This window comes from Chionomys nivalis, chromosome 4, assembly GCF_950005125.1.
Source record: "Chionomys nivalis chromosome 4, mChiNiv1.1, whole genome shotgun sequence".
Taxonomy (NCBI): Eukaryota; Metazoa; Chordata; class Mammalia; order Rodentia; family Cricetidae; genus Chionomys; species Chionomys nivalis.
In genome coordinates, this window is record NC_080089.1 from 42,843,616 (window position 1) to 43,124,472 (window position 280,857).

Genomic DNA, 280,857 nt, shown 5'->3' on the forward strand with positions numbered 1-280,857 from the left:
ATAAAAAAGAAAAAAGAAAGAATATATTTTTATAAAAAAATTTCAAAAGAAAGATTTATTAGCTGGATTCAGTGACACATTGCTCTAATCCCAGCCCTCGGGATACTAAGGCAGGAGGATTGTGAGTTCTAGGCCAGCCTGGGTACTTTCTCCTCTCAACTTCTGATTTGTCTCCTAAAAAATAATTTGTTTTGGTCATACTAGCAAGCATATACCTAATTAGGAACCAACCCAACCTGAAATTAGGACAGGCAGCAGAGCGTACAACATTGATTCCAGGATTCTTTGAATTTCATAGATAAGCCATGTTTCTAAACAAATTTAAAAATAAACAGAGCCGGGAAGTGGTGGTGCACACCTTTAATCCCAGCACTCAGGAGGCAGAGGCAGGCAGATCTCTATGAGTTCGAGGTCAGCCTGGTCTACAAGAGCTAGTTCCAAGACAACCAGGTCTACACAGAAAAACCCTGTCTCAAAACAAAATAAATCAAAAACCAGAACAGACAGAACCGGTGCAAACTGGAAGGCAAGAAATGAATCACAGAGTTGTCATCTGACCTCCACAAGCATGTCATGGCACATACGATCCAACACGTGTGCACACATGTGCATGCACACTCACACACACACGCACAGTAATAATGAAGATGAAGATAATTAATTTTTCTTGAATGTTTAAAAATCAACAGAAAAAGACTTCCCCTCCAGTTTTCTTTTGCCACTTAAGGACATAAAAACACACAGGAAATCCGCCATGAGCACTTAAACAAAAACGCGGGAAGCTAAACTCTGGAGATGCAAGTGTAGAAAAGGCAGTGTGGCCTTAGACTGACCCAACCTTGGAGCTGGGTACTATGTGCTGTCTTGACATCTGATCAAACCTGCATCAAGTGTCCCCACATCTTACTGAATCAGAGCACTGCTCCACTCCACACCAGCTGATAACGTCCTCTGCCAGACAGCCCTCCTTATGAGGACCAGGCTCAGGTCTTGCTTCTCCCTGAGCAAAGGCTTCAGCTTTCTGGAGACTGCAAGCATGAGTCAGTCTGTCCAGTTCACCGTCCTGCAGGGAACCCGGTATCCCCCGAAGCCTGCCTCCCAGAGATGCAGGTTAGTCGGTTTCAGGATACAAGCCCCTTCTGGCAATTCTGTGGATAGTGTTGTTCTCTGGATTGTGAGCATATGAGGCCCATAAATCCTATTACTCAATGCTGAGTGTTCAGCCCTGGGATTGGTACCTTTCCTACATCAACTAAGTGAAGGAGGCGGGGGGTGCTCCAAACATGGTGGCAATCTGGCAGTGATGGCCAAATACCCCCATGCTATCTCCCCCATGGCACAGTGAAATCATTCTAGAAAAGCCTTGACATTCCAGGCTCGAAGTTCAGGAGCCCTGTGGAGTCAATCCAAGACCTAGTCACTCCTTCATCCCAGGCCTGGCTCCCCTGCAGAGTAACTGGCTGACTTTTGACAAGTCATTTTCTTTCCCTGTCTTCAGGTCCAGGCTGTAAAGTGAGGGGCAGTTCTGTGACCCCTCTGATGTTCCCAACACTCTGATAGCATCTACAAAAACCATCCAAGGTGATTAGATTTATATGACTATAAAGGGTAAATGTCCCTAGGTTGTTTTGATCTTGAGGAGTTTGTCACCCAGTGTTTCAAGCTGGAGGGGCTACAGGAGACAATGAAAGAGGGGCTGGGTGACCAACAAAAGACTCTCTTGCCTGACTCAGTTCCTTCCAGCTTTGACTTCTCACTTGGCAGAAATGGGAGTTTTCTGTCTCCTTCCCTTCCCCATCCATGGTCTCTCCCCAGATCCTGGACTGACTTCTTCCGGCCTTTGATTCCATCCGACTGGAGATGATGCTCAAGCAGACACGAAGTAGCAAGCTCTCAAAAGGCCATGCTCCCCTCCCTTTCCTGAAGGCAGAGTGACTAGGGACCCAGAAAGTAGGCCAGGTCCTGGAAACCTTCGCAAAGTAGCACAGACAGGCCTCAGAAGGACCTGCAGAGTAGCATCCAGGGCCTCGGGCAGCCTGAGCTCTGCAGCTAACAGCCCTCTGGCCCATGTACTGCTCCAGAATAAAGGAACCAAGCAGCTCCAGACCCAAGCTGTGGGAGGAGGAAGTCCTGAACTAAAGCAATTAGGTTCAGATAGGAAAGATCCCTGAACCCGACAGGAACCCACTGCAGTCCAGGGACAGAACGGAGCATGTGTGGAATGAGACAGGAAGGAAGCTAAAAGAATGAGAAAGAATGCAAGGGGGGTGAGAAGCTGAGGCCAGGACACCCAGATTCTGAGAAGTTCCCCTTTGAACAGTAAAGCTGGGTGCGTTCATCTACAAGAGGGGTGGTCCTCAAAGGGGACGCTATTCCTTAACCCCCAAGCCCTGGGGAGCTTTACCAAAAGCACCCCAGGAGTTCAATGGCTTACCAGAGGAATAGCTCCACTCCTGTTAGAATGTCCTGTCATCTCAGGCACTGAGGGAGGAGACTGAAATTGCATCTGCAGGCCCAGGGATGGCTTCCAGCAGGGCCATTATTGTATTGAGCCTACAGTGCCGGTGCCAGGGCTGACTTCTATGAGGAAACAGGAGGATGAGCGGGCAGATGGCTGAGACCTAGGGCTAGCCCACAAGACTTCCCAACCAGAATTCAGAGACCAGGAGGTTCAAATCAGAACAGCCTTTTAAAAATATAAATAGAGGGACAAGTAAGATGGCTCAGTGGATAAAGGGACTTGTCAACAAGCCTGACCACCTGAGGTCAGTCCTCATGAACTACGTGGTAGGAGGAGCCAACTCTGGAAATCTGACCTCTGGCCTCCAAATAGGTGCACTTGGCCATGTGCTTGCACAAGACACACACACACACACTATATGTGTGTGAACAATTTTAAGTTTCATTTAAAATAATAATAAATATTAACAAATAAACCATTAGCACTCCGTGTTTAAAAAGAACCTTTTAGTGACATAACAAAGTTGATGGGGGAGAAGAGGTATCCCTGAGGATGAGAAACTGAGACTGGGCCTTTCCAGTTATCACATACCCCCCCCCCATTCTGAGAGCTCTCTTTTCTCTCCCACTAGCTGAAGGGTGGTGAAGTGGAGTGGCTCAGCACTGAGGCTTTGGGTTCTAAGATCCTGCGATTGGTCAGTCTGCTGGACTACTTACCAACCACGAAGTAACAAGGAGTCTGTTGTGATGGGGGTGGGGATGGAGTGTGACCGGGATGTAACGAGCTGGGCACAAAGCTCGTAAGAAGGCAACACTCCTTTCCTTGTTTGAAGACTCATGGAAGTGAGAACATTCTAGCTGGCTGGGCCAGGGAGGGTCAGCTCAGGAATAGCATCAGGAGCAGAAAGCACTCCTCCAGCAGCGCCAAAGGCTCTGCGTACCGGAGGTGGGCAGGCCTGAGCAGCAGAGAGAGGGGCCAAGCGGGCGCACTTCTTGACTTGCTTCCGAAAGGCTGCTCTAGCATGGAATGCAACCAACCAATTTCCTTTGCAGAATTCCAGGCTCCAAAGCCAAAACTTGTCCCTGGAGGCTCCAGTCTAGAGGGAGAGGAGGGGGGAGCTAGCAGGCCTCCCCAGGGCACTCTCCCCTTCCATTGTCCAGACTTCTGAAGGCTCTAGCAGAGAACGGGTTACAGCCTTAAAAGGAGAGCAAGTGCACCAGTATAAGAAGGAGGCTGCCCCATCCTTATTCCAGGGGGTCCCAAACTGTCTTTTCCCTAAGCAGGCCAGTCGGCCACAGGACTGAGGGTACCCCTTCAGTAACAGCCAGCCACCTTCCCACACCCAGGCGCGCCCTCACCCGATACCCCACCCCCTCCATCCTTTTTTCCCCTCAGCCTCTGATTGGCTGAACCCCGAGGCCCTCCCCGCTCCCCCTCTCCCCCACCCCCTGTGAAAACTGCGGGCTTCGCGCAGGGTGCAGCAACTGGAGGCGGTGGTGCATCCGGACGAGGCTGCAGCTACCAGAGTCCAGGTGAGAACCGGAGCCAGGAGGAAGCCGCGCACACAGGGACAGCCACAGAACGGGGGTGCTAGCCCTTCCAGCGGCAGCTTTGGAAAAGGATACGAGGGCGCTCCCTAATGGGGGCGCGGTAACTGGGGAAGGGACTTGCATCCCAGACTGGGCGGGAGTGAGTCTGTGCAGGGTCGCAGGCTTTTGCTGGCGGGCGCTGTCAGAGACTGGGTGCCAGAGGAGAACCGTGAGGAAGGGAACACCGAGGACAACCTTTGGTTCTGCCGTCCACCCAGAGGTCCCCACGTTCAGATCGCTAGGGAAAGGGGGTAGTGCCGCTAGAAGGTGGAGGCAGGTGGCAAGCTGGAGGGAGTCTCCGCCGGGTGACCTAGCGGCTCGCTGGGTGCGGGGCACCTCAGGTAAGGAAACCGCAGTGCTGCAGAAGGGAACTGGGTGGCAAGCGCGGGGGAGGGAAGAACTAGAAAGGATCCCGGGGGGCGGGGGGGGGATGGAGAACCTCAAATGGCAGAGGAGGATTGAAATACGGAAATGGCATCTGGGTGGGTTCAGCCAGGCGTGGCCTCAGGGAGAGACCCAGAGTTTGACTGGGTGTGGGCTTCTGAGACTGGGGCACCAGGACACAAACTGCCTCTGTCAGCGCACTCTACCTCTTCTCCTGGTTCTGCCAGGCATCTCAAGTCTCAGCTCCATTTCTTTCCTCTAGGGTTCCTTTTTCCTCCCCCGAATCCCAAACCCACACTCACTCCTCCAAAACCCAGTGTTCTCAAATCCAAGCCCTATGCGGGCTTGGGCGTGGTGGGTTAGCCTTTAATCTCAGCCCTCAGGAGGTGGGGGCAACAGAATGGAGAGTTCAAGATCAACTTGGTCTTACCAAGCTCACCGGGGTTACTTAAGAAAGCCTTGTCTCTAAAATAAATAAACAGCCCCCTTTCTCCGCCACAAAGTCTTGGGATCCGACGCCCCCAAGCTGAGATGACATTCACTGTCGCAGCCCATCCTGGAGATCCCATTCTCTTCCCCCAGGGAAAGGTGCGCCCTGCGCAAAGGCTGTGTAGCCTAGGTGGAGCCCGCGAACACTCTCTCAAGCAAGGACAGGCTTCTCAGTGTTGCCAATGTGCTGAGCAGGGGGCGCTTGACTGCAGGGTGGGGAGTGAGGGGGAAGGCTGGTGGTGGCAGAAAACCTATGTCGGGAAGCTATGAACACTGGACTAGAAAACTGCAGCCCCCAGAATCCTCGAGAGCTGGCCGCATTTGCAAGCGTCTCTGGCTTATATACAACTAGAGCGCTAAGGCTTCTCATTCATATCCTGTGTCCTGTGCAGGCCTCTATGGCACCTTAGCTAGACACGTGCCTGACCTCATCCCTAGTCAATAAGCTGTCTGGATCGCTTACTGTGGGGCATAGTGCCTGATGCTTATCTTTTTTCTTCTTCTTTTCTTTTCTTTTGGTTTTTCGAGGCAAGGTTTCTCTGTAGCTTTGGAGCCTGTCCTGGAACTAACTCTTGCAGACCAAGCTGACCTCAAACTCACACACAGAGATCTGCCTGCTTCTGCCTCCCAAGTGCTGGAATTAAAGGTGTGCACCACCACCACCCAGTGCTTACCACTTTCTTAAACCCCGACACAAATTCCCCCCTCCCCCATATAAAGTTTCTCTGTGTAACAGTCCTGGCTGTCCTGGAACCGGCTCTATAGATCAGGCTGACCGCCTCCAACTCATAGAGATCCGCCTGCCTCTGCCTCCCTGCCTCTGGGATTAAAGGTATGCACCACCACATCTGATCACAATCCTATTCTTACATAAGGTTCAAAGAGCCTCATTTATCCAGTAAATATCTTTTATCCAGCTCTCAGGACACAGTTTGAGGACATCCTAAACTACATTGGGAGATCCAGTCTCGATAAAATAATAATAGGCCAGGTGGTGGTACATACCTATAATCCCAGCACTCGGGAGACTGGAGCAGTTTGGTGACTTTGAGGCCAGCCCAAGCTACATAGTGAGACCCTATAAAATAATAACAAATATTTAATTATAAATAAGCAAGTATATTTGCGTATCTATTATATGCTAGGACTGACCTGGGCATTAGGTATCTTCTCAACTAGTCCCCAAGGAGGGTGTCTTTTTGTTTAATGAGTATGAAAGTGTTCATTTGGAAAGACTGAATGAGTTCTGGAGAGCGGCTGCACAGTGTCATGACCAAGCCTGACCCTCCTGACCCTTGCACTCAGGCTCGGACTAAGACGGTAAAAGTTATGAGCAGTTTACCAGATCAAAATTGTAAACATAGGCAATGCTTGCCCAGAGGAGTCTTAAATCCCAGAAAAGTGATGGAGTCGCCCAGCAGGGAAGTACTCCAGGGACAGCTTTTTCTGAGTGGCAAAGAGCCTCAGGCAATGTCACCTTCAAAGAGAAGAGGTGAAGGGAGGGGCTTGGGTGTCCGCCGCAGTCTGCATGGGCTGTACACCCCGACAGTGAATGTGGGCCCACTTGTCCCACCTCTTGGCTGATACCCAGCTTTCCCCACTCCAGAATCCAGGACAGAACCCTTGGCACCATGAACCCAGTCATTGGCATCGCTCTCCTGCTTTCAGGTACTGGGCAAGGGGCAGGGCTGGCATTCCAGGGCATCTGGCTTCCTTCCCTTGGGGAAGTAGTCTCTTTGTCTTAGACTCAGGAGCTTGGAGGGCTCAGCCTCACTGATCTGCCTGTTGGTGGTCTTCGGCAAAGTGGAAACTCCATACAGGAGCTAAGAACTCCCCTTGACCTCCTCTACTTGAAACATTCATTGATGGGACTTAGAGGTTGAGTAGACTAGAGATGGAAGTTGGAGTCTGGGGGTTTGTTCTGATATCCCACCAGTACCCCAGGGGTGAGTGCAAACCCCACATCCTCCCCGGCCAGACCCCACCCTACTTTTCCTGGAGGTGGGAGGCCCCTGCTCTTGTGTCTCCCCCAATTCAGAGAAGGCACTGCTGTGCCAGTCTTGCAGATGTCCAGAGGACAAAAGGTGACCAGCCTGACGGCCTGCATGGTGGACCAGAACCTTCGCCTGGACTGCCGTTATGAGAATAAGACCAACTCGCCCATCCAGCACGAGTTCAGCCTGACCCGAGAGAAAAAGAAGCACGTTCTGGCCGGCACTCTCGGGGTACCCGAGCACACGTACCGCTCCCGGACCAGCGTCACTGGCAACCCCAACATCAAGGTCCTCACCTTAGCCAACTTCACCACCAAGGATGAGGGCACCTACGCGTGTGAGCTGCGAGTCTCTGGCCAGTCTCCCACAACCTTCTCTCAAAATGTCTCTGTGCTCAGAGGTGAGACTGGTCTCCAGAAAGATGAAATGGCCAGGTTAGCCGGGCTGGGGCTAACTAATCTGCCTACAAAAAAAGCAACCAGCAGCTCCATTAGCTGGGCTGGAGAGGAGAGGGGCCCAATAGCCTTCTCAGATTTCCCAATGGCTGCCTGATCCCTGGGGAACTGCTGCCCTCTGTGTGAGTGGGGACAGATTGGGGCGGGATAGGCCGAGCTTGGAGTAGAGACTATATATTGAAGAGCTAGTGGAAAGACGGTAATTCTGTTACACCATCCGGTCGAGCCAGCTAAGACTTCAAGACAGCAGCTGCCTTAAAGGGACAGCACCTGGCATTGCCTTTGCTGCCCCTCCTCCCCTCACCTCCTTCTCTCTCCACAGACAAGCTGGTGAAGTGTGGCGGCATAAGCCTGCTGGTTCAGAACACCTCCTGGCTGCTGCTGCTCCTGATCTCCCTCTCCCTCTTCCAAGCCATGGATTTCATTTCTCTGTGACTGATTGGGTCCACGGAGAAACAGGAAGCCTCAAGGCCCAGTACAGAGGTCCTGCTTCTCTGGGTCAGCTGACTCCCTTCCTAGGTCCCTCAGTCCCTTGGGGAGAAACAGGGACCCTGTCCCTCCTAAGGAACCCCAGTGCTGCATGCCATCCACCACCCTGCTCTGACACTCCGCCCTCTCCACTCACCGCTGGCTGCCATTTTATACTCTTCATTCCGGGGCTGCTTCTGTTTATTTCGAGTTTCTCCTTTCTTTTGTCTGGGAGTTTGTGACGAGGAAGGCCAGGATTAGGGACCTAACGGAGCAAAAGGGTGGATGATGGATATTGGGGTGGCAGGATACCAGTCCCTGGGGGGAGTTCCTCCTTGCCAACCAGGCCAGATGCCTGAAGGAGACGTGAAGACAGAGTTAGGGTGTGTCTGTGCCTGGTACAGTCATATTCTTGATGAAAGTATTGCCCAGTGGGCAGGGAGGGGGCCTCAAGATCTCAGGATATCAGCATGCTGCTCAGCCTTTGTGGCCCGTCCAATGAGGATGAGAGCCGAGATTCTACAAGATCATTCTCAGCCGCCACACACACACACACACACACACACACACGCCCCCTCCTATCACTGAAGAAGTCCCCTGGGGATCTTGAGCCAGGGCACATTCAGTAAAGATGCAGGTTCAACCAGAGAATGTTGGGGAGATGGGAGGGGGAAGAGGTGAGGGAACATCACCCCTCCTGTCTCTGTCTGCCACTGCCTGAAGTGACAGGGCTGGCAGAGGAAGACCAGCTCCTCCCCAGCTCCCAGGGAGCCAGAACTCTGACTGCAGGACCTAAGTCACTGCAGGAAGGAGGTCCTAGAGCCATCCAGCTGGACTCAGCTTGCTAAGGGAGATCCTTGGCTCTTCTTTCCCATGCCCCTCTGTGCCAGCCCCTCTGGCTGTCCCTGATCCCCCAGACAACCAGAATCTTGCCACCTGCCTCCTCTGGGACTTCCTAGGGTGAGAAGCAGGTGGTGGAGAGAGACCCAGTGTGAATACCTCTCAGAAGAGTGAGACCCAGTGTGAATACTTCTCGGAAGAAAGCTTTTCCCAACACCCACTTCCCCACTGGCAACTCTGCCTGTCCTGTCACCGTGTGTACTGCCACCACAGCTTACAGCATCTCGCTGAGGAAAAAAAAAGCTGCACAATAAAACCAAGCCTCTGGAGTCTGTCCTGGTGTCTGTCTTCACTTCGCTCCGCCATGATCCCCGGCCCGGATGGCTTGACTGGGTGTTTCTATGGGCAGAAGGTCCAACAGGACTCTGAGGACCCCGGTCTTCCTATCCCCTTGCCTCTTCTCTCCCACTTTCTGCAGCCCCCTCCCACAGGGACACGATACTGGGCTTCTCTATGGAGCGGAGCGACTCTGACATGAAATCGTCAGTCAAAGCCATGTGGGTTCTCTCTGCTGACTCACTCAGCAGCAGCAGCCGTGAGTTCACCCGCCAACACATGAGCCCCACCAGGCAGCCCTGGCTCTGGAAGTACCAGTGATTTTGTTCTGACGGGTGCACCCCGCCTTTTTTCCCAGCCCCGTTTCTACAGAAATGCAACCTTAAGTCCTATCTGCCGAGAAGGCACACATGCCCTTGAGAGCTGGAGCAGGACAATGGGAGGCCCAGGCATCAGGCCCTCAGTACAAAAGCAACCACCTGGGAAAGGGCTGGGGTAGGCTTCCCCTCCCGAGTAGAAATGTGGCATCCCATCCCTGGAACCCTCCTCAAAGAGTGATGAGTGAATGTGAACAGGCACCACAGGCCGTCCTGGGCTTAGGGTCGGCTGGGGACCACAGGGTGGTAACGGGTTCCATTTGCAGTAAACTATGGAGACAGCCTGAGACAGCCCACCCTGCTTTGACAGGCAATGTGGGAGGAGGCTGAATCACTTGGTATTTAGCCTGGATAGAATAATTATCTGAACATTCTTCTTAAATATCCCAATCTAAATCAATGCCACTTGTTCCCAGTCTTCCTCTCCTTGCTTTGGCCTCCCTTCTGACCACGCCTGATGAAGCCAGGAGAAACCACGCATTGCAAACCATAAGCCATTAGGCAGGTGCAGCCAAGCCTGGGCTGTCCAGGAAAGGGATAGTCCCAAGACCCAGGCTCCCTGTTCGGCACTTCCGTGCAGTTACAAACATCAGACCAGAGAGTCTATAAGGAAACCTTCGCAGGGGAGAGGAGTGACACAAATACCAGGCGGGTTCGGGAGGCCCCGCCCTCAGAGCAGTGGGAGGTCAAGTTCAAAGTGATTTTCTGGAAGGTACTGGGAGGCCCGGTAGGAAGCCCAACTGAGAAGCCTACCTGAGACCTGGAGGGTGTTCCTTGTGTGGCCTTTGCTACACCTGGCAATCTTTCCCTGGAGAACTTTGTGGCCATGCTGTTCGGGAGGTGGGGTTGCCTCTCTGAAGCTATCTCAGAGTTGCAGACTCAGCCCACGAAGCCACAGAGGACCATGAGGCAAAAAGGGCAGAAGAGGATGAAAGGAAAAGCCATGAGGCCTTGCAGTCTAAACTAACCCAAGACAATCATGACACAGACAGGAATACTAAAGGTTTTCAGCAGCTGGCCATGACACCCAGCAGTGCCTCGGGTTGAGTCGGTAACTCTGTGGAGGCTGTGAGATGTCTGTAGGATTTGGGGCTCCTGCCCAGATGCCCCAAGTCTCCCACCCACCTCTTCATTGCTCCTAACCTCGCTCTAACTTCAGCTACTAGCTCAAGAGCATCAGATGCCAGTGTCTTGGGGCTGGTGAGATGGCTCAGTGGGTTAAACTCCTTGCCACCAAGTCTGATGGCCTAATTGCAATCCCTGGAACCCACATTGGTGGAAAGAGAACCAACTGCTAACAGCTGCCCGACCTCTACACTTAAACCATGGCACACCTGTGCGCATGCCTGCGCATGCTTACATACACATACATGCGCTAAATTATTTTTCAAAAGGTTTATTCAAAATGTTTTTTAATGCCCTGTTTGTACCCTACATCTGAATGGGTACAAACTGTACAGGCTGTCATTGTCACAGTCTTTCTGACAGCTAGAATTCCCTTGAGAAGGCCAAGGAGATTACCATGAGATGTAGGGACTGTCACTGGCCAACAGAGAAGTCATCATAGCCTGGGGATCTGTGACAAGCAACTTCCTGCCTTCTTGCACAAAGTCCAACTCCTGTCTGAGCTTGTAGCTTTTGTACTGGGATGTGGGACAGGTACATCTTCCTATGGGCATGCATGGCAGAACACGAGGCTAAGTTCCCTCTGAGCGTTAGTTAGCGTGGGCTAGAGAGTCACCGCCCATGCTCAATCCAGAGTGCTCAAGGTAATGGAGCAACAACTTTCCTCACCAAGGCCCAGGGCTCTTGGTCTTAGGAGGTTGTGTGACCCAGAATCTTCTCCCACCCTTAGAGAAAAAGCATTCTTTGCCTGTCAAATGGAAGGCCCAGGGTCAGAGGAGATGGCTTAAGACCAATGCAGAGGCCTATAATAGAGGCCAAGTATGGCTCAACACTCAGGAAGACCTTAACGATTGGAGGGTCTTTCTATATAGCCCTGGCTAGCCTAGAACTCTGTATGTAGACCAGGCTGGCCTTGAACTCACAGAGATCTGCCTTCTTCAGCCTCCCAAATTCTGGGATTAAAGGAATACAACACCATGCTCCAAAGTTTACGATTTAGTGTTGGGCCAGATTCAGACCTATCAAGGAGTGCACAGGCCTCAGGCAGGATCTGATCTAAGCCTGCACTTAGCTCTTTCTTGCTCTGTGCAGACAGATTAAAGAACAGCAATTGAAACAACAAGTGGGGAAACCCAAGTGGAGAATCTCATACCTGCAATCCCAGTACTTGGGGCAGTGGGGGCTCAAGCAAGTGGGGTGATTGATTTCCGGGCCAGAATGGCTACGTAATGAGCCTAGTCTAGACTATGGAGGGGGACGCTGTCTTGGGGAGAGGGAGTTAGGAGATGATGCAGTAGTCCAAAGTGAGGATGATGGCTTGGACAGAAGCCATAGAGCGAAAATAGAAGTGGTGACTTGGAGAGACATTTAAAGTGGAAGCCTGTGAAACCAACAGTTCAGCTTTGCTATTGTGCTGGTTATATAGGAAGCTACCACTAGGGGAAACCAAGTCACAGTATAGGAGGCCTCTAACCTCCCGCCTCAAGAGTCAGAGCGCAAGCAGATCCAGAGTGGGTCCCCTGGAACTGGAGTTACCGATGTTTGTGAGCTGGGAACTGAACCCAGGTCCTCCAGAAGCACAGCACCTGCTCCTCATCACTGAGCCACCTCTCCATCCCTCTTGTACTATTTTTATTATTTTTATCTTTTCGGGGTTGGAGCAATCTTTCTTTTTTCTTTTCCACTATATTCATTTTTTAAATTGCCTCAAAGGTTTAATGAAGAACACACACACTCGCTAGCACAGCGGCTGGAGCGTGTGCAAAGCTGATTTCTGCCACCTGCTTGTAAGCCTCCCTGTCCATGGTATTTGTTACGGCGGATAGAATAGACTAAGACAGCATTAAATATAACCTTGACCAAAAGTCACAGCAAAGCTCTAAGGGAAAGATGAGAATAAGAATAAGCGCCAGGCCGGGCGGTGGTGGCGCACGCCTTTAATCCCAGCACTCGGGAGGCAGAAGCAGGCGGATCTCTGTGAGTTCGAGGCCAGCCTGGACTACAAGAGCTAGTTCCAGGACAGGAACCAAAAAGCTACAGAGAAACCCTGTCTTGAAAATAAAAAAAAAAAGAAAAGGAAAGAAAAGAAAAGAGTAAGCGCCAGGTGGAATGGGTCCACCTTTAATCCCAGCACACAGGAGGCAGGGGCAGGCGGATCTCTGTGAGCATGAGGGCACCTCAGTCTACATAGTGAGTCTAGGCCAGCCAGAGCTATTCAGTAAATCATGGTCTCAGGAATAAGAAGAAGAAGGAGGAGGAAGAAAGAGGAGGAAGAGATGTGGTTCAGTGGGTAAGAGCACTTGCTGTGAGAGGAAGAGGACCTGGGTTCAAATCCCTAGCACCCATGTAAAAGCCAAGCATAGCTCCCATGTCTGCAACTCCAATGTTGGGGAGCAGGGATAGGCAGCTCCCAAGACCTTAATAGCCAGCCAGCCTAGCCAAAATGGCTAGAATCAGGTTTGGTCAGAAACCTTGTCTTGCCGGGTAGTGGTGGCACACGCCTTTAATCCCAGGCACCAAAGCTACACAGAGAAACCTGTCTCAAGAAAATAAAAAAGGAAGAAAGAAAGAAAGAAAGAAAGAAAGAAAGAAAGAAAGAAAGGAAGGAAGGAAGGAAGGAAGGAAGGAAGGAAGAAAGAAAGAAAGAAAGAAAGAAAGAAAGAAAGAAAGAAAGAAAGAAAGAAAGAGGCCTTGTCTAAAACTAAATAAATAAATAGAAGTGCAATGGAGAAAGACACTGAACATCCTCCCCTGGCTTCACACACACACACTGTTATAAATAAATAGACTTTTTTTTTGAAAGAATAAGTAAATGGGCTAAGTATAATCTTGGTAGGGAAGTCAGGAATCCGACATCATCCTTAGTTATGCAATGAGCTGGAGGCAAGCGAACCTATAGAAAAGTTCAGCTGTGACCAAAAGATGACTCAGCAGGAAAAGGTGCTTGGCACACAGCATGGCAACCAGAGTCCAATCTCCAGAAACTCTCTCTCACATATAATGAATAAATAAATAAGTGATAAATAAGCTTAAAGCAATAGACAACACAACATCAAAAAGTTTAAATGCTTATATATATGAAAAAGTTTTAAATACACAAATATCATGGTCAGTTTTAATGTCAACTTGTCAAAATTAGTCACCTGAGTAGATAGCCACACCTGAAGAACTGTTCTGATCCCCTTGATTGATGTGAGACAACCCACTGGGATTGTGGGTGGCATCTTCTGTCAGCAGCCCAGGTAAAAAGGGTATTGCAGAAGGAAGCTTTCCTCTGGCTTGATTTGCCCTGCTGCTGCTGCTGCTGCTGCTGCTGCTGCTGCTGCTGCTGCTGATGATGATGATGATGATGATGATGATGATGATGATGATGATGATGATAGTGGTGGTGATGGTGGTGGTGGTGGTGGTGATGACAATCATTGATGATGATGATGACAACAGTGATGATGGTGATGGTGATGATTCATCAAGGACCAGAGATCAGCTGCTCTCAGGAAACTTTCAGTCTTCTGGTACCAGATTGGTACCACTGAGGCTCCCTGCCTTGTGGACTGAGTTGCCATCCCCGTGCAGTGAGAAACAGCTATTCTGGCACTACTCTTGACTGCTGAGGCTCCAGCCTCAAGAACCAAGTAACTACCAGGTACTCAGCTGTCAGGTTTGACCTTGCTGCTGTTGTTATCTAAAAGGTGACTTATTAAAGTCTGGTTCATATATATGTGTGTGTGCCCTTGTGTGTGTGTGTTTATAAGAATTTATATCTGATAAATACAAATTTGTTGGATATATTTATATATGTAATCCATACATTTATTAAATATATATCAGGCAAATAGAAGAAAGAACTAAACAGTTAAGAGTGGTTACTTTGAGGAATGAGAATATAGGATGGAGTAACAGACTGCTTTTATATTATAAACCTAATAATAACTTTTGTTTCTATAAAAAAAATAAGATCTTTTAAAAATTCTATTAATGCCCTACCAGAAAACAGTTCTGTTTGAGGGTTTGCTTCTTAGTGACCATTTTCATGTTGGGGAGGGGTTTACAGGAAATGAGGGAGAATCTCAACCAATGGCATCACACTAGTTAAGATGGAAAAAGCCAAGGAAGTGTTGAGGTCAGGAACCAGATGTAGGCCATTTGTCATGTCGGCAGACGTTACCTTGGGAGTATGGAGAGGACAGCTGGATGGTGATGGGTTCAGCTGATAGAGCGCTTGCCTAGCATGCATGAAGCCCTGGCTTTGATCCCCAGCACCACACAAATTGATCAGGCACAGAGAGACATGGCCTGTAATCCCAGAACTTGGGAGGTGGAGGCCAGTGGATCAGTTTAAAGTCATCTTCAACTACATAGCAAGTTTAAAGAAATGAAGGAAGGCAGAAAGGAAGAAAGAAGGGAGGGAGGGAAGGAGGGAGGGAGGGAGGGAGGGAGGGAGGGAGGGAGGGAGGGAGGAAGGAAGGAAGGAAGGAAGGAAGGAAGGAAGGAAGGAAGGAAGGAAGGAAGGAAGGAAGGAAGGGCCAGGCATAGAGGTGCATGCCTTTAATTCCAATCCTAGGGAGGCAAAGGGAGGAGGATCTCTGTCAGGCCAACCTGGGCTACATAGTGAGACCTTTACTCAATTATGATGATGATAAATAATATTAAAATTATATGAGAACCAGGTCGTTGGTGACTAGGGTAGCAAATCTTCAGATAGCTCCTAAATCACCACGGCCTGTGTATAAACCCTTCATTGCATCTAGCATGGTCTGGTGTCTCACCTACAGTGTCTAGAGTCATGCTGCCTGCCTTCCAGCGCTGGATCACAAGACGCCTGCAACTTCTAGCTGCTTCTCCTGGAATGCTATCTCCAGGGACACTCCCTCTTGGAACCCAGTTTCCATGCTGAGAAGCCCAGTCACACGGATGTGTAGGCACTCTGGGCATCAGCATGAGCTAAATCAAGCTCCAGCCAGGAGCCACCGTCACCTGCCAGCCATTCCTGGGAGCCACCTAGACATCTGGCTCATGAGCCACGAAATGCCTGAGGGCCCAGCTACCAACAGCCTTATAATTTGACAGGAGCCACCCTGGGGGCTATGGTAGTGGCCTTCAGCTTCAAGTGGGTGAGCAAAAGTGAATGAGAGACGGCCTGCTTGTTTTCTGGGAGTGCTGCTGTGAAGTCTGGAGGTTTGGTGTGTTTTAAGGACAAGCAACATGAGGCTGAGAGACGGTTAAGTGGTTTAGAGCACTTGTTGCTATTGAAGAAGAATCTGCATGGGGCTCACAACCATCTGTAACTCCAGTTCCAGGGGGCCAAATGCCCTCCTCTGGCCTCTGCAGGTACCAAGTACATGCATGGTACTCATACAGATATGCAGCCCAACCATTTACACATAAAATAAATCTAATCTTTGAAAAACAGGCAATACTGCCAGGTGGTGGTGATGCATGCTTTAATCCCAGCTTGGGAGGCAAAGGCAGGCAGATCTCTGTGAGTTTGAGGCCTGTCTGGTCTACAGAATGGGTTACAGGACAGCCAGGGCTACACACAGAGAAACCCTGTCTCAAAAATACAAAAAAAAAAAAAAAAAAAAAAAAAAAAAAAAGGAGATACTACATCATGGTTGTCTATTGATATTTTTTTTTTTCGAGACAGGGTTTCTCTGTGGTTTTGGAGCCTGTCCTGGAACTAGCTCTTGTAGACCAGGGTGGTCTCGAACTCACAGAGATCCGCCTGCCTCTGCCTCCCAAGTGCTGGATTAAATGCGTGCGCCACCACTGCCTGGCTGTCTATTGATATTCTTGTTCCTGAAGACAGGGAAGGAAAAGACTGAAGAAGAGAAAGTAAATAAAATAGATTCTTTGGGAAGGCAAGAAGGGCAAGACCTAGAGCTACAGATAAAGACAAGGAAGATAGGTGTGGGCCGAGTATGGTCAACATACAACCCACAACACTTGGGATACTGAGGCAGAAAGATTAAGAGTTCATACATGTATCTTTATAGGAAGGTGAAAAAGACAAGAGCTCCTGAGTAAATTGGGAGTGTGGGGTCACAGGAGAGAGTAGAAGGGGAGAGGGGAGGAAGGAAGGGGAGTGAAGAAAAATGCATAGCTCAATAAAAACAATTTAAAAAAATCAAGAGTTCAAGAGTCTCAAGTAGCCATGGTTAGTTTGGGGACAGCCTGGACTACATGAGACACACAAAAAGATGGTACATGAGCACAGGTTTGCGAATTTGAAGGATCATTGCCATAACTCAATGATTTGAAAGTGTCCTCTAAAAGTTCATATATTAGAAACTCAATCTCCAAATTCATAAAATAATAATATTTGAGATGAGGCCTAAAACACAGAAAGCCAGCTAAGCATTAAGCATGCGGACATCACCCTTCCTCTGCTGTTGACTGTAGATGTGACCAGCTGCTTCAAGTTCTTGCCGCCTTGATCTCCCCAAGTGATGGGCTATAATCTGGAATTTGTGAGTTCAAATAAACCTTTCATCCCCTCAGCTGCTTCTGTCAAGGCATTTTGCCGCTAAAACATTAATGAAAGTAAGACAGGGCCTCTACGAGTCAATTCAGGTTAGAGAAGGCCGTGAGGATGTGGTTCCCACGGTGGCGTTAATGTCTATATAAGAAAAGAAGGGATAGGGTGTGGATCAGTAGTAAAGCACTGGCCCAGCATGCCAGGCCCTAGATTCCATTTCCAGCATCATAAAAAGAAAATGTAAAACAGGAAAGAGACTCTAGCTGGCACATTTGCTCTGTCCTGCCATTAGAGACTTCTGCCCCATTATAATACAAGAAAATTCTAGACCTCATAAGGCCTCATGCCTTTAAGCCCAGCAGGCAGAAGGCAGAGGGAGGCAGATCTCTCTCTCTGTGAGTTCAAGGCCAACCTGATCTACATAGTGAGTTCCAGGACAGCCAGAGCTACCTAGCGACACCCTGAGTAAAAAATAAAACAGTCCTCACCAGATGCTCAGCACAGGTCAAGCAGATTACAATAAGGTACTCTTAGACTACTCAGGCTTTAGAACCTCTAGCCAAGTAAGTTTTCTTTATAAATTACCTAGCCTCTGAGATTCAGTTATAGCAACAGTCAAAGAACTACATGGGGTTTTCATGCAAGAGGTCTCTGCTCCTGTGATGAATAGTAGTTTTGAGAGGTAGGGGGAAAAGGTAGCATTATGACAGAGAGCTTACATGACTGACTGGGAACATTGCTTAATTGATAGGACACTCACTTGGCGTACACAAAGCCGAGTTCAATCCCCAAGACGCGTAAACTAGGTATGGTGGGTCAGACTTGCAATCCAAGTAGCTGTGAAGTGGAGGCAGGAGGATCAGAAGTTCAAGGTCATCCCCAGCTACCTAGTGAGTTCAAGGCCAGCCTGGAAGACGTGAAACCTTGTCTCAAAAAAAGGAATGAAAGAAAAGGAAGCCTAAAGGCTTGTTCCCAGGAGTTAGAGAGACCACCTACCTTTAACTGTGCTTTGGCCATGTTACCTTAACCTCTTGAAGCTCAGTGCTGCCACAACTGTGTTGGGGAGAAACAAAAGGACATGGCAAAATCCCATACCGAAAAGTTGGAGCAGGAGCAGAATTCTGAAGGCAGCTTTCTAATGTCACATACACCCTAACCCCTAGAACCCATGAATGAGTTCCAATCACCTCACGCCTGGGTGAAGCTGTGTGGCATAACTGACCTTTTTGTTGTTGGGCTTGTTTTGTTTTAAGACAGTGTCTTGCTGCTTCTCCTAGGCCTGCCTCTAGCTCCTCATGTTCCTTCTTCCTGAGTTCTGAGGCTGGGATTACAGCTGTGAGCCACCATGCCTGGCTTGTGGCATGGTTGATCATTTAGTTTGGTTGGGGATTTGTGTTTGTTTGTTTGTGGAGACAGAGTCTCAGACTATAGCTCAGGTTTGGCTCAAACTCCTGGGGTCTCCCTGCCTGAGCCTCCTGAGTGCTAGGATTATAGATTGTAACATGAACGGGTCCTTTTTGTTTTGTTGGGGTTTCTGTCCCACCCGGTACCCCACAACTGTTTAGCCCCAAAGAAAATCACACATAGGTCTCCATCAATTATATGCTGATTGGCCCATTAGCTCTAGCCTCTCACTGGCTAACTCTCACATCTTGATTAACCCATTTTTCTGATCTATATTAGCCATGTGGCTCAGTACCTTTTTTCAGTGGGGCAGATCACATCCTGCTGCTTTGGTAATCTGGGCAGGAGAGGGAAGAATCAACTTCCTCCTTCCCAGAATTCTCCTGTTCTCATTACATCATTTCTACTTCCTGTCTGGTTTTCCTGCTTATACTTCCTGACTGGCCAATCAGCGTTTATTTAAAACATGATTGACAGAATACAGACAATTCTCCCGCACCAATAGACTCTGCTCATAATTGATCTTAAAAGCAGTAGGCTATCCAGGTAGGCCTCATTGTATCACACGAACCCTTAAAGACAGAAATTTCTCTGACCAGTGGTCTACACGGAAGACAGAGAAAGGGAAGGACCCAAGTACTACCATGGCTGCATCTGGTCCTAGCAAGAGGAAGAAGGGCAGCCTCTAGGAGCAGAGGGCAGACTCATAACAGAACTAGGGACCTCAGATCAGCATCCTGAGGATCTAAATTCTGCCAACAACCTGGCCAAGCATGAAGGTGGGTTCGGTCCCAAGCATTCTAGCTGGAGCCCAACCCAGCACTATTCTTGATTTTGGCCTTGTGAGACCCTGGCATGGTAAAAACCCAGCCTATCCTTTAGACTGTGCATCGACGAATGGTGTCGCTTTCAGCCACTATATTTCTGGGTGTGTGTTAGGCAGCAGTAGAAAACTAACTCAATATGAGCCAGGCGGTGGTGGCGCACACCTTTAATCCCAGCACTCGGGAGGCAGAGGCAGGCAAATCTCTGTGAGTTCGAGGCCAGCCTGGTCTACAAGAACTAGTTCCAGGACAGGCTCCAAAACTACAGAGAAACCCTGTCTCAAAAATAAATAAATAAATAAATAAATAAATAAATAAATAAATAAGGAATCAAAGAAAGAAACGTGAGGTGGTGGTGGAAACGCTGGACAGCACCAAGCTGTGTGGTCGTGAATTTAGAACGCACCTGATCGGTTCATCTTTTCCCATCTCCTTTGTTCTTATGAAGCAGTGTCGAGGAGGTGGGTGGGACAGCTCAGCAAGGGTCAGGTGTTTCCAGACAGGAGCGACAGAGGAGCGGACAGGAAAATCAAGGGACTTGGCAAGAAGAGCCTAGCAAGACGTCAGCGACTAAACAGAGCACGGATGTGAAGAAGCCTGTGGGTGGGCAGATGACGCATGGTGAGGCAGTGGGGGTCAAGAGGCCTCCAGGCTGACAGGGAGGCTGATAGCAACAAGAATGATGGAGAGGGGTGGAGTGGGAGGCAGTGTCAAGGAGCTGGCTCTGGAAAATACACAGTGTCCCAGAGCCAACGGGAGAGACCAACAGAATGGGTAGCAGAGCATAGCCATGGGTTCCACAGAGCATGCGGACCTAATGACGGGGCTGCAAGAGGACCTACCCCGCCTGCCGTGGGCTAAATTGTGTCCCCTGAAAAGATGCGTTCCAGTCCTGATCTGCACTCCCTGCCAATATGTGGTCTTCTTTAAAAATATGCTCTTAGCAAATGCAACCAAATTAGGGCAAGGTTATCTCCATTAGGGTGCCCCCCATCGCCTCATACAACCAGGGGAACCAGGACAAAGAGAAATGGGAGACAGAGAGGAAAGCCAGCACGGGAAATGGACAGAGAGACTGGAACAATGTCATCTGGGGCCACCAGAAGCTGGGAAGGGTGAGGAAGGCTCCTCTCGTGTCTCGGAAACAGCACGAGGATGCTCACACTTTGGCTAGAACTGATACACGTCTATCGTTCTAAGCCCCTCCCCCTTGGTCCTCAGAAGACAGCACAAGAAAAACAGGAGAGGGTTGGGAAAGACACTGAATCCATGATGGGGCTCGAGGCAGAGAGGGAGTTAGCTCAGGAAGGAGACGCACCTAGGATGGCCCACCTAGACTCTTCAGACCTGGGACAGACAAGCCATATCAAGACAGCCATATCAGTTCGGACATCACTGCGGAGATGGGTAATGAACGGGTAATGAGGTTACAGAACAGGCCCGGCACTGGCCACACCGGTGATCTGGGGATCCCTGTACCCCCTTCCATGCCACCTTCAGGCAGCTGATTGCTGTCACATCAGGAGATTGTGCCTTCCTGCCTCCTGGTGGGATTCCTAAAGCACCCAGGTCCCCAGTGACAACAGGCAGTTCTCAACTCTGACGGGGCATATTGATTATCTGTGTATCGCTGTGATCGAAATACTTGATAAGCAAACAACTATAGCTGTCATTCTCCATCTCAGAGCATTCAGTTCATCACTGTTGGCCCCGTATTCTTGGGCAGAAGAGGATGCCAATGGCCATGTGGTGGGTGGCATCCAGGCACAGTGGTAGGCCAGGAAGCAGAGACCACAACAGAAACCAGGAGCTAGGGATAACCTTCAAAGGCACACTTGCTTCCTCCAGCCCAGGTCTTCTCTCCTAAAGGTCCCGAAATAGCACTCCCCTCTGGAGAACAAGAGTTAAAATGAGCCGGTGGAGGACATTTCTCACTGTAACATTCAAACCGGAACACCAAGCTTTGAAGCTTGGCTGCTTTCTGTGGCTCTGCCAGCGGCACAACTGTAGACCTCAGCTGCACAGGATGGCAGCTGCTGGCCACGGGCTGCTCCTTAAACGTACAGTCGGCTGAATTTAGGGAAGTTCAAAGCAAGCTGGCCAGATGACTTAGCAGTTAAGGGCATGGGCTGCTCTTGCAGAAGATTCCAGGTCAGTTCCCATCACCCACATCAGATGACTCACAACTCCCTATAACTGCAATTCCAGGAGCTTACACAGGCTCTTCTGACCTTTGAGGGCGCCCACACTCACATGACAAACACACATACACACACACATACAGAGAGAGAGAGAGAGAAGAAAAGGAGAGAGATGCATTGATACAAAGAAAAAGCTTAAAGATGTTAGTCAGACAAGTGGTGGCTCACGCCTTTAATCCTAGCACTCAGGAGGCGGCAGTCAGATCTCCATGAGTTCAAGGACAGCCTGGGCTACAGAGAAACTCTGCCTCAAAAAAACAAAAAGGAGAAGAAAAGGAGGAGGAAGGAAGGAAGAAGAAGAAGAAGAAGAAAAAGAAGAAGAAGAAGAAGAAGAAGAAGAAGAAGAAGAAGAAGAAGAAGAAGAAGAAGAAGAAGAAGAAGAAGAAGAAGAAGAAGAAGAAGAAGAAGAAGAAGAAGAAGTTGGTAAAGCCAAGCATGACAGCTCGTGCCAGCACTTGGTGGGCAGACGCAGGCCTGCCTCTGTGAATTTGAACCTGATCCACGTAACCAGTTCTAGGCTGGACAGGGCTACACTGTGAGATCTTGTCAGAAGGAGGGAAGAGGAGGAAAAGAAGAAGTGGGGGTGGGGAATAGGGGTTGTGAAAAGTTCAGTTGAGGGGCTGGAGAGATGGCTCAGTAGTTAAAAGCACTGGCTGCTCTTCCAGAGGATCTGGGTCCAATTCCTAGCATCCACCCACATGACAGCTCACAGCTGTCTGTAATTCCAGCTCCAAGGACTCTGATGTCAATGTACATAAAATAAAGTTAAATAAATTATTAAAAAAATGAAAGAATAAAAAATAAACAGGCAGGAAAATAAAAAAGGTTCAGTTGCTCATTCATACCGGCTACACTCACGAGAGGAGAACCATTGCCACCCTGGACTATACCACAGCTGTGGGTTGTTTGACCTACAGTTCTTACATGTAATAGTCAAACTCCAAAAAAGAGATAGAACAAGGGGGCTTCCAGAACCTCTCGGCCTAGCTGCCGGAGGCTGAGATCAACACTTTCAGCCTAGGAATGCTCTGAGCGCTCCACCCCAGAGTCCTGAGAGCAGGGGACTCTTTTTCTGTACCAGGCCAGGGCCACCACACAGTTCTTGTTTTCTTCCTCAGCACAGCTGAGAGGGAGTGAAAACTTCCTCAGAGTACAGCCGAGCCGGCACACAACAGTGATGCCTCTAACCCTAACAAGCCACCATGAGCCCAGGGCTCTTCACACATTGGTGCATACAAAACTGTGCCTCAGCCCGCAACATGGAGCCCCAATAGGTTGAAAGGTGTCTATCTTCTACCCACTTCCTTTTTTCTGTTGGTCCCCAGATGCACCAAAGCTCCTCTGTCCTAGCCCTTCCTGCTGTCCTTAGTCTTCTGCCTTTCTCCTGGGCTCCTATCAGCTACTGCTGAACCAATTTTCTTTTGTATAGCTCTGAAAACCCCAAAGAAATGCCTATCTTCCCGTCACTGTCTACAAAGCAAGAAGCCACAAAAGGATCCCCATCCAAACATATTCAACAGGCGTCTCTGGGGCTGGAGAGATGGCTCAGCAGTTATGAGCGCTTGCTGCTTTTCCAGAGGTTCCAAGTTCAGTTCCCAGCACCTAAGCTGAATGGCTTACAACCACCTGTAACCCCACCTCCAAGGGATCAGAAGCCCTCTTCTTGTCTCCAATGGGGCATGCACACACGCATGGATAAATAAAGTGCAGCATTCCTGTGGTTGGGGTGTAATGTACGAGAGAAGAATAAAAAGAGCGAGTAAGAAGTGAAAGCAGGAGTGAGCCCTGACTGTGGACTTCATGGGACTGTGACATGTCAACACAGAAGCATTAATGTAGCAAACATACCAAGGTGGAGTCACCAAAACAGGGGAGCTACACGTGCATAAGATAAGGAACATATTTGATTGTTCTGCTAACCTAAAACTACTCTTTTAAAAACCGTCATTTTCTTAAATAAGGAGGCAAAACAATTGAGACATTACTCTGAAGAAGATATAAGCAAGCAAGCTAATGAAACAATGTTCATCATCTCTAGCCATTGGAAAACTGTCGGTCAAAACCACAATGAAGTAAGAAGTAACAACCTATAGAATGATTATAATCAAAGAGGAAATATGGACTGGCAAGCAAAGAAGATAGAACCCTCATAAATGCTGATGGGACTGAAAAAAGTTCACAGGCTCTTGACCAAGGGGCATGGATGCAGGCTAACTCCTAAACCTAATCCTAACTCTAACCCTAACCTAACACTACATTAACCATATCCCTAACCTAAACCTAACCCTAACTCTAACTCTAATGAGCGTTTGGGAAGTAAGAAAATGAAGAAATAAGAATTCCTCTTGTGTCAATGGTAGGTAATTGCCTTGGACTTCAGAAATAGAAACCCCCTGCAGAAACTCCAAAGCACAAACTCAGCATTCCCAAAGTGAATGGAAGTCTCCCTTTCTAGACACAGATCTACTTGCAGCCTTTTTAAATGTATTTTTTTATTTTTAATGTATCTTATGTGTATGGGTGTTTTGCCTACATGTTATGATGTGCAGCACACATGTGCAGGGCCCATGGAGTCCAGAAGAGGGCTCAGATGCCCTGAACTGGAGTTACAGATGACTGTGAGCCTTGGTACAGTTGCTGGGGACTGAACTTGGCTCGTCTGGAAAAGCAGTGAGAGTTCTTAGCCTCTGCATCTCTCCAGTCCTATTTGCTACTTCCCTAATCAAGACATTCAGATCTGCAGGATGAAGCCAGGCTTCTTAAAGCCCAGGTCAAGGGCCATGATGGAGTTAGTTGAGGGCAATGGCAAATAGAAACTCTGATGTCAGGAAGTCAGGCTGGGGATTTCGCTCAGTAGAACATTTACCTAGACTACACAAGGCCCTGGGTTCAGCCCTCAGTATAGCCAAAGAATGGGGCCGGGGCACTGGCCCCAAGAGAACGTGAAGCCATTATATGCATCAAAACAAGCCAGATTCATTGGGCAGGAGAGAGTGAGCAGTAGATAAAAGTGGTTGTCAAGCAAGCCTAAAGCCCAGAGTTCAATCCGCAGAACCCTCTGTGGAAGGAGAACGGACTCCTGTGTGTTGTCCTTTAATTTCCACCTATCTTGTAGAAGAGAATCAATACCCGGAAGTTGCCCTCCGACTTCTAACATGCGTGCCGTGCCAATGTGCACACACCTTGTCACACACACACACACATACAATAAAAACATTTGCAAAGATTCAGGACTCCAAATCTTCACGGCAAGTGAGAACAGGGGTCAGAGACACCTTGGAGTCAGAACCTTGATACCGTCTGCTGTTCATGACGCCCTTTCATAGCTGCCCCAGGATAGCCCAACAATTCTCCGGCAGCTGTCCCCAGGCCAGCAGGTACTGCAGTAGCCACCAGTGCATTGAAAATGTAAACAGTCAAGGCCATCTTAGACCTCCTAAGTCAGAGAGAGGGTTCTGGTTCAAGATGGAGAACCTCTCATCTAAATAACTATCTTTTTATTTTAACTGTCGTTTGAACCCAGGGTCTCCAGCAAGCGCTCTGTCACTCAGATGTATCTCTAGCACTGTTGACAGGGACTTCAAACTCTTTAGACTGTCTCACTCGGTTGCCCAGTCTGACATTGACCTCACTCTGCAGCCCAGGGAAGCCTTGAACTTGCAATCCTCAGCCTCAGCCTCCTGAATGGCTGAAACTATAGGTCTGCACCACTACTTCCAACTTAATAGCTGTCTGCTTCTAACTTCTCTTCACTCTGCAAATGCCTGCCTTTCCTCAGCCAGCCTCGCTACCTGGCCTCACTTTCTAGTTCACTGAAAGAAGATGCCATCCGGATCCCCCCCACCACATCCATCCACCTCCGAGCCTGTCCCAGGGCTCTAGGCCTCTCCCCTCACTTTAGGTGGTTCGTGCCCCCCCATCAAAGCCAGTCCTTCTTCTACCAGGCCCAAGTCCATCTCTTTGTATAATTGGGGAACTGCTCCAGACACGCTACATGGTGAATTCAAGGCTATGTAGTGAGACCTTGTCCCAAAAAATAAAATTATATCAAGGCTACGTAGTGAGACCTTGTCCCAAAAAATAAAATTAAAAAAGGGGGGGGGGGTGCAGTGAGTAAAAGCACTTGCTACACAAGCCTGACCACAGAGTTCATATCCCCAGGACCAAGTCAGAAGTGAAAGCCACAGCGCACATTCGTGATCCCAGTGTTTCAACAGCAAGATGGGAGTGGGAAACTGGACCAGTTAGCACCAAGCACAAGGAGGAAAGGGAGAATTAATTTTCAAAAGTTGTCCTCTGACCTCAACCTATGCAGCACAGCACGTGCGGGCCCGTGTTCTTGATTCTATAATACACACACACACACACCTTGAAAGAGGGTGGTTTTTTCATCCCTTGCCTCCTATTCTTTGTTGACCTTATCCATACTCGGATTTTCATCTGATCTCTACCAAACTCCACCAAATATGTTCTGGTCAAGGTCATTAATCTCCTAAATCAATTCAGAAACCCATCTCATTTAATCTACTTGGCTCTTTCCCTCCTCCTTAGTACCCAACACACTCTCCACTGCAGTCTGATGGTCCCAACCACCTCGGAAGCCACTTATGTTGGAAAACCCCAGAGCTCAGGCCTCTCACACTTCTCTGTCTACAGTTCCCAGTCTCTTTTCATACCGTGCTTTTACATAACCTGAGGACTCTCAATGCCGTAACCCCCAGCCCAGATCACACCAGACTTCAACGTCTGCTTTCTCCAAACCCAACACTCACCTCAAATGCATGACACACTACCAGGCTGATCTCCCTGCCTCTCCCCACCGAAACCTGCCCCTTCTACATCTTCCCTCTCTCACGTTCAGATAAAACAATTCCCCCGTCCCTCTTGCTACCTAACTCATCTCAAACCCTGTTCATGCTGCAGTCAAAGCATGCCAGGGTTACAACCACCTCTCATCAATTCTCTTGCTTCCAGAAAACCAGCGAATACTCCTATCATTTCTCCCCAGGTGAATTCGCAAACCTTGTTCTGCTCTGGCTCTCTTTGAATCCAATCTCCATTCAGAAATCAGAGCTTTGTTGCTCTGCCCAAAACCTTCCAGAAGGTGGGCCTTAAACAGCAGCAAGATCAAGTGGATTCCCCACAGTTTGCACCAAAAAGAGGAGCACATTATTGGGTTCGGACACCAGCTAGAATATTCCTGATTTACTTAAAGGTAATATCATAGGGAGCCAAGGTCTGACTATAAAGTCCCATCTATGACTCTAATGGTTTTACCTTTTATAGTTTTCTGGGGGTCTTAGTTAGGGTCACTATTGCTGTGATGAAACACCGTGACCTAAAGCAACTTGGGAAGGAAAGGGTTTCTTTGGCTTACACTTCCACATCATTGTCATCACTGAAGGAAGTCAGGACAGGAGCTCAAGCAGGGCAGGATCCTGGAGGCAGCAACTGATGCAGAGGCCATGCAGGAGTCCTGCTTACTGGTTTGCTCATCAAGGATTGGTCAACCTACTTTCTTTCATTTTTTTTTTAATTTTTTTTTATTTATTTATTTTTTTTTATTTTCCAGACAGGGTTTCTCCGTAGCTTTTGGTTCCTGTCCTGGAACTAGCTCTTGTAGACCAGGCTGGCCTCGAACTCACAGAGATCCGCCTGCCTCTGCCTCCCGAGTGCTGGGATTAAAGGCGTGCGCCACCACCGCCCGGCCCTCAACCTACTTTCTTATAGAACCCAGGACCACTAGACCAGGATGGCACGACCCACAGTGGCTTGGACACTCCCGCATCAATGCCTGATTAAGAAAATGCCTTCAGCCAGATCTTACAGGAGCATTTTCTCAGTTGAGGTTCCCTCCTTTCAGATAACTCTAGTTTGTATCAAGTTGAGAAAATTAGCCAGCACACCAAGAGAACGTGCAGACAGAGACTGCACTTTCGTTTCCCAGCCACCCAGACCTGAATAATCACACGGGAACTATATTAATTACAACACTGTTTGGCCAATGGTTCAGGCATATTCTTAGTTAGCTCTTATATCTTAAATTAACACATTTCTACTAATCTATGTATCACCACGAGGCTATGACTTATGGGTAATATCCTGGAATCTTTCTCCTTTGGCAGCTAAATGGCGTCTCCTTCTCTCTCTCTCTCTCTCTCTCTCTCTCTCTCTCTCTCTCTCTCTCTCTCTCTCTCTGTTCAGATTTCACACCTGGCTTTACTCTGCTAAGCCATTGGCCAAAACAGCTTTATTCTTCAACTGATAAAAGCAACACATATACAGAAGAACATCCCACATCAAAACTATGTAGGAAAAAATCAGACAACTCAGGAAATCATGACGATTATGACCCAAGATAGCTACGGGCATGGCAAGCTGTATCCACACACCACTCCAGCCACACCAACCTAGTTTTCCTGCAAAAGTAGCATATGGATCCCACCTCAGGACCGCTGCTTTTACTGCCCCTTCTGCCCAGAACATTCTTCCCCTACAAACGCACATGCCTCACTTCTTGCCACTTATAGATTACTTATCGTTACCTTCTCATCGGGTCATCTCAGATCACAGCTACCCAGGCCCTGTCACCCCCAGCTGTCTAACTGGCTTCCGCCACTCTAGGGCCACCTCACATACTATAGTTTGTACTTTTTGTTATTGTCCTTCTGTGCCTCCTAAAATGTGAGCCCAGTAAAGAGAGATTGCGCCTGCTTTATTTGCCTCCCTATCTCCAATGTCTAGAATAGAGTCTCATATTTCCACACCTACCTAACTAATGAAGTGATGGGGTGCGGGTTGGTAAAAAAAAAAAAAAAAAAAAATGTAAGTATCCCCCTTCTGGTTGCATCTAAATTATCTGGGAAATGTAAGAGGAGGAGGAACTTGAGAGTGGAGACCCACTGTGATAATAGTGTGGAAAATGGGAGGAGGAGCTAAGGGCACCTGGAGGAATTAATGATCCAGGCAAAGCTGAAGTCTTGGATGTACCTTGGCACCACCCTACTTAGTGGGGCAGTTTTCTCCATCAGTGTGGGAGAAGGGGTGGTAATAAAAATTAAGAGGGAAAAATTCAAGATATGCCTCAGTCTTTTCTTCTTCTCCTGGAGAGGAAGCCCAACAATGTTAGCATTTCGTTTTCGTTTTGTTTTGGTTTTTTGTTTGTTTGTTTGTTTGTTTGTTTTGTTTTTCGAGACAGGGTTTCTCTGTAGCTTTGGTGCCTGTCCTGGAACTAGCTCTTGTAGACCAGGCTGGCCTCGAACTCACAGAGATCTGCCTGCCTCTACCTCCCGAGTGCTGAGATTATGTTTTTATATTTGTCTGCTTATGTGTTTGTACATGCATGCCCATGTAGAGGTCGGAGGACAAATCCATGTGAGTCGGTTCTCTCCTTCCACCCACGAATTCTGGGGATCAAACTGAGGGTTGTCAGGCGTGGGGTGGAGGGGCTTTTATCCACTGTCCATCCTCATGGCCAGTCTCTGCTTGCTCTTCAGAGTTCAGAGAATTCTTCCTCCTGACTTAATTACCTACTCCACAGCCAGTCATCTCCACCACGAGTCCTACACAAGCCAAAGGAGCAGGGTGCCTTTAAGAGTAACTCTGGAGGGTCACGCCTTTAATCCCAGCACTTGGGAGGCAGAGACAGGTGGATCTCAGTGAGTTCGAGGCCAGCCTGGTCTACAGAGTGAGTTCCAGGAGAGCCAGAACTGTTACACAGAGAAACCTGTCTCGGAAAAACAAAAACAAAAGCAAACAAACAAGAGTGATTCTCAGTTGCTAGGAGTGTTATCCAACTAAACAATAAGTAAATAACTTTTAGAAGTCAGATTTGCTTAAAATTAAAATACAAATTGCCTCTCTTCCTTTTAATTCTAATGCTAATAGTTTAGATAAAATATCTCCCCTTTCTTGGGGTGAGTCACCTAAATGAACCACCATACTGTGTTGGTAGAAATGCAATTGGCCCTTGGCATTTGCCACCTCCTGACACTGGACCCTCTAGGCTTCAGCTACATTGAGCAATAGATGGCTATAATAGTGGTTCTCATTTTACAGGACCATTAAAAAGAGTAAATGAGAAAACTAATACGTGCAACGTACTTATCACAGTGTCTAATAAGGTACTTAATAAGTAGCCCATAGGATGAGTCGTTTGAATAGTAATGTAGTGATAGTATGTTGGACAGACATAATCTTATCTGCTTGATTGATGCGGCTCTATAAATACTGCTGTGTCGTTGGGTTAAATAAATTGATTTTAATTAATTTAATTAAAAATTAATTTAACTTTTATTTAATTTAATACGTTAATAAAATAGCTTATTTTATTAGTAGGCAGAAAGAGAAGAGATTGTGGAATAGATCATTCCCAGCCCGGTAAGAAAGTGTGCAGTAACATTAAGCCTTCCCTAAAATCTGAAAGCTGGTAGGTATGCTGCCTTTCCCCGTGACGTGACCTTCCAGCTGCCCGGACCGGTTACATTCCAGTCCACTTCTTTCCTTGCGCCACCGGCTCCAAACAGGAGTGCTTTTGCTCCACGTGGTTCTCTGTATATACTGGTTACCTGGGAGACTTACGCCGGGCGGGGCTATATTGACGCCACAATAGAAACAAGCCAATAGCCGTGACGTATATCAGTGACGCGAACGCGGGGTGGGGCTTTCCCGGCCCGGGCGCAATGAGGCGGCTGCCCGCTGGGTGGCGCCGATTTCCCGGGAAGGTCCTTTCTGGGCCCCCGGCGGAGGTGGGGGAGAGGCGGGCAGGCACCGAGCGAGGCCAGGGAGCCCTCTGCGTCAGCCACTGCTCGCTGCGCCGCGCCAGTACCAGCCAGGACTCATCCGCAGCTCCATGCTTGTGCCCGGTTCGACTCGTCCATCCTCCGAGAAGAGGCAGGTACGTGCCACCTGTCGCAGATCCGAGAAGGGGAAAGCCGGGGTCAGTGCCAGCTTAGAGGCTCGGAAAGTAGGGTGTCAACCGCAGCCTGGGCAAGCTGGACATGAGAAATGTAGGGCGAGGGCCAGCTGTGCGGGGGAACTCCAGCTGTGGGTGCCAGTGTGTGAGAGGGGCTGCCAGCTGACAGCTCAGGATGCCAGGAAGAGCCATCTGTGTGCTGATCAATGTGTTCTGAGGAAACACTGTTACCGCGGGTACCGGTCCCCCGTGCCCTGTGTGGTGTGTGACCTGAGAATGACGCCTGGACCCTGACACCCTCTCTCCCCACGTGTGCGTGCAGCTACCTCCCTCCCTGTTGTCAAACCTCCTGGGGCTGTCTGTGGTCAGTTTTCCGAAGCGGGGGAAGGGGGCTTGGGGAAAGCCAGCAGTTAAGCGGAAGGGAAATTTTTCCACCAATCCCAAATCAGAAAGAGGCAACTTTAAAATTCTCACCAATCCCAAAGCAAAGGCAGCCATGCAGTGTTCCCTGGCAAGCAACTAGTCAAGCGGAGTCCTGGCCAACCCCTTCCAGCTCTGATGAGGAGGGAGAACTCCCAGCTCTTAACCCCAGTGCTTTTGAGAATGAGGGCGGATTGAAGATCCCGGTAGGAACTGCTTATCTCTCCAAACGTAGGAATAAGCACAAATACAAAGACACACACATAACCCACAAAACCCGAGGCTTGGAGAACTGGTAGATGGGCTAGGGTGGGGGTGTCCCCTACTCTTCGATGCTGTAGATGCATGCCACTCTGGAATGAGGACTGGAATGAGGGCGTCCTCTGAAGTACATCATCAGGACCTAGTCTGAGTCAGTACCCTGTGCTGAGACAGGGTGGAGGCACCAGCCCCGGGGCCTTCCAGTCTTCGGGGAGAGCCATCAAGAAACAGAAGAATCATCTTGGGAGCAGACAGGTGCACCAAGACCAGAGACGCCCTCCTCTAGTAACCCTGCCCAGCCTGCCTTTGCTGCCCTGGAACCCTGAGCCCTCTAACAGGTAGACTGGAATGGCTTCTCTGAGGCTGGGCATTTTCCTGGCAGCCCAGGGAAGCTACACTTGCTATTTTTTTCTGAGCAAAGGGGAAAGGAGCCCAACCAGGCTTGGCCTGTCGCCTTGGGAAGGTGGCAAGATTTGTCTGCCCTTTCCATTTTGGGGACGTGGACCAGTTCAGGAAACCACAGGGCTGGTCTCTGGCATCAGTGCAGTTCCCTGAGGGGTGGCCTGAGGCCTTTTTCTTCTAGGAAGGGTCACTGTCTAGGAAAGGTTGCCTGCTACAGCTAACAGTAGTAATTAGATAAGAAGTGGAAATAATCTGTAAGATTGTAGTTTATCGAGCTCTTGCTATGGTCAAGGAAGCTTAAAACTATTGTTTTAATCTCATCACTGTGAGGGATATCATAATTGCTATTATTGTTATTATTTATGGATTTTTTTTGTTTGTTCATTTGGGGTTTGGGGTTTTTTTTTTTTAAGACAGGGTTTTTCTGGGTAGCCCTAGCTGTCTGTTTTGTAGACCAGGCTAGCCTTAAACTCAGAGATCCTCCTGCCTCTGCCTTCCGTGGGGATTAAAGGTGTGTGTGTGCCATCACCCCTGGCTCTGTTATTCATGTACAAATTACATAGCTAAAATTCAGAAAGCTGAAGTACCCTTGCAAACTATCTTAGAACCCATAAGGGGAAGAAGGGAAATGCGGGTCTAGACGTAGACGTCCACCATTAAAAAAAAAAATTTATTTTTAGATTTTAAAAGTAGTGGACGGACACCTGAGTGCTGGTCCCCAGCCTCTCTCTGCCCATGTGCCCCGTAGCTAGGTCCTCCCCATCTCAGAATCCAGGCAGCTGGACTGACACTCATTCTGTGACTGACAGCTCTAGAGAATCCACCTTCTCCATGTTTAGGACTCCAATTCAGTCCCAGCCCTCGGCTCTGCCCCCCCTCCCCCTGATCCTTTTTGGTTTACTTCCAAATATCCCCTCCCAGCTTTCCAGCTAGTTCTCCTCGGCGATCACCCGGCGACCACCCGGTCGCTGGGTGTTGGGTGGAAGGTGGGCCTGTCACTGCCCCTTTAATTCTCCTGGGGCTTGGAATGCAAGTGAGTTGCCATCTCTTCGAGGTCAGATAAGATACTATATATATCTAGCTAGCGTAACCTGAGCTCCGGATTACCCAGCCCCAGTTAGACTCCAGCTTCTGGACTCTACACTGCGGTCCCTTCCCTGCTGGGAAAGAAGCCCCCAGCTCCCGTCCAGTACCCCTGGATACAGGTCAGTAGCTCTCTCTTTGATCTATGAGCTTCAAGGGCAGCTGAATGACCCAAGTGAGCCCTGAATGGGTTTGGAGAAGCATAATAGATGCCACCCACTGGCCTGGTGAGCACTGTAACCAAGCCCAAATTCTCCTTAAGATAAGGGAGCAGAGGACAGCTGAAGCCCTCATGGGAAAGAGATGGGGTTCTCTCAAGAGAAGGGGTCACCCACTGGGAAAGGAACCTGGGCATAGGGGATGGGAAAGAGAATTGAAAGCTATCTCCGCTTCCAGGAAGCCTGTTTCTTTGCTTTTCTTGGACTTACAGAGATATTCACCCTTCCTAACCCCAAATCAAAAACACACCCTATAGCGATGCCCCTGTGCCTACCCACGTCTCCACATGTCAGGATGGCTGTTGTGACCTCTTCAGTCTCTGTCCCCTCCCCAAGTCTTAAGGTACCTTCCCAAACCGAGAATAATAGAGACTGACACAAATTCCTTTGTACGATCCCCCAAAGGCGGAAGCATCCTGTGATAAGTGGGTGGGCTCCTGAGAACCAGCCTCTAGTAGAGAGAGGGGTGCTAGCAACAGATCAGAGGTCAGGCTGCAGCCCAAGGGGCCTTATAACATGTGGATGCATGCCACCCCTGTCCTCTTGTCATTTTCTCCACATCTGCCGAGTGGACATTTGTGGCCCAAAAGAGTAGCAAGGGATCCAAGCAGCCAGGAAGACAGGTCACCGACTGTGACAGGGTCCCCTCGCCTATCTTACCCCTCAGGTCAACACATTCTGATGCAATTAGCAAGCAGCTTTGGGAAGCTCTGAGGTCACCATGGTGGAGGTTCCCAAGCACCTAGTGAGACCAACTGGGACTCCCCACTGACCTGCCCTGAACATCTGGGTAGGAGGAAAGGAACTTGGTGCTGCTTTGGGCATGCCCGTGGTTTGTCTTGGGGGGAGCAGGAGGCCTCTTTCAGGCAGTAGCAAAGCCGCAGACGTGGATATGCCTTTACCTTGGGAAGGTGAACACATGCAGACAGAAAGGGGCATGGAGTCTGTGGAGATGTGGGGCATCACCCATCCCCTGCCTCCAGGGCCAGGAGTGTCTGGGATTCTTGAGGGTTAAGCCACTCCCCTAGCTGGGCAGGTTAGGGAGCCCTTCACGTGAGCTACAGGAAATGACAGTGAATGATGACAGTGACCTGATGCCAGGAGGTTGGCTGCCTCAAGGGAACGGGGTTCATTTCAACCCCTGACTCACCTAGTGTGGGTACCCAGGGAGTGGGCTAAGCAGCAGCCAGGGGAAGAAGGTTCAGGGGTATGTCCACCACTAGGTTGGGGCCCAGGAGCCTGTGCTGGGGTAGATGCCAGTTCCAGGGGACACACAGAGCTTGGCACAGCCAGTGAAATGGAGGCCTCTCACCATCTCGCGGCCAATCAGTATTGTGCTGCAGCTCAGGTTGCACCAGGCTTCACTTTCATTCCCCTGCAGTGGAAAATCCAGGGGCTGCTCCTGCAGGAAGGAGTGTTTCCTAGAGAAATGGACATCTGCATCCTGAAGGGGGTCCTCTCTCGATTCTACAGGCCCACCCTCCCAATCCGGGGACAGGGGATAGTTTCAGAGTGACAGTAGAGGGCAGAGCACCAGTCCCGTCCAGCTCTGGTAATACAGCAGCTCACTGGGAGATGAGCCACGTTACTCGCAGAAAGAAGTATTTCCATATCTGCAAATAGACATATTGTTAGCGTCTACTGCTTAAAGCAGCCAGGAGGACTGAGTTAATCCACCATAGCCCAAGTCAGTGCAGTTTTAAATGTTAAAACCTTCTGAAATATAAGCGATATTTATAAACATCATTTGAAAGTCCCATTATTAGGTAGGGGTGGTGGCTCATACTTAAAATCCCAGCACTTGGAACGTGAGATAAGATGCAAAGTTTGAGGTCAGCCTAGTCTACAAAGTAAGACCTGTCCCAAAAATTCACTATTTAAATCTTTTGTCCATTTAGAATTATGGATTTCCTTTTCATTTTAATTTAATATAGACAAAATAACCTTTGCAATTATGTTTGTAAGCCTGAGTAGTTATGTATCCAAAAAAGTTCAAGCTTGCATCCACACTGGGACTTTAGGATTCGACATCTGAGCACACTGCCAAGAAGGCTAGGGAGAGCCCTGAGCATATGGTATGAGGCTGTCCAGCATATAAAATCAGAAGCTGCATACAAGATCCCCAGTGAGCTTAGTGCCTGGTCTATAGGTGTGTGGGACCAGCTGGCCGGAAGCCACAGCTGGATGGCTCCCGTGTCCCCCACAGGAAGCTGAATGCATCTACACAACAATGCCAGCATGCCAGTTTCTGGGGAAATTTTTGCAAAATGATGGGGAACCTCAGAAGGGAAACAACAACACCTCCGTAAAGATGGCATGAAGAAGGAGCATGAGTTGGAACTACCCGCCTTGTCCAAGGTGGCAGGCACCTGGGGAGGCACAGTCAGGAGCCACATGCCTGAACTTGCCAGTTGTGGATAAACAATGAAAGGAGCCAGGCAGCAGGGGCCCCACACTGGACAGGGAGGAGTATGGGGGATCCCAGCCAATAGGCTTGCCTCCCACTGCCCCATGAAAGAGCCATTCAGTCCCAGCCGTTCCTGTGGCAACAGGGAGACTCGAAGCCATGTGAGTGCTGCCCTTCCTGTCCCTGTCTTGCGCAGCAAGGCCACAGCCAGATCCCCAACAGAAGCTCCCGCCCATGGTGCATTCTGTAGCCTCCAGGGACTGCAGAACCAGGTAATGCCAAGAGATACCAACTTAAATTGTCTCTCACCTAGAAGGTCCTGGGACTTTTCTCCATTAAGAGTAGGGGGGGTCTTAGGGGGTGGAACGTGCAAGAGAACCCTCTCTTAGCCCTGGAAACTGGGAGGCAGGCATCAGAGCTGAGTGGCAGTTTCCCCGAGGCTGTGATGGAGTAACTGGTGGAACTGGGGGGAGGGGAAAAGAGAGGCTTGGCAGTTGCCTGCCAGATTGGAGCAGGCAAGAGAGCTGGGATTGGGGAGCCCTCCCCAGGGTTCTGTGCGCTAGAAGATGTGTCCAAGCCTTAACAGTGCCAACGCTGTCTGTCCCTGTTGCTGTATCTTGTTTGGCCTGGGCACTTGTGCGTCATTCTCGGGGCTAAGAGAGGTCACAGGCTTGGGGCACTGCCCGCAGAATACCAATTCCCTAGGAGCCTCAGTCTGGAAGAAGGGAGGGAGAGCCGTGGGGAGGAGCCATGAGCTCATACCCTGGGGGGGGGGGGGCAATCTGATTGGCTGCTGTATGTCCCAGAGTCCAGAGCCTGAGACCTGGAGTTTCTTTGACTTTGCATTATTGATGGAGCTCTCCAAAGTGAAATAGAGCAGGACAGATCCCCTGCCCCCATCCCTAAGCCTTTGCCTTTCACCCCCCACCCCACCATGGTTTCCCTCTATCCCTACTTCAGACCCTCTCCCAGTTACTATTTCCCTGAGCAAAGTGGAAGTTGCATGGGAGGAGGGAATATAGTGGATAAGGAGGTGTGCATGCAGGGTGTTGGGGTCCCCTGAGCCAGGCAAGGAAAAGACAGACAGTAGAGATAGACAGGCTCTCTGATGCCAGCCAGGACTCAAAATTGCTGGAGGTCTCTGGCAGAGTTAAGGACCACTATCCTGTGGCCACCAGCTCACCTTGCACCTCTACCTCTATCCCAAGCCTTGATGAGTAGCTTGAGTTCCTGTAGCCTTCTGCCAAGCTCTCCGCATTTGGGGCTCAGCACAAACTGCTCGCTGCCCTAGTAAGCGGGGCTGTTGGCCTAAGCAAGCTGTGGGCCTGCTTGAGCCCGTGTCTGCTGAATGGCCAAATGTCTGCCCACTGCCCACTTAACTCACTAGGGATGGCAGGGGGGAGCCTGGCTCCCGAGCTGAGGTTAAGCCAGCCAAGCCAGGAGATGGCCAGCCCTCCCATTATTATAGACTACGAAGGGAGGAGCCGGGCTGCCTGGCTGGGGCCACGGAGGAGATAATAACCATTGTTAAAGGCTTTCACGTGTTATTATCTCACTGACTCCTTACAACAACGAGATAGGATTCCTGATGATTATTATGCTCATTTACACGTGAGGAAATTGGGGCTCAAAGAGGTTAAATAACTAGGGTAATTTTGCTCAGCTAGCCTGTCACGGGGGAGTCAAAAGTAACCCCGGGGCCAGTGAGATGGCTCAGCAAGTCAAAAAGCACTTGCCACCAAACCTGACGACCCACATTCAGTCCCTAAAACCTGCATGGTGGAAAGATAGAACTGACTCCCACAAGTTGTCCTCTGACTTTCGTGTGTATCACACACACACACACACACACACACACAGGGTGTGGGGGGAGGGGGAGTTAAACCACATGCTACTCTGAGAGTCCTGGATAGGCCTCCACCTGAGCCCCTGACTCAAGAGTGTCTGAAGAAAGGAGCCTAGTGCTCCTTGCTCCTTGCTCCAAAACACCTTCTCCACTGCTGCCCCATGGTGGAGGGATTCTGGGCGTCTCTGGACCAGTTTAACTCTGATGAGGGGAAAGAGTGCTGGGCCACGACCTGGGCTCCAGTCCTGACTCTAGCTAGCACGTGAATTTGGGCAAACAAGCGCAACTGTTCCTATCTGTACAATAGAGAGGTTAAAAATGCATGACCTTCAGGGCTGTCCAACCTCCACATTCAGTGATTAATCTGCAAAAACCTTTAATCTGGAACTCTCCTCTGCAGTACAGGATCTTGACTCTAGGGGGCGCCTCTTGCACAAGTCAAATAACTCTGGGAGTAAGTTTGGCACCTGCTTTGATCAGGAAACCTCCTAGACCGTAGGTTCCCAATCTCCACTTAGACTAGGCCAAACTCAGGGAAGAAAATAGATAGGTTCTATGTCACCAGTGTTCCCCTGTGTGACCAAGCAGCAGGTGCCTGTGTCCATGGAAGAGCACTGAGGTAGGTCGGGTCCAGCCCCTCTGCCTGACGCTCCCTTACCACTTCCCTCATGAGGAGCCTGAGCCTGTGGTCATCAGCACATTTCCAGAGGGCAGTCTGTACCTGAAGGAGTATTGCTTTCCAAAGGCAGGGAGCAGCTGTAACTCAGTGAAGGTGGCGGGACTCCTCCAACCCCCACCAGCTCTGAAGTTCCTGCCAAGACTTACAAAAAGCCCAGGGTGGGATCTGCCTAGAGATTGTGTGTGACATAGAGGGGGGCTGGGAAACTGCAAGTCTGGGTCTTAGAAGAATCAAGGGACCGCAACAGACCGATGCTGATTTTTCTTGTGTGTTCATGGGTACACACAAGCCCGTGTACATACCTGTTTGCATATGTGTTTCTCTGAAGCTAGCCTGCCTGTTGTGGGCAGGCCCTGAGTAGTGCCTGTTAGGTCTTCAGGTCATGGCCCACGTGGCATAAAGAGCCAAGTACGGGGTAAGCCTGGCACCTTGCAGGACACTTTGACAACTGCTTTCCTTGTCTTTCAGCCCATGAGGCTCCCAGTACCCACTGAGTGCCACCCTGAAGGATGTCCCAGCTCTCCTCCACCCTGAAGCGCTATACAGAGTCGTCCCGCTACACAGATGCCCCTTATGCCAAATCGGGCTATAGCACCTACACCCCCTCTTCCTATGGGGCCAACCTGGCCGCCTCCTTCCTGGAGAAGGAAAAACTTGGTTTCAAGCCGGTCTCCCCAACCAGCTTCCTCCCTCGGCCCCGAACCTACGGCCCCTCCTCCATCCTGGACTATGACAGGGGCCGCCCCCTGCTGAGACCTGACATCATTGGGGGTAGTAAGCGCACTGAGAGCCAGACCCGGGGCAATGAAAGGCCTTCAGGCAGTGGACTCAACGGAGGCAGTGGATTCGCGTATGGAGTGACCAGCAACTCCCTCAGCTACTTGCCCATGAGTGTCCGAGACCAGGGTGTGACCCTGAGCCAGAAGAAATCGAACAGCCACTCAGACCTGGCCCGGGATTTCTCCAGCCTCCGGACCTCAGATAGCTACCGGACTTCAGATGGCTACCGGACCTCAGATGGCTACCGGATAGACCCGGGGAACCTGGGCCGCAGCCCCATGCTGGCCCGCACCCGTAAGGAGCTCTGTGCCCTGCAGGGCCTCTACCAAGCAGCCAGCCGCAATGAGTACCTAACAGACTACCTGGAGAACTATGGTCGCAAGGGCAGTGCACCACAGGTGCTCACGCAAGCCCCTCCCTCCCGAGTCCCTGAAGTCCTCAGTCCCACCTACCGACCAAGTGGCCGCTACACACTGTGGGAGAAGGGCAAGGGCCAGGTCTCTGGGCCCAGCCGCTCCAATTCCCCAGGGCAAGACACCATGGTGAGTTTATTCTTGGGGATCCCGTGACGGGCTGGGGAGACAGACAGTCTTATAAAGGGCCAGGCTAGGAACAGATCTCTCAACCTGACCCTGACCCATGGTTGAAGGCAGCACTAGTGAAGACAAGTAAGAGAGAGGTCATCCCAGCATGGCTTGGTGGCCCCATGGCTCAGAGCTGAGGGGAAGGGCCGACCCAGGTTCCAAAGTCTTTCACACTTGGGGATTGGTCCAAAGATGCTCTAGAATGTCCAGACACCCCTACCTGCATTGTTCTTCACCCTGTACTTTCCCATCCAAAATGTCAGGGTCCCATGTAGGCGCTGGTCCATCCAGGGATGGATGCCAGAGTGGAGGTGACCACAGTGCTCTCTTTGTGAAGAGAGCCATCCTCCCACCCAATCCCTACTCCTCCCATGAGATATCAAGAGTAGGAGAACTCTTCCCCTGACGCTGGCAGCTCAGATCCAGGGTATCTGGATAGTAGGATTTGTGTCTTTGGAGAAAATAATGCAGAGTCTTTTGTCTGGGGATGATCTAATACCGCAATACTCCAACCCTGACTGGGCTGGAATGAAGGAAGAGGTTCTGCTGGAGATTGACCAAGGGCTGGCATGGTCTCGCTCACATCTAATCCCTGAACACACCTCCCCTGGGGCAGTGACTACGCTCGGCCTCTCCTGTAGTTATTGGTGCGTCCATTAGGTGGCGAGCTCTCGGAGATTTCAAATGATCCTATCTCTACCTCCCTCCCCGGGTGCCTCCGGCAACTCAGAGCTCAGCTGACCTGCTAATTGCATGGATGGATGGATGAGTGACTAGATTGGAGGGAGGAGGGGCTGGGGGAGGGGAGGGGTATGTGGGTGGGTGGATTAATGGGCAGAAGAACACATAAGTAGGCAAGCGTGTGGACAAGAGGGTTGGGTGCCGTGTTCTCTGTTTCCTTGTGTACCCCTCCTCATAGAATGTAAGTTCTTGGTAAATGAGAGCCGTGCCACAAGAAGAAATGGTGCTTTAGAGGGTTTGTTCAGACACTCAGGGGAGCATTCAGGACCTGGGGCCATAGTTGGGTCATAAGCTATAAAGTGTGTCATGACGAAAGGTCTTGGGACAAGTTTGGTAATACTTAAAGTGTTTCAGCCTGGCTGGGCCATCTGGGAAGTGTCATGGTGGATCTAAAGCTGCGTCTCCCAGAACCCTAATGTTCGGACCCTAATGGTTAGGGTTGGCTACAGGCACGGGATGGAGCAGGGTGCACTGGGACATGCCGTGTTGTTCACGGGGATGAGGGAGCCTCTGCTGGGTCTTCCTTTGCGGAGAGAAAAGGAACTCTTCTTGCATATGTGTGCTTTGCTTCTCCGTGGGGTCTGCAGGTAGCCTGCATGGGGATCACTTAGTGGTTCACCAGGCCTCTGCAGCACACGCTGCAGATATTCTGACAGTGCCGTCGAATCTGCCCTGTTACAAGCTTTCCGGTTGCCTAAGCCTGCTCAGGCTGAAGCTTTCTTGGCCAAAGACTGAACTGCAGACTCCCATCGTCTGCTTCACAAGAGTGTGGTCTGTGAGATCCCCACAGCCTGGGTACAACTCTTCTGAAGTCTGCTGCCCCCTTTCCCACCACTGCTCCTAGAGACACCTGGCCCTACCTCACTCCAGAGCCAGAGAGACTTGTTTTCAGAAAGGACCCAATAGAAGGAACACATATCCTGAGCAAGGTCGATCCCTACCCTCGCCGTCCTTCCCACCCAGAAGCAAGGCACAACACTGTTAGGTGGTCAAGGATGCCCTAAGGTTGAGCCCCACTCAATCCCACCAGCCAGGAGAGACCTCCAAGGTCTCACTGGCCTATAGACCTTCACTTAACCTCCGCCCTCTTGTGCTCTCTTCCGGGGGGCTGGTTGTATTCTGAAGCAGTGAGAGCAGATGCCTTGAAATCTGCCCCCCTCCTAAGCTTTCCAGTAATCTCTGTTCTCCAAAGATGACTTCTTTCTAAAACAAAGCATCTTCACGGTGCTCTGCTTCCTAGCTCAGTACTCTGCACCTAGCACTCAGTACTCTGCACCTAGCACTCAGTTCTTGGAACCTAGTACCCGGCTTTCCCGGGCAGTTTCCTTCACGTGAAGCTGTCTGCACTTCTGTAAAATGAAAGAGCCCACAGGTCCCATTGCACAAATTACTGGGCCAGAGGAGCACTACTGACACACAGTAGGTGCTCAGACACGCAGTAGGTGCTCAGATACGCAGTAGCCGCTCACACAGTAGGTGCTCAGACATGTAGTAGGTGCTCAGGCACGCACTAGCCGCTCACACAGTAGGTGCTCAGACATGCAGTAGGTGCTCACAGCAGGTGCTCAGACATACAGTAGGTGCTCACAGCAGGTGCTCAGATATGCAGTAGGCACTCAAACACACAGTAGATGCTCAGATATGCAGTAGGCACTCAAACACACAGTAGGTGCTCAGACACACAGTAGGTGCTCACAATAAGTGCTCAGATACGCAGTAGGTGCTCACACAGTAGGCGCTCAGACACGCAGTAGGTGCTCACACAGCAGGCGCTCAGACACGCAGTAGGTGCTCACAGTAGGTGCTCCGACACATAGTAGGTGCTCACAGTAGGCGCTCAGACACGCAGTAGGCGCTCAGACATGCAGTAGGTGCTCAGACCGCAGTAGGTGCTCAGACACGCAGTAGGCGCTCAGACATGCAGTAGGTGCTCAGACCGCAGTAGGTGCTCACACAGTAGGTGCTCAGGAAAGGTCAGTCATCTTTGCACCTGGCCGCGTGTTTAGGGAGGCGAGAATGTGCTAGCCAGCTCCTGCCTTCAGTTCACCCCAGGAAATCCATTCTTACCTGCTTACGATAGGAGGCAGGCTTGAATGTTTGTGTCCTCAGCAGTAGAGAAGGAAGAGGTCATTTGAGGATAAGCCAGGCTGTCCCGTGACCTCTGAAAGACACAGTCTGACCCTTTAACCTTGGGTGGCTCAGATGCCTTTCCTCCTCTGTAAAAGTGAGTGCTCACACCTGCCTTGCCCACCTCATAGGGATGCCACAAGGCTCAAAGTAGCGGTGAGGGTGGAGGCATCTGAAGCCACTAAAACAGTACCAGGGCAACCTTCACTTGAAGCTTCACAGCCTCCACTGAGTGTGAGCAAATAACCTGTAGTGGGTGAGTGCGGCTCAACCCTGAGACTGTGAGGGTCTCCCCTGAGACTCCAGTTCACCAAAAATAGAGAAGAATGAGCCAGGAGCCACCAAGGTGTAAGGAATAAACTCACTCTCCCAGTGAGGATGGCAAGCCAGCCCAGGTGGCTCAGCCCTGCAGAGTCTAAAGCCAGAGAGCAGCAACCCAGGCTGCTCCCCCTCCGCCCCACCTCTTCTGTTCCCGGGGCCTATGGAAGGACAAGCTGTTCCCACTGAGCACTGCCAGGCCTGTGCTTTAACCCCTACAATCCTTTCTAATCCTCCTATGATCCACCCCCCAGCTGCTCCCTGGCCAGCCCTGGCACCCTGCCTGCTGGCCTCGGCCTTGCACTTGCCCCGCCCAGGCCTCACCTCCTCTCCCCGAGAAGAGCCAAGGGTTGGCCCAGGTCCCTCCTCAGCACAGTCAGCAGGCTAGGTACCTGCCTCCTCCACACAGAACCAGGGACTGAGGGACCCAAGCGGGGTCTAGGCTGTCCTCTGCCGCACACAATCTTCCTGCCCTGCCCTTTCTCTCTCTGCTGGGGGACCTGTTTCTAGAAGTGATGGAATCTCTTGGTCCTGTTTGCCTGACTCATCTTCTGAAGCCTTGGGTTCCAGCTGTTCAGTGACAGGGAGATTATATAAGCCAAGCTCATGTGACCCAGCTCTCGGGTGGGACTCTGGACTTGAATGGTGCCCCGCAGTGAGAACAAGTGGAGGGTGGCAGTGACTGCCCAAGAACTCCAGGACAAAAAGTGGACCTCCCTCTCCTGTCTCCTTCCCTCCCTCTCTGTTGACTCAGCCACACTGGACTGTACCTCTGCTCTCTCTTGTTTGACCCTGGGACCCATCCTTACCTGGCCCACCCCTGCCAGGCTCAGTCACTCTGAAGAGGCCAAACTGCCTGAGGGTTTCAGTCTGTGCTGAGAAGGTCACTCAGAGGAAACACTGAGAGTCCCCATGGCCAGGACAAGTTCTCACTACTTAGGAGGGAAGGGAAGTGGGTTGGAACCAAATGTTGGAAACAGTGCAGTCCTAACGACTCCATCCCGTGAAGACTATAGGCTGTGAACCTGGCACCATTCTTGGCACTGCTTTACCCAGGTCCACTTCTTAATTGGTGCCCATAACCCTCCATCCATTCTGTCTTCCCTACAACATTCACCCACACACCCACACACTCACCCACACACACACACAAACTCCAGGATGTCGCCATAAGTTAATACCCTGCTGGGGTGGAGCAAAGGAACACAAGTTAATCCAAGCCTAGCAAAATGTTCCCTGCCCCTGGGGGACCCGCTCCACTGACCATCAGCCTCAGAAACAAACATCATGTTCAGAGCTGAGCTGTACACGTGGTCCCTTGTCCCCTCTTACCTCAGTGGATACATAAAACTGGCACCCGAGACAGAGCTATAGGCAAGAGAAGGAAGTGTGTGGGCTTCTAGAATTTGGCTGGTTCAGGCCAGATTTCCTGAGGCTTGGAGGAGCACAGAACGTTTGACCCGTGGGGGTCTGATTCACACAAGGAGGTAGAGTTTCCTGTAGATGATCGGAAGGACAAACTGACCCTCCTCCCCAAGGTGCACTGTGGGCTGGAAGCCCAGCCCCTCCCCAAACCCAGCCCCTTCCCAAGACCCAGAGCCCCTGCTTTTCCACGCCTCCATCAAGCCCACAGCCTGTTTCTGTGACAACGACAGACACTTGCAAGGGTTGGGGCTGTGGCCTTGAAACAGCTTCCTGAGCCCCAGCATTGTCACCTGGTCAGAGCTGCCCACTGCGATCTAAGAGCAGCAGCATGGTTTCGGTCCCTGTCCTTGTAGAGCTAACCCCGACTGAGGTAAAGAAAATGACCTGCCCTACCCCAGAGGAATGGCAGCCTTGGGACTGCAGTCTAGCCCACTGGACTCTGGATATTTCAGACTAGAGTCATGGAGCTTCAGCCAGATTCAGACCTTAAAGGAGTATCTCCTTTTTACCCAGCCCACTTCAGGAAGAAGGCTCTGAAGACAAGGGGGTCTCACAGAAACTTAGCTAGTTGAGAAATAAGCTATAGATCTTTGTTGACTGCGTTTTACAGCAGCCAGACCTGCCGGACAAGACTGGACGCCGTGTGAATCTGTTTCCCTCACCCTAGATTTCTCAAAATACTCCCAAGCAGCGGCTTTCCCCATCTGTCCCTCCCTGCTCCCAGAAACACCCACACCTCCCTGCAACCTCCTGCATCCCAGGAAAGAGGGAGAGCATGCTGGCGCATGGCCAAGATGGGAGTGCACATGTAATTTAGACAGAGACTGACTGCTACCTTGGGTGAGCATCTCTTGGGCAGCACCCCCACCCACAGCTTACCCCTCCCCCATGAGGAAAACTGCAACTTGGCGGGGGTTCCCAGCAGAGCTTGGTCTGGTCCTCTTCGTTAAGCCCTCATTAAGGAACCTCCAACCCTGTCCTAGAGGAGGTCCCTGGGTGCTGGAGCAACCAAAACAGCCACACACCATCTGAGAGCATTTGCAAGTTCTACAGTTATAAAACAAAGAGAAACATACTCCGATGAACAGCGTGCAAATTGAGGGAATGAACTAACGGGTATTTACAACTGGGTGAAATTATTAAGGGAAGGCTTTATAGAAAGCTCAAGGGCGCTGTTTTGTTTGTTGTAGTTCTGGGAATCTAGCTCAAGGCCTAACTCTACCACTGAACTGGAACCGCCCCAGACCCAAGCAGTTGATTTGGTCTGGTTTGTATGGTCCAAGAGATCAAACCCAGGGGCTTCCATCTGCTCAGAAAACTGGTGTGTTGGTTGGTTGGTTGATTAGCTGTTTTTTTTTTTTTTTTTTTTTTTTTTAAAGACAGGGTTTTACTATGTAACCCAGAATGGCTTCAAATTTACAACCCTCCTGCCTCCACCTCCCAAGTGCTGGAATTACTGTTGTGTGCCACCACACCTGGGCAAAGTCAAGTTTTTAGAATGTATAAATAGGCAGAGGAAAGGAGGACCATCCTAGAGTTTCTTAGCCCTTGTTAAAAGTGTGAGTTTGGCCGTCAGACAGTCTGGGTTCCGAGCTCCACACGGCCATTTATTAGCTCTGCATTCCGTCAGAACACTGACCCCTCTGGGCGATAAGGTCCTTCACCTATACACTAAAGTAATAGTTACAGCTTCGTGGTGTGATTATGGAAACTAACGAGGGTGATTATGGAAACTAACGAGGGTAATACATAGAAAGCCCACAGACCAGTGCTTGGTCTTTCAAGGGACTTAATAGCAGCAGCTTTGGGGTGCGTATGTGCACACACGTTAGGCCATTCTCTGGGCCAGCCTTGAACTAACTATACAGCTAGCGATGACCTTGAACGTCTCATCTCACGGTATTATACACGTAAGTTTATGCGGTGCTGGGGATTAAATCCAGGGCTTTGTGCGCTAGGCAAACACTCCGACTGAACTGCATCCCAGCATGAGTGTTTTTATTACATTCGTTTATTGTGTGTGGTCACACCCTTGCCTCAGCGGGGGCGGAAGGCAGAGCATAAGTTGCCAAATTTATTTCCATGTGGTGTAAGGAACCTACGGTTGGCACTCGGTGGCAATCACCTATACCAGATGAGCCATCTTATCAGCCCTCACCTCAGGGTGATTTCAGTGTTTTCTGTATGTGTGTGTGTGTATAAAATAACGAATCCATTATGATAGTCTCACACATGCTCCTAACATCTTTTGATCATACTCCCCTAGCTCCTCCCCATCACCCTCTCGTATCTCTTCCCAAGGAGTCCCTCTTCTACTTTTCCCTTTTGGTGACCCAATGAGTTTCCTTAGAGTTGCTAACAGGGGCATGGATAAGAGGTTATTTACAGGAGCATGGCCCCTTATCAGCAGCTACACTGCTGGAGAAAATGTTAAGATAGAATCTTGCTATGCAGCCCAGGCTTGCCTCAAACTAGCCATCCTCCTGCCTCAGCAAGTGCTGCTGGGATTATAGGGGTGCCATGCTCAGCTAGTTCTGTTGTGTTTTTCTTTTTGTTTTGTTTTGTTTGTTTGTTTTTGGTTGGTTGGCTGGCTTTTTAACTTTTTTGAGACAGGGTTTCTTCCTGTAGCCCTGGCTGTCCTGGAATTCGCTTGGTAGACCAGGCTGGCCTAGTGATCCACCTGTCTCTGACTCCTGAGTGTTGGGATTAAAGGCACACACTACCACCTGGCCTAGTTGTGTTTCTTTAAAAATAAATAAATAACCCAGGCATGGTTTGCCTTAAATCACAGCACGCAGGAGCCAGAGACAAGAGGACCTCTATGAGGTTACATAGCAAGTTCCTGGCCATTCAGAGCTACCTAGTTAGACCCTGTGTCAAAATAAAATTACTTATTTTGTAAGCCTAGAAGTCAAAAGACAGTTTGTGGGGGTCGGTTTTCTTTTTCGACCATGTGAGTCCCGGGGATCAAACTAAGCACATTTACCTGCTGGGCCATCTGCCCAGCTCAAGCCCTGTTTCTTGAGAGCAGAATAGGAGCAAGGTAGTTGTGGTGGCTGAGACCAGAGAGGCACGAGGGTGATGCTCATGGAAAGAGGCTATAGACAGACACTTTTACAGCCTCCTGGACCACGTGCACGATGCTCTAGTTATCATACAGCAGTGCTGTGATCAAATGCGAGAGTTGATGCGCCCAGTGTGGGAGCTGCACCTTGGGAAAGGGTGTAGCTGCAAAGACGGAAGCTTGGAGAAAAGGGCTGTCGCCGTGTGTCCACGGTCCAAGGTTGGGGCAAAGTCCGAAGATCATGCCTCGAACCGTGACCGCCCTAAATGCCTAGTGGCTCCTGCTCCCGCCTCCTTCCCTTATCACTGCTGGGGACATAATGGTGAGAAACTTGTCCATACTCCCCACTTTATTGGCACCAGATTCCTATTTTGTGGGTGGCCTAGGGTACAACCCACGCAAACATCTCGGACGCAGTCCCCATGTGGCTGTGGTCGTGTGCGCGGTACGCGTGTACATGTGGGAATGCGCTTGCCGGGAGGAACAGAAGCAACCCACAGATGAGTAACAGCGCACACTGCTGCCTCTCCGAGTATTTTTAAACGCTAAAAATACTAGCTAAAAATAGCCTGCAAGCTCCAAACAAGATACTTTCTCTCGGCAGATTCCTGCGCTTCCCTGTTAGGTGAGGGGGCGGAGCATCAGAAACAAACCCCTCTCCCTAGACCTAGGCCTTTAAGCGTTGGCCACGTGGAGGCCAGAGACCACCCCCCACACAAGACCACCCCTACCTCACACACAAGAGGAGCGTCTTCCTCCCATCCTCTTAAAAAAGTTAAATTTGAGGTTCTATAAGAGACGGAGTTGGGTAAAGGGTCAGGAAGGTCCAAAAATGGTTCTTTCCTGGAGCCAAAAGGGCCAATGACCTATTGTACCTTATAAAATGAACACCGCCTCTCTTGATGTGGACTAGGTAGGCTAGGTCTAGTGGTGGAGCGGAGCTCAGCCCGGGAGGCGTTCGGGAGTCTTTCCTGGCCGGGGCTCCTCGACCCCTGCAGACATGAGGAGGCTGGGCGTCACGAAGACCTAGGTAGACGAAAGTGTGCGCCTGTGCATTTTGTCCTGAAAAATAGTGAGCTGTCGCTGGGGTCCTAAAAGGATCTGCAACCCCAAGTTCACAACTGCTGCGTGGGCGGAGTCGCTCCAAGCTGACTGACATTTGATCTTAAGGGGGTCGTCCCCCAAAGACCCCCAAAGATTGTCCGTGGAGTTCAACCCCTGGGCCGGCCAGGGACAGCGCGTCCCCGCTTTGCCCCAGTAGGGTTCCCGCGTGTATGTGGCCCGGGGTCAGCAGCTTTGGGCAGGTCCTGGGACCTCGCCGGAGTCCGCGTGCCGACTCCAGGGGCGGGGCGGAGGCGGGGTGGGGCGTGGTCCCGAGCCCGGCCCCGCCCCGGCGCTGACGTCGCGAGGCTGGAGGCTCGGCGGGTCAGCCAGTCCGCCGGGGCGCGAGCGCTGGGCCCGGTCGGTTGGCTGCGCGCGGTAGGGAGGTTGAGGCGGAGGAGCGCGCGCTGGGGCCTGCAGTAGCGGTAACTGCCCCGCGTTACCGACGGGGTCCTGTGGGATCTCTGCTGGCTTCGGTGTCCGGGTTGTGGCACGGCGCGGGGACTCCCCGTAACCCTTTGGTCAGCCGCGCCGGTTTGGGGGCATAGCCCACCGCCCGCTCCGCAGCATGCGTACCTCATACACCGTGACCCTGCCCGAGGAGCCCCCCGCCGCCCCCTTTCCCGCCCTCGCCAAGGAGCTGCGGCCGCGCTCCCCTCTGTCCCCGTCCCTGCTGCTCTCTACCTTCGTGGGGCTTCTGCTCAACAAAGCCAAGGTACGCGGGCCCTTTTCTGGGACCTCCCACGCCGAAGGTCTTGGGGTCCTGCTTGTTCCCGGGATCAACCCCAGACTACCACGAGTCTCTGAACCCCGGGACGTTCTTTCCCAGATCTTTCCCCTCTTTTCCGAGGGTCTCCTGGCAAGGGATGCCCCCTTCCCTGGAAATCGCCGGCTTGCCCCAGACTCCTCCCCTCTTGATATCCAAGCTCCCTAAGGTCCCTGGCTGCCTCCCTGGGTGACCCGGGCACCTGGTGGCTCTTGGCCTCTTAATTCCAGTCACCTATCAAGACAGGTGCAGGCGAGAGTAACCTTGACTAGGGCTGGTGTGTGACTAGGGGGAACGGACGGCACGCTGGACTCGGGGGTGACTCCTCCAAGGCCAAACTCCAGCACGGAAGGTGGATCAAAGGGGTTGCCTCTCCGTCTCTGTTCCCAAATAGGTTCTCTGCCCAGGGTCAGTTGTCAGGGTGCTTTGACCCTGTGAAGGGCAGAGGTTGTAGACAGGTGTGAGAACGAGCCCTTTCTCTTCCTGGCCCTCTTCACTTGTGTGGAGTGGGCAGTGGATTCCTTGATGGAAGCAGCTCGTGGAGTAATGCTGGGGCTAAGGCTGGCCACTGTCCCTTTGGGAACGAGAAAAGGGGCCTGAGCTTGACAGGTCTTATGTAACAGGCACCAGCTCCCGTGTTGGCAGTGCGTGCCCTGCCCGTGCCAAGGCTACACCGGGCTCCTTGGTTGCAGCCAGGACACATGGCTGACCCTCATCATGCAGATAAAGCAAAAATGCCAATCAGCTGGGGTCTCCAGTGTGAAGTCACAATATCAGTCCCCCGTCCCTACAGGCCCATCCCCAGATGTCACCCGCATTGCCCGTGACAGGGTATTTGAGCCCCCCGCTCCTGCCCTGGCAGAGGAGTGCTGTTTACTATGGAAATGGCATCTGCTCTCTAGACCAGTACTTGCTACTGAGTCAAAGCTAGTTTTGCCGATGGCTGAGTGTAAGGAAGCTCCGGGTCCAAACTTTCTCAATGCTGCACCCTGCACCCGAGTCCCGCTGGAGTTGGTTCCTTGTGCCGTCCCTGGGAGAGGCTGGCTGCGCAGGGTTTCTGTCCCACCTTTTCAATCCTAGCCTCTCTTTCCCTGCCAGCCCTGAGGTAGGATTGTTTGCCCTGTGAGAAAGGTCACTCCTGGGACATTTTGTTCCTCTCTGGAATGGAAAGTGCTGACTTTCCCTGGAGCTCCTGATTTCCTATTCATGGCAGAAGAATATCGGCCTGGCTTAGAGCAGCCCTGCTCCCCCACCCACCCCCACCCCCAAGCCCTATAAGCCCCCCCCCCCATTCTACACAGAGCAGTCAGGAGCTGGCAAGTGGAGTCAGGCATGGTGGTGAATGCCTATGATCTCATCACTTGGGAGACAGAGGCAGGAGGATAGCTTTGAGTTTAAGACCAATCTGGTCTACATAGTGAATTTCCACAGTGAATTTTAGGTCAACCAGCGTTACATAGTGTGAGACCCTGTGTCTAAGAAAGGGGGAAAAAAGAACTTGTCAGGTGTTTGGAAGTTCAGGAAATTTTAGATTAAAACATGACTCCCCGCACCAAAAAATAATAATAATAATAATCAGAGGGTCCTAATAGTAATTTAGGGGAGCCTCTTCCTTCTCCCCACCACCAAACCAACAGAAGCATTGGGGCCCAAATACTAACCATGGAGGATGCAGTGCACTTCCCACCTTCCAGCCACCCAGTGAGCCTGAAAACGGAGTGCCTCTGTGGACTGGTGACTCCAGCCTCCCTCTCCCCACCCTCACTAGTGCTGGGATAAGTGCCTCAGCCAAGAGCCCGCCTTGGTGGACGTGGACATGGTCACCAGTGGTAGGATGCTTTGCATCTCTACAGCCTGTTTAGACCGATGTCGTCTCGGGCACAGGGGGTAAGGACTAGAAAAGAGCTACAAAAACAGGTGTGTGTGGGCACTCCTCAGTGGGTGTCTCCAAGTGGGCAGCATGGAGATTGCAGCCATGCTTTGCTGTTGGGCTCTGGGGGAAAGGGAGTCTTTTTCCAATTTATCCAACGCTCTGACAAGATCTTTGTCCGCAGGGACCGTCTCTGTGGTAGCCCCCTTATAGGGCCCACCACTGTTGTCAGCAAGGCAGAGTTCCCATTTGCCACTACCTGGGATTGAACCCAGGACCTCACACAAATGCTAGCCACGCCCAGTCAACCACAGCACCCAGTGGTGGGATTCGCATTTTATTTGGGCCACTTATGGCTAACAGTACAGGTCAGGGCAGTGGAGGGTGCTACGCCCTACCTGATGCCAGCAGCTGCTCCCGCAGCTGAAGGTTTAAACCACATCTCTTTTGGGTGTGCTCTCTTCTCTGCCTCCTACAGTTGAACCTGACAACTGACCAGGGGAGGGATCCTCTTACTTGTGGGACGGGCCTGGCACTTCTTGAGAAAAGCCCTCCCTCGGCCTGCTCCTCCCTCCCCCCCTTCAGGCTGACAGTCTCCTGGGCTTTGAGCCGCTGACAGTCTCCTAGGCTGTCAGCACACAGCATGAGTAATTTTAGCTGAGTTATTTCAGGCTTCTGTTCTGATCAGGGTTGAGCTGGCCCCACGCATGCCCCAGCCAGTGTTGCTCCAGAGTTGCCTGCTCCGAGGCCTCTTCCTAAGAGGGGGTAGTAGCCTCATCCACAAACTCATCCACTGTATCTTTAACCCTTTGAGCCTGAAAGTTTCCTGATTCCCAGGTGTGCCCAGGCTTAGCAAAGAGACTGTGACAAATGGCACTCAGAGCCTTCAGCCTTGCACCTGCTCTCTCTCCAGCCCCCTCACCAGCCTCCACAGTAGAGACTAGAGCGGCACCTTCAGCCAGGTGCTTCCTTAGCTCCCTGCACGCCTGCAGCAAGTGTTTGCAGCCAGTGGCCAGTTGGGATGTTGAAACCTGAGGCGGGCAGGGAGGATCCTCCTGCCTTGGCTCAGCCCTTAGACGCTGAGTTCAGCTGGAAGGAATTCCACCTGTCTTTGGCAACGCAGAATGACAGGCAGCTTGAGCACCCCCCTCCCCCCCCCCCCCCGCTGAAGATCGAAACTCAATTAGAGTGGTTTGTCATTTAACCTTTCTCAACCCCCTTAAAGTGACAATATGATGGTTCCCTTATATGTTGAACATCTATTACAGATATGGGTCATGTGAACTAGAACCCAGGTTTCAGATAGGAAGCCTTTTTTTGTTGTTTCATATAGCTCAGACTAGCCTTTGGGTTCACCTGTGTACGTAACCGAGGCTGACCGTGAACCAAGTGCTGGGATTGCAGGCATTCCTCACCCTGCCTAACCTGGACTGTCAGTTTCTTACAGCAAGAAATATATATTGCTCGATTTATGGATCCCTAGCCTCTAGTTCTCTTATCTAGTCTCCACTGTGGCAGAGAAAGAATAAGAGAAGTCAAATGTAGTAGGTCATACCTGTAATCCCAGCACTTAAGAGGCTGAGGCAGGAGGATTGCCACAAGTTCACTAGGCTACCCAGTGAGACCATAAAAAGTGAGCCCTGAAGAATAGATTGTGTATTGAAAATAGGTATTCTTGTCGGGCGGTGGTGGCGCATGCCTTTAATCCCAGCACTTGGGAGGCAGAGGCAGGCGGATCTCTGTGAGTTCGAGACCAGCCTGGTCTACAGAGCTAGGTCCAGGACAGACTCCAAAAAAACCACAGAGAAACCCTGTCTCGAAAAAGAAAGAAAAAAAAAAGAAAAGAAAAGAAAATAGGCATTCTTCCACCCTCTTTTCTTCAAGGACTCATAGACCGAGGTTAAAAAGAGAGCATTCTGCTCAGTGTTGGTGGTGCACATCTTTAACTCCAGCACTCGGGAGGCAGAGGCAGAAAGATCTCTGTGAGTTTGATCACAGAGTACAGCTCAGTCTACACAGAGGAACCCAGTCTGAAGGAAAAGGGGACAAGAACACTGCAGTGGGGTGGGGGTGGGGGGCTGCTGAGTGAGAGCTGTGCGGAGCCAGGCTCTGGGCCTCATACGTCACGTTTTCTTTGCTTACAGAATTCGAAGAGTGCCCAGGGTCTGGCTGGTCTTCGAAACCTTGGGAACACGGTAAGTTCCTCCCAACTCACTTCTCTCCAGGAGAGTAGAGGTCATCCCCTATTCTCCTGACTAGGATAATCCAATGGAGTCCCTTCCTGGCTCCAGCTAACTTCCTATCCTAGAGGGCAATCAGTACCTGCCCTTCTTGGCTGTGTCTCAGTGAATCCCTGGGCTCTGTCTCACCCGCCCCCAGCAGGAAGTACTGCTAAAAGGAAGTTGCCCCATTCATTGCCAGCTTGCTTCTCTCCTGGACCTTCCTCCTGGTTCTCCCATCAATTCCCACCCACTGCTGACCAGTGTGCCCACACCCTTTTGTACACCTCAGTAGGAAAGAACCAATTATATGGCCATTCCCCATAGTGGGGACTTGCCTCACTCCTCCCTGCCTTCCTTCTCTCGGGAAAGAGGAACCTGGCGCTGTGAAGGAGTTCACCTTTGGGAGGTGAAACAGAGCCTTTAGTTGCAAGTAACAGAGGTGCCGGGTAAAGATCTTAACTCCATCCCTGTGTCAGTTAGCTTTTTGTCCCTCGGCTAGGTACATGAGATAAATCAACTTGAAATGACAGTAAGTTTATTGGGCTGTTTAGTTCGTGGCTGACTTAGTGACTCTATTGCTTTGGGCTTCTGACGAGATAGTACATGTGCAGCAAACAAACCATTCACCTCATGACCAGAATGAAAAAGACAGAAAAAGTCCTTCAGGGGCAAGCCCCCCAATACCTAAAGGCCTCCCACTGGGCCCCATCACTTCAAGTTGCTACCACATCCCAACAGTGCCATTGACTGGGAATCCATGGCTTGTGGGAAGCTTAGAGCTGCGCACACCCACTAATTGCCCAGATCATCTCTTTTAGTGCTTCATGAACTCAATTCTTCAGTGCCTGAGCAACACCCGAGAGTTGAGAGATTACTGCCTTCAAAGGCTATACATGCGGGACCTCGGCCACACCAGCAGCGCACACACAGCCCTCATGGAAGGTGAGGAGCCCCATGTGGGTGTGGCCCTGCTTCCTTCCCAGCTCTGTTCTACCAGGCTGGACTGATGGTTGTATTTTGGATACATTCCACCCCTCTATTTTTCTTTCTTTGCCTGTTGTTCGTTGGGATGCGTTCCAGGCCTTACTGTGTAACACTGGCTGGACCCAAGCTCATGATTCTCATGATTCTTCTGCTTCAGCTCCACAAGTGTTGGGATTATACCATGCCTGACTCCAGTTTCAGGGTCCTATCTTGTTTGTTCATTGATTGGCTGATTCATGGTTTGCTTGGATGGTCGTCTTGTATTTTTGAGACAGGGTCTCAGGTAGCCCAAACTGGCCTTGAACTCCTGATCTTCTTCCTACCTTAACTTGGGATCACAGGTGTGTGCTACCACACCCAGCTCAAGGTTATATATGTACATATATATGTGTATATATAGTCATATTCGTATATATGATCTCACCTGGGCCTAGAGAAGTGGCTCAGTGGTTAAGAATGTTTACTGCTCCTAAGGAGGACCAGAGTTTGGTTCCCAGAGCCCTTGTCAGGCAGCTTACAACAACCTGTAACTCTAGTTCCAGGGTTCCCAGCATCCACTTCTGGAATCCTTGGGTACTCACAAGCTTGCATACATCAACCCCCCCCCCACACACACACACAGTTTAAAATACAATCACTTTCTTAAACAGAAAATATCTCACCTCCTCCACCCCCTCTCTAATCACTCCTTCTAACAGAGTTTGCAAAACTAATCCAGACCATATGGACGTCATCCCCCAATGATGTGGTGAGCCCATCTGAGTTCAAGACCCAGATTCAGAGATACGCACCACGCTTTGTCGGCTATAAGTAAGGGCCTCGCATGTATGTCCTCCCCCGGGGGCTGGTAGCGTGAGCAGGGCACTGCTCACTCACTTTCTCTGGGTTCAGTCAGCAGGATGCTCAGGAGTTCCTTCGCTTCCTCCTGGATGGGCTCCACAATGAGGTGAACCGGGTGACAGTGAGGCCCAAGCCCAGCCCTGAGAACCTTGATCACCTTCCGTAAGTAAGAGGAGAACGCCGCTGGAGGGGAAGTCTTTGTGAACTTGGAATTTGTGCCTACTTCTCTGAGAGTAGTGATGGGGAGAATCAGATTTGATTCGTTACTGCTTTAAACATGAGCTTTTTTATTTTGGTGACGGTAGTTTGTGTGTGTGTGTGTTACTGGGGATTGGACCTAGGGCCTTGGACGTGATGGACAAGCACTCTGCCACTAAATTACATTAAAGATTAGAAGTTTGAAGCCAGGCATGGTGGTACACTCCTGTAATCCTAGATTTCAAAAGGCTGAGGTAGGAAGGATTATGAATTTGAGACCAGCCTGGGCTAATCCTGTCTCAAGAAAAACCTTGGCTTGGGAGGTACAGCTCAGTGGGTTGTGTGAAGAACACAAGCAAAGTCCAGGATTCCCTGCCTACCACCACAAAGAAAATACATATAGCCGGGCGATGGTGGCACACGCCTTTAATCCCAGCACTTGGGAGGCAGAGACAGGCGGATCTCTGTGAGTTCGAGACCAGCCTGGTCTACAGAGCTAGTTCCGGGACAGGCTCCAAAGCCACAGAGAAACCCTGTCTCGAAAAACCAAAAATAAATAAAGAAAGAAAGAAAGAAAGAAAATAATGAAAATACATATAAACACATAAAGAGTCTAGCTGATAGCCCCTCGCCTACCAGGGTCTGACACAGCTGTGTTCCTGTCTGTGGTTCCCAGGGATGACGAAAAGGGACGGCAGATGTGGAGGAAGTATCTAGAGAGGGAAGACAGTCGGATTGGGGGTAAGTACACAGACAAGAAAATACCTGTATCTCCCGTTCCCTACTTTTGCTTAAGAAGCTCCGAGGATTGTCTTCCCAGGGAACCCTGCTTCTGCCTGTGGCTCTTAAAACTAAGGAAAGAGCAGAGAGAAAAGGAAGACAAGCCTTCAATATGTTGAGCACACTCTGGCTTTCTCTTCCCCAGATCTCTTTGTTGGGCAACTGAAGAGCTCCCTGACGTGTACTGACTGCGGTTACTGCTCTACAGTCTTCGATCCCTTCTGGGACCTCTCGTTGCCCATTGCAAAGGTAAAGGTGTAGGTATGCCCCACTGTAGCCCAGCGCCAGCTTCCCTCGGGCTTTACAAGGTTGTGCGCAGCTGACCTGGACTTTTTTTCTCTCCAGAGAGGTTATCCTGAGGTGACATTAATGGATTGCATGAGGCTCTTCACCAAAGAGGATGTGCTGGATGGGGACGAAAAGCCAGTAAGTCAGCTCCTCAGTGACAGAGAAGCCATCCCCAGTGCCTTGCTGGGGAGGGGTCACCCGGGTCTAGCCCCTTTCATCTTGTCTTTCAGACATGCTGCCGCTGCCGAGCCAGAAAACGATGTATAAAGAAGTTCTCTGTGCAGAGGTTCCCAAAGATCTTGGTGCTCCGTATCCTTGCCCCAGGGTGGGACCTGACTCTTCGGTGTGACTAATGACAAGGGACCAAAGGGGAGGGGAGCAGAGTAGGGAAAAAACAGCGTAGACTTCTTTGTCTGCCTTCCTGCACCCGAGAAGAGCCTTCACCAAGGACTCTCTTCCGACTTTTTGTCCTTGACTGGCAACAATCACAGACCTGAAGCGATTCTCGGAATCCAGGATACGAACCAGCAAGCTCACAACATTTGTGAATTTTCCACTAAGAGACCTGGACTTGAGAGAATTTGCTTCAGAAAACACCAGTGAGTATACTTCATCAGGAGGACGTCTGAAGATGCCAGAGGGGAAAGCTGGCGAATTGGGAAAAACTGGGAAGTAAGGAGCCCTTGAGAAAGGTCAGCAGGTAAAGGTGCTGACCTGAGATCCGTCCCCAAAACTCACCCAGGAGAGAATCGACTATTGGCTCCTTCAGGTTTTCCCTCTGACCCCCCCCACACACACACACACACTGAGTAACTAAAATTAACTTTTTAAGTAGAAGCTATAGTTTCTTTAAGGGACCAAAAAAAAAAAAGATAGAGAGCCGGGCGGTGGTGGCGCACGCCTTTAATCCCAGCACTCGGGAGGCAGAGGCAGGCGGATCTCTGTGAGTTTGAGGCCAGCCTGGTCTACAAGAGCTAGTTCCAGGACAGACTCCAAAGCCACAGAGAAACCCTGTCTCAAAAATCCAAAAAAAAAAAAAAAAAAAAAAAAAAGATAGGGAAATAAAAGAGAGGAAGGGAAGGCCTGGGGCAGGAATGCCTCCAGGGCTCAACACCTGCGTCTCTTCCTCAGACCATGCTGTTTACAACCTTTACGCTGTGTCCAATCACTCCGGAACCACCATGGGAGGCCATTATACAGCCTACTGCCGAAGTCCAGGAACGGGCGAATGGCACACTTTCAATGACTCCAGGTGAGAGCTGGGGTTCAGACAGGGCTCCTAGACAGCAGACCACCTCATATGCCTTCCGTCTTGAACAGACAGAAAGTCAAGGCCAAACATCATACACACAAGTCTGCGCTGCCCTTTCTGGGGCTGTCAAAAATGGGCATGGTAGCTGACAACTGTAGCCAAGCGTCTGAGAGGTGGAGGCCAGAGGATCAGAAGTTCAAGGTCATCCTCAGCTGCGTTACAAGCTGAAGTCAGCCTGGGCTATTTGAGACCCTGTCTCAGATAAAGAGGGTGGAGCTGAAGAAATAGCTCAGTGGTTAAGAGCGCTTACAGCTATAGCTGAGGAGGACAGGAGTTCATTGCGAGTACCCACACACATACCGCATACGCATATTTAAGAATAATAAAAATCTTGACACAAACAAACAAACTGAAAGGACAGAGGCAGAGCTTACGTTGGCATAGAGAAGCTGGCGACCCTGGGCTCTGTGTCCCTGTGGCCTTCGTTGACAGTCTCTGACTTTACCTGGTCTCTCCACAGTGTCACACCCATGTCCTCCAGCCAAGTGCGCACCAGCGACGCCTATCTGCTCTTTTATGAACTGGCCAGTCCACCCTCCCGTATGTAGCATTGCGGAGCTACAGCCCTTCCCTCTTCCCTGTGGCAGCCCCACGTCCTAAGTTTTTTAAAAATTCAGAAAAAAAAAAACACCACAAAAAAAAAAAAACAAAATCCTGACAAGTAAGAGAAAAATAAAGTAAAATAAAGCTGCCGAGCAGAAGTTGGTACGGCCTGGTCGGGATCTGGAGCAAGGAGCCAGGTGCCCCTGAGCCACGGCGCGTCAGGGAAGACGGACTCATGCAAAGACGACAGCAGTGTTCCTCAGCTCCTCGGCTTCTCTTGTTTGCATTTTTAAGTTTGTGGTTTTTTTCCTGTGTGTAATAAACAACAGCAGTTTGTGGGGAGAAGATCTTCAGGCCACCAGCTGCCCTCTCCTGCCCCACACCTTCTGGGAGGACAGCGCCCTCTGGAGCCTGCTAGGAGCATCGCTGCTGGATGGAGTTAGGCAGGAGCCTGCGCTGAACGTCCCCCTGGACCTGCTCACCCGCCCAGAAAGGAAACACCCCTGAGCCAAGAGCCCTCTTAACGCTGCTAAGTCCAGGGGTACAGATGAGGGGGACATCTTTGAAAAAAGCTGGTTTGGGTTTTCAAAAGCCCAACTTTTTTTAAAAAAAATTAACTGTAACGAACATGTTCCGACTGGAGACGCCGTCCTTCACGCCTCTTCACAGCTGGGACTCCGGGCTGACCCTCCCTTTTTGTTTTGGTTGGGTTTTGGTTTTTTTTTTTTTGGGGGGGGGGTTTCTTTTTTTTTTCTTTTTTTTTTTTCCCCTTCTCCAAATGCAACTTCCCTAATGCTGGCCCCTGTGGTGTTAGGTGAGTGTCAGCCAGGCCCAAGCAGAGTCATTGTAGACCTGGGATCTAAGTAAGTTTTCTGTTTCAAAATGTGGTTTTTTCTTTTTTTTTTTTAATGTTTTGGATGGAATCTAGTTGCCTCCAAGATTTGTGCCTTATACCATTTGGGGACCAGGGGGTAACTTCCCCTTCCTGAGATATCCCTCAGCGGTTTCCCTTTATCCCAATGCCATGTTCAAAGACTCCCGGGGAAATAAGGTGCTGCCTTTAGCCCCTGGCTTGTTGTGCATTGCAGTGAGGTTAAGCGGGAAATGGGTAAAGGATATTTCTTCAGATAGTGTATCTAGCTCTTCCTGCTGTCCACTCACCTGCCCCTGGTCTACTCCCCAGCTGTTTGAAGGACAGCCCAGGCCCCTTGTCCCTAGAGCTTCGCCTTTAATTTATTCTCCTCTTAATGCCCCTATCCCCTTTCTCAGAGTCTCCTGGACAAAGGCCCTCTGGACTGAGCTGCTCAGGGACACCCATGCCACCCCTAACCCTCTCTTGGCATCAGTCTTTGGTCCTACCCTAGGAGCTAAAGCCTGGATGTCTGGGGCTGTCTCGTAGGATTCTTTCCCGTGGACTTGATTGGCCCTCAGTCATTAGGCAAAACTCCACACTGTCCCCAGAGCCAAGCTATTCAGCACTAAGGTGTTTTGCACACGCCCACAGGTGGGCCCGATGATGCCCTCAGAACCTGGAGTGCTTGAGGCACCCGAGAAAGACACCGAGTTTACCTGGCCTGGCACCCTTCTCTAGGGAAGACTGAACTGAGCCCAAGGGCTGGTGTACACTTGTTTACTATGTAAGCAAGAGGCAAATGGCTGTTGTACAGTGGAGCCTTGTACAGAATAAATAGTAGCTTTGAGAACGAAGCTGCCGCTGTGCCCGTCTTGATTGGGAGGGGCTCGAATCTGGGACGCGCTCCAGCATAGTGAGGCCCACACAGTTCACCTCTTCTGCTGGCCTCCGAACACTGCACTCTAGAAACTTAACACACCTGTTAAGTTTAAACTTTTCCTTTTTTTTTTTTTTTTTTTTTTTTGAGACAGGATTTCTCTGTATAGTCGTGACCATCCTGGAACTCGCTCTGTAGACCAGGCTGGCTTCAAACTCAAGAGTTGCGCCTGCTTCTGCCTCCCAAGTGCTGGGATTAAAGGCATGTGCCATCACTGCCCAGCATTCAATTCTTTTTTTGTTCTTTAAATAGTATGTGTTTCAGATTTCATATTGTACATATGAATTCCCAGATTGAGCTGTCTTGTGTTTATATGTATTTTATTCTTTTGGCCAAAATGTTTATGAGCTATAGTATACTTACAAAGACATTATCCTATAGGGCACTGTCTAAACCCCTGGGAGAACTGATGTATCTGGTGGTGACTCTTTTTAAGAGGTTTTTACATTTACTGGGAGAGGGTGCATGCGTTTACCTCTGGAGGTCAGAGGACAACGTGCAAGAGTCGGTTCTTTCTCTCCACCATGTGGGTCCTGGGGATCAGAAGAGACCATCAGGCTCTGGGATGGGCGCTTTTACTTGCTAACCCCCCTTTTAAAATACAAGCTCTCTGCAGCCCAGGCTGTTCTTGAACTCGGCAACCCTCCTGCTCTAACCTACACGGTATCGAAATTACAGGTCTGAGCCACCACACATCGCTCACATATCTGTAAGGAGAACTGATCTGTGTGGGCCAGACCTCTGCTGCAGACGTCCCAACAGATGCTGGACACAGTCAGTGTCTCTTAGAGCATAGAGCAGACCTCTGCTGCAGACGTCCCCAACAGATGCTGGACACAGTCAGTGTCTCTTATCTTAGAGCATAGAGCAGACCTCAGCTGCAGACGTCCCAACAGATGCTGGACACAGTGTCGTTTATCTTAGAGCAAACTGATGACTGGAGCCCTCCATTTTCTGGAGAGATGGCTCAGAGGTTAAGAACACTAGCTGCTCTTTCAGAGGTTCTGAGTTCAATTCCCAGCAACCACATGATGCTCACAACCATCTGTAATGAGATCTGGCGCCCTCTTCTGGCATTCAAGCACACATGCAGGCAGAACACTGCATACATTTAAAAAAAAAAAAACTTTAGAAATAACTGCCCCCGTGTTAAAGGATTTAGCCATTATGATCATGGTGGGAAGCATAAAGACAGACAAGGTACTGGAGAGGTAGCTGAGAGTTCTACACCCCAATCCACAGACAGTGGAAAGAAAGAGTGACACTGGGGCATGGCTTGAGCATCTGAGACCTCGCATCCACTCCCAGTGAGACACACTTCCTCCAACAAAGTCACACTTAGTCCAACAAGGCCACACCTCCTAATAGTGCTACTCCCTACGGGCCTATGGGGAGCATTTTCATTCAAACCACCATATTCCCTAAGGAGGTTTGACTTTTGGTTTGTTTTAGGGTGTTGGAGATTAAATGCAGGGCCTGTGCATATTAAGCAGGTGTTACACTAAGTATACTGAGTCACACTCGCATTTCCTAAAGAACTTCCATCAAAATTTGAGAGCCAGGCGTAGCGGCACAAGCCTGGAACACCAGCACTTGGAGGAGCAGGGAGAGAGGTGCGAGAGTCAGAAGTCTAAAGTCATCCCCAGATATATGGCAACTTGAAGGGCAGTCGGAATATATATATATATATATATATATATATATATATATATATATATATATATATATGCTTTTGTTTCAAAAAAGAGAAGAGGGCCTGAAGAGATGGCTCATTGACTAAAGATACCAGCTACACTTCCAGAGGATCCCAGTTCAATTCCTAGCAAGCACAAATCTGTAATGAGATCTGGTGCCCTCCTCTGGTGTGCGGGCTTACATGAAGGCAGAATGTTGTATACATAATAAATAAACCTTTAAAAAAAACACCCATACACATAAAAAAAAAAGCCAACCATGATAGTGCACCCCTTTAATCCCAGCACTTGAGAGACAGAGGCAGGTGGATCTCTGAGTTTGAGGTCAGCCTGGTCCATAAGAGAACTCCAGGACAGTCAAAGCTACATAGTAAGACCCTGTCAAAAAACAAACAAAAAAGGGTACAAGCTCTTTAGGGCACACAGTGACATTGTTGGGGGTGGGATGGGATCATCATTTCCTCAGCTGATCTTAGAACTGAAGTTCCTCCCCCTCCCATAAGCTTAGAATGTTCCCTCAGGATTCCTCTTCCTGGCTACTTCAGTGCTCCAGACACTTCAGGAGAATAAAGTCCATCCTTGCTGTGGCACAAGCAGCTGCTGTCACCTGGGGCCTGTGCTACAGTGTGCCCCACCTCATGAAGGAAGACAGCTTATTTAGTTGGTTGGTTAGTTGATTGGTCCATTGGTTGGTTTGGGTTTGGTTTTGGTTTTGCAGACAGGGTTTCTCTGTGTAGCCCTGGCTGTAAAAAAAAACTCACTCTGTAAACCAGGCTGGCCTTGAACTCACAAAGATCCACCTGCCTTTACCTCCTGAATGCTGGAAAGAATGGGAATAAAGGCATGGCCCACCAGTTCCAGCTCGAAAAACAGCTTTTTAATCTGGGGATTTCACAACAGTGGGGAAGAAAGATTTAACATTTATTCTGAGACAAGATCTCATATAGTCCAAGTGGCCCTTGAGCTGCCTAAGGCCTAGGATGAGCTAAGTCTGCTCCTCCATCTTCGACTTCTACAGGGGCTGAAATTCCATTACAGTCCCATGTGCCTTCACCATCCCATTTCAGCTGATAATGGGAATTGAACCCAGGGCTTCTGGAATGCTAGGCTGGAGTTTTACAACACCCTCCCCCCCCAAAAAAAAAAAAAAACCACACCAGCAACACAAGAAAGATTTGAATAAACCTTTGTGGCTTCTCTCTGAGGGACTTGGACTTCCCTGTCCACCCCAGGAGTGGCAGGACCCAGGATGAGATACCTAAAACCTGATGGCTTCTCCCAGTCAGCCACAGGTAAACAATGTCTTCTTCTAAACAGAAAGTGGCTCGCAGCCAAGTGATGGTGCCTGGTTTTTCAGGGGTGGTAGAGGCCGCCCTGTGCCTTCTCTTTCCCAGAGCACAGACCTTAACAAAGTAGGTACTCAAGTCCAGCCCTTGCCCTTGCTCCCAGCTTTCCTTTCTCTGCTTAGCCTGTGGTGCCATCTCATCCCCATGGCAACGGTCCCTAGGACTGCACCAAACCCCAAACACAAGCAGGTCTGTCGGTGCATTTCTTTGAGCTCTGCTTCGCCTCCTAGCAACTTGGATTATTTCGCCCATTCTCCTGCAGGCCCTGGCTGAGAGGAGGTGCTACCTCTGCAGTTGCTTTTGTGACCTTGAACAAGATCCTCCCCCCCCCACACACACACACACTTTTTAGGCCTCCAGCCTCATAGGAACTGAAGGCCTCGGCTCAGGAATTTTCATGCTAACTCACTTTTCCTCCAAATATGTACTTGAATAGGGACTTAGCACACCCAAGGGCCCCTAGCCCAGTTTACAGGTTGTTGTTTGTTTGTTTTACATTTACCTATTGAAGGAGGACAGCGCATACACACAGTGGCATCTGTACGGAACTTTCGAGAATCAGTTTTTCCTACCAAGTCAGTTTCTGGGATCAAATTCAAGGCTCTGCCATAAGGACCCATACCGAAACGGATAACAAGGAAACGCAGGGACAGGCCTATTCGCGTTAGCCCCCACTCCAGCCTCAGGGTTCATTTATGATTGCTCAGTTGCAGCCCGATTGATATTTTATGGATCTTTAGGGTTGGGAACTTAGGGGCCACCTGTCATTTTGACGGTACAGAGAGCTCAACAAGACCTGTCAAAGACCCGGCAGAAGGAAGATGGTGCTCACCTAGCCTTTTGGTTGAATCGGTGACAGCCTTGGGCAGGCCTCACAGCAGAATTTTCCTCCCTTAGTAGGAAGTGAACTGACCAGCCACGTACCATGCACACGTGCCCAGTGGCAAAGCCAGCGTGAGCTAGCCGAGCCCTGATAGAGTCTGTTGGAGCTGGGCACGTCCAAGGATCCCTACCCTTCGATGCTCATGGGCATAAACAACCACCTGTGTGGGTTGCAAAGGGCAGGAGGAAGTGGCTGACAACCACAGCTCATGATGACTTAACCTCCCTGAGCCAGTTTCCTCATCTATAAACTGATTATAATACCAACTCAGTGCTATGAGACTGTTTAGAAAAAAAATGTAGCACACAGTGGGTACTTGATTGGGGGGGTAATCTTTTTCTCATTGCTATGACCAAATAAAGCAACTTATGGTCAGAGAGCTAGCTACCCAGAGAGTGCCTAAAAGCACTCACTATACAAGCCTGCAGACCTGAGTTCGATCTCCACAGTGGAAAGAGAGAGTTGGTTCCTGAAAGTTGACCCGTGACCTCCAACTCACACCTGTGTGTATGTGTATGCAGACACACACATCCTGTATTAGATAATATTAGTACATAATTATACATTATTAGATGATAATACAGTCTTTTGTTAGAACTGGGTTGGCAAGATAGTCAGCAAGTAAAGGCCTTTGCCGCCAAAGACTGGCAACTTAAATTCAATCCATGGAATCCACATGGTAGAAGGAGGAGAGACTCGCCCTTGGCCTCCATAGGCATCTGCACACATGTGGTACAGGCATACACACACAAAGTCATAAAAATAAACCTTGGAAGGAAAAAAAATACCATGTCTCAAAAAAAAAAAAAAAGAGGATGCAGTGGCTGAGAAAGCAGCCTCCTCAATAGGCTACATGGGCTGCCCTCGAGCCCTTGGAGATGATTTTCTAGTGGTCTTCATGCATCTGGTGTCGATGTTGTCCCCAACCCGGGCTCCAGACAGGTCTGTGGGTACCTTTGGGAAGCCCCTGGTTCACACTGGCCATGTCATCTTATCTGTACACTTTAATCTGTAGAATAAAACAAGTCATTGAGCCTCTGTATAGGGACAAGTTCTGACTTCCAGAAGATTCCTATCTCTAAGTAGTGGGGGTTCATTCAGTGGCAGCTGAGACACGGCTCATCCCTGGCGGCTGTCCCCTGCACATGGAGGGTTCCACTGTGCTGTCCTATACCCCCACCAAGGCATGACTGATAAATCCTACCCAATCTGAACTAGGGATAGAAGGAGGGGACTCTGAGCCCCACTTTGAAACTGCTCCTGCTAAGTCATGTGCTAACTAAGATGAGGGTGACCAGCTCCAACAGCCCACTTCATCCCCAGCCAGGCCTGATGCCCGCAACCTTTAGTGAATAACCACACCACGGGGCTCACCCCCAAACTCACCATCTGCAGAGCCCAGTGTAGGCCAGTCCATAGGTTCTGATCCAGTCTCTTCCAAACTCACAGAGATCCACCTGCTTCTGCCTCCCAAGTGCTGGGATTAAATGTGGGAGCCACCACACTTGGCTATTCCAAACACTTTGCAAGGCTAGGAATACTGCTCAGTGTGGTCCAACCAGAATGGGCCAAGACTTGTGGCCAAAGGACACCTATCACAGCCTCCTCAAGACTCTCGCCCCTGCAGCTACCTCAGCTGGCCTTCCCTGAAGACCAGGACTGCTGAACTCTCCATTCAGAGTCCGGGAAGAGGCTTGAGGCCTGGACAGAAGTAGCCAAGCCTCTGAGAGGGCATTAGAGAAAGGCTGCTTTCCTGCCTGCAGAGCCAGCAGTCTTAGGCTCTCAGATCTGCCTGCCCCTTCCACTCTCCTAACGCGGCATGGCCCCCTCTAGAGGACAGTTGTCAACGTACAGAACACAAGCTCTGTTTTAACTCGTCTATCTTCAGCTTGTGACTTCTCAGAGCCTTAATAGTGGCTTTTGAAAATGCTTATGGTCCCTCAATGAGTTATGCCTGAAATGAGAGAAAACAATATGCCAGACCTCTTGCCCAGGGCCTAAAACATTACAGACATTCTACAAGTCGTGGCCGGGAACATGAAGTTGTTGCTAGACTCAGCCCAGCCCAGCCCTGTGATGAAACAAGTCTGCGGGCAGGCCCTCGGCTCTCGTACCAGAACAGCTGCGCAAGACAGGGATGGGATGCTCGGTTGTGGTGTCGGCCTTCTACCTCATGACAGCAATCATGACCAACAGCCTGACTCCACAACTCAACCTGCCCACGACGTCAGGCGTCCCCCCACTCCCGTCCTTCCTCCTGCAGGCTTGGGGACCCAGATGTGGGGAGCCAGTCCCTCAATCTCACGCCCTGCTGTCTATGCAGTGGCTTCTCCCTCATTCTTGTAACACAGACAATGGATAAAGCAGGGGCCTTTCCCAACCAGGTATGAAAACACACTGCTAACAGCAAGGAGACGAAGGCAAAAGGATGGATCCAAGTGTGAGGCTAGCTCCAACATAGAGAGACCCTGCCTCAAAACAAAATAATAATAATAGAACAGCAAAAATATAGCATTGGAGCAGGAGCACTGTTGTCGAGGGCTGACCCAGCATGCGTGAAGATTCAACCCCGACACCATGTGGGAGCACACACAGCACCGGGGAACAGAGGCAGGAGACTCAGGAGCTCTGGGTCCTTTTGAGGAAATGGCTTAGTAGGGAAAGCCCTTGCCACTCATGGAAAGGCTGTGAATGCCAGACAGGCATGGCAGCCCCGTCTGTGGTCCTTGGAGTAGGCTGGCTGGCTAGCCACATAGAACCAAGCAAGCTCTGGGTTCAAGTGAGAGACTTTGCTTCAATATATAATATCATGTGTGCGTGTGTGAATGTGTGTGTGTGAGATCACGGAAGACACTGACATCAACTTCTAGCCTCCATACACACAAGTATGAGCAAAACACCTGCATCTCACACATCATACACACACACATACATGCACACGCACATATATATACCAAAAAAAAAAAAAAAAAAAAAAGCCATCCAGGTGGTGGTGGCAGCTGAGGTACAGGCCTTTAGTTCCAGCCCTCAGGGTGGTGGGGAGAGGCAGAGGCAGGCAGATCTCTGTGAGTTTGAAGCCAGCCTAGTCTATAGGGAGAGTTCCAGGACAGCCAGGACTATAAAGAGAAACCCTGTCTTGAAAACAAAAACAAAAAGCCAGGGTGGAGGAGTGTCTTCTTCCAAAGGTCCAGAGTTAGTCAGTAACTTTGCCACTCTGATGGGGCAAAGTAGTGAGCCACTGGCTTTGCCTGTGATCCTTAGAAGACTGCCCACCTCTACCCCAGCACTCGCTCTGTCTCTGTCTCTCTTCACCTGAGGCTCCAATGCCCTCCGACCTCCAGCTCCCCAGCTGGATACCTTGGGGTGGGGGCGTGGTGACTGACCTAGTCACATCCCACAGAACACCTCCTTCTCTGTTGGTGCTCATGGCCACAGCCTGTGCCTTTAAGGGCTGCTGCTCGGTGCCAGGGTCTTGACCTCAGCATCCTCAGCTGAGTTGGATTAAGGACCATTCCGTGCCTTCTGTGAATTCCTTCTCGCTTCGCTTCCCTCCCCCACATGGAGACAGAGTAGCCTGGAGCCCCAACCATTCTGCCGAAGGCAGGCAAAGAACTGGTCTCTCCTCATAGCCTTGTTCCTTTGAGAGTAAAGGTTGCATCTTTGATAGGTGGCTTGTGACCTTGGAGTGGACCCTCAGGGGTCTTGGGCTGTCACAGGATCTCCAAAAAGCCATGCAGAATCTTGAGCCATGAAGGACTATTCTGATGTCATCCTCTATCCAGAGACAACTGAGCTGAGCAAGGTAAGGCCCACATGAAACCCACCTCCCAAGATCCCGGCCCCCAGTGAACCTGCCTGTCTCTGCCCATAAGCCTCTACCTTCCATTCCAGACAGAGTTCTGCAATCCTGTTTTCGACCCTGAAGCAGGGCCTTCTTGCCCTCCACCAGCCTTACAGAAAGATGCCAGCAGCAGCCTCAAAGCTCCCTGGCGTGGTAACCATCTCAGGGGTTGCCCAGGAATAGGAGAGAGTCCAGGAACTAAGGTGCAAGGGTCATTCCGGGCAGGGGTGCCTCTAAAAAGCCCACTGTGTCCTCCTCGCAGCCCAGCATCTCCGAGGGCTACAACCAGACTGCCACTTTTCCTGCCTCTGTATCCTGCTGCTCAGTGGCCTGCTGCTCCTGCTGCTGGGGCTGCTGGTGACTGTCATCCTGACCAGTGAGTGCTTGGGAGAACTTTACATGGAGAGTCCGTGAACTATTCCCAGGGACTTGTTCCTCTAAATGACACTCCTCCATCCTCCTGCCCCCAGAGTTGGAGACTACATCCCTCCCTAGGACAACTGAGAGCCCACTGCCCACCCAAGGCCTTGCCCCCAAGGGTAGCATTCCTAGTACCAGTACTAACACCAGCACCACCATCTCTCCAGCAACCGCGGGGCATCAGGAGGCAGCCGTGAGCCCTACACACCAGACCAGTGAGTTCTAAGGGCGCCCTGTGGAGAATGCCCAAGGCGGTAGTGGAGAAAAAAAGCATGGAAGAGGAACCTTGGGAGTGAGGGGGAAAGACCTCTCTTCTATTGACCTCTGAACTCTAACCTCCACCCCCTGCAGCCTGCGGAGGCCTTCTTCCTGGTCCACGGGGTTTCTTCAGCAGCCCCAACTACCCAGACCTTTACCCACCCCACAGTCACTGTGTCTGGCATATCCAGGTAGCCACAGGCCAGACAATACAGCTCAAGATTCAAGCCCTCAGCATAGAAGGTGTGCTCGCCTGTCTTTTTGATCGCTTGGAAATTACCCCAGAGCCTTCAGGCCCTCTCTTCAGGTGGGTCCCTCTGCGTCCAGGGGATCCCACTTATCTGAAAGTGGAGAAACTGGGAGTGGAAGCAAAAAAATCTTGACAAGAAGGAAATTAACAGAACTAACCTCTGACTCCTCCCCTGACAGCACCTTGTTGCTGTGTGGCCTAGGGAAGGTCACCTCCCTCTCTGATCCATTTCTTTCTTTTGTGGAGGTGAGGGCAGTTTCAAGACAAGGTTTTCTTGTGCAACAGTTCTGGCTGTCCTGGAACTCACTTTGTAGACCAGGCTGCCCTTGAACTCACTGGAATTCGCCTGCCTCTGCCTCCCAAATGCTGGGATTAAAGGCATGTGCCACCACCTCTGGGCTCTGGTCCATTCGTTTCTTGCTGGAGTTCAGAGCCTCCATCACCCCCAACCTGGCTCTTTGACAGGATATGTGGTAAAACGCCTCCAGCCACACTAAACACCAATACCAGCCACCTCCGTGTGTCCTTTGTCTCTGATGCTGACGTGGAAGGGTCTGGTTTCCAGGCCTGGTACCAAGCTGTGGCCCCGGGACAATGTGAGTGACTTCCCATCATGTCCCCAGATGCCACCCCTTCAGTTACTCCCGACACAGCAAAGGAGATGGAAACTCTGGGGGATTCTGACTCCAGATGATTCATGCCCTTCTCCAGGGAGCTGTGCCCACAATGAGTTCCGCTGTGACCTGCTCCTCTGCCTGACGCACGACTTAGTATGTGATGGTATTACCAACTGTGCCGACGGTAGTGACGAGGCCAACTGCAGTGCCAAGACCTTGGGTACGGGCCCAGCTAGGGACGGGCCAGGCACATCTTCAGGCTTCTGTCCGAGGTTGGGCTCCCCTGCTCTGACCCAGAATTTTCTTGCCTGACTACTCATGGCCATTTGACTTCTCTCCAGGGTGTGGAGGAAATCTGACTGGGCTCCACGGGATGTTCTCTACCCCCAACTACCCACAGCACTACCCTCAACAACAGGTAAACACAGTGCCCCCAGGAAACACCAGGGTGCCTAGGTTTGTGTGCCTGGGTAAGATAAGTTCATGCTGGCTAGAAGGAAACATTGTTAAGTACCAGTGGTATACCCAGATATTTCTATGCTGGGTAAACACCTTTATCGCTGACAATTGAAAGGGCATTTATATATTTATAGACAAAGTCTCCCTCTGTAGCCCATGCTGATCTTGTAACTGGTGAGAAACCTCCTGCCCCAGCTTACCAAGTGCTTGGATTATAGGTATGAGCCACCATGCCAGGCATGGGCTTTGGTTTGTTTTGAGACAGGGTCTCACTATGTAACCCTGGCTGGCCTGAAACCCACAGAGATCCACTTGCCGCCGCCTGGGAAGAGAGGCGTGCATCTCCATGCCTCCACCCCCAACCCCACACCTGCTGGGTTGTTTTGTGTTTGTTTGTTTTTGTTTTTCCATGCTGAGGAACAACCCCAGGATCTTGTGCATGACAGTTAAGTCCTTTACCTCTGAGCTACTATATCCCTGGTCCTTGACTTTTTGAAACAGTCTCTGTAGATTGCTCAGGAGGCTTCTTTGGAACTTGATATAAGTTTGGGCTGACTTTGAACCCTGCTCCCAGGCACTGGAATTGTAGGTGTAAGTCACCATGTCTGACTGACCATTCCTGTTTAAGTGGCACCGATGATGTATGTAGGCAACACCCTGCCTAGTCTCTGTGGGCAGAGTGCCCCTTGCCAGACAGGGCTGAGACCGGAGAAGGTCCTCATGAATTATTTCACACATGTCCTCCTCCAGCTCTGCACCTGGTACATCTCAGTGCCCGTGGGATACGGCATAGGACTACAGTTCCACAACTTCAGCCTGGAAGAGCAAGCTGAGTGCAAGTTTGACTACGTGGAGGTGTACGAGGCCAGCAGTTCCGGGGCCTTCAGCTTCCTGGGCAGGTACCAATCAGGGCGCCCCATCCCCCCTCTGGCAGCCTGGGCTCCCAACACTAGGCTTCACTGTCTTCGGCTGCTCTATAAACTCTGAGCTCTTTACCGGTCCCCCGGAAACAGCGTGTGCTTTCCTGACCGGGCCTTCGCTTCCACAGCTGCCCAGCCCTATTCTTTCCACCTGTAGGGCCTTTGCCTTCTGCCATCTTCACTTCCCTGACTCTCCCCAAGTCTAAGAAGCCATTTCCTACTTTCTGTGTGTGTCTCCTTCCCTAAGCTCCATGAATCAGCAATCTTGTTTGCTATCATCCCTGGCATGGCCAAGAGCCCCCAGGGCTGGCCAGGAGCCTGTGCCAGGCTATTTTTCTGCTCTGGGCAGGTTCTGTGGCACAGAGCCGCCACCCCACCTCGTCTCCTCGCGGCACCAGCTGGCTGTAATCTTTAAGACCGATCTTGGTATCAGCAGCGGGGGCTTCTTAGCCACCTACCAGGCCATCAATACTACAGAGAGTAGGTGCCCCTGGGCATGGGGGTGTGGGCAACATCAAAGGGTACCCTGGAGGGCCGTGGGTACAGGCATGTCCTAGGGCACTGTCATGCCTCTGTGCCCACAGACCCTTGTGGGCCCAGAGAGTTCTGCCAGGACGGAGGGTGTGGGGAACTGCAATGGGTGTGTGACCTGTGGAGAGACTGTGAAGATGACAGCAATGACAACTGCAGCAGCCACCTGTTCCCACAACCAGGTAGGGAGCCTTTACCCCGACCAAGTCCTGCTGGCCACAACAGGCTGGGTTCCTGCCACACTTTCTCACCTCCCTTTCCTCCCCTCTTGGGAAGTTCGTGCCTGCGCCCCTCTCTCCTCACCCTGAGACTCTCGGCCCGTGATGGCATTGTACACTAACGTCACCTGGGAGGGACACGGGAAGGTGGGGGTCAGTGGTGGGGTATCGAGACTTATCTACCTTATCACTCAGAGTCCCTCTCCACAGCCTGCTTCACAGATCACATGATAGAAGTGCTCCCAAGTAGTCCCCAGAGGGTGCTCCACATTTCCTAAGATCAGATGGGCCTACATGATGCACAGGCTGGCCAATGCATGCTCTGACAAACAGAAGGGCTCGCTGAAGCCTGTGAAATGGTTCTGTGGTGCCTCTTGAGACACTTGACAGAAGTCCCCGTGACCCATGTGGAGACAAGGCCCCAGGGCCAGGCAGTGTCTTCTTCCCCACTGTGATCCACTCTCCTCCTTACAGAGCTGACCTGTGAACCTGTCCAAGTGGAGATGTGTCTCGGACTAAACTACAACACCACAGCTTTCCCCAACATCTGGGTGGGCCTGGCGACCCAGGCGGAGGTGGCAGACATTCTCAGGGACTACAAGGTGCTGGGACACAGAGGCGGGAGGATGCAGGGGGGTGGGCGCATGGGAACTGGACATCTGAGGTCTGTCTCTCCCTCCCACAGAGTCTGACAACTCTACCCTGCTATCAGAACTTCCGGAGGTTCCTTTGCAGACTGCTTGTACCTCACTGCACCCCACTAGGCACTATCCTACCCCCTTGCCGCTCTGTCTGCCAAGAGGCAGAACAACAGTGTCAGTCTAGCCTGGCACTACTGGGCACCCCCTGGCCCTTCAACTGCAACCGGCTGCCTGAGGCTGCTAGCCTAGAAGCTTGTTCCCAGCCCTGACCTGAAGCCAGCCCCTACCCTCTGTCTGCCCATCCTCCTCTACTTATGTGGGTGGACAGGGCAGGCAGAAAACAAAGGGAAGAGTGACCTGGGCATGGGACTCCACCCATCCTCTCTTGGTGCTTCCCAGAGAGTGGGACCTGATCCTGCCCAGGGCTAATGGGGCCACCCGATCTTCCCTGTACCATCCCTGCGCTCTTGTTTGCCAAGACAGCCTTACAGCCTAGAGAACCTAGAGATTTCTTATCCCAGTCTCTGACCCTGATTCCCTATCTTCTGCCTTCCCCCTTCCCGTCTGAATGTTTAAAATCACCATCAGCATACTTCAGCTTTTCCATTTGTCAACAAAGCTATATTGAGAGTCTACTGGTGTGGTGGGACTCTATTCTCCGCGGGGGGGGGGGTCTCCTGAGCTCTCCTGATCTAGGTCTCCACCCGCCTCCACCCCACCTACACACACTAGTCTTGACCTTGGTCCCTGTCACTGTTCCGTCCCTCCCTCCCTCCCTCCCGCCAGCTCCTGGGAACTGGAGCCACAAGTGTCTGTCTGACAGTTCAGCCTCTGTGGGAAGCAGGCTCAAGTCTCTCTCTCCTCCTCCTCCTCCTCCTCCTCCTTTCTCCACACCCCCTACACCCCCACAACTTTGGCCAGCCGCCGGGCGACACCACGAGTTATTTCCCTGCTATTTCCCAGCCCCGGAGCTCTTGGCCCCTGAACAACTGGTTTCCTCTAGGAGTTTGGGAGGAGCGCTGTGGAGCCGGCAAGGAGCAACAGAAGCTGGGATCAGTCAGCAAGGGCAGGGGCTGCCTGGTTGGGGTAGGAGTGGGAGCAGGGCCAGGTGGAGGGTCTGAGAAAGTCATTCAGAGAGAGCAGCAGGGGGAGCTGGGGAGAGGGGAGGAGTGAGTCTGGCAGAGGAGGAGTTTGGGTGGGGGAGGGGACTGTGGGAAAGCCTGGGCGCCAGCTCGGGGACCGGGTAGGGAGGGCTTGTCTTTCCTTTCCTTTCCTTTGCTCTCCTAATTCTTGGTCTGGGGCACCCTCCTCTTCATCCTGTCACACTGCACTCAGCCCCAAAGGCATGTTTGTGGAACGGGGACCTGCTGGCTTCCACCTGGGTGGGGCGCGAGGTGGGTCATTCTGGGTTCCGACTCTGGTCCTGCCCAGCCCACAGACTACAAGAGGATCCTGGCGTCTGGGCCTCCGAGGTCACCATCATGAGGCCACTTCTTGCCCTGCTGCTTCTGGGGTTGGTGTCAGGCTCTCCTCCACTGGATGACAACAAGATCCCCAGCATGTGTCCCGGGCAGCCCGGCCTTCCAGGCACACCAGGCCACCATGGCAGCCAAGGCCTGCCTGGCCGCGACGGTCGTGATGGCCGCGACGGTGCGCCTGGAGCTCCAGGCGAGAAAGGCGAGGGCGGGAGGCCGGGTAAGAAGTCATCTTCAACGCAGTCCGTGGAGACATCCTAGTGAGCGCCGCAGCTGCTCTCATGAATCCTTTGGGGTTCAAGGGTCCCGCCAGGGGGCGCTACTCCCCCTCCATTCCAGTCGGCTGGGGTGGGGCGAGGTGGGCTGTGGGTGGAGGGGTGAGTCAGCCCCAGGGAGTCAGAAAGCCTAGATCCCTCTACTCAGCACTTCGGATCTGTTCCCCGCAACTGCCAGAGAGGCTGGGAGACTTAGGAATGGTCAACAGAGTTACCCTTCTGCGCTCCACTGTGACTCCTAATTTCTCCCCTTCAACCCACCCCCACCCCCAGGACTGCCTGGGCCGCGAGGGGAGCCCGGGCCTCGTGGAGAGGCAGGTCCCGTGGGGGCTATCGGACCTGCTGGGGAGTGTTCGGTGCCCCCGCGATCAGCCTTCAGTGCCAAGCGCTCCGAGAGCCGAGTGCCTCCGCCAGCCGACGCACCCCTACCCTTCGACCGCGTGCTGCTAAATGAGCAGGGACATTACGATGCCACTACCGGCAAGTTCACCTGCCAAGTGCCTGGTGTCTACTACTTCGCCGTCCACGCGACCGTCTACCGGGCCAGCTTGCAGTTTGATCTTGTCAAAAATGGCGAGTCCATCGCCTCTTTCTTCCAGTTTTTTGGGGGGTGGCCCAAGCCAGCCTCCCTCTCAGGGGGTGCTATGGTAAGGCTGGAACCCGAGGACCAGGTGTGGGTGCAGGTGGGCGTGGGTGATTACATTGGCATCTATGCCAGCATCAAGACAGACAGCACCTTCTCTGGATTTCTCGTCTATTCTGACTGGCACAGCTCCCCAGTCTTCGCCTAATATACAGTGAACCTGGAGCTGGCACTTGCTTCTAGAGGAGGGTGTGTGACATTGATAGGCACATACCAGGAGGGCTGGCCCCCTGGAATATTGTGAATGACTAGGGAAGAGAGGGAGCCACCTCCTGTCCCACTCTGGCAAGGAATGGAGACAGGCTGTCTGAGGTCAAGGCAGGCAGCGTGGAACAGTGGCTGGGTTTCTGCCCAGGAGTGTGCTGTGCTGGCAACTGTGGGTTCCCGGTTGTCCTGGCCCAGGATTCCAAGGTGGGATGCTCCTTCCTAGTCCTGTGTCCCCTCTAGGTCCCTGACTCCATCTCTCCTGCTCCTAGGGCCAGCCTTTTTCTCAGAGCTCACTCAATAAACCTCAAAAACCTCCCACTGGCTTCTGCCTTTTTTTCTGAGGATCCACAGCAGGGAGGGTTCCTGGGTAGGATGGAGCCATGAGGCAGAGCTAACAGTAAGCAGACCTAGATTAGTCAGTTGGCTCACGGAGATGCCACCTAGCTATGTGGAGGCGAAAGGGATTGCCTGACCAGCAGATTGCCCTCCTGATTTGGGGCTCTGGCCACCCAGAAAAAGGAACACATTTTTCCATTCAGACATGCCAAACCAAGCAGGAGCAGCCACTGTCTGGTCTGAAAAAGGATCGGGAGCTTTCAATTTGACTGCCCTCACTGTGAGCCAGATAACGGTAAAGATAACTTGCTTTCCTAGTTAACTGTAGAGTCAGTTGCTGTCACCCCGACCCAGACATAAGTAGTTTCTGGAATGACCACAAGGGGACGACCACGCTCCAGACTAGAACAATGATTTAAGGTCTGGGCTTGTAAGGTGGTTGGGGAAAGGGTATTAAGACCTGCAGAAAGAATTTCAGATGGGGGTGGTAGGAAAGGAGGTCCCTGACCCCCAGCTCAGGAAGTTTATCTTCCCTAATAAAATGTTTATCCTCCACATTAAACAGAGACTGGAAGGAGCCAGGCTTCTCCTTGCTCAGCAGGGGGCGGGTGGGGAGGGGTGTGTTGCAAGCCCTGCCACAGGCCTCCAAATTCAGGGGCAGTGGAGAACTGTCTCCACTGTGCTGGGCACAGCCTGGGTGGGCCAAGCCATTAAGTCTGAGACTGGCTACAGGCCCGGAGGGCTCACCTCCTGTGATAGTTTGGCTGGCTCAGGCTATGACTAACAAACATCCCGGGTTTGCTAATCACAGTTGTTCAACCTCCCCATGGAGACTGGAGGGATCTCCTTTGGGACCCAGCATCTACCCCTCTTCCAAAAGACGCTGTGCTGCCCCTAATTTCCTGCGGCCATGAAAGGGCACTGTATCAAAGGCTCTAGGTTTCCTGTGTCTTCCAGGCAGACCTGCTGATCTCTAGGCTCCAGCTCACACTCTAGCAAAAAGTCCCTTGCTCCAGCCCATCGCAGTAGCAGGCCCTGTACCAAGACACAAAAAAGACAAGCACCACACTGGGCACGGTGGTGCATGCCTTTAAGCCCAGCACTTAGGAGGCAAAAGCAGGTGGATCTCTAAGTTCAAGACCAACCTGGTCTACATGGTGAGTTCCAGGAAAGCCAGGGCTACACAGAAGAACCCTGTCCTGAAAAACAAAACATACAAGAAACAGACAAGCGCCAGCTCCTCCAGGAACTGGCCTCCAGGCAGCAGGCTCCACTGTGCCCTCCCAGGAAGAGTGGCACAATTGGGAACACAGGGAAGGGGCAACAAGTTCACATTCCGCTCACAAGAACTTAATGCAGTACAGAGAAGCCTGGTCCAGAAATGAGTGCGGTAGGTCAGATCAGAAGGAGTGAGCACTAAGCTTTCCTGGGGACACAGCCCTGCCACGCATCTCCTCGTCCACACCCCCAAGCTAGGCAGTCCAGACGCTCACTTACTCTAGCCAGTCTGAAAGCCTCCAGGCAACATTGGTTAGAGCTATCAACGCAGCTTTATTCATAGAAATTGGGCAGGCAGACCTAACGGGGCTGCATGCCCCAGGCCGAGCCCCTTGTTTGAACCCTAGGGAAATGTGCAGAATGCCCTCCCTGGTGCCAGAGAGAGACCAGAAGGAATGCCATGTTCAGTGCCATGGGAGGTGTGAGGGGAATGAGCAGAAATTTGGGCCTTCCTTCTGAGGCTCCTCTTGGAACTGAGTGCCTCAGGGTAAATGGTCCCAAAGCCAGGTTTAGCTGCACTCCTGTACCCAGGGATAAACTACTCACCCCAGGTTCTGGGTCAAGTTGGGAGTCTTTAAAAGACGGTAACCGGCAGAAGTGGCTCTAAGGGCACCTACGGGATTCTACTCCCAGACCCGCCAGGGCAGAGGCTCTGGCTGAACATAAAGAGTCACGATCATTCCAAAACAAGAAAAAACAAAAATAGAAAAATGAAGATCACTCCAAGGCTCATGAGTCGCCGAAATCCTCACATGACACTACTGTGGTGTGGCCTAGGGGGGAAGGACCAAAAACCCCAACAGAAAAGCCAGAAGCAAAGGTTAGCCCGACAGGCTGGCATCTGGGTGGGCCCTGGGCAGACTGGGGAAAAGCCCGCCATAGTCTCAGGGCCCTTGCATAGTGACAGACTCACCACCCTCAACACCACAGGGCCCCACGGGCAGGGTGCAGAGAAACTGTTACCCTGTCCCACCCAGGCTGGAGTCTTCCAGAGTGTTCCAGCTACAAGTCCTGGATATATGGCTTGAGGCTTGACGGAGTCGCGTCGTCGTGTAGAGGCAAAGAAGACTCAGGCCAAGACCCAGAGGCAGAAGGCTGATGCTGTCCCAGCGTGTGGAGCGCGGAGGGTGGGCGGGCGGGGAGGGAGTCATCAGAGGTAGACATTGAGGGTCTGCAGAATGCCGCGGCGGCAGAGCGGGCAGTTGCGGTGGTAGACGGGGTGGCGCATGAGGATCTCGGTGCAGGCCTGGCACAGGCACAGGTGCCGGCAGGGCAGAAGCAGCACGGTCTTGCTCTGGTCCTGGCAGATGACACACTTCTTCCTCTCCTCCTGCTCCTTCAGCAGCTTCCATGGGTCTTGCCCTGCTGTCGGTTCATCCTCATTGAGTCTCTCTCGGCCTCTAGCGGGTGCCGTCCTGTTGGTCCTGACGTCCTCTTCTGCTTCAGGAAGAGCGTCCTGTCCCTGAATTCTGGCTGAGAACACCCTTCGGGGGGCACCTTGGGGGGCCCCTGGCGCCCCTCCCCGATTCGGCCAGCTGGCCAGCTGCAGGCTTCGGCTCCAGACTCGGCGCCAGGCCTCCAGACCCAGCGCCAGGCGAGAGAGCCGTACAACATCCTCTCGGAGCCGGTGGTAGGATGGTCGGGCATGAAGCTGATTGAGGGCTCGGGTGGCCAGCCTCAAGGTAAAGTCTGGGTGTAACACGGTCAAAGTCACCGCCAGCACACAAGCCAGCAACACCAAACCCGTGAGGTTGAAAAGAACAGAGCCGGCCAGGAGGCGGAGCGCTGAGGCCAACAGTTCCAGCCCTAGCTGGCAGGGGGTCCAGAGGAGGATGGCCATGGCCACCGCGCTGCTGGAAATGTGGGCGAGGAAAGCCGCCAGCACGTCTGTCATCCGCCACAGAGGCCCCGTCACGGCATCCCACAGGGCCAGCACCAGAGAGAAGAGGTTCTGCGTGCCGATGAGGCAGATGTTGACCAGACTGTTGATCACATAGGCCACCAGGCTCATGGCAATGGCACAGATGTCACAGGCCTGGCGCAGCCAAGCATGGCCACTGGAGACCATGTTCAGGATGCCCCTGTTGAGTAGTTCTCGGCTCCTCAGAGCTCCATGAGAGGCCAGGTGCCCTAGGAGCTTCAAGCTCTCCAAGCCAGAGTAGCAGCTGTAGAGAAAAGTCCACAAGGCCTGCAAGCCGCCAAAGGTAAACCGGACCAGCGCTTCCACCAAGGCCAGCAGCGAGAGCAGGACTCCTCGCCCCAAGTGGAGAAGACTGGTCAGGACCGTGTGTGGCAGGTTGTAGATGAAGGCCAAGAGCCAGGCCAAGGTGGCCAGGAGGGAGGACACGAGCAGGAAGTTGAGATCCAACACCAAGGTCAGCAAGTCCAGCACCAGGCCCACCCCGTTCACCACCAGGAACACAGCCTCCATGATAGGGCTGCGGAGTTCAGGACGAAAGCAAGGCTGGCTCCTCCGTGGAGGCCGTGTTAAAGCTGCCAGGATCTGGAGAGTCGGGGGGCTAATCTGGAAGGGATGCGAACCCCTAACCGAGCGAGAACCAAGGTCTGAAGAGGGTTGGAGGGAAGACTCTTAGGAGAGCGAAGGGAGTCCCGGTTTGGAAGGCGGGCTGTTCGGGAGCGGAGAGGCAGAACATGTCGAAAGTGACAGTGAGCGGGACTGGAGGAAATTCCTCAGTTTTAGAAGCTTGGAGCGGCAGACGAGGCCGGGAACCGGTCAGACCGGGAGGAGACCGGGAAGGGGGGGACCGGATCGGGAAAAGCCGGGCCGGGCCGGGGCCGGGTGGGGCGGCGCAGGCTGGGCGCGGGCTCGCGGTCCAGCCACGCAGGTGCCCCTGTCCCCGCCCGGCCCCTGTCCTCCCACTCGCGGCGACTGTCACCAAAGGGAGAGAGTCAGCCTCGGGAAGCCCCAAGCGCGGCCTCCACTCCACTGGGCGCCGCCATCTTGTGTGCAAAGGGGTGGGGCAAGAGGGGGCGGGACGATGGCCTATGGCCAATCGGTGAAGGGAAGTGACAGAAATATCGAAAAGCTATTGGTCTTTTTGAACGGTGCCAAAACGACATAGTTTCCAATGAGGGAGGTGGAAAAAAATTAAGTATAAAGCCCCTTCTCTTTGAAGCGATGATTGGTCTGTTTGCCTGTCAGTATAACCCCCATCCCGCCTCTTAAAGGGCCAGAGCCAGACTTTGATGAGGCTGCTTTTGAGAGTTAACACCCTCAACCCCCTCCTCCTCACCCTCTGCGGGTCTTGGAGCTTGCGCTCTCTAAACTCTGGGTTGGACTCTGGGATAGTACCGCCTCCGTGTCCCGATGGGACCCGCCGCTTCATCTTCTCATTCCTCCTATTTTTATCATTTATTAAGCACCTACCATGCTTTGGCAACCCAACCCTTTTTAAGACACCGTCTTAAAAGTCACAAAGCTATTCACAAAGAGAAAAAGATTGTTACAGGAGATTCCCAAATTGCTCTTCCACACTCCTCGGCAGATTTTTGCAGCATCCTGAGGAGGCAGTTCGTCGTCCTTGAGAAAAGGAACTCCAGACTGAAGGAGCTCTGCTTCCTACCTTGGCCGCTGTTTTAGCTTGTCGGCCACCTGTGCCCAGCACAAGAGCCCTGGCGCTTTCTACTTACGCGGAGGGCTCTTGGGTGACTATCATCGTCCTTAACTGTCAATTTGGCACAGTCAATCATCTGAGAGAAACCTCAGTTTAATTATTGTCTAGATCTGGTCGGTCTGTAAACTTGTCTTGTTAATTGATATAGAAGCGGGGGCTGCCCTGCACTGTATAAGAACGCTGGCCGAGCCGGGCGGTGGTGGCGCACGCCTTTAATCCCAGCACTTGGGAGGCAGAGGCAGGCGGATCTCTGTGAGTTCGAGACCAGCCTGGTCTACAAGAGCTTGTTCCAGGACAGGCTCCAAAACCACACACAAAAAAAGAACGCTGGCCGAGAGTGAACCAGCTAGCAAGCAGCAGCCCCATGGTTCCTGCGGTTCTTTGGCTCGGAGTGAGTTCCATGGTTGGACGTAATGTGTGGAATAAGAAGCGTGACTGCGTTAAGGCGCCTGCCTTGACAATTTGCCCGACTTCCCTCAAAGATGGACCTGACAGTACAAGACCATCAAACCTTTTTCTCTCCAAGTTGCTTTTGGTCAGAGTGTTTTATCAGGGCAACAGAAAGTAAACAAGGACACTTATCCTTCCCCTGGTCACCACTGTTTGTTTTAATTTCCTACTTGTTTTGAATTCAAGCTCTCTGTTGCCAACTCTGACCCCAACCCTGGACACTACCCAAGTCCTTCATTCCTTAGGAGCTTCAGCCAGTGGAGGGTGGAGCGCAGTCAGTAGACAGCTCACCCAGCATGAGCAAAGTCCAGCGTGCAAACCTAGCATGCATGAACTAGGCTTCGCGGGGCAGACGGGAAGGTCAGCTTCCGAGATATATAGCAGGTTTAAGGACAGACAGTCTTGCCTACTTGAAAACTTGTCTTTAAAAATAAATAAATAGCCAGGCGGCGGTGGCGCACGCCTTTAATCCAAGCACTCAGGAGGCAGAGGCAGACGGATCTCTGTGAGTTCAAGGCCAACCTGATCTACAAGAGCTAGTTACTGGACAGGCTCCAAAGCTACAAAGAAACCCTGTCTTGAAAAACCAAAAATAAACAAACAAACAAACAAACAAACAAAGCCTGGCTAGTTAGCTCATACCTTTAATCTCAGCATCTAGGAGGCAAAGGCAGATCACCCTGGTCTGTGTCAAGTTTCAGGGCCAGAGCTCCGTAGAGACTCTGTCTTAAAAAAAAAAAAAAGAAAGAGAGAAAGAGAGAGAGAAAATGACCAGAGAGAGGTCCAAGCAGTGCTGGTGACCGTGTCCTGTACCAGTGGTTCTCAACCTTCCCAACACTGCGACCCTTTAATACAATTCCTCATGTTGTGGTGACCCCCAGCCATAAAATTATTTCGTTGCTACTTCATAACTGTAATTTTACTACTGCTATGAATTGTAATGTAATTGAATCTGATATGTGATCCCAAAAGGGGTAGAGACCCACAGGTTGAAAACCACTGTCCTAAACAAAAGGCCTCTGGCTGGGTAAACAGAAGGATTGTTACTGGGTAAACAACAAGCCTAATGGTTTCTATTTATTAGAAAATCAGATCTCTCTCTCCCTCTTTTCTCCCATCCTGGAGACAGGGTGTCTCCTTGTGTAGCTCTGGCAGTCCTGGAACTCTCTCTGTAGACTAGGCTGGCCTTGAATGCAGAGATCCACCTGTCTCTAGGATTAAAGGCCTGGCTGAAAATCAGATCTAACCAAGAAGTTCTCTTAATCTTCCCCTAATATCAACGCCCTCTGCCTAGGGCACCTGGTTCAGATCAATCCGGACAACGTGAGTCAGCTCAGGTGCCCTTGCTGGCTGTCATGTATAGTCTGCTTCCTTTTCCATCTTCTCTCTGTCCTCCCCACCACACACACACACAGATGGTCTTGGCAGTTTGATCCCCACTAAATCTTTCCATCTGCTCAGGGAGCAGTGCAGTTCAGTAGTTTCTCTGTGCCGTCACCTAGACGGTAAAAACACTTGCTTGGAGAAAGCCTGCTGGGTGACCTGAGCCCAGCCCCCAGTGGCAGAAGGGACCTAACTCCACAGATATATGCGAATGGATACACTCACGCACATGCATCCGAAGGCCAGAGAGGATACAGGAGGGTGTCTTTTGTCACTTTCCACCTTACTATGTCGGGTGTTGACTGGGTTCTCTGGCCAATGAGCTCCCGGGGTCTCTCCATCTCCAATCACTGGGGTGACAGGTGTACTCAGCACGTCCAGCTTTCTGTGGTGCTGGAGATGTCTTCTTGCTGGCACACACAGTTCTCTGAGCTCCCCAGGCCTGGCGTGCTTTTTTTTTTCAGCCTGCAGAGTAAAGAGGTGAAGCTCCTGGAGGTCGCACTGGAGCTTCACACTCCCTGTGTCCATGATCAAACCTAGCAAACATGCCACACCTGCAGTGGCTGCAATTAAACTGCCAGTCAGGGCCAGTAACAGGGCTCAGTGGGGAAAGGTGCCTGCTGCTAAATCTAATGACTTCACTCCCTGGGACCCACATAATAGGGATGAACTGGCTCTCCCAAAAGCTGACCTCTGACATCTGTGCACCAACTGTGACTTGTGACACACACACACACACACACACACACACACCACCACCACCACCACCACCACACCAATTAGATAAATAAATATAATTTTAAAAATACTAATAAGAAAACAGCCAGGCAGTGGTGGTGCATCCCTTTAATCCCAGCACTGGGAAGGCAGAGGCAGCCAGATCTCTGTGAGTTCAGGGTCAGTCTGGTCTACAAGAGCTAGTTCCAGGACAGACTCCAAAGCTACAGAAAAACCCTGTCTCAAAAAGCTAAAATGAAGAAGAAGAAGAAGAAGAAGAAGAAGAAGAAGAAGAAGAAGAAGAAGAAGAAGAAGAAGAAGAAGAAGAAGAAGAAGAAGAAGGAAGAAGAAGAAGGAAGAAGAAGAAGAAGAAGAAGAAGAAGAAGAAGAAGAAGAAGAAGAAGAAGAAGAAGAAGAAGAAGAAGAAGAAGAAGAAGAAGAAGAAGAAAACAAAGCAACCAGCTTTCCACAGTCAGAAAAACTTTCTCAGAGTTAGCAGAGTCCCTGAAGGCAATTCCTGCTTGCCTGGAAACAGACCCTTCCCTTGCCTGAACCACTTTGTTGTTGTTGTTGTTGTTTTTGTTTGTTTGATTGCTTGCTTGCTTGTTTTTGTTTGTTTGTTTGTTTGTTTTCAAGACAAGTTTCTCTGTGTAACAGCCCTGGCCTAAAGATCCTCCTGCCTCTGCCTCCCGAGTGTTGGCATTAAAGGCGTGCGCCACCACCGCCCAGCCCAAAGCCACTTTAATGAGCCACAGCCCTTGAACCAAGAATCCCAGCTATGGACAAGGACAAAGACTCGGCTAACTTGGTGGAAGAGATTTAAGTTGCTCACCAGCGCGTTCTGGAGGAGAGCAGGTAAACCAGCTCTGAAAAAACCCACACGTCTAGAGCGCTGTCCTTGCAGAACTGAGCAGAGAAAATGCCACAGCAAGAACTGGAGCTCCCAGTGGCTACTCTAGCAGCCAGGGCTGTCTGCACTGGTGGAAGCCAGGCTTGTCTTCTAGTTCATAAGAGAAATCCCAGCTGAACAAGCCCAAGACTTTCATAGAGGTTACAGGGTGTATATTGGTGGGGGTTAAGGGACTTGATGAGACCAAGAGAAGGTGTCCAACTCAGAAGACTATCCTGTGTACTCCTTCATCTCCTCTACAAACATTCAGTAAGGGTCGGGCGGTTGCAGATCTCTGTGAGTTCGAGACCAGCCTGGTCTACAAGAGCTAGTTCCAGGACAGGCTCTAAAACCACAGAGAAACCCTGTCTCGAAAAACAAAAAAAAAAAAAAAAAAAAAAAAAAAAAAAAAACCCAAAAAAACAAACATTCAGTAAGAAGTAAGATATAGGTTGATCTGTGGTGGTGGTGGTGATGCACACCTTTAATCTCAGCACTTCAGAGGCCTGGTCTACAGATCTAGCTCCAGGACAGTCAAAGCTAGACATAGAAACCCTGTCTTGAAAAGCAAAACAAAACAAAACAAAAAGATAAAGGTTGCTTGGCAAGATTTTTTAGAGTTGAAGGTTTTCTTTTTAATTTATTTAATTTCTTTTTCGAGACAGGATTTCTCTGTGTCACTTTGGAGCCTGTCCTGGAATTCACTCTGGCTGGCCTCAAACTGTCTGGCCACTACTGTCTGGTTTAATCTTATTTTTAAATTATGCAAATTAAGGTTAGAGTGTAGCTCAGTGGTAGAGCATTTGCCTGCCTGGCATGGGTAAATTCTTAGGTTTCATCTCTAGCAGTGTGTGTGTGTGTGCGTGCGCGCGCGCACGCAAGCATGTGCATGCATACTTTCTCTCAAACACAAGGAAATTATTATAATGGGTCTGGGAATAGCTCAGTGGCAGAGCACTTGTCTGGCATGTAGAAGGCCCCGATTCAATTCAATCATCTACACTGCGTGGGGGAAAGACCTATGAAAAGGCAGATTCTAAACCAGGCTTGTTGGCTCATACCTACAATCCCAGCACTCATGAAGCTGAGGCAGAAAAATCAATATGGATTGAAGCTAGCCTGGTGTCTCAAATATAGAAAAATAAAGAAAAAGGTGCCCTCACTGAGGCTGGCTCTTCACCCCTGTCCTTTCCATTCAGCTCCCCCTTCCAATAGCATGCAAGGTTCAGAGGCCACACATACTAAAATATAGAAGAATCCAGAGAGGAGAGAATGAGGCCACCTGCTCCTTCACAGTGGCACTCGGCCCACTGAGGAGCTGTCATGACAAGGCCCACCCTCCCAAGCTGAATTCATGCACAAGAAGTTATGGTTGGAGGCTGGAGAGATGGCTCAGCGGTTAAGAATACTGGCTGCCCTTTCAGAAGACCCAGGTGAAATTCCCAACATCCACATGGCAGCTTGCAACTGTCTGTGACTTCAGTCCCAGGAGATCTGACACTCTAACACATGCAAGCAAAAATACCGATAAAATGAAAAAATCATTTTAAAAAGGATGCTATGGTTGATGTCAAGCGATGGCCGACAGGTCCATGGAATAGTACCAGCCTCCATCTTTGTGTCATCTGTGATGGGTGAGGGTCAATGCTGAGCAGCAGAAGAACACTGAGGAAACAGAAGGCTTGGGATGACGTCAATAGCAACTACTCACAGAGAAGCTCACACAGGACCTGCTTCCTTGCCCTAAAGCTGGGTCGCATAGGGCTGGAGAGATGGTCAGTGATGGATAGCGCCAGCTGCTCTACTGGAAGGCCGGCTTCTATTCCCAGCCTCCACCTGCTAGCTCAGCCCCTGGGTAACTCCAGTTCCAGGGATCCTGCATTCCGAGAATACAGCACACACATAGTGCCCAGACATACATGAAAGCAAAACACTTATACATATAAAATAATCAACTAAAAGTTGTTTTAAGGACTGGAGAAATGGCTCAGAGGTTAACAGCACTGGCTGTTCTTCCAGAGGTCCTGAGTTCAGTTCCCAGCAACCACATGGTGGCTCCAACCATCTATAATGAGATCTGGTGCCCTCTTCTGGCATGCAGGCGTACATGGAGGCAGAACACTATACACATAATAAATAAAGCCTTTAAAATTTGTTTTAAATCAGGTCATCTATATTTTCATATGAGTTTTTAAAAATTTGTTTATTTTTATTTATGTGTTTATGTCCTTCGCCTGAATGTGTGTATGTGCACCATGTACATTCCTGGCTCCCAGGGAAGCCAGGAGAGGTGGATTAGATCCCCTGGGACTGGAGTTACAGACAGTTGTGAGCTACATCACAGCTGCCATGTAGGTACTGGGAACTGAACCCAGATCTTTTGAAAAGACAGCAAATGCTTAAACAGTGAGCAATCTCTCCAGACTCCTGATGTTTTCTTTTTTCTTTTTTTCTTCGAGACAGGGTTTCTCTGTGGTTTTGGAGCCTGTCCTGGAACTAGCTCTTATAGACCAGGGTGGTCTCGAACTCACAGAGATCCGCCTGCCTCTGCCTCCCAAGTGCTGGGATTAAAGGCATGTGCCACCACCGCCGGGCCGATATTTTCTTGATAAATAAACTTTTTGTAATACCAAAACAAAAAATTGTTTGAATACATGTTAATTCCTCTGTCAACCAGGCAAAACCATTAACCCTGACATTCATTCTGGAAATAACAGGGTCCTGGCCCAGAGGCTTATTCCTGTTACTGGAACCTGGAGGTCTTACTACCTCCTTAAAAAAAAAAATCTTTGTTTTATTGTGTATGTTTCCCTGCATGCAGTTCCCAAGAAGGCCAGAAGATGGCATCAGATCCCACGGAACTGGAGTTAACAGTTGGCTGTGAGCAGCTCTGTAGGTGCAGGGAATTGAACTTTGGGTTCTCTGGAAGAGGAGCAAGTGCTCTTAACAGCCGCACCATCTCATCTGCCCCTCTACTTCCTTTTTATCTCCTGAAAATGAGGGTGAAAGCGGGGAGCGGTGCTGCACACCTCAAATCCAAGGGTGAAAGCGGGGAGCGGTGCTGCACACCTCGAATCCAAGGGTGAAAGCGGGGAGCGGTGCTGCACACCTCGAATCCAAGCGCGTGGGAAGTAGAGGCCGAGGGGATTACCCTTGAACTCAAGGCAATCCACCTGCCTCAGTCTCCCAATTTAGATTGGCATGCTAGATTGAGGAGACGGTCTTTGTGCCGATCTAAGGAAAACGCTGTAAACTATCTCAAAACTCTCGTTTTCAAAACTGCAAGAAAGAGCCTCGGGAGTTTTAAAGTGTCGTGGGTGACCATCCACGCTTGACAGTATTGCACCTGGGGAAGAGTGTGTGCCTTTTCAAAAGACAGGCCTAGTTTTGTAGGCATAAAAGAGCTTGCTAGAAAAAAAAATAAAGAGGTCGTGAGGGTTATCTATGTCTCTTTTTTATTTTTGTTTTTTGGTGTTTGTCTTGTTTGTTTTGTTTTCTTTTGTTTTTGGCGTTTGGTTCTTTGAGACGGCTTCTCTGTGTAACCCTGGCTGTTCTGGAACTCACACTGTAAACAAGGCTGGCCTTTCAGTGAAAAGCAGATAGATAGACTCTGACAGAGTAGAGGCTAGGAAGGTGACAGTTTTTTTTTTTTTTTAATAATTTGTTTATTTTTATTTTATAGACATTGGTGTTTTGCCTGCAAGTATGTCTGCATGCGGGAATCAGATCACCTGGAACAGGTGTTATAGACAGCTGTGAGCTGCCATGTGGGTGCTGGGAATTGAACCTGTATCCTCTGGAAGAGCAGCCAGTGCTCTTAACCACTGAGCCATCTCTCCAGCCCCAGAGTTCTGTTTATGATGTGTTATGTCGAAGTCTTTCAAGAGGAAGCTGAACCGCTTTCCTTCTGGCCAGGCAACCTGTGGCTGGCTTCAGATTCCCCTGGTCTGCATGAGCATTAGTTGAACACCACCATTAGCTCGTGTTCTCGATTCTTCTACCTGGTGGCACATCTCCGAACACGTCCTTGAAACTTGAAGTCACCGTGGACAAAAGCCACGAGGTCTGTGGTTGTGGAGGGAAGAGAAGCACTTGGATGTCCTTGCTCTTGTTCTTTGCGGCCCCAGAAGTACAACAAGCCATATCCCGCCACCGCAAATGACAGTAAAGCCCAGATAGGAAGTGACTCTAAGCTGTGCGTTTGCAGAGAGCCAGCAATATGAGAAGAAGGGACTAGCATCCTGGAGAGCCAGCCAGATGCATCGGAACGTGCCCTTCATCTCAGTACCTGAGAGACAGTGGCAAGCAGAAGGCTGCGAACTGGAGGCCAACCTCGTCTACATAGCAATTTCAGGCCAGCCAGAGCTAAATAGTAAGAACCTGTCTCAAATATAAATAAATAAATACATACATACATACATACATACATACATACATCTGCAGGGAGGGGTGAGATGGGGGGGTGGAAAATAAGTGTATAAAAATGCTATTTAAATAAAAGAAAAAAATCCTGGAGATTTGCCCTCTCTCTCATCTTCAGCCAGAAATGTTAGAGGGAAGTCAGTCATCCCACGGTGGTTTAATGTTCCCCATCCAGCCAGGGGCCAGCCTTGTCTCTGAGGCTGGAGTGTTGACGCGTCTCCTCCCCCTACATCTCTCTGGGCACCTGGGTTTGCACACACTCAAGGGGCTGAGACTTACGTTCCTTTGCTACACCGTCACCTGGTCTGGGGATAGCTCAGGGCTTAGCAGGCCAATCATTGGCGCTGGCTCTATTGGGCCATTTGCAAAGCGAACCTGCAGGTGTCGTTCTACAACGGGAAGCATAAATGTGCCCGCAAAAAACATGAACGCGCCCCCGTAAGTCCTCCTCATCTCAGAGGTACGCACTCTGGAGCCTGAGGCAGGAATTTTGGTGCCAGCCTGGGTTAAACACACACTCATGTACATACACAAAATAAAGATTTTTTTTTTCCTTTTTAAAATGTACTTCAGGCCGGGCGGTGGTGGCGCACGCCTTTAATTCCAGCACTCGGGAGGCAGAGGCAGGCGGATCTCTGTGAGTTCGAGACCAGCCTGGTCTACAAGAGCTAGTTCCAGGACAGGCTCCAAAACCACAGAGAAACCCTGTCTCGAAAAAAGAAAAAATAAATAAATAAATTAAAAAAATAAAATGTACTTCAAATTTTTAATTGTATTTTCCTTTTGAGAGAGGGTCTCCTTAAGTAGCCCTGGCTAGCCTGGCCTCCTGAATGTTGGGATTACTGATCCCTCCACTGGGCCTAATACTATCTGCAAGTTTTAAGAGAAGTATGTGTTGGTGTTGCAAACTGTTCCTCAGACATTGTTGAAAACACTACTGATTTTTGAGTACTTATGTTTTACTTTATTTTGTCCCTGTGACAGGGTCTCGCTCTGTAACCCAAATTGGCTTCAAAAGAGGCAATCCTCCTGCCTTAGCCTTCCAAGTAAGTATTTCTGATAGGGTGTTGGCACCTCTACCCACTAAGCCATCTTACTAGCCCTCAAAACGAAAACAACAACAACAAAAAATCTTGTTTGAGGCTACAGGGCAACTTCCAGGACAGCCAGGGCTACACAAAGAAACCCTGTCTTGAAACACCCGCAACCCCCCCCCCCCATTTAAACTTAGCTTGCCTATAACTTCAGCACTCGGGAAATGGAAGCTGGAGACTGTGGAGTTCAAGGCATCCTTGATTACACAAGAAATTTGATACCCTGTTTCAAAAAGAAAGGGCAACCAAGATGCTCACAACCATCTCTAACTCCAGTTCCAGGGGATCTAACCCCTTCTCCTGACCTCTTCAGGTACCGAGTCTGGAGACGGGACACACATGCATTCAGGTAAAGCACACAGGAAACTCAGGACAACCAGGGCTACCAAGTGAAACCCTGTCTCAAAATAATAACAATAAACAAATTTTTAGAATTATTTTAAAGAATGTAAAAAGCAAAACAAACTCAAGTTCTGTTTGATTTTTCCCCATCAATCAATGAGTCTATGCTTATACGTTAAAGCCCATTACTATTAACCGAGACCCATGGCTTACACTGGAATATAGCCATTCACCCGGTCCCATTGTATCATACATTCTAGGTCTTGAATTCATTTTGAAATTTATCTCTGACACACACAGGGAGCACTCACCTCTCACTGGGGCAGCGGGCAGGTGGTGAGCTCTAAATCTGTTAAAAATCACTATTAGTGTTAATAATTCGGTTTATATTGTGAACACTCCCACTAGTGGTCATTTTCCTGTAAATGAGGTAAGATATCAGGCTTGTGACAGTTTCTGTAAGTAGCAGCTCACTGGCTCCCCGACTTCCCTGAGCAAGACTGCCGATCTCACGGCTGATCAGACTCCCCCGTGCCCAAATCAGCAGTCTAGAACGCTCCTTGGACACTGAATTAAGTACGCAAAGACTGCAGCTGATTGCCACAGAGTCTGAAGGTATTCGAATTTTCATTACACCAAGCCTTGATGAGCTGTAGGTGACCCTGTCACCATGTCCACCTTAGTCTGGGAGAAAGACTTCCCCAGGTGATTTAGCAGAAGGATCCCATCACGCTAAGAGGTCAGGCTGTGATTGATCCTAACACTGGGCTGGCACACAGTCTGCCCCACCACCCAGTGAGTTGACTGCCAAGGGCCTTTGTCTCCTTACGTGTGGCGCTCAGAGCACAATTTGGTTCTTTCACCATGTTGATTCCAGAAACTGAATTCAAGTCTTCAGGCTTGGCTGCAAGTTCCCCTAACCTACAATCTCCTTACCCCCACAGCCAGCTTGGCATGGTGGCTCAGGCTTGTAGCCTGGCCTCGGGAGGCCAGGTCAGAGCATCTCTATGGAGTACACAGCAAGTTCCAGGCGACCATAGACTACAGAGGAAGAGCCATTCTCAAAACACGCAGAGAGAGAAAAGAAGGCAAGGAAAGAAGGGAGGGGAGAAGAAAGGAAAATAAAAAGTTGGGGGAGAGAAAACTACATTCTGTCGGCGACTACAGAGCGCATGCTCTTTTGACTGCCTACTACTCTCCTCCCTGCCATCAAAGCATCATTCTTCAAGGCCTCAGCCCAGGGGAAGCGGGAGAGGCTGCCAAGAAAAACTCAGTCCCATGTAGGGGACAAATGGCTAAAACATGGCCACACCCTATATGTTGTTGGAGACTGCCTCCCTAGGAAAAAAATAGATATTTCCAATCTCCACCATCTAAGGGAGAGAAGGGACTTTGGCGGGAAATGGAATCTTGGAAAGTAAGGCCTTCTTCGGTTCTGGCCCTCTGGGGCCTGACCTTATTTAATGGATTTAAAGTAGCTTTGGGATTGCCCTCTTCCTTAAAACCATGGTGTACACCCTGCTGCGGTTAATAATTTATTACAATTTACAAATCGTCTGTAATCCAGCTTGGTCCTCAGCTGTCTCCCTCCTCCCTCGCAGGATGCAGGATGCAGGATGCGGAGGGCCAATAGCCCCTTGCTGCCACCCTCTAGACGGCACGCCCCGCATCCGGGGCGCCCTACAGCTGGGCCTCAGAATGAGGCTAGGTGGCGCTCTTCCAGGAAGCTGCTCTTGAGCCACCCGGCTGTCATCTGCAGCTGTTGGGCGCACGTGTTTGCTCCCCAGTGCTTGGCACACTTTACTATAACTGCTCATGTTCTTGCCTACCTCATTACGAATCCATGCTTCTCAAACACAGGGACTTTGTCTTCAGTGTCCCTAATGGAGTCCATTCTAAAGGCGCCAGGTGTCAGAAAACAGAGAGAAGGGGGGACGCTGCCACGCCCTCTCCTTACCTGGCACCTTCTCTGTCACCCTGTTTTGCCACAGTTCTTTGTCATCACTCAAGATAAAATGAAATCAGATACAGGGAGCCTGCGTTTCCAGAACTCTGAAATCCTGCAATTCCGGGCCTGAATCCTCCCAACTACTCGGTTAAACGAGGGAGCAATACAAATGAAAGACACCAGGGGGCGCGCTTGGGCCAAGAAGACATCGAGAAACTAGCGTATAAGGTCAAATTCCCGTTGTCACATAAATTCTGCCATTGCTCAAAAAAAACTTGTGGTGGCTTCCCATTGCCTAACTTATCTTGAAATCCAAGATGTTTCCCCATAACCTAATCCTGACTCATCTGAATGTATCCTCTACCCTGGTGAATTTCTAGTTAGCCATTCTTCATGGAACACTATCTGTTCATCAAGGCTTGGTTGGTAGTATATTCCACAATTTCTGGTGAAGTAAACAAATAGTGGGAACAAATATAGGGTTGTTGTGACAATACAACCACAAGACAGGTCACCGAGCCTCCTCATCTGCCTTCTAGCCAGATAGCTGCCTGAAAACTTTGGAACAGGATCCCAGACCTTAACACAACTGACTCATGATGGAAGTGCCATTCAGACTGTAAAACTCAGCATGTAGACAAAACCACTTCCCCAAAATAAGAACAAAGACCTAGGGCTGGAGAGATGGCTCAGAGGTTAAGAGCACTGCCTGCTCTTCCAGAGGTCCTGAGTTCAATTCCCAGCAACCACATGGTGGCTCACAGCCATCTAGAATGAGATCTGGTGCCCTCTTCTGGCATGCAAGCATACATGGAAGGAATGTTGTATACATAATAAATAAATAAATCTAAAAAAAAAAAAAACTTAAAAAAAAAAAAAGAACAAAGACCTATTCCATCAAAGTCCGTGGTTGTGGGAAAGTCTCTAAATACGCTAATCTTGTTTTTTGGCCCCTATGGTTCTGCTTCTGGCTAACCATTCTTGTGAACTGAAACTTGTCAGTCTAGGACATGGTTTTTGTGCTAAAAAGTTCACCCCACCCTGAAAAAGGCTTGGATCCTGAACACCCAGTGTAGCCACCAGCCGGCTAATAAAGACTTTGGCTTAAACCCTGGTCTGATCAGTCTTCTCTGGAGACGACCCACCACAAACTTCCTACACAAAACAGAAGCTGGCACTGAATTGCCTTGCTCTCTCTTTGGATTTTTGTTTGTTTGTTTTTAAGACAAGGGTCTCATTACGTTCTTTGACAGACCTCCAACTCACAGAGATCCACCTGCTTCTGCCTCCCAAGTTCTTCATGGATTAAGGAGAGGCATGCACCACCGTGCCAGACCATTTTGTTTTTGAGATGTAGGGTCCGGGTCTACTCCTGCTCCTGGGGTTACTTGAGGACAGTTTCTGGTCTGCCAGCTAAATCATTCTGTTTTTTTTTTTGTTTTGTTTTGTTTTTTTTGTGCTCCCTCTGCCCCAGCCTGGTGATTAGCTGTAGGGCATTGTTTACCCCATCTTGGGTATGGCAATTTCCCACCTGCTTGGGGGGAGCTCCTTGTACAGCAGCTAGGTATTTAAGGATTTCCCCAAAGTTGAATAAACGGCATTCGGCTGATCTCCTTTCGAATGACCCAGGTCTCTTGTGTGTTCTTTCAATCTCCAGGCCCTTGCCCGGCTTGCGTACAGTACAGTGACGAACTGTACCGAGAGGGTAACACAGAATCGGGTGTTACATTGAGACAGGTTCTCATGTAGCCCATGATCTTCCTGCCTCTGCCTCCCACATGCTGAGGGACTGCAAGTATATATGATCCTGCCTGGCTTCCTTCCCCCTTGCCTCTCTTTGTTGGTGCCATTTCCCCTGCCATTTCCCCTGCCTGGAATGGCCAGCCCTTGCTTTTTTTTTTTTTTTTTTTTTTTTGAGACAGGATCTTGTTATGTAGACTAGGCTGACATCCGTCTTGTGTCTTACAGCAACACAGCGAATCTCCCATTTCTGTTTCTCAAGCACCGGACTGCAGGTGGACACCACCCCACTGACCTTCTGCAGCCACCCTTTCACTGACACCTCCGGGGTTTCCAGAAAGACTTTCCTCGCTGGCGGAGGCCTGCGGACAAGGCTCTGACACTCCCTGCTCTAAGCCCTTGTTCCAACTCCTCTCAGTTCCACAGCCTTTGGTCTAGCTCTCCTCCTCCTTCCTTCAACACTGCTTGCTGGGACTGTAGCTCACTGACGGAGTGCTCACCCAGCGTGCGCGGAACCCTGACTTGGATCCACAGAATTGCATCAGACAGGCAAGGTGGCATGTGCCTATAAAACCACGGTATCAGGGCTGGAAGGCCAGAAGTTCAAAGTCATCCTCGGCTACACAGGGAGTTCAAGGCCAGCCTAAAATACAACAAGACCCTGTCTCAAAAAAGACAAGCTGGGTGGCTCAGGTCTTTAATCCCAGCACTCCAGAGACAGAGGCAGGGAGATCTCTGTGAATCTGAGGGCAGCCTGGTCTACAAGGTGAGTTCCAGGACAGCCAGGACTACACAGAGAAACCCTGCCTACAAAACAAACAAAACTCCAAACAAACAGACAAAACTATATATTTTTTTAAGTTTCTTAGGCTAATTTAGAAGTTCTGACAGATAACAGAAATGTTAAGACTGTAGTTGAAGGGTTGTCCCTGTCCTCTGCGTCTTCTTCCCTCACCCAACTTTGGATCCGTGCCTTCTCCTGGATGACAGGGCCGATTGCTAAATATCTTTATGACAAGGGAACAAAACCGCTCCAAGCGGAGGTGGGCTTCCCAGGGAAGACTATACCTCAAGCACAGGTGACCGTCTCATGGGACCCAGACGCTTCCTTCAATCAAATGTGAGACGCCGCCTTCTCTGGACTCCTCTCACATGCTGAAGCAGCTGCTCAGATCACAACCTACCAAGCCACTGGCCTAATAATAATCTACCCCAGGTTATTATTTCCTTTTCCTGAAAAATCAAAGTCCCTGTCAGATGTTTGAGACACGTACTACTTTCAGATGTGGCCACCTTGACTAAAACCTCTTTTCTGTCTGTCTTTCACCATTTTTTTCTTTCTTTCTTTCTTTCTCTCTCCTTTCTTTCTCTTTCTTCTCTCTCTCTCTCTCTCTCTCTCTCTCTCTCTCTCTCTTTCTTTCTTTCTTTCTGAGTGGGAGTTTGACACAGGGTCTCACTGTGCAGCCCAGACTAATCCCTAATGAGAAGTCACCCTCCTGCCTCAGCCTCCCAAGGATGGGGATTACAGACACATACCACCACACCCAGCAACACTCAGCAGTTTAGTCCGTATATTGAAAGAGTTAATGTGTTCACTCTGTTGGTAGCCCCAGAATGGGGTTTTTGCTAGAAAACTCTAGTAATATATTTAGCACCATTGAAATAGTCACTTTGAAATGGTTAAATAATTTTATATTGTGTATTTTTATTTTGAGACAGGGTCTCGGTATCCCAGGCTTACTCCAAATGCACCTTGTCAGCTGAGGTTGACCTTGAACTTCCTGCCCCTCTTGTGTCTGATACCTTCTAGGTTCTGGGATTACACATAGGAGCTTTCATTACATGCACTTTAACACAATTTGAAAAACTGATCCTATGTTACTTTAGGTCATGTAACTCTTGTTGTTTGAGACAAGGTCTTGAAATCTTGCCCAGGCTAGCTTCAACTCCTCACCTCAGCCTCCCAAGTAGCAGGAAAGATATGCTACCCTGCGCATAGTTTCCTCTGAATGCTGAACCCCCTCCCCTTCCCCCCAAGTGTAGTCTTTGCTGTTCTGAAATTCGATCTGTAGACTAGGCTGACCTGGAACTCAGAGATCTGCCTGTCTCTGCCTACCGAGTGCCAGATTAAAGGTGTACCCCACCACTGCCTGATTAAAAGTGTTTTGGTTTTTGTTTGTTTGTTTGAAGCTAAGGTCTCACTATATAAGTCCAGGCTGGTCTCAAATGCAGGATCCTACTATCTCTGCTTACTAAACGCTGGGACTACAGGCCTAGTCAAGCGAGCTCCAGCGGCATCCACCTTTCTGTGGTCACGTTCTGTTGTAAAGATCACTATACACATGGGTCACCACAGTGGCCGTTAAGTGGAAGTCCTAAGCTGTAAAGTCCATGTAAATAAAGGAAGCACAGCTTCTCTCCCTCAGAGCCCTGTCTGCTCTCCTTGCTTGAGGTTAATGGCTGTAGATAGGAAGCTGGTCTCAAGGCCATCAGTCCCTTCAGTGTTTGAGACCTCACCACTTCCAGGGGGACAGGCACACGCAAGAAAGTGGCAACTTTTGAGTTAGTTTGGATCCAAATCCCGTGATCTCTACTTCTGGAGTTTCCTTGACGGCCCAAGCCATCAGGGTATGTAGTCTGGAAAGTCCGCAGGTCGACCTTAACTATCTCCTTTCTTCTTTCCACTATCTTAAGATCCCAGACTCGTCCTGTCCCTTTCTGGAAAGCCTTAAGGAGGGTGTACCCGCGTCCTTCCGAGAACACAGTGACCAGTAGACCCAGAACGTGGTGCGTCCCGATTTCCCCATATGCTCTCCAACAGTGGACCAGCTGGTCTTTGCCTTCGGGACATCGCAAAGTCAAACTTGAGCAGCCCTCTGGGGACATTCCTCCCCCTGGGTGGTGGTATTTGGGAAAGCGGATGTGAAACTCCCAGAGGGGGTAGGTGTAAACTCCCAGCATCCGGCCTAGGCCCCAGTATCCTTCCCCGCCCACCCCCCAGATCTATGATGGGGATAGGGAAGTGGGATGAGGGTGTGAGCCCAGAGGCCGCGGACCTAAGACTCCACCGCCGACAGGACTTGCTCCGCGAGGAGCTGCAGATAGCCCGGACCCGCCCCGCCCGCGGGGTCCCGTCCAGTCGCACCGCACCTCCGTTCTCCCCCGGGATCTGCCCCCACCCTTCGCAGAGGGGGTGACCGGACCGACTGAATCATTGCCGAGGGAAAGACTCTGAGACCGGATTCGGGGTTTCCGGAGAGTCCCATGGTCCCCCCTCCCAACTCGACCGAGCCGCCTGAGCATTTTTGGTAATGTTTGGGTTGGTGAGCACGGCCGGATGCCCCGCCTCCCCCTCGGCATCCCCTGGGCAGGACCTTAGAGCCCCGGGCTGCTGCAGCGCCTTCCCGCCTCGGCAGCTCCTGTGAAAATGAGACCCTAGGTGCTGCGAAGCGGGCAGGTGAACTGTTCACGAGGACAGACCCCTAGGGTCCGAGGGAACAAGAGGGCCGGTCTAAGGTCTAAGTATTCACAAGGGCTGGGAGCAAGGATAGAAGGGCCATGACCTCTGTCAAACAAACCCATCCACCACCGTCTTGTTGGTTTTAAGGGTTCCTAGTTTCTAGGAAGTATCTGATTCGTTCACATTCACCACCACCACCCCGCCTCCCCAACACTACCGCAAGGAAGGGGCCAAGAGAAGAAGCCCGAAGTTCCCAGGGGAGTCTTGGAATGTTGGGATCCTGGGAACAGACCCAGAAGTCCATGGGAAAGCCAGGCGGTGGGAATCCCACCATCTAGCCCCCTCCCCAGGATGAACCACCGGATGCTGCAGACCCCAGCTCCCCAACAGCGGGGTTTGTGTCTGTGGAAGTCCCCACCCTAGCCTAAGTCCGGGGCAACCCTAAGGTTCAGTAGGCCAGCTGTGACGCCGATGCCCCTCCCCCACCCTGCTCCAACATAATCCTCCTCTTTGTGTCACTCACCCCCACTCCCTGGCTCCCCCTTCTCCGACCCCTGCACAATAGAGTCTTTGCCGCCTCCAGGGTGGAGATGAACTCACGGTTTTTCCAAGTTTAAAAATAGATCCTCCCATCCTCCCCCCTGAAAGCCACCCTTCCCTCTCCCATGTTGCTGCTGGTGTGCACCCCAAAACAGCCCACACCTCCTTCCTTCTGCCCCGGGTCAGGTGCGAAGGACGTGAGTGAGACTTCGTGTCCGGCCAGAGTGTAGCCTGCTTCCCTCCATTCAGTTTCTTCCTCCGTATCTTCCACCCACCCCCTAGCATCCGGTTTCCTGGCTTGATGATGTCCTCCACGGCAGTTGACCCCCACCCTCCACCCACCCTGGTTTTCCCTCTGCTGTGTCCTCCCCGAGTGGATCCCTCTACTCTGCAAAGACTCCTGCCACCCCTCCTGGATCCTGTCTTCTGGCCAGGCCAGAGAGGGGGTTCCCCAGCCTCTATAGACGCCAAGATTGCTGCCCACCCACCCCCAATCTCCTCATCACAGCTGCAAGCTAGTCTTCATCCATTTCCTTCCTCCGCCCAGCCCACCCTTCCCAGCAAGGAGGTGGGGCATCCTTCTCTTTTTACCTCCACTTTAATGCTCTTCCCCACTTCAATAAGGAATGGAAAGTCCCAACCGCATGCACCAGAGACTGTAGCTAGTGGGACATAGGATGGGGACCACTCCCCATCCAGCCTGCGGGCCTCACTGTGGTTAGTATATGACCCCTTCATAAAAACCGTCACTAAGCTGGGTGTCCCCTGACCTTTCCCTACCAGCCTGAGGCTACTGGTAGCTGCTGCTTCTCCTCCTCCTCCTCCTTCTTTCATCTTAAAAAGAACTATTCTTTTTTTTTTCTTTTTTAATCTTAAAAATACATCTTACTAAGCTCTTTTTGATAAAACCAGGTACTGGTAAGGCAAGATACGTGTTAATGTCTTGTGGGGTGGAGGTGGGGTGCACTCTCCCAGTGCTCTGTCCAAACCACTCGAACTCAGGCTCTGAGTCTGGGAGTAGCAACTACAGCTCAGGTGACCACAGCCCGCGAATGCTGCCTACCTGGAGCATAAATGTGCTGGTCTTGGGGGTTTGTTCTTTTTGTTTTCCCTAATAAGCTGACAGCTGCTGGCATGTCTCACCAGAAAGACCACAGTTCTCAGGATCTGCCCAACTTCGGATAGGGGTCATCCTTTGTGGCCCTAAAGTCCACAGCAAGCAGAAGAGAGGGTTTTGTGCACTTTCCACAGAGTGAAGAAACAAGTGTAGCACACCCTAGGCATTGCCGCCATCCCGATAATTTAGGGGAGATCAACTGTGGGCTTCTGTCCTCAGATTAGTTCAGATTAGAGGGGAAGGGATGCCTGTCCTTGTGTGGTCTTCGTAGCTCTTCTTTGCCAATGTTAAGACGCCAGTGGGTGTCTTCAAGCCTCTCGTCGGAAATGAGACGCAGAAACAATGATGAGAGTTCTGGACTGCTAATCTCTCCAAACTGTTACTACATAGTCTGGCCACAGGGGCCAGGCTTCTTAAGGTACAGTGTGTGTGTTTGCTTTGGTCATATGCACCTGGGAGGGACGGGATGTCACCCTGGCCTCTAATCTTATTTCCCTTTCGCTGCAGAAATGACTCCTTCAACCCCTACCTGGCACCAATCGAAGAGGAAGAATTTAGAATCGACTGTCCTTGGTGGTTAGCTGGCTTTGCTTCCAGGCTGCCAGAGATGAGAGTGATAAGTTAACGGTGTTAAATGAAGACACGGGGTGGGTGGGGGCAGGGGGGTGCAGCACTTGGCCTGCCTGTTCAGACAGCATCCTTTAACCGGTTCTTCAGAGAAACAGGCCAACCTTCCTATTTCGCTCTGGGCCAGGGGCCAGTGCCCATCACCTCACTCTGGAGGGTAGAGGAGGCGGGACGCTCTTATTCTCTCCCCTCAAGGGCCTACGCCAGCCGCCCTGCAGGCTTGGCATGGCTCTGGCTGGAGACTAATGGACAGGGAGGAGGGGTCAATGAGACTCTGAGAGATGAGGTTGATGTGGTTTGCCAGTCATCTCTGAGTCATCAGAACGCAACCCAGAGCATTCTCTCAAGTCACCTGGCCATCTCTGGTGTTTGCTGCCTCACCCCTTTCTCTGGGGCAGCAGCAGAAACGCTGCTGGCTGCAGGGTGACAGACCACTACCCTAAGTACAAACCCCTCTGACCCTCCCCCCTCGCGTGAGAGTCTCAGCAGGCGTGAAACCCTTCCTGAAGCGATGGTGCTGGGGTCTTTTTGAGCCTTAGTTCTAGAGTTCAGAAGACCCAGGGAGAAGTTGGGGTTTGGAAAGGAGAGAATAGGGTTCCTGGCCTCTTGCTGGGTGGGAGACTGTTTGCAGGTATCTCTTTGATGGATCTGACTCCTCCAGCCACTGAGCCACGAGCAAGCATTAGGAGCAGCAATAGCTTTCTGGGAGATCAAGTTAGGGATTTGCACATCCATTAATACTAACCTTTCCTCATTCAGATGAGGGGAAACTGAGCCGGAGACCAGGAAGGCATGAAGAGGGTTGGAGTAGAATTATCTAGGCCTGGATGTGGACCACGGGCTTGTGAATTTAGCCCCCTCCTCCCTTCTCTAGCATAAGAGGGACTCGGAGGAACTTGAATATGAAAGGACAGCGTAAGTAAAAGGCACCATTTCCAACTCCCCTGCCCCCTTGATGGCACCTCTAGGTCTGTGGGACCTGGCACAGTTCTTCCTCCTAGGCTGCCAGGATAGCGAAGACTCTGGAATAGTGCCAAGCCGGCAGCCGCCGCAGTGAAGCGGCCGTTCCAGAAGGCGACTAGGGCCAGCTCCATGCCTCCAAAGCAGGGCAGAAGAGAGAGGAGCCTGACTGGGAGGCCCCTCAGGGACACCGCCCTCCTGTTTCTCTGCCTGAGGGTCCCAGGGGCTACACCCGCTGGTAGTGGCTAAACCCGAGTGAGCGCTGCTACTGTGTCCAGGACTGCTCTAAGGCCACCAGGTCAGCTTCTTCTGCCGCCTCGGCCAGTCATTTGAGCCTCAGGACACCTGTCATTCCTCCCTCAACCTTTCCGAGCCAGGAGGTTGGGAAGCGGGAGTTGGCTTCCAAGCCTTGATCGGGGCGCAGCTCCCAGCCGGAGCGCCGGGGCCCGCCCCCTAGGGCGCGGGGAGGGGGCGGGGGGCTGCGCGGGGCGGGGCGGGGCCGGGCGGCGCCCGGGGTCCCCTCCCCCGCCCCCCTGACGTCAGCCCCCGACAGCCGCGAGCTCCTCACTTGGCTCTCTCCCTCCGTCGGGGAAGCATGGGGCTGCCCAGGCTGATCTGCGCCTTCTTGCTTGCAGCCTGCTGCTGCTGTCGCCGCGTCACGGGTGAGTTCTTTGTGTGTGTATGTGTGTTGGGGGAGAAACCGACCCGCATCCCACAGGACCCAGGCGTTGGGAGTTGGGGGATGTCTTCGATCGAGCCGGAGTGTGCCGGAAATCAGAGCTAGCAGCCAGGCAGAGGCCAGGGCTCTGTACCCCGGCGGACGCTTCTAGTCAGAGTCCCCAATTCCCAGGCGCTCCGCGTGCGTGCAAGTTCTTTGCAGCGGATTTGCAGCCTAGGTTTTAGAGAATTCTGGTAACGGACCCAGCCGGGAGGCTGCAGCGGCGAGCGGGAAGGGGTGGGGCCGAGCCTCTGCAGGACTCTGGGGCCGGCCTCTCGCAGGTGCTTGCTCTGGGTGCCCGCGACTGGAGCCGGGACAGAGGCGAGGCTGGGGCGCATTCTCAACCCGTGCATTCTGCACCCGCCTGTTGCTGGAAAAAGCTGTTTCCCTTGTTGGAGGGGGGCGCTGACCTCTCCCCCTCCGCCTGGGCCTCAGGCCAGCTTGGAGGTGAGCGAGGGAGGAGGTGGCTTCTGCTCGGGCTGGGCGTTGGCAAGGGCAGCAGCGGGTGTTGTGGTTCGCCTCGCGCCTCCCGGTTTGACGGGATCACAGGGGACAGACGACAAATGGAGAAGTTCTACAACAGAAACAGTTTATGTTAGGGACTAGAGTGCGATAGAGACCATCGGGGCACCTCGGAGCTTTTATTTGAGCCATCTCGTAGACGGACGCTTCTGGGTCCGAGCTTCTCTTGCACGTCCCGCAGCGGTGTCGCGTGTTATTCTTGGCTTCTTATCCCGTCCCAGCCACTAGTTGGGCTGAGAAAGGGGAGGACTGAGCATTACCCACTTCGCTGGCCTCTTGCCCAGTGCCAGCCTCGTCCCTGGGGTACGCCAGTCTAGTGCCTCCCGGGCTGACCTTATTTCTGGAGAAAGGGCTAAGCCAGCTAGGCAGTCGCAGAGCAGCAAACAGAGCCTCACTCTGCCCCGCTTTTCTGGCTCTCGGAAGAGTCAGCTATCCAAGGTTCCTCTTGGGTGAAAACGACCCACCTGCCTGTCCTCCAGTCTGGAAGCCACACAATCCAGGCATCCCAGTGTCGAGTCAGATTGTGTCCAGTGACATCACCTTCCCAAAGGGCTGGTACCACTGGCATCACTCCTGCCCACTCTTTGGTCCTTGACCTAACTCCTGTAGGGGATTCTGACCCCTCTTTACTTGGATGGGGTCTTCAGATTGTATTGCAATATTCCTTGACATACTGCTTCTGGGGTATGAATTGTGGCATCTGGCCAGAGTTGGCCCACCGTGTCTTCTAGAGGATTTGGGGGGCAGAGGGTAGAATAGTGACGTCTTCCCTGGGGAGGTGGGGATACAAAGGGGCCTGTTGTGCCCAAGCCTGGCACATGCCTTGCATTCTCATAGTCTGAGCTCACCAGGACTAGGAAGGGGCCCAGGAGCAAAGGGGCCTTCCTCTTGGCCCAGAGCCCATGTTCTCCTTATCTGTGTCTCTGTCAGTTTCTCTTAAGAGAAACTCCAGTCACTCTGTCTATGTTCCAGGCCATTTTCCACTGGGAGAGGTCTGATCCAGGTTGGGTTGTGGGCATTGTGAAGTTAAGGGTAAAGAGAGGTCAGGGCCCTCTCCAGACCCTTGGAGTGGAGCAGCTGCAGTGAGCCAGGAGAGGAGAGGGGACAGGGCAGGACAGAGCAGCTGGCTGACGATGCTGCCTGGGCATGGCCTCCCTTCCCCAGGTGTGCCAGGAGAGGACAAACAGCCTACACCCACACCAGACGTGGTGGAGGTGGAAGTGGGCCACACAGCCTACCTGAAGTGTGGCCCACCGCAGCATTCCTCAGTCAACTTCAGCCACGTGGACTGGTTTTTGGTGAGTGCCTGGGCTTCAGAGGGTAGCGGTAGGTGGGAAACACTGTCCCTCAGGTAGGTAACTCATCTCTCTGCTCCTTGCCCTCAGATTCACAAGGAGAGGCAGATACCCATTTTCCGTGTGCGCCAGGGCCGGGGCCAGAATGAACCTGGGGAATACGAGCACCGCCTCAGCCTGGAGGGCCCAGGAGATGCCCTGTCCCTGAGTCAAGTCACTCCCCATGATGAGCGTGTATTCCTCTGCAAGAGCAAGCGGCCACGGCTCCAGGATCACTACTTTGAGCTCCAAGTCTACAGTGAGTGCCCCCCCATTCCTGCCTTCCGGGTAGTGTGGACCATGTAAAGATGAGTTTCCATTTCTCGGTTCGTTTCCCTTCTGTTGTAGAAGCTCCAGAAGAGCCAACCATCCAGGCCAATGCTGTGGGCATCCACGTGGACAGACAAGAGCTTGGGGAGGTGAGATCCAGTAAGCCAAGTGATGGTGAAATGGGCTAAGCTGGGGCAGAGGTGGTTGTCAGAAGCAAGGAGATTCCCGTCCTGTCCTCTTTAGGTTGCTACCTGTGTGGGGAGGAATGGGTACCCCATTCCTCAAGTCATCTGGTACAAGAATGGTCGGCCCCTTCAGGAGGAGGAGAACCGTGAGTACTCCCTTAGTGCCTAGGCTCTGGAGGACCACCTAGCGCGTTCTCTTAGAAATTTTACCGAAACAAAAAACCCATACAGGTAACGTGCTATTGAATAATTCAGACTTTAGCTGAGAGTTGTCTCAGTTAAGAGCACTGGTTGCTCTTGCAGAGGACTCGGGTCAGTTTCGAGCATCCACATGATAGCTCACAACCACCCACAACTCCAGTTCCAGAGGATCTGATGCCTTCTTTTGACCTTCGGGGCAAAAGGCATGCAAGTGGTACACATATACACATTCAGGCAAAACATTCATATGCATAAAAAAATCATCATAAAAATTTACCTTTTATGTATTTACTTATATTTTATGTATGAGTGCCTCTAACTAAATGTATACCTGCATGCCAGAAGAGGGCATCAGATCTTATAGATGGTTGTGAGCCACCATGTGGTTGCTGATTGCTGGGAATTAAACTCAGGACCTTTGGAAGAGCAGCCAGTGCTCTTAACCTCTGAGCCATCTATCTCTCCAGCCCTGTGTGGTGTTTTGAGACAGGAACTCAAACAACTCGGGCTGGCTTTTGACTGCTTGTCACCCAAAGGCTAGGATACTATGTATGTACCACCACCCCTGGCTCAAGGCTTACGTTTTGTATTGATTTGGGTTGTTTTTTCAAGACATGGTTTCTCTGTGTAGTCCTGGCTGTCCTGCAACTCCTTTGTAGACCAGGCTGGCCTTGAACTCACAGTGATCTTTAGGAAACTTCTGCCTTCTGAGTGCTGGGATTAAAGGTGTGCGCCACCACTGCCCAGCAAGGCTTGTGTTTTTTACTGTCTCAGCCAGGGGCGATTTTGCGTACATACCTTGGCAGTGTCTGGGGGCACAAACTCAGAGGCTGCTATTGGCATCTGGTAGGTAGAGGTCAAAAATAGAGCTCAGCATCCTATAATGCACAAGGTGGCCCCACCACGAAGAATGAATTCTGATCCACAACATCAACAGTGCTGAGCCCGAGGAGCCCGGCCCTTCGTGGTGATGTGGCCACACATCCCTTTTTGTAATGTGTCCAGGTCAGTCTGGTCAGATAGATCCGTTTTGCCTCCTGCTGTCATACTGAATATGATGTGGTTATTACCATTCTCCTGTTAGCACGTAATGTCTCAATTTTTCGTCACTTTGGACTTTTGTTTTGGATTCTGAGGCTTGAACCTCAGGTCTTACACATGCTAAGAACATGCGCTACCACTAAGCCTTTTGCCTGACTCCATTTTCCTTTGTCTCTGGGGTGATCCTGGCACATGTCCTCGTATATGTGCTAAGGTGTAAATGTCTTTTTAGGGCAGATAACAACCAATAAAAGTGCTGGGTTGAAGGGGCACCAGTTTGTATTTGGCTATGGGCCTCTGCCTTAGAGATCTCCCTGCTAATCCCCTGGAGAAGTTGGGGGCCGAGGGGTGCTGAGGCCAAGTCTTGCGTCCCTCCTCCTGCCCAGGTGTCCAGATTCAGTCGTCACAGATTGTGGAGTCCAGTGGCTTGTACACCTTGCAGAGTGTTCTGAAGGCACAGCTAGTTAAGGAGGACAAAGATGCCCAATTTTACTGTGAACTCAACTACCGGCTGCCCAGTGGGAACCACATGAAGGAATCTAAGGAGGTCACTGTTCCTGTTTTCTGTAAGTCTTGACTTGCTCCTCTGGTTTTGGGGGATGGGCCTGGTAGGAACTTCTGCTGGTCCCTCTGCATAAAATTCGGGGCCAAGCCTTGGGCTGAGAGCCTTCGCTTTTGCCCACGCAGACCCTGCAGAAAAAGTGTGGGTGGAAGTAGAGCCTGAGGGACTGCTGAAGGAAGGGGACCATGTGAAAATCAGGTGTCTGACGGACGGCAACCCTCAGCCCGACTTCACTATCAAGAAGCAGGTTCGGAGGGCTCCACGGTGGGTGCATGGAGGGTGTGCAAGGGCACAGGCAAAGAGGCAGACACAGCAGCTGGAGGGGTATCAGCTCACCCTCTTGTCCTCTCCCAGAACCCCAACACTGGGGAGATGGAGGAGGAGACCACCGATGAAAATGGTATCCTGGTCTTGGAACCTGCGCAGAGGCAACACAGGGGGCTCTACCAGTGTCAGAGCCTGGACTTGGAAACTATGATCACCCTGTCAAGTGACCCCCAGGAGCTGCTAGTGAACTGTGAGGCACTGGGATGGAGGTTCAGCCTGAGGCGAGGGCCATCTGGGGGGCCTGCCCAGGCTGACACTTTGCTGTGCCTCCAGATGTGTCTGATGTTCGAGTGAATCCAGCTGCCCCTGAAGCCCAGGAAGGCGATAGCCTCACACTGACCTGCGAGGCAGAGAGTAACCAGGACCTTGAGTTCGAGTGGCTGAGAGACAAGGTACAGATGGCTTTGAGACTGTGGGTGCGAGCTTGCTCCTTCTGACCCCCCTGACCTACCTCTCACCCCTAGACAGGCCAGCTGCTGGGCAAGGGGCCTGACCTCCAGCTAAACAACGTGAAACGGGAAGCAGGGGGACAATATCTCTGCATGGCATCTGTTCCTAGTGTTCCTGGCTTGAATCGCACACAGCTGGTCAACGTGGGCATTTTTGGTGAGGCCCTTTGTACATCGATCAACCCAAATTGGATGGCTTTGAGATGTCGGAGGTCAAAAAAGTCAGCTGGCACCCTGAGAACTGTGATGGGAAAGTAGAAGCGGGCGATTTGGGGGTCTAACCCTTCCCTCCCCCAAGGGTCCCCGTGGATGGCGTTAAAGGAGAGGAAGGTGTGGGTGCAGGAGAACGCAGCGCTGAACCTGTCTTGTGAGGCTTCAGGACATCCTCGGCCCACCATCTCCTGGAATGTCAACGCCTCGGTGAGAAGGCTTCATTTATCTTCCCTGTCCTCTTAATCCCTGCCGAGGCTTTGAGGCCATGGCCGGAGATCCTCCCCCTCTGAGTTGTCCATTTCCTTCTAGGCGACGGAATGGAACCCAGATCCACAGACAGCTGTGAGCACCCTCAATGTCCTTGTGACCCCAGAGCTGCTGGAGACAGGTGCAGAATGTACAGCCTCCAACTCCGAGGGCTCAAACACCACCACCATCATCCTCAAGCTAGGTAAGAGCTGCCTCCCTGCTGAGGATGATGGGCATGCCCAGGCCAGGGCATTAACGTGCGCTTCTACTAACAAGCCCTCCCTCTGCCTCCTAGTCACTTTAACCACCCTCACACCCGACTTCCGCCAGACCACTGGCCTCGGCACCTCCACAGTCGGTCCTCACACCAGAGCCAACAGCACCTCCACAGGTAAGCCAGGCCTTTGCCAGGGTTCCTACTCTGCCCTGTGAAGAAATAGTAATAGCCCATCTGTCACCCTGGGCTGGCTAGGGTGGGGCAGTAACAGCGATGTGACAGCCTGGGGCAGGGAATGACTACAAGTGTCTTTGTCTGACAGAGAAAAAGCTGCCACAGCCAGAGAGCAAAGGTGTGGTCATTGTGGCTGTGATCGTGTGTATCTTGGTCCTTGCTGTACTGGGTGCTACCCTCTATTTCTTCTACAAGAAGGGCAAACTGCCGTGTGGACGCTCAGGAAAACAAGAGATGTAAGCCAGGCTCATGGCCCTCAATCCCTCCCCGTTTTTGGCTGCCCAGCTTGCTACCTCATAAGGAACCTCCTCTACCTAGTGTCCACTTACCCTTGAGAGCAGAAACTGGACCTTTCGTACCGCCCACTGCCCAACGTCCATCCGCCACACCTCCTTGGGTCCTCCCTTCCTGAGCTGGCCCCACAGCACCAGAGACCATAGAGTATTCATCCCTAAAGGCTCTCCCTTCCCTTGTCCCCCGAGTTGCCAACCTCTCACCTCCCTCCTCCCAGCACGCTACCCCCGACTCGTAAGAGTGAATTTGTAGTTGAAGTTAAGTCAGATAAGCTCCCAGAAGAGATGGCTCTCCTACAGGGCAGCACCCGCGACAAGAGGGCTCCAGGAGACCAGGTAGGAGGCAGCTCCCGAGGCCAGGAATCGGGGTAGTGGGCTATGGTACTTATTCCTGAACACTCTTTCTGTCCTTCCTCCTTGGTTGGAGATGGGGAGCAGGCCCATCCCGCCTTACATTACTGACAATGGCAGGACGAGGTCCAGTGGTGGAGGGACCCTGGAGAAAGACAACAAAGCCCCACCCTATATTCTGCTAAAAGAGTAGCCTCTTTCCCCACTGCAGATAGTTAGTTGGGGGACATCTATCTTTTCTTGTGCCCTTCCCATTTCTGCTGCTTGCCTCAAGGCTGTTGCAAATTCATCAGCTTTTGCTTCATTATCTCTCCTTTTGGTGTTCATACTGTGAACCCCACGGTTCTTCATGTTCTGGTTGTTTCTCTTCCCCTTTCAGGGAGAGAAATACATCGATCTGAGGCATTAGCTGACTCACCAATGTTTCCGGCTCCCTGCTCAGTCTTCACCCCAAGCTAAAGGGACAGCAGGGAAGACTCCCACTCAGGTCCAGAGGGCCAAGAACTGGGACAAGCGCCATTTGGAGGATCTCATTTGGCCATGGAGGCCTGGCTTTAGAGACCAAGTCCTCCTTTGTGTCCACTGAGTAATGCTTATCCCACGTGACTGGGAGCCTCAGTCTCCCAGGAATGGGAAGGGTTTTGTCCCCTCCTCCCCTTTTCCCAAATGGATTTTTTCTGTACACAGCCAAAGGTTGCATATCCATCTTCTGCCATCAGCTGCGTGGGCCTGCCCCTCTGAGCAGGTGTTCTCCCCTCACAGGCTGTATCACATGATGTGGGACCTGGACACGTGGTCACATACACTGTTCACACTGCTCCTCGAGAGGCAGCTGCAGCACTGCTTCTGTGCCTGCCTGCTGCTCTTTCAGGGATTTTTGGGATATTTTTCCTTTGGGCAGAAGTCAGGGCTTGGTGGTAATCCTTTAGTCGGTGAGTTAGGAAGCTCAGCACTGTTGTTCATTTTGGAGTGAAGGCTATTTACTGAGCCTGAGCTTCCTGCTTCCTCAGTGGAGAATGGGAGACTGGAAGAGAAGCGATGGGACAGAGGAGGTCTACTGGGATGGGAGTAAGCTCATAGGTTAGTACCAAATTTCTACATGCGAGTTTATGGGCCCAGATCCCAGGAGAGTCTAAGTGGGAGAATGGTACTTAGAGATGAAAACCTGGCCTGGCAAAAGCTATTGGAGTATGTGTGCATCTGTAAGTGTGTGTGTGTGTGTGTGTGTGTGTGTGTGTGTACATACATACATACAAATATATATATATATATATATATATGGTTTTGTCTGTAAATTTGCATTTCCTTTTATATATTATGTGTGTTAGAAAAATAAAGTGTTATTGTCCCAAAAGCTTGATGCGCTTCCCATTCATCACGGATGCTTCCAGAATCACAGGTGTCCTCACAGGAGTGACAGGCTCTCAGAAGACTGTCCCTTTACCTCTAAAGCATCCAGAGCCGAGCCACATGCTGCTCAGTGCTAACTGACAGCTATGCCCCTGTTGTGTACCCCATCACCTGTACCACTGCCATCGGTCTCAAAGCTGCCTTGTGTATTAACCCCAGCCCCAGATGCGACAGAACTCAAGTGTGCTACAACAAAAGAAATTTTATTTAAAAATACCTTTTACAGACATGGGTGTTTGAAAAAGCTCTTTAGTTAACTGTATGGAAATGAAAAAAAATTAATAAATAACATTAGTATAACAGACCTCTAATTAGTATAACAGACCTCTACACATCAGTACACTGGCAAAACAACATGGACTTGAGAGAACGAGTCTTAAAGCTCTGCTACTCTGCAGGAGTATTTACCTCTGTCTGCTCTTTAGAGGAGAATGATTAAATACTGCTAATAGAAATCTTTTTATATTAATGACATTTAAAAAATAGTCCACGAGAATCTCACCTAAGTGTGTTTTGTTTTCATAACACTGATATACAAATTGGGACTCTATTCTGGGGAAAATATTAAGTTCTCTCTTGCCCCACCCAAGTCAAGAATTTTAAAATCTTGACTGAGGAGGACCTTAAAAAGAACTGTTTCTATCCCCCACTCTTTGTTAGCTACAGGCAGGGGAGAAATTGGAAAAAGGAGGGTAAGAAAACTGGTTGAAACCTCTGACAGTATGAATGACAGGCTTCTGGGTTCCATGGCCTTTCCCTGGGGGCAATCAGACCCTGAAGGGCACCAGCCACTTAATGCTTTAAGGATGAAGTCTTCAAATGAAGGGAAAGCCAAGTCTGAGGAGAGGCAGGAGGTTGAAGCTGGCTCAAGATCCAGCAAAACGAAAAGACAACAAATGAACCATCTCCCCTTCCAGGAGGGTCGCCCTCAGCTCCATGCGGCAGGGGACTCTTCCAGGAGGCTGCGGGAGCAGGACATCAGGAGCAGTAGAGCACAAACTGCTGCCTGGAACCAACCAAGCGATGCCAGATAAAGTGCTGCTCTTTCCCAAAGAAGCCTCATGGCAGAGAAAGGAGACTATAGGCACCTATGTGCCACCTCTCCAGCCAGATATCCTTGTCCCCAAGACTCTAGGGCTAAAGAGATTCCAGGTAGAGGAGCTCAGACTCTGGTATTTCCATATTAAGTCCTAAAATGCAGCCTGGGATACAGCGCTGCCTTAGAAAGGCACAAAACATTTGGCTTTTTTTTTCAGTGTGCTAAAAATTGTTTTGTTTTGAATAAAGGAAAAAGATATATAAGGTTAAAAAATCCCAAGTCAGCACAGCCAGAAAGCAGATGGAGGAGGTACCTCACAGCTGCCATGCCCAGCACCTCTCAGCAGAGGTCAGACTTCCCACTTAAGGGTGCTGACTAGGTCAGGAGGAGGCTCCTCTCTGTGCACTGCAGGGCGGGCTCACTAGCCCAGACAGCAGGGGAGAGGCCAAGAGAGCGTTCAGGACCTGCAATCCTCTTACCACTTCAAGACAGCCAAAACATGGTCACCCTCTCCACTACTGGGTGAGAGGTAGTGGGGAAGGAGCAACAGCAACCACACACCCCACTTCTGGGCCTATGTCGGGAGGCAGTGTGAGCCTAAGGAGCTGTACACAGCATTCATTGTGCAATCCTCTTCTCTGGCTTCCATTCTGTTTTAGAGGGAAGAAAACTTGGAGGCAATGTGGAGGTTTGCCTCTCACATTCAGTTGTGGGACTGAATCAGGACTGCAGAACCAGGTGCTCGCAACTCTTGGTTGATTTGTTCAGCTGCCAGATTAGTAGATCTGAGGCTGGCGCTCAGCCTAGGTTCTGTACAACACAAGGAGTGGTCAGCCACATTTTTCTCAAGCACTAAAACAGGGAAGAGGCTGTACGATCCCTAAGCAGCTGTTGGCTAGCAGCTGGTCCTTCCCATGGTGCTCTTCATCAGGCACAGAACAATGTGTAGACTCTCCCTTTCCTTGTTTCTCTATTTCTTAAGTCTTGTGCTCCTTACTAGAACCAAGAAATACTGGTACTTTCCCTTGCAAGCATCCCAGATCTCCTGGGACGCTGAAGGCACATGGCACTACTATCCCTCCCCTTCATTCAGGAGCCTAGACATCAAATGAGCACTCTGCTCTCGCCCTTTCCATAAGTCTCAATGCCTATCTTTGGATTAGTATGTTACTTCTGTGTATACCAAATGACTTGAATATTTAGAAGTTAAAAGCAGGGTAGTATGTGTGATATGCCTTAAAATGCAGGGCAGGTTCTAAGATGGGAGTCCAAAGATCCAGGTAAGCAGAAGCATAGCTTTACTCCCCTCACCCCACCCCTAAAAGAAAAATACCCCTCATTCTGATGTTGATCTTAAAAAAAAAAAAAAGAAAAGAAAAATACCCCAAGCAAACAAAACCCACCACACTTATTACAGGAATAGAGAAAAAGCAACGAGACAGGGGAGATACAGGTAGCTTGTCTAAGGAGCTCCCAGAACATTGAAAATACCTATATCCTGGCAAATATCCCAAGGTTCCTAGGAAAGCAGAGTTAAGTACATCACTGCAGGCTCCCTCACAGAAAGAGAAACAAGGAGGATGGACATGCAAGAGACTGGTCAAGAGCCCACAGAATGAACAGGTGTTTAGCACTAAAACCAGAAGAGAGCCAAGCCTGAAGGTAGTGGCTACAGTAGGGGCGGGATCTGCACTCTAAGTGACATCGAAGAAGACCCGAGGTTGAGCGGAGGCTAAGAAATGCTACCCAAGAACAGACTAGAACAGCCTCATGAGTGGGGAAAACAATCTTGGGTGCCAAGACTCTAAGGAGAAAAAAACGGAAGAAATGAAGAAGCAAAGATGATAGTGACTCTGGGTAAGTTAAAAATAGGTATTTCCAGCTGGGTGGTGGTGTACGCCTTTAATCCCAGCACTCCAGAGGCAGATCTCTGAGTTCAAGGCCAACCTGATCTCCAGAGCGAGTTCCAGGGCGCATAGGGCTACACAGAGGAACCCTATCCTCAAAAGGCCAGAAAAGGGGGGGGGGTATGGGGGTGATTTCTTCAACTTCACCTTTCCAGATGAACAGCAGAACAGAAACTGTGCTTCCAGCATGGAAGTCCCTTTGCAGATCTCTTCTTGGAGGCTCTCAATCTGCCACAATCTCTGTTCTTCCTGTAAGGCCCAGTGTGGGTATGAACCCTCAAATCAACACTCTGAGTGTATTCTTTCTTAAGAACATAACTTAAGTATTACTGTCCTTCTGCTTGCAGCTACCTCATGTTCCTGCCTCCATGACCTTCCCAAAATGAAAGACTGCACCTTCAAACTACCAGACATAAAGGAAACTACAGCAGGAGAACCAGAAGAGTCACTGGCAGGGAAGCTATTCTATTAGGAATTCGCACTTGAGGAGAGCACCTCCACTCATGCACCAGATGGTGTCACTGCTTTCCCTGTTGCTGGAAATGAAGAGGAGAAAATATTCTTCATGAACAGGCAAGACACTCAAGAGTCCAGTCTCGCCGTCACCTTGCAATGTATCTGAGGCTGGTCTAAAATCCCTAATGCTACTTCCAAAGACAGGCTCGCTCCAAGAGTTCCAGCTTGGTGAGCAGATACCCTCAGGAGATACAGCTCAGCACAGACTCCTCAGGGTACCTGTTCTGACCCATGGAATCATTAGGTTTAATTTTCTCTTGTTCTTTCCAAGAATTATTGAATGTTTCTAAAGAACCACATTCATTGTAAGAAGATCAAGTGAACTAAATAAAGTCAAGGGTACCTATTTTGGGGTCATGTATACTAATATGCTGTGAAGTATACGTAGGGACTAAGTCTAAGTTTTCCAGCCAGTAATATACAAGAACAAGTCTCCCATGCATCAAATGGCTGTGTGCATTCCTACAGAAGGACTGCCCATGTGTGACTGAGATCACAGTTGACTCCAGATGCTTTATGTAGTACTAGAGTATTTCTGTTGAATTTTGAAGCTTCAAGTGCCAGATGATTACGTCAGCAGTAAGGCTCTGGTACCTTTAATAAGCTGCCCGCACTGGAAAGGCTTGTGAGGACAGAATCCAGGCTCAGTTCCTGACCAGCTCCTGAGAATCAGGGCCTCACCCTTTCCCAACCCTTCCACCTACCCTAAGACAGAATTACGACGCAGATTGCTAAAGAATAGAAAAGAAATCCCAAATTGTACGGGAGATAGTGACAGGTCCCAGAAGGGTAAAAACGAAAACCTTTCCAACAAGAAGGACCTGGGACAAAAGCAGCTCAGTAAAAAGATAAAGGCACTGGATTGGAAAGCAGACTGCAGCAAAAGCTTTGCTTAAGCATTTAGTGCTCTTCTGTGCAGCTTTCTGTCAGTGGATCCTCAACCCACTGAAGAGATTATGAAATTTGTAGCAAAAAAGGATAATCCATGAGGTATACACAACAGAATCTCCCAAATATTATCAAGGCTACAGAAAGACAACAGGGGTTAATGGGAAAGTCTTGGGCTAATTTTAAGCAAGACAGCGCTATTAAGGACAAATAACTCTATACAAAAGAGTTGTGAATAAACACATGTATAGTCAAATGCAAAAAGAGTTAAGGACAGCCCATGCTTAACTTCCCAACACCAGTAAACCACCATGAGGTGGCAGGGAAGAACATATAGCTGACATTTCTGACACATAGTAATCACTCCAATATTTGTAGAAATTAGAAAACGGTTATAGCCAGGACAGTGGTTAGAATAATCTATTCAGTAGAGTGATTATTCTAGAGTCAGAAAGGCCAACGGAAAGAAGGAAAGTCTGAGAAGGCCTGCAGCCTTCTGATTCTGATGATGTGAGGTAGAACATTCAGCATTAACACCATGGCTGATCATCACAGAAAGACTAAATCCTGTTAATGGTGCCATAAAATGAATACACAGCTGATTCCTGGTTTGGTCTGCAAGCAAGTTATATTATAAAAATTAACTTGTAAGATTGCTAACTGAACCATAAAACACATTTTCTTTCCCACAGAGGAAATAAATATTTTAAATATGAAGAACAGTGACTCTTATCCATCCTATACCCCACAGAACAGCCAAAGGATGCCAGCACTACTATGACAGTACTACGTTGTCCAGTGAAGGGATGTCTGAGAATTGAAAGAGAAAAACAAAATGGCAGAGTATGCAGGGAGGGGCTGGAGGAGGAAGAGGGGAAGAAGTGAAAGAGAATGGTCAGCCAGGGTCAATTCACTGCTTAAATAAATACTAACATACAAAGGCTGAGGTCAAGAGCTGCCCAGTCTGCTAACTAGGAGGTATATTTCAGAACCCACAGGATTTTAAAAACATTGTAAGAACTTTTCATTTTAGAAGAACAGTGGGAGGGCAGTTAGAAGAGTCTAGTCCTGGGGCTGAACTAGAAAAGTCTTGCCTCGAGTCCTGGCGAGACAGTGATCCATCAGTGAAGTAGCATGCAAAGCAATTTAGAAAGACAAAGAGAAAACAATGGTCTCTGTTGAATAAAATAGCCTAGTGAGGTTGAGGAATAGGAAAACGCTAAAGCTGTTTTCGTAATTGTAACATAGAGCAGAAAAAGAGGATGGACTTGCCAAAAATAGCAAAACTCAAACTAGATTATTTATGAAAGAGCAATTTTAGGTAAACTTAGAGGAAGAGCCAAGGAATTAAAACTTACTATCCAAATGGAAAAAGAAGAATGGGTTATTGGTGCCTTCAAAAGAAAAAGAAATTCAAAATTGGAGACTATTTTCAAAATGAGTGGCATGAAACCTTCCTAAGGCTACCTAATAATATCAGGCACAGGCCCCAGCATGTCCTGGGGCCAAAGGAAAGGCCTACATACAATGGTCTCAATCCTTGATGCCTACAGACATACATCTAATAAACCAACACCCAAGCTAATCAAACATGTGCCTGTCCACCATAGGGACCAAACGCCCACTCAGCCCCACTCAACACCCCTTTCAGAGCTCAAACGGGCACTCAACAGAGGGCAGGACAAAACTGTCATTTCCCTAGGTAGTAAGGACAGTAATTGCCACAGATCTGGTTTTTGTTTTCTTTTGGAGGCAGGGTTTCATGCAGCCCAAGCTAGCTTCAAACTTGCTATGTAGGCAAGAGCGGCCCTGAACTTCTAATGCTCTGTCTTCAGCTCCTGAGTGCTAGGGACTGGAGGTGTGCCTCGGCACCATTTGTTCTGTGCAGTGTGGGGCTGAACCATGGCTTTGTGAATACTAGACAACTCTACCAACTGAGCTATATCCTTAGTGCTCCACAGAAGACTTGGATACACAGAAAAGGCAGAAGGTACATAGCCAATGATTTATTTTCTTGATAGATCTTCACATAGTGGGTAATATCTGCAAGGAAAGAAATACTACAATACAGAGAGACTAGGCCTGTAACCTTTTCTGAGGTCTCTGTTGAGGCCTTCAAATTTTTGTTTTTTATACTTTTTTTAAAAAAAATATTTCTTTAATTTTATGTTTATGTTTTATCTGCATGTATGTATGCACACCATGTATGTGCCTGGAGCCCACAGAGGTCAGAAGAGGGCACCAGATCCCTCTAGATCTGGAGTTACAAATGGTTGCGAGCTGCCGCATGGGTGCTGGGAACCAAACCTGCGTCCTTTACAAGAACAGCTACTCTTAACCCATGAGCCATCTATTTAAGCCCCGTTGTTTGTTTTGAAACAGTGGTTCGAGCAGCTTTGAGCTGGTCCTGAACTCCTCATCATCTTGCCACTATCTCCCTAGTACTGAGAGTAGAGGCACATGTGACCAAGCCTGGCTTAGGCTTTCAATGTTCAAAGGAACACAAAATTGGAGCTTTTTTGAGGTGGATGATAAGCTATAAGCGATTGTTTCCTACTTACCGCTATGTAGAGGAGACCCCTGGGTAACCATGGCAAATCCACATAAAGTACTGGAATAGCAGTCTGCCCTGGGAACACAAGTAGCTCTGAGGCAAGTGGATAAAACCTGAAGACCTTGAAGCATCCAGAAACCAAGAGAGTTCAAAAGGTTTTAGTTGCAAAGATGTTAAGACTAGAAAGAAAGTGTAATCTTACTGGGCCAATTCTGTCTGAACATAAAGGATAGAGTGGATTAATGCAAAAAACAATTTGCATGTGACAGGAGAAAGGACAATGCTGCCAGGGAAGTCAGCAAGACTCCAGGCAGAGAACTAACTAAACCCAAGGGGTTGGAAGAAGGTCTCCAAACTGACTCCAAATCTAGATAAACTTGTAAATACAGAAACTACTATAATGTCCCAAACTGTCTTTGACTGAAAGATTTCAATGAATGATGTGAACACCGTGGATGATACAGTGATTATATGTAGGACCCAATGTAAGGGCAAGGAAGGAGAAAGAGAAACCATTCCCAAAGCCCTAGGCACATGAACAACCAAGTCACTGGGTAGTACCAATGCAGGAAAGGCGCTAGTCATTAGCAAATGCTGTAAGGTAGTTAGGGTTATCCCTACCCCTTAGAGGGTGAAGAAAGAAATCATTTCTGAAAGGCTAACCTCACTCCTATTCAAGGGAGAAATTCCTAAGCTGAAATTAACCACTGGCAAGAAAGACTGAATTGATAAGTCCTTACTGATATATTTTGTAAATCTAAATAGTATGTGACTGAAGCTTCCTAAAAGCTCCATGGTATTTGGGCTGGAAAGCCACCTTGGAAACAAATGTTCTTCTGTTCCTGTTAGGCACCAAGGCAACAGACTCCCACAGACTATTTCTTGGGGAAGACATGGAATGTATATGAAGGCCTCTATTTCAAACTAGTCATTAGGTAATTAGGAGAATTCAAACATCTTATTTTAACAAATTCAACGTTCCTATAGAAACAGCACTTTGGAGTGACCAGTGTTAGCTGTTAGCAGTCATAACTGTAACCACAGAACAGTACTTTCCTTCCCACCTATTCTACCAAACAAACCAATACCATCAGACGCCAGAAAAAACATCCTGTAAGCTGCTTGGTTTCAGGTCACAGCAAGCCAGAGAACACCAATGAGGAAAGGATAGGGTAAGGAGTCTCAAGGGTAAAGGACAGAGGGTATTCTAACGCGGTAAGACTTAGCTAAGCACATGATAATCTAAGCCAAAGGGGAGTGTTGAGGTTGTGACATCCAGCAGGGCTAGGTGCAATACCACAGTAGATGGGAGTCTTCAGATTCTTTCCTGAAGCTCTTGTGCTAACTCCCTGCCTGGATTCACACACAGCAGGATAATCTTATAATCAGAGGACACACAGACAGACCACATACACACCCTTAACAGGAAAGTCTTAAATCTTTAACTAGGTCTACAGAACAGCATTTCTACTGCTTTCTGTACTGTTGCAGGGATGGGCTACCATTTAATAAAAACTCACGCTCTCCTACTGGGAACTGAAGGACTACAAACACACTCTTCAGACCAATGTAACAGTGAATCACACCAGCTGCTCCATTTTCATTCCACTGCTTTGAAATCTTGGAACCATGGGTGTCAATACCCACAAAAAAGGCAGGACCTTACTGTGATGTTCCAAAAGAAGTCACTGCTTTCCTAGGTGTTCCTTGAGTAAGAGCCCGGCTCATGGGTCCTCTGAATCCATGGCAAGGAGAGATGTGCTAGGTAGCTACGTGGGCAGGAGAAGAAATAGAAACAAATTCCCGGAGGATGTTTTTGGCCATCTCAATGTTGTTGTGGGCAATGACCAAAGCTTTCTGAATGTCCTGGTAGGAGTAGCCCTGACTCATAAGGCGCTCAATCTCACTTGAGAGCTGTGGGGAGGGAGCGATGGCAGCAGGATTAGCAGTGGCACCTCCACCATGCTGATAGCTACTTGCTTTTCGTTCAGAGTTGATTCTCCGGGGGAATGGTTTAGGGGGTCGCTCAGGAACTTGGGAACTCTCATTGAAGTCTAAAAGAGAAAGAAAAAAAAATATTTGCAAATCCTGGAAGCTCCGATTTAATGGCAGCAACAATAACAATATGCTAATGTGTTCCTCTGTTACAAGGCTAGAATTATATTTGTTTTAAAACAGGAGCTCACTCTATAGCCAAGACTGGAATCGAACTCACACCTGTACTCAGGCTTCCGTCTCTCAAGTGCTGGCTCAGCACGGGCGGTGGTGGCGCACGCCTTTAATCCCAGCACTTGGGAGGCAGAGGCAGGCAGATCTCTGTGAGTTTGAGACCAGCCTGGTCTACAAGAGCTAGTTTCAGGACAGGCTCCAAAACCACAGAGAAACCCTGTCTCGAAAAACAAAACAAAACAAAAAACAAAAAAATCAAGTGCTGAGATTACAGCTGTGAGCTACCATGCCCGGCACAAGTCTGGGTTTTTATCCATCTTCAATGCTAGGTGTGAACCCAGGTTGGTAAAGTATTCTGCTACTGAGCTAGGTCATCAGTCTATAAGTTGGGTTTTGATCTAGACTCTTATTACAGAGTGAAGAACCTACTAGATATGTCATACACCCATTCTTGTAACTGTAATTGCAACTTTGAGAAGCATTATCACACCTACACTGTGTGTTATACTTAATAAGTTTACACATTAACTAAACTAAACCATTTCTTCTACAAATAAGGAGATAGCCCAGCCAAAATTGCAAAGAAGAAGGAGTAAGCTAGTCTGGGTGGGAATCGTACCTAGATGGGAAACCAGATGCTACATCTTTTTCATCAGCTGTCATTGGAAATTGAAGATATTTTTGAGAACAAAGTGACAGCTACTCTGGCTGCTTCCCTACCGGGCAGCCACAGGTGCAAGAGTAGTCCTGGATATCAGAGACTAATGTGTGTGTGTGTGGGGGGGGGGCTGCAGGGCTAGTATTTGAGGACAGTACAATCCCTCCCAGTAGGATAGGGCTTAGCTGGGGGGCGGGGAGGACATGACACAGGAAGGGGCCGGGGACAACATCGCCTCTATCTACTCAGAAAAGTTAAAGCCCTCCCTCTCCTACAGGAGGAGCTGTGGTTTAAGCACCACCTGCAGAGTTTCACTTCCTAATGTGGGACCTAGGACCTGCTCTCCAACATTTAGATACAGTGCACAGCCTGCTACATCCACTCACTGACTTACTGCCACCAGAAGATCATGACTTTAGTTATAAATCAGAGGCCAGATAGCATTAATCCAGGACAAGTAAGGCAGCCTGCAGACTCACTTGTAGCATCACCATCCAGAGACAACCAGCCAAAGGAGGAGCTGGCATTAGAGATGTCAGACAGAGTCCGACGAGCTAGTACAGCCGGCACAGGTGGCTTAGGCACATCATACCCATCATCCTCATTTTCTGATTCCTCAGGGCCAGTGCTGGTGTGGGCTGTAGCCAAATTCCCTTCCCCTGGAATAAAGTTGGTATAAGCTATCGTTCTCTGCTGACATACTTCATTTGCTAACACACTTCAGCTCAGAGGGATCCACTCATTCGCCCATGTACACAACCATTTATTCCATTCAAAAGGTACTCAAATGTCTACTATGGGCCAAATACCATTTGAGGCCTGTAGATGGATAAAATAAAAACTCCACCTGCTCTTGCTGAACACGTCAACAGTCACTCTTGCTAAGGTCAACAGCTACTGATGCCAAGATTCAAGTGCTATTTTACAGCCTCCTACCCATATTTCACCTAAGAAGATCAGCCAAAGGGCTCGTGTGTGCAGGCTTCTTGAACTTTCATCTTGATAAACTATTTACCATGGGAACTACTCCCACACAAAAGAATTTCATCAATGTAATGGGAATAAAAGCCGCTAGTCCTGAGGTCCAGGCCATATAACACAGATGTCTCCAGGCCCCGGGAGGAGGAAAAGTTAGGAAATAGTGCCTAAAAAGGAAAGTGGGGCCCATTCTGTACATGAGTCAAAGACTTTTTGCCAAAGAGCATTGAGAATTATTTTCTCTTTGGATAAGCTGTCTTAACCGAATGTTACAGAGCACCCCTAGGGTTTTTTCTTCTTAGTCTTGAGACTGAGTCTTAGCTATGTAGGCTAGGCTGGCCTCAAACTTGAAATTCTTTTGCCTCAGACTCCCAAGCATTAAAATTACAGACAGGTGCTACCACACAAGGCATATCAATTTTAGTAGAAGACAGGCTACTCACCAAAGGTACTGTTTTCCGTTACAGAGAGTGCTTGGGACTGAATGTTATACATTGCTTCATACGTGCAGGTGTCAATCTGCTGGTCACAGTCACACGCTCTGAACCACAAAGAGGTACAATGATCTTCACAAACAAAATTCTGTTAATTGCAAACTCAAGAAGACTAACCTGTTTCTAACTGTCCTAGACCCTAATTCTTTCAAAACAACATATTCTCTTTGTACCTATACTATTTATAAATACTGTGAGACTGACTCATGACAAGCTAATGGTGTCCGTGTTCTGGAGGTCACTGTACCACAGTGGAAAACAATGCAACTGCTTATTGCTATTAGGGATGTAAACATTAGAGTCTAGATTTCTCTTTCTGCTTTACTTCTGACTAGGTAACGGTCTGTGCAATAAGAAAACAAGCAGGTGAAAGACAAGTGAATTATCCAAGTAAACACACTTAGCTCCAATTGGGGTTGCTGGGAGCATACCGTGAACTCTGGGTTGCCTCTAAAGGCCATTTGGGCTCTGGCTTCTGAATTCCTACAGGCCTAGATGTGGGAGTCATATACTCCGTGTCCTCTTCACTTTCTCCCTGCTCCCCAGATGGCAGTTTTGGCACAGGAAGAGGCCTGGAAGAATTAAAAAAAATAAATAAATAGTACCTAGGGTACTATCACTTCCACTGACCATGGCTAATATTTAGGAAAATATGCATCAACTACAAAATTTGCTTTGAGCTGATCCAAATGTTAAGCTGGGATAGACAGTTGATTCCAGTTACCCGCAACTCACAAGTAAGTTTTGTTACAGTGCTCCTGTTAGCATTGTTTTTCCCCCAAGGCATAAAACATGGAATAGCAAGTGGCTTTCTAACAGAATGCTAGAAATGTATAGCAAATCACAATACAAAAACCCATCATCTATGGGCTGGAGAGATGGCTCAGCGGTTGAGAGCATTGCCTGCTCTTCCAAAGGTCTTGAGTTCAATTCCCAGCAACCACATGGTGGCTCACAACCATCTGTAATGAGGTCTGGTGCCCTCTTCTGGCCTTCAGACATACACACAGAAATAAATAAATACTTAAAAAAAACCTCATCTATGGTAGTAAGATTATATAGCTTGTCAAAAGCATTTCTCTAAAGTATGACCACTTCTTCTCTTCATTATTTCCTATCAGAAAAATCTAAAATAAAGAGATAAAAAAGTAACCTGGATCATTAGCATCCTAGATTAGGTCCTACATGTTTGACTCTTAATCATTCATTTTTTTCTTCCTTTTTTTTTTTGGTAGTGAAGGGATCAAACATTGAACCTTGCATGTGCTAGACTGTATCTCTGTGCCTCTACTTCAGAGATTTTGCTACTACAGCACAAAGTATGTAATTCTCACTCAGCTTTCTTCAATAAAACTTCTCAGGAGCTGGAGAGATGGCTCAGTGGTGAAGAGCACTGATTGCTCTTCCAGAGAGGATCAGGGCACTATTCAAAGCACCCATGCAGCAACTCACAACCATCTGTAACTCCAGTTCCAGGGGACCTGATTCCCTCTTTTGGTACATCTGCATGAGCACTGCCTGCACATAGCATACAGGCATATATATTCAGGTACCACATAAAATAATTTAAAAAAAAAAGAAACAAAAACTTCCGCTGTCCCACCTTATGAAAGGAGACTAAGACAAAATAACAACTTCATAAGAAACATGACCTCACCTCATGCTTCTTGGAATAATTCTGAGTATCTCTTTCCCTTTTCACTTTTTTTGCACATCAACAAGAAACACTTGCATTTATTTGCCTTCCCTCATTTACATAATATTTTCCTGATTATAAAAGTAGTACACATTTTTGCTTGTTTGTTGTTTTGTTTTTGTTGTTTTTTAAGACAGGATTTCTCTGTAGCTTTGGAGCTTGTCCTGGAACTAGCTCTGTAGACCCCACTGGCCTTGAACTCAGAGACCTACCTGTCTCTACCCCACTGAGTGAGTGCTGGGATTAAAGGTGTGCACCACCACCACCTGGATGTTTGTTTGTTTGTTTGTTGAGACAAAGGTGCCCCCCCCCCACCCTCTCTCTAGCCCTGATTGTCCTAGAACTCATTCTTTACACCAGACTGGCCTCAAATTCTGAGACCTCTGCCTCAAGAGTGCTGGAATTAAGGGCATGTGCCACATGCCTGAAAACAGGCATCATTTAAAAATCATGTCACAGCAACATAACAAAACCAAATCTTTAAGAAGATTAATAAAAACAAAAGATTCAGCACAAAGGAAAAACATGAGAAGAAATATTTCAAAATATAAAACTCACAGCACTCAGAGGGCCAGAATAGTAGACTTGTGAGGTAACTTTTTGTTTAAGTTCATTTCTTATTACTTTTAGTTATAATAAAACTTGAGACACATAGGCGTGTCTATAAATGGGTATGTGCAAATGAGTGCAGGTGCCCAAGGAGGCCAGGGGCATTGGATCCCCTGGAGCTGAAGTTAGAGATGGTTATGAGCCTCCTTGTGGGTGCTGGGAATCTAACTCAGGTTCTCTGGAAGAATACCAAGTATCTAAACAACTGAGCCACAGCCACTTGTTTGTTTTGAGAAGGAGTTTTGCTAGCTTGTAAACTTGTAGCAATACTACTTACTGCCTTAGTATCTCAAGCACAGGATACAGGCATGCACCAACAACATCCAGTTTAGGATTCTGAGTTTGAAGACATCACTATCTACCTAGGGAGACCTTATCTCATAAAAAAAAGGAAATACCCACTGCACGAAATGAATACAACTCTAATATGCTTACCTGGCAGCCAGAGAGTAAATGGCATTGGCAGATGAGGAAGGCTTGATTTTTGGGTGCTCACTCTCTGGACCCGCTGTTGGGCTGCTATTCATATTCTGCAAAGTAAGAAAAGGTATTAAAAAAAAACCCTTTCCCAACTACAGTTAAGTATCTCCTCTTACTGAACCTACTGGTGGAAAAAACTCACAAAAATATTAACACAGACCTCCCAAATCCAAGAGTTATAACATCTGACAAAAGAACTGCTTATAGCCAGGCAGTGGAGGCACATGCCTTTAAACCCAGCACTCAGGAGGCAGAGGCAGATGGATCTCTGAGTTTGAGGCCAGCCTGGTCTACAGAGTGAGTTCCAGGACTGACTGACTCCATAGCTACTGAGAAACCCTGTCTCAAAAAAAAAAAAAAAGAAAAGAAAAGAAAGAATTGCTTATAGATACTGATTCTGAAGGAATTTCAAGTGGAAGAGTCAGAAGAAAGCTAGGAAATACCTTATTCATTCTAATTCTAAAAACAGATGAAATAAAATTAGTTGTCTATAGAAATATTACTTCTAGCATAAGTAAGTCTACATCTAAGCTCAACAGATGTTCTCACTGATGCTACTCCAGAATGCCACCATTTGGAGCCATTCAAATGTTACCATTTTTTTCTGTGAAACCAAGAGTCATCTAAGTGTTATTACAGTGCTAAACTGTATTTTTCCCATTCTATCTCTTCATTAGCTTCCAACCTCCTTTTCAATTTACCCATCTAAGTTCATTCCAAATTTGAAGTCTGTTAGCCAGTTTAGGAGAGAGTTCACGTCTTATGTCTTTCCACGTACTGACTGCTTCCAAGCCTCTGTGAATTCCTTTCAGCACTCTAAAGGACTCATCTAACCTAACTTCTGGTAAACACTCCCACGTGGTCACTGGCACCAGATACTCTACACTACACTACATAGAGACACATTTTTTTTATTTTTATTTATTTATTTATTTTTGGAGGCAGGGTTTCTCGCCTAACAGCCCTAGCTGTCTCCCTCCAGGAGACCAGGTTGGCCTTGAACTGAAGTCTGAGCGCCTCTGCCTACAGTGGGATTAAAAGTATTTACCACCACACCCAGTCCAATAAAAACACTTCTGACCATAAAATGCCACCCACAGATACTCCTAAGCAAAATGGTCTAAAATTCAGGACTTACCATGGAAGTGTCCAGACTAAATGTGCTTCCCAGCCTAGGAACATCTGCTCTGGATTCCACTTGTGAGGGCAATGAAAAGGGAAGTGAGTGCCGATTGGTCAGTTCTCTTCCAGTCCAAGGATCACTAGGGCTTGGGGTAGTTACTGGTACTTTAGGGATTGGCCGAGGCAACCATGAGTCCCCTGGGCGGCTAGAGGGGACAGGGGGCAGTTTGTCTCTAGATGGACAATCGCCTGGTGTACAAGGCAGGGGGCGTCTCTGAGGACGTGTTTCTGCTCCAACAGAGTAAGGCCGGTCTGGAGGGGGTGGTGGTGGAAGATCTCGAAGTGTGGGAGGTATTGGTAATGGTTTGTCTTTATGAAGGGAGCCAGAAGCAGCCTATGGAAACAAGATGGGAACAAATCAATCAAAACCACTTTTATATAAGAAAAGCCCATCAAAGTGCAGAAATGGATAATGCTTTGCCTTAGAATTAGTCCCCAGAACTGAAGTGCTGGGAGGAACAGATACTCGCTGTTGTAGAAGGTCAAGTCTTGGTGGCACTGGAGGAAGGGAAGCTTGTGGGGCCATGGAGAATGGAGAGGAAGGCCTTTCCACCTAGAACCGATGAGATTGAAAGGGTTACTCTTGTTTAGGGAACAGCATCTTTCAATCCTAATGCTGGAGACAGCAAATACTATGTGATCATAGGTACTGGGTCACACAAACCTATAAAATCGCAGATATTTTTGAAATCCTGGACTATGTTTATATCACCGTAAGAGGGCACTCTCAATCAGACACTCTCAATACGAAAGAGATTCCCTTACAATTTTAAAAACTACTACAATACTCTATCTCTTTATCTTTGGAGGAAAAAAAGACTATTATCAAGATTAAAACTAGGTAAATGTGCTTGCTGTGCAAGTCTGGCAACCTGAGTTCAACCCTTGGAATGCACATAAAGGTGGAAGGAGAGAACTGACCCTACAAAGTTGTCTTCTAGGGGCTGGAGAGAGGGCTCAGCAGTTGAAAACACTGGCTGCTCTTCCAGAGGTCCTGAGTTCAATTCCCAACAACCACAAGGTGGCTTGCAACCATCTCTACTGATATCTGATGCTCTCTTCTGGCATAAAGGCGTGAGTGCAGATAAAGCACTCATAAACATAAAATAAATCTTAAAAGCAAACAAACAAATAAGACCACAAAATTGTCTTCTGACCTCCATAGGAAGGCCATGGCACTCCCGTCCCCTTACAGATAATCATGTACAAACACACACACACACACATACACACACACACACAAATAATAGTAAATAAAAAAAATTAAAGACAAAATATTTATATTATCTGGAAAAAGAAAATTAAGTAAAATTTCTAAAAACAACCAAAATATGCAGGACATTGGAGAGACGACAGACTAGTTGAAGCCTCAAAAAACCAGGCTCTACCTCAGGTGAAAATTCAGCTTAATATTAGAACTAAAAATGTTAAGTTATTCACCAAGCTAACTCTTACTCCAGCGCTTGCTGACTTCCCCTAAAGACCTCCAATCTATATATAGTGCCCCCTTTGTTCAAAGACCCCAGAAAGTTACTCTTCCACCTTTTCACAGAGATTTTTTGTTGTTGTTGTTTTTGAGACAGAGTTTCTCTGTATAGCTTTGGAGCCTGACCTGGAACTCACTCTGTAGACCAGGTTGGCCTCGAACTCACAGAGATCCACCTGCCCCTGTCTTCGAAGTGCTGGGATTAAAGGCATGCACTACCACTGCCAGGCCAGAGATATTTTTCAAGATTTATTTTTACGGCCGGGCGGTGGTGGCGCACGCCTTTAATCCCAGCACTCGGGAGGCAGAGGCAGGCGGATCTCTGTGAGTTCGAGACCAGCCTGGTCTACAAGAGCTAGTTCCAGGACAGGCTCCAAAAAACCACAGAGAAACCCTGTCTCGAAAAACCAAAAAAAAAAAAAAAACCAAAAAAAAAAAAAAAAAGATTTATTTTTACTATTTTTAATTATGTATAAGTGTCTGTGTGTAGTCATTTGTATATGGGTGCAGGTGACTACAAGATTACAAATTTGGATCCTTCAGGAACTGGAGTTACAGGTGACTGTGAGGTGTCGCACATGGATACAGGGAATCCAATTTGGGTCCTCTAGAAGAGTACCATATGTTCTTAACCATTGAGCAATCTCTCCAGGCTCCTAGAAAGATATTTCAAGGGCATAGTTCCCTCAAAAACGGAAAAAGACAACATGGGATGCAAGAAATAGGTCTTTGCAGAGGAGAGGCAATCAGGTCCATGAGAGGAAAGGATGACAGGGAAGCAGTCCATGTAGAGAATGAGCAGAGCAGATGGAAGGTGCACAGATGACTGCTGAGATCACAGCACTGTATTATATGCTACCTTCTGCACTGGACAGTTTGCTGATTGCATTCCTTTCTTTTTTTTTCTTTTCAGTTTTGAGAGACAGGGTTTCTCTGTGTAGCCCTGGCTGTCCTGAAACTTGCTCTGTAGACCAGGCTGACCTCAAACTCACAGAGATCCTCCTGCCTCTGCCTCCCAAGTGCCGGGATTAAAGGTGTGTGCACCATCATCACTGCTGGGCTTAGCATTTATTTCTTAATGAAGCCTCTTGAGAAGATGCTTTAAAACATAGTCTTCTTATTAGTGACAGATGCAAACTGAAAACTAGAAATATAATTATTTCAGGAAAAACAGGAAGTTAGGTTGTAAAAAAACAAAACAAAGAACCCCCAAACCTTTAACTTTATACAACAAATACACACACCCCTCAGATCAATGATGTGGCTCAGTGGTAGCAGTCACGTGCCTAGAGCTCAAGTCCAAGGTACAGCGCAGAAAAAGAAACAAAACATACAACAACAAATGAAAGCTGCCGGGTGTGAAGAACCGGGCAGCGCCATGTTTTCATACACTTTTATGGTAAGATTTTAAGGAGGAAAAGAGAGTCAAATTTTAATATCGTCTAAAAGTTAATATATAACAAACTGAAAGCTATAAAGAATAGAATAAGAAAACACTGTTCATGTGCCATTCAGTGAAGAAATGAATACTAGTGTCTTTATAAAATTCTCAAGCATCTCCCTCCCTCAATCCTCAGTTCTAACAAAGGAAGAAAGCCTCCCAGGGTAGCCCTGACTTCCCTGATGATGAACTACAAGTACAAACCCTTTCCTCCCCAAGTTGCTTTTGGTCAGTGTTTTATCACAACAACAGAAATGCTGACTAAGACATTTCTCTAACACCAAGTTGTATCTTCAATGCCCCCGAATTCCAGTCTTACCTTGGCACCTGCCAACTCCTTCATCATGAAGAGAGAATCATCAGCTCGTTCATCATCATCATCATCATAATTTGGGGAAGGAGCTCCTTCTGCTCCTTGCCTTAATAGACTGCCACTGCCTCTGGGGTCAAATGGATCCACCACGATGGGCTCAGTACCTTTGATTTCACATCGGCAGAATGGACAGCCCTGACCTTCTGACTCCTGCAGAAGAACAAATGAGAGTAACAGATATTCTGAAAGAATGTAACATACTCATCTCCTAGTAAGTACAGCTCCACAGATAAAAGTAGACTTAATGAAGAATATAATTCAGAGGTAGTGTGTGCTTAGCAGGCCCTGGAATTATTCCTCAGTGCCCAGAAGAAGAGAGAGATTAGGAGAAGAGTTAGGTACTGTGGCCCACCCTTGTAATGCCAGCATTTGGGAGGTCAAAGCAGAAGGCACAGGAGTTTGAAGTCATCTTCCAAAATTGATACGGTAGCCAGCAGTGCTTAAATGAGGCCTTACCTTAAACATCCAAATTGGGGGGGGGGGGGGGGAAGCAAGCAAGAGAAGGGGACTTAAAAAAATTGAACTTACCCCACCCTTCCTATCTATAAAGTATGTATAATACTCTCAGAGTAACCACACAGAGAAAACAGAGTTTGGATATCCATACCTGCCACGATGTAAGGCAGGATGTACACATGAGGTGTCCACAGGGCTCAATCTTCACATCCTTATCATTTTCAGCACATATTTTACATAGTTGAAATGTGGAGCCCATCTCACAGTATAATTCATATTGTTCCTTTGATGAAAAAATTGAGAGAAAATGTGTTGAATGAATGACATTAAATGTTAGCAACATGAAAACCAAAAGACTGTCAAATTTACTCAAATAGTGGTGCTGGAGAGATGGCTCAGTGATTAAGAGCACTGGCTGCTCTTCCCAGCACCCACATAGGAACTCCAGTTCTGATGCCTTTTTCTAATCTCCACAGATATACATGTATGTGGCATATACGCATTCATCCAGAGGTACAGGTACCCAGGCACATAAAAAAATTTATTCAAATAGCAATGTCACATTAGGTGCCGAGGAGATGGCTCCATCAGTAGAGAAACTGAATGAGAACCTGAGTTCAGATCCCCAGTACCACCTAAAAGGCACACACATCTGTAACCCTACGGCTGGGGGACAGAGACAGAGAGATCCCAGGGGCTCGATGCCCAGCCACCCAAGCCAATCAGTCAGGTCCAGATTCAATAAGAGACTCTATTTTTAAAAAATCGGGATGGAGAGTGACTAAAAAATGCTCATTGTTGACCTCGGTCAGGCCTCCTCATACACATGCAACACAACACCATACATGCACATACATACTCACTAATCTAATCAACAGTTTAAAATCTAACGGTTGTACTACTTAGACTATTACTGAGTTCTGAGAATACACCCAAAAGTTCAGCTCCAATGAATATAATTATAAAACAAAACTCACCTGGGTTACTTTGATATGATCTTGCGGTGTTGGTTCACATAAACCTGTCAGGTCAGGATTTTGACTTCGCCCATCAGGAAATAAATAGCTAGAAAGAGATTAATAATCCTTGCATTTCAATCAGGTCAAATTATCAGTGCAAAGTAAAACAGACAAATGAAATCTACCACTTTTTTGTTTGTTTGACACAGGGTTTCTCTGTAGCTTTAGGGACTGTCCTGGAACTTGCTCTGTAGGCTAGGATGGTTTGAATTCACAGAGATCCGCCTGTCTCTGCCTTCCGAGTATTAAACGCATGTGCCATCACTGCCCAGCTACCACATCTTTGAAACAATTAACAAGGGGCTGGAGAGATGGCTATTCTTCCAGAGGATCTGGGGTTTTGTTTGTTTGTTTTTATTTTGAGACAGGGTCTCACTATGTAGATCAAGCTGTCCTCAAATTTAGAGACCCACCTTCTTCTGCCTCCACACTGTTGGGATTAAAGGTCTGTACCACCACAGCCAAGAGGATCTAAGTTTGATTATTAGCAACCACTTGGAGGCTCACAAACTCTAACTCAAGTTCCAAAATTCTGATGCCCTCTTCTGGTCTCCTCATGTAACAGGCTTGCAAGTGGTGCCTATAGAGGCAGGCAGGCAAAATGTTCCCACGCGTAAAAATAAGTGATAAGCCATGGGTGTTGGCGCACAATTTTAATCCCAGCACTTGGGAAGCAGAACCAGGCAGGTCTCTGTGAATTGGAGGTCAGCCTGGTTTACAAAGTAAGAAGTAAGTTTTAAGCTAGCCAGTGCTACCTGGTGAGACCCTGTCTCTACAATCAAAACAAAATCCCCAAGCAACTATCACCTTGATCTGCAGGCTGTATCAAACACCTAGCTGATGGATCATAGTTTGTCAGCCTCTATTTTCAATGGCCATGAGGTATAAATATTTTTTTCTTTTATTTTTGATTGCTGAGAGAGGGCCTTGTTATGTAGTCCAGTTCCTGGAGTGCTGGGATTATGAGTGCATGCCATCATGCCCTGCGCTACGTTTGCTACTGAGTAGAAATCCCAATTTACAAGTGGTAGAACCGGAAGCAAATGAAGCCACTGAGATCATCTACAGTGATCTCAGCACCAGACTGTCCAGATGTTAGGAGCAGCACCTCTCCTTGCCTCAATGCTAATGTTGAGATGATACATAATGGAAAATGCCTTTTCTTAGTAACTTTAAAACACAATTGCTGTTCTGATACCCACTCAACAGTATTTTCAGTGTTTACTGACTGAAAATAAATTTAAATTCCTAAAGTAAGTAATTCAGGAGTAAGAACTTAGCCATAAATATTAGCCCAAGGCCTGAGGAAAAAAATAACTGCTGAATCAAACTAAAACTAGGCTGAAGGCAACTGAGGTCTGCTGTCACTGGAACATCTAATCACCCTTTCATTGACTAGTTAAAGAAGCAGCAGAATGGGGGCTGGAGAGATGGCTCAGTGGTTAAGAGCATTGCCTGCTCTTCCAAAGGTCCTGAGTTCAATTCCCAGCAACCACATGGTGGCTTACAACCATCTATAATGAGGTCTGGTGCCCTCTTCTGGCCTTCAGGCATACACACAGACAAAATATTGTATACATAATAAATAAATAAATAAATAAATAAATAAATAAATAAATAAATATGTGTGTGTGTATATATATATATATATATATATATATATATATATATATGCAGTAGAATGTCCTGATCCTTGCATAGCTTTTTATTCTAATTTTGCTTTAAAACTAAGTTATTTGGAAAAAGAGATAAAGTTTATTCGTGGCACTAACTAAAACAACAAAGATAGCCAGTCTCACTTAGGGAGCCCCCCAAAAGAACAAAGCTGCTTCAACCTCAAGGCAGGGTAAGGTGGCATGTTAACACATTCCTGAAATTTTAGTCTGCAGAAAAAAACATGCAATAGAAGCCACTAATGAAGAAGCACTGGTGTCCCCAGTTCCTAGATGTTAAGAGACGACAGAAAGCAGTGATACTCACAAGCCTTCCCTGAAGCCATCAATCAGTGCTTGGAAGAGTGGTTTATTGTGTGGGATTGTCTGCAGAATGTTCCCATCAGCAGTAACGTACCCAATAGCCCACTGACCCAGACGAGTACAGCTCAGCCGGAAGATGTAACTGAGGACAGAGATTAGCAAAGTTTCAATATATATGCTATCAGACATAGAGACAGGATTTTTAAAAAAGACCATTAAGAATATCTTCTTCAGGGGAAAAGGATGAATATGAATAACAACAAAGTATATATGAAAACATAAATAATAAAACTCTTTTCTCGTGCAAACTTGAAAAGAATTTAAAGTAACTTTTTCAAGGGACTGGGGCATAGCTTAGGGGGAAAATGAATGTCTGCAGGCCTCAGTTCACTCTCTCCAACATAAAAAAAAAAAAAATCAACTCCTCTAATGATTCCATAACAGAAGCAAAATACCTCACTGTTCTATTTACTGGAGACAGGATTTTGATATATTTTTCAGGTTGGTCTCAAACCATTCTCCTGCTTTAGCTTTCTAAGCTCTTATGTCCTCGGACTCTAAGCACCCAGCATAAATCCCATTCTATATTGGCTTAAAAACATTTACTAGATCACATGAGTTGATTAAATCAATCCTATCCCCAAAACTGGGCTACTGGGGAACCAGTAAAAAATGATGTTCCTTTAACTCTAACAAAAATCATGAGAGAATGAAATTCAGAACAGACCTCTTTCCTTCAACCTGCCAGGTCTGTGAACCAACCTCAAGGTACTGACCTGCCAGGTTTGTGAATGAACTTCTGGAGCCTTGCTTTCACTTCATCATATGTCAGGAAAGCCATGTAACCAGGGTGAGTTACAGCAAGGCTGTTCCAATTTCTAAGCAAAGAGGACCAGGGCTAAAGAAATAAAAGATCAATCATAAACCATCTGGCTCAGACATACACCTTCAGAACAATGAAGAACAAAAGAAAAAAACTTCACCTCTCAAATATAAATTTGTCACAAGCTCTCTATTGGGACATATTTGTCTTTGGGAATGACAAATACATTTGGGAGAACAGACACTCTGAGAGTTCAGAATACAAGCTGTCTTGTACGGGGAGACAACTACACACAAGATTGCTCAGTAGCTCTTACCAGTATTAAAGTCAAACAGTGACAAACAAACCCCAGAAAAACAGAATAGGGCCTATATGTACAATTATTAAGCTCTTAATGAATGCTTACTCAAACTGGCACATACACACATTGAAGGACCAATACTTAGGACCTTTCTCAACTCTCAGACACACTTCCAATCTTGGGAATGCCTTTCCCTGTCTTTCTTAATAAACTGTCTCTATTTTCCCCACTCTCACAATTCTAAAATTAATAATACAAGTTCAAATTTTAATGTTTCTTTTGTTTACAAGTTTCTAAAATGAATTCAAACACTTTTGGATTGTGTTTATTTTTTTTAATATGTAGGAGTATTTTGCTTGCAAGTATGCAGGCAAACTACATGCATGTGTGATGCCCACAGGTCAGGACAGGACGTTAGATCACCTAGAACTAGGGTTACGGATAGTTGCAAGTCACCACGGAAATTGAACCAGAGTCCTCTGCAAGAGCAGCAAGTGCTGTTAACTGTTGAGCCATCTCTCCAGTACTGAACTGAAATGCTTTTAAGATAGACAAAATCCTTAACGTTACTTTTTTTTCCTAGTTGAGACGGGGCATTATCCTATAGGCCATGTTTGCTTCTAACTCACTCTTTAGCCCAGGCTGGCCTTGAACTCAGCAATCATCCTGCCTCAAAACCCTAAGTGGTAGGATTATAATTACAAGCCACCACACTCAGTTTTTATCTTTTTTTTTTTTTTTAAAAAGAGCTTTCTCTTCAGAAAGAGTACCAGGTTAGTCAATGACTTTAGTATCCTACCTGAAATAGTCGTGTAAAGATATCAAATTCAAAAACAGAAATATAATCATTGCAGGTCAGATCAATAGTGGACTTCAAAGCCATGGCCTCCAGCCCAGAACTGATGGGATGCACTTCATGAAGGGCTTGTCGAAAGCTCTTCCAAGGAACTATTGTCCTGAGGTGGAGTGGGGTGAGAGAAGGCACAATGAGATAATAGGCAACTGCAGATATGGACTGACTGTGATTTTCTTTTTTCTGTTTGTTTTTATTTTGTTTCATTTTTTCAAGACAGGGTTTCTCTGTTTAAGAGCTCTGGCTGTCCTTTAACTCAGACTGGCCTCAAACTCACAGAGATCTGACTACCTCCGCAGAGATCTGAATGCTGGGATTAAAGACGTGGCACCACTACCCTGCCTGAGTGTGATTTTCACAGTTTAGTTCAAAACCAGGTGTGATGGGTTAAGCCTTTAGTTCCAGCAGAGACACGTGGGTCTCTATGAGTTCCAGGCCAGCTAGGCCTAGTGAGATGCCATTTCCAAAGAAAAACTGGGTGTAGAGGTCTGCACCTCTCATTTCAGCATCGTGAGGCTGAGGAAGGGGATGGAAGTTCAAGGCTAACCAGAGTCCGCATGGTAAAAGCCTGTTTTAAAAAACACATAACCTCATCATCTTCCTTCTATGCTTCTAGGTTAGAACAAATTGCCTGTAGAAGGATGAGGTGATTAATATGTGACATTTTTGGCCAGAGAATTGTAGAAAATCATCTGTTACTCATTAGGAAGTTAACAAACATATCCCTTATTTTCTTCTTTCTGTTCTTAGTTTAAATATAATTTGATTTCTGTGAGAGATTTATTTTGGGGGGGTTGAGACAGGGTTTCTCTGTAGCTTTAGAGCCTGACCTGAAACTCACTCTGTAGACCAGACTGGCTTCAAACTCACAAAGATGGGCCTGCCTCTGACTCCTGAGCGCTGGGATTAAAGGTCTGCACCACCAACTGTTTGCCTATTTTTTGAAGAAAAAAGAAAAAAAGGTGGGGGGAGTGGCTCAGGAACTTTTGCATTGCTGCCTGGCCTCAAATTCCTGCCTCTGCTTCCCAAGAGCTGGAATTATAGTGTGCACTACCATGCCTAGCTAAGCATTAGCATTTTCTTTTTAATTAGTACATTCTTCACTGCTAAGGTTTGAAAACAGGACCTGAATCACTCTAGACAAGTGCTGTGCTGTACTGCAACGTAACTCAAATCCTGTAACTCTTACCAGCACCCAGGAGACAGAAGTAGGCAGATCTCCGAGTTCAAGATCAGCCTAGTCTAACACAAGAGCATTCCCAGGACAGTCAGGGTTACTCAGAGAAATCCTGCCCCCACCCCCCAAATACCAAAAACCAAACAAACAAACAAAACCAAACAAATGAGAGAGAGAAAGCAACTCATACAAACCATTTTTTTTTTTTTTTTTTTTTTTGGTTTTTCGAGACAGGGTTTCTCTGTGGTTTTGGAGCCTGTCCTGGAACTAGCTCTTGTAGACCAGGCTGGTCTCGAACTCACAGAGATTCACCTGCCTCTGCCTCCCAAGTGCTGGGATTAAAGGCGTGCGCCACCACCGCCCGGCCCATACAAACCATTTTTGAAAGCAATTAGGCAATACTTAGTAGAAGGGGGAAAAGTGAAACCCCATGACTTACCAGTAACATTCTTAGCTATGTGACTAAGGAGAATTTCTAGCCTATGAAAACAACTATGACACCACTCATTTAAGTTTGAAACAGCAATAATTTGAAATGTGGGGCTGAAGAGGTGGTTCAGTGTTAATGTCAGATATCACTGTTCCACAAGACCCAGGTTCAGTTTATAGCACCACATCCAACAGCTCACAACACCCTATAACTTCAGCTCCAGATCTGCCACCCTCTTTTGGCCTCTATACTACACTCACGTGTATAAATACACACAGATACACAGTTTAAAAAATTTAAACCAATAATTTGTAACGTAAATGCCCATTAACAGAATAGACAGGGAGAGAAAAGGAAGAATATTCATTCAATCAAAGAATACAGACTTCATCTCAATTGCAGTTTTATTTCTTTAAAGATTGGGAAAAGCTGGAAAGCCGGGCGGTGGTGGGACATGCTTTTAATCTCAGCACTTGGCAGGCAGAGCTCTGTGAGTTTTGAGGCCAGCCTGGTCTACAAGAGCTAGTTCCAGGACAGGTTCCAAAGCTACAGAGAAACCCTGTCTTGAAAAACCAAAAGAGCCGGGCGATGGTGGCGCACGCCTTTAATCCCAGCACTCGGGAGGCAGAGGCAGGCGGATCTCTGTGAGTTCGAGACCAGCCTGGTCTACAAGAGCTAGTTCCAGGACAGGCTCCAAAACCACAGAGAAACCCTGTCTCGAAAAACCAAAAAGAAAAACCAAAAGAAAAAAAAATTGGGAAAAATTGGACATAGTGGCACACACCTTTAATCCCAGCACTTGGAAGGCAGAGGCAGGCGGATCTCTGTGCGTTGGAGGACAGTTTGGTGACAGAGTGTGTTCCAGGACAGCCAGCGTCACAAAGAGAAGCTCTGTCTCAAAAAGATGGGAGAAAAAAAAATGTTCCAAAAAGCTGGGAAGTAAGCACATGCATTTGCCCCAAAGCGTGTCCATTTTTTTTTTTTTTCTGGTTTTCTCGAAACAGGGTTTCTCAATAGCTGTGTCCTGGTGCTTGCTCTGTAGACCAGGCTGGCCTCAAACTCAAGAGATCCACCTGCTTCTGCCTCCAGAGTGCTGGGATTATAAGTGTACACTATCCCTGACAGCTTTTTCATATTTTGGATATTTTTATTTATTTTGTTTTTTGAGAGGGTCTCATGTTGCCCAGGGTAGTTAGTTCTTATCTTCCTGCTTTTATCTCCCTAGTGCTGGGATTATAGCCACAAACCACCATTCCTGGTTTAAAAAGAAAAAAGAAAAAAAAAAGCTGGGTGTGGTGGTACATGCCTTTAATCCCAGCATTTAGCAGGCAGAGGCAAGTGAATCTGTGAGTTCCAGGACAGCCAAAGCTGTCACACAGAGAAGCTCTGTCTTGAAAAACCAAAATAATAATAACCACAACAACAATAATAATAACAATAACAGAACAAAATTTAAAAATAATTTAACTTTTTAAATTGTTATTGTTGATGGTAGTGTGTGCTAATGTGTGAGCGCAGAGGGTAAATGCTAAATTGTCAGGTCTGTATAGCAAGCACTTTACCCACTGAGCCATCTTGCTGACCCACTATGTTTTAAATATAATTTCAAATTCTAAACAAATATCTCTTAATATAAGCTTTAGTTTTTCATAGTTAGGTTTATCATCTAGAGACTTACTTTTCCCCAAAAGCTTTTCTCCAAAATTCTGCAGCATCTGCTTTAGTAATCCGAAAAGTGTCTCCTTGGAAGAGTCCACTTGGAAAGATGCCTTTCAGTTCTGCCAGCATGTGGCTGAAGATCAGGGATAATTTGGTTAGGTTTCGCCTACAAATGATCAAAGTACAATAATTAAAACAAAATTATTGATTTCTTTTAAATTTTGTTTTGTTTTGTTTTTTGAGGCAGGGTTTCTCTATGTAGCTCTCTGGCTGTCCTGGAACTCCCCCTGTAGACCTGGCTGGCCTCAAACTCAGAGATCCTCCTGCCTCCATCTCCTGAGAGCTGGGATTAAAGGTGTGAGCCACCACTGACAGCAAATTACTGATATTTTAAGTGCACTGAATTCATTATACAAAGTAGCTTAACATGAACATGAAAATAAGTTTATAATTTTTCGTCAATAATACTAAAAAGAATGGCAAACTATGAGAGGAAAAAGTGTGTTATTGAAAGAGCTACTGTTCTTTATGTAGGGCTTCAGGAATTATTTTGCTCTGGCAACAAATGAAAAGACGGCAATCTAATGTATCCCATCTCTCTCCCCATTCAAATAAATGTCATACAGTAAATAAGAAAAATGCCTGAAATCAAATATTTGTGCTTAAGCTAACAGGAACAAATTTGCTTTAGGCTTACAGATAAGAGATCTGTAACTTCACATATCCATGACCACACACACAAAAGAAATGCAGTGTCCAAATGTTGGTTAATACATCCAAGATGAAAGCATTGTCAATAATAACTATTTAAATGTCCAGACTTGACAAATATTTTCACTAAATCACACTCGGTGAAAACTGTACTAAAATTTCTAAATTTTACTAAACTACTTCTTTTTACCAGAAAATGAAACGTTAACATCCAAAGCAAATATGTACATATACTACCATTGTTCTTAACAATCAATTAACTTTGTCCTAGTAATCTCTACTTAATGGATGTGACTATAAAGACCCTATACAGTACCAATTTAACACAGGTGATGCCTCTAATTTTATCAGATTGTCCTCATTATCTCTAATGTCAGTACCACACAGAACAGGACTTAGATGTTTTAGATAATTAAATACCAACTCAACTACTAATTTGACATATTTCCATTGTCTTAATTTCCTATTTAGGTGCTCAAAACTCTATATTCTTATTATATAACTGGACAAAATCTCAAACCATGATTAATTATTGATGTTCTACAAAAAGCATCTATTTTTTTTTTTTTTTGGTTTTTCGAGACAGGGTTTCTCTGTGGTTTTGGAGCCTGTCCTGGAACTAGCTCTTGTAGACCAGGCTGGTCTCGAACTCACAGAGATCCGCCTGCCTCTGCCTCCCAAGTGCTGGGATTAAAGGTGTGCGCCACCACCACCCGGCTATAAAAAGCATCTTTAAAAGACATTTTCAGGCGGGCAGCTAGTTCCAGGGCAGGTTCTGAAGCTACAGAGAAACCCTGTCTCGAAAAAACAAAAATAAATAATTTAATTAATAAAAAAAAAGACATTTTCATCTATTATACTACAGGGTCACCATCAGGTGCTTTTTGTCTTTTCAAGATAAAATAAATGTAGCATGAATCAACTCTGACTTTGCAAACTGCTGCTGGGACATTTCTATTCAGCTTTAACATACCAGTTTCTGTTACCCTGATGTGTATGTTCTTTTTTTTTTTTTTTTTTTTGGTTTTTCAAGACAGGGTTTCTCTGTGGTTTTGGAGCCTGTCCTGGAACTAGCTCTGTAGACCAGGCTGGTCTCGAACTCACAGAGATCCGCCTGCCTCTGCCTCCCAAGTACTGGGATTAAAGGCGCGCGCCACCACCGCCCGGCTGATGTGTATGTTCTTCCTTGCACTCGTCTTCTGCTATTGACCAAAGTAGAATCTAAACTTACGATCAAGAACTCACCATACTTAGCCACATAACCTTTGACCTACAATTTGTTGTGCCTACAAGATGTGCTGGAATAAAGGCTGCGCAGACGTTGTGAGAGTGGCCAACCAATGACTGGCCCAGCCTGAATCCCATGCCACAAGAAGGAGCCCATCCCTGACTACCTGAAACGCCAGGACCCAGAGGACCCAGAGACTAGATACCCAGAGACCTAGGATAGAACCAAATAGCCCAGAGACCAAACATGACTGGCAAAAACAAAACAAAACAAAAAAGGTCAATGTAATGATGCCTAATGAGATTCTGTGAGATTCTGCTCTACTCATAGATCAGTTGTCATCAGAGAGGCTTCATTCAGCAACTGATGGGAACAGATGCAGAGACCCACAGCCAAACATTAGGTGGAGCTGTCGGGGGGGGGGGGGGGAGTAAGAATTGTAGGAGCCAGAGCAGTAAAGGATACCACAAGAAAACCTACAGCATCAACTAATTTGGGCTCATAGGGGCGGGCTCACAGAGACTGAACCGTCCACCAGGGAGCCTGCATAGGACTGACCCAGACACTCTGCATATGTTACAGTTATGTAGCTTGATCTACTTGTGGGATACCTAACAGTGGGAGCAGGAGAGGGGCTGTCTCTGACCTTTTTCCCTTTTTCTGTCGTGGAACTCACAGAGATTCGCCTGCCTCTGCCTTCTGAGTGTTGGGATTAGAAATGTGCACCATTACAAGGCTTTTGGAATCTATTCCTCATACTGGGATGCTTTGTCAACCTTAATGTGAGGGGAGGGGGGTCTTTTTTTAAATGTGTTTTTTTATGTACATAGGTATGATTCCCTGGACTGAAGTTATAGACAGCTGTGAGCTGCCATGTGGGTGCTGGGAATTAAACCCAGGACCTCTGGAAGAGCAGTCAGTGCTTACCACTGAGCCATCTCTTCGTCCCCCCGCACACACACACCTTTTTTTGAGGTGCTTAGTCTTACTGCAACTTGATAAGCCATGTTTGGTTGATATTCATGGAAGGGCCATCTTTTTATTTTTCTTTTATTTTTTTTATTTATTTATTTTTTTTGGTTTTTTGAGACAGGGTTTCTCTGTGGTTTTGGAGCCTGTCCTGGAACTAGCTCTTGTAGACCAGGCTGGTCTCGAACTCACAGAGATCCGCCTGCCTCTGCCTCCCGAGTGCTGGGATTAAAGGCGTGTGCCACCACCGCCCGGCCGGGCCATCTTTTTCTAAACAGAAATGGAGGAGGAGGAGGAAGAGAGCAGAAGAGAGGTTGCGGGGAGGGACTGGAAGGAAAGGAGGGAGAGGGAACTATGGTCAGGTTGTAAAGTTATCATCATCATCATTAAAATAGGGCTGGTACAGGACTGCCTCAACTAGATAGATACCTTGGGTTCAATTCAGTGTTAGGAAGGAGATTATACCCTAAGTAATATATGAAACAGAACTTAGCAGAACACTAAAGTGCCTAATGGGAACCTGAACCAAGTAATACAGAACATTATGCTAAATGTTAGCTTGTGAAGACAGGGAGAGCCTATGATTACCAATATATCCCAAACTACTGAAAACGTATGATGTGTAGAAGACACTGCTACAGGGCCAGCAACAATGGTTTCCATTCTCTACAGTTTCTTTTCTCTTCCTTTGTAATACCAGAACTTCAAAAACTACTCTGAGCAGAGTTAGAGAGAAGGCCAGAGTTAAGAGCATATACTGCTCTTGCAGAAAACAGGAGCTTCAATACCAACACCCACATCAGGCAGCTAACCTGTAATTACCTGTAATTCCCCTTCAAGGAAACCCTCTAGCAAATCCAATGCCTCTAGCCTCCACAGGCACTGTTAGTCGTGTACGTACGTACACACACACACACACACCATAGAAACTCCCTATCTTAGATTTCCATAGCTTTCTAACTGCTCACCTTATTTATCCATCAACAGGAGCACTTGAAAATGACACCATCAGAATTAACATTCGTTCTCATATCTGCTCTTTCTTCATAATCCTATTCCGTATTTAATGATGGTGTCTCTTATTTCCCATAAACAAAATTTTGGCTTCTTCCATTTCCCTTATTCTCATATTTGATTTGTCAAGTTTGAAGACAGTGTGTTTTCAATTCTCCTTTGAATTGTATTATTATTCTAATACAAATTCCTTACTGCTTTAGTTCTATGCAGGGTCAATCTTACCTTTCTATAAAATTTCATTTTTATTTAATGTAAACATTGTGTGTGTGTGTTTCAAGACAGGGTTTCTCTGTATAGCCCTGGCTACCCTGGAACTTGCTCTGTAGATCATGTTGGCCTCAGAGATCCACCTGCCTCTGACTTCAGAGTGCTAGGATAAAAGGCATGTGCTACAAATGCCAAGCTTCATTTTTATTTATTTTTTTTTAAAAATTATGTCTAGTAGGCTCTTCAACAAAGGTGTTCTCAAAGGTCTCTCCAAATGGTGACCTTTAAGTTGAACCTGAGAGAAGATAAAGACTCTTATGTTGGTATCTTCTGCTCTCCAAATATTTTTCCACTAAAAATCTACCAGATATAGTGTTGTGTGGAATAAGAAACAAAAATGCATGCCAAAATAATAATGGACAGAAAGCTTTTATAAATCTATGGAGTAAGCCACAAAAAAAGGGAAAGCTATTGATGGTAAGGAAGTAATGGTACCAGCTCCCTAAGATGAGTTGAAAGTGCTGACTGAAATAGTTACTGAAAATCAATTTAAGACATTTTCCTATTCAAAGAAAGAGCTCCTCTTCCCCAAGCCAGCAGACATTGCTTAAAACCACCAGAGGTGCACCACAATCATACTTCTCAAGAGCAAACAGTAAGTCTCTAAAAACTCATGGGTTGGAGTTTTCTAAGAGATCTGAGTTGGAATTTTGCCCAAGGCATTGGGCTTAGGATTCTGTGTCTACAGTGTTATTAGCAGAATCTATCTTTTTTTTGGTAACAGTCCTAGCTGTCCCGGAACTAGCTCTTGTAGACCAGGCTGGCCTCGAACTCAGAGATCTGCCTGCCTCTGCCTCCTGAGTGCTGGGATCAACAGACACTTCTTTGGGTGTATGGCTAGGTAGGCAGTACTTGTTAAAGTCCAGTCAGCAGTTATCAGTTCCCACACTCTATCATTCTCCAAAGACCAATGGATAACACAACCACTTCATCTTCTGCAATATGCTGAAGACGGAACTTTTTGTTACAAACTCCCAATAGCTGCAAGAAGCACAGGCCTTTCTGTAACAGCACAGAAAGGTCATTCTGTACTTCTTTTGGCTCTAACCACCCACATCTAAGGAACTGCAAACTGACTTTATGGCCTTCAACTTCCCCTTCCCTTCTCACAATTTTCCCATGATTAACTGCTGATTCTATGTGCAAAATCAGTTTTGTTTTTTTGGTGCTAGGGATCAAACCCCATGGCCTTGTTTCTCAAGGGGAAGCAGTCTGCTGCTGAGCTACATGACCAATCCAGCATCAATACTTTTTTGGAGGGTGCTGGTTGTGAGACAAGGTCTTGCCTAGCTGGCTAGGTATTCACTATGTGATACAAGCTGGTCCTTCTGTTTGTTTTGTGTTTTGAGACAGGGTCTCTCTACACAGCCCTGGCTATCCTGGAACTCACTATGCACACCAGGCTGTCCTTGATCTAGAGATCCACCTGCCTCTGATTAATGGTAACAGGGCACCACCACTCAGGCAGGTCTTAAATGCATAGCAACCCTCATGCCTCAGCCTCCCAAATGCTGTGATTACAGACCTACAATGCCAGTTTCAGTCTTCTTTAAAAAGTCAATATTAATCTGTCTCAGCACTAGGGAGGCAGAGACAGGTTCTGTATCTCACAGACCTCTGAGTTCCAGGCCAGCCAAGGCTATACACTAACACCCTATCTCAAAACAAAACAAAATTAAAAACAAACAAATGAATAACAACAACGAAAAAATAGCATGATTATTTGATTATTTCTATTCAGCCTACTTTAGGTATGAAGTAACAACTGTACTGATTATAATTTCATCTAATAATGAACTAAGATTTGTACATTGCTAATAATATAAAAGTACATTAGATAGGTAATTATATATAAAAGATTAGATAGGTAATTATAGCTCCTGTTTTATCTTTAAAAGTGAAAAAACAGGGCTGGAGAGATTGTTCAGCAGTTAAGAGCACTTGCCTTATAAGCTTGAGGACCTGAACTCAAATCCTCAGATCCCATTTGAAATTGGACATGATAGTACATAGCTCTAACACTAGCACTGTGAGAAGAGCAGAGACCGGAAGTTTGCTGGCCACCAGTCTCAGTCCATGCTCAGTGAGCAATGTCTCAAGGGAACAGGGTGGAGAGTGCTAAGAGTGTGTTGGGCTGCAATAGTGGCGCACGCCTTTGATCCCAGCAGTCAGGAGACAGAGGCAGGTGGATCCCTGAGTTGAGGACAGCTAGGTCTACAGAGAGTTCCAGGACAGCCAAGGCTACAAAGAAACTCAGTCCTGAAAAACCAAAAAAGTAAAAATATGAAAATAAATAAATAAGCAAACAAATACATAAATAGTGAATGGGCAGAAGCAGGTGGATCTGTGAGTTTAAGATCTGCCAGGGTGACATCCCTTCCCCCAAAAAAGAGGAGTAGTAACTCTTTCGTGTGTTAGTGAGAATGCCTCATCCTCTGAAATGCTATGATGTTCAAAAAGTAAACGGTAGCTGAGAGGGAAGCATTAAAGATGGAGACTCTCCACAGGAAGCAATGAATGATGTCTAGGCAGTGAAAGCAGGACAGTCACATAGTCAAGGTTACAGTTCTGTGAAACTCCTTTGGTAGTGATAAATTTCCAGCTGACAAGATCTCATTTATAGTAACAGTCAAGAAGACCAGGATCGAAGTGTATTTCCTGTCCTGTTAACATAGTGGACTTGGGCAGTTTTTTAACCCCTGTGGGCCTCTACAATATCAGATATGTTCAGAGGAAGCACAAATAGCCCCATCAATAAAAAACTATGGATTTATGCCATTCCATTTATATTCAAAGTGGGAAAGAAATCTGAACTTGATCATTTAATTTAGATTCCTAAGACTGAAGAGGAAACACAAAAGATCACCAGTGCTTATCCTCCTAAGTCTGAGGACTAGAAGCTACATCAAGAAATTATGCCGTGGGGTTGAGACAAGCAGCAAATAAAGCATTTTCTGTTTAAGAGTAAGGACCTGAGGTTAAAACCCCAGAACCCATAAAAAGCTGAGCACAGTCGTACTTATTTGTAATCTCAGTGCTCCTACACAAAATGGAGGGTGGTGGGATGGTGGGGACAGGAAAATTCCTAGAGGCTCTAGGCCAGGAGTGGCAGCAACAGAGACCCTGCCTCAAGTAGAAAGTAAGGCCAGACCTTCATGCCTATGCAATGGCACATACATATACATATTCTATACACACACACACACACACACACAAATTTATTATTTGTAAAGTATATTTCCTTTTTGCCTGTCAACGATACAAATTAACTAATGTCTTATGTTATTTACATAAGTAACTACTTACATGGAGCCTACCCAAGGCCAGAAAAATGAATCTAACTTGGTAAAGTACTGTTATCTGTACTAGGGACTTGCTAAATCCAAGAACCTAGGAAGTACCATGCCTAAAGAATTTTACACTTTCTAAAGAAATAACAGACACATTAAATAATAATAAAAAAAAAATCACCTTAGTCATTTCAAACAAAACTCATCCCAAAATGGTTCAAAAATTTAAAGAGGTTTAGTTTTGTTTTGTTTTCTTTGTTTTTTGAGACAAGGTTTTTCTGTATAATAGCCCTGGCTGTCCTGGAACTAGTTTTTTTTTTTTTTTTTTTTTTTTTTTGGTTTTTCGAGACAGGGTTTCTCTGTAGCTTTGGTGCCTGTCCTGGAACTAGCTCTTGTAGACCAGGCTGGCCTCGAACTCACAGAGATCCGCCTACCTCTGCCTCCCGAGTGCTGGGATTAAAGGCGTGCGCCACCACCGCCCGGCTTGGAACTAGCTCTTATGGAGCAGGCTGGCCTCAAACTCACAGAGATCCACCTGCCTCTACCTCCTGAGTGCTGGATTAAAGACGTGCACCACCACCACCACCCGGCAAGGTCTAATATTTTTAAAGAAAAGAAAGTATTTTATTTTTAAAAGCAATTGTTTGCCTGGTAAGTTAGCTCAGCAGGTAAAGGAATTTACTTCCCTCCAAGACTGATAACCTCAGTTCCATCCCTGGGTCCCACATAGCAGAGGGAGAGAATCAACTCCAGAACATTGTCTCCTGACCTACACTCAATCAACATCATGACACTAGCAACCACATACAGACACATATAGAGTAAAATGTAGTTTTAAAAGATTAAATTTAAAAAGCAGTAATTTAGCCAGTTGTGATAGAACATGCTTTTAAATGGCAGGTAAATCTCTGTGAGTTCAAGGACAGCCTGGTCCACAATATTGAGTCCCAGGTTAGCCAGAGCTACACAGTGAGACTCTACCTAGAAGTAAATAAATAAAACCAAATAAATAAATACAGCAATTTAGTTAATTGTAGCTCATTGTATAGTAGCTGTAAAACTCTTTCAAAATGTATGTAAGTAGCAGGTGTGGTGGCTTTAATCCATAACTGAGGTTAGGAGGGGTTACATAGTAAGACCCTCAAAAAGAAACAAAAAAAAGACCCAAGGGGTTGAAGAGAGGACTTAGTAGTTAAGAATACTTGCTGCTCTTGCAGTTCACAGCACCCATATGGTAACTATCAATCATCTATAACCCCATCTCCAGGGGATGCAACAACCTCTTCTGGTTGGGGACCAGATACATGTGGTACACTTACATAATGCTTATAAAATATTCATAAACATAAAATAAAAATAAATAAATCCTTTCTTAAAAGATAGAAGAAATGTGTCCTCTAATAAAAACCAAAAATCTGTGTCATTCGGACAGAAAGACGGTTCAGCAGATAAAGGTACTTGCTGTCAAACATAATGCCCTGGGTCACACAGTGGAGAAACCTGACTTTCAAAAGTTGTCCTCAAACCCCCCACATTGTGATAGGCATATGTCCCCTAACACAAAATAAATAAATAAATGTAAAATTTTAAAAGCCTTATAATTAGAAGGTTTCATTAACAAAATATTATGGGAAGCCTGAAATATTTTAAACATAAATTTAGATAAAAAGCTACCTTAACAATATTGGCTGGAGACCCACACAGGTAGTTGTATTTAAACGTGAAGTGACCAATGCCTGTGAGTACTTTATATACAAGTACTATTTCAAGTGACAACTGTAGCTCTTCACTCGTCAAATTCCAAAACCTTGCTATCCAATACCAGTATCATCTAATAATGCTGAGTGGGAAACATGCTGAGAAGACAGTCAGAACTCAACAGGGAAACATGCTGAGAAGACAGTCAGAACTCAACAGCAGCATCCTCCACTCAGCACACAGTAACCAACTTTAAAAATAGACATCACGGAACTTCTTTCAACAGGAAGTCAAAGAAGTACTGCTTAACTCTTATCTACTAAAGTTGTTCTTTTAAAAGAGAGAGCCTGGAGTCATAGCACACATTTGTTATCCCTCAGCACTTGCAAGATGGGGGGATCTCTACTTCAAAAGCAGTAAGATCAGCATGAGTTATACAGCAAAACCATATCCCAAACACATACAGAGAAACACATGAATATAAACTACAAAAGGAATTCTCAATCAATATATCTAAAAATATCAAGGTTTTTCCCCCTATTAAGTATATATAATACGAGCCAGGCATGGTGGCACATGCCTTTAATCCCAGCACTAGGAAACAGACAGATGATCTGAGTTTGAGGTCAGCCTGGTCTATATTGTGAGTTCCAGGACAAGCAGGGGTACATAGAGAAACTCTGTCTTGAAAAACCAAAAGGAAAAATAAAAAATAAAACACAAAGAAAATATATATTTATATGTAATACCATACTCACAGTCCATCCAATTTATGACACATTCCCACCCACACTACTTGGTAATAGTAAGTAGTTAAAGGAAACACTAATTCATCAAAGCAAGAAGGCAGAAGCCTTCAACAAACCCTCCATAATTTATACTTTATGAACTTAAGAATCAGTCATATGTGTGTGTGTATGCTAGGCAAGTCCTTCACAACTGAGCTAACCTCTCAGCAGAATTATTTATTTTTATCTTATGTATATGATGCTTTGCCTGTATGTGCAGTATTCTCATGCAGTGCCTGAGTAAGCCAGAGGAGAAGCAGGATCCCTTGGAACTGGAGTTAAAGATGGTTGTCAGCCACTGAATTTAGGTCCTTCCAAGAGCAGCAAGGGTTCTTAACCACTGAGCCATCTCTTCAACTCTCAAAAGAATCTTAATTCAACCTCTTTATTCCTTCCACACGCAGCTCTGGCCAAGAGCCATCAGAAAGTACCCATGTTCTCATTCTAATTCATCTTTCTAAACAATGCTCAAAGTCCTCCCAAAATATTCTGTACTTTTTAGGCCCCATGCCTTTTATGGTAGTAGATCATGAACAGTACGTGCATCTCCTCATGATCAACTTCTTTCTTTTTATTGCTAGAGATCTAACCTACCACCTTGTGCATGTAAATACTCTACCACTGAGCCACACCCCAGTCCTCAGTGTTAACGTTGTAAGCTTGTTAGTGTCAGAGCTAATCTGTGTGATTCAAGATCTGGGGATCTCTACATGACACCTATTTTCCCTTCCATGACTATAGTTATGGAAATCTTATCCATTCTTCAGCATTCTCAAATCCTACCTCTTTGGGAAGGGGAAGAGAAAAGCCACACACCTACATTTAATGTCTGTTCTAGGCTTCTGAACAAACTGTGACATCTTGTTCAGACTTTTCACAGGCTCTGCTATGCCCTGTTCAGCAGTTACTATATTCCTTCCATCATCTACTGCATGACAATTCCTTAGGGGCAGAGCAGAAAGAGTGTCAAATTCTTTATGTACTGTAGTTAGGTCTTACTCATTTGTAAGTGATCTGTTAATTTTGAAACAATTTTTCTGAAAAGTTATAAAGATAGCAGTTTCCATAGACCTCCTCTCACCCACTGTTTCCTCTAGCACTCTACCATCTTAAATTAGGCTAGATGACACTAAACAGAACAACCAGCACTGCTTAGGGGAAAGGACCTGGTTCTATCCCCACTAGTGTCCAAAATAAACCAATCAACTCAAGAAATCAGCATGAGAACAGTAATCAGAGTTTCTCTGTGTAAGCCTAGATGTCCTGGAACTTGTTCTATAGAGTAGGCTGGCTTTGAACTCACAGAGATCTGCCTCCTGAGTGCTAGGATTAAAAGTGTGTGCCACCGTTGCCCAGAAAAATATTCTCAATGAAGCCCTAGATTTTTTTTCCAGGTCTTACTTTCCCACACCCAACCCTGGACACCATAATCTACTTGTTCTTTTTACCTGCTATGGTAGTTTTTTTATCTTTAATTGTTTTTCATGATGACTGTTTTTCAAAATACTGGTTTGTTTGTTTGTTCTACAATGTCTTCAGGCCGGGCGGTGGTGGCGCACGCCTTTAATCCCAGCACTTGGGAGGCAGAGGCAGGTGAATCTCTGTGAGTTCGAGACCAGCCTGGTCTACAAGAGCTAGTTCCAGGACAGGTTCCAAAGCCACAGAGAAACCCTGTCTCGAAAAAACCAAAAACAAACAAACAAACAAACAAAAAAACAATGTCTTCAGCATATCTGACTTACATATTTGTATTTCACTGAAATTATGAATTCATGAAAAAAGCAGGAATAGGTGCCCTTTATCACATGTTACAATATCTCACTGATATCACTTTAATCACTTAGTTACAGTAATCACCACCATGCTTCTTCACTATAACGTTATTACCAGAAAAGGTTGCTTTTCATGGGTATTTTTTTCCTAATTCCTTTGCACCAGACAAATGCACTTAAACTTTAAAACAGTATGACACATTTGAATTAAAGTATGGATCAGATGAGGTAGTATACACCTGCAATCCTAATATTCAGGAAGTTGAGATGATCATGAATTCAAGGCTAGTAGCCTGGGCTCTATAGCAAGATCCTATCTTGAAAATCCAAGATTGTTTTGGAGATTAGTAACTTTGGTGGATTTTTTTTAGTATAGTTAGAAAACACAAAATAGGTCAAGAATCATGGTGAGTGAGCCACTAATTGGCATTAGCCCATGTACTGTGATTGTCTTAAAGTCCAGAACTTGTCTGGAGCTGAGAGCCTAGCCCACAATATCTTTTCTGTACCGGCTTCCAAGACTATTTCTATAAACTAGCAGCAACACAGTTAAGCAATCCCCATAACTTTGTTCAAGGAAGCATCCTTTAAGGCTAACTAATAGCAAGCACTTAAAAATAAAATGAAAAATATACAAACAAACAAACAAACAAACAAAAAAAGAAAAATATACAAATAAAACAAATTACACTGAACAGGAGACAGTTCTAATAGAATCTAATCAAATATGTAAAGCCTATCCAGTTATGATTAATTATTTAACTCCAGAATACACAACACATTAAACATCAATTTCTATTTAAACACATGGACTTCTCTGAATCAACACATAATAACTACAGTTACCAAGTTTTGCTGTCCTCAAAGACTGGGAAACAATATAATTTTTTTTAGATCAGTCTAAATATGGTAAAATGAATCAAAGCCAGAGAATTTTCATCATCAAAGCCATCTCGTCAATTTAGAGTAATGGACCATACATATACTTTATAACTTAGTATAACTTGGTAAGTTTTCTAGACTTCAAAGAATAAATGGCATTTTTAAAGACAATATGGGAAATGAAGCAAATGCTACATTTCAGAAGACCAGAGAGAGCTGTGTAGCATAATCATGGCAGTATAATAAAACCGAAAGAGTAAGGGATTTTACAAATGCAGTAGGGCATCATTAACAGTTTGGAACTGGGAATTAAGATCCGCTTCAAGGCTGTAAATGACAGCCATATGCAAGATAAAGAGATCACAAAAGCAGAGAGATGAGTTGGAAGAGTACTGACAAAGAAAGGTATGGCATCCTGAATCATAAAAGAAACAGGAACTATAAAATAAGACACTACAGAAATCAAGATATGAGCTAAAATTGAGCCTGTGTGCAGCTGAAAAGAGGGCACTCCTAACAACAATTAGAAATACTCCATGTTTCCATCAGGGTGCACAGACACAGCAGCCTCTTGGCATGCTAGATAAGTACTCTACCACTAAACTACCTCCCCAGACAAAAGTTCATTTTTCTAAGATTCATTTTTAATTTAAGTGTATGTGTGTGAGAGTATAGGGCACGTGTGTTCAGGTACCCACAAAGACCAGAATAGGATTTCCCCTGGAGATGGAGTTAAAAGTAATTGTGAACAGCCAGACAAGGGAGCTGGGGACAGAACTCAGGTCCTCTGGAAGGACTGGAAGCATTAAAACCTAATAAGGGCTTATTAGTTACCAGAAAATTATATTGGATTTTTATTGCCATATCATAGATTTAAAAAAAATGGCAAAGAGAAGTTCAAGGCAAGAGTCAATTTCAACAGATTATGATCGTTACCACCACATTACACTAACACAATTAAGGAAGGAATTGTAGGCCTATAGGAATTAGTGTGGAAACAGAGGAGACCCTGCATCCAAAGGTGCTGACTGTGAAAGATCTCAAAGATGTTAACATGTGATAATCCACATGCAAACTTGAAATCAGGCGCCAGGGAAAGAACCAATCTGTGGATGTGTACAAGACTGTTGTTACTGCTAGGAATAGTCTGGTCAGCCCATCTGTTAATTCTCTTGCACAAGACAAACTGAAATGGGGTTTCTCCCTCTCGAGGAAATGCCAGAGTAGGTGGGATTGGGATAAGAAATATAGAAAAGGATAGTATGGGGTTGGGGAGGATGGCTCAGTTGATAAAGTGCTTGATATGCAAGCATGAAGACTTGAGTTTAGGACCCTAGCATCCTTGTAAAAGGCCTCTAAGACCCTGAATAAGTCAATGATCATTAAATAAAGTTACTAAAACCCATTTACCATCCTTCATACACAGCTATACACACATGTGGTGTGTGTAAACACAAACATCACTATTGACATTTTGTTTGCTTTGTTTCTGTTTTTGTTTGTTTGTTTTGAGACAGGGTTTCTCTGTATAGTTCCGGCTATCTTGGAACTCTGTAGACTAGGTTGGCCTCAAACTCAGAGATCTCCCTCTGCCTCTCAAGTGCTGGGTTTAAATGCAATCACCACCAGGTCCACTGGAAGAGCAGTCAGCGTTCTTACTTGTTGAGCCATCTCTCCAGTCCCCACAAGCTTATTTTCATCTTGTATAGTTTATTCACCAATAAAAAATAATTCATTTTATTACTTGAATAATCAAAGTACATGAAATAAAAACATTATTTTCAGAGGCCTTTAATAGCACTAGCTACTCTTGCAGAGGACCTGGGTTCAATTCCCAGTAAATACATGGTGGTTCGTAACTGTCTGTAATTCCAGTTCCAGGAGATCCAAATCCCTCCTCTGTCCTCTGTAGAGACTGTATGCACATGTTGCACTTATATACATGCAGAAAAGATACTCATATACATAAAAATATTTAAATGGCATAAGGAAAACCAATTCCTTGAAAGGTAATAAAATACATTTTTAAAATGTTATTTTCATCTATAAATACAACTTTTAAAAGTTTCTAAATGATTATAGGCACTGTGGAGGTAGCTTGGAAGTAGAGCAGTTGTCTATCATGTATGAGGCCTTACGTTAGATTCCTAGCACTGCCTAAAACCCTAGCAAATCTATGCTGGGCAGTGGTGGCCTAGTAAAGTAGTAAAATATTTATGTGTGATTGTGCTTGTATGGAGGCCAGAGGTCAATCACAGGTGTTGTTCCTTAGGAGCTGTTCACCTTGTGTTTGAGACAAGGTCTTTAACTGACCTTATGCTTGTCAATTTTGGCTAGGCTGGTATCCTCAGTACTGTAATATAAAAATATCCACCACACCTGGCTTTTTATGTGGGTCCTAAATCAAACTCTGATCCTCACTGCTTATATAGCAAGCACTCTACTGACTATCCCTCTAGTATGTATGAATGCACACGTGTATCACATACACACACATCAACATTAAATATATAAACTAGGGTTTATGCAAGAATATTTTTTTGTTTGTTTTTTTTGTTTTGTTTTGGTTTTTCGAGACAAGGTTTCTCTGTGTAGCTTTGGAGCCTGTCCAGGAACTAGCCCTGTAGACCAGGCTGTCCTTGAACTCACAGAGACACATTTGCTTCTGCCTCCCGGTATGTGCCACCACTGCCTGGCTTATTTGTTTGTTTTTCATTTATCCCTAGATCAAGGTGGCCTGGAACTCCCTCTGTAGCCAAGGATGATCTTGAACTTCTGATCAGGTATGTACCTTTCCATACTTGTTTGTTTTTGTTTTCAACCAACAAATCAAACCTAGGACTTTATGTATGCTACACAAGCATTCAACCACTAAGTTATAACCCAGCCCTGATGGACGCATCTAACACACTACAGCAGGAAAACTATAATCATCTTTTGGTGCCAGCCATGTCTTCCTGTCAGTCCATTATTAGCCTGGTACAGCCCACCATCATCTAGCTTCCCTGATCTTATTTTACACTGCCTTCACCTGTCTGTGACCTGCCACTTGTGTCACTGAGAAAAAGTACTGAGACTGTGTATGAAATAGGGCCTGCCAAGAAGCTACATCTACAAACTCTTGATGAAGTGACTAAAAATTAAACAGCCGGGCGGTGGTGGCGCACGCCTTTAATCCCAGCACTTGGGAGGCAGAGGCAGGTGAATCTCTGTGAGTTCGAGACCAGCCTGGTCTACAGAGCTAGTTCCAGGACAGGCTCCAAAGCCACAGAGAAACCCTGTCTCGAAAAACCAAAAAAAAAAAAAAAAAAAAAAAAAAAAAAAATTAAACAGTTATTACTCGGCCTTTCCCAAGGGGCTGTTCAGTCACACTCACTGAAGTTTAGAGTAGAAGAATGACATCATTATTCTTTGTCCAACTAATAGAGAAAAATATCATTAAAAATAACAATTAAAAATAACAATGATACAAGTTAAGGAACATAAAATCTAAATACTTAAATTTCAACCACCCAGATACATTTTGTCAGGATGTATCTGGATGATGTAAAAGGAATGGGGCAAAGTTTACAGGAAGAGGAATAAAAACACCAATAAAGCTTTTTCTTTAATTTCTTTTTTGTTTGTTTTGTTTTTCAAGACAGGGTTACTTACTCTGTAGCACTGGAACCTGTCCTGGAACTAGCTTTTTTTTATTTATTTATTTATTTTTTTGGTTTTTATTGAGCTCTACATTTTTCTCTGCTCCCCTCCCTACCACTCCCCTCCCCCAAGGTCCGCGTGCTCTCAATTTACTCAGGATATTTGTCTTTCTAGTCTAGCTCTTGTAGACCAGGCTGGCCTAGAACTCAGAGACCGGCCCATCTCTGCCTCAGGAGTGCCGGGTTGAAAGGCCACCTGACTCTTATTTAATTTCTTTAACAATTAAAATACATTGGACTTCAACTTTCTGAAGAAATTTCAAATTCAGCACACAGCACATAGAAGTGAAAAGGTAGGAGGCAATGTTGTTAACTTCTCTACATTATTAGGCACCCCTGGCACTCACTGGCTCTGTATACCTTCTAGATGGCAAGGACATTCTGTGGCCACTTTCTAAGCTGGTTTTTAAGACTCTCTCATTTAAGTGTGGTTGTAGACCTCACAGGCATCATGGTTTTGGAGCAACTCTTAGCTGGCATTATTAGAGCAGAGTGATTAGAGAAGTCTTTGCACATTCGGCCTGACATTCACCACTTGCTTCTCTCTACAATATTCTGGTTTTATAAAGTATCACTGGTGCTTGGGAAAGCAGAACACCGTGTCTTCACAGTCTGTCTTTGTATCTGCATTATCAAGCCTATATTCTAATTAACTGAACTATTATGTGACTGCACATTCCTGTGGTAAATAAATCACACTGCTGAATATGCCTATGCTCAACAGACATGCCTAAAAACAGTCTATTAAAGCATGTTTTAACTTCTCAGTTTGGCTAGTTTAGTATGTAATCAGATGCTTCAAAGATGTGGCCTTGCTGAGGTGGCAGGTGCCTTTCATCTCAGCACTCGGGACAGAGGCAGGCAGAACAGAGTTCTGAAAGCAGTTTGGTCTGGTCTATATAGCAAGTTCTAGGCTACACAAGAAAAAAGAAAAAGAAAAAAAAAGGAAAGGTGAATTAAATAAAGTAACCAATACCTGATATCCAAATAAACATACAGTGGTTCTGATGTTAATTAGCTACAGACTTGGGTAACTGGCTTAGCTTCTACATCTGAAAAGTACTGTCTTCACATACAGGTAAAGCGAACGTTGTGTGCTGCTCCAGACAGAGTGTGACACCGCTGCACAAAGACTGACCACAGTGCGTGCTGGACACATGCATTAAGCAAGCACAAGCTAAACATTCATTACATTTGAACTTGAAAATGTTCCAAATTAAGTTTTAATTTAACTTCTGCTTTCATAGTAACTGTAGGGACTTGACTTATCCTCCACTCAATAAAGAACTTAGGAACTGGACAAAATATATGCAACAGTAATTTTTTGACATGGAAAAGCAGAGAAAGAGACTGCTGAAGAGAGACAAGTGAAGGAAGTCTATGAATGCTCTAATAGCTCAGAGAGCTCCAGATCTGAGCACTGGAAGGTGAGCCTAGGCAACCTCAGACTCTGTAGACACAGGGGAAAAGACTGAGAGTCTAAGGGAGCAAAGGAAATGAATGTTATTCATAAGGCAAAATATCAGAGAGGCCAGAGCTCTATACAGGTCAAATGCATTATCCACTGCACCACAGAGCCAGGTAAGAGAGCTACAGAGGAGATTAAACACACGGATAGACACAGAAAAGTACCAGAGGCTGAAGAAGGATCACACTTGAAAAGAATATACCAGCCCCCAGCTATCTTGTTAATTCAGTAGGCATGGCTGTTTTGGTCCTGCCTAAAAAAGGTTAAATGAATCGAAGTATTCAAGTAATAGCACTATGAAGAATGTAAGAATATACAAGTACCTATTCTCCCACAAGGCAAAATTAATAACCTGGCATCCAATCAAAAGTTATAAGGCATACACCTTTAAGCCCAGCACTTGGAAGGCAGAGGCAGGTTGATTTCCATGAGTTCGAGGCCAGTCTGGTCTACACAGGGACTTCCAGGGCAGCTATGGCTGTTACACAGAGAAACCGTGTCTTGAAAGTCACCCTATCCCCCGTCAAAAAAAGTTACCAAGCATACAATGAAGCAGGAAAATGTAACTCTTATTCAGGATAAAAATAAATGGATAGATTTAATTCCACAAGTGACACAGAAGACAGAATTAACAGATGAAGATATCAAAATAGTCACTCTAACTATATTCCTTTTATAAACAGGGCAAGACCCAGTGTGGTGGGCACACCTTTAATGCCTGGCACTCCCGAGGCAGAAGCAAGTGGATTCTTGTGAGTTCCAGGACAGCCTGGTCTACATAGCATGTTCCAGGACAATCAGGGCTATGTGGAAAGACCCTGTCTCAAAAGTCAAATAAAAAAGCCGGATTATGGTGGTGCACACCTTTAGTCCCAGCACTTGGGAGGCAGATCTCTGAGTTAGCTGGCCTGATCTAGAGAGTGAGATTCAGGACAACCAGGGCTACTCAGAGAAACCCTGTCTCAACAAAAATCAAAGACCAAAACAATAAAAATGGGGTTGAAGAGATAGTTCAGTCGTTAAAGGCACTGTCTGCTCTTCCAGAAGATCCAGGTTCAATTCCCAGCACCCACATAGCAGTTCACAACTGTCTACCTCCAGTTCCAAGGGATCTGACTTCACACAGACATGCATGCAAGCAAAACAGCAATGTGCATAAAGATTTAAATCCAGGGCCTGGAGGAATGGCTCAGCAGGTAAAGACACTTGCCGTGAAAGCCTGGAAACCTGGATTTAATCTCATGTGAAGGCAGAAGGAAAAAACGACTCCACAAAGTTGTCCTCTAACCTCTCACAAGTGTCAAAGCAAGCCCTTCATACTGTGCACGTGCAGTAATAATAAATAAAAACCTAAAAAATCTAAATTCAACTTCAAGAGTTGAAATTTTTTATTATTTTTCATGAGAAGACATTGAAATTTACTATTCACTTTTATGTGTATTGGTACTTTGCCTCCATGTCCTTACATGAACCACGAATATACCTGATGCCCACCGAGGTCAGAAGGTGCCAGATCCTGAGACTGGAGTTACAGACAGTTGTAAGCTTCTATATGGGTGCTGGGAATTGAACCTGGAACCTGGTCGTCTGGAAAAGCAGCCAGTACTCTTAAGCACTGAACCTTTTTATTCATTTATTATTTTATGTGTGTGTAAGTCTTGACTGCATGTATGTCTGTGCACCATATGCACACCTCGTGCCCTCAGAGGCCAGAAGAATACATTAGGTTCCTCAGAATTAGAGTTAACAGAGAGCTGTGAGCCACCATGTGTGGGAACCAAATCCAGATCCTCTCTAAGAGCAGCCAGTGCTCTTAAATCACTAAGCCTTCTCTCCAGCCCAGAAATTAAAATTTCAAAGGGCAGGATTAAGAGTAGATGCTTTAGAGCAGGAGTTCTCAACCTTCCTAATACTGAGACCTTTTAATACAGTTTCTCATGTTGTGGTGACCCCCAAACATAAAATTATTCATAACAGTAATTTTGCTGTCATGAATCATAATGTAAATATCTGAAATGCGACCCTGTGAAAGGGCTGAAACCCACAGGCTGAGAACTGCCTCCATAGAAGAAAAGCAACAATAAGATGAAGAGAGAAACAGAACTTATCCAAAATAAAATATTAGGGAGAAGATAAACATAGTATCAGTGGCACTGGAACATAGAACAGGCAAGCAGTTTTCTGAATGAGAAATGAGAGGCAGAAAAACTTGGAGAAAATAGTGAGATAACAGCTTTCCCAAATGTGGTAAGATCTGAAATCTCAACAGCACTTTACGCAACTACCACAAAAAATATCAACACTATTAAAAATCTATGCTCATGGGCTAAGGAGATAGATCAGTGGGCAATAGTACTTGCCACCAAGCCTATCCAGCTGAGTTTGATCCCTGACTCCCATGCTGGAAGGACAAAACCAACTCCTTCAAGCTGCCCCTCTCACCTATGTGTGCCATGACATGCATGTGCATACATACAATAAATAAATTTAACTTTTAGAAGTATATGAATATAATACTTCAATAACCTTTCAGACAATCTGAAATATTAAAATTATCTCCATAATAGTGTTACACATCACATGACTCACCTTTTCTACTGTAGTGATATCTGCATTCATGGCACCCAGAAAACAGTGACTAAGACTGCTAGTTCCAGAGACTGAATCAAGACAAAACCACCAAACTATACATGCCGTAGCAACTGTGTTCTTTACCATGACTTACGATTAAACCAAATACTGCTTGCTTGCACTAAGAATTCCCTTAATAGCAAAATGGCTCAGTGGTTAGAAGCACTTGTCTCAAACTTTAACCTGAGTTCAAACCCTAGAGCTCACATAAAGGTACATGAGCCACAGCATATATACCCAAATGTACACATTAAAAACACACAACACACAGATATATATCCACACATAATTTTTTAAAAATCTCCTTAGTGAAATAGAAGTCCTTATAATTACTATTATTAATCTACAGTGAAGTGAAGAACTTTAAAAAGAAATCTATGTAACAAAACAAGAACAGAAAGTACTTTTGTTGCAACATAGTTGATATTAGGAAAAGAACTTATGCAGTGGAAACATTAATGTAAGATTTTTTTCATAAGTCACTTTTTCCTTAAAACCATTTAAGCCACTTCTAGTGTACAATACAGAAGCACAGTACATCAATAATCTTATATAACCATCACCACTACCCATTTCCAGATTTATTTTTTTCCCTTCCTCCCTCTTTTATAGTACCTATTATTTGATAATTTTATACATGTATATATTATTTGACCTCTTTATCTTTTTTAGTTTTTAGAGACAGAACATTATGTAATTATGTATCCCAGGCTGGCCTAAAACTTGCTATCTAGCAGAGAATAACCCTCAATTTCTCTGGTCCTCTTGCCTCTGCCTCCTGAGTGTTGAGACTACAGGTGGGTACTGTAGTCTGATAATAATTTGTTTGTAATTAGCCTCACATTACACACTGACTTTGAACTTGCAATAATACTCCTGCTTCAGTACATTAAGTGCTAGAATTTCAGGAATGTGCCTCCATGCCCTACCCCCAATCCCAGAACTTTTCATCTATCCTAGCTCTTTAACTAATAAGCAGTAACTACCTACTTTCCCTCCTTTTAGTTCCCAATAACTCTATTATGAAATTTGAAATAAAATTTATGCCCTGACAATGCTTAGGTATGCATGGGCAGCTCGTATATGGCGGTTTCATGGTCTAAGTTGATGAGGACGACTGACCAGGTCTCTTCCTCAAGAGGGCACCAGATCTCATTACAGGTGGTCACGAGCCACCATGTGGTTGCTGGGAATTAAAATCAGGACTTTTAGAAGAGCAGGAAGAGCTCTTAACTGCTTATACCCGTTTCTATAAATTTGTATGTTCTAAATATCTCTTAAGTAAAATCATAAAATATCCTTTTGCATCTGGCTTATTTCCGTCAGCAAAATGTCTTCACGGTTAATCTGTGTGTAGCTTGTATTTGAATTCCACCCTTTTCTATGGGTAAATATTTAAACTTTCTGAGCCAGTGAGATGGCTTGGACAGAGGTGCCTGTGCAGAAGACCTGAGTTTGATCTCAGATCTCTGGATCCCACAAGGTGACGGGAAAGAACCAACTTGTGAGTTGTGTATGTATGCACACACATAGAGTAAAACAAATTTAAATTTTCTTACAGTTCTATACAATATGTTAAGCATATCCCCCTCCCCATTCCTCACTCCCCTCCTTTTTTCAGCCCTCCCACTACCTAGTCTCCACCCCTAGATAGTCTCACTTCTTTAATTTAATGTCTGTGTACATGACTATGTGACTACAGAAAATTTAGTAACTACAAATGAAAGAAAACAATGATATCTAGCTTTCTAAGATTAGCTTAACTCACTTATTAAGATTGTCTCTAGTTGCATCCATATCTAGAAATGACATAACTTCATTCTTTATAGCTGAAAAAGTTTCACCACGTAAATGGCACATTTTCTGTACTTCCTGTTGCTGGACACCTAGGCTGATTCCGTAACTTCGCTACTGTGACAATGCTGCAGCGAACACTACGCTCAAGAATCTCTGTGACAGGACAAACCTCACAAGTCTTTGTCAAACACCAAGGAATAGTGTAACCTGTGCAACAGCATTTCATCTGCTCATTTATCTATTAATAAGTGTTGGACTGTGTCCCACCTTTGTTTGTTATGAAGACTGCTACAATGAACATAAATGTGCAAAGACCTGACCAAGTTCTTGCTTTCAGTTCTTAGAAGTGTACGTCTCAACTTGTGCAAGAAATGCCAAGCTTTTCTATATGGTTACAGTTTTCCATACCCATTAGTAAAGCATGATTCCATTCTCTACATCCTCACCAATATTTATTACTTTCCTTTTCTGATGATACATATCCTAATGGGTGTGAAGTGGAACTTCATTGTAGTTTTAATTTACATTTCCCTAATGGTTGATTATAACAAACATCTATCTTTTCAAGAGCTTACTGGCCAAGTGTATATTATCCTTAAAAATAGGTTCATACAAATACTTTAATATTGTTTGTGTGTGTGTGTGTGTGTGTGTGTGTGAGAGAGAGAGAGAGAGAGAGAGAGAGAGAGAGGGAGAGAGAGAGAGAGAGAGAGAGAAAGCCTAGCTAGGTGGGGCTGGAACCCTGGCCTGCGTTGGTGGCTAAAAACCTCAGGCAAATAGCTTTTTCATGAATTCATACTCCAAACGATGGACACCACAAATGTAGCATGAATAATAAAAACCCAGCGACAGATACTGGGGTTCAAAGATCAGAAAAACAAAGCGGTGCTTTTAACCACCAAGTAACCTCTCCAGCCCCAGATTCCCAGGGCTTAAAAGACCCTCCTGAACCCATTTTTTCCCTCTACTCTAAGTCTCCCCCTCCTAATCCCAAATCCTAATCAGACTGCCAGCTGATTATTTAACCTCTCTTTAAATGGCTCATAAAATTTCAAATATGGTCAGGTGTAATAGTATATGTCTTTAATCCCAGCTCTTGGGAGGCATAGGGAAGTGGATCTCTGAGAATTCCAGGCCAGCCAGTGCTACACAGTGAGACCCTATCTCAAAAACAAACATCAAACTTACACATCCCAAATGAAACTCTTGCTTCTTCCCATATTTATATCCTAAATTCTCTGCTATAATAAATGTGACAGCATTAGCAGAGTTAATGAAGCTAGAACCATTTTCAATTCTCTGTCATCTTTTTCTATACTCGTCTTTTTTTTTTTTTTTTTTTTTTTGGTTTTTTTCGAGACAGGGTTTCTCTGTGGTTTTGGAGCCTGTCCTGGAACTAGCTCTTGTAGACCAGGCTGGTCTCGAACTCACAGAGATCCGCCTGCCTCTGCCTCCCTAGTGGAGTGCTGGGATTAAAGGCGTGCGCCACCACCGCCCGGCTATACTCTACTTGTCTAATCTGTCAACAGGCTTTACTAATCCTAGCTCTAATCCACTTCTTACCTATTTTTCTTTCAACTTCCTCCTCCCTTGTGGCAGTGGCAATGATGGAAGCATCATTGCCACTGCCACAAACCCTTATCTCTTTTACAGACAGCAAATGATACCATCATTGTAAAATACCAACCAGGTCACGTGTGTCTTGTTCCTGGTTAAAACCTTTCAGTGGCTTCCCACTGACCTATCAACTTGTCTAACTTAGAACCCTATCCAATCCACCAGTCCTGGTAGGCTACCTTTAAAACACAGCCTTTATCCACTTCTTTGCATCGAACTCTCTTCCACTAAAAGCTGGGCTTCATCATCTCTCTCTAAAGGTGAAAAGATACAGGCACAAGTTCCTACCCCCTTTCCAAAATGCAAGAAAAACATTCCCCCCCCCAAGTAACTAGAAATTGTCTCCAAGGTCAAACTCAAACACAGAGACAGCTGTAGTTCATTATCTATCAACAGCATTTAGCACGTGTTCTGAAGGGTGCTAGGAAAAGACTATAGGTGTACAAACACTGTCCAGTTTGTGAAATACCACAGTTCCCCTGGAGGAAAACATCGAGTAGAATAAGAAATATTCTTTTGAGCCAGGTGTGGGTGGCGCACTCCTTTAACCCCAATACTTGGGAGGAGGAAAAAGGCAGAATTCTGTGAGTTCCAGGCCAGCTACAGGCTACATAATGAAACCTGTGAGAGAGAAAGAGAGTGAGAGAGAGAGGAGAGAGAGAGAGAGAACGAGGGTCGAGGGTAAGATCAACAAGCTTTTTGAGGAAAGGGTGTCTATACTGTCCTCTGCTCGATCTTGTTCCTGGAGCAGTGTTACCACAAAGCACCCAATACTACTGAGTATTTAGCAGATGAGTCTTTAGTTAGGTCTAAATTTTTCCAAATTATACAAGATAAGCAAACCTGGATAACTTAAATGTAACTAAAAAGGTAGGATAATTTAAAAGTATAATCTACAGTAAATGTGAGCTAGTTTTACAAATTCCATTACACTCTATAACCAGTCCTTTTTAACTTTCTTTCAGGCATAAACAATTATTCTATACTTCACCAAAGTCAAACCATGCGGGTGCTGCTAACACAGCACACTGAGAAAGCACTTCTGACAAGAGCCCAGCACTGGAAAAGCAAACAGCACAACTCAGAGTCAGGCCTCTTGCTCTAGCAGCAGCTGCTTAGAAAGAGAACTCAGGTTTTCTGCAATGTGGATCGGATGTACGCTGAGAGAGTAGAAGTCACACAAGAAGAGTTGATGGCTAAAAGATGGGACCATGGCAACATCCAACCCTGCAGTCAGTTTCAAGATTCTACAAGGATACAAATTCTATCTTGGTGTAAGCTATTCAAACTAGTTTTTGATCAAAAAAATTTTAACAGCATTCACTTAACTAGAATTCTCCTATTCCTCAAAGAAAATCAAGGAAGGATGGCATATAAATCTGTAAAACCCTTAAGAGTTAAAACAACACAAAAACAAACAAACAAACAAAAACCTCGACAAACCAGAAGCAGAGGAAAACTTCCCCAACCCAATAAAAAGCAACTCCGAGAATTCAGTGTCATTAAAAAGTGGCCTCAGAACAGCAGGAACAAGGATGTCTACTCTTGCCACTTCTACTCAACACAGGCTCCAGCTGGCACAAATCCTGCCAGCAGAAAGAAAAAAAGTAAAACTATTTGCTTGCACATGGCATGATCTCTTTTTCTAAGAAAGCCCAAAAAACCCACTGAACAACTGATAGCTCTCCAAAGTTGCAGTGCACAAGAAACACGTATAAACATCAATTTCACTTCTACGAATGAGCAATGAACACTCTAAAACTGGAGTCATCCATGAATTGAACCATATATATATATGATGTGAACTATGAAAACTACAAAACATCAATGGAGAAAGGAAAGAAATGTAAGCAAAGGAAAAGAAGGCTCATGTTGACAAATTCCAAGAATTTAAAAAAGTACAGTACCTACAAATTGAGCTACACATTAAACACAACACCTATCAGATGTCTACATATTCTTTTCATTAAGAAACCGACAGCCTCACCTTAGATTATACATGGAGTCCATGTTCCTTGATTGAACAGTCTTCCTTTTCTCTCCCTATCTATTCTATTAATGGGTATTTACATTTCAAATGAATGGTTTAAAAATTTTTATGTGTATATGCATATGTTTACACATGTGAGTACAGTGTCCAGAGTCCAGAAAGGGTGTCAGATACCCTGAATCTGGATGGGTAATTGTGAATGACCCAACATGGGTGCTGGGAACCTAACTCTGGTCCTCTGGAAGAGCAATATGGGCTGCAATATGGATCTGATGCTGAGTAATCTTTCCAGCCAAAACTCACATTTGAGGATTTCAAACTTCTACAAAGGCACAATAATATAAGCTACTGTGGCACCAGCATCAGGCCAGTTAACGCAGGTTAATAACAAAATTCAAAGTCTACACATAAACCCTTACATTATGGTTAATTTTCTTTTGACAAGAACAAATAAAGGACAGTTTTTTTGTTTTTTTTGTTTTTTTAAAAAAAAATGGTATTTTGACGGGGGATATGTATATGCCAAGGAATGAATCTGGACCTTTATTTCAAAGTGGAAAACCTACAATAAATAAATGAACTCATAATCAAACAAAGAAGTAAACACAAGAATTAAAACACAAAGAAAAACAAACAAACAAAAAAACCACAGCCATTACTCCCCCCCCCCCCCCCCACACACACACACACACAGCCATTATCTTTATGGCCTTGAATTAGGTGACCCGGAGGAAAGGGAGGGAAACAGAGTCTCAATCTGTAGCCCAGGACTTCCAAGAATTCACCAAGCAGTACAATTTGACCTTGAATTTACAGCTTCCAGAATGCTGGGGATAACTGGCATGCATTACTACACTTCCTACACCACGGTTTCTTAAAAGTATGAAGTAGTTTTATTATACTTCATCAAAGCTTAAATCTTTTGTTTCAAAAGATATTAAAGTGAAAAAACATAGAGAATGGGAACAAGAGTTTACAAATCATTTTTTCGAGCATATATGGTATGATACTAGTTTAGTAGACAGATTCTACACAAAAAATATTTACAATTCAATAGTAAAAGAACACAATTTGAAAATGAGCAAAAGGAGTAAGAACCATGAAGTCAGGGGGGCTGGAGAGATGGCTCAGCGGTTAAGAGCACTGACTGTTCTTCCAGAGGACCTGAGTTCAATTCCCAGCAACCACATGGTGGCTCACAACCATCTGTAATGAGATCTGGCGCCCTCTGGCCTGCAGGCATACATGGAGGCAGAATGTTGTATACATAATAAATAAAATCTTTAAAAAAAAAAAAAGAACCATGAAGTCTCTACTACTGCAAAAAGTAAAAACAAAAAGGTAAAATCAGGCATGTGGTAGGTAGCTCACACCTTTAATGCATTACTCAGGTCAGCCTGGTCTACATAGGAGACCCTGTCTCAAAACAAGCAAGCAAACAACAAAAGGCAGTAATTTAGTCATTGCGAATGCATATGAAAATCCTTATTTGGCCAGGTCAAATTACACGCTTCATGTGGTTCTGTGTATTAATGATACAAACCTGCTATAATAATCTATGTTTACTACATAATAAAAAAAACCCTGATTAAGATTATAAAAGCTGGGGCTGAGGATGTAGCTCCTTGGTAGAGTGCTTGCCCAGCACCACATAAACTTGGCATAGTAGTGCATGCCTGTGATTCCAGAACTCAGGAGATGGAGACAGGATCAGAGTGTTGTGGAATAATTCTTCTGTACACTGTGTAAATATATGTTGCTATGATAGGTCTAATAAACAAGCTGCCTGGTAAATAGTTGAACAGGATCAAGTTAGGTGGGAAAGCTAAACTGAGAATGACAGGATGAGGAAGGGTGGAGTCAGAGGAGTCAACAGTCAGACTCAGAACAATCTGGACACACAAAATGGGATAGAGGTAAAAGTCACAAGCCTCAGGGCAGCACAGAGATTAAAAGAAATGGGTTAAATTGTAAAAGCTAGTTAGAAGTAAGTCTGAGCTATTGGTCGAGCATTTATAATTAATATAAGCCTCAGTGTGTTTATTTGGGAAAAGGCAGTGAAGACAGGAAAACTCTGCCTACATCAGAGAATTTCGAGGCCATTCTCCCGCATGTGGTGAGTTCAAGACCTGCCTGGGACATATAAGACTCTTCCAAAATGTAAAACAAAAACAGAACTTCCAACTACTCAGGATGAAAGCATTATTTTCTGGATGAGAAGACCGAAATCACACAGCTTAAAAAAAAAAATGGCTAAGAAAAGATTAAAACCTGCAGGCTGGCTTCAGAGTTTATCTACTTAGCCAGGGTACTATAATGGTTCTCAGTGATAAAGCTTCAGTCATTAAAAGAAAGAAGCACACTAAACACTGTTCAGAATGCTCTAAGAAGATAGGAAATACAGTTTCCATTTAACTACAAAAATGTTCTTAGGGCTACAAAAACTGCTCAGTGGGGAAAAGACTCTTGCCTGAGAACTTCATGGCTTGCTGTCTTGCCTGATGACCTGAGTTCAATCCCTGGGTCCCACATGGTGGAAGGAAATAGCCAACTCCAGCAAAATGTTCTCCAATCTACACACATGCATACCCACACTGACTGACTGTCTCCACCATGTGTGCTTGCATGTGCACCTGCACACACAAATAAAAATAAATTTTCAAAATTTCTAAATGTACTTAAGTGGGTATCATGGCATGCTTCTAGTTTCTGTTTCTTGGTAAGGGGAAGAAGAAGAACCACTTGAGCCCCAGAATTTAGAGCAACCTGAACAATATACCAAGAGCCCACCTCAGAAGCAATACCAGCACCCAAATATATATATGAAAAAACTTTAATGCTCTTTTATAAAAGAAACTGTTCTAGGGGGCTTAAGAGATGGCTCAGCAGTTAAGAGCACTGGCTACTCTTCCAGGGGTCCTGAGTTCAATTCCCAGCAACTATATAGTGGCTCACAACCATCTGTAATGAGATCTGGTGCTCTCTTCTTGTCTGTTGGCAGACATACAGGCAGAACACTATATACATAAAAATAAAATATTTTTTTAATGAAAAAGAAAAAACTATTCTAGACAACTGAATATAAGAGACAGTCTAGAGTCAAAACCAATCCTTACGATCTGACTCCAATCTGGACTTACACTCATCTAACTCCAGTAATTCTAGCCAAACCAGACTTCCCACATCCCTTAAACACATAGTCTGCAGGTTTCTGCTCCTGTGTTAAAGGCTGACTTCTCTAGCTAGAACAGTTGATCTTAACCTTCCTAATGCTGCGACCTTTAATACAGTGATGACCTCCAACAATAAAACTATCTCACTGCTACTCCATAATTGCAATTTTGCTACTGTAAAGTAAATATCTGATATGTAAGATATTTGATATGTGACTGCTGTGAGAGGTCATTTGACCCGTAGTCGCAACTCACAGGTTGAGAATCACTGGTATGGACTATATTCTCCTACTCATCCTTAAAAATCTAGTTCGGATCAACATTTCCTGTGTCACCTTTGATGCCATCCAATAAGCAAAACTGCATCCTCATAGCAATCTGTACATATCTCTATTAAATCCTTGACACATTATATCATATTTCACTATCTCTTTTCACCTCCTAAAATTAGACAGAACCTAGTTTACAATAGCTGACAAATACATTTTTAAGTTTTGTTCAATGACAAGTTAATTTTTAAAGCACATTGCAATACTTTAATCCCTAGTACTTGAAAAACAAACAAAAAACCACATAAAAACCTTGTGCATGCTATAAGAGTGTTCTACCACTTAGTCTCATTTGTATATGTGCACATTATATCCATGTGTGCTCAGGCCTGTTCACTTCTGCGTGTATGTGTGTGTGTGTATAAATGTGCATGTGTACATGTGTATAAACAGGGCCTGTCACTGAACTTGGAGCTCACCAACTTTAAACTGGACTGGCTGTGAGACCCTGGGCTCTCTCTACATCCATCACCTTCCAGCACCTTCAGTGAGTCTTTTACTCACTGAGCAATCTCCCAGGCCCTTAAGATTTCATTTTAACAATTCTATAAAAAATCTAAACATTTAGTAGAATAAAACACATCTGTATGTAAGCAAAAAGTAAGGCAGGTTTCTACAGACCGAATTAGTCACTAGAAACCTTTCCAAAACCAAACGACTAATATTATATCTGAAAAATTTGCTACAGTAAAGGCAAAAATGATAAAGCAAAAATTTTTAACTAAGATGGAATTGCCAAAATCTAAACCAACAAAGCCAAAAGAATAGGAAACTACAAGGACACCATTTACAGGTTACTAAGGGAATCATGCACAATAACCTGGTGAAAAATTACTATTCCTAATTCAAGACACTCCTCAAGAGGAAGTGACTATATCTAGAACTTGAGACTGAACCAGGAGAACAGCAGCGGAGTGCTCTTTTAAAGCATACATTTCCAAAACCAGTTCAGGATACATATAGGCCAGCCTGGGCTACAATACGAGTCTATTTAAAATAGAAAAAATTACCCTAGCAAAAGCATGATAGCAGACACCTGCAATTCCAGTAACTCAGGGGACTGAGACAAAAGGATCATAGTGAGTTCTAGGACAGCCTAGGCTATAAGGGAGAGCTTCAGGCTAGCCTCAGAAACACAGTAAAACCATGTCTCAAAATAACCAGAGCAGGTAGAAGAGAAAACCACTTTTTACTAAAAACAAACAAACAAACAAACCAAAAACAAAACAAACCACCAAATTCCTGGTGGAGAACTGGAAAATAGCTCAGCTGAACAGTACTTGCCTAGTACTCACAAGACCTGGGTTCAACCCTCAGCATTTAGGACAGAAAAGAATGACTGGAATTTGTATTATCTGCTCCAGATAAATTGATATTTGTTTCTAACTGAGAGGATCTAGTTTCTTCCAGTAGGTATTTATAACAACCAAGCTAGCCTGTAACATAGCCTAAACTGCATTTGGTGCTAGGGCACCTGCCTAGCCTGCATGAGGCCTGGGTTCCATCTCCACCAGCAGGGGAAGGCAGGTAGTGTGCACTTGCCTCTATTATAGTTAAAAATTATTCTTACCCATAAAATTTCTGTTCAATTTGTTTTATTTAAAAAAGAAAAACAACAACAAAAAAAAAAAGGTTAAAGGAATGGTTCAGCAAGTAAAGGCACTTGCTAACAAATGATCTGAGTTCAACACCCAAAACCCACATGGTGAAGGGAGAGAAAGAACCATTACCTACACACTGTACACACACACACACACACGTCTGTGTAAAAAATATTTTTAAAAATTAAAAAGTGCTGGGCATGGAGGCACACACCTTTAATCAAGCACTAGGGAGGCAGAGGCAGGCAGATCTCCAAGTTTTAAGGCCATCGTGATCTAGAGTAAGTTCCAGGACAGCCAGCGATACAAAGAGAAAGCCTGTCTCAAAAAATTAAAATAAATAAATAAAATTAAAATAAAAAACAAAAAGCAATCTCAAGCACTATCTTCTTTGCTCTTATCTGACTTGTGATTTATCAGTCTCCTGCAGCTTCTACTAAAATCTCATCTTTTCTCCTTAACCTCAGCTTAACCTCAACCCTGCTTTAACTCTTATCTACACACAAATGCCTGGGATCCAAAGGCTTTACTTCCTGCAACCTTTTTCATGAGTATAGATCACTCTTTCTTTCATAGATAAATCTATCTGACCCAACAATGGCCAAATGCCTACCAAGACCCTGTCTATCAAATGTGAGCTTTCTAATCACATTGAAATAAAATTCAAAGCAACTCAACTACTTCTAACATTACCATCTGACAGTCACAGACCTGAATTAATATTTGTGTAGTATTTCCTCATTACCTAGGCTGAGAATTCTCCTCATACATTCTTTCTTTTCCCTCCTTGAAGAGGCTTATAGTCTGTTTAGTTTTCTTCATCAAATTTTCCATAAACACCCTAAAATATTCATTTTCTCCAAGTGTCTCCATCTTCCCCTCGTATCTTGACAAGACAGTGCGGAGATGCTGGTAGGTGTCAGGTAGCAGGTCTAAGATATATGGTGGGCTGTTCTTGAGCGCCAGCTTTGGATTTTGACACAACCGCACCACCTGCAAAGGGAAAAAAAAGGGCTATTACTCAGAGGACCTTAATGGACAGCTTTCCTTGTTAGGCTTTGAGCTGTGAAATATGTGCTATTTGCATAAATATGAAAGATACATGAGAATAATAAGAAATTATCCATAACCCAATGCCATAGGCACTCATTCTGTACTAGTGGCCCTCCTACACAGAGGAGCACTTTTGTGAATTACTTAAGTTACAGGTATGTGTGTGCATGTGTTGGGGCATATGCATGTGAGTGCAGGCACCCACAGAATCCACAAGAGTCAGCTCCCCTAGAACTAGAGTAACAGGCAGTTGTGAGTCATCTTGCTGGAACCAAACTTAGGTCTTCTTCAAGAGCAGTATGTGCTTTTAACCTCAAGCCATCTCTCCAGCCCCAAGCCATCTCTTCAAAGGCCGCAAGACGACTTGGGGGGTATAGCTCAGTGGCAGAGCACCTGTCTACCATACACATACATTGTGAGCTCAACCCCAGAGCCTGGAACAATAGAAGACTCTGAAAGACTGAGAGTACAGACAACACAACCTGGGATGGCGGTGGAATCTCCCACAAATGCCTGAAAATATACCAGATGAACTAAAATATAGTAATATAGTAGGCAGGGCATGATGGCATACACTTTAATCCCAGCACTAGGGAGACAGGGGCAGGTAAATCTTTGTGAGTTTAACACCAGCCTGGTCTACACAGTAAGACCCTTTTTAAAAGGAAGGGAGGGAGGGAGGGAGGGAGGGAGGGAGGGAGGGAGGGAGGGAGGAAGGAAGGAAGGAAGGAAGGAAGGAGAAAAACAACTTATAAATGTATATAGCTGACAGCTGACCCTTCAACAAAGAAAATTCCAGTTGGGCATGGTTGTACATGCCTTTAATCCCAGCAACTGAGAAGCAGAGACAGATGGATATCTGTGAGTTCAAGTCCAGACTGAAAGACTGTCTTTTTTTTTTTTTTTAAAAAAAAAAAAAGGCAAGAGCCAGGCATAGTGGCACACACCTTTAATCCCAGGATTTGGGAAGCAGAGGAAGCAGAGCTTTGTCAGTTTGAGGCCACCCTAGGGCTGTTATACAGAGAAGCGCTGTCTCAAAAAACAAAACAAAAACAAAAAAGCAAGAAAAAAGACAATTCTCAGGTCCAGGATAGAAAGGACAAGGCCATCCTGAAAAACAAATCTCTGCTCTGGGCCCACAGGCTTGAGCTTTAAGAGCCACTAAAGAACTAGGGCATAGCCGGGCGGTGGTGGCGCACACCTTTAATCCCAGGACTTGGGAGGCAGAGGCAGGCGGATCTCTGTGAGTTCGAGACCAGCCTGGTCTACAAGAGCTAGTTCCAGGACAGGCTCCAAAGCCCTGTCTCGAAAAACCAAAAAAAAAAAAGAACTAGGGCATAAAGGCCTTGTGCCCAGCAATGCTTGAAAGTGAACTGAGATGTCCACGTCTTTCCAAGAAAATGGAAATGCCCTGGTTTACATACACCTATCATCTTTTATCAGTAAATTTAGAATTCTCAGGACTTGCTGGTAGTTCTTTCCCCATCTCTCACTTTCAAATTTCCTGAGTTCCTGTGTTTTAAGTAGGCCTTTTTAAAAATGAGATTACAGCCAGGTGGTGGTGGCACACACCTTTAATCCCTGCACAACAGAAGCAGAGACAAGTGCTTTCTTCTCTGTGAATTCAAGGCCAGCCTGGTCTACAGAATGAGTTCCAGGACAGCCAGGACTGTTATCCAGTGAAACTCTGTCTCAAACAATAAAACCAAAATTTTAAGTGAGATTTGTTTTGGGGTTTTTTTTTTTTTTCATTTTATCCTTACTTTATAAGGTATGTTCATAGACATTGGGTGTTTTGCCTGCGTGTATATCTGTGCACACTGTGTGTATCTGGTGCTCACAGAGGCCAGAAGAAGGTATCAAATCCACTGAAACTGAATACAGCCCATATTCAGGTACTAGGACTCAGAACCAGGTCCTCCAGAGCAGCAACTGCCCCTAATGGCTGAGCCATCTCTGCAGCCGTTTCCGCTGTTTTGAGGTTTCATGTGGGCTGTCCTCCTTACCTTCATCAATGACAGAATTGATTATCTATCTGAGTGTGCCACCACACTCAACTCTTAACTCTTGACCAAGAATCCAATATAACAATCTTTATTTCTAAATGGTTCATCATCTATTTCTTACAAAAACTACTAATTTGTATTTATTCCTATTGTCTAATTTGCACTATTTACGTCAATAATTCCTGTTTCTAGAAAAGACACTACTAGACAAAAAGTCCAGAAACAGATCACAGATCACACAAACACAGATTTTGCCCTTGTGTCAAGGAAGTGGCATTTCTCCAAAACAAACAAACAAACAAAAAACTGGGAGCTAGTGGTGCACACCTTTAATCCCAGCACTCAGAAGGCAGAGACATAGGGATCTCTCTGAGTTCAAAGCCAGTCTGGTCTACAAGAGTTAGTTCTAGGACAGGCTCCAAAGCTACAGAGAAACCCTGTCTCAAAAAACAAACAAACAAAAAGAATAACTGAGCATCCATAATGGGATAAAAAATAAAAATAAGAACTAAACCATCACCGAGCCTATGCATACATTCTCTGTGGATTACAGACCTAAATGTGGAAGGTAAGTCTAGAGAGCTTTATATTACACAAACGCTAACTCCATGACTTCATAATAAAGAAAGGCTTTCCTTAAACAGAACCATGGAAACCACAAACCATACAGTAATTTTTTTTTTAAATTCTACTACTTCAAAAGTGGAGCAAGGCCAAGAAAAAGATACAAGAAATAACTTCTGCTTAACAAGATATCAGAAAGATGGAGTCTGTAAATCCCAGCACCTAGAGCTGGTGGAGGAGACTTGTGAGCTCAAGGCAGACACAATCTAAAAAATAAAAAGTAAAAGCAAAACCAAGACAACAGTCAAAAGCAACATTAACGAGTCAGGAGACACCTGTACCATATATCTATCCAGAGCATATATCCAAACAAATATATTCAGGATACATAAATAACGCCTACAAGTTACTAAGAAAGATAACCCAATACACAAGTTGTCAAGACTTATAATCAGATCCTCACAAAAGACGGCATCAATAATAAAAGACACAAGATGGTGCCCAACCTCATTATTCATTCTAGATTGAAAACCCTACAATCACAATTAGACAAATAACAAATTGACCACACCAACCAATGGCAAGGAAATGGAGCAAAAGGCACATTCAAACACTGCCTAGAACAACCTAAACTGACACAACCAACTTGGAAACAGGTCAGTGACACTGTAGGTTAAAAATTTGTACACTATGAACTGGGGATGGTAGTACACTTTAATCCCAGCACCCAGGAGGCAGAGGCAGGTGGATCTCTGAGTTTGAGGCCAGCCTGGTGTACAGAGCAAGTTCCAGGACAGCCAGTGCTATAGAGAAACCTTGTCTCTAAAAACAGAAAACAAAAACAATTAAAGAAAAAGCAAATGTATCTTATGGATAATATATAACTGTCCATGAAAAAAAATCTCCAAGAATTAATAAAAGTATTAAACTATATAAACAATATAAACAATTTTAAAAATAATATTAATCCAGTAAATTGGATTACAGATGGGTATATTAACAGCAACCCTTGGTTATAGGCATGGTGGTGCACACCTTTAATCCCTGCAGGTGTAGGCAAATTTGGCCAGTCAGGATTACATAACAAAGCCTTGTGTGTGTGTGTGTGTGTGTGTATGTTTATTTCATTTTTTAACAATAGTAAATAAATAAGCAAAAACCCAACCAGAACTCCTAAGTACTTTATAATAATTTAAAACATTTTAATTGCCATTTAAAATGAATGGCATGGATCAGGAATGGTTGAGCATATCTGCAGGCTAAGTACCCATGGCAAAGACAGGAATATTTCAAATTTAGGCCTGAGTTATTAACTAAAAAACAAAAAACAAAAACAAACAATAAAACCCCAGAACAACAAAAAAGTCAGTAAATGCAAGAAATAAACTCAAAGGTTTTAGGAAGTCTCTGAAACTGACCAGCTATACTAGGTCCCTCCTCCCCGTCATATATAAACTATAATGACTGTCAAGAGACACTCAGATGAATTGAGTCGCCCAAATAAAGCAGAGACAAACCAATCGAGCCACTTAGAAAGAACATTCTCCAATCTGCTGAGCTGTCTGCAGGTTCCCAGACTCTGTGAGCTAGCACCCATGCTGGGGTGAGCTTTGGTGACACTTTCTGAGTCATTCCTGCTCCTGTAAGTAATCCTTCACCCACACTCCTGTAAATGACCTCAATAAAATGTATTGGTTTGGGGATGGAGAGATGGCTCAATGGTTAAGAGCACTGGTTGCTCTTCTAAAGAACCTCCCTTTAGACTCCTAGCATCCACACGGCAGCTCACAATTGTAACATCAGTTCCGGTGTGTGCCCTCTTCTGACTTCCATGGGCACTAAACACACAAGTGGTGCACAGACATACATATGGGCAAAACACTCACACACATAAAATTAAACACATACCAACTCAGTGGCTTACCATGTTGGACTTTTGTCATTCCCCTATTTGGGATGAATAGATGTTTGTGCACATTTCCTTAACAATAAACAGCATCCCACAACAGCTTTCAGCAGTGTTACATTATAACTTAGTAGCTAGTGTTGGCTTCATATTTTTTCTGCTTAATGCTGATAGTTTCCTTAATTTGTAAGTTTGGTGGGTTTTTTAGTTTGGAGACTTCTCAAACAGTTTGTTAAAAACTTTTCTCCACCATTTTTCTTTGTCAGACCTCTTCTAGAATTTAATTATGGATACTTACAGCTACAGACCGACCATCTTTTTGTCCAACACCCCAACAGGGAATTTTCCTCTTACATTCTACCTCACTAAATATTTCTTCAGCTTATTTATGCTCCTAAATCTACCTGTTGTCTTAAAATCTTCCATCACATTGGTGGTTGAGAGGCATATGTATGTCACTGCATGTGTACAGAGACAAGAGGACAACTTTCATCATGTGGGTCTCAGGGATCCAAACTTTGGAACTCAAGTCATCAGGCTTGACAGCAATGCCTTTAGCTACACTGCGCCATCTCGCCAGCAATACTACTGACATTTAATAATCAGTTTCCTTTAGTTCTAGAATTCTTTATCATTTCACGATTCTTTTTTTTTTAATATTTATTTATTTATTATGTATACAATATTCTGTCTGTGTGTATGTCTGCAGGCCAGAAGAAGGCACCAGACCTCATTACAGATGGTTGTGAGTCACCATGTGGTTGCCGGGAATTGAACTCAGGACCTTTGGAAGAGCAGGCAATGCTCTTAACCACTGAGCCATCTCTCCAGACCTCATTTCACGATTCTTATAAAAATTATCAATTTAGGGCTGGAGAGATGGCTCAGCGGTTAAGAGCACTGATTGTTCTTCCAGGGGTCCTGAGTTCAATTCCCAGCAACCACATGGTGGCTCACAACCACCTGTAACAAGATCTGGTGCCAACTTCTGGCCTGCAGGGACACATGCAGGCATAACATTGTATATATAATAAATAAATCTTAAAATTTTTTAAAAAAAATTATCAATTTAGTGCTGGGGACATAGTTCAGTGGTGGAACATTTGTCTAGTATGTACATGGTTTAGGTATACACACAAAAAACTTGCCAACTTAGTTTTTATTTTTGTTACAGATGAAAAATAGGTATATTTTAAGTCCTTGACTGACAATTTTTTTTTTTTTTTTTTTTTTTTTGGTTTTTCGAGACAGGGTTTCTCTGTGGTTTTGGAGCCTGTCCTGGATGGAACTAGCTCTTGTAGACCAGGCTGGTCTCGAACTCACAGAGATCCGCCTGCCTCTGCCTCCCGAGTGCTGGGATTAAAGGCGTGCGCTACCACCGCCCGGCTTGACTGACAATTTCTATATCCTCTGTGTTTCTATAATCAATGTCACCTATTGGTTTTCAGTTGCATCTTTTAATATACCTAGTTTGTTTGTTTTTTTTTAAATGTTGGTCGCTGTATAAAAATTATAAACAATTTAATTGTGATACCGCTATTCAAAAAGGATACTTTTACTTCTAGCAGATAGCCAAACTACCAACATCAGGAATCCTAGACCATCTTAATCCAACACAGAATAACAGATTGAAGGCTGGGCTTCCTTCCCTTTATTAACCAACCTATCTCTGTTCCATTCTTATTCCTAAAACTCAGATCTTGCCAGGTGGCGGTAGCACACGCCTTTAATCCCAGCACTCAGGAGGCAGAAGCAGGTGGATCTCTGTGAGTTCAAGGCCAGCCTAGTCAACAGAGCAAGTACCAGGACAGGCTCCAAAACTACACAGTGAAACCCCATCTCAAAAAAAAAAAAAAAAAAAAAAAAAAAAAAACCAAAAACAAAAAACAAAAAAAACCCCAAAACCCTCAGGCCTTGTGGGAGCCAACCCAACTGTTTCCCAGAGCCCCTTTCCTATGTTTTTATGAATGACACTTGGCTGTCAATTTTAAAGTCTGAAACTGGCAATTTTAAAGTCTGAATGTGCCTTAAACATCAGATTCAGTTCTTAAAGCTTGATTCATCTTTCAGAACTTGACCTCAAAATTTCTCACTGCCTACCTAGAGCAGTGGTGCTCAATCTTCCCTATTGCTGACAACCTTTAATTTTCATGTTGTGGTGACCCCCAACCATAAAATTATTTTGTTGCTACTTCATAACTGTAATTTTGCTACTATTATGAATCATAATGTAAATATCTGATATGTGACCCCAAAAAGGGTCAGTACCCACTGGTTGCGAACTGCTGGCCTAGATAAACACTCTGTCTAACCTTGTTAACTGTCAGTGTCTTTGGTTAGAAACAGACGAGTTAAGATAAATATGGTAGAGTATGTGCATAATTCCAGAGCTCAGGAGTCTGTTGCAGGATTACCTCAAGCTCAAGGCCTGCCTGAATTTCAAAACAAACAAAAAGTCAGAAATGAAAGTGGTGGGGACTTCAGATGTGCACAAAGATAGCAGGCTCCACAAAGCTTTCTGGACCAGAAGGAATGATAATGTCCCATACTGTCTCCAAATGTGGTAGTTCAGAAAACGTAGGAAGGATGAATATTCACCCAACAAGATCTATATATCTGGTTAACCTACATCCCTGTTGCCACTAAAACAACAAAACAAACCACAAACAGTACAGAGAACTAACCACAGAATGTCATTACTATAAAATAGTAGAAAGAAAATTTTAAATAAATATCTGAATTAGCTGGGTGTAGTGGCACATTCTTGCAAACCCAGCACTCAGGAAGTAGAGGTAGGTGGAGCAAGAGTTCAAGGCCAGTCTAGGAAAGTGGAAAAGGGGAAACAAGGGATGAAAGAGAAGGGAAGAAAAGAAAGCACTAGGCAAGGGCATAGTTTAAAATTACTAGCAGATTGGGTGGAGAGATGGTTCAGTGGTTATGGGCATTGACTGCTCTTCCCTCAGAGAACGCAGGTTCAAATGCAACTCACATGCTCCCACATGCAACTCAACACTGCAACTCCGAGATCTGACACTCTCATAGATGTACCTGCAGGCTAAATGTCAGTGCATATAAATTAAAGTGGTGTCTAAATTATTCATTCAATAAATATATCCTGGCTATCTATCCTTCCTACTTGAATTATATTATTTTCAAGTCTCTTCATGAAGAATATCATGGTGAGACACAGGCTTAGGCATGTTTCCTTAAGTTAGATCCCAGCTGCCAGGTATGATGGCACACACCTATAATACTCCCCACATAATGCCAATATTCAGAGGCAGAAACAAGGATATCCATGCCAGCCAGGGCTACATGAGGACTCTGATTCCATAAAACAAAACAAACAAGGAAAAAGTTACAAAATTCCAATTTAATAGACAATCGTTATATAGACTTAAGTGATAAGGCAATATATACATAGGCTTTAAAACTCTCTAATTTTATTCTCAGCAGCTCATTTCTGGTACACTGTTGGAAAATAGCCCCTCTGTAAGTCTAGCAAATACACAATCAAAAATACTTTATGCATACATAATTTAACATTACTTTAGGACACTACTTATTCTAGGAAGTACTAAGAAAGAAACAACTTAACAAAGAAAACCATTTTAATTTTAGAAAACCATTATATTCAAGCTGGATAGATAAAATTTTATATTAGTAAAACAAATGGTTCCTAATTTGTGTTACATTCAAATCTCAATGTAATTTTAATGCTATGACTCAGAATATACTTTATAAAAATAAATTTATTAAATGGTAGCAAGATGCATACGGTGCATCTTGAGTAGACAGAAGACTGACACTAAGCAACTAGGAACTTAGCACATGCTACAAATATGTATTTTTTAAATGTGACAATTCAAGAAAAAGACTCAACAAAGACCACAAAGCCTTGTGATTAAAGACTTTTTGTTTATTTTTTTTGTTTTTGTTTTTTTGCTTTTTTCGAGACAGGGTTTCTCTGTGGTTTTGGAGCCTGTCCTGGAACTAGCTCTGTAGACCAGGCTGGTCTCGAACTCACAGAGATCCGCCTGCCTCTGCCTCCCGAGTGCTGGGATTAAAGGCCTGCGCAGGGACTTTTTGTTTATTAAGACAAGGTCTCAGGCCCAGGTGGTGGTGGCGCACGCCTTTAATCCCAGCACTCAGGAGGCAGAGGCAGGCGGATCTCTGTGAGTTCGAGGCCAGCCTGGTCTACAAGAGCTAGTTCCGGGACAGGCAAAAAAAGTCAAGGTCTCAGGCTGGAGAGATGGCTCAGCGGTTAAGAGCATTGCCCGCTCTTCCAAAGGTCCTGAGTTCAATTCCCAGCAACCACATGGTGGCTCACAACCATCTGTAATGAGGCCTGGTGCCCTCTTCTGGCCTTCAGGCATACACACAGAAAGAATATTGTATACATAATAAATAAATAAATAAATAAATAAATATTTTTAAAAAGAGAGAGACGAGGTTTCATCGCAGGCTGGTCACTATGACAGATATGTGACATCATGTGGTGATATTTTGTTTGTGCTATAAGAAGTAAAGCTTGCCTGAATATTTGAGTGCAGAGCTAGTCACTAGTTAGCCATAGAGGCCAGGCAGTGATGGCACACACCTTTAATCCCAGCACTAGGGAGGTGGAGACAGGAAGGGATATGGCTTGGGTAGAGAGAGGACTATAAAGCAGGAGGAGACAGACTCTCAAGGCATTCAATGAGGATATTGTAGGGGTAAGAACTAGTGGCTGGTTGCTCTGCTTCTCTGATCTTTCAGTTTTCACCTCCTAATATCTGACCACAAGTTTTTATTATTACGACCAATTAGAATTCACGCTACAACACCATTCTCTGTTTGCTTTCTTATGTAGTGCTGGGGATAGAACCTGGATCTTCATCCACACTAGACAGTACTACTAACTGAGCCACTCCCCAGTCTAGGTTCTTAATTACAGAGAGAGCTGAACATGTTTCACATTGAGAACAGGGAGAAAAAGAGTGCAATAATAAATTCCTGGCAAAAGAAAAAAAAATAGGAAATGAAACTTGAAATGAAGGTCAGGAGGATCACACCATCTAAACAGACACCTCCTAAAATGAGAAAAAGGGGATCAGAATGAGTTTAGACAGCAACAAATATGTAGATATGGAAGTAGTTAAACTAAGCCTGCTTAGTTTTCTCAACATACATATCATACGCTGGGAAATGAAGTGAAAAGAAAAGGTCCCTGAATCTGACAGGGGTTATCAGGAAAAAGAGGGGAGAGGGAGGGAGGGAGGGAGGAAGAGAGGAAAACAACAAAGGAAGTATGTATGAGTCTCTGCAGAGAAAGTAGGGTAATATAGCAAAGTTCCGGGTGACTGCTTTAAAACAACAGACAGGCTTCTATGAGGTGTTACTCATGCTAAGAGCTGAAATCACAGCAAGAGTTCAGTTTGTAGAATCAGCAGGAGAGTGGCCAACAAAGCATCCACCTCAGCAGTCCTAAGGTCCAATGAGTTGGGATCCCCTGAGGACTATGAAGTATACGAAGGGCAATTAGACTGAAGTGCAGCCACCAAGGCACCAGGTGTGATTCAGAGATTTATGGGCTAGTCAGAAAATTGCTTATGAGATATGACAAAGACTAAATTTAAGTTTTCAATTAACATTTAAAAGATTAAATCATATTCTAATATTTGTAAGATTGTACCAGTCAGACATACAAATTCAGCCTCAGTCATTTACCTTGAAAAAAACTTAGCCTCTGAGCTTCAGTATACTTTCTTATCTACAAAGAGATAAAATCTATCTCATAAAATGTGGGTGAAATGGCCTCTGAACTGCCAATGAAGTAGGCATCCAATGTATATATTATTCTCCTCCCATTTCCATACGACTTGACCAGCAGAATTGAGAGGAAGACATAATGGTAGCTAGGAGCAATGGCATAAACCTGCATGCAGTTCCAGTGACTCAGAAAGCTGAAACAGCAAGTCAGGGGAGGTGGTACACAACTTGAAATGCTTAGACTTAAGATCAAGCGTTCAAGGCCATCTTAGGCTATATAACTAGATCCTGTCTCAAATAAAACAACAACAACAACAAAAAATCACACACACACACACTGCTGCATTCCAATTTAAGTAGCATACCAAAACCTGTCTTTTAGCCTCTGCTTGACTTGGGGAACATTACTGAGTTTGTATGTACTTAGGAGTTTACCAGTTCGTGCATTAAAATAAAAAAACAGGAAAGGCACATCGATTGACTCCCAGAAGCCAGTAACATTATTCCTACCATCTGAACCATGCCAGTTTCCTTCCCAGTCCCACAGTCTACAAAAACCAAGAAAGAGGTAAGACACAGTAGGTAAAGCAAGAATAGAAAGACCAATCTTCCACAATAGCATTCACACCTTCAAAGACAGGAGCCAAGACAGGCCTGGTGGCTAATGCCTTTAATTCCAGAGGCAGGCAGATCTCTGTGAGTTTGAGGTCAGCCTGATATACACAGCAAGTTCCAGAACAGTCATGGCTACACAGTGAGACCCTGTCTCAAAAGACCAAAAAAGCCAGGCAGTAGTGGAACACACCTTTAATCCTAGCACTTGGGAGACAGAGACAGGTAGATCTCTAAAGTTGAAGCCTGTCTGGTCTACAGAGAGAGTTCCAGAACAGCCAAGGCTACACAGAGAAACCTTGTCTCAAAAAACCAAAAAATAAAAAATAAATAAAAATAAAAAGATCCAAGCCAAGCACAACTTCTAAATAAAACATTCACAACATAGGAGAACTAGAGATGAAGATGGTTCAGGGGTAAAGAGAAATTGCTGCTCTTACAAGAGAGAACCCAGGTTCAGTTCCCAGTCACGTTATGGTTAACATCCATCTATAACTTTTGTCTCAGAGGATCTGAAGCCCTCTTCTAAACTCTACAGGCAGCAGGCATGCACAGGATACACATACATGCATTCAGGAAAACACACACACACACACAAACTTCACATACAGAGAATAAATGAATGAACCTAAAAAGAAAGAATTGGAAATTAGCAACACATCATTCACATTAGAGCCAGAGAGATGGCTCAACACTTAAGATCACTTTCCACTTCCATAGCAAGAGTTCAGTTTAGAGTACTGGCATCAGATGACTCATAACCCCCATGTAACTCCAGCTCCAAGGGCTCTACCCCCTCTTTTACACTCCATAGGCACCTGTCCTCATATGGCATATAGTGATGCACGCTTAAGCCCAGCACTCAGAAGGCTGAGGCAGGCAGATCTCTGTGAGTTCAAGGACAGCCTGGTCTACAAAGAGAATTTCAGGCAGCAGGGCTACACAAAGAAACCTTGCTTTAAAAAAAAAAGTTTAAACAGATTAAATGTATGCTTTTTCTAAAATATTTTTGAGATGAATCACTGCACCATCCCACTGAACTCCAAGTCCTCAACTATGGAACATTAATATTGCCCATAAAGAAAATACAGAGGTAGGTGTACTCTTAATATACCCTAAGGAAAGAAAATGGCTTAAGCATTTGTAGTTTTTTAAAAGGCATTCCAAAGGGCCCTCTGTGAACCATTCAAGTGAAGCATTAGCACACGTCAAAAGCCATAATGACTTACAGTCTAAGTTTACATGGCAGCCAGTCAATCTCCCAGGCACAAATGCATACTGCTGAGCTTTAAAAAAGAAAAAAAAATCAAGTCCAGCGTGATGGACCACACCTTTAATCCAGCACTCAGGAAGCAGAAGCAGGAGGATCTCTGTGAGTTTGGGGCCAGCCTGGTCCACATAGGGCGTTCCAGGACTGTAAGGACTACATAGAGAGACCTTATCTCAAAAATAAATTAAAAAAAAAATTTAATTATCAAAAATTTTTAGAAATAAAAAAAAATTTGTTTTTCCCAAAAGCACTGGTGTTGATGGCACACTCTTGTGAACCCAGAATAGGGGAGGCTGAGGCAGAAGAATTTTGCTAAGTTTGAGGCCAGCTTGGGCTACACATAGTGAGTACCAAGTGAACCAAGGATATATAGTAAGAAAAAAAAAACTAAACCTAAAGGATAAAAAATTTTCTACTTAGTCTTATCCTCTAGTTTGGCAAATTCTATATATCCTTGAAAAGGGGCTGTCTTCTGTTTATTTCTAGCTATATATTTACATAATCCCTCAGAACAATGTCAAAAAGACACGTGCTTAGCTCTGGGAAACCAACAGTGTCCTTGTACGGCTGCCACGTGTTCCATTCATAATAGTTTCTAACTGGCTTGACTTCTCCCTTTGCTTCTGCCAAGGCTCAATGGTCAATAGACAAAAAGAAAAACACAAAAAACAAAAACCCAAGAATGAAAACTGCTATGTTTGCAATGAAGAAAAGTAAAACCATGTTTAAAAACTGCTACATTTGGGGGGCAATAAGATGGCTCAGCTGGGAAAGAAACTTGCCTCCAGGTCTGACAACCTGAGTTCCATCCCTGGAGCCCACATGAAAAGCTAGGTCTAGTGCTGCACATCTGTAAACCTAGTGTTTTTTTTTTTTTTTTTTTTTTTTCTGGGTTTTTCGAGACAGGGTTTCTCTGTGGTTTTGGAGCCTATCCTGGAACTAGCTCTTGTAGACCAGGCTGGTCTCAAACTCACAGAGATCCGCCTGCCTCTGCCTCCCGAGTGCTGGGATTAAAGGCGTGTGCCACCACCGCCCGGCAAACCTAGTGTTCTTATAGCAAAATGGGAGGTGGAGAATTGCCCGAGGCTCCAGGGCCAGCTGGTCTGGAGTTCACAGCGCAGCAGAAATGAGAGGGACTGCCTTAACAAGGAGGAAAGCCAAACACAACTCCCCACAAAAATGACCTGCATTGCACCCACAAACACACCACACACACACACTCAAACCACACACGTGCACACTTTTTAAAGAAACAAATTGCTATTATACTACAAAAACTAACATTGCACAAACAAAAGTGGAGCTACACCTAGAACAGAACGTAAAACTTTCCTACAGGTTTGATGCAACTGATCCTGCTCACAAGCACAGGAGCACAGTAGAAAGAGCAGAGTCCCAGGGCCTGCGTCTAGTCTGGTGGCTTTGGACATTAACTATATATACATGAGCATGAGCCATTACTCATCTTTCTGAACTTTAATTTTTGTCTGTAAATGTAAGCATTAGGTCAATTTCTTTCTAAAGTGTGTTAAAATGTCAATGTTAGCCAGGCTTGGTAGCATACACTCAGCCTGTAATCCCAGCACTGGGGGAGGTAAAAGCAGAAGATCAAGATTTCAAGGACGCCTAATCTACCAGAGACTCTGTCTCAACAAAACAAAACAAAACAAAAACCAAACACAGAAAAGGCTGGGGAGCTGGCTCAATGGTGAAGAGTGCTTACTGTTCTTGTAGGGCAGGAGTTCAATCCCCAGCATCCATATCAGGTAGCTCACTACCACCTGCAACTTCAGCTGCGGGGATTCCACACCTCTAGCTCTCAAGGGCACCTTTACTCACATACACACATACATACATGTAATTAAAAATAATAAAAATAAATATTTACTACCAAAACAAATAAAACCTACAGAAACTTCAAATGATAGAAACTCAGCCGGGCGGTGGTGGCACACGCCTTTAATCCCAGCACTTGGGAGGCAGAGGCAGGCGCATCTCTGTGAGTTCGAGACCAGCCTGGTCTACAAGAGCTAGTTCTAGGACAGGCTCCAAAACCACAGAGAAACCCTGTCTCGAAAAAAAAAAAAAAAAAAATGATAGAAACTCCAAGTTTGGCATGATGGAGCACAACTTGTGGTCCTAGCACTAGAGGTAGAGAGAAGATTACAGTGTTTTTGGACTTGTCTCAAAAACCCAACTCCACCATCTCATAACCCAAAGAGGTCTAACAGTTTTACAAGTGTAAAGGCATAAGAAAGCTTTTATTTATTTATTTATTTTTTATTTTTTTTTCCTTTGGTTTTTCGAGACAGGGTTTCTCTGTGGTTTTGGAGCCTGTCCTGGAACTAGCTCTTGTAGACCAGGCTGGTCTCAAACTCACAGAGATCCGCCTACCTCTGCCTCCCGAGTGCTGGGATTAAAGGCGTGCGCCACCACCGCCCGGCATAAGAAAGCTTTTAAACAAAAAGAACTGATAAGTGTTTTCCAGAAACAAATCTGCAACCTATACTTTTCATAGAAACCTACTGTCACTAAATAATTTAGGGCCCAAAGGGGGGAAAAACAACTCTTTCTTCTAACTACTATTTTCCAATATTGATTTATCAAAACTCCATCAGGTTCTTGAATTACATTAGTCTTATCAAATGCTACCCAACAGCAAGTACAAACACAGTGCCACTTAAAACTCATTACCAATCTCATTCCTTTCATTTATCATATCAGCTGAAGAAAAAATACATTCAATACAAAATGACACTTCTGACAACTTAACCATACTCTATGTCTAAGTTTTCATACATACTCTATTCTTAAAGAGAAAAACATAACTATCAGAATTAATCAGTATAACTTAAAATGCTAACATGAATGAGAAATTAAGTAACATTAGCAAAACTGTTGGATACCATCCCAATACAACTTCAGATTAGGGCATTAAAGAAGGTCCTGCTTGATCAGGTTCTCCTCATGGATTAAGCAGTGGTCTGGCTCAAAATCTCTGAGAGTCCCCAGAGCCCTTTCTATACTTACAAGGTATTCAGACTGTTAAATGTGAGTACTGAACAACCTTCTGCGCCCGCCTTGGGTGTGTGGTTTCTTCTATTTGCTAAAACTGTGAAGAGGGGTCAACATAGTTTTCACCTAGAATAACTAAAAATTGGCTATTACAGTTATTCAGATAAAAACTGATTGTGGAGATTTTGGACCCCAGTGTGGCACATACACTACACACATATACACATATGTGTACAGTGAATATGTGTACATACATGCACACACACAGATATATATTGTTTTGTTTTTCGAAACAGGGTCTGTGTAGTCCTGGCTGTCCTGGAACTCACTCTGTAGACCAGGTTGGCCTCTGGGCACTGGGATTAAAGGTGGGCAGCACTGCCACTGGTTTTTTTTTATTGTCCTTGTTGCTTTTGATTTTTTTTGAGATGGTCTCTCTACACAGCTCTGACTGTCCTGGAATTCAATATGTGACCAGACTGGCTCCAAACTCACAGAGATCTGCCTACCTATTCCTTCTGGGATGAAAGGCATGAGCCACAATTTATATTGTATGATATAATGTAAAATCCCTTTAACAGAAAATTTTTATTTCTAGGAATATTTCTAAAGAAATACTTGGAAGCTGGGCACTGTGGTATATGCTTTTAATCCATTCTTGGGAGACAGAGGTAGGAGTCTGAGGTCAGCCTGGTTTGCATAATGAGTTCTAAGCCAGCCAGAGATACATGATGCTAGCCGTTAATACATTTGCTGCTCTTTCAGAAGACCCAAAATGTTTCCCAGCACCTATGGGAGGCAGCCAACAACCATATATAACTTCAGTTCCAAGAGATCAAATTGTTATCTTCTGGGCCCCATGAGTATGTGTGTGAGAGCATGCACTGCATGTTCACTCGCATGCACACACACGTGTACTCACACTGACACACATTAATGTATAAATAAAAATTTTTTTTTCTTTTTTTTTTTTTAAATACTTATTTATTATGTATACAATATTCTGTCTGTGTGTATGCCTGAGATGGCTGTGAGCCACCACGTGGTTGCTGGGAATTGAACTCAGGACCTTTGGAAGAGCAGGCAATGCTTTTAACCTCTGAGCCAACTCTCCAGCCCCATAAATAAAAATTTTTAAAGTTAAAAAGAAAGAAACACTTGGAAACTGGACCTTGGAAATGGAAGAAAGAGTCAGTATTTTAAGGCTATCCCTGAATGTGAGACCCTATGTTAAAACAAAACAAAAACTTGGTATGCTATCTATAATACTGGGGTTTTTTGTTTGGTTGGTTTTGGTTTTTGAAACACAGGGTTTCTCTGTGTGGCCCTAGCTGTCCTAGAACTAGCTTTATAGACCAGGCTGGCCCTGAACTCAAAGAGATCCACCTGCCTCTGCCTTCTAGTTGCTGGGTGGTATAGGAGGTTCTTCTGCATTTGTGCTGATTTCATTGATTGAATAAAGAAGCTGACTTGGCCTTGGTAGGGCAGCCCTTAGGTGGGTGGAGTAGACAGAACAGAATGCTGGGAAGAAGAAGAAGAAAGAAGAAGGAGAGAGGGAGAGAGAGAGAGAGAGAGAGAGAGCGAGAGCGCGCTAGCAAGCGCTGCCCGCCATGAAGCTGCCAGGTCAGACATGCTGAATCTTTCCCTGTAAGCCACGGTCTCGTGGTGACATGCAGATTATTAGAAATGGGTTGAATCAAGATGTGAGAGTTAGCCAATAAGAGGCTAGAGCTAATGGGCCAGGCAGTGGTTTAATACAATTTCCGTGTGGTTATTTCAGGGGTTAAGCTAGTCAGGTGGCAGGACGCGGCCCCCCCTCATACTACAGCTGGGATTAAAAAATGAGCCACCACTACCCAGCAATAACACTGTTTCTAATATTAAAACCTAGAAATAGCCAGACGTGGTAACACACTTCTTTAATCCTAGAACTCAGGAAGCAGAGACTAAACAAACTTGTACACAATCCTTTGAAACCTTTTACAGAGACATCTACTATATAGTATTAACGTGGAAAATCTTGGAAATTAAACAATTTTTTGTTTGTTTGCTTCTGTTTTGTTTTTCAAGACAGGGTTTCTCTGTGCAGCCCTGGCTGTTCTAGAACTCACTCTGTAAACCAAGCTGGCCTAAAACTCACAGAGATCCACCTGCCTCTGCCTCCCAAGTGCTGGGATTAAATGAATGTGCCACCACTGCCCTGTCAAATTTTTTAAAAATTCTTTAAAATTCTCACCGTTTCAGCTGGGCACTGGTAGCATTAATCCCAGCACTTGGGAGACAGAGGCGGGTGGATCTCTGTGAGTTTGAGGCCAGCCTGTCTATGAAGAGAGTTCTAAAACAGGTAGGACTAAACAGAGAAACCCTGTCTGGTGAAGAAAAAAAAATCTCACTTTAAAAAGATATATTTTACACTTGGTAGGCAGAGGCAGGTGGATCTCTGTGAGTTCGAGACCAGCCTGGTCTACAAGAGCTAGTTCCAGGACAGGCTCCAAAACCACAGAGAAACCCTGTCTCGAAAAACCAAAAAAAAAAAATATATATATATATATATATTTTTTTTAAGCATATATTACTTTTATAATTTAAGATACCACACAGCCATTTTTTTTTAAGATTTATTTATTTATTATGAATATAACATTCTGCCTCCATGTATGCCTGCACGCCAGATCTCATTACAGATGGTTGTGAGCCACCATGGGGTTGCTGGGAATTGAACTCAGGACCTCTGGAAGAGCAGCCAGCGCTCTTAACCACAGAGCTATCTCTCCAGCCCCCACAGCCATTTCTTTAACAGAAAATTTAAGCTCTTCTAACTAAAAGCAACTGTGGTATAGAGCCTTGCTACATCAAGCGTGATCCTTAGACCAGTTGGACTATTTTCTGGATGGTCAGGAATGTAGAGTCCTAGGCCCCACCCCATACCTACCAGTTTCTCCCATTTAACAAGCCTTCTCTCAGGTGATTTGAACATGTCGAAAACTTTGAGGATCACTAACTCACTACCAGTCCAAGAGCCACTTGACAAAAAGGGAAGGAGTTGGAGAAATAGCTCACTTGGTAAAGTGCTCACCTTGCAAGCATGAAGACCTGAATTCAGCAACCCCCTCCCCACCCACACCCACTCCTTCCCCCCTCCCTCCAATCACAGTAAAAGCATCAAAAACAGGTGTGGTGTCACATAGGCGTAATCCCAGCACTGGGGAGGGAAAACCAGGCAAATCCCTGGGGCTAGTTGGGATTGTGTAATGTAGCTAGCCTAGCCTACTTGCCAGGTCCAGAAAGAAAGAAAAGGTGGAAGCTGTTAGAGGAATGGCACACATGCAAGGACACGCGCACGCACACACGCACACGCACACGCACACACAGAAGCTGACTAACTTGTAAAATTTTCTTTCTTTTTTTAAAAAAAATATTTATTTATTATGTATATAATATTCTGTCTGCGCGCATGCCTGAAGAGGGCACCAGACCTTATCACAGATGGTTGTGAGCCACCATGTGGTTGCTGGGAATTGAACTCAGGACCTCCAGAAGAGCAGTCAGTGCTCTTAACCTCTGAGCCATCTCTCCAGCCCCCATAAAATTTTCTTAAAGTATATTAAAACATTAAACACAGTATTTTGAGATTTCTTGAGTTATAAAGAGATGTGAAATTATAAACTGCTCCAATATATAAAAAAAATGACTAATTACTGATCCTTGGTTATGTTGGTGTTGGTGTGGAGCAAATGTTCAGCTAGACAGGATTTACACAGTTTTCTCAAGGCCTCGAGTTTCATCTCCAGTACCAGAAGAGGAAGGAGAAAAGGAAAAGAGACCAATGCTAAAAACTTAACAATTCACTAATCAATAATGCAGTAAATGACTCAAAGATGATGCTTCCACCACATATCTTAGAGCCACTTAGGAAATGGGATATGGGGTGGAGGAATGGACCCTCGACGCTTCTGAAGAGGGTATGAGAGTAAATGTGGACTTCAACATTTTGTTCTACACATTTTATGATTCATCAGTTGTATTTTTTTTCTCAACAAAGTGCTACAGATCCATACAGCTATTCAACAGATCTAAAGAAGGGTGGGATCTTAAGAATGGTACATCCATGCCTATGACCCTAACGTTTGAGAGGCTAAATAGGAGGGTTGCTCAAAGTGTGAGGTCAGCCCGGGCTACATAGAAAGGTCCTATCCACAAAACAAAACAAAAAAAATTACAGATATTTGGACCTCATCCTATCTAATGAAACACCAAAGAATTAGCCTTGTTTAAAGTCACTTCCATGGCAGATCTAAGCTGGAGGAAAAGGTAGCAAGCAAGCAGTCAGTAGTAAGTTAAGGTACTCTGGCAGCAGACTCAACTAAGCACTTCTTATCCACCGCTCATTCCAGATACAGAAAAAAAAGATCCAGAGTCACTACTGAATCCCTGTGTCATCAGTGCTGTCACGTCCTGTCCCCACCCCACCACTCCAGTCCCTGGTGGACCCCAGAATCTTTTGCAGGCTAGCAAGCACTCTGCCACTGTGCTACAGTCCCAGCCCATCACTGCTGATTTCTGATGGCTATGTCTAGGTAGTGGCACCATTTCTCTCACCAGTGCCTGGATCCCCAGGGACATGTGTCACCAGTATCATTATTAGGACCCTTTTCCCCTTTTGGAAGCTGTTGTAGGAAGGAACATTGTGGGGGATAGCGCAAGGCTGCCTTTCAGGGCTCCTAGCTGACTACTCCCACCTATTTCCTTCCAGCACAGAATGTGCTAATCACAAAAACACTTCACAATGACTTGCTTGTCACAATCCCCCTCATAAAACCTAATGTGCATCAGAATTAACAACTTCTTTGGATACTGCGATTAAAATTTAGGCTGTGTTTTCAAACTAAAACCTAATCTGTTTTTCTTTGAATGTTCCAAGTTAATCATTAAGGAAATGATCTTTTTCACAGTATCATGTAAGTTTAAATACAGCATAAATTCTACTAAGGGGAAAGACTCAGGGACCAATTTGATTATCTATCAATTTTATTATATGTATACTATCAGCTAGCATAACAAATTTTCCTATAGTAAGAGAAATCAAAAAGTTTAGCCTTGACTTAATCCTACTTTAAAATATTTTTTATTGCTGGGTGGTAGTGGCACTTGCCTTTAATCCCAGCACTTGAGAGTCAGAGGCAGCTGGATCTCTGAGTTCTAAATTCAAGGCCAACCTGGTACACAGATCGAGTTCCCGGATAGCCAGGGCTATATAGATAAACCCTGACTTGAAAAACCAAATATATATTTACTTTTGCGTGCACAAATGTTTTGCCTGCATGTTCACCAGTGTACTGTGTGCATGCTCGGTGTCACGATGGCCAGAAGAGGACATCAGATCCCTTGGAACTAGAGATAAATAAAGACGGCTATGAGCCGCCATGTGTGTGATGGAATTCCAACCCCTGTCCTGTCCAACTGAACAATTTCTCTAGGCTCTTAATCCTATTTTTAACTTTTCTACCTATCAGTCAAACAAAAGACTGCCTCAAATTTCACACACATGGAGTTAATAACGAATTTTAGATCCTCTGGAGGAGTCCAAAGATACATAACAACACATATTCCAGACATGACGGCAAATACCCCAAATCCCAGTACTTGGGAGGTAAAAAGTGGATCAGAAGGTTCAAGGCCAATCTGAGCTACAATAAAAACCAAAAATGTCAAAACTAAAAAATAAAAGTGCTATTTCAGGCGTGATAGTGCCCACCTTTAATCCCAGAACTCAAGAGGCAGAGGCAGACTTCTGAGTTTGAGGCCACCCTGGTAGAGAAAGCAAGTTCCGGACAGACAGGGCTACACAGAGAAACTCTGTCTCAAAAAAACAAAATGAATAACAACAACAAAAAAGTAAAAGTAGAAATGGTAAAAATGCTGGGTGGGGTTGTACTGTGATCCTAGTGCCTGAAGACAAGCAGGAGGTGGTTTGAGGAAAAAAAAATCACTCTAATTTCAGGGTCAGCCTGGGAAGCCTTGAGTCCTTGTCTCATCTCTTCCTCCTACCCTGGGAGAGGCAAATAGACACCATTAAGTAAAAAAAAAGTAACCAATATACATAATTTGAAGAACCACTAACTTAGAAGCCAGGCATAGCAAAACAATGTCTGCAATCCTAGTACTTGGGAAGCTAAGGTAAGAAAATTGAAAGTTCAAGGCCAGCCTGAACTACAATGAGTTCCAGAGTTCTATAACAGTCAAAGTTAGAGAATGAACTTGTCTTGGGGAGGAGTAGCCAACAATTATTTCATTGAATGGTACTAGTTAAACATTACCTTAATACCATTTGAGAGAATGATGGCGTCCCACCGAACAAATGAGGGTAAGACACCAGTGAGAACCTACACAGGCCACTCTCTAAATACAATCATAATCCTCTTAGAAATGCATCTTTAGGCTATTATCACTGTTTGAACATCAGAGTGTACTTATACAAATATGGATGATATAGTCATGACGCTCACTCTTGATTACAGTAAGAATTACTGTAAATATGACATCTACAAGGCTGCTTCCAGCTTAACACTGCATACTATATTCATATTTCATACTATAACATATTTCACTGTTAACTTTCACTAGAAGAAACACATACACTAAAATGAAAAAATATAGTCTAGTAAACGTTATGCATAAACTAGTAAGTCATTTGTCATCATTACCAAGTATTATGTACTGTAGTTATTGCATGAGCCATAATTCTGTGTGACTGGCCTCAGAGTGGTTTATACCAGCACCATCAAATATTACAGCAGTGTGTTGTCCAATGAAGTTCAATTAGTGCTCCATTATTATCTTATGAGATCAGCATCATCTATGTAGTCTGTGACTAACAAATATTCATTTTAACACTACTGTAAATGGCTTCTGTGACTGAGAGTTTGTTGTACACCTGAGAAGGAAGTACAAAGAAAAACTTATGAAGCCTTAAGAAGTAGGTTAATCCCGAATTCCAAGTCAGGAAATTTCTTAACCTTTGACCCTAACTACTTTCACCTATAAAACATGGATGATACCAATAAAAAAGCACAGTAAGAAACAAATTCATTGTGGCTAAGTTAAATTCTTCCACAACAAAACAAAAACAGTAAGTAAATTAGCTAATTAATTTCCACCCACATAACTTTTCCTTTCAGTTAATTCCTTTGGGGCATATAAGCAATTTAATTTAGCAAACATCTATATACCATCTACTATTGTACAGATCTCTGACTGAACACTGTAACAGACAGGTAACTTGCACAACTTACAGCTGCTTTCCTTATAGAGTTTAGATGTGGTCCAACCATCAGGAGGCTGAGGCAGGAGGATCACAGAAAGTTGGAGGTCAATCTAGTGTAAAAACAAACAAAACGAGAAAACAAACAAAAAAAAAATATGGTGGGGTTCAAGAGAAAAAAACAACAAAAGGCCAGGTGTGGTGGTACATCTTTAATTCCAGCACTTGGCAAACAGAGACAGGTAGATCTATGTAAGTTCCAGATCATAATGAATACCATCTAAAGAAGAAAAAAAGGGGGGTACACAAGCATCAGAGGTTAAGATAAAACCAGAACAAGTATGTCTTGTGTTTAAATCTAAGAGATCCCAGATCACTTTGGACATACTTCAGTAGTCACTTATCATTACAGATCACAAATCCTAGGGAGTGTGAACTTAACACCTAGCATGTGCCTGGAACTCAGCACACAAGTCAAATGGAAGAAGGAAGGGAGGAGGAAGGGAAGAAAGGGCAAGAAGTCCAATGAAACATATGAGTTTAAAATCCAACTAGAGACATTTTATTTCCAAAACACAATTATTTACCCAAAGTTATTTTGGGAGTGGGGAGCAGGTACAGCCAAGGAAAGATAACCTAAGAAAAGGAAATATCACATTTTTTTCATTTTCATTTATTTAGTGTGTGTGCACACGTGTGCCTGTACAGGTGCCATGTTTAGAGGACAACTTGCAGAACTTGGTTCTCTCCTTCTACTGCATGGGTCCTGAGGCTCAAACTAAGGTCATCAGACTAACTTGGAAGCGAGTATCTTTACCTGCTACACCATTCACTGCCCCAAAGTCATCCTTTCTTGAAAAGACTTCTTTCAAACTCAAAAACTGAAAGCTTATGTGGTGGTGATGCCTGCTTGTGATTCAGGAGGATTGTTGTTAGTTCAAGGCCAAACAGGGCTACCCAATAGGTTCTATAGAGTCTGAACTACAGTGACACCTAAGATCCTACCAACTCTACCACTGGAGAAAATTATGACCTTCAAGACTACATATCCCCCAGAATATCTGAAAGCTAAGAATAATTTTTAGTTTTACAAAGTTAGAACAACAACAAAAGATGTGGGATTAAGCATGTAACCAGAAAGACCACACTATTTATTTACTATCAGTCTCTTTACAAGAAAATCGTTGCCTGCCCCTACTATACTTTACAATGGCATTTTACATCTCACTAATTTAAATAATTTGGTGATTTAAAATTTACATGAAGTCGGGCAGTCGTGGCACACACCTTTAATCTCAGCACTTGGGAGGCAGAAGCAGGTGGATCTCTGAAATTTGAGGCTAGCCTGGTCTACAGAGTGAGTTTCAGGACAGTCAGGGCTACACAGAGAAACCCTGTCTCAATCAACGCCCCCCACCACCACCCGTAAAAAAAAAATTTTACACGTCAAGACCATTTGAGCTTTCTTTCCATTCTCTCTTTCCTGCCTAGTCTTCAATGTACTAGTCAATTTCCTTACAGAGAAATAACACTGCAAATATTACAATATCCTGGTAAGATGGGGCAGGGCGTTGATGATGTCCATTTTTGTTTAAGGGGTATTCTAAAACAAGCATTTTTCTCTAACAAGTTTAAGTTCCATATGGCTGAGCAGACTGGGCCTATGTTAAGCAAGGCCCACAATTTACACCAGTTGCTGACATCTAATATTAGGGGGAAGGAAGGAGACCACTAGTACCCAGGGCTAACTCTCGGTAAACTTTACTAGTCCCAGGCTGGAATAACACACACCTAACTTTTACAAGAACAAAACAGGTATGAAAAGATGACTCAGAACTTACTACGTAATTCCACATATCAGAAAGATACAATGAGAAGCTGGAGAGATGGCTCAATGATTAAGAGCACTTGCTACTCTTGCTGAAGACTAGGGTTTAATTCCTAAAACCTGCATGGACGTTCACAACAATCTGTTATTCCATTTCCAGAGGATCGGACTCCTTCTTCCGGCCCTCTCACAGGCACCAGACATACATGGGATACATATACATGCATGCAAGGAAAACACTCAGACATATAAAATGATATAATGGCCCCATTTAAAGACTTGGGGGGGGGGGGCGACAAGATGGTAAAGATACATTGGGACTCACTTGATGGAAGGAGTGAACCAACTCTCACAAGTTGACCTCTGACCTCCACACATATGCACACAAAATAAATAATGTATATTTTTCAAAGACCTTAAAAAATAAAGTAAAAAGAAACCCCAAAACTCCAAGGGCAAAGGAGATGGTGCAACCCAGCAAGTATTAGGTAAGTACTAAGTAATAATACTTAATACGGAAGTATTAAGACAACCTGGAAGTCGGAGAAGTGGAACAAACCTGCAGGCCTAACATGAGAAAGGACTGAGCTTTCATTTCAGCACAATTAGTAACGTGTTATGGGCAAATTGCTGAAACCATCTTCAGAGACAATCAGTAAAGAATAAAACATCCTGCCTTCCTAGACTAACACAGAAAAGCTAGAGTCTACGGTACTTGAAACTACCAAAACCTAAACGCAGTTTCACTCAAAACTTTGAGACCGTAAGTGAATAAACATATCTAGAAAAACTCAGAAATCAACACTCTCAAGTGATGAAAGTATAAGACATAAAATAAGAGAGGGTTTATTTGGATTATCATGTAGACTACGACTAGCTATAATCTATCTCTCATTAGCAGAAACACCATTTTAAAGTTCACTATTTTAAGGAAGTCAATAATCAGTATCACTTTGGTACAATGAATCCACTCCCACATCCTACATGAGAGACCAACTAGAAATGAAAACTTGTTCTATACCAGGAGTCCCCAACAGTTAAGCTCCCAAAATGTAAACCTATGAACTTCGGATTGTAAAGACATTCAATACTTTTTTATAAGATGTTAACACATAACTCTAGGCAGCACTTGACAGGCTGAGGCGGGATTGCTGTGGGTTCCAGACTGGCCTGAGATATAGTGAAAACTGTCTCAAGAAACAAACAAGGAGCCAGGCGGTGGTGGAGCACGCCTTTAATCCCAGAGGCAGGCGGATCTCTGTGAGTTCGAGGCCAGCCTGGTCTACAGAGCGAGTTCCAGGACAGGTTCCAAAGCTACAGAGAAACCCTGCCTTGAGAAACAAAGATTTATTCCCTGTCATCTTCAGACAGCCACAGTTCTACTGGGGCTGGAGAGATGGTGCAGTGGTTGAGAGCACTTGTTCACAGAAGACCCAGGTTCAATTCCTAACACCCATATGGTGGCTCACAACCATCCATAAATCCAGTTCAGGGGATCCAACATCTTCCGGCCTCAAGGGCACTGCATGCATGTGCTGCACAGCCACACACACACACACACACACAAAATAGTAAAACTAAACTTAAAAAAAAGAAAAAGAAACAAACAAGATGTCAGCACATCTTTATAGTAGTTTTATAATTTCTAATAATAAAGTCAGTTCCACAACATCAAAATAATCACCATACAAGTATTTATGTCATTAATTACAATACCAGTTGGGACAGAGGCTGGGGGAGTTCCCACAATTCAAATTACTTAAGGTAGGGAAAATCAGCCCTGGAAAAGTGACTCTGAAACCACTGGTATGCACTGCTAGAGTGTTAATTCTCACACAGGACTTGTTAAGCATTTATATAGCAGTTACGTTTGCCAAGTGCTTCATAATAATTTTATTAGCTGTTCCTAGTCCAAAACAACCCATGGAGAACTTAACTGAAGAGGAACCTGGGCCCAGAGAGGAACCAAAGAAAACCAAGTTTACCCTGGAGGAAATAACACCATTTGCTTACACGCCAGATCCTCCTAAACACATTTATCTGCAGTAGGGATTTTGAAAAATTAATGAATATGGTAAGAATCAAAAAAAAAAAAAAACAGCGCATTGAATCCGAACAAAATGTTAAAAGATTGTGTGTACACTTGTACTTGAGGCAACTTCAAGACTACATTACACAGACATAACTATAAGGAAGTAATAGTCTTCCGAATGACAGACAGGCTTAAAGAGCTTAACATTAAGTGTTAACCCCACTCCGCAATCGACTTTAAAATGGTTATCAAAGGGGTTCATGAAACAAGCTCAAAGTCGGGTTCCGAAATAATAGGCAGATAGGCCCGTTACAAAAATCAAACTACAACCCAGCTAAAGCACTGAGTGCAGGGAGGAAGTAGACAGACTGCAATTTAGTACGCTCAGTCAGTCCACCTTTCGAAAGATAATGGTTCTAACTAAAACTTGTGGTTTAACCAGTGCCTATCTCGGCACCAGCAATGGATTACATCCAACACTTTGCAAGACAACAAAAAACTTGAGCCATCCTCAGCGGTGAGGGGTAAGTTCCTTTCCTGCCCCCATTTAAACCCACCGCTTTCTTTGATCTTCGTGTTACATCTTAATGAGAAAAAACTATAACCTCACCCAGACCGCAGTCAGTCCGGTCGTCCGGTCCCCTGACCCCAGGTCCCTCACCCAGGATGACTCCTCTTCCAAGCTCGCAGAGCTAACACACATCCCTCAGGCCCACCTCCCAGGGCCCACTCGGCGACCCACATCCCCAAGCTCCGCACCCCCATCGCACTTCCGCCCGGGTGGCGCGGTGACCGGCCCTCCCCCAGCCCCCACCCCATCTTTGTCTGGCTCCCCCACACCTCAACGTTCCCAACTGCCAACGGCAGCCCTCTCTCCCTCCCCACCGCCCACGCCCACCCGGCGCGGCGCGCGCCCGCAGGCCGCTCACCTTGTCCATGAGCTTCCAGCACTTCTCCACCATCTTCTTGTCCACCGTGCCGGGAGGGTGCGGGCTGAGGTGGTGGTGGTGGTGGTGAGGCTGGAAGGCGTCCTTCATGAGCCCGATCAGGCCGCCCGCGCCCGAGCCCCCCGAGCCGCCGCCACCGGCGCCCGAGCTCTTCTTCACGTTGCCGGCCATGGCCAGCCGAGGGTCGGGAGCCCGCTCGGCCGCGAGCGAGAGAAATGAGCGGGGCGAGAAGGAGGGGCCTCTCCGGCAACCACCGCCGGCGCTCGCAGCCCAGGGACTGAGAGGGAGGTGCCCGCCCGGAGGCGCGCCCCTGCGCGAGCGCGAGCGCGGCCGGCGCGGCGCGGGGACGCGCGCCGAAGACGGACCCGCAAGCGGCGGACGCCGCAGCGACCCCCAACTCGCGCGCGAGCTCACGAGCACCCGCGTGCCCGGCCGCTCCCGGAAAGCCTTGACCAAGTTTCCGCGCCCACAGCTCCCGCCCCGACCCTCAGGGACGGGGCGTGGCCACCCGGGGCGGGGCCCAGAGGAAACTCGCGCCTGCGCCCTCTGCTGGAGAAGCGAGGTGTGAAAGGAAAGAGGTGGGGTCCAAGGTAGAACCTGCGCACTAGGCAGAAGCCGTGCCTGCCGTCCATGTTCTTTGTGGACTGGGCTTGGTGCCTCTAGGAGTGAGTCATTTCTTTGCTCAGAGTAAGACAGGTAGAAATGGAAGGAGCCGTAACATCAAGTCCTTTACCCACTCCCGACAAATGAGGTTGAGTTTAAAATTATATGCTTCATATCGTGGGAAAATGGAGAAAGCTAAATTCTTTATCCACTCCCTCCCTAGTCTTTATTTTTTTTTTTTTTTTTTGTGGTGCTTGGTATTGAACCTATCGCCTAACATCCTAGGCAAAGCACTCCATCACCTTGTTTTACCATGTAGCCCTGGCTGTCCTGGAATTTGCGTTGTAGACCAGGGCAGCCTCGAACTCACAAAGATTCACACGTGCTGGAATCAAAACTCTCCACCCGGCAGAGAATGGGAATTCGGATACTGCAGTTTTTTGCAAACAGATTAAGCCCCAGAAAGGCTTAAGGTTTGGGAAACTCGAGGCTCAAACTCTTCTTCCAGGCCTTTTAACCTCTTTTTAAAATATAACTTTCTTTTAATCTTTTTTCTTTCTGAAGAGTAGTTCCGTTTCTGGGAACTGAATATGTATTTAAAGATTCCACTGCTCAGCGGAATGCGCTGCCAGCACGAAGCCCCGCCCTCAGAAGCTGTGAGGCTGCAGTGAGCCATGGCCAGAGGGGTTCTTGCACAGGGAAATTCAGCTCCCATTCACTTCCACTTCCCTAATCTTATGGCTTCGTTGGAAGAACGTTGAAAATAGGAACTTCTTTTCCAAAGAAGGAAGTGCCCTGCCTTGATTTGGTAATCTTTTTTTTTTTTTTAAAGCTCCAAAGCCTGACTTGCGGTTAAATACTCAACTCCTTTCTATACCTCTCTCTTGGCTCTTCCTCCAAGCCCTTGGCTGGTAGGTTGTTGAGCTTATCCAGTACTTCTTCAAGAGAGGAAAATGTCTCTGAACTCCAGAGCTATTCAGTCTCACAACTTTGGTTTGCAAATCAATCATCTTTTTGTTGTTGTTTGGGGGTGGGGGGAGCTAAGAGGGGACAGGGTCTCACTATGTAGTTCTGACTCTCCTGAAACTCACTGAGACCAGGCTGACTTGGAATTTACAGAGATCCACCTGCCTCTGCCTCCCGAGTGCTGGGATTAAAGGTCTAGTCTACAAATCAGTCTTTATCTAAGACATTTCTGAATCTTTATCACCATTTTACATCATTTTATCAGTTTATTTGTTTTGACATTTTATTGTTGTTTTGTTGCTGGTTTTGTTATTTTTTGGGGGGTGGGAGGGAGATTGTTGTTGGTTGTTGTTTTGAGAAAGCCCTGACTGTTCTAGAACTCTCTATGTAGACAAGACTGGCCTCAAATTCACAAAGATCCTCTTGCCTCTGTCTCCCAAGTGCTGAGATTAAAGGCACACATGAACATGCCCAACCATTTGTCATTTTCTACCTAGAAAAAAAAATTGAAGATTCTACTGAAGAAATATCTAGCAACGCTCTAAAATTATTGTAAAAACTTTGTAAGGCCTATGCCTCCACCCTAGTTGTTAGCCTTCCTTTTGACTCCCCGTAATATTGAAACCTTCCTCCTTGACACTGTCAGTTCATCTTATCACTGACAGGAGCACACACGCACAGGCTAAACTTTCAAGCCTCCCCATTGTTGCATCTGTAATGAAATTAACAATCACAGTCTTACTTACAGTTGTATACTACTCCAAGATGCACAGATCCTATGCCAGATAACTCTCCAAGTCACAAAGCACAACAGTTACGTTTTCATAGCCCCTGCTGAGTGTATTCCCTCTGCCTGGAGTGCGCTCCTAAGGTCCCAATCCTGCCTCACAAAGCATTTGGGCAGGGCAAGCTGGTACAAGCCTATAGTCTGAGCATTTGGGTGGCTGCAGTTTAGACAGAAGAGGGGATTTGATGCCAACCTGGGTTACACAGGGAGACCCTGTCTCAAAACAAACAAAAACCACTCAACTCAAGCATCCCACAGAGAAAGGCAGTCCTTCACATCTCTAAATTGCCTTTTGTTTATTCTGGGGATTGACATCCAGGCCTCAGATATACAAGACAAATATCAGTCCATTGAGCTGTATCACTAACCCCATTTGTCTGGCTTATGAGAGGGTATCACTGTGTATCCCAGGCAGACCTCAGCCTCATTACAGAAATCCTCTTGCCTTAGCCTCCTCCTAAGTACTATGATTACCAGCATGTACCAGTATACCTGGCTTTTATTTTTCTCTTATGTCACATGATAACTTGTTATATACTATGTTGCCAACTTGGGATCTTGTATGGTACTTGCATTATGTTGGTACACCAGGGTATTTTTCAGTGCAGTACAAAATATATATCTGTGGGACAATGAGGACTACTGAGAACTCAAGAACAATGGCAATGGGTTTTTGATCCTACTGCACGTACTGGCTTTGTGGGAGCCTAGGCAGTTTGGATGCTCACCTTACTAGACCTGGATGGAGGAGGGTGGTCCTTGGACTTCCCACAGGGCAGGGAACCCGGATTACTCTTAGGGATGATGAGGGAGGGGGACTTGATGAGGGAGGGGGAGGGAAATGGGAGGTGGTGGCGGGGAGAAGGCAGAAATCTTTAATAAATAAATATATATATATATCTGTGTGTGTGAGAGAGAGAGTGCGTGTGTCCTATGGGCTCAGAAGTTTGTCTAAATGTACAATTTACATCCTCAGATTGGTTTACAATTTCCAGTCTAGAGCATAGTGGTTGTACTACACACCTTTAATCCGAGCACTCGGAGGCAGAGGCAGGCAGATCTCTGTGTATTTGAGGCCAGCCTGGTCTACAGAGTAAGTTCAGGACAGCCTTGGCTGCACAGAAAAAAACATGTACTGAATAAAACAAAATAATAATAATATTAATAATAATAATATTTCCAGTCTGAAGTTAGTAATAGTGTTGTAAGCCTTTAATCCCAGTTCTTGAATGGCAGATGCTGTAAATTCAGCCTGGTCTATATAGTGAGTTCCAGGACAGGCAGTACTGCAGAGAGACCTTGTCTTAAAATAAAAAATAAATTAAAAATTAAAAAAGATCCTCATTTGTATAGTGGTAAAAAAAAAGAAAAAAAATTAAAAAAGATTTCCAATCCGTGTTGTCTTCAGCAAAGTCTACATGGTATGCAGTTATAAAGTACACATTTTGTTTCTGCTGCAGCAGGCCATACTTCTGTTTCTTTCTTTGGTTTGTTTGTTGTGTTTCATACAAGAATGTAAGAGCTCATTGAGACAGAAGCACCAGCATTGAACCATTAGGAGGAGACAATTTCTGAAATTCCAGAAAAGCTCTGATTTGTGCCTGTTAAGTGATCCTTAGAATTTACTTTATGCACAGTATCATCAAGAGCTGCATCTAATCCCCATGTTCTCTCTATCACAGAACCCTCACTGCCAACTTATATGAAGGCTACCAACTCTCCCCTAACCATGACGAAGGTGGATTTGCCAGAAATCTGAGCATCCATCATGATACTTTGACCTTGACCCTTCCTGCCAATTTTCTGACGGAAGCATAGCTGTCACAAGGAACAGAAGACAGTGACCCAAACACTGAAAGTTTATGCCATCCGCCAGGCAAGGGTCAAAAGTGTCACCCTTGTCTTCAGAGAGCCTGATACCTCTAACCTCTCAAGCATCCATCAGAGAAGGGGCCAAGGGCCTGGGAGCTCTTCTCTCCAGAGGGAAGCAAAGAGAGGAAATGAAAACCCACACTATGTTTTATACTTTTTAATAGATTAAAATCTAGCCCAGATAAGATGGACACAATTTTCTAGTTCCAAAGATTTGAGAACCACACACCTCCAGGCCTTTGCAAAATTGTCTTCCTTGCCCAGAAGGACCCCTCCCCCACAACTCCCACCTGCTTCCACTAACCTTACCAGACAAATTCCTCTCAGCCAGCAAGATCTTCAGGCTTGTCAATCACCCTTCTGGACTCTTCCAGGCCTCAGGAATAGGCTGGCTCTCCGCTTCCTGGTGTTAGCTGCCTTGACCTGGATTGCAGTAGCCTTTGCCTGCCTGAACTCACCTGGAAGACAGGGCCCTTTGCAGACATACTGATAGAAAACGCCACAGAGCAGGGCCTGGTGTTCCACACATAGTTGCTTAATCCTCACCGGTTTTAAAGTCAAATGTGTGGATGTATGGTTGCAGGATGCATAGGCCACATCCAAACACTTTCTCTCGTGTTAGTTAATGATAATTCTTCCTGTGCAGAGACATGCAACCGGGAAAACTATTTATCATCCCTCCATCCTGAGCAACTATTGTTTTTTTTCTTTTCTCCCCTACCCCTTTTTTATCCTTTTGGAAACAGGTCTCTCTTCCTTTCCCAGACTTGACACTGAATACAGGGTCAAAGGGTTCTACGAGAGCCTCCCAATTAGCTGGGACTACACAAGTGTGTCGCTCTGCCCAGCTCACGGTTCCTACAGGCCAGTGGTTCTCAACCTGTGGTGGAGACTTTTCTGGGGGCTGAACGACCCTTTCACAAGGCTCTCCTAAGATCATCAGAAAACACAGATATTTATATTATGAGTTATAACAGTAGCAAAACTACAGTTATGAAGTACCAACGAAATAATTTTATGGTTGGGGGTCACCACAACATGAGGAAATGTATTAAAGGACTGCAGCATTAGGAAGGTTGGGAACCACTGCTCTAGGCCAAGGCCATTGGCCATATTTCTTTTAATATATAAATAACCAATCTCATATTTGAATAAAAGCAAGTGACCTTCCTTCCTATATATCTCCTCAAAACTCTTGTCTAGATCAGGATGTAGTGATGCACACCTTTAATTCCAGCCCTCATAAGCAGAGGTAGTTTGAGGCCAACCTAATCTACATAGTGAGTCCAGACCAGCCAGGGCTACACAGTAAGTAAGACCCTGTCTCAAAAATCCAACAAACAAAAACCCTCCGGGGTAGATCTTATTCGAAGGCAGACAGAGAGCCAGCAAGACGACTGAGTAGTGGGTAAAGGTGCTCGCTCATGACCCAAGTTCAGTCTCCAAGATCCGCATGGAGAAGGAGAGAATCAACTCCCCCAAGCTGTCCTCTGACCTTTACACGCAGTCTGTAGCCCACATGTGTGCGCACACACACAAACACTACATGTATACAAATTTAAAGGTTTGTGTTTATTAATTTTGATAATCTGCCTCTGTGTGCACATGGGTGAGTTCTGGAAGAGCAGCAAGTGCCCTTAACTACTGAGCCATCTCTTCAGCTCCAAAAAAAATTTTTATCAGGGAAAGATCTACTGAAATGATCCTTCTTATCAATTCTAAACTGAAGTCAATGAAAAGAAAAAGGATTGACCTTTTTCTCACAGCTTTTATTCATAAATATGTGTTTTTATTTGGCTTTCTGACTATATTCTAGAAAGGGGGTTGAAATACTGAACACAATGCTGTCCTGTTGTGGGTTGATGCTGGGACCAGTTCGTCATGTGACAGGTGGTGTTCTTTTTTTTCCTCCACCTTGACCTCAAACCACATCCTGACTCTGCACCTGAGAGTCCGTTGACAGAGTGTGTTTGGAAAACAAACGCTCTCCGAGGTCTGTGGTGTGGCCTGGAGTCTCTCAGTGCTCCCCTCAATGTGGTATCCCAAGGACAACGGGAGAGGCACAGAGACTTGGTGACACAGCCCCAAACATGCTCCTGGTACAGAGGAAAGGGAGGAGAGATGAAAACATGCTGGGAAGTGAGAAGATGCTCTCCATATTCAGGACGTGTGCCCAGGGCTCATCAGCCCCAGGTTCCATGAGTTGTAAGCATCACAGAGCCCAGTGTGACTCTTGTCTTCGCTGTGGAAAATGTCCAGAGTGAAGGCTGGAGACCTGGTCAGCAGTTAAGAGCAAGTGCCACTCATGCAGACACCTGAGTTTGGTTCCCAACCCCACACTGACGGCTGCTCACAACTGCCTGTAGCGCCAGCTCCAGGGGCCCCACTGCGCTCCTCTAGCCTCACGTGTCCAAACCCACACACATATAACATAACTAAAAATTAAGATTAAAAATCTCTCCTAAGATCTCTACAGTGTCATGAAGTTAAATAAATATACATCTTACTCCCACATCTTATACTTGTTTCTGCAGATACGCTTCTGATAATATGCAATTGACCAAAACTGAAGGGACTGGGATAGACAGAAGTGCCTAAAAAGAGTCTGTAGATCCCATTCTCCTCCGGGAGGAAGGTTTGCTGTTTCATTCTATGTATGATGCCATTATGATGCCCAGCGATGGCACGGTTCCAGGATGAAGCCCTCCCAGCTGGAGGGGAGCAATAGCAAGCTACCAGTCACACTCTCTGCCCACAGTCAATTTTTTAATCACACACAAGATGCTAGAAAGAATTCCCCAAAGGGACCCCCCTCCCATAACGTCCAAGAAATAATAAGCTGCAAAATTTAGGAGACTCGGGACAAGTGAGTCCACTAGAGGGAGCCCTAACCAACTCTGTGCTGCGGGAAGCTTGGGGGCTTCTAAACACCTGTCTGCAGATTAACCTCATAGAGTGAGACATAATTGACTGGGAGAGGAAGGAGTCCCGTAAACATGCCACTAAGTCTAGGGTTTTCAGGAGCTACGAAACTTATGCACCAAGGCATTCAGGCTGGGCCAAATTAACTAGCTCACCTCCTGACTGCCTAATTTGTGGCCTCCCCTCTGGGGCAGCATCCCCAAGTCCACGGCTTTATCTCTTCTCTGTTCTCTTACGTGGAAAACTCTCTCAACCACTTGTGCCAGCACGTGTTTCGTGCACACCATAGCCTTTCTGAAGTGGACCTCAAGTTCTAAAGTAAATCATGTGACTGTATGAGGCCTTGGAATGTGCAGTTCCTGTGACGGCTACTCCCCCCGCCTTTCCTCTCCTTCTGTAAAGCACTATCCTCTCAGACTGGACGCTTCTTGAATTCTAGACTGGAAAGTCTCCAGATGACAGGCAGTGAGACATGACTAATAGCTATTCAGCTCCAAAGCCTTTTTCTTTTCAGGGCTAGGATTTGGGAGTAACAGGAGAAGCTATATAGAGGGTGTTTGTGTGAGCCGATTTAGCCCATCCTACCTGCCTATGAACACAGTGTTTCCCAGTTGCCCAGACAGCAGGCAGTCTCCAGAAAACCAACATCCCAGTTCTTGGTCCTGCCCCTCGGGGAAGTTTTTCACCCTGGATTGGCTCACAGGACCCAGGCTCCTCCCTAGGCTCAATCTGTCCAGGGACTCTCTTTGCTCTCCCCAAGGAGTGTCATTCCCCATGGAGACACCACACAAGCAAGAGAGGGTCCTGCAGGTAGGAAGGGAAAGAGTAAGCATGCTGGGGAGAGACTTCTTTACAAGAGCTGACTGCACCCACAGAATAATTCTCCCCCCTCTACAGCCCTGCCTGAGGTTCCCAGGAGGCTTCTAGAAAGTATAAGATACACTGAGAGACTAGAATTCTGACTGTCCTGAGACTCCCACCTCCATCTAGGAGTCAGGAGAGCCTCTCTGAATACAGACCCTCCCCCAGGACAGCAATGATGCCGCCTAAAACCAAAGGAAAGGGGAGAAAAACTGGGGCACAGAAGAAGAAAAAAAACTCAAGTCCTGGTGAGTCACAGTGTGTGTCCAGGACACAAAGGTCCTCAGGAGGAATCCAGACCTCTGGGCAACAAGATGAAGTGGCTTTGTTTTGGTTTTGTCTGTTGTCCTTTTGATACAGGGTCACTATGGGACCCAGGCTGACCTCAAACATATCCTTTGCCCAGTGTTCTTAATGCCAGGCTTACAGGCATTGCTGCCTCACTTGGCTAGGGCAAAGCTTTCTTGCCCTCATCTTCAGAGCCTCGAGTCCAGATTCCACAGGACTGAGGAACTGGAGAACGTCTTCCTCCCAAAGTCCTCCTGAAGCCCCTTCTAGCTCTTTGCCTTTGCCACATTTTGAGCACCTGCCATGCACACGGGAGCAAAGGGTCAGCTGTGACTTTGTCAGATTTTGCCACTGGGCGTCCCTCATCCTGAGACCTTCCTCCATCACGCAGGAAGTTCAGGTGTGGGAGGAAGGTGGGGTGGGACCAGAATCAGGATAACCTAAGACTATCATCTTGCCAAGACAGATGCGGGGGCTGAGGCCAAGCACAGGCTGGTGCTGCTGGAGAAGGAGCTGCTCCAGGACCACTTAGGTAAGAAATCTGAAGTCTCAGGAGACAGCAGAGATAGCCTGTCCTTGTCGGGGTTATCGTCGCTGTGATGAAGCACCATGACCAGATAAACTTGGGGAGGAAAAAGTTTATTTGGCTTAGTTTTCAAATCACTGTTTAATATTGAAGGAAGTCAGGATAGGAACTCAAACAGGGCAAGATCCTAGAGGCAGGAGCTGATGCAGAGACCATGGAGGGGTGCTGCTTACTAGCTTGCTTCACATGGCTTGTTCAGCCTGCTGTATAGAACCCAGGACCACCAGCCTAGGGGTGGCACCAGCCACAGTGGGCAGCCCCCCATTAATCACCAATTAAGAAGATGCTCTAAAGGCTTGCCTACAGCCTGATCTTATGGAGGCATTTTCCTCAGTTGAAGCTCCCTCTTCTCTGATGACTCTAGCTTATGTCAAGTTGACAATAAATTAGCCACCCAACACATGGCACGTGGGGCATTTCTGGGTTCTTGGGGAACTGGCAGTTTGAGCTATGTGCAGGGCTAAAGAAAGGTAGCCATTATGTGTTGGCAAAGATTGTGAGGAAAGGCAAGGCAGTGAAGACCAATGAAAGAAGCGATTCTCCCCCACCACACACCACACACACCCCACACTGGGAATGGAACCACTACCTCATACGTGATAGGTGAGTGGTCTACCATTGAGCTAACCCACAGCTCGGGGAAGCCATAGTCTTTTAGTAGCCAGAACTTGGAGGGAATATTGACTCCTTAGGAATGAAAACCCTATGGGTTTGGTGAGATGCAACTAATAAAGAGAATAAGAAGTTAACACCTGTCACCAAGTTCCCAGAGGTAAACATAGCTCATGGGGGCTATGGTGATTGACTCTGTGGGACCCACAATCAGCCCTGAGCATGGCTCTGATGCTGTTCATAGCGCTACAGAGGGATGAGACTCGCAGAGCCAAGGCTTCTGAAGATAGGCTGAAGCAGAGGTTGCAAGAGCTGGAAGCTGAACTGGAAAGGGCCCAAAGCGAAGGGAAGGCTGTATATGCAGGTATGATTTGACTGGCCATGGGGCAGGAGACAGGGGCATCGAAGAGGACAACCAAGAAAGTCGGGGAATTCAAGGAAGGGAAATGAAGAGGAATCCTAACTGCCATACCGAGTAGCTCCAGTCCCTGCGTAGGCAGGGTCCTGAGAACCAAAGACAGTTCCCTGGCAGAATGTGGATCACCACACCCTAGAATGTCTGATGCCGCACACTTGATAGATGTGTGAAACAGAATGTAGCTCACAGCTCTTTATCTTTACCTTTGGGGGTGACCGGGAAGAAGAGCCAGGGTCCCCCTCTTACACTGGTGTGGGGTGAGAGCTGGTTTCAAGGTCTCCCAAGTTTCTCAGTTCTGTTCCTTGATGGAGACTTTTCTCCATATGCAACCTCATTTCCTTTCTTCACGCCTCCATCCCTATGGCTCCTCTTCAGAGATGAACCGCCAGCGTCGGGCCCTGCAAGAGGAGTTGAGAACCCGAAGCAAGCATCTGGAAGAGGAAGTGAGAAGTCGGCAGAAACAGCTAGGTAGTCCCCATCACTCACCCTTTCTTTCCTAGGTTCCCTAACAAGACCTGGCATGGGAGAGTGGACTTAGAAAGTCCTTCTCCGGAGGTCTACAGTCTGCTGGTTGAATTTTAACTAGAGTCACCTTCACCCCAACTTTCCTCTGAACAGAGTTCAGTGACACAGTGACACAGACCTCTATGTTAGGGGCTGGATTTGGCCTCTAAGAGAGTTGACTCAGCTGTTAAGAGCACTCTTACAGAGAACCTGAACCAGCATCCTCACTGCGGCTCACAACCATCTGTAATCCCAACCCTAGGGCATCTAATGTCCTCTTCTGACCTTCACAGGCACCCGTGTGGTGTACGTGCATACACACAGGGAAAGCACTCACACACATAAAATAACAAAATAAATAACTCTAAAAAAAAGAAAAACTTTAAAACTCTCTAAGATAGAGGTAAAGGAAATGTAGGACTCTCACCCCATCTCCTCTTTGTCTAATCTCCCCAGGTCCAGCAGCTACCCCCCTTCATTGCCTTGTCTGTCCTAAGCAAAATGCATTTAATAGTTTAGATGGCTTTTACAACCAAACTACAGAAAACAATAGCCTTAATTTAATTCAGTATCTTTAAAGCTGAACACCTTGTAGAAGGCCTTAAATTACTACTTGTTAAATCAGTGAATTTACCAATCAGATGAGAAAACAGAGGTCAGAAGAGGGCATCAGATCCCCTGGAACTGGAGTTAAAGATGATTCTGAGCCACCATGTGGGTGCTGGGAATGAAACTGGGCCCTCTGCAAGAACAGCAGCCAGTGCTCTTGATCAGTGAGCCGTCGTTCCAGTCCCCTCCTGAGGTGGCCTTGAACTCAGTGATCCTCCAGCCTCTGTCTCCAGAGAGGAAGAACTGCAGGTGCGAGCTATCACACCCGAAATATCTCAGTGTCACTGTAAATGTTCAAGAGCTGCTTAGACAGGCCATGAATTCCATCTCCAGCCTTCTTTCGAATTAAAATTCAACATTTATTGAACACCTCCTATATTAGGTGTTTTGTCATGCATTTTCACATTTAAGGGTTCACAGAAAACAGGAGGAGCAAATATCATTTTCCCTCCAAAGATAAAGAAGGGGCTAGAGAGAGAGCTCAATGGTCATGAACACTGGCTGCTCTTCCTGAGGGCCTGACTTTGATTCCCAGAACCCACATGGTGACTCACAACCATTATACTTCCAGTTTCAGAGAATCCAATCCTATACCCTCTTCTGTCCTCCACAGGCACATGCATACACATACACATGGGGTAGGGTGGGGGCAAAATAATATTATTTTTAAAAAGCAAGATATAAAATTAAAAATAAATAAAAATATTTATAAAGATAATGAAACTGAACCATGTTAGTTGGTACAAGTCTATAATTCCAACCCTGGGAAACAGAGGGAAGAAGATCTGGAGTTCAAGGTTGTCCTTGACTACATGGAGAGTTTAAGGCCAGCCTGGGCTACATAAGACCCTGCCTTAAACAAAACAAAGTCAAACATTTAAGACATGGAGACCCAGAGATACTTGTCCCGTGCTGTATATGTGACAACCACCAGACTTTGGACCCATCTCCTATCTCAAAACCTCTACTCATTCTGCCCTACCTCAGTGAGTCCTTACAGTGACCTCAGGAAGGTTGATGATCCCGGAAGTCTGTAATGACCTTTGTCGAGGTACCCTTTTAGGTACCTTTGGATCTTGGTATAGTGTCACCATCCTGTCTTCTTTATCTTTCTGCCCTGCTCCCTAGAAACATGCCAAAGGGAGGCTAAGACAGCAAGGGAAGAGGCTGAGAAAGCCCTCAGAGAACAAGGTGAAACCCTGGCTCAGCTTCGTGCCCACGTGGCAAACATGGAGGCCACGTATGAGGAAATCTTGCATGTAAGTACCACTCCCTGGAGGCCATCTTCTCAGTATCCCAGAACCCTCCAATCCTATGGCCCCGACTGGTGAGATGACCCGCAACCTAAAGGAGCCATGCTCTATTCTAAGGGCAATCAGAAGACACAACCATTGACAGAGCCAGTGATTTGTAATTCCAGGACTTGGGTGGCTAAGACAGAAAGATTTTGAGTTCCAGGTCAACATTAGCTACAATGTGCTATGTCGCTGCTACATAGTGAGACCTAGACTCAAAATAATCAGGAGCTGCAGGTATAGGTCACTGGTGTGCACAGCCGTGGGTTCAATAACTGCGCAGAGGTGGGAGGAGGGAAATAGGAAGAGGACTGGGGACAAAGAGCAGGGAAGGAAAGGAGTGGCACTGTTCAGGAGACTGAGGCAGGAGGATCTTAGGTTCAAGGCCAACCTCGGTACAGAGTTCAAAGTCAGCCTAGGCAGTGTAGTAAGACTCTATCTCAAAATAAAAAGTGAAAAGAGGGATTGATGGACAGCTCAGTGGACAGGGTACTTGCCTAGCATGTGTGAGGCCTTAGATTCAATCCTGGGTGTTGAAAAGAGAGAGAGGGTAGGAGAGAGAGAACAATGGGAAGCTAAGCATGATTGTTCATGCTTGCAGTCCAGTGCTTGGGAACCTGAGGCAGGAGAATTCTGAGTTCAAAGCCATCCTGGTCTACAAAGCAAGGGTATCTTACAGAAGGAAGGAAGGGAGGGAGGGAGGGAGGGAGGGAGGGAGGGAAGGAGGGAAGGAGGGAGGGAAAGGAAGCCATTGGCAAAAAACTATTACCAAGCTGGGCAACTTTCACCCTTCCCTCACTTCCTGGGAATGAAAGCTGGGCGTTCACAGGGCAGCCTGGACTGTCTCTTGGCCAAGCTGAGAGCTGTCAAGCCTCAGTGGGATGCGGCTGCGCTGAGACTCCACACCAGGCACAAGGAGCAGCTACGTCAGTTTGGTCTCAACCCCCTGGATCTTTGAGGCCATTGGCCTCTAATCTCTGAGGCCTAGAAATAAAGCAACTTGATGTAGAATCCAACAGAACTGGATTGTGGCCTATACCATTAAGGAATGACTCTCATGGGGACACCTGTGTTCTGGGTTAACCCATTGCCCCACTGCCCTAAACACTGAGTGATAAAAAATGAACAATCCTCTAGGAGGCTGAAGAGATGGCTCAATAGTTAAGAATACTCACTGTTCTTCTGAAGGTCCTGAGTTCAATTCCCAGCACCCACATGGCAGCTCACAACTGTCTTATGCCCTCTTCTGGTGTGTAGATGTACGTGCAGACAAAGTATCCATATACATAAAATACATAAATAAATCTTTCATTTATTTTTTTTTCAAAAAAAAAAAAAAAGGCTGTGTGGTGGTGCACACCCTTAATCCCAACTTGGGAGAAAGAAGCAGGTGGGTCTCTGTGAGTTTGAGGCCAGCCTGGTCTGCAGAGAGAGACAGCCAGGACTGTTTCACAGAGAAACCCTGTCTCAAACTAGATCCCATTCCCTTAGGCCTGGAACACTTTTGGTTCCTTTAAACTACCTTGGTTTATCCTCACCAACAAAAACACAAAGCCAGATTTATATGGAAAGACTGCATATGTGTGCATATATATATTTACTCATTTATTTGGACAGTGGCATACTAAGGTGCTCATATGGAGGCTAGAGGACAACTTCCTGGAAATGGTTCTCTCCTTCTACCATGGGTTCTGGGGATCGAACTCAGGTTGTCAGGCTTAGCAGCAAGCCCCTTTACCAACTGAGTCATCTCACCAGCCCACTGGGAAAGACAGTAACAGGACATTACAGTGGCCAGGAACCAGCTCCAAGTTTCTAAGGTGTCCACAGAAGGAAAATATGGCTGATCTCCATATCCTCGTGCCGTATAACCCTAGAATCATAGCTAGCCTGAGTTCTCGGTGGCTTTGATGCTAAAAGGCTCCACAGCATCACTTTCTTGAGCAGAAATTCATATTTGCAGCACAGGTCCTCAAAACTTCTCCATAACATCCTGTGGAGACTTGGGCTCCCTCATGAGCCTGCCTGAGGTCTCTGCCTACGCCCCTCTGCTGGAGGTAGGCTCACGAGAATGGAAGAAGACCCTGGAAGTCCTGAGATCAGTGGTATCTGAATCCTCCAGCTCCTGCTTCCTGCTTGGAGAGACCATTCCTGGCTTCTGCCACCTCAGGGTGCAGAGCAAGGGTAGGAAAGCCACTAGGCAAATCTGTGCCAAGCAGGGGTATCCTATAGCAGCTCTGAGGGCAGCATCCAGTCCTACACAGAAAGGAAGAACAGAGTCAGTCTGGGACCAGAAGAGCTCATTTTCCTGCCCCAACATACTCGGACCGCTCAGAAATGGGACTTGCTTCAGGATCCTTCTGTCCCACCTCCTATGACCTACAGTTCCCTCTTGCACACCCCTCTCAGCTCTACCCAGCAACCCTCCTCTCTGCCCTTCTTATAGTTCTGTCTGTCTCTTTGATTTCACCTTTCCAGACTCCGAGGAGATCCAGGCTTCCAAGTCCTGCGGATCCCTAGCTGCCAGCTTCAAGCAGAGGGGTGGTTCTGCCTCAGTCAGTCGCTGAAGCCTATTCGGGTCGTTGTCTGCACCCACAGGATATCCATTCACCTCCAAAACTGCATCTCCCATTTGCAGCCCCGCGCGGGCAGCTGAGCCTCCTGGGGTCACCTGGCAGCGTGGGGGGGGGGGCACGGAAGCATTTGTCATGTGTTCTAAGGCGGGGCATGCAGGCAGGCAGAGGAAGGTAGGTGATAGATGATGGAAAGATTCCAAGGCACATGGGGCATCAGTCACCTGGGAAATGAAGAGACAAGGCCTACTGGCCACACAGCAGAGCTTGAATCCATAACCACCTCCAGGCCCAGGGTACAAGAAGCATTGGCGGGAGCCGACAGGGCTAGAAGGCTCAGCTGTATCTTCAGCTGCAAAGTCCTTGGTTTCTGCCAGAGAGGAGGCAGCATTCTCTGTGTTCTCCAAGAAGAGGAGGGGAGACAGTCGTACCTGGGGTGGGGGGCAGACAGAGCAAACCTGTGGCACTTGAGCCTTGCTCCATTCCCACCTGCCCCTAACCTTGTCACTTGCGCACCATGTTGAAGAAGCGGTCAGCCTCAGGATCGACGACAATGAGGGAGACGCGAGAGCCCTGGGCTCGGATCCTGGACACTGTCTCCTCATGGCACAGCCCATCCACGCTCTCCCCAGCCACAGCCACCAGGCGGTCCCCAGCCTTCATGCCAGCCTTGTCAGCTGGCAGTCCTGGGTCCACCTCCCATAAGAACTGCCCTAGGACACAGACACACGCTAGACATATGTGACATGGACATATCGCTGCTCCTCCCTGACGCGCCCCCATGCTCTCCCAGGGACTAACCCTGGAGTACACGAGAGAATGCCCCAGGGCTGTGGCTCAGACTGGGGCACCTCTCATGATCACTGAGAAGTGTGCAACTGGGTATGTATGACCATCCTAAGGCCCAGTTCCTACCCACCCTTAGGGCTGCCACTCACCGAGGCAACCGTCCAGGCCCTTCTCCTCCCGGAGCAGGAAGCCAAAGCCTTGAGGCCCTTTCTCTATGTTTAGACACCGGGGCTTGGTGGGCAGTGCCCAGCCCTCTGCCAGGGGCGCAGCGAGAGGCATTCCCAGTTGACGACACCGCTCCTCTACCTCCGGCGCTGCCACAAGCAGAGTCACCTGATCGCCACTCTGCCAAAGCTGTGGGGACCCAGCAAGAGTTTAAGCGCTGGCCATCAGCGTGGGAATGGAGAGGCAGATCCCCTCAGCACCCCCTCCCAGACCCAAGGAGGAGGACGGGCCTCTCACAAACTATAGAGAATAAAAGAGGGGCGGGCGACATAGACCGACCCTCAGGTCAGGAGGCGGGGTTCAGGTAGAAAGCCCCCCGCAGGAAGCCCTACCTTCCTACTGAGCTGGCTGGAAGTGAACTTCTCCACACTGACCCCATTCACTTCTAGCAGCCGGGCCCCAGGGGGCACCCCTGCCCTCTCAGCGGCTCCTCCGGAACTGAGAACCAGCCAGAAAGAACCCCGACATCCTAAAAGTGGACAAAGGAACTTCCAGCCTGCTGCATGCAGAGGCTGGGTTTCCCATCCCTGACTGTCCCATCTCGGGCCCTAAGCTCACCATGGGTGATGCTGAAGCCAAAACCACCTTCATCTTTTACTACATGGCACAACCGGGGCCTGACTGCCGATCCTAGGGTAGGACAAAGGAAGGCATCGCCCCCCTGCTGAGCGCGCACCACGTCATGCACGTGCTGTGCCAAGACTGTCAGCAATACCCGGGGACCGCTGGCCCGGATGTGGCGCACTACCTATGAAAGGACAAGGGAGTGAGAGAGGTTCGCCCCCGGTAAAGTCCCAGGACCCATTAGAACTTGTATTTTCACTGTAGAAACCAGCTCTGTAGGTGCCTTTATCAAATCTTTCTAGCTGGGCACCTCCAAGTCAATGGGTCTAGGGAGAGTGAGGCTTGGCCCATGCATTAGAGTGCCCAGGCAAAAGTCAGAATCCGCTTCCTCTCAGAAGTGCTATGGAATGTTCCTTCCTTCCACATGGAGTCCCTGGCCAGCCTCACCATGGCGTAGTCCTCATGGTCCACAATGTTATTGTTCACCGCTAAGATCCGGTCTCCTTCCCGGAGACCGTGGCGCTGGGCAGAGGAGCCTGGATCCACCCTGTACACCACATGGTCAGCCTTGCCCAGTTGGTACTGCAGATGGAACCCAAAGTTCTTCTGCTCCTCTCTGCTCAGCAGACAGAAGCGAGGCCGTTGCAGGTTCCAGGAATCTGGAGGAGGAGGTAAGTAGGTAGCCAGAAAGAAAGGAGGGGGGCACAGTTCAAGGACAGGACCATCAAATGAAGGGTAGCCTCTGCCTCCTGTCAGGACTGGGTGGCTTCCAGCCAGGGGGAGGCTGGGCTTTATAGCTGAATGGGTGCTGCGTGGGCCAGGTGACTAAAGCCAAGGGGGAGCTGCCCCCTCTGCCTCTGCTCAGTTGCTGATATCAGAGGGAGTCAGCTAGCGGTTACCAAGGAGACAGGAGGCTGTGTGGCACTGTAATGTCTCTAGGGAAAGGTAATCGTTGCCAGGGGTGAGGAGGTTACCAGACTGAGCCTGGTCTTCAGCCAGGGAGAGGACAGGATTGTCAATGCCCAGCCTTGGATTAAATTTAAACTTCCTGTAAGGAGGCAGGAGAGGCACGTAAGAGAAGTGTGTAGCTGGACTGGGGTCCCAGGTCCTTCTGGAGGTGCTGATGGACAACTGAGACCCTCCCCCTCCAATTCTTCTTCAACCCTCACCTACTTACAGAGTTAACATGGCCGTGTCTCGAAGATCTGCTGGACAAAGAGGGGTAAGAGTTGAGACATTCCTCCCCAAGATGGGACTTCCATGACAAAAACCTGAAAGGGCTTAGGAGAACCCCCAAACCCTCTTATTCTGCTCCACTATCTTCACACACAGGGCTGTTGATTCTCCTTTATTTCCCTTCCCAGTTCTTTGGCACATAAATCTAAGCCTATCAGCACAGGGTGTGGACCAGGAAAATAGGCACACACGCTCACTTCACTCCTCATTCGTTCTGTCTGTTTGCCTCAGAGCTACAAACCCCAATACCAAGTGTGTCCTAGACCCAAAGATTCCAAATCTGTCCCCTCTGCCGCTGCCCCAGAGTCCCCTTTCAAGGATATCTCCCCTCCTACCTGCAGTTGCCTCCATAGTCCGATCAGTGACCCAGGACTTAAGAGTAGGGACAAGGTTCATTATAACCAGCTGACCCTCCCACCTGCCCCCTCCTGAGTCACGCCTCCTTGAAGACGCTGCAAGGAAGCAATGGGGTAATGGTTAACAGCAAAGGGCCTTATTCTCTGGAAAGTGTGTGTCTACGTTTCTTCTGCCCTCAGTCCTGGGTCCTACCTTTCTCGACCGAGCCTCTAACTGACCCAGCTGTTCTTATGCCCAGAAAAAAAGTAGCTCACTGGTCATTGAAATTCCAAGCTGGGGGCAGTAAAAACAAAAAGGAGTTAGGAATGCTAAGGCCCAGCACGGACAACCTTAGCCCCGGGTCTTATACGCAGCCCCTCCAGCAACAAAATTATCTAAAGATATTGGTGCCTCTCCCTTTGGCTATCAGACTATTCAAATAGTGGATCCCAAAGAACTGGAATTTCTCCAGGATTCTTTTTTTTTTTTTTTTTTTTTTTTTGGTTTTTCGAGACAGGGTTTCTCTGTGGCTTTGGAGCCTGTCCCGGAACTAGCTCTGTAGACCAGGCTGGTCTCGAACTCACAGAGATCCACCTGCCTCTGCCTCCCGAGTGCTAGGATTAAAGGCGTGCGCCACCATCACCCGGCTATTTCTCCAGGATTCTGAAGCTGGGGAAAGAAAAAAGACAAAGCCCTCCCATTTGCCAGCCAAAACTTATCTCCCAAGAAGAGGTATCACACAGTTCTGACAATTTGTCAAACCACCGCTCAGGACAAACTGGACTAGAGTTGTTTATTGTGGTTGAAGATCACAGCCTGACACAACTGTTTTGTACACAAACCTCTTGCTCTCACTGTATTTGAACCTAAATTCCAGGTCAGGATCCTGAAAGGTGAGTTGAGGGGTGGAGGAGGTGTCCCTTGGACCTCTTTATTTGTTCCTCTTCCTGACGTGGCCACCTGAGAGAAATTTCCTTTCTCCACTTTTCTAAGATTGTTTGTTTGTTTCGTTCTTTTGAGACAGGGTTTCTCTGTGTAATAGCCGTGGCTGTGCTGGAACTAGCTCTGAGGACCTGACTGGCCTTGAACTCACAGATATCCACCTGCCTCTGCCTCCTGGGGTGCTGGAATTAAAGGTGTGCACCACCACTACCTGGCCACTTTTCTAAATTAAATATATGTATTTATAGCCAGGAGGTAGTGGCTCATGCCTTTAATCCCAGCACTCGGGAGACAGAGACAGATAAATCTCTAATTGAGAACAGTCTGGTCTATGGAGTTGAATTCCAAGACAGCCAGGGATACACAAAGAAACCCTGTCTCAAAAAAAAAAAATATTTGTGTGTGTGTGTGTGTGTGTGTGTGTGTGTGTGTGTGTGTGGTGTGAGAGGGAGAGAGAAAGTGAGAGGGTCACCCAGAGGCCAGGAGAGGGTGTTGGATTCTCTGCAGCTGGAGCTACAAGAGGTTGTGAGCTCCCCCACCATGTGGGGGCTGGGAATGCAACTCCTGCCCTCTGGAGGAGCAGCAGGAGTTCTCAACCTGCTGAACCTTCTCTCCTGCCTTTCTCTATTTTTTCACTATTCTCTTTTTAAATAGTTTATCAAAGATTAGTGGCAGAGCTCAGCTTGTTAGGGCTGCCAGAGCCCAGGCATCAGTACTAAAACTCCATCAATACTACTGCCTCTGAGTCTAGAGGCCAGGAACTTAATAGAAGGTAAACCAGACTAACCTTTTCTTGGCAAGGAACAGGGGATCACAGGGAGTGGAAGACACACAGTTTTTTAATAGCAGCAAGGTGAGCACACTTATCCCTAGTGGACTTGGAGTCGTCGATACCTAGGTTGTTCAGGGGACACGAGGCTGGAAAAAGCACCAGTGTGAGGGCATTTTGTGTCCAGAAGTGAGCATAAGGCAGGAATGGGAAGTCATCTAGTACAGCTGCTGGGTGACAGATCCCCCAGCATAGCAGACATGAGAGGTGTGCCCCTTGGTAACACAATCAGAGGAAGGAGAGACAAGATCGATGGTGGGGACGCAGGGCAATTTGGCCATTCATGTGTCATATTCTTCTTAGTCCTTCTAGAAAAAAGAAGTGACGCTGGGTGGTGGTGGCACACACCTTTAATCCCAGTGCTTGGGAAGCAGAGGCAGGAGGATCTAAGTGACTTTGAGGCCAGCCTGGTCTACCAAGCAGTTCTGGATAGCCAGGACTTTACACAGAGAAACTCTGTCTCAAAAAAAAAAAGTGACATGCTCGATATCCAAGACCAAGCATCAGTTCGCCACATTTGATCTTTGACCATGGGAAGTCTAGCTTGGGGTCCTGGCTGGATCTGTGGGTTGGGGCAGCACAGTTGTATCTATTGCTTTAACTGCAGATCTTTCTGGAAGGAGTTGTGCATGCCAGGAAGCCACAGAGGGAAGGGTTTGGGGTCCAGTGGTTCCAAAGCTAGGTCACAGCTGTCACTGTTTCAGCATCCAGAGTCTCCCAGCTGCTCCAGAAGAGTCTTGACCTCGCCTTCCACTCGAAGCAGCTGAGCCTTGCGCCAAGGATTAAGGGTGGCACCCCGACTGTATTCCAAATCCCGAAGCAATAGCTTGAGATGGCTCTGGACTCGGGCTGGGTCCCAGCTGTTGAGGTTGCGCTGAACTTCACTAAGGATCACTGACCAGTACTCAGACACCGCCGCTCCTTCTGTCAGCGAGGCCACAACCCGGGCACCACCTTCGTCTGAGCCCCCCAAGTCCCGCAGGACCTGGCGACCCTCTGAACTCAGCTCATTGAAGTAGAGGCTGGTGGGAAAGAGTTGGAAGGATGTCATTCATCAGGGTTTTGAGAAGGCCCAAGGTGGATAGACCGTGAACCAGGAAGCCTTATAATTCCCTTCAGGCTGGCAAGTGGGAGGGGCCATGCGTCTGTAACAAGAACTGGGGACATAGCTTAGGTGGTAGAGTGCTTAGCGTGCACAAATTCCTAGGTTCACTCCCTAGTATCACAAAAAGAATCTTCAGTAAGCCAGAGACAGAGGTAGAAGCCGATGGAAGCCGGGCGATGGTGGCGCACGCCTTTAATCCCAGCACTCGGGAGGCAGAGGCAGGCGGATCTCTGTGAGTTTGAGACCAGCCTGGTCTATAGAGCTAGTTCCAGGACAGGCTCCAAAGCCACAGAGAAACCCTGTCTCGAAAAACCAAAAAAGAAGAAGAAGAAGAAGAAGAAGAAGAAGAAGAAGAAGAAGAAGAAGAAGAAGAAGAAGAAGAAGAAGAAGAAGAAGCCAGCCTGGTCTACAAAGGGAGTTCCAGGACAGGCTCCAAAGCTACAGAGAAACCCTGTCTCAAAAAAAAAAAAAAAAAAAAAAAAAAAAAGAAGAAGAAGAAGAAGAAGAAGAAGAAGAAGAAGAAGAAGAAGAAGAAGAAGAAGAAGAAGAAGCCGATGGAAACATTAAGTGTGACCAGGGACAGTTTCCCTGGGAGAAACGGTGGTAGGGAATCAGGTTAAGGGACAATCACAGAGGACTGGCTTGGCACTGGGTAAACCAGGATGAGAAAGGGTAGGAAGAACATGGTGAGGAGAGGGGAAAGCGGGGTTGGGGGTCTGGGGCAGGAGACCAGCCAGGACTTACTGCAGCAGCTCCAGAGATGGGTGCTCCCTAGCGGCCTTCGCCAAGGCCAGAGCTGCTGCGTCCCCAGCACCATTGTAGGCCACGTTCAGTTCCTGCAGTTGCCTGTTGCGGTCCAGTTGGGCAGCCAGCAGCTCCAGCCCCTCATCTCCGAGGTCCGTGTGTAGAAGGGACAGGTGTGTCAGCGAGGTGTTTCCCGCTAGCCCCTCCATCAGTAAGGCAACCCCTGCTGCTGTCAGTGGGTTGTTGGACAGCCTACGGCCACAAGCAAGGCAAGGGTGGGGGTAAAGCATTGTAGATACCAAAGTGGGTGTTAGGACTTTGGCCAAAGGGGGGCACGTGTGGGTTGGAGACGCAGAGCTGGGGCCCAGAAGAAGGGGCGGTGAAATGAGGAATGGCCCCTACCCAGGAGGGGGAGTGAGGGGAAGCAGGCTTCTCTTCCCCCTCCTTTCTATTTCTCTTGCTTCCTGACTCCCTCCCCTCTTCTTACACCTTCCTTTACTGCCTCCCCAGCCTTTGGTCTTCCATGCTGTCTAATGCCCCCACATTAAAAACCACATTTACTTATTTTGTGCATGTGTGCCTGTGAGGGTGAGGTGAGGGAGGAGGCTATGGAGGCCAGAGGGCAGCTTGCAAGAACTGATTCTTTCCTTCCAAGCAGCTTGTGGGTCCTGGGAATTAAACTCAGTTTGTCATGCTTGGCAGCAGCCACTTCTACCTTCTGAGCCAGCTCACCAGGGGTCCCCTTCAGCCAGCCTTTCTTCTTCCTCACCCACCTCTCCTGATTCTAATCAGGAACCAGGACCCCCAGACATCTGGGCTCCTAGGAAATCAGCCAACAACTTGGAAGCAACTAGAGAGTATCCAGCTTGACGGTGAGTCTGCAGGGAACAGTGACTCTGTTGCCAGGCAACTGGCCCAGGAATTACTGCAGCTTTCCTGTCCCAAGGCTAATATTAGCCAGGAGAAAGGCTTTCTCAGCACCCACTCCTGGTGTCTTCCTTGCTCCTTTCTTTATATTTACTCTTTCTTTGTTTCTTTTTGAGGGACAGAGTTCCTCTGTGTAGTCCTGACTGTCCTGTAGACCCTGCAGGAACTTCTTCTGTAGAAAAGGCTGGCTTTGAACTCTGCCTCCCGAGAGCTGGAGTTAAAGGCATGTGTTACCACCTTGCTCCTTTCTGTTGTTTGTAATGGACCTGGGCAGGAAGCTAACCAGGGCCCAGACAACCTCTTTTCTAGAGCCAGGGCAGGCCTGTGCCCGCCATGTTGTGAGGCAGGGTGCTCACCATGTCCGAGGCCTCCCACCAGGCCCCCGCTAGGACACTCACCGCAGAGTGCTGATCTGGCATTGGCTGTGAAGCAGCAGGTCTCGGAGGTCCCTGCAGGCCTCGGGGCCCAGGCCATTGAGCTGCAACCTGGAAGGGAAGGTGGCCAGAGGGGAGGCAAGAGACCGGAAAAGCAGTTCAGCACAGAGTCTTCCTATGGACCGTGCCTCTCCCTCACCAGCCTGCTTCCTGCCATCAACACTTTTCTTCCCTCACGCTGCTCCTGTCACTCTGCCCACACCTTCTCCACCCCACTCTGCTGTGGTCCGCTCTGTCGAGGGCCATGAGTGGAGGTTTATGGTTGTACTGCAGGAAGATAGGGCCTTGAGAGACAGAGCCTGGTTTGAGGATCAAGTAGGGGATCTGCTCGTGGAGCAGACTGGCTGAACTTGGAGGGCACTGGTTCCCACCCAGGGTGGGTGGTTGTCCAGCAAGCCTCCTTCGTGTGACTGGCCTTCTCCACACATAGCTGTTTCCTTCTCTGTTCTTCTGCCATGTTGAAACACAGCCTCGGGGGTCTTCATGAGAAGATGAACCTTTCAGCCTCCAAAACTATAAACTTCTCTCTCCTCCTTGAGACAAAGTCTTTTGTTAAGACTTATGTACTTATTTTATGTATGCCTGAGTGTTCTATCTGCATGTATACCTCTTCTCCAGAAGAGAGCATCAGATACCACTACAGATGGTTGTGAGCCACCATGTGGTTGCTGGGAATTGAACTCAGGACCTCTGGAAGAGCAGTCAGTGAGCTATCTCTCCAGCCACTGTAGCTCAAGCTAAACTCAAACTCACAGTACTCCTCCTGCCTCAGTCTTTTGAATGCTGGGATTAGGCCTAACCTCAGGTGTTGTGATAGCAACAGAAAGCAAACTCATACACGTCCCCTGGCCTTTCTTCATTCCTTTGGGCTCCCTAGCGCCTTCTCTGCCCCGCTACTTATCCAACCCCCTCTTCCCTTCATACACGTAAGGATTAGTCCTCACCCCAGTTTCCTGGCCCGCAGGAAGACAGGCATGAGAGTCTGTAGGCCGGCAGAATCCAGCTGGCAGGAAGCCAAGTTCACCTCATCCAGCGGATGCTTTCCACTTCCTAGTACTGCGGCCACCACTGTGCACTTGAGCGGCGTCATGCGCACGCCTGCTAAATTGAGCTGGCGCAGGGAGCCGAGCACCTCAGCTGAGAAGCGCTGGTTCTGGAACTCATAGTGAAAGAAGAGATGGTCCAGAAGCTCCGAGGGGGGCAGCACCTGCCGACCCATCTTCCCCAGTTTCTTCTTGATGGCCTGGGCATTCTCCAGGGCATCCAGGTTCTTGATGGGGCAGCCAAGCTGAGCCAGCACTGCCCGATTGTGGGCCGAGAGAAGTCCCCCCATGAACATGGGAAAGAGCTCAAAGACTTCATCCTCAGGGGGCTCATCTGGGTGACGCCGGGGGCCCTCCACACCCAGGATGCTGGCACCCATCTGGTCCAGCACATCGTCGTTGTAGTAATCCTCCTCCCGGAACATCTCTAGCACCATGGCCTGCGCCACCGCCTCCCGACTCTTACTCACCATGCGCCCAAACACTCGTGGAAACACCTGGAAAAGAAGCATGGGAGGGAGTGTGGGTTAACCACGGATTCCACACATCCAATCAGCTCCCTCCAGCTGTTCTAACCTTGGGATCGTCCCTCGAACTCACAACGCCATTGGCCAGATCACACTACTCCTCCTTCTCTGACACCCTCTATGGCTCCCTACTGGTCGGGAGGCAAACTCCAAACATTTAGTCTGGAATAGCAAACTTTTCATAATGTGGCCCCAAATGGACTTTTCTAGGGTCATCTCTCAAACACGTGTTTCATGCACTCCAGACGTTAGGGACCTCCTCCTTTTCCGCAAGCACCCATTCATTTCCCAGTCCAGGAGGTGGTGGGGGAAGAAGGAATACTTGCAGTTGTAACAGCTCCACAGGGGGTCAGTTCTGGATAGCTGGTGGATATCAGATGTGCCTGGATACTCAAGCCCCTCATGTAAAACTAGTATTTATATATACTCCATGCACACCTAACTGTATCAAATAATCTCTGGATTATTTATAACACTTAACACATTGTAAATGCTAAATATAGAATGATTATGTGGTAATTATTTATGCTAAATAAACAGCACTATATTGTGTTGAAAAAGACCTATATATGTTTAATACAGGTACTTCTTGTGCGGGCAGAGGATTGAGCCCAGGGCTTCACACATGCTAAGCACATGCTCACTATGGAGCCACAGTCCCCAGCTGCATTTCAAAATTGTTTTATTTTTTTATTTTATGTGCATGAGTGTTTTGCCTGCAAGTCTGTTTTTTTTTTAAATATTTATTTATTTATTTACTATGTATACAATATTCTGTCTGTGTGTATGCCTGCATGCCAGAAGAGGGCACCAGACCCCATTACAGATGGTTGTGACCCACCATGTAGTTGCTGGGAATTGAACTCAGGACCTTTGGAAGAGCAGGCAATGCTCTTACCCTCTGAGCCATCTCTCCAGCCCCCTGCAGGTCTGTTTTGCACCACGTGTATGTCCGGTGCCTGTGGAGGTCAGAAGAGGACACTGGATCCTCTGGAACTGGAGTTATGGATGGTTGTGAGCTACCATGTGGGTGCTGGAAATGGATCCCAGGTCCTCTGCAAGAACAAGTACTCTTAACCAGGGAGTCATCTGCCTCGACCCATCCCTTGCATTTTTTAAAAAGATTCATCTTATTTTTAATTATATATATGCACATGGGTACGTGCACATGAATGCAGATGCCTGAAGAGACCAGAGGAGGTTTGGCCTCCCCAGACCTGGAGTTATATGGATTCTGGGAACTGAACTCAGGTCCTCTCCAGGGCTGAGCCATCTCACCAACGCTCTACAATCTTTTTTCAAATGTTTTTTTCTTCTACCTTTTTTTTTTTTTTAAGACATGCTCTTGGGCCGGGCAGTGGTGGCGCATGCCTTTAATCCCAGCACTTGGGAGACAGAGGCAGGCGGATCTCCGTGAGTTCGAGACCAGCCTGGTCTACAAGAGCTAGTTCCAGGACAGGCTCCAAAACCACAGAGAAACCCTGTCTCAAAAAACCAAAAAAAAAAAAAAAAAAAAAAAGAAAGACATGCTCTTGCCCGGTGGTGGTGGTGGCACACACTTTTACTCCCAGCACTCAGAAGACAAAGGCAGGTGGGCCTCTGAATTCAAGGCCAGCCTGGTCTACAAAGCAAGTTCCAGTGCCAAGGTTGCACAGAGAAATACAGTCTTGATTTAAAAAAAAAAAAAAAAGCAAAGACAGCTCTTACTGTTGGAGTCCTCGCTAGCCCTGACCTCCAGGTCCAGGGTACTAGGAGTAGAGGCAGGTGCCACTAGGCCCTGATAGTCAAATATTTTCTTGCTCCTGCTCCTGTTCTTCCTCCTTCTCCCCATCTTCTTCTTGTCTTCTTCTTGAGATAGGCTCTTGTGTCCCAGGCTAGACCTGGAATCTCTATATAGCTGAAGATGACTTTGAATTATTGATTCTCCTGCCTCTACCTCCCAAGTTCTAGGCTCACAAACACACGCCACTATATCTCATTCAAACACTTGCAATCTGCTGCAGAATGCATACACAGACAGCAGATGCAAGGGGCTGAATGTTAAGCCACGCTGTTGGAGAGTAGGCTGGGTGTTATGAATATATCAACACTGTCATCATCCGGATCATCCCAGCAACCATGATTGATGTGGCTCCTGCTGCTTCATGGTCCTGTGTGATCGCCCCTGCCAACCTCAGTGCTGTCATCCTGAGCCTCCACCCCTGCTCCCTCTGCTCCCTTCCCCACAGTGTGGAGGCTCCCCCACAGTGTGGAGGCTCCCCCACAGTGCAGCGGCTCCCCCACAGTGCAGAGGCTCCCCCACGGTGCGGAGGCTCCCCCACGGTGCGGAGGCTCCCCCACAGTGCGGAGGCTCCCCCTTTTTTAGCGCCTCCATGATACTTCTTGCTAGAGTCCTCCCACCCCAATTGTCCTCTCGACTAACCCTACAGAAATCGGTTTAAATGCTCTTCCAGAAGGCTTTCCTGACTGCTCAAACAAGGTCCGTTTATCTCTCTTAGACCATCAGAACTTTTCTTACAGGCATCTATCATTTTTCATTATGTAGGCATGTTGACTTTTGTGTTTGGTCTATAGAAATCAGAAAAGGCAGGAACCTGCAAAGTCATTAATTGATTTCTCCAACAAACCTAACACATTGCCCAGTGCACAGCAAGTACTGAAATATTTGGGAGAGAAATGAATGACATGTGGGGAGGGTTGCTATATCACCTCCCATGCTGGCAAAGAAACATGAGGCTGTCTGGTAGTCTCCACTATTGTTCATCATTTTCCTTCCTTCCTTCCTTCCTTCCTTCCTTCCTTCCTTCCTTCCTTCCTTCCTTCCTTCCTTCTTTTCTTTCTTTCTTTTTATTTTTTGTTTTGCAGGGTTTTTTCAAGACAGGGTTTCTTGGCTGTCCAGGAACTCACTCTATAGACCACGCTGGTCTCAAACTCAGAGATCTGCCTACCTCTGCCTCCCAAGTGCTGGGATTAAAGGTGTGTGGTGCCACCACCCAGCTTATTGTTCATTTTCCAAATGTGAGGTTCTTGCCACAGAAGTGACAGTACTCAATATTGATCCGGGAACAAGACCAGAGAATATCATTGTGTGAAGATGAATCAATAGGGCCATCATGAAGAGGACTGAGAATGCAGTTCAGTGATAGAGAATTGCCAGGGGTGTGTAGATCCCTGGGCCCAACTCCCAGCTCAGAAGAGGAGGGGTGTGAGACGTGTGTGTGTGTGTGTGTGTGTGTAGGAGTGTGAGACTCTGTGTGTGTGTGTGCGTGTGTGTGTGTAGAGGAACGTGAGACTGCATGGTGTGTATGTAGAAGCCCAAGACTAACCCCAGGAATCATCCTCAATCACCCTTTCACCTTGTTTTTAGGGGCAGGGTCTCTCAATCAGACTGAGAGCTCACTGTCCAGCTTGCTCTAGGGATCCCTGTATCTCAGCCTTCAGAGGTGGAATTCTGTGTGGTCCACCACAACCATTCAGCACTTGCATGGGTTCTGGAGATCCAAACTGAATCCTCATGCTCGCACTACGAGCATTTTCACCATTGAGCCATCTCTCCAGCCCAGTGTCTTCAAGATAGACAGAGATTGGGGCAGTGCCTCCTCTCTAGACCTCTAGGGCTGATTTGCAAACAAAGGAAGAAGCAGTGAAGCATCTGGCAGACGTCAGCAAGACCGGCTCCCACCATCCCCCTCAGGAACATCCCGTATCCGCCGGCTCATGGCATCACTCTCAGGCCTATTGGCTGGTTTCTGGAGTGGACCGGCAGCCAGGATGGACTGTCCTAAACCAATTACCGATGTCATTCATCCTCCCGGTACAGATGAATAAATGGCATCTGCTCTCTAAACCTGTCTCCGTGATTGAGTTAGGATGAGTCATTGCTCCTGGGGCCTAATCGCCTCTGAAGGAGCGGACACAATTGAGTTTCTGGGCCTGGGGTTACTGAGGATGTGGCTGGGTGGTAGAAATGCTGCCTAGCACTTGCAAGGCCCTGGGTTCAATCTCTAGCACCACTGAAAGAAAAGAAAAATAAGACATTTCTGGGCCTGCAAACTGGACTGCCATGACCTCCCAGCCACAGGAAGAAAGAAAGAAAAAAGAAAGAAAGAAAGAAAGAAAGAAAGAAAGAAAGAAAGAAATGAAGGAAGAAAGAAACCCTTGTAAGGAATCCATGTGGGATTGTTTCAAAAGTCCCTGTAACCTCAATTTCCCTCTTATTCCCCAAGCCTTACTGCAGCTTTTTTCTCCCCATTCCTTAGACCTCAATTCCACTAAAAACCAAATTTCCAGAAGATTCCCATGTATACAAGAGGCAGCCCCTCCCCACTTGGAGAAGAGCAAGAGGTGCACACAGAAGATCATGAGTCAGTCTAGAATCCTGGGAGTAAGGAGAGAGAGTGTGTGTGTGTGTGTGCGCGCGCGTGCGTTGGTGTGCGTGTTGGTGTGTGTTGGTAGGTGTGTATTGGGTGGTATTGGATGTGTGTTGGGTTTGTGCTGATGTGTATGTGTGTGTGTTGGTGTGTGTTTTGTGGGCAGGGATCTTTACCTTGAGCAAGTTGAATAGCAGAGGCAGAATCCGCAGGGGCAGCAGCTTGGCCACGATGCCCAGTACCAGGCTGACATCTTCCCCAACACGGCCTGCAAACTCAACCACTTCTTTGCCCACTCGCTGCAGGGCCGTCTTGCGTAAGCCCAGTACAATGTAGAGGGCAGCCAGGTATTCCTGCATGGCGGGCACAGTGAATACAAAGGCACCCAGGTGTCCTGGTTCCACACACGGGGCTAGAAAAAACCTCAGGGCATCTCGTCGGAAGATCTGCAGCAGCTGGAATTCTTCCTCTGTCTTGATGCCAGCTTCTAGGCAACCACGGACATCCTCTTCAGAGAAGTAGGTCTTTCGGGATGACACCCCCTCATAGGCCAACTTTCCCATAGTTCGGGCTGCATAGGCCATCAGGGATAAATTGGAGGGGTGGGTGCTGTCCAGTGTTTCCCCACTGAAGTTCAGACGCAGGAAGCTGGTATAAATGCTTGTGAGGGTCTGGCCAGCAGGTGTAGGAGCATGCAGGAAGTGCAAGGTTGCACACACAAGCCAGCAATAGGAGGGCAGGAAGCAGGCAGCGGCAATCTGGTGGTGCCCCTCCAGGTTTCGGGACAGCATCTGAATCAGGTTGTCCTGCTGAGCCGGTGTGGCTGAGACACCTGCACCCCCTGCACCATATCCACAATCGGGCTGGTTAAGGCGAAGCTGGAAGTAGAGCTTCTGCAGGTTGGTATCGGAGAAGCCACAGATCTCACCATAGCGGCCCACATACTTGCTAGGGATACGGCCAATGGCCGAGGGCCGGGTGGTTACCAGGATGCTGGCCTGAGAAGGATAGGGTTAAAGGTAAGGAGAGAAACTTCCTGATAGCTCAAGCCCCTAAAGATGGACCGTCCAATAATGAAGGGGACCATAATTATCAACATTATAACTCACAGTTCTGTGCACAGTGGCACGTCTTTCATCCCAGCACTCAGTAGGCAGAGACAGGTGGATCTCTGTGAGTCAAAGGTCAGCCTAGTATAGACAGTGAGTGCCAGGCCAGCCAGAATTACACAATGAGAACCTTTCCAGAAAAAGTATCAATACTAATTACTGATTATCTACTATGGCCCCAGGCACTGAGCTAAGCTCTTAATATATGGTATCCCACTTAACCCATACAGAACAAGGAAAGAAGGACACAGACGTTTGGGAAGGTAAATGACTTGCTCAGGCTCACACAGTTAGGAAGTGGAGGGGCCAAGGGTGAACTAACCTAGATACCGTCCTACACAAGAACCATGTCGGCCAAGAACATAAAATTCCTTATGGAGCAGGTTAAGGGGTAGCAGTGGCAGAGTGTGGCAAAGGGCAACCCACCTCAGGAAGCATGTATTTGCGGAGCAAGTTGACCATGATAGCAGCTGGTGCCCCGGGTTGCTCTGGGTCATTACAAAGCCCTGTGCCTGCCAGCCGGAAGTCAAGGTTGAGACGCTCCAGGCCATGGAGCACAAAGAGCAGGCGGGATCCGGCAGCGGTCATCAGGGGCAGTAACTCCTTCAGGGGTGTGTAACGCTGGGTCACAAGTTGGCACAAGGAAGCTGGGGTGGAGCCCAGGGATGACAAGTCCTCACAGGAAAAGGGAATGAGCAGCTCAAAGGCAGGCAGCCTTCCATAACACCAGTCCAGGACCATCTTGCGTACCAATGTGCTCTTGCCGGTACCTACGGTCCCATACAGCACCACTGTCTGCACGCGGCGCCCACAGGCGTCTGGGTCAAAGAGCTGAGACAGGGCCAGTGGGGGCTGCCCAGCCTGGGTTCGTTGATGCCCTGTGGCCAGCTCTGCGGATGGGCGAAGCAGCTCATCTGGGGTGCTCTCGCGGATCACAGGGTCAACATGGACCGTGTCTAGAGCAAAGGTCGGTCCAAACTGACGCTCCTCTCTGGGCAACCGGCTAAACCACTCCATGAGGTTCCGGCGATGCCTTTGGATGGCTTCTGGATGAGAAAGCAAAGGGCATGGGTCAAGGCGAGCGACTGAAGATGCTAGTTCTTCGGGCAAGCCAGGGTGCTTGTAGGTCAGGGTGGGGAGTCAAAACAGAGCTCAGGGGTACAGGAACCCATTTTAGTATGGGCACACAGAACTCCCTTAACCAACAGATTACTCGGAAGGTTTAGAAGCCCCATGACAGAAAATAGGGAGCCTCTGAATAAATTATGCAGAGCCTGGGCTGACTGGCTTCCTGACTTTCTCTTTGTATAGTCTTAACCTGGCTACGGGACCCAAGATTGGCTGAAGGTAGAGAGAGGATGTCTCTGTAAGTGCTTTGTGTATGGCCCATGTGCACAGGCCCAGTGATGCACAGACGACGGGAGGGAAGGAGACAGGGAGGGAGGGGTCACCAGTAGATGGCTATTATAGATCCTCTGGCCTTCCTCATCCCCCCCCCCTCCTTCCAGGCCCTCTCCTGTCCACACCCTTCTTTACCAGTAGCAGAGATGCTTTTGAACAGCTGTCCATGCCTCCCTGGTGGGGGAACACTGTCTGCTGAGTTTCCATGGTGACGGATAAAGGCCCTGCGAGCAAAGACATGGAATGATCTGGAGTTTAGAACTGAGCTCAACCCTGGCATAGGCTTAGTCCAGTCCAGTCTGAACTTTCTAAGCTGAGACCCTGACTCTTACCCTGTCCTAGGATCGGGGCCTGACCTCCAGCCCTAATGGCTGACTGCCGGGGACATAGACTGACCTCAGCCAGCTCTATCCCACCCCTCAGTGTTATGTGTACCTACATAACCGATCTAAGTCAGCTTCCTCTAGATGCCTGGGATATTTCCTCCCTACCGGCCCACCCTCTCTCCCAGGGGATTACGACAGCACATTCCGACCCTTCCCATTGCCTGAGATAGCTATATCCATCTGTGCTCTGAGGTACAACACACCCAAGTCTCACCTAGCGGGCCCACGGGGATGCACCCCTCTAAAGGGCCAACTCCAGTGGGTCAGGAAGGAGATATGCTCATCTACAGAGAGAAGAAAGAGGCAGCATCTGCAGATCTCATCCACATCGCCCCACTAATGCACACCCCAACACTGATATCAGATCCCCTCCGATTTGCTCTTACAGTAGCATGTGCTATTTCTAAATAGCAGTTAGTACATAATCTTCTATTTAGCCATATGATTATTTGATTATCATCCATTTCCCCTCCATGAGCACAGGACTCACATCTGGTTTTATTCACAATTGTACACCAAGAACCTAATCCACGGTCTGGTACAGGGCCAACACGCAGTTAACGTCTTGGGTGAAAATTCAGATTGATACAGTTAGAAGGGGTCCCTCAGCACCCTTGTCTTAAGATGGGCAAAAGAGGCTCTGGGAGGTGAGGTGACATGCCCAAGGACACCAGATATAGTACCACACAGTGAGGACTAGCGCACCTCCTGTCTGGATCCCTCCTTTTTTGGAAGCACCATCTGGACTCTGAAAGCAGAAAGGAGGGGTCAAAACAAATCTGAGTTTCCTGCTTACCTGATAGCTGGGATGTTCTTCTCAGACCTGAGCCCCAAGAGGTCCTGGGCAAATGGCAGCCCCACCTCATCCTAGGAAAGTCAGAGCCTGGAACAATTAGAACCGCCTTCTTTCTGGTTCCCCTGCAAAAAGAATAGTGTGAACGGGGTTAGCAAGATGGTTCACTGAGTAAAGGCTCCTGCTACCAATCCCAGGAACACTGGGTAGAGAGAAATACTCCAGAAAGTTGTCCTCTGACCTTTGTACACACCCCGCACAATAAACAAATGAATAAATGGGGGCTGGAGAGATGGCTCAGAGGTTAAGAGCATTGCCTGCTCTTCCAAAGGTCCTGAGTTCAATTCCCAGCAACCACATGGTGGCTCACAACCATCTGTAATGGGGTCTGGTGCCTTCTCTGGCCTGCAGGCATACACACAGACAGAATATTGTATACATAATAAATAAATATTAAAAAAAAACAAATGAATAAATGTATAAAAGAAAAACTTGTCAGGTGGTGGTGGCACATGCCTTTAATTCCAGCACTAGGGAGGCAGAGGCAGGAGGATCTCTGTGAGATCAAGGCCAGCTTGATCTACAGAGTGAGTTCCAGGGCAGCTGAGTCTACACAGAGAAACCCTGTCTCGAAAAACAAAAAGTAAGGAGAGGAGGGAGAAGAAGAAATAAAGAAAAAGAGAGAAAGAAAAATTTAAGACCAACCAATAATGCAAACTGAAAAACAAAAAAACAAAACAATGAATGTATGGCTATCACCACCAGGTGGCCCCTCACCCCCCCCCCTCTCTCTCTCTCTCACACACACACACACACACACACACACACACTCCCTCTCCAACCCTTACCCCTAGCATCTAAGAAGGGGCCATCTCCCAAGGGAGGCTGTGCCCGTCCTCAGATATCAGCATGTTTGAAAGGCTGGCCTGGCTTCCAGGTCTCCTCAGCAGGGATAATCCCAGCCTGAAAGATTCCATTTCATCTCCCACCACCTCCTGCCTCCCCGCTGAGGTTTCACAGCTGCCTTTGTCCAGACTTCCAGTCCGATCAACTGCTGGTAGGTTTTATTTGGCTTGGCTGCTAGCAAGCTCAGACAGGGGTATTGTGTTCACTTCCAGCTCCTTTTCTGAGCCCAGGTTCCCCCCAATCATCACTATTCACTTCCTTCTGTCTTTATGCCCAAGCCATCAGGTCATTTGAGCTGAGTTTTAATGGTGTTATCTCTCTCTTCTGACTTTTATGTAAGTCGCTTGTAAGGCTGGCATAAATAATGAAAGAATGTGTGAATGAACTTCCTGCTTGATGTAAGGATGTGCTCACACTTCACCCAGGCCAACCTGGCCTTGTCGGTTACTTACTGCAAGAGCTCCTCCAAACCCTGGACTCATACTGTATTTCCTGGCTTTTTCTTTCCCTTCAGGGGTGGAGACAGTCTTCCAGATGCCTCCCTGCCTACTGCTGTGTGTCAGCCCACCATCATCCCAGAATTTATTCAGATCCTTCCAAGTCTTACAGGACCCCACTTTCTCAAGGTCTCTGGGCCTTCACGCTCTTGGCCTATTCGGACCCCTCATTCCCTGCAGAAACCAACGCCATAAATTTATGCTATTTTACAGCTATAAATCCCAGGCCCACACAAGCTATTTTCCTAGGTTTGCCACCAGCCCACTCCTCATCCTCCGGGATTACTGGATTCTTGCTCTCACCTCCTTAACTCAGTTCATACACTTTGCTTTAGCAGAATCCCAGACACTTCGAAGATTCTGCTCAAGGTACTCTCTCCCAAGTATCTTCTGGCCCCCTCGCCATTTGGTATGCCTGTGCTCCTATCCCGTTGTGGCCTTCCTCACTGACACTGGGCTGAAAGAAGGGGCAGACTTGGTAAGGCTGAATTGAGTAACCTGCTTTAGTAAGGCTAGCCAGAGCAGGAGCTGGCTAGGCTGTTAATAAGGTTGGGCGCAGGAGTCACGGGGCCTAGAGAAAGGACCTGAAAACCTGGCATATCTCAAGATTGGCATCAGCTCCAGGTCCAGAGTCAAGATAAGACACGCAGGGTTTAGGATAACTATCTAACCAAACAGTTGTCATGACACTAATCAAAAGTAGGGGTGCAACAAGAAGTTGCAGAGCTCCCCCACCAGCAGCTCTCCCACTTCTACTTGGCTTCAGGGAGTAAAGTGAAGCTGCCAGCAGGCCCACAGTCAGTGCCCAAGCTCCGGCAGCACTCCCAATGCCACTTGCCCGCTCCCGCGACCCAGTAGCCCGACTCTTGTTTCCCCGGCCCATCGCAGCCGCCCAAGCGGGGACCGGAGGAGCGATCGAGCCAGCTAGGCCTTTACCCAGGCTGCCCAGGCCCTGGTGCCCGTCGCCGCGGCCCGGAGGGGTGGAAGCCGGCGTCTCCCGCTGGCTCACAGCGTCCCCGGCTCGCTCTGCACGGCGCGCCTAGCCCGCCTCCGCGAGTCAGCCAGCGCGCAGCCCGGCCCACTCTGGCATCCCGCCCGGCCTGGGCACCGAAACGCGCACAGAGCGGAGACCAACCGAAGGGGGCCCGAGGAACCGGCACCGGGGGAGGCCTCCGGCCCCACCCGGCCCTCCTAGGACCCAGGTTCCCGTACTGCCCCCTGCAGGTTCCCAAGCGTCAGGCCCAGCCGATGATCTCATCTCCACCTCCCAGTTTGAATTTGTTGATAACGCCCATTTTACAGATGAAAGCTTGGAAGCGCAGAAGGGTGGAATAACTAGCGCAGGTTGTCCCATTTGGAAGTAGATGAGTCAGAACAAGAGCTCCGGGTCTAAGCCTTCCTCACTCTGAGATATTCATCCCCAGGACCTCCTGACCTCTCTTCCTGGTCACAATCGTAGCTTACCTCCACGCACAAGACTAAGCCCTTCTTGGGTACTCCATTCTGTGTCATTCAGCCCCAAGACCTCTGGGGGGACCTCTGGTAACTTTGGCCAGGAAGGAAGACTGGGGACTGATAAACAGTTCCTACTCCAACCTGCTCTTCCTGTCTGACATCCAGTCATGGTTTAGCCCTGGGACTTCCGGGCCCTAAAAACCCCCACCCTCATCCCTTCCATTCAAGGAACACCCAAGGCTCGCGTAACTAGAATGTCAGAGCCACCCATCCCCTTCGGCCAAGGAACGCCTCCACATGCAAACATGGGTGTGCGATGTGCAGGGAACAGACATGAAATAGAGAACTCAGGAGAAAGGTTCCTCGGGGCAGGGCTGGAAAGAGGCTTTTGTGGTCTGCCCTCCATTGAAAGAGAAGGCAATGGTGATTCTTTCAGCTGGGCGATTGTCCATCCAACCATGTGTGGTGCTGGGCCAACACTGAACCCTGGGTTACCAACCCGAACAAGTCGTGCAGGGACCAATCATGTTAACAAAGAATGCTCTTCAGAGGCAGAGGCAAACCATTAGGAAAGCCTGGAAGAGGAAGTTACTACCTGCTTCTAGCAGACTGTGACTGAGCTGGATGTTAAAAAGTATGTCAGAAAGGCGTAATGGGCAGCGTGGAAAATGGCATATTTGCATTTGAAAAGAAGTCTTTCCAAGATTGGAGAGACGGCTCAGCAGTTACAAGCACTGGCTGCTCTTCCAGAGGACCTGAGTTCAATTCCCGTCACCTATGTGGCAGCTCACAACCATCTCTAACTCCAGTCTCCGTGGATCTGACGCCCTCTTTGGCTTCTTTGGACACTGCATGTATGTGGTGCACAGATATATACACAAACAAAACACACCCCACATACTTTTTAATATTAAAAAAATAATAAAAAGTTCTTCCAGAGGGGTTGAATGAGGATGAACATCTCCATGGATATAGGTCTCAGGGGTGACATGTAATAAGGGCCTGGGGCCTCCTCTAGTTTTATTCTACTTAACCTAGCCATGGGAAGCCAACTGTCACCTGGCCACAATTAATGGACATTGCTCAGAGCAAGCCATTCCTCCCTTCCCCCGTGGATATTACAGCTGTGTGGCTTTTATTAATAACATATAATTCGACTGGCCTCCGCAGACAGAAGACCTGTGAGTCAGGCTGTGGGCATGTCCTCTGTTGTCAGGCCTTAGTATGGGGCACCAAGTGCTCCAAGAGCCGTGCATGGCACAGAAAACCATCTGATCAACTCTGCCCTTTAGCCCTTCGCACAGAGAAGCCACATGGTGAGAACACAGTCTCTGAGTCCTGCCAGGTGGGCACGGAAGAGAGACCCATTACCAGACAGACCTGGAACCAGGGGGAGGCAGAGCAGGTGGATGACAGTGTCTGGAGAGCTTGTGGGTCACTTCTAACTGCTTCAGGTCCAGACATCTGTCTGTGTCTGCCTCCTGAGTGTTGGTATTAAAAGTGTACACCACCACCACTGTTGTGGGATATTTGTACATGGTGTAGAGATGTATTTGCTGTGACTGGTGTAATAAAAAGCTGAATTATCAATAACTAGGCAGGAAGTTTAGGCCGAATTTCTGGGGAAAGAAAGGAAGAGGAGAAGGAATGGAGGTGCACAGGAGACGCAGGTGACACAGAGAGGAAACAGGAAGTACAAGATGGAAGAGAGGTAACAGCATATGATAGAACGCAGATTAGCATAAATGGGTTAATTTATGTGATAAGAGCTATAGGCTGAGCTTTCATAATTCATAAGAAGTCTCCGTGTCATTATTCAGGAGTTGTCTGGAGGGACAGCACTTGGGGAAGACTATATTTTTAAAAAGAACCTGCAGAAGGTCTTGGAGGCCACAGCCTGCAATCCCAGCTATTTAGGTGGCTGAGGAAGAAGAGTTACAAATCCAAGCTGCCTAGGCTACAGAGTGGGTTTGAAGCCAACCTAGGTAATGGGAGACCTTGTCCAAAAGTTTAAAACAATTTAAAAAGGCCTGGAAAAGTGCAGGATCTTAGATTCAACCTGCAGCCAAATAAATAAACAAATACAAAATGAAACAATAAAGGAAGAATCTGAAGAAAAGCTGGTGGCAGCTCATTCCTGTAATTCCAGCACTTAGGAGACTGAGGGCAACAGGGCTGTTTTGATTTCAAGGGAAACCTGGGCTACAGGGTCTGGCAGGAGCCTGGCAGTGTAGCCCATCTGGTACAATGCTTGTCTAGTATGCATGATGCTCTGACTTTGATTTGCAATGCCTGGACGAGATGCACGTGCCTGTAAGTGTAGCACCTGGCAGGTAGATGCGAGAGGATCAGAAAGTCTAGGCCAGCTCTGCAGGGACAGCCTGGCTACAAGAGATCCTGTATAAGAATCAATAAATTAGTAAGCCCCCCCCAAATAAATAAACAATAAAAGTTAATATTAGACAGAAATAAAAGCAGCTGGGTATGGTGGCACACACCTCTAATCCTAGTACTCAGGAGGCCAAATTAGGCAAATCCCTGAATTTGAGGTCAACCTGGTGTATATAACAAGCTTCAGGCCAACCAGGATTACATAGTGAGACACTGTCTCAAAGAAATAAGCAAATAATAATAATAAAGAGAGAGAGAGAGGGAAGGAGGGAAGGAAGGAGGGAGAGAGGCAGGAAAACTACCTGGAGGCTCTTCATGCCTTTAACTTGTAAGGAACCAGTGATCAGCATCACCCCAGGAAGAAGAAGGTTTGTAAACACCCCCTAAAACAACCCAGAAGTCTGATTCTCCCTACTTCTCCTTCTCCCTCAGAGTCTCCATCAGAAACAAAGTTAATCTGTCTACAGCGAGTACCTAACCAGTCATAGCCCCCCTGTGTCCAGACCAGGACACTTCCTCTACCTGTGGCACAAATGTGTTGTCCCAGACAGCTGACAGGGCTGGCCTCAGTCCCTTCCTTCAACCCTCAAGCCTCAGGCCCAAGAGAGAAGAGGAGACAACACACGGCTTCTGGGACCATCAACCGCCAGCCCTCAAGACCCTCAGAACAGATGCCCACTCCAAACCTCTAGTGTGTAGTGCTGGCTGCTGAAGGCTCAGCCCCAGAATATGTGACCCAGTAGGAAAGAAGAGAGAAAGGAAAAGAGAAAATCGGAATAAGCCCAACGAAGTTCCTGTCACTTCCGTCTTGGAGGTGGGGGAGGCTCTTGGTCGGTGGTTCTCAACCTGTGGGTCGTAACCCCTTTGGGGTTACATATCAGATGTATAGGCTGGGTGATGATGGCACACGCCTTTAATCCCAGCACTCAGGAGGCAGAGGCAGGCGGAACTCTATGAGTTCGAGGCCAGCCTGGTCTACAAGAGTTCCAGGACAGGCTAGCAAAGCTACAGAGAAACCCTGTCTCAAAAAAAAAAAAAAAAAGATTTCAACCCACAGATGTATAATATTATGATTCATAACAGTATCAAAATAACAGTAATGAAGTATGGTTGGGGGTCACTACACCATGAGGAACTGTATTAAAGGGGTCACAGCATTAGGAAGGTTGAGAGCCACTGGGATAGGGCCTTTGCTGCTTTCCAGTGCCTTTCTTTCTTTCTTTCTTTCTTTTTTTTTTTTTTTTTTTTTTTTTTTTTTTTTTGGTTTTTCGAGACAGGGTTTCTCTGTGGCTTTGGAGCCTGTCCTGGAACTAGCTCTGTAGACCAGGTTGGTTTCGAACTCATAGAGATCCACCTGCCTCTGCCTCCCGAGTGCTGGGATTAAAGGCGTGCGCCACCATCACCCGGCTCTTTTTTTAAAAAAAAAATATATTTATCTACTTATTTATTTATTATGTATACAGCTCTCCAGAAGAGAGCACCAGATCTCATTACAGATGGTTGTGAGCCACCATGTGGTTGCTGGGAATTGAACTCAGGACCTTTGGAAGAGCAGGCAATGCTCTTAACCGCGGAGCCATCTCTCCAGCCCTTTCTAGTGCCTTTCATGAAAGCCACTGACTGTCACTCTCCCTCGCTTCCATGCACTGTCTGGGCTCCCTGAGCCCTGGAGAGAGTCAAGGGCCACTTTGGCAATAGACCTATACAACAGGCATAAGTTCCCACACACAGCTTGTGGACCCAAGAGTGACCAAGAGCCCTAACTAAAGCTGAGAAGGAAACTGGTAGCAGATTTGGTCTCAGGTGCCACTCCTCACCCCACCTCCCTTTAGGAAGGGTCTCCTGCTGCCCAGACTGGCCTTGAACTTCCTAGGTAACTGAGGATGACTTTGCACTGCCAATCCTCCTGTGTCCACCTCCCAAGTGCCGGGATAGCAGGTGTGCCGCTACATCTGGACTATGCAGGACTAGGGACTGGATTAGTCTTCGAGCATGCTAGGCAAGCACTCTATCAACTGAACTGCGTCCCCATCCCTCAAGGTTCCATTTCTACTACTTAAGGGCCCAGATCACCTTTTACTCAACTGAAAAAAAAGGGAAATGATGACAAGGGTCAGTGTGGGGTTGGCACTGAAGTTTTGGTCAGGTAGGAAGCATGACACAAATATTTCCATAAGATATACATTAATGAGTTTGACCAATGCCCGAGACTTAACACCCCTGCCACAGTATCCCCAAAGCTGGCAGACGTCTTGCCAAGAGCTTCGAATCCCCTCCCATATCCTACAGTAGCAGGTAGCAGACCCATATTAACATACCGCATCCTGTATAAATATAGGTTTTATTAATAATGAGTGAAATCCCACAAATACAACGGGCATCTGTGTAATGAGAAGAACCTGGGGCAAGTACAGAGGCGAGAGCGCAGGACTGGGGAAAGAGTCCTGGGGGAGGCGAAATCAGATGTAGGATGAGCCCAGACCCACCAAGGAAACAGACAAGCTCCAGATGTATCTGCCACCTCGGCGTCCAGGCCCCGCTGCTCTGATGTCCAGGAACCAGCTGCTGGCTGGAAGATGAAGATCAGCGAACAGAAGTTTGAGTGAGCAGCAGGAAGCTGGCGCAGGGGCAGAAGAGCAAGTGTCAGCTTGGAGCACAGAAGGATGGCGTCGGGGAGCCATGGCTGGGGCCAGCTATGCCCATTCTTGTGCTTGTCGAGTCCTGACCTCCAGGAGGCAAGCACCCAGTGCCACCCCTGGCTCAAGATGGAGGGAAGACTGGGAGATAGACACCAGCAGAGCCCAGAGCCACACTGAATCACACCAGCCTCATTCTTAGCTTCCAAAATGGGGTTCTCAGGAAGAGGTTGCCACCATCCCCCCGCTGGCACCATTGGCTCCTTGCCACCATGGCTCTTCCTCCGCGCCATAAGGGATGGTGTCGTGTGTAGGGCTGAGATTGCCTGGTTGCATTTGCGTGCCTGTGACTCCGGAGAGGAAAGGACCTGTGGAACCAAGCCTCAGGAGCAGCAAGAAGGGACGATCGAGGCTTCCCCGGCTCACCCCCCGGAATAAAGTGCATTCTTCAGTTCCAGTGGCAGGTGGGCAAGTGGCACAGACATTATTGCAGAGGTGCCATTGAGACCTACCCTGACTGAAGGGTTAGGGAAGGGAGTGGGACGTCCGGTGGTCTCTCCAATCTCCAGGATTGGGAGTGGTGACCCAGACAGAAAACCCGGCTTCTGTCCCAACAGATTGTCCAAATTAGCCAAAGTGGGTGTGGGGAGGAAGGGGGAGGAGGAGGGAGAGACTTCCAGAGTCCCTCCTTGCTCCATCCAGTGTCCATGCTGGGACTCCCTGGGTACCCACCAGGGCCCAGCCCTGGAACTCCAACCTTACAGCAGCCCAGTTTACAAACACTAGTGTGGTGGGGACCCCAGAAGGGGTCATTTTGATCACTTGTAAGTCAAGGCCTAGAGAACATGGGGCTCCCAGGCAAACAGCAGAGAAGGGTGCTTTGGGCAGAGGGGAGGGTGGAACCTCCCAGTGGTCTTTGCATGCAGGTGTTGGAGAGAGGAGAGAGGAAGCTACAAACTGCATCAACTTGGGAAGACTCCTGGGCTTAATGGGGAGGGCTGGAGCCCTACTTCCAGGGCTGAGGCTGGGAGCCTGGGGACCCACAGCCAGACTGTGGAGCAGCTGAGGGAGAGGAGGGCGGTTGCACCAGCAACCAATGCCCAAGTCTACAAGTGTAAAACAGTCCCAAGGGGCTGGAGCTGGGGGCTTCCTGCCCAGAAGAGGTGGGAGCGAGATTCTATCTCTCAGACTTGACCCGGTACCGGAGCACAAGGTACGCCAGCAGTCGCAGGGCAAGGAAGAAGACGCCCAAAACCAGGAAGTCCATGTAGAGTTTAGCCTCCTCCACATCCAGCTCTCGCAAGATGATCTGTGGATCCCGGAATGGGCACTGTTCATCCAAGCAGGTCAGATGTCCTCGCTCCATGCCATAGATGGTCAGGATCAGACCCTCAAAGCCATACCTAGGCGAACAGTGGCATCAGAGCAAGACACAGAGCACAGGACCCCGGCCCTCAGCAAACCACCAGAGCCCAGCCACAGCGATCTCATACTCAGGTGCCAGCAAGGGTGCAGGGGCGGAATCAGACATGGTACCTCCCCTTAAGAGCTGGCAGGACCCCCTGAGGGGCGGGAGACAGACCGACCTGACATAGGAGAGGTAGGAACTCCACTGCAGGTAAGTGGGGATGGTTTTGAAGCTGACGAAGAAGCCGGAGAACAGGAGGACGGGAATGGCAGTGACCGGGCCTACAAAGGTGGCCACCTGGGGAAAGGGGCCCAACTGTTACAGGGTGACCAGTTTCATCCATCCCTTGATGTCTCCCAGGAGACCCCACCTGTGTGACGGCTTTCCCACCTGGAGGGAATTGGAGGCGGCGCCAATCAGCAGTCCCAAGGACTGGGCTACTAAGGCAGTGGCTATGGCCAAGGCAGAGAAGAGCAGAAAGCGGCTGGTCTCAGCTGGCTGGCCTGTCATCCAGTACACGATGCTGCAGTACACCACCGGGCACACCACCTGGGAGCAGCCACAGAGGAGGTTAGGAACCTTGACCTAAATCCACCGCCCACTTCACTGGGGAATGAGTGTCCCAAGGGTTCCTCAGCCCTATCTTGCCTCCACTCTTGTTCATGCGCGTACTACTTTTTAGAACCTTTCATGCCCCCTTTCTCCCTGACCACATCTGTTTGTTTGTTTGTTTGTTTGTTTGTTTGAGACAGGGTTTCTCTGTGTAGCTCTGGCTATCCTAGAACTCGCTCTGTAGACCAGGCTGGCCTCAAAATCACTGAGATCCACCTGCCTCTGCCTTCCTGAGTGCCGGGATCAAAGGCATGAGCCACCATCGGGAGACTACATCTTATATAACCTTGTTTTGATGCTCTGACAGGTTCAGGCAAGATGACTGAATACCTGCAGGACCAGGGAATTGTGTGTGTGTGTGTGTGTGTGTGTGTGTGTGTGTGTGTATGGTAAGCTGCCTAACATAGGTACTGGTAACTATACTCAGGTCTTCTGCAAAAGCAACAAACACTCCTGACCACTGAGCCATCTCTCCAGCCATATACACACATATATATGTTTTTATTTTTATTTATGTGTGTATGTCTCTGCACATGTATGCCACCTATGTACAAGAATCATGGATGCCAAAATAGGGTGCTGTATTCCCTGCAGCTGGAGTTACAGGCAGCAGTGAGTTGCCTGATGTAGGTGTGTGGGGACCTCAACTCTAGTCCTCTGGAAGAGCAGCAAGCACGAATAACCTTTAATCGCTGAGCCATTTCTCTAGTCTCCTTATATTATTAAAGAATTAATTGTCTGTAGAAGACTGCTGTCTCCCCTTGAGGCTGCCACCTTTTGGATACAAAGAAGCAGACACTGGACACATCTGGAGACCTAAAGTAAATCCAGAGATTCCAGATACTAAGGTTACAGTATATCTAAGATACTCTTTTTTTTTTTTTTTTTTTTTTTTTTTGGTTTTTTGAGACAGGGTTTCTCTGTAGCTTTGGAGCCTGTCCTGGAACTCCCTTTGTAGACCAGGCTGGCCTTGGACTCACAGAGATCCTCCTGCCTCTGCCTCCCAAGTGCTGGGATTAAAGGCGTGCACCACCGCCCGGCTAGATACTCTTATCATAAAAAATAAGGTGATGAGTTTGTTAATTTGCTTCATTTTGCTTACTGTACCTAACCCTTAACATCAATTGTAAACCTCAAACAGAAGTTTGAGTTTGTGATAATAACTTCTCAGCACGTGGGAGGCTGAGACAGGGTATTGCCACAAGTTCAAGGTCAACCTGGTCTAGATAGTCAGTTGCAGCACAGCCTGGGTTTACAGACTGAGGCCCCATTTCAGAAACCCCAAATAATAAAATAAATAAAATAAAATAAATGATTTTTTTTTCTTGGCAGTGCTGGGAATGGAGCCCCCGATATCATGCGTGAATGGCAAGTACTTGAGTCCCATCCTTTCATCCCCTGTGCTACCAAGTGAGTCCTTGTCTCAAAACAGAACACACACACATACACTTCCCGAATAAGCTCATGGGAAATAGGAACTCGGCTCACTGGCTACATCTGTACAGGTTGTTTCCTGTACAAAGGTTCCCAGCTCCCAGAGACAGCCAGAGGCCAAGATCTAGCTTGTGTTTCTCTCATAAGCTCCGCACGTGGCAGAGGACAGACCCGTACCTCCCCTTTCGCTGTTTGTGACAGATGTCTCACGTAGCTCATTCGATCTCAAGCTATGGATGACCTTGACTTCCTAATCACCCCACTCCACCTCCCAAGTGCTAGGTCACAGCCCTGCCGGGCCACACTTAGCTAAGGGACCCTTCTCTGTGATTTGCTGAAAGGATTATTGGTGGCCCTGAAGCCTCCAACAAGAGGAGGTGGTAATATGATTAACAAATGTCATCTGATATTTTTGGGGCATTTAGAATGTGATGAGCTCTCTTCTAAAAACTTTATAGAGAGTCAGTAAAATGGCTTAGCAGGTAACAGTACCAGCCAAGTATGACAGAGTTCAGTCCTAGAATCCATGCATTGGAGGGAGAAAACCGAATTCTGGAAGCTGTCCTCTGTCCTCGCCACATACACTGTGGCAAGAATGTTTATGCACATATAAGATAAATAAATGAATGCAAAAAAAACCCCAATTGTTGGGCATAGTGACGAATGCCTTTAATACCAGCACTCAGGAGGCAGGGGCAGGTGGACTTGTGACTCTGTGAGTTCAAGGCCAGCTTAGTCTACATAGTGAGTTCCAGGACAGTCAGAGCTATATAGAGAGATCCTGTCTCAAAATATAAAATAATTAAACTTTATATGCATTTAGTCATTTAATTCTAAAGCACAGCTCTGAGGAAGACACTGGTGGAATTCTGTCTCACAGGCGGGAACACCGCTAAAGCAAAGAGGAACACGGGGACGTGCACAGTGTCTTATCGCTGGAAAGTAAGGCTCCAGAGCCTATGCGCTCTCTGCTGCCTATAACAGATAGAGACATTTGTTATTCTGCTATTGTGGCCACCTCTTTATTTATTTATTTTGGGATATGGCTGGACTTGAATTCATGGCAATCCTCCTGTCTCAGCCCTTCCCCACTGCCAAGGGTTGGAATGAGGTGAGCCACCACACCTAGCTATGGTTACTATGGTTACTATTCCTAGTTTGCTGTCCGTTTTCCCATTAGACCCCACATTCCATGGGCTCACCTATGAAGCCGCGGGGGCAGTGGTCAGGAAGAGACTCACCTGAAAGGGCACATCAGCCATTGTCTTGGCCAGGTAATACGCTTTGAGGCTGTACCAGTAGTTCAAGTGCTCCCTCATGAAGACCGCCATCTCTAAGGGAACTGAGGGGGGCACGGGTAGATCAGGCTTCACAGGCTAAGCTTTAGCCCCTGCCTCGTGCCTGGCACCCCGGCCCTCCCCACAAGGCAGATTAGCTCACAGGTGAGCACCGTCGGCATGAGGGCTGCAAACATGAGGAAGAGCATGGAGAAGAAGAGGAAGCCGGTGTTGTTGAAAACCTTGCTGGCATCATCGCCGATGTGCAGGTAGAGGAGGCCAATGAGCACGCCAATCAACACGTGTGACATAAACCGCAAGTGGGTCAGGACCTAGGGCACAGGTCATCAAGAGAAGAAGTATGTGTCCCAGGACAAGGGAGTAGGGGTGGGGGATACAGGGAAAGCCATGCTAGAATAGAAACTTTGGGGTGCCCTGCAGGTACACAGAGCCAAGAAACATCGCATGGGAGGGCAGTTTCCATCCCAGATGCTGAGAGTCTGTAGCCCAAGAAGTCCAGCCTACACCTCCTGCCCTCAGCTTGACATCTCACCGTGTCCCTGAGAATGGATAAGAAAGTCCTCCTGAAGAGGATGCAGAACTGGGTGAGGGTGCTGGTGGCAAAAGTGTGGCTTTCGATAGTCTCCACTTCCTAGAGGGAAGAAACAGGACTGGGTGAGTGTACCCTACCCACACACTGCCCGTCTAGCTCAGTAGATGGGAGAGTCCCAAGCTCTTCCTAAGACAAAACCCAGGTTTACAGGAGGAGCCTTTGAGCTGCTCTGGGGGTGAAAGCCTGTGTGATTTGCTAGCTATCCTTCCCACCTGTTCTGGTAAGTGTTGGAGATAACAGCAGACCATGCTGGCCCTGAGGTCAGCAATTGCATTGGCCATGCTTTCCCTAAGCAGGCACCCAGGGCAACGCACCAACGACGCTCATAGGAGCTCTGGAGGAGCGGGTGGAAGAGAAGCCCAAAGCTCAGGATCTACTGTGAACAGTAGATCCATTCCAAGCACCTCGCTTCCGGTTACACGGTGGCAGCAATGCCTCTGGGGACAGCTTCCTTGGCAGGGTCACTGTCTATGGTCCCGTCTCCCCTCCCACATTCTGCCCTCTCCATGCTACTCACTGGAGGACAAGTGGGGCAGTGGGCAGCGACCTCATTCTTCTCAGGGCTGCTCTTCTTCTCGGCCATGGTGCAAAGGCCATTCTGCACAGCCCTGAACAGCATGGGGTTCAGGTCTCCGTACTCGCCAGAGGCCACTTCAATGACTAAGGGGACACAGAGTAGAGTGTTCAGCTAGGCTTCACCCTCAACTCCCAAGGGCAGGTCAGTCCCTCTTTGGTATATGGGGAAGGCAAGTGACAATGAACTCCCTGTCCCCAAGAGGCCTCCATGACCCAAACCCTCTTCTATCACCCATCTCTTCACTGGAGCCCCCACTTACTAAAGTCAGCGGGGTTGTGGTAGGTGGGACAGTGCAAGCCAAGCCCCTTCAGATAGGGAATCAGGTTGGTAACCACACCCTTGAAGATGCATTGTCCCTGGCTCAGGATGTAGAGCTGAGGCAGAAAGGAACACACAAGAAAAACATGACCAGTGAACGGAGGGGGGTGCGCTCACTGACACTTCTATCCCCCTCTATCACAGGCCAGTCTTCTCGGGGACTCGGGGATACTGACCTTGTCAAACATTTCAAAGAGCTTGGCGCTGGGCTGGTGAATGGTGCAGATGACAGTTCGCCCCCCGTGGGCCAGGGACTTCATGAGGGACACCACTTGGAAACAAGAAGCGCTGTCTAGACCGCTGTCCAGAGAAAGGTCACCAGGGACCAGTGAGGTGGGTGTGGCTAAGAGGTGGTGAGTGAGGTGGGGAGGCTTCTGTGAACGGGACGGGTCTAGCGGGAGGGCACCCTCTGGACACCCATGGGCTGGTTAGATTTTGTCAACTTGACACAAACTGGAGTCATTTGGGAAGAGGGAACAATCATTGAGAAGATGCCTCCACCAGAGCAGCCGGTAGGGGCATTTTTCTGATTACTGATTGATGTGGGAGGGCACAGCTCACTCTGTATAGTTCCCCCACACACATCAGGTGGTCCTGAGTTGTATAAAACAAAGAAAACCAAGCTGAGTGAGCCTCAGAGGACAAGCTAGTAAACAGCATTCCTCCACGGTCCCTGCCTCTGCTCCTGTGTGAGTTCCTGCCCTCAGTGGTCTCAATGACGGACTGTGATCTGAACATGGAGGTCAAATAAACCTTTCCTTTCCCCATTGCTCTGGGCCATGGCCTTTATCACAGCAACAGAAACCAAACTAGAGCAGACCCCCAGATCCTGCACACCTTGTGTGGCTCAGGTATTTGCAAGCCCAGAGCACAATTCAGTTAGAAAAACCATATGCCAAGCACCTCTTGCATACCAGGCACTGAAATGGCAGGGGTTCACTGGTCTAGAGAGACAGAGGAGCTCACGGTTGGCTTCAGAGGATGTGAAAAGTGTAGCAGCGACACAAAGCAAAAGACTGGCAGCGGATCAGCCATGCCGTAAGCATAGCATGGGATGGGAGAATGGCTAGGGAAGCTTCCAGAGTCTAGAAAGAAGAAGAGCCTGTGAAGGGACAAGGGAAGAGTCATGATGAAGGGTATTCCACACAGAAGACACAAGGGTCAAGCTGAGGGGCATGGAACACGGGGTTTGATGGGAATTGCAGGCAGCTCGGCGTTATTAGAACATAAAATATGAAAGATGGGAGAAGCAGCTGCCTGACTATTTTGATGGCAAATGGGACTCTGTGTGGTTTGAAGCAGGAGAGTGGAACTTGCTAGATCTGTTGTTTAGAAAGCCCATTCTGGCCGCGGGTTAGAGAAAGGTGCCTGGGAGCCTGAAGGCAGGAAGATGAGCTTGATGATGTCCTGAGCTCAAGCACTAGGAATGGGTCTGGGAAAGTCTGAGAGCTACCCAATGGAGGATTTGATGACTAATGGCTGTTGAGGGGAGGAGAAGGAGATGTCAATCAAAGAGGGGGGAGGGGTGCATCCAGTTCTCTCTACCTGGATGAAAGACAGGACAACTTGGCTACAACTGGATTAGCAAGGATGGAGTCCCCAGAAAGTTGCCAGCAGGAGATCTGGTCTCCAGCCAGGGAGCCATGAACCAGATTCAGCCCTGGCTTAGGGCTGAATAGAGGAAAACCTGGGTCAGGAGAAGCAGGGAGACACCTGGTAGGCTCATCGAAGAACATGACAGGCGGGTTGTTGACCAGTTCCAGGGCGATGGCCAGGCGCTTCCTCTGCCCCCCAGAGAGCAGGGCTGTCCTCGTGTGAGAGCAGGACATCAGGCCCAGGGCTGTCAGGATCTCTGTCACCTGCGGGCACCCCACGCAGCCCCAGTCAGCCTTAGCATCTGTCTCACCTAAGCAGCTCCCCACTTTCAAAGAGGTTGACCCTTAAGCCCTTGTTCCCCACCCAGCTTGGGGCCTAGAACTCCTTAGCCTCAGAATGGCTCCCTCCCTCCACCCCATCCACTCACCAGTTCCTTCTTCACCTCTTGCTTCTCACTCAGCTTCAGGTTGGCCGAGACCTGAAAAGCGGTAAGCAAATGAGGAGGGGCCATGTGTGCAGGCCCTGCCCAGAGCCTTCAGCTGGTGACAGAAGGGGAGCACAGAGGAGAAGGCCACCCTCTCCTCACCATCATGGCCTCCAGCACCGTGAGGTGTGGCAGAAGCATGTCGTCCTGCATGATGTAACAGGACATCTTGCGGAAGGTCCTCAGATCTCGTGGCTTCCCATTAACCAGGATCTGCCCCTTCATCCCCGACTCCCTGTCGGGAGAATGGTTGGTGATGAGCACCGAAACCTCTTAGAACACCTTCTACACCTCTCTGTCAAGAGGTTCCCCCTCCTGAGTCCTGCTCCACTCCCATTCCTCATGCTCACCTATACCCTGCCAAGATGTTCATGAGCGTGGACTTGCCAGCCCCGGAGGGGCCCATGATGCCAATCAACTCTCGGCGGCAGAACTTACCAGACAGGCACTTGAGGAGGGTCTTGTAACCTGCAGCAAGAATAGGAAGGGGTCACCGGTGAGGGCTAATGATCTCACGCATCCTCAAAACATTTAAAGAGGAGGCCTGGGGAGATAGCTCAGTCAGTAAAAGGCTTGCCACACAAGCACAAGGAAGGACCCTAGTTCCATTCCCAGAACTCTCTTAAACTGCCTGGTTCAGTCTGTGCACAGTGATTCCTGCATGTCGTCCCAGGACTTGGGAAGCTGGGACAAGGAGATTGTTGTGAGTTCAAAGCCAGTCTGGACCAGAATCTGAAACCCTGTCTAAAGCAAAACAAACCAAACAAACAAGCAAAAGGACAGGAGATATGGCTCAGCAGCTGAGAGTGGACATTGCTCATGTAGGGGATCCGAGTTCTGTTCCCAGCACCCATTCTCGGTGGCTCACAACTCCCTGTAACTCAGACTCCAGGGGATATGGTGCCCTCTTCTGGATTCTGCAGGCACCTGCACTCACATGTCAGCACCCCACCACCACCACGCATACGTGTTATTTTGACAACAGTAAGCAAAAGGTTGGAACTGAGGTTCACACTTGTAATCCCAGTGCCGAGAAGGCTAAACCAGGTAGCTCCCCGGACCTCACAGGCCAGCCAGAGACCCTGCCTCAGAGAGCAATGACATCTGAGGTTGACCTCTGTCCCCCCCACATGTGCGAGCACACACACACACAGAGGTGGAGAGAGCAAGAGAGAGCGCTCGTAGAGGAGGGTCAGTCATAGATGAGACAGCCACTGCTGAGAATTGTTAGGATGGGCAGGCAGTGCTTACACAGACGCTCCCACCCTCTCACCCTGTCCCCCTAGAAATGACTGCCACTAGTGTTAGAGTCCAGGGGCGCCACAGTCTCTTGAAGGCTGCGGGAAAGCTGGTGCCCTCCTGAATGACTATAGCGAGAGCACTAGTCCTAGAAAACCAGGCTCTCTCCTCACCAGAGTGCACACTGGCTTACACACCCTGAGGACACCTCCCCGGAGCAGCCCAAGCTGCTGCCTGTCCTGTGTTCCTGCAGCATCTGTGTTCAGATGCCAGCATGTTTGTCACTCAGTGTGCCTGTGCTCACCCCCTCCCCCAGCCTCTGAGTCAGGGAACATCTTGGGGGAGGGTCTGTGTCTTATTCATCTTTCTTGTCTGTCTGGAATGTAATAGGTGCTCAGTAAGTGTGTTTCGCGGAGCTTTTGCTCTATTCTGGAGAGAGAGGGGGGGAAATGCCTTCTTTCTTTTGTCTCTGCCCTACAAGTTTGTCTCTCCAACACCAACGGACAGAAAAACCTCACCTGTCCTTCGCTCGCTCACTGGAAAGTAGTATGTACATAAGGCATAGCAGAAGGAGTCGGGTGGATCTGGGTCAAACTCTGGATCCACATTACCAGCTATGTGACCTGAGGCGAGTCGCTTAATCTCTCTGAGCTCCAGGTCCCTCCTCTGTGAGATGAGGATGATGGTGCCTACCCCACAGAGTTGTCAAAAGAGTCACTCGGCTAACACACGTAAAGCATATGGCTTGGCACATACCGTGCATTTCACAAGGCAGATTGCATTACAATTCTATTTGACAAACGCTTGTTGAGATCTACTCTGTGCTAAGCTCGGTACCAGACACTAGACAACAACTAAAATGAGGGAGGACGTGGTTTCTGCAGTCAAGAAAGTTACAGACTAGGTAAGACGGACGGACGAGAAAACCCCTGCGGTGGAAATGGAAGAGAGAAGAGAGATGGGGCGACAGCCATTCACCCTCAGAGGGTGACTTCATGGAAGATGTGGCATTGGAGCTAAGGAGGAACAATAGACACCTCCAGGCTTTAGGAGAGAAAGCACAGCTATAGCATAATCCAGGGGACCAGGACAGGCAACTGATGAGCAGGGGAGTGGAGCCAGGAGGTGAGGCCAAGGGCCAGGGCCTTGCCTGCTAAACTGGCAGATCTGCTGTGCTGAGGAGAACTCAGGCCTTCGTCCCTCGCCTAGTCCTTAGCAGAGACATGGGAAGTTTCGTTCCTGTAGCTGCTGTCCATGGCACCTGTACCACGCCCCCTGTTGGACGGAGCACACCAGCTGCCTGCTCAGGGTCTAATGGTCCTCAGCTGTTCCTCCCAAGGCCACACAGCCAGGTCTTCACTGGGAGACAAGGTCTTGGGTCTCAGACCTTTCCTAAGCTCTCCTCCTGGCCAATCAGAAAAAAGATCCTGGTGCACCTTCTCCAGCACACACTCCTCAGAACCACCATGGGAAGTGACTTCTTGTGCAAGGGAAGAAACTGCAGCTGTGAACCTTCCCCTCGTCTGATGCCAGAGCCGATGCCAGCAAAGCCAAGACCTAGCACAAATATCATCTTACGCTTGTTTGCCTTTAAAGCACTTTCAGGATACCAACTCGGCTGAGCTTCCCGAGAAGCCCATGAGAAGAGTTAGGCCAAGAAAGGACATTTGGCCTACCAAAGGCCACACAGCTTCCTAAGGGCTGGAAATAATTCTCTCTTAACTCCCGCTGTATCACAACTGTTTGGCGCCTGAGGGACCTGCAGACCTCGCCCTGGAGAGACATCGATGTTCTAATCTTACTTCAGTCAATAGCTCTGCAGTTTTGTCAAATCACTAAATCTTTTCATTTATTTATTTAGGTTTTTGGAGATGAGGTCTTCCCTATGTACTCCAGGCTAGCCTTGAACTAACGATCCTCCTGGGAGCCTCCACTGTGTTGAGCTTACAGGTGTGTGCCCTTATGATTGGCATTAGGGTCTGTGATTCCTCATCTAGAAAAAGACAGTTGGCTGGGATGTAGCTCCGTGGTAGAGGGCTTGCCTAGCATAAGGAAGGCCCTGGCTTCCGTCCCCAACACTATTAGAAAACAGACAGTAGTGTTCCCTCCCAAAGACTTAATAGGGTTCTTATGTTATTAAGTGGGATCACTAATAATTAATTGAATGTATTTGAAAAAAAATAAATGTCATACACAGAGGAGACTGGTGACAGATTCTCACCCAGGGAAGGCAGTGCTCTCTCCCAGATCTCCTACATTTCCTGTCTCTGCCACCCTTAATCAGGTTCTGCCCTCTCCAGAGGGGAGAAAGAGCCAAAGAATGAAGTAGCCAGGCAAAGGAGGGCAGAGGGCAGAAAAGGGACTCATGACTAAAAGAGAGCAAAACGGATAAGAGGGTAGCTGAGGCTGGCAAGGTCGAAAGGGAGGAGTCCCTAGCCAGGGCTTCCACCACCCTGATAAGGTGAAGTACCTAATCTAGCCACATTTCTTCTTGCCGTAAAGTTCTGAAGGCCAAGAAAATAATAAGGACCTCATCGGCCCACCCAGGCCTGGTCTGAGAACTGAAAGAGACTGCTTAGGCCTAGGGTATTAGCTAGGGAGCCCAGACGCCCAGGGTCTACGAGCTCAAACCCCCATGACCACTTGGGTCACCCATGGAAGTGAGCCAACACGTAGAGACAGCTCACACTGAGCCCTGTTCTGAAGCACCTCAAAGCTAAGACACAGTCTCAGCTCCACCCCTAGCCCACACCCAGCTCTGGGAAACAAACCCAGCCTCTAGGTTCCCAGCCCAGCTAGGACAGCTCTGGGAAACCTGTCCTGACAGGGAGGAGAGGGAAGGAGGTGGGGCTGCGAGGCTAGGCTTTGGACCCTGCTCTGCTTCTTACTAGCAGGGGACACTTGCCAGGTTTTCAACTTCCCAAGCCTCAGTTTCCTTATCGGTAACCATCTCTCCTGCCCAACCGCCACCCTTCCAGCCACTGTGGTGGGTGTGAGAGGGCAGGAATGGGACTGTCTTTAAAAATAGGAGTCAGGATGCTGTTGGACATTGAAAAGAGCCTCCATAGATAGAGCACGCCCCTTCCCCAAAGCAACCTTCATAGGTGCAAATACAGAGAAAGAGAGACAGAGACAGAGACAGAAAGAGAGAGAGAGAGAGAGAGAGAGAGAGAGAGAGAGAGAGTATCTGAGAGAGACTAAGAGGGAGACTGAGAGACTAACTCAAGGACCAGAGGTCATAGGGTCTATTTCAGAAGAGAAAACTTCAATATTCAATTGAACTTAGCTTCCTAGTGCTGCAGATGTGGGGAGCAAGGATCTTGTACCCCAACAGCATGCAGTAAACCAGGGTTAGGGCATACAAAGCTCACAGCGGGGGGCCATATGATACTGAAGAGGCAACTCAGGGAGAACCCCAGCTCCCCATGGGACTGCCACGTACCCCGTTTGCGCCAGCAGGACCCCTCCCGCACGGAATAGGACAGTTCCACAAACTCGATGTCCACAGCAGAGCGCTTGGGCAGGTGAGAGAAGCGTTGTGCTTCTGTAATGTGGTTCTCCACCTTCTTTAGATGCGTGGTCAGCACGGGGGGCTCTGTCCCGTCCTCCAGCGCCACAGCCATGGCCACAGCCCCAGGCCCCAGTCCACAGCCCACGGCCTCCAGTGCCTTCTCCGCCATCACACAGCTGGCCTGCAGGAAGAGGGCCTGCTTAGCTCCCGGCAGACCCTCCAGCCCTTGTTCAAAGCGCCATAGCTTTCCGATGCTGCCCCGCCTCCACTCCCCCTAACCCTGCCTCCTTTTCAGGGCAGATCCCCAACTGTCAGCACCCCTCTTCCCGCCGGGTCTTCTGCACCAGGCAGCACACTCCCAGGGCAGTGACACTCAGTCGCGACCTCTCCTCCGTCCTGGGCAGTTCCAGCCTGGCCTGGCCTTGCCTGCTCCTCCCTCCCCGCCGCGGCCTTAATCTCCTTATCCCGCAGACCGGCAGTCCCTGGGGGCCGGCGAGGGCGGCCACCGGCTCGGAGATCGGGGAAACTGAGCAGCACAGGCTGGGCCCGGGGAGGCTCTGGCCTTGGCTCCGCGCCCCCTCTGCACGGACTGGCGCCACTCCTCGGCCGGCCTCCCCATCCCGCGCCGGTGACCGTGCGCCTCTAGACTGTCCCCAGACACAGTCACAGACCCCAGACCCTCCATGCCGACTCTCTGTCCCCTACTCGCCTGGTCACCTTGACGCGCCTCCGGCTCGCGAGACGCAAGGATGCTCAGCAGAGATGCTCAACCGGGATGCTCGACCCGGATGCTCAGCGCCGCAGCGCGGGAGGTGGACACTCCCGGCTCTCCTCACCTGCCACCGGTGCGGCACCGGCGCCCTGGCTCCCCTGTCCCGGTAGCCCGGGCCGGGGCGGGGCCAGGCCGGGGCGGGCAGTAGAGGAAGGCCGGGCTCAGGTCAGAAAGGATGACACGATTGCAGAGGGTTGGTTGAGGTTTCGCCCTGACTTCACTTGGATGAATCCGCCCGGTCCTCGTAGTCTGGTCCCGAGAGCTTGTCCTCCGGAGCTAGTCGAGCAGCGACAGCGTTCTCTTCCAAGCTTCTGCTCGCCGCCGGTCCTGCTGCTCTTAAAGGGCCCGTGCCTCCCCACATCCGATGGATGGCAAGGATGGAGGTGTCGAGAGCAACGCCTGCAGCGCGGGGGCCAAAAGGGGCGCTTTTGTGAACCCAGGACTAAGAGTTAGCTACAAAAGGTCAACCCGAGGTCGCTAAGGGAAGGAGACTTGAAGTCACTCAGAGGAGCAGATCCTCGGGCAGTAGGGAGCAGAATTCATCATGCCCAGGGGGTTGGGAAGCTGTCCGTCTATCTGCACGCACAAACCTCTCATTGCTTATCTCTTCCAGTTCAGCTTTGGAGCTCAACCCCACCCAGTCCTAAACTACAAAGGACTTCAATGTTTAAGTCTGAGGGTGTATTTCTTGGGACTTTGAGACAGCCTTTCTCACATCTATTCACATCTCCCCTCTCTAAGGGCTCAAGACGACTCTAGTTATGAAGAGACTGGGAACAGTAGTTATGACAAAGCTTGCAGGCGTCTCCAAGGTTAACTTGGGCCCCAGTCACAGCCTGCTTTGGCCATAAAAATCTTTATTCCACCAGGTACAGGTCTCGGAGTCATCGTAGGCTGATCTGGGAGGCTCCAGGGCATGTACGGGACTCTCGGGACACTGTCTTGGACGTCTTTTTATACACATATGCCTTCTTTCTCTCAGCCTACAAGCTTGGACTCTGAGTCCTCAAAGTGCTTACACTGGCACTCCCCCCCCCACCCCTACACACGCCTTATTTTGGCCCTTTTCCAAACAATTACTCTTGGCCCCTGCCTGCCCTATCCTCTGTGTCTTCGAGGGGTAAGTAGGTTAGCCAGTCAAGACACGTGACTTGAGCTTTTTAGTTCCCACCTGTCACACGGAGAGACAGATAGGCGGGAGGCTGCTTAGGCTGCTGTGACTGCTGAGGCTTCTACCGCAGCAGGAGAGAGGTTATTAGCAGTCAAACACCTGCCCCCACCCCCACCCTAAGCAGCCTGGGAAACCAGCGACTCATGCAGGGCATGTCCATGCCCCCACCCTGTAACTAGGGTTCGAGGGGCTTTGGGATCCAGTGTTTCCCAACTTCCCTTCACTGCCTGTCCCACCTGGAGGCCGTTCCTCAGGATCCGCCTCCCATTTTCCAGATGGATCCTCAGGTCTTCAAGTGAATCGCCAAAGGCCCATGACAGACTCTCACATCCCCTATGATTGCAGTGTGTGTGTGTGTATATGTGTGTGTGAGTGAGTCTGTGTGTGTGTGAGTCTGTGTGTGTGTGAGTCTGTGTGTGCGTGTGTGAGTCTGTGTGTGTGAGTGAGTCTGTGTGTGCGTGTGTGAGTGAGTCTGTGTGTGTGTGAGTCTGTGTGTGTGTTTGAGATTGGGTCTCATGAAGTGTGAATGTTCTCTGTTTGAGATAGGGTCTCACGTAACTCAAGTTGTTACTGAGGCTGGCTTTGACCAGTCCTCATTTACCACCCCTTGAAGGTAGTTATTACAAACCTATGTCACTAGGTCTAACAGCTGCATTTATTGAACAACCAGACATTTTTTTTTTTTTGAGACAGGGTTTCTCTGTAGCTTTAGAGCCTGTCCTGGAACTAGCTCTTGTAGACCAGGCTGGCCTCGAACTCACAGAGATCTGCCTGTCTCTGCCTCCCGAGTGCTGGGATTAAAGGTGTGCGCCACCACAGCCCGGCTGCCAGACATTCTTCTTAAGGTTATGCCCAGATCACAGGTCCCCCAAAAAACACCACAGAGTTCCCACTTATATGCAAAAGCAAAGAGCCTTTATTCAAGCTCAAGTTTGGACTCTCTGTCTGTCCCATATAGCGGTTGAGAGCAGAGAGTGCCCAGCCCTATCAAGGTAGGCTTTTTTTTTTTTAATCACAGTAGAGTTTGGGTGAGGGGATTTTCAGGGTTCAGGACCCTGATAGGCTGACATGTGGGAGGTGATGTATGCTATGAATATGTTATATTGACATTGGTTAATAAAGAAGCTGCTTTTGGCCAATGGCTTACCAGAGTAAAGCCAGACTGAAAGAGATAGAGAGTAGGCGGAGGCATGGAGAAGCCAAGTAGCTGCCCGCAGGAAACAGACCTGAACCTTGCTGGTAAGCCACAGCCACATGGTGATAAGCAGATTAGTAGAAATGGGTTAATTTAAGATATAAGAGTTATAAAAAAATACACTTAAGCTATTGGTCAAACAATATTGCAATTAATACAGATTCTGTGTGATTGTTTCAGGAATCTGGGTGGCCAGGAAATGAATAAGTAGCCTCCAACAACACAGGGGGTCTTGACAAAAGGGGAATAAGTGAGTCCTGGGCTCAGGGACATCTGGCGACCTTCTCTCATCTTATCTGCTGGTTGGAATGTCGGGTACTTCCCTTTAGATGCTGGCCCTCCCTAGGCAGTGTCAGCTTATGACTCTTTCTGGAACCCGGTACTGCCTGCCAGTAAACCAAGAAGAGAATCTCAGCCCTACTCTTTAGCTGGTCTCTATCAAGCTGCCATGGCAGTTGTGTGGCCTGGGCTCCACACTTGGGTACATCTTAGTATCTCTATGGGGCAGGGTTCTTGTTTTGTTTTGTTGAGACAGGGTCTCACTATGTAGCTTTGGCTGGACTGGCACTTGCTATACAGACCAGGCTGTCCTGGAACGCCCTAAGTGGACCAGGCTGACCTTGAACTTCTAGGGATCTGCGCACAGGGCAGGTCTTACAACCTTCCTTTGGTGAAAAGAAACAGAGAAATAGGAAGGTTAAACAATATGGCCGAGGGACAGGCATAGCAAATCCAAAGGACAGGCTTAGAATCCAAAGTCCCTGTTTTTGCCCACTCTGCCAATTGGTCATCTCAGAATCTTATTCCCAAATGGACATCAGAAACCCAAGCCCAAGCTAGCCTTGAACTCACTGTATAGCCCAGGATGCTTGATCTGATCTTGCCTCCACCTCCCAAGTATAAAGGTTATATCAGGGCTGGTGCCGGAAGGGCCTTGGAGCCTCCTGGGCTAGTACACTACCAACTGAACTCTACCATCTTCAGCCCCCTTCCTGATTGTATATTATCCTTTTTTCATGTCTAAATTAATGAATACATATATTTGCCATATTTAAATTTTTAAGTTGTGCTTATTATTGTGGTGTGAGTGTAAGCATGTTCCCAGGGAGCTCATGTAAAAGTCAGAGGACAACTTTTAGGAGTAACTTTTCTCCATGGTGGGTTCCAAGGATCAGAGCAGATACGCAGGTCACAGCAAGCCCTTTTACCCATGGCGCCATCTCACTGGCCCACTATTCCCACACACTTGTATAATGTATAATGATCTTACAAGAGGATCTTACAAGAGACACCGCGACTAAGGCAACTCTTAGAAAATAAAGTATTGAGCCGGGCGGTGGTGGCGCATGCCTTTAATCCCAGCACTTGGGAGGCAGAGGCAGGCGGATCTCTGTGAGTTCGAGACCAGCCTGGTCTACAAAGGGAGTTCCAGGACAGGCTCCAAAGCTACAGAGAAACCCTGTCTTGAAAAAAAAAAGAAAAAGAAAAAAGAAAATAAAGAATAAAGTATTTAACTGGGGGTTTGCTTACAGTTTCAGAGGCTTAGTCCATTATCATCAGGCAGGTGTGGTGCTGGAGAAGTAGCCAAGAGAGACATCCTGATCCTCAGGAGAGAGAGAGAGAGAGAGAGAGAGAGAGAGAGAGAGAGAGAGAGAGAGGAGAGAGAACCACACTGGGCTCAGTGTGAGCTTTTTGACATCTCCACACCCACTCCAACAAGGCCACACCCCCCAGTCCTTCTTAAATAATGCCACTCCCTGGTGACTAAGCATTCAAACATATTAGCCTATGGGGGTTGTTCTTACTGAAACCACCTCACCAGAGTAATGGCATATAGTGTCTCCTCATTTATTTGTCATTTCTTTTTGCTGGGTATATCCAATCTACTAGCTTTTTTGAAATATCTAATTACTGTCACCCACAGTAAGTCTACTGAGTTATAATGCACCAGAAATAACATTCCCCTGGGCAGAGGGCACAATTCAGTAGTTCAATTCCCAGCACCACACACAAAATAGTTATGTCTTTCACTATTGCATCCTGTACTGTTGGACTCTAGCGTTCAAACACCGAGGAGGAGTCACCCCCAGAGACCACCTCACACACCACAGCCGATGCAAAAGCATGAGGATTTTATTAATTCTGTCATGACAGGGTCCCCCAGCATTCGGGAAGCCGAGGGACCCCGAATAGATGGCACAGGCTACTTTTAAAGGGGCCACAGAAGCAAGGGGGGTTGTTCTTTGACTATTTTGATTGGCTTATTCAAAAGGGCTATTACCAATAATTGACTGGAGAGCTGTTGTCAGATCAGATGAGGTAAGAGGTCATTTTGACCCCGTTTCCCAGGGGACTGAACCAAAACATACGTATATGGGTAATTGTTCAGGAACTGAGTACGTGCGAGTATAGCTGTTAGGTCCTCGGTTCCCAGCGGAGGATGGTACAGAGGCTGAGAGGCTTCAGAATTGTCTTAAAGTCTTACAGCACCACTCCAACCCCACTGGCTTTTCCTCTTAAGTAGATTCTCTATCTGTAAACTTCATCAGGATCACAAACACAGCAAGAACACAGCATAGCTGGTTAGGCAGGGAGATGCCGTGGAAGATCCCGAGTTCAAGGACAGCCTTTTGATTTTCAATAATAGACTGTATCATTTGTATTTCTTTTTTAATATTTATTATATACACAGTGTTCTGCCTCAATGTATGCCTGCAGGCCAGAAGAGGGTACAGACCTCATTAAAGATGGTTGTGAGCCACCATGTGGTTGCTGGGAATTGAACTCAGGACCTCTGGAATAGCAGTCAGTGTTCTTAACCTCTGAGCCATCTCTCCAGCCCCTAGACCATATCTTTTTATCCTCCAGGTCAAGCTGTCCATAGTTCAGGATCATTTACTTTCCCTAGAATAACCCCCTACTTCTTGGCAAAGGAGAAGGCACATATATTGCACACCTGCTATGTGTTATGAACACATACAGAGAAAAACTATTATACTAGTTTGCCTTTCTCCCCGTGTTCCTAGACTTTGCATGTAGAAAAATGTACCCAACAAATAGCCATTTCTGAGCTGAGCTGAGCGTGGTGAGATACCTGTGATCCCAGCATTAGGGAGGTAGAAGCAGGAGGATCAGGAGTTCAAGGTCACCCTTACTTCACAGTGAATTTGAAGCCAGCCATAGTCAAAAACAGGGTTGGCAAGATGGCTCAGGTGGTAAAGGCACTTGCCACCAAGCCTGACACCTGAGTTTGAACTCTAGAACACAAATGAAAGAACTGACTCCCACAAATTCAGATTGTTCTCTGATCTCCATATGTATGCTGTAGTTAGTGTACATGCACACATACATGCACACACACACACAGACAATATCTAAAACAAAATAAAAACAAAAAAATTCATTTTTCTTTTCTTTTCTCTCTCTTTTTTTTTTTTTTTTTTTTTGAGACAGGGTTTCTCTGTAGCTTTGGAGCCTTTCCTGAAACTAGCTCTTGTAGACAAGGCTGGCTTTGAACTACAGAGATCTGCCTGCCCCTGCCTCCCAAGTGTTGGGATTAAAGGTGAGTGCCACCACTGCCCTGCTAACAAAAAAAACTTTCTTTAGGATGTAACTAGATCTTTGCATCTCCTTCTGGTGTTAGAATCATCTTTCAGCACTGCAGACAGGAAAACCAAGACTCTGCTGTGAGGGGACACATCCTGATGATGAACCCAGCTTCAGACCCAGGGCTTAGGAACCCCATTATTTCTACCGTGTCAAACTTATGTCCAAGTATCAGTTTCCTGTCTTTAGTTTTCTTAGACAGGGTCTCACTGTGCACCCCAAGCTTGACGTCAAGTTGTGACCCTGCCTAAGCCTCCCAGATCTTAGATTCTCAGATGTATACAGCCATGCCATTCCCATTTTATTTTTATTTATTTTTAGACAGGGTTTCATGTAGTCATGTAGCCCAGGCTAACCTCAAACTTGCTACATAGTCAAGGATAACCTTGAAACTGTAATCTTCCCACCACCACCTCCTCAACGCTGGTATTACAGTGATGGACCCCTATACCCTGTTTCATGGAGTGCGGGGTCAAACCCAAGGCTTTGTGACTGCTATACAAACCCTATACCAACTCCTCCCTCTTTTCAGAGACAATCCACCTTCCCCTAATATGCTTTCATTCTAGGATATAAACCTTTCTAACTTGGCGGAGATCCACTATTGTAAGTCTTCCCCATTTGGAAGACCCTCCAACTCCTAGATAGACCTTGTAACTTACTAACAGTGGTTGATGGACTTTAGTGCACACCTCAAATCCTCCAGAGGGTATAAGACTGAGTCCTGGGTTCCATTCCCAGGGTTTCTGATTTAATGTCTAGAGTGGGTCTTTGCTTAGTGTAGACCTCACCACCCTTAGAATAAAGCCATATACCAAGAGTTTCCCTGTCAGAATGGATCCTCCCCACTTCCCCAAATACATATCTGCCTATTCCCTAGGATTGATTGATTGATTGATTTATCCTCCCTACACCCACCACACCCCCAATCAAGCAGTTTACTTCCAGAGCAAGTTTCCTAGGGCCAGACATGCAAGAGTTGATAATTCTCAGCTTAGGGCTAGACGTTATTCTACAACAGATTGCTCTGGACAAGGATTTGTGAGAGCGGTTGGTAAGATGGTAAAGAGTGTGGTGGGGTCCAGCGGGATCCAGAAAGGACTTAACCTGGAGACTCGGGAACCGGTCCAGCTCTGTCTCCACTACCCTCTGCGACTGCTCTTGCCCACCGACTGGTTCAGCTCGAGACTTTTAAACTTGTCAAGGAGGGCACCCTCTGCTGGCCACCTGGGGAGGTGCTACTCAGAACAGAAAGTGGAGGTGGCTAAAAAGAAGAGCGCTTCCTTCCTCCCTTCCAGCAACAAAGTTAATCTTCTCTTTCTTGGCTCCCTAATATGCAAGGAAGTGATGGCCATGAAGGGGTGCCTGATGTTACCATTCTTAAACTATGACACGACAATCTTCAGAGACAAGGTCTTGCTTTTAAAGAGAGTATCTTGTCCCTGTTCTCCTGTTCCCCTCCACCACAGGCCCAGAAAAGAGCTGAGCCAGCAGACATGGCCTGAAACCTCTAAAACAATGAGCAAAAATAAATCCTTTTTGCCCTGTATACCTTGTGGGTTGTTTGTCATAGCAACAGAGACTAATATACAATATTTTGTTTTTTTTGTTCTTGCTTTGAGACAGGGTTTCCCTGTGTCACCCTGGCTGTCCTGGAACTCACCCTGTAGACCAGGCTGACCATGAACTCAGAGATCTGCCTGCCTCTGCTTCCTGGGTGCTGGGATTAAAGGCCTATGACACCACGCCCAGCTCCAGCACAGTAACTTAATGGAGGCGCTTAAATGAGTGCTCTGCCACTGCCACACTCATGGCTCCTGAAGCAGCATTTCTTCTTCTCCTATTATATACTATCTCCTCAGTGGCTTTCTAACACTGCAGAATGTAGAGTTCTTTGCAAACGTCTCTTTCTGTTTAAGAAGATTATTAATTAATTAATTTTTTTCAAGACAGGGTTTCTCTGTGTAACAGCCCTGACTGTCCTGGAATTAGTTTGTTTTTTTTGTTTGTTTGTTTGTTTTTGTTTTTTGTTTTTTGTTTTTTTGAGACAGGGTTTCTCTGTAGCTTTGGAGCCTGTCCTGGAACTAGCTCTTGTAGACCAGGCTGGTCTCAAACTCACAGAGATCCGCCTGCCTCTGCCTCCCGAGTGCTGGGATTAAAGGTGTGCGCCACCACCGCCCAGCTGGAATTAGCTTTTATAGACGAGGCTGGCCTTGAACTCACAGAGGTCTGCCTGCCTCTGCCTCCCAAGTGCTGGAAGGCCTGGCATTAATTTTTTTTTAAGACTTTTATCTATTTAATGTTTTCCCTGCATGTATACCTGAAGGCCAGAAGAGGGCGCCATATCTCATTCCAGATGGTTGAGCTACCATGTGGTTTCTGGGACTTGAACTCAGGACCTCCAGAACAGTCAATGCTCTTAACCACTGAGCCATTTCTCCAGCCCTGATTTTTATTAATTTACACGTATGGGTGTTTTGTCTGCATGTGTGTCTGTGCACCATATGCACATTTGGTGCTCAGAGGACAGAAGAGGGTATCAGGCAGACCTTTAACTGGAGTTACGGTTATGAGCCACCTGTGTGGGTGCTCAGACTTGAACCTGCATCCTCTGGAAGAGCAGCCAGTGTTCTTTACCACTGAGCCATCTCTCCGGGCCTGCATATATATGTTCCTGTCTATTAGTTTCATTTTCTGTTACTATGACAAAACATCCTGCTAAAAACGCCTTAGGGGACAAAGGATTTATTTGGCTCATAATTCCAAGTTACAGGCAAAGCATTTCGGGAAGTTGGGGTAGCAGGAACTTGACACACATCCAGTCAAGAGCAGAGAATGAATGCACACGGGCCCACCAGTGCTCAGGACTGGGAGAAAATGAAGAGCAATGTCCTTCCACGTATTGTAGCAGGGAGTATTTCCTTTATTCAGACTGGTAGAGCCAAAAGGGCAATATGCTAAGAAACGGCTGAGCAGGGTTAGAGAGATGGCTCGGTCAGTACATGCTTGCCCTACATGAGGATCTGAGTCCAGGTCTCCAGCCACTGCCGCCTCCTTCTTCTGCCGCTCCTGGTGCTGCCTGTGTGCTCCTTCAGTGCGGACCTGGTGCCTCTTTTGTGAAGCAGCAGCTGAGGAGACTCCGACGTTCGCCATGGCCGACAAGAAACCCAAGGAAGGAGTCAAGACCGAGAACAACGACCATATTAATTTGAAGGTGGCGGGTCAGGATGGCTCTGTGGTGCAGTTTAAAATTAAGAGGCATACACCACTTAGTAAACTAATGAAAGCCTATTGTGAACGACAGGGTTTGTCAATGAGGCAGATCAGATTCCGGTTTGATGGGCAGCCAATCAATGAAACAGACACACCTGTACAGTTGGAAATGGAGGATGAAGATACGATTGATGTGTTCCAGCAGCAGATAGGAGGTGTCTACTAAAAAGAGAACCTAGCTGGGCGATGGTGGCGCACGCCTTTAATCCCAGCACTTGGGAGGCAGAGGCAGGTGGATCTCTGGGAGTTCGAGACCAGCCTGGTCTACAAGAGCTAGTTCTAGGACAGGCTCCAAAGCCACAGAGAAACCCTGTCTCGAAAAACCAAAATAAATAAATAAATAAAAAGGGAACCTGCTACTTTACTCCAGAATTTTGTTATAGACCAAGAATACATTCGCAATTAGAAAGCCGCAATTTGGAGCCGGGCGGTGGTTGCACACGACAGGCTCCAAAGCCACAGAGAAACTAAAAAAAAAAAAAAAAAAAAAAAAGCCACAATTTGGTTCCACCACATCCTGACTACTACAGTATAGTTTTCTCTATTCTTTCATTTCCCTGTCCCCATTTCTTTATTGTACATAAAGTAACTGGTGTATGTGCACAAGCATATTGCGCTTTTTTTTTCTTTTTTAAACTAAATGGCCAATGTTCTGTTTTGATTGACAGCAGATGGAGGAGGTCCTGTGAAAATATCCCCCTGCTCCATTAGCGGCATGCTCATTCAGCTCTTATCTTTATATTCCAGGAAGTTATTTTGCTCTCAATGTTTTAACAAAAGAACCCAACCACAAAATCCTTGCATACCTTGTTCGATTGGAGAATTTTAATGCTTTTCATTTATCATTGTAAAACCAAGGACAATTTTATAACTTTTTTGTACGTAGCTGTTACATGTAGGGCAATCTGTCTTTAGGGATAAATTACTCTTGAACAAAATGATCCTAGATAGTTTTCCCTTCAAGTCAAGCGTCTTGTTTAAATAAACTTGTTTAAAATGAAAAAAAAAAAAAAACTATAAACAGGATTGGCATGTCAGTAACTTAGTACTGGCGCAGGGAAAGAGACAGGCAAATTCCCAGAGCTCACTGGACTATATTCAATAGGTGAATTTGAGACTCTGAAACTGTCTCAAAAATAAAGCAGACATCAGCAGACACCGATCTCTAGCCCCAACACATGCTCACACAACTGCAGACCACGTACCTGCTCACATATACCCTACACAGCTTTTTGTTTTTTAGGACAGGGTTTCTCTGTGTAGCCCTGGCTACCCTGAACTCACTCTGTAGACCAGGTTGACCTTGAACACAGAGACCCTCCTCCCTCTGCCTTCTGAGTGCTGGGATTAAAGGCATGTGCCATCCTGTCCAGCCAACTTTAAAAAAAAAGAAAGTTCTTATTTTGAGGAGTTTCAGCTTCTCTAAGGATCCAATGAAAGGTGCTGGAGAGATGGCTAAGCAGGTGAGAGCACTGATTGCTCTTGCAATGACTCAGATCCAGTTCCCAGCACCCACAGGGCAGTTCTCAGCTGTCTGTAATTTAGTTCCAGAGGACCTTTTGACCTCCACGGGCACACCTGTGATACACTTACATACATGCAGGCAAAACACTCATACACATAAAAGTAAATGAACATATATGTGTAATATTCATAAGAACTTTTTTAATCCAATGAAAATAGATCCACTCTCTAGGAAAATGTAGACACAGTTTTCTAGCTTGACTCCTGGCCCATGAGCACTTGGCAGTCTCTGGGTGACCTCCCAACCCACCTCTACTTCAGAGCCTTTGCAGTTCCAGAACCCCAGCCTGCCCTAGAGGCACAGGGTTCTAACTAGGACTAAGGGTGCAGTCCCAGGGCCGTTCATATCCATTCTGTAACGCTGCTAGTATTATACCATGGACAAGTACTGGGCCTCCTTCCACAAAGCTGGTAGATGCTCTGGAAGCAATGCATAAACTCCAAACGGGTACATGAGAGTTAAAGAAACCACCCTGGTCTCTAAAGGGGTAAGCCTAGTTATTCAGCCCCACGTCTAGACAACTATCTCTGTTACCTAGGAAACTGCCACCAAACTTGAGAAATAAGTTAACAGTCCAAGTGGTTTTTTATTACCAAAAACAACTGTCATACATACAGTCTCCAATCCTGCCCCTTAAGATAACCACAAGTGTTCCTGGAATGTAAAAGGAAACCTTGAGAGAAATGGCACCTGGTTCTCAACACGTAACTTTTCTTTTCTTTGGTCGGGGGGGGGGGGGACGACGACAGTTTCGAGACAGGGTTTTTCTGTAGCTTTGGGGCCTGTCTACCCGTCCTGGAACTCACTCTGCAGACCAGGCTGGCCTTGAACTCAGAGAGATCCACCTGCCTCTGCCTCCTGAGTGCTGGGAGTAAAGGTGTGCACCACCACCACCTGGCCTCTCAAGGAGTAACTTACAGTGAGGAATCGGCTCTCAGAAGGGCCAATGGACCCCTAAAGACAGGAATCGATGTGAACTAAACATTTACTCACTGCATCTAGCACGACTAATGAGAACACACATGTTGAATTTCTTCAATGAATCCTACTCCTCAGGTTCCCCACAAACAACAGTGTAGAGACGGGGAGGGAAGGAATTACTCAGAGTCCACAGAATGACGCTGCCTGAGTCAGACTGGAACATACTATTCTCAGCACCACTTCTAAAGGCATCCAAAAACAAAGGCTGCCCACCAGGGGCAATGCTGCCTGGCTGGCTCAAACTCCAAGGTCTGAAGAAGGTCAGACTCTGCAGCCTCACGCCATCTGGACCTCCGGCTTCTCAGGTACTCCTTGAAGCCTTTCCATTTCTCTCGAGGGTAGCTCAGAGACTGGAGGGGGCTCTCCTGGGGCTTCGGACAGCACATAGTAGACAATTTCTCGCTGGCCTTGGCTGTCTGTCTGACCATCCATATGAACAGCAGAATTGGAGTTGTCCTGAGAAGCTGAGACGGCTGTCCCCTCAACCCTATCTTCCTCTTCCATCTCTTCCTCAGGTCCTGCCCCCCCTAGTACTGTTTCTAGAACGATGCCCTGCAGGCTGCTTTCATTCAGTGCCACTCCCGGATCTGATCCTTCTTGGAGCTGCTGGAGGAGCTGCTGTGTCAGCTCCACACTCTCATAGCGAACCAGCTGCAGCCGCATGTAGCCATCTTCATGCTCCTTGTACCTGGAGAAGAGGGCAGCAGAGCAGCAGAGGATGAAGACATGGCCTGGAGACAGAGGGTGAAGACACAGATACACTGGAAGAAGTCTCAGGATTCCATGTGACAGAACTGAAGACTAAGAAAAGGGTCAGAGGAGAGGACTCAAAATGAAAAACTTAGTGCAGAAGCCCAACCCAGCAGAGACTGACTGACTCTGTAGTAGGTGGAGTGTCAAAGTTTATGAGGCCATGAAGCTCACAGGCAGGACCCTTAGTCTTTAATTCTTGCTCTGGCTGCAGGACTTTTGGCATTACTTGTTGAATCTGAAACCAAGCTTTCATTAGAAAACCCACAGCCTTGCTGGGCGGTGGTGGCACACACATTTAATCCCAGCACCCAGGAGGCAGAAGTAGGCAGATATCCATGAGTCAGAGCTACATAAAGAGACCCTATCAAGACAGATGGACAGACAGACAGACAGAGTCTGTCATATGACTCAGGGTGTAAATACTTGCCATGCATGCCTGATGACTTGAGTTCAGCATTTGGAACCCACACAAAGGTAGGAGAAACAATTCCACAAGTTGTGTCCCGACATTTACAGGAGCACGGCACCCCCCAAATACTCACAGCAATAAACAAAAACAAGGAAAGTATCGTGGGGATTTATACATACCGAAAACGAGGGTGTCCCGATGGCCACTTGAACTGGTGCTTCTTGCGAAGGTGCACAGTGAGGTTGTTGCCACGTGTGAAGCATTTGTCACAGACATGACATTTGTACCGTGGCTCTGAGTCTCCCTGATGAGGAAGAGAAGGCAATGAGGTCAGCTCTCCACTCACTCGCCTGAGAAGCCTCCCCACCTGGCACTTACTTCATGCACTTTGCGGTGATGGGACTTGATGGAGCTGAGAGAGCGAGCACTGAAGCTGCAGTTCTCGAACTCACACCTGTAGGCTGACTCCTTGCTGTGGGTGTCCAGGTGCTTCCGGAGGTCAATCAAATTCTTGCAACTGCCAGGAGAAATCAGGAGGGGGTTGAAGAGCAGAGAGAACCCTGAAACCTGAGCCCTGGATTTTGACCCCCAGGTCACCTCACCTGTAGTCACAACAATCACATTTAAAGGGCCGGTCGTCACTGTGTCGAAAGCGCATGTGATTTCGGAGGGAGGAAGGCAATGGGCAGGTCATGTCACACAAAGGGCATTTATAGTGATTCACTGAGGAGCAGAGAAGAAGCTATGACCTGTGGACTCACAGGACCTCGAAGGGAGGGCAGGGAGGCTTGGGTGCAGGCCACTCACCATGATTCCGCATGTGGTCTCGCAACAGCCTCTCTGTGGCAAACCTCTTAGAACAGTGAGAGCACTGGAAACGCTGCTCTGGGGTGGAGCGGACAAAACAAAGGACGAGTGATGAGAACAGTGAGGAGCAGAGGAGGGAGCCATCCCAGACAGAAGGGAGCCACCCAAGGGTCAAAGGGAAGCTACGGGTGGGATCTGGAGTCCAGACCTGAGTTAGAAGCCCAGCTTTACCACTTACTAGCTGTATGATCTCAGGTAAGTGATTTAACCTCTCTGAGCCTCAGTCTCCTCATCTGTAAAAAGGGGAATAAGAAGCCTACCTCATGGGGCTGTTGTGAGGATTCCTGAGATAACTGATACCACAAACCTAAGTGCTAACCAATGTCTAAGACAGGTCTAGGAGGTGCCTGGTCCCAAAAGGAGAAGAGGGCCAGGGCACAGATCTCCCAGCAGCACCTCCCCTGGGAATATACTGTCGTCTTTAAGTAAGATAGCCCATGAGCTCCAGCTGCTTACGATCCAGCGAGGTCTGGCGACGGATGTGATCTAAGAACTTGGTGTTGTTGGCAAACATGCCCCCACAGGTGGGACAGGCCACCACCTTCTCCTGGGTATGGCTGCGGAGGTGTTCTCGAAGTTTACAGCGGTCTTTGAAGGTACAGGTACAGTCTGGGAAGGAAGATCTGATCATGTTCCATCCCTCAATCCCCTTCCCCAACTTGGCTCTGGTACCCCCAAGTTTCATCAGCCAGCAGCCTTTGTCTTGTAGAATGGTCCCATCCCTGGCTCCTCTAGACCCTTAACACCTCCAGAGTTTAAAGCAGAGGTCAGAGCAGATGGGTGGCCCTACCTTTCCAGCCACACAGCACCACATGGTTGTCCTTGCTGACAGCTTGGTATTCACAGCACAGGCTGTGCGCATCCACGTGCCGATAGAACCACTCGGGATTGTCGAAGGTACTCTGTGCCAGGGCAACTTGGGGTGAGGACTCACAGTGGTTAGAGGGACTCTCACCCATGTCAAAAGGGGGCTTTTAGCTCTCTCCCTAATTACCTTCTGGGAATGGGAAAGTTTTAAGATAAAGGTGTTACACAAGAATAGAGGGGAGATGCTAGTAGGAGCCTCTGAAATGAGGCACCCCGGAAAGCTCTTGAGTCCAGATCCCCAGCTTCCTTCCACCCCTATTTCTGGCACTGTCTGCTGACCTCGCAATGTTCCCATAGGCACAGGAAATGGTCAGGGATGTCAGGGATGACGTTCCGGCTCTGGAAGTCCAGGATGCAGGGGCTGAGGTCAGCTTGGCTTTGCAAGGCTTGCAGCCCCCACTGTTTCAGCTTGGTGTGATAGCAGTGGAAGTAGACATGGCGAATGAGGTCAGCAGAATTGTCCAGAGAGCAAAAGCCACACTCCTGCCACAAGCAGGAGAATTCTTCTTCTGCAAAAAGGGGTTTAGAAGGAATGGTCTGATACTTTCCAAGGCTCAATTCACTTTCCATCTGAGACATTAAGCAGGACTCTGACCAAATTACCAGTTCATTCAGTATATAATAGTGTTCAATGACTTTCAACTGAATCAGGTATGGAGTCCCAGTCCTTATCCTCGCAAGGCTTTCAGTCAGAGATTTAGTAAACGCACCACAAAACTACAACTAACGGCAAAGGATATGGGGTAAGGTACGTGGCAGCAGACAAGGATTACAGGGCTAGGTATGCTGGCTCTGATCTATAAGGCCAGTGCTCCAGAGGGGTTGGCTGGTAAACTGTCATGATTTCCATGCCAACCAGGGCTAGGGAGTAAGACCCTACCACAAACCAAGTGTGAAACAAAAGTGACAATGCAGACTGATGTTAGAGAGAGTCCCTGCATTAAAAGTGAATGTAAAAGAGAGATGTAGTCTAGGCTGAGGTTAAGAACGTGTACAAGACCCAGGGGAGTCAGAGACCCAGGAAGAACAAGTTAGGATCCCGTAGCAAATGTACAACCTCTGCTCAGTTTCTCATAGTCCGAGGAAGACAGGGCCTCCCAACACCGGTTTTCCAGTTCTCTTTCCCTTCTAATCTGTTTACTTCAAGGCCCATTATCTCGACTCACTTCCTATCTCTCCAGCACCTCTAACTAAGCACCACATTCTCAATGTTTGACTGGAATCTGCTTATTTTGAAAAGCTGAAACTCAGAAAGTAAAACCAGCCCTTAATTTCTCTTTTGTGTATTATTTGACTTTGGAAACAGGTTTGGTATAAAACTATGATGATCCCAGAATCTCAGAAAGATCAGGACTTCAAGTTCAGCCTTAGCTACATAACAAGTTTAAGGTCAATCAAGGCTAGTTGAGACTCTATCAAAGAAAGGGAAAAAGAGCAAACAGAATGAGAGAAGCATTCTGAGTACACTGAATAAAGCTGTTCATGGGCTGGAGAGATGGCTCAGAGGTTAAGAGCACTGCCTGCTCTTCCAAAGGTTCTGAGTTCAATTCCCAGCAACCACATGGTGGCTCACAACCATCTGAGATGAGATCTGATGCCCTCTTCTGGCTGCAGACACACAGAGTATTGTATACATAATAAATAAATAAATATTTAAAAAAAAAAAAAAGCTGTTCAATTATTCTCTTAGTTTGTGATGTGCAGTTATGGTAAAAATTGCTCCAAAACCTGTGTGATAGCTCATGCTAGAAATCCCAGCATTTGGGAGGACTTTGGTGGTATGAAGCTAGACTGAATTACTGAGATCTGTCTCAGAAGTAAACAGGGGCAGGGGATGGCTCAAGTGTTAAGGGTACTTGTTGCATTTGCAGAGGACCTGATTTTGGTTCCCATATGTTGGCTTACAACCATAACTCTAGTTCAAAGGAATTCAACATCCTCATCTGAACTCTGTAGGCACCAGACACACTCATGGTATACATACATATATGAAGGTAAAACATTTAGACACAAGGGCTGGAGGGGCAGTGATTAAGAGCACTGCCAACTCTTCCAAAGATCCTGAGTTCAATTCCCAGCAACCACACGGTGGTTAACAACCATCTGTAATAAGATTTGGTGTCCTCTTCTGGCCTGCAGGCATGCATGCAGGCAGACCACTGTATACTTAATAAATAAATTTTAAAATAAAAAATTTTTAAAAATTTAGACACATAAAACAAAATAAATATTACAAATAATTAAGTTAATAAAAAGGGAAAGGTGGACGGTGGTGTTCTATGTCTTTAATCCCAGCACTTGGGAGGCAGAGGCAGGCAGATCTCTATGAATTAGAGGCTAGCGTGATCTACAGAACAAGATCCAGGACAAAAATAATAACATTAAAAAAAAAAAAAAAAGCCGGGCGGTGGTGGCGCACGCCTTTAATCCCAGCACTCAGGAGGCAGAGGCAGGCGGATCTCTGGGAGTTCGAGGCCAGACTGGTCTACAAGAGCTAGTTCCGGGACAGGCACCAAAAGCTACAGAGAAACCCTGTCTCAAAAAAACAAACAAACAAAAAAAAAAAAACAAAAAAAAAAAAAAAGGAAGGGGAGGTTGGACATGGTGACACACACCTTTAATCCCAGTACTTGGAAGGCACAGGTGGCCAGACACCTTTAAGTTCAACACTAAGATCATTGCCTACATAGTGAATTTCATGCCAGCAAAGAATACAGTGAGTCACTGTCTTAAAAAAATGGATAGAGTGCACTCGGGAGGCAAAGGCAGGCGGATCTCTGTGAATTTGAGGCCAGTCTGGTCTACAAGAGCTAGTTCCAAGATAGCCAGGGCTGTTATACAGAGAATCCCTGCCTCAACAAAGAAAGAAAGATGGCTCACCAGGTAAAGGCACTTACTGCCAAGCCTACTAACCTGAGTTTGATCCTCAGAACCCACATGGCAGAAGAAAAGGACAGACTCTCACAAGTTGTCCTCTGACCTCTACACATATGCTATGGTGTGCTCACACATTACATACATATACAAAATAAACAAATGTGCCCCCCCTCAAAAAAAAGAAAGTTTAAGGGAAGAGGTCCAGCAAGGTAAGGTTTAGCAGGTCAGGCAATGGGAGCACATGCCTTTAATCTCAGCAATTAGGAGGCAGAAGCAGGTAAATGATCTCTGTGAGTTCGAGGCCAGCCTAGTCTACAGAGCAAGTTCCAGGATAGGCTCCAAAACTACATAGAGAAACCCTGTCTCAAAAACAAACAAGAACAAAAAAACAGCTTTCCACTAAAAAAAAAAAAAAAAGATAGTTTAGCAGGTAAAGGAGCAAGTGTCAAGCCTTCTAACAGTGAAGAAAACAACTGACTCCCTACGCTCTCCACACTTGATATGCATGTGCGCCCCCATCACAAACTGCTTCTAATGGTGATCATCCTTTACATTTTCACTGACTGAATTCTCTAGATATGGCGACTTCATAATGTTTTTATGAACAAATCTAAAGCACTGTTTCCCCAGCCGCCATCTTTCTCTAGGAGTCTGACTTCCCACCTGCACTGAGCTCTTTCCTGTTCCCTTACCAAGTGGGTCCTCTTCTTCCTCCTCCTTGGAGCCATGCACATGTTGCTGCAGGTGCTGAGTGACATGCTCGAAGAACTCCTCCATGGCCGAACATACAAAGGAGCAGGACCCCCATTCACACTGGAGCCCCAGGTTCTCTTTCCGGGGACCTTTTCCAGGAGGTGACATGGCCTTTATCTTAGAGCAAGGGGAAGAAATCCAGAGCTGTAAGATTGTAGTCCGGTGCTACTGGAGGCAAAGAAATGGCAGCCTGCTGAGAGTCAGTAGGTATTCTTCAGTATCCTGTGCTCTTCTCAGTAAGGATGAAGCAGCAGTTTCTCAAGCCCTGGAGGCTGTCTGGTTTCCTGGGAAGAGACAATACTGAGCATATGACTAACACTAAGCTAAACATTTTAACATTTTCTTAAATAGCTTCAGTGCACATACCCATGGGAGATAAACAATACTCAGTTTCAAAGAGAGGCCTATCACCTACGAGCTGTCTGGTTTTGCCAGAAATAGGAATAACAAAACTTTTTGTTCTGAATTTCACACTTACTATAAGTCAAATACAATTTATTTTTTTAAATACTTTATTTATTTTATGTATGAGTGTGCTATCTGCATGTACACCTTTAGTCCAGAAGAGGGCATAAGATCCCAAGGAGAGAGTTATGAGCCACTTTATGTGGTTGCTTGGAATTGAACTCAGGACCTCTGGAAGAACAATCAGAGTGCTCTTAACCACTGAGCTATCACTCCAACCCTAAATACAATACTATTTTGTATTTTGGTAGGGCTTGAGATGGCTCAGTGGCCCTTTCTTCCAGAGGACCTGGAATAGATTCCTAGCACCCATGTGGCTGCTCACAACCATCTGTAACTCTAGTTCCAGGTGCTGCAACTCTCTTTTGTCCTTCTATGGCATTGCTGGCATGTGATGCAGACATCCGTGTAGGTAAAACACCAAACACATTAAAGTAAAAATAAATCTTGAGGGCCTGGAGAGATGACTCAGTGGTTAAGAATATTGGCTGCTCTTCCAGAAGACCCAAGGGTTCAATTCCCAGCATCCTCATGGCTGGTGACAGATGTCTGAAACTCCAGTTCCAAGGGATCCACACATACATGCAAGTAGGACATTGTGTAGGAAATAAGAGTAAATAAGTTTAAAAAAACACTATTTTAATGTTGTTTTGAGTATTTTTGATACTGAAGATTGAATCTAGAACCTTACACACCGTATTTTGGGACAGGGTTTTCCCTAAGTGGACCAGGCTTGCCTTAAACTCACTCTGTAGCCTAATGTGTTGCAATCCTTCTGCCTCAGACTCTCAAGTAGCTGGGATTACAGGTTTGTCTCACCAGACCCAGCCACAGTAAGCAGTATGTGTGTGGAGGGGCAACCTGAATGGTTCCTAAGGAATCAATCCTCTGAGGGTTTTGTTTGTTTGCTGTTGATACAAGGTTTCTCATTGGCCTGGAGCTCACCAGGTAGGACAGACTGGCTGAGCAGTGAGCTCCAAGGATCCTACTGTGTCTATTTCCCAGAGGTAGGATTACAGGGACTCACTGACCTTTTTACAAGATAGGGTCTCTCTATATCTTGTACCTCGGGCTGTCCTGAAACTTACCATGTCGATGAGGCTGACCCTGATTTGCCTGCCTCTGTCTCCTGGATACTGGGATTAAATGCCTGTGCCACCACTACCAGCTACTGAACTTTTTAAAATGTGGGCTCTGGAGATCAAACCCAGGGCCTCCTGATGTTTGTGAAGCAAGCACTTTACTGACTTCCTCTCCAGTTTCATATTAAGCATTTTATTTGCATCATGTAATTGCTGACACTACCCTATGAAGTAGGCACTATTAAACCTAATGAAAAACCTGAAGCTGACAAAGATGAACTGATTTATCCAAGGCCACCTAATGATGGTAGGTCAGGTTAGGCTGAGCCCGAAGCTCATATTCTTTTTTTTTTTTTTTTTTTTTTTTTTTGGTTTTTCGAGACAGGGTTTCTCTGTAGCTTTGGTGCCTGTCCTGGAACTAGCTCTTGTAGACCAGGCTGGCCTCGAACTCACAGAGATCCGCCTGCCTCTGCCTCCCGAGTGCTGGGATTAAAGGCGTGCGCCACCACCGCCTGGCCGAAGCTCATATTCTTATTCCATACAGCCTACATGGACCCAGAAGCTTTCCATTCCTTACTAGAGTATGTCATTGTATCTCTTGCCAGACTTTCAATGCCATACAAACTGACTTTGCTTTGCCTACCCAATGCTTGATCCCATCACTCCTTTAATATTAAAATGAAGATTCCAGAGGGCCTTTGCTTTTAATTCCAACACTCAGAAGGGAGAGGCAGGCAGATCTTTGTGAGTTCAAGGCCAGCCTGGTCTACAAGAGCTAGTTCCAGGACAGGTTCCAAAGCTACAGAGAAACCTTGTCTTGAAAAACCAGGGCTGATCTGCAGAACAGGAGACAGCTCAGTGAAACCTGGGGGTGGTGGTCCACACTGTTTATCTCAGTATTCGGGAAGCAGAGGCAGGCAGGCAGATCTCAGTGAGTTTGAGGCCAGCCTGGTCTACAAAGCAAGTTCCAGGACAGCCAAAACTACACAGAGAAACTGTGTCTCAAAAAATCAAAACAAAACAAAACCCCACAAAACAGAGAGGGCTCAGTGGAGAAAAAAATGCATGTTACAGTAGCCTGGCAACCTGAGTTTGACCCCAAGAACCCATACAGAAGTGGAAAGAATCGACTCCATAAAGTTGTACTCCACACACACACACACACTAATTTTCTTTAAAAAGGGTGGTGGGGTTTGGGGTGGTGGTGCTGGCCTTTGAGACGGGATCTCTTATAGAGTTTCAAGTCAGCCAGAGCTACAAAGACTGTCTCAAAAAAGAAAGCTACCACGTACTATACATTATGTATATGGTTATGTCTGTGGGGAGAGAGGATCAGACAAATGATGGAGAAGGAAAATGGAACCAAACTCCTTAGTTTTGACCTTAAATTACTTAAGCCATGAAGGCCCAACACATTACTCGGGCTCAATAAGGGTTAACTACATGTATCGTATCCTTGTTTCTGAGCCGACTGGGGGGGGGGGGTTGGTACCCAACCCTCAGGATCCCTACCTAACGTTTCTTACATTTCATCAGTAGTCACAGTACGAAACCATCCCGTCAACAAGTCAGTACGTAGTGTCGCTTGGCATCAATGAACTCCGAGCCGTAATCCAGAAAAAGAAAGGCCCAGGTCCTCAGGAAGGACTCAGGGACGAGGAGCTGACGGCTGAACACGGTAACCAAAACAAAGCGCGCCGACGAGGGCGATCAGGACACGGTCGGCAGGCCTCCGGGGAAGGCTCCCCTAGGCGGTGAGGCGGGGTTAAGCTTCAGGGGACGGCTAGAACTCCGGGGAGGAAGGAGACGGTCCCGGAGCGCCCAGCCTGGAGGACTTCTCGGAAACTCCGGCGCCAAGCATGGCGCTGACCGAGTCCAGCCGCAGCGACCCCTCGACCGAGAGTGCGGAGGTCGAGGCCCGGCTCGGATGCCGAGCCGAGCCGCTCCAGGAAGCCGGCCTCCGGCAGACTCCACAGAGTCGCCCCGGCCGCCAAGCCACCGAAGCGGCGAACCCCTACTCACCTGCCAGCGCTGCCGGGCTGCCTGCGTCCCACCCACCTCACACCATATACCCCGAGGCGTTTGCGAGACGACCAGCGACAGCCAATCGCCGCTTTCGAGTCGGCCGACAGCCAATGGCCGCTGCGTCGGACGGAACCCGTGCGCACCAAAACACGGAAGAGGCGGGAACGGCAGGGGAGAGGGCTCCGTGTCTCAAGGGGTAGCGTGAGGGACGACCGGATGTGGAAAAAAGTAGCGTCACCCGCAAAGGGGGTTGGGGGTTTTGTCTAGGCTGTGCACAGGCGGGAAGCTTTGAGACTTGAATGCCCTCTACTGTGCAGACTCCGCGCCTACAACCATGTACTGGGCTTGAGCCTCAACTTGGCTCTGGTGCCTTCTTCCTGTCTGTAATTTAGTTAGCTGACTGGGTGGTGGGTGAGTCTACACTGGGACCCTAGCTCCGACTTTGGTTTTCTTGGTCTTCTCTGTTCCTTGTAACCCAGACTGACCTTGAACTCACAGAAATCCTCCTGTAGTTGAACGCACAAGCGTTTGTATTAAAGGCACAGGCCAACGCTTTTACCCTTAACCTTTGGATCCCTCTGTTCTACCACCGCATGGTGAGATTATAGATTTTGCCAGCTCACCATATTTATGTGGTCCTGGGGATTCAATTGAGGATTTCTGCTTGTTAGACAAGCTTTACGAACAGTCACACACCCAGCCCTGGATACTTTTTTAAACACACGATCACGCATATTTCATTTATCTTCGCTCATTCTAGTCTGTGAAGGATAGCCATCCCAGATTTCCACACTCACTTAATATGTCCTACTGTGCTCTCAACAAGGCTTCCTCCACAGAGCTCAGCGAAGGCATCTTTAAGGAAACCAGATCTGACCAAGTCACCACCGTGTGAAAATAAATATTCAGACATTGAAAGGTCCCAAACAACTCCAACATCTTGAGCCTTCTACCTCATTTTCTGCATCTCAGCCACAAATTTCAGTTTCCCTACCAGACGGTAGCTGCTTTTACTTCAGAGGATTTGCACTTGTTTTTCCCTGAGTGAAAGTCTCCCTTCCCCTTCCCAATTATGTAACTGAATTTCTACCCATTCTTGGGTTTTCTTTTTTTTTTCTTTTTGGTTTTTCGAGACAGGATTTCTCTGTGGTTTTGGAGCCTGTCCTGGAACTAGCTCTTGTAGACCAGGCTGGTCTCGAACTCACAGAGATCCACCTGCCTCTGCCTCCCAAGTGCTGGGATTAAAGGCGTGCACCACCACCGCCCGGCACCATTCTTGGGTTTTCAATGGTGATGGTTCCTTCTCCAATAATTGACTCCTTGTTATGGTATAGTATATTTGTGTGTTTTAATACTTAGTTGTCTCCTTATTATGGTTATTATATTTGTGTATTTACTACTCTGCATTTTATACAGTGAGGAAGAAAAGTTGTGTATATTTCTTCACTTTTTTTTTTTGGTTTTTGAGACAGTGTTTCTCTGTGTTAACTGGCTGTCCCGGAACTAGCTCTTGTAGACCAGGCTGGCCTCGAACTCACTGAAATCCACCTGCCCCTGCCTCCCAAGTGCTGGAATTAAAGGCGTGCGCCACCACTGCCTAACTTCTTTCTTCACTGTTCTATACCAGGCACAGTCCTATACAGACTATATACAAAGTCCAGTGAGGGAACTCAGTAAGTATTTAAAACCACCAGGCGTGGTGCTGCATATCTTTAGTCTCAGCACTCCAGAGACCGCAGCAGGTGGACCTCTGAGTTTGAGGCCAGCCTGGTTTATGGAGCAAGTTACCAGAACAGCCAGGGCTACACAGAGAAACCCTATCTCAACAATTTTTTAATTAAACTTTTTTTTTTTTTTTGAGACAGGGTCTGTCTATTACATAGTCCTGGCTGTCCTGGAACTCATTATGTAGACTAGGCAGGCCTCGAACTCATGCAGATCCACCTGCCTCTGCCTCCTGAGTGCTGGTATAAATGTGTGCACCACTACACCTAGTTCAATACATTTGTTAAAGAATGTATCTGAGGGCTGGAGAGATGGCTCAGTGATTAAGAGCACTGCCTGGTGTTCCAGAGGTCCTGAGTTCAATTCCCGGCAACCACATGGTAGCTCACAACCATCTGTAATGGGGTCTGGTGCCCTCTTCTGGCCTGCAGGCATACAGAATATTGTATACATAATAAATAAATATTTTTAAAAAATAATGTATCTGAGTAATAATATTCATTAGGATTGATAATTTATTGCATTATCATTTCTCCCTTTTCTAAAAATAAACCTATATAATTTGTGTAATCAGGAAACACATTAAGGTGAGTCAGAGGAAGGGGAAAGGAGCAGATGGACATGCTTTTAATCCTAGCACAGGGAGGAGGCAGGGTAGATCTTTATTAATTCTAGGCCAGCCTGGTCTACATGGTGAGTTCCAGGTCAGCCAGGGTTACACAGTGAGACCTCTCCTTAGAAAACAAAAACAAAACAAATGAAACCAACCACCACATTAAAGTTGGTGCGTGACACCTATACACCTGTAACCTGGTGCTGGGAAAGTGGAGCCAGGAAGACCATAAATCTGAGGTCAGTTGAAGGGAGGGAGGACTGTACAGTACGTGACAAGACAGCCTAGATGGGCTATGACACACCTTCTCAAAAAGGGATTTTTAATGTCCCATATAAATAAAAGTTTAAAGACAACATAAAAATAGGTCAAGTTAGCTAGGTATTCCAACACCTATAATCCAGGGTCTTCTGCCTCCTCAGAGGCAGAAAGATCCCAAGGCCTGTCTAAACAATTTAGTGAGATATTATCTCAAAAGTAAAATGAAAGCAGACTGGAGAGATGGCTCAGAGGTTAAGAACATTGCCTGCTCTTCCAAAGGTCCTGAGTTCAATTCCCAGCAACCACATGGTGGTTCACAACCATCTATAATGAGATCTAGTGCCCTCTTCTGGCCTGCAGGCATGCATACAGACAAACCTCAGTTTACATAATAAATAAATCTTTTAAAAAAAAAAAGTAAAAAGAAAGCAACTGTGGTCATGGTGGCACACTCCTGTTAGCCCACATAGACCAAGCTAGCCCTAATGGCACACCCCTGTTATCCCACGTAGACCAAGCTAGCCCTAATGGCACACCCCTGTTATTCCACGTAGACCAGACTGGTCCTGATGGTACACTCCTGTTATCTCACATAGACCAGGCTGGGTCAGACTCAGAGATCTGCCTGCCTCTGCCTCCCAACTGCTGGGATTAAAGGCGTACGCCACTACTCCCTGGTTAAGATTTATTTACTGTCTATGAGTGTTTGCCTGCATGTATGAATATACACCATGTACGTGCCATGCCTGCAAAGGTCCCCCTGGAATTGGAGTTACAGATGGTTGTGAGCTGCCATGTAGGGGCTGAGAACCAAACCTGGGTTGTCTGCGAGAGCGATCAGTACTCTTAAACACTGAGCCATCTTAATACCATCTCAAGGGCCGGGCGGTGGTGGCGCACGCCTTTAATCCCAGCACTCGGGAGGCAGAGGCAGGCGGATCTCTGGGAGTTCGAGACCAGCCTGGTCTACAAGAGCTAGTTCCGGAACGGGTACCAAAGCTACAGAGAAACCCTGTCTCGGAAAAAAAAAAAAAATACCATCTCAAAAACTAAAAATTTCTCAGTGTTTTCGCCTAAATGTGTGTGCATCACGTGTAGCCTGGTACCAAAAGAGGGCATCAGATTCCCAGGAACTAGAGTTACAGATGGTCACAAACCACATGTGAGTGCTGGTAACTGAGCCTGGATCCTCTATAAAAGGAGCAAATGTCCTTTTTGGCTGAACCTTCTCTTCAGCACCTCCTCTTCTTGTTTTTATGAGTGCTGGAAACAAAGGCATGTGCCATCACAAAGTTATTTTATCAACCTTATTTAGAAATTCATGATTCTAGCACCACTTCATAAGATGCTAGCTCTTGTTTTAATTGTGGGTTATAGCACTGAAACGGTCCTTAGCCATCTTAGTAATTCCATGGAGAAAAGCTTGTCACGAAAATGTGTGAATTCGTAGTTTCAGAGTACAGATCCCAGTATTTTTATGGACCTGTGTTTCCAGATTTTAATTACAAGGATATGGTGAGCTATGTCTTTAATCCTAGCACTAGGCTATGGGGGTGGGTGGCAGAGGCAAGCGGGTTTCTGAATTCAAGTTGGAGGCCCTTCAGGTAAACACAGTGAGACCCTGTCTCAACAAACACATAAATGAATAATGTCCACATCTTTTAAGACTCACTGTCTAGTGTAGCTTTTGTTTGTTTGTTTTTGTTTTTGAAACAGGATTTCTTTGTGCAGCCCTGGCTGTCCTAGAACTTACTCTGTAGACCAGGCTTACCTTGAACTCAGAGATCCGCCTGCCTAAATTAAAACATAGAACTCTTTATACTTTTTATTTCTTCTTCCTCTTTTTTTCCTTTTTTTTTTTTTTTTAAGACAGGGTTTCTCTATAGTCTTGGCTGTCCTTCAACTATCTTTACAGACCAAGCTGGCTGCAAACTCAGAGAGATCTACCTGCCTCTGCCTCCCAAGTGCTGGAATTAAAGGCATGTGCCACCACCACCTGGCAACTTTCATCTTTTATAGAGAAGAAACAACAATTTTGACTGGATTATCCAGACATTGAGATTCGTTTTCTAAAAGCTGCAGCCCTACCCATCATCATTTACGCCCATTAAAAGGTATAGATAGGGTCAGATGTGAGTACTTATCTTTAATCCCAGCACTAGAGATGTGGAGACAGGAAGATGATACCAAGGTCAATTTGAGCTACAGAGGAGTTCAAGACCAGCCTGGGTAAGTTAGACCCTATCTCTAAAAGGCAAAAAGGGCTTTGGGATACAGCTAAGTAGAAGAGTTTATGTGTGTTAGGTGGTGGTGGCACACACCTTTAATCCCAGCACTAGAGAGGGAGATGCAGGCAGATCTCTGTGAGTTTGAAGCCAGCCTAGTCTAAAAAGTGAGTTCCAGGACAGCCAGGGCTACACAGAGAAACCCTGTCTCAAAACAAAACAAGTAACAGTCAAGTATGATGACACACACCTGTATTCTCAGCACTGAGAAACTCTAAGGCCAGTGTGGGCCAAATAGCAATACCCTTTATCAGGAAAAAAAAATTCATGCTGTCTGTTCACAAACCCAATCCCGAGTATGCTATACATCAAGGTTAGAAGTGACCTGAGTATCCAAGGCCACTGTCGAGTTAGAGGTAAAGAAACTGGTGTCCAGAAAGGAGAAGTAGCTTGTACCGATAAAGAGATGCTTGTGGCAGGCATTTCCTTCCTATTGGTTCTGCACTCTGCACAACTTCCTGCAGTGGTTCACCTGGCTCAAGTCCTGTGTGACATCCCAAAGGAGAGGAGACAGACATGTCTGTAGATCCTCCTGCTTCTGACTCCCAGCTACTGAGATTAAACATTTATGCCATCACACCTGGCTCCACCTACTTTATTAAATGATGTCAGAGACAAAACCCAGGGCCTCCGGTATGCTAGGATAGTGCTCTACCTTTGAGCTATGTCCCCAGCTCATAGTCCCCATTTTACAGAAAAACGAAACTGAGCACACAGCCAGGCAGTGGTGCACAGCGCACACACCTTTGATCCCAGCACTCAGGAGGCAGAGGCAGGGGAATCTCTGAGTTCAAGGACAGCCTGGTCTATACAAAGGAGTTCCAAGCCAGCTAGGGCAACATAGGTGAGAGTCTGGATAAAACACCAACAAAAACAACTGGGTACCCATACTGGCCATGGTCATAAAGGTGACCAGTGGAGCTGGGTCTCAAATCAAAAACAATCCAGGCCCAGCGTCCATACTCTGAACTCTGCTATGACCTAGAATGGACGGCCTATTTGATTTGAGAGGGGGATGAAGACAAGGGAACTAGCAGATTAGCTTTTCTTTTGCAGCAACTTTTCAGAGTGTTGTCACTCAAACCTCTCTACATGTCTCTTTGTCTTCTGGAACATCTTTGTCTCCTGTTCTTCCTCATACCTAGGGCAGTGACAACGATCCTCTTACTTTATCAATACCACAGCCTCGCTGCCCGTTTGCTTTTCTTTTTTTAAAAATATTTGTTTATTTATTTGTTATGTATACAATATTCTATCTCTGTGTATGTCTGCAGGCCAGAAGAGGGCACCAGACCTCATTACAGATGGTTGTGAGCCACCATGTGGTTGCCGGGAATTGAACTCAGGACCTTTGGAAGAGCAGGCAATGCTCTTAATCACTGAGCCATCTCTCGTTTGCTTTTCAAAGGATAACCAGCAGCTCTCATTTATAAATTCCAATTTGACTTTAATTAAATAAATTAAATTCCAAGCCATCACACAGCAATGGACATCATCATCCCCCAACATAGAGAGGTGCAACCTCGCTCTATGATCGCACAATCTTTAAAGCTCCTAACGCTACCTCTCTAGGGAAGGCTTCCTACCAGCTTCCTGGCTCTCTCCTAACTGAGCCACTGCTCATGGAGAAGGCATCAAGTACAAAATGGTAATAAAGGGGAGGGAGAGAAGAGGAGCAGTGTGGGAGGTAGGGAGGTGGGGAGTACCTGCCCCCCATCCTGGGCACTAGCCCAGCTTCCTATGATCTGCCAATGTCTTCCTGAGACAGACACTGGTGTTGGTCTAAGTGGGAACCCCCAAGAGAGGTATAGAAACCCTTCTTGGAGATTGCCTTACCCTCCTGGGACAGAAAAGGGTCACCTGGGAGAGATGCCCTCTAGCATCTGTTGGCCGATGCTAGATGCTAGGGTCCTAGACCACACATATAAATAGAAAAGAGAATAAATAAGGGAGAAGGATCTGCCAAGGAGATGAGTGCCCTGGGGCTCCTCTCTGGGGGCAGTTCCAGCAGAGGGCACAGACTTGTGAAGAATGTCCATACATGCCAAGACAGAGCCTGCCTCTGACTCCCAGCTGCCAAACTCTCTTCTACATCCACAACCACGAGTGCCTGCCTCTCAAATGCTTCCCATGTCAAACATCCTTCCAATTCACCCCACAGCCCAGAGTGCCGGGGCTTCTTAGAGCCTGAAGGCTTTCCTTGCCCCAGCACTGGGAATCCAGGGAGGGGTACAGAAGGGGATGTGGGGAATGGGCTGAGAGAACTCTTGCCCTCTCCTAGTTCAGGAGGCTCTCAGAGCTGGGGGTTGGGGTTGCCATTGGCCTTGGGTTTGGATTTGAAGGAAAACCGCTTGATAAGGCGACGGGAAAAGCTGCCAGCCTTCTTCCGGACGCTAGGTGTGGCTGTCGTGTTGGAGAGGTCATCATGTGACTGGCTCAGACCAGCTTCCTTCTGTCGTGGCCTCCGGCGGAAGATGAGTTTAGTGCCGCTGCGCAGGAAACTCACTGAGGGGAAGAAGGGAAATTGAGGCAGACGGAGGGGCACAGGAATGGGGTGAGGATGGAGACTTAGGACGTTAGGACAGAAAATGAAAAATAAAAAGTCTCTTGCCTAACGCCTGCCTTTCTCAGGAAAGAAAGTGGAAGCGCACAAGGGTTTTACCCATCCTGAGGAAGGAACAACATTCTAGGGGAGGGATCTGGGTGCACTTCTGACCCTATCCCCAGGAGAAATAACCCGGGCAGGGGCTGCTGCTGTGCTGGGACTCAGCCTCCTTCTGTGGAAAGACAAAGGCTGCACAGAGGGTGTTCCTCAAAGCCTATAAATCATAAAAGGAAAGATGGGTTAACATATGCATTCCAGGGTGTGAGCAGTGGGGAGTCTGGAAACCTCAAAGAGATAAATATGGGTGTGTGTGTGTGAGAGAGAGAGAGAGAGAGAGAGAGAGAGAGAGAGAGAGAGAGAGAGAGAGAGAGAGAGAGGAAGGTGCTCATGCAGCAGGCTTTGGACTTAAAAACTCCTTTACCTCAAGAAGTGAGGCAAGCCACAAATTGAAATTCTTTTTTGTTAGTTTTGTTTGAGGCAGAATCTGGATTTGTAGCCCAAGCTAAACTTGAACCCATTATGCAACCCTGGCTGATCTTAAACTCACAGCCATGCACTTGCAGTAGACTCTCAAGTACTGAGATTACAGCCTGCACTACCACACTGGCTTTTAAATCCAAACAGACCTCAGCTGGCAGGCTTCTTGGTCAAAGGGTGAAGAAGCATGACAGCAAACTCTGTCCTTTGAAGTTAGGAATGTTGTTGACAACCTGAATCACTACCAGAGGGAGGATTCCCTCCTTTCCTCTTTGACAGCCTCAATTTGTAGTCTGTAAACTGAACTTACTCAAAACCCTGCTCCAGCCCCATGTGTTGGGATAGCTCAGTGCCACCATCCCTGGCTCAGAGGAACAATTTTTTTTTTTTGGATTTTTCGAGACAGGGTTTCTCCATAGCTTTTGGTTCCTGTCCTGGAACTAGCTCTTGTAGACCAGGCTGGCCTCGAACTCACAGAGATCCGCCTGCCTCTGCCTCCCGAGTGCTGGGATTAAAGGCGTACACCACCACCGCCCGGCTTTTTTTTTTTTTTTTTTTGAAACAGGGTCTCACTTACTGTGTATTTGTTGCCATCCTGGAACTCACTATGCAGACCAGACTGGCTTTGAACTTACAGATCCACCTGCCTCTGTCTCTGGAGTGCTGGGATTAAATGTGTGTACCCGGCTCAGAACAATAACTTTAAGATTGGCATGGAGTAGAATTTCTTATATCCATGCAACTGGGGATACAGAGTAAAGGAGGAGGGAAAGCTAGTGAGTTCCAGGCCAACCCTGGGTATAGTGTGAGACTCTGTCTCAAAACAAAACAAAAAATAAACAAGAGTTAGTACATATCTCAGCAGGACACTAGAGAGATGGCTCGGTGTTTAAGAGCACTGGTTGCTCTCCCAGAGGACCAAGGTTTGATTCCCAGACTTCACATGGCAGCTCATAACTGTCTATAACTCCATTTCCATGGCATCCAACAACCTCTTCTGAACTCTTTGGGCACCAGGCACACATGTGATGCACAGATACAAATGTAGGCAAAACACCCATATACATTTAAAAATAATTGTTAAAGATGTCTCAACAGGTATTTGTTGCCAAACATGACAACTACAGTTAAATCTCAGGAACATACATGGTAGATTGTGCGCTATGATGTGCGCTCATGAACACACACGCGCACAAAAATACAATAAAATGAAAAGAATGTAATGGTTTTTAAAAAGAATGACTGGGCATGTTGGTGCCTCCTATAATCTTAACAACAATGGCTGGGAGGTGGAGGCATGAAGATCAGATAGTTACGGGTGACTTCAGGTATCTAGCAAGTTTGAGATAGCCTGGACTACATGAGACCAACAAACAACAAAAGCAAGTGAAAGAAAACAAGCCTGTTAACCCAGGAAGAAAGGTCAATGTGGTGACTTGCCATGCTGTCACTACAGTTTGTCATAATCAGGCTAGGAACTGAAACACCGAGTTCCTTGCTCTACTGGAGTTTGCCTGACCCTCAAAGGCTAGTTAGCTGAGCCTACCATGGCCTCAAGCTGCCTAGTAGGACCGAGGTGACAATACTGTGATATAAAAAGTGGCAGACAGCTGAGTGTAATAGCCCATGCCTAGAATTTAGCACTTGGGAAACTGAGGCAAAGATTTATTTCAAGTGTGAGGCTAGTCTGGTGAATTCCAGGCCAGACTCTGTCTCAGCCCTGCAGTAGGGGGATGAATTGTCCATTGCTCCTTACCTTTGTGATCCTTGAGGCTTCGGGTCTCCAGGGCACCAGTCGACCCTGTTTCTGACTCGACATCATCCACTGACGGCCTCTCAGAGATGTCTGAGCGTGTTGTCTCATCTGCTTCCTGGACACTTGTGGGACTGGAGAGGGCATCGAGGGGTCCTGGGGATGTGGCCGATGGGTCTGAGGGGGGTGATGAAGGACCACCACTGGCCCCTGCATCATCTTGCATTGAGGCTTCCATAGAAGCTGCATAACCCAAGGACAATGCCAACTCGTCCTGAGCGATGGGCACCTGCCAGAAGGGACAGGTTTCAATGGGCAAGAATGACCCATTAGGCCATTCCCCCCATCTTAGCTTTCTCCCCAGAGCTCTGTTACCTTGGAAACACCAGAGATGATAAGCGTGCTGCGCTTGGTGGGTGTCTTCTTGGCTGCCCGCCCACTGGGCTCAGTCAGCTGGCGAATTGCTGTCTCTGCTACTGGGTCCAAGCCATTAGAAAGGTGACTCTCTCCTGCTAGGGGATACAGAGGACACATAGCTTGACTTCTACCTGACTTCTTGGACTCAAACTCCTCTTGCTCCACCCAAAGGAGTTCTTGACGACAGGGGCATTAGGGCCCGCCAGTGCTCACTCATCCCGTTCCCCACTCACGGCTGCTGCTGTGGGAGGCATTGCTGGGGCCGCTGCTCTCGCTCAGCACAGTTGTCATCTTCTCAGTCACTTCCACCTTGGACGGGGAGCGGGAGGGGGAGTCTGGTGGGCGGGGGAGTGGGAGTGAGCTGGGAAGTGCTTTAGAATGGCCCCCACCCCTGTCTTTATTGAGATGCAGCCTTTGGTTGACTCAGAGGGCAAGGATGATTAAGGGGGATTAATCACAAGGGTGATTAAGAAGATGCTGTACAAACGGAAAAGATGCTAGAGGGACCAATGACAGTGTGGGAAAGCGCCATGGGGCCCACTGACAGTACAGGGAGATACTAAACATATATG

The 280,857-nt window shown here is 47.3% G+C and overlaps 14 protein-coding genes across 31 annotated transcripts in view; 7 read left to right on the forward strand and 7 right to left on the reverse strand.

Moving 5' to 3' along the window:
• Positions 1–3,880: 3,880 nt before the first annotated feature.
• Thy1 (Thy-1 cell surface antigen) lies at positions 3,881–9,014 on the forward strand. Of its 5 annotated transcripts, none has more exons than XM_057768942.1 (5): positions 3,894–3,993; positions 5,457–5,569; positions 6,530–6,591; positions 6,982–7,317; positions 7,695–9,014. In XM_057768942.1, exons 3-5 carry the CDS (start codon positions 6,555–6,557, stop codon positions 7,805–7,807), a joined length of 486 nt encoding a protein of 161 aa, XP_057624925.1. In that variant the 5' UTR covers positions 3,894–3,993; positions 5,457–5,569; positions 6,530–6,554; the 3' UTR covers positions 7,808–9,014. The 5 variants fall into 5 exon arrangements, with proteins under 5 accessions (XP_057624924.1, XP_057624925.1, XP_057624927.1 ...); XM_057768944.1 differs by lacking the exon at positions 3,894–3,993 and adding an exon at positions 4,001–4,391; XM_057768941.1 differs by lacking the exon at positions 5,457–5,569 and having other exon boundaries at positions 3,881–3,993.
• A 21,171-nt stretch (positions 9,015–30,185) lies between these two features.
• Usp2 (ubiquitin specific peptidase 2) lies at positions 30,186–59,296 on the forward strand. Of its 3 annotated transcripts, none has more exons than XM_057768145.1 (13): positions 30,186–30,321; positions 38,124–38,977; positions 52,576–52,626; positions 53,472–53,595; positions 54,336–54,447; positions 54,529–54,639; positions 55,352–55,416; positions 55,601–55,704; positions 55,801–55,881; positions 55,974–56,052; positions 56,235–56,342; positions 56,875–56,995; positions 57,516–59,296. In XM_057768145.1, exons 2-13 carry the CDS (start codon positions 38,165–38,167, stop codon positions 57,601–57,603), a joined length of 1,857 nt encoding a protein of 618 aa, XP_057624128.1. In that variant the 5' UTR covers positions 30,186–30,321; positions 38,124–38,164; the 3' UTR covers positions 57,604–59,296. The 3 variants fall into 3 exon arrangements, with proteins under 3 accessions (XP_057624128.1, XP_057624129.1, XP_057624130.1); XM_057768146.1 differs by lacking the exon at positions 30,186–30,321 and adding an exon at positions 35,351–35,402; XM_057768147.1 differs by lacking the exons at positions 30,186–30,321; positions 38,124–38,977 and adding an exon at positions 48,140–48,510.
• Positions 59,297–67,059: 7,763 nt separating this feature from the next.
• Positions 67,060–71,735, forward strand: Mfrp (membrane frizzled-related protein). Of its 2 annotated transcripts, none has more exons than XM_057768723.1 (13): positions 67,060–67,113; positions 67,203–67,305; positions 67,415–67,528; positions 67,623–67,787; positions 67,924–68,137; positions 68,546–68,676; positions 68,792–68,917; positions 69,039–69,115; positions 69,907–70,055; positions 70,426–70,578; positions 70,677–70,789; positions 71,300–71,427; positions 71,511–71,735. In XM_057768723.1, exons 1-13 carry the CDS (start codon positions 67,060–67,062, stop codon positions 71,733–71,735), a joined length of 1,752 nt encoding a protein of 583 aa, XP_057624706.1. The 2 variants fall into 2 exon arrangements, with proteins under 2 accessions (XP_057624706.1, XP_057624707.1); XM_057768724.1 differs by having other exon boundaries at positions 70,426–70,556; positions 70,679–70,789.
• A 633-nt stretch (positions 71,736–72,368) lies between these two features.
• On the forward strand, positions 72,369–74,381 carry C1qtnf5 (C1q and TNF related 5). Its single transcript, XM_057767860.1, has 3 exons — positions 72,369–72,552; positions 72,898–73,161; positions 73,490–74,381. The coding sequence occupies exons 2-3, from the start codon at positions 72,948–72,950 to the stop codon at positions 74,005–74,007; spliced, it is 732 nt and encodes a 243-aa protein (XP_057623843.1). The 5' UTR covers positions 72,369–72,552; positions 72,898–72,947; the 3' UTR covers positions 74,008–74,381.
• Positions 74,382–75,952: 1,571 nt separating this feature from the next.
• Rnf26 (ring finger protein 26) lies at positions 75,953–78,648 on the reverse strand. Its single transcript, XM_057766210.1, has one exon. It carries the CDS (start codon positions 78,109–78,111, stop codon positions 76,831–76,833), a length of 1,281 nt encoding a protein of 426 aa, XP_057622193.1. The 5' UTR covers positions 78,112–78,648; the 3' UTR covers positions 75,953–76,830.
• Positions 78,649–99,545: 20,897 nt separating this feature from the next.
• On the forward strand, positions 99,546–107,446 carry Mcam (melanoma cell adhesion molecule). Of its 2 annotated transcripts, XM_057768538.1 has the most exons (16): positions 99,546–99,666; positions 101,409–101,542; positions 101,630–101,837; positions 101,927–101,997; positions 102,092–102,179; positions 103,662–103,841; positions 103,963–104,084; positions 104,192–104,354; positions 104,438–104,556; positions 104,629–104,770; positions 104,912–105,033; positions 105,136–105,277; positions 105,371–105,466; positions 105,615–105,762; positions 106,038–106,155; positions 106,550–107,442. In XM_057768538.1, exons 1-16 carry the CDS (start codon positions 99,600–99,602, stop codon positions 106,577–106,579), a joined length of 1,950 nt encoding a protein of 649 aa, XP_057624521.1. In that variant the 5' UTR covers positions 99,546–99,599; the 3' UTR covers positions 106,580–107,442. The 2 variants fall into 2 exon arrangements, with proteins under 2 accessions (XP_057624521.1, XP_057624522.1); XM_057768539.1 differs by lacking the exon at positions 106,038–106,155 and having other exon boundaries at positions 106,550–107,446.
• A 318-nt stretch (positions 107,447–107,764) lies between these two features.
• Cbl (Cbl proto-oncogene) lies at positions 107,765–194,203 on the reverse strand. 2 transcript variants are annotated; one of them, XM_057768535.1, is made up of 16 exons: positions 193,901–194,203; positions 166,419–166,666; positions 134,764–134,910; positions 131,425–131,581; positions 130,278–130,399; positions 129,506–129,643; positions 127,484–127,571; positions 126,658–126,789; positions 125,997–126,200; positions 123,172–123,303; positions 122,707–123,084; positions 121,524–121,618; positions 119,215–119,355; positions 118,733–118,830; positions 117,791–117,970; positions 107,765–116,538 (listed from the first exon to the last, which is right to left on the reverse strand). In XM_057768535.1, exons 1-16 carry the CDS (start codon positions 194,087–194,089, stop codon positions 116,246–116,248), a joined length of 2,742 nt encoding a protein of 913 aa, XP_057624518.1. In that variant the 5' UTR covers positions 194,090–194,203; the 3' UTR covers positions 107,765–116,245. The 2 variants fall into 2 exon arrangements, with proteins under 2 accessions (XP_057624518.1, XP_057624519.1); XM_057768536.1 differs by lacking the exons at positions 130,278–130,399; positions 131,425–131,581.
• Positions 194,204–201,853: 7,650 nt separating this feature from the next.
• Ccdc153 (coiled-coil domain containing 153) lies at positions 201,854–207,282 on the forward strand. The gene is made up of 7 exons (XM_057768708.1): positions 201,854–201,878; positions 202,098–202,177; positions 202,684–202,749; positions 203,660–203,779; positions 204,209–204,301; positions 206,075–206,205; positions 207,071–207,282. The coding sequence occupies exons 2-7, from the start codon at positions 202,105–202,107 to the stop codon at positions 207,197–207,199; spliced, it is 612 nt and encodes a 203-aa protein (XP_057624691.1). The 5' UTR covers positions 201,854–201,878; positions 202,098–202,104; the 3' UTR covers positions 207,200–207,282.
• Positions 207,283–207,728: 446 nt separating this feature from the next.
• Positions 207,729–212,246, reverse strand: Nherf4 (NHERF family PDZ scaffold protein 4). The gene is made up of 11 exons (XM_057768353.1): positions 212,240–212,246; positions 212,047–212,080; positions 211,367–211,548; positions 210,840–211,051; positions 210,387–210,576; positions 210,161–210,297; positions 209,753–209,957; positions 209,331–209,527; positions 209,039–209,245; positions 208,712–208,912; positions 207,729–208,497 (listed from the first exon to the last, which is right to left on the reverse strand). Exons 1-11 carry the CDS (start codon positions 212,244–212,246, stop codon positions 208,468–208,470), a joined length of 1,602 nt encoding a protein of 533 aa, XP_057624336.1. The 3' UTR covers positions 207,729–208,467.
• A 427-nt stretch (positions 212,247–212,673) lies between these two features.
• On the reverse strand, positions 212,674–229,501 carry Nlrx1 (NLR family member X1). Of its 4 annotated transcripts, XM_057768262.1 has the most exons (11): positions 228,914–229,163; positions 228,281–228,434; positions 226,578–226,699; positions 225,996–226,065; positions 225,531–225,619; positions 224,421–225,040; positions 223,062–223,883; positions 217,890–218,485; positions 216,910–216,996; positions 215,585–215,836; positions 212,674–214,757 (listed from the first exon to the last, which is right to left on the reverse strand). In XM_057768262.1, the coding sequence occupies exons 3-11, from the start codon at positions 226,645–226,647 to the stop codon at positions 214,436–214,438; spliced, it is 2,928 nt and encodes a 975-aa protein (XP_057624245.1). In that variant the 5' UTR covers positions 226,648–226,699; positions 228,281–228,434; positions 228,914–229,163; the 3' UTR covers positions 212,674–214,435. The 4 variants fall into 4 exon arrangements, with proteins under 4 accessions (XP_057624245.1, XP_057624248.1, XP_057624247.1 ...); XM_057768265.1 differs by lacking the exons at positions 228,281–228,434; positions 228,914–229,163 and adding an exon at positions 229,442–229,501; XM_057768264.1 differs by lacking the exon at positions 228,281–228,434.
• Positions 229,502–234,151: 4,650 nt separating this feature from the next.
• On the reverse strand, positions 234,152–248,825 carry Abcg4 (ATP binding cassette subfamily G member 4). Of its 2 annotated transcripts, none has more exons than XM_057768478.1 (15): positions 248,238–248,825; positions 247,460–247,709; positions 243,129–243,246; positions 242,881–243,013; positions 242,722–242,772; positions 242,244–242,557; positions 240,875–240,998; positions 240,640–240,754; positions 240,321–240,463; positions 239,744–239,842; positions 239,354–239,522; positions 239,155–239,255; positions 236,258–236,416; positions 236,046–236,164; positions 234,152–235,862 (listed from the first exon to the last, which is right to left on the reverse strand). In XM_057768478.1, exons 2-15 carry the CDS (start codon positions 247,695–247,697, stop codon positions 235,637–235,639), a joined length of 2,109 nt encoding a protein of 702 aa, XP_057624461.1. In that variant the 5' UTR covers positions 247,698–247,709; positions 248,238–248,825; the 3' UTR covers positions 234,152–235,636. The 2 variants fall into 2 exon arrangements, with proteins under 2 accessions (XP_057624461.1, XP_057624462.1); XM_057768479.1 differs by having other exon boundaries at positions 242,412–242,557; positions 248,238–248,822.
• Positions 248,826–257,298: 8,473 nt separating this feature from the next.
• LOC130873230 (small ubiquitin-related modifier 2-like) lies at positions 257,299–257,711 on the forward strand. The gene has a single exon (XM_057767895.1). The coding sequence runs from the start codon at positions 257,424–257,426 to the stop codon at positions 257,709–257,711; it is 288 nt and encodes a 95-aa protein (XP_057623878.1). The 5' UTR covers positions 257,299–257,423.
• Positions 257,712–258,956: 1,245 nt separating this feature from the next.
• Hinfp (histone H4 transcription factor) lies at positions 258,957–270,198 on the reverse strand. 4 transcript variants are annotated; one of them, XM_057768744.1, is made up of 10 exons: positions 270,147–270,198; positions 266,517–266,861; positions 263,227–263,456; positions 262,871–262,982; positions 262,537–262,689; positions 262,021–262,098; positions 261,816–261,936; positions 261,592–261,730; positions 261,393–261,517; positions 258,957–260,739 (listed from the first exon to the last, which is right to left on the reverse strand). In XM_057768744.1, the coding sequence occupies exons 2-10, from the start codon at positions 266,683–266,685 to the stop codon at positions 260,328–260,330; spliced, it is 1,539 nt and encodes a 512-aa protein (XP_057624727.1). In that variant the 5' UTR covers positions 266,686–266,861; positions 270,147–270,198; the 3' UTR covers positions 258,957–260,327. The 4 variants fall into 4 exon arrangements, with proteins under 4 accessions (XP_057624727.1, XP_057624726.1, XP_057624728.1 ...); XM_057768743.1 differs by lacking the exon at positions 270,147–270,198 and adding an exon at positions 269,651–270,130; XM_057768745.1 differs by lacking the exons at positions 262,537–262,689; positions 270,147–270,198 and adding an exon at positions 269,651–270,130.
• A 6,236-nt stretch (positions 270,199–276,434) lies between these two features.
• C2cd2l (C2CD2 like) overlaps positions 276,435–280,857 on the reverse strand; it is a 10,877-nt gene continuing 6,454 nt past the window's right edge. The window contains exons 11-14 of one of the 2 annotated variants that reach the window (XM_057767864.1): positions 280,519–280,620; positions 280,244–280,380; positions 279,872–280,157; positions 276,435–277,538 (exon numbers count right to left, since the gene is read on the reverse strand). In XM_057767864.1, coding sequence (XP_057623847.1) covers positions 277,327–277,538; positions 279,872–280,157; positions 280,244–280,380; positions 280,519–280,620 — 737 coding nt within the window. In that variant the 3' untranslated portion in view covers positions 276,435–277,326. The remainder of the gene's footprint in view (positions 277,539–279,871; positions 280,158–280,243; positions 280,381–280,518; positions 280,621–280,857) is intronic. The other variant, XM_057767865.1, reaches the window with a different exon arrangement.

Bases quoted from the DNA above. Each gene is read 5' to 3' on its own strand.
- LOC130873230 (XM_057767895.1), top strand. From the start codon at position 257,424: ATGGCCGACAAGAAACCCAAGGAAGGAGTCAAGACCGAGAACAACGAC.
- Hinfp (XM_057768744.1), bottom strand. From the start codon at position 266,685: ATGTCACCTCCTGGAAAAGGTCCCCGGAAAGAGAACCTGGGGCTCCAG. The intron at 263,457-266,516 runs GTAAGGGAACAG...CCCTTTTTGCAG, and splicing joins GGAAGAAGAGGACCCACTTG to AAGAAGAATTCTCCTGCTTG. The intron at 262,690-262,870 runs GTAGGGCCACCC...CTTCCTTCCCAG, and splicing joins GGTGCTGTGTGGCTGGAAAG to ACTGTACCTGTACCTTCAAA.
- Ccdc153 (XM_057768708.1), top strand. From the start codon at position 202,105: ATGATGCCGCCTAAAACCAAAGGAAAGGGGAGAAAAACTGGGGCACAG. The intron at 202,750-203,659 runs GTAAGAAATCTG...TGCTGTTCATAG, and splicing joins GCTGCTCCAGGACCACTTAG to CGCTACAGAGGGATGAGACT. The intron at 206,206-207,070 runs GTAAGTACCACT...GGGCGTTCACAG, and splicing joins CGTATGAGGAAATCTTGCAT to GGCAGCCTGGACTGTCTCTT.
- Usp2 (XM_057768145.1), top strand. From the start codon at position 38,165: ATGTCCCAGCTCTCCTCCACCCTGAAGCGCTATACAGAGTCGTCCCGC. The intron at 53,596-54,335 runs GTGAGGAGCCCC...TCCTTCTAACAG, and splicing joins ACACACAGCCCTCATGGAAG to AGTTTGCAAAACTAATCCAG. The intron at 54,448-54,528 runs GTAAGGGCCTCG...CTCTGGGTTCAG, and splicing joins CCACGCTTTGTCGGCTATAA to TCAGCAGGATGCTCAGGAGT.
- Rnf26 (XM_057766210.1), bottom strand. From the start codon at position 78,111: ATGGAGGCTGTGTTCCTGGTGGTGAACGGGGTGGGCCTGGTGCTGGAC.
- Nlrx1 (XM_057768265.1), bottom strand. From the start codon at position 226,647: ATGAGGTGGGGCTGCCATTTGCCCAGGACCTCTTGGGGCTCAGGTCTG. The intron at 225,041-225,530 runs GTAAAGAAGGGT...TTTCTCATCCAG, and splicing joins CAAAAGCATCTCTGCTACTG to AAGCCATCCAAAGGCATCGC. The intron at 214,758-215,584 runs GTAAGTCCTGGC...CTTTCCCACCAG, and splicing joins CCATCTCTGGAGCTGCTGCA to CCTCTACTTCAATGAGCTGA.
- Nherf4 (XM_057768353.1), bottom strand. The intron at 209,246-209,330 runs GTGCGCAAGTGA...CCCCCACCCCAG, and splicing joins CTGACCGCTTCTTCAACATG to GTACGACTGTCTCCCCTCCT. The intron at 208,498-208,711 runs GTGAAATCAAAG...CTTTCTGTGTAG, and splicing joins TCTCCTCGGAGTCTGGAAAG to GACTGGATGCTGCCCTCAGA.
- Mcam (XM_057768538.1), top strand. From the start codon at position 99,600: ATGGGGCTGCCCAGGCTGATCTGCGCCTTCTTGCTTGCAGCCTGCTGC. The intron at 101,543-101,629 runs GTGAGTGCCTGG...CCTTGCCCTCAG, and splicing joins GCCACGTGGACTGGTTTTTG to ATTCACAAGGAGAGGCAGAT. The intron at 105,034-105,135 runs GTGAGAAGGCTT...ATTTCCTTCTAG, and splicing joins CCTGGAATGTCAACGCCTCG to GCGACGGAATGGAACCCAGA.
- Abcg4 (XM_057768478.1), bottom strand. From the start codon at position 247,697: ATGGCGGAGAAGGCACTGGAGGCCGTGGGCTGTGGACTGGGGCCTGGG. The intron at 242,558-242,721 runs GTGAGTGGATGG...GGGTGCCCGCAG, and splicing joins AAGAGGTGAAGAAGGAACTG to GTGACAGAGATCCTGACAGC. The intron at 239,843-240,320 runs GTGAGTAGCATG...TCTTCCCTCTAG, and splicing joins ACTGCCCCACTTGTCCTCCA to GAAGTGGAGACTATCGAAAG.
- Mfrp (XM_057768723.1), top strand. From the start codon at position 67,060: ATGAAGGACTATTCTGATGTCATCCTCTATCCAGAGACAACTGAGCTG. The intron at 69,116-69,906 runs GTAAACACAGTG...GTCCTCCTCCAG, and splicing joins AGCACTACCCTCAACAACAG to CTCTGCACCTGGTACATCTC. The intron at 70,056-70,425 runs GTACCAATCAGG...TGCTCTGGGCAG, and splicing joins GCCTTCAGCTTCCTGGGCAG to GTTCTGTGGCACAGAGCCGC.
- C1qtnf5 (XM_057767860.1), top strand. From the start codon at position 72,948: ATGAGGCCACTTCTTGCCCTGCTGCTTCTGGGGTTGGTGTCAGGCTCT. The intron at 73,162-73,489 runs GTAAGAAGTCAT...CCCCACCCCCAG, and splicing joins AGGCGAGGGCGGGAGGCCGG to GACTGCCTGGGCCGCGAGGG.
- Thy1 (XM_057768941.1), top strand. From the start codon at position 6,555: ATGAACCCAGTCATTGGCATCGCTCTCCTGCTTTCAG. The intron at 6,592-6,981 runs GTACTGGGCAAG...CTGCTGTGCCAG, and splicing joins CATCGCTCTCCTGCTTTCAG to TCTTGCAGATGTCCAGAGGA. The intron at 7,318-7,694 runs GTGAGACTGGTC...CTCTCTCCACAG, and splicing joins AAATGTCTCTGTGCTCAGAG to ACAAGCTGGTGAAGTGTGGC.
- Cbl (XM_057768535.1), bottom strand. From the start codon at position 194,089: ATGGCCGGCAACGTGAAGAAGAGCTCGGGCGCCGGTGGCGGCGGCTCG. The intron at 126,201-126,657 runs GTATGGATATCC...GTTCTTCTGCAG, and splicing joins CCTGCCTTACATCGTGGCAG to GAGTCAGAAGGTCAGGGCTG. The intron at 119,356-121,523 runs GTAAGCATATTA...TAATTCTTCCAG, and splicing joins ATTTACTCTCTGGCTGCCAG to GCCTCTTCCTGTGCCAAAAC.